General features: G+C 29.1%; 4 protein-coding genes across 11 annotated transcripts; 3 read left to right on the top strand and 1 right to left on the bottom strand.

The window, feature by feature from the left end:
* Positions 1–600: 600 nt before the first annotated feature.
* On the bottom strand, positions 601–97,997 carry LOC142323307 (heterogeneous nuclear ribonucleoprotein Q-like). 8 transcript variants are annotated; one of them, XM_075362790.1, is made up of 14 exons: positions 97,841–97,959; positions 85,519–85,602; positions 76,790–76,948; positions 61,796–62,049; positions 57,576–57,683; positions 55,537–55,713; positions 46,675–46,810; positions 30,443–30,648; positions 27,486–27,635; positions 23,690–23,841; positions 18,907–19,013; positions 16,955–17,109; positions 13,376–13,541; positions 601–2,345 (listed from the first exon to the last, which is right to left on the bottom strand). In XM_075362790.1, the coding sequence occupies exons 3-14, from the start codon at positions 76,944–76,946 to the stop codon at positions 2,161–2,163; spliced, it is 1,953 nt and encodes a 650-aa protein (XP_075218905.1). In that variant the 5' UTR covers positions 76,947–76,948; positions 85,519–85,602; positions 97,841–97,959; the 3' UTR covers positions 601–2,160. The 8 variants fall into 8 exon arrangements, with proteins under 8 accessions (XP_075218905.1, XP_075218912.1, XP_075218897.1 ...); XM_075362797.1 differs by lacking the exon at positions 85,519–85,602 and having other exon boundaries at positions 13,385–13,541; positions 97,841–97,975; XM_075362782.1 differs by lacking the exon at positions 85,519–85,602 and having other exon boundaries at positions 97,841–97,975.
* An 880-nt stretch (positions 97,998–98,877) lies between these two features.
* LOC142323345 (uncharacterized) lies at positions 98,878–181,217 on the top strand. Its single transcript, XM_075362850.1, has 14 exons — positions 98,878–99,484; positions 106,010–106,147; positions 107,975–108,093; positions 112,216–112,360; positions 119,477–119,606; positions 125,809–125,974; positions 128,464–128,644; positions 130,362–130,479; positions 136,520–136,760; positions 137,862–138,018; positions 140,554–140,685; positions 143,173–143,290; positions 147,645–147,799; positions 167,896–181,217. The coding sequence occupies exons 1-14, from the start codon at positions 98,991–98,993 to the stop codon at positions 167,996–167,998; spliced, it is 2,397 nt and encodes a 798-aa protein (XP_075218965.1). The 5' UTR covers positions 98,878–98,990; the 3' UTR covers positions 167,999–181,217.
* Positions 181,218–212,409: 31,192 nt separating this feature from the next.
* LOC142323351 (V-type proton ATPase subunit S1-like) lies at positions 212,410–224,666 on the top strand. The gene is made up of 3 exons (XM_075362862.1): positions 212,410–213,266; positions 217,695–217,964; positions 222,523–224,666. Exons 1-3 carry the CDS (start codon positions 212,460–212,462, stop codon positions 222,736–222,738), a joined length of 1,293 nt encoding a protein of 430 aa, XP_075218977.1. The 5' UTR covers positions 212,410–212,459; the 3' UTR covers positions 222,739–224,666.
* Positions 224,667–234,222: 9,556 nt separating this feature from the next.
* Positions 234,223–256,583, top strand: mRpS28 (mitochondrial ribosomal protein S28). The gene is made up of 3 exons (XM_075362875.1): positions 234,223–234,571; positions 251,475–251,596; positions 256,145–256,583. The coding sequence occupies exons 1-3, from the start codon at positions 234,341–234,343 to the stop codon at positions 256,314–256,316; spliced, it is 525 nt and encodes a 174-aa protein (XP_075218990.1). The 5' UTR covers positions 234,223–234,340; the 3' UTR covers positions 256,317–256,583.
* Positions 256,584–262,039: the final 5,456 nt, after the last annotated feature.

Here is a 262,039-nt window from a genome sequence, read left to right on the forward strand (position 1 = left end):
ATTAAATAGAAACATGCAAGTGGTTTTAAAATATCAAACCATTTGTATTCATAAAGGTGCCAAATTTATCAAAAGTTACCTCTAAATTATCAGAAAATGCTTTTAGAAAAACTTCTAAGAATGCTGCAGTCTTGCAGGAACCACCAGTTTAAATTCACACAACAGACTAAATCTGGCTGAACAGTCATTTATTGTCACATTTAAGACATTTTCATTTACCGAAATGTTATTGTCCCAATAAAATTTCTAGCCCATAAATCATAAACAAATAATGGAAGAATTGTTAGTTTGTCTGTTTGTTTTCAAGTAAACAACAAATGAACATACTGTTGGTTCTTTAGCTTAATTTAAAATCTATAGTATTATCACTAACAAACACACATTGTCTTGTGCATTTGTTTTTGTATCTCAAAAACCTTTTAGGTTATGAAATCAATAATGAAATAATTACATTCTGTTTTTTCACAACCACTGTAACTTTACACTCTTTAAAAAAACTCTTCCAGACTCAAATAGAAATTAACATTTACAAATTGAAGGAAGAAAATACAGGAAACGTGATAGTTAAGAGAAAGAAAGGTAAGATACACACAATGAAACTGAAATGATAAAAATTATTTTATAAAACTTGTTCACATACAACTGTTTTATTGAGACAGACATGTAATGTAGGCTTCATCATACACTTGGCTATATGAGAAATACATTATGGAAATAGAATAAGTCAGTTTAGACTTTTTATTATTAAAAACAAGAATAGTAATTAATAATAATGTTCTGTAAACATTTCAAATTTTATCTGTCACACTTAATCACACTAAATTAATTTATGCTTGTAATAATTTGAAATAAAGCTGATAAAAAAATAAATCAAGCAAAAAAGCGAGTGGTCTACTGTTTAACTAAGTATGACGCAAGACTGAAATTTTAACTATAATAATTAACAACAGAGGAATAATAAAAAAAAAACAAAACAGTAACATGCTTAATACCTTAACACTAACAATAATATAATAGTAATAAAAACAGGTATCAATCAAACCACTAATAAAAACTTAAGTTTTTTTTGATAAAATTACAAATAATCAAAATGGTCACAACAACAATTCAAAGATTAATATTTATTACATAACTTTCAAAAAAATATCCATACAATAATAAAAACTCAATAATATTGTAGAGAAAATAACATCAAACAAATACTTAACTATGATTCAATAATATTAATAAAAAAAAAAAACAAAATTAAAACTAGTAACAATTTTATATAAATAAACTTCTTGCGTCATTTAACTTAAAAAAACAGAACTGAATTTTATCATACCTATAATAAATTATTCTACACTGCAATCTACAATATAAAAGTAAAACAAATTTAATTAAAAAAAAAACTGTAAGGTTTCAAAACCTCTTAGGTGAAATCAAAAATTTAAACAATAATTGTTTAATAACCAATAACAGATTTAACTTCAATCGCGCATCAGCACAATCTTTTAAAAAATAAAACAATGTAGGCAGCTATGCCGTACTGTAGTAATAACACTATTTAAATTTTATCATGCCCCCTATTAATGGTATAATGCCTCCAGAACAAGGGGGTTGAAATAATAGCTTGATGTGGGGGAGGATATTACAATAAGAAAAATAAATGTACCAGATAATCAATATCATATGAATAAAAATATAAGGAATTATTAACAAAGTGTTAACATTTTTTTAACAATAAAGCTTATTACTGCCATCAGTAATAATGTTTTGAGTATAAATCGGCATGCTGCATGGAAAACCAAAAAACAAACGATTCCAAATTATGGGCACAGTTAAAAATTTTTAAACTATAATGAAATGATCAAAAATTATATGAATAATACTCTACATTTTTGTCCACAGTTTTTCATTGTATTTGTTTCTACACAAAGATGTTGAATTCATAATGAGCAACAGACGATCGTTCATGGAATCGTTTCCACACTAAACACACCTATTTCAAATAAGAAGAGGGAACAAGTCAATTGTAGATTGTCAATTTCCCTTATCTTGTTTGAAAAGAACTATCGATAGGCTGACATATTCATCCTAATTATCAACTTGTCCCTGTACACTCTGCGTAGGTAACAACGACGGTGTTAACACGATCACTTAAAAAATGTGGTCGGTCGTTTAGCTCCAGGACTGGTACGTGTCCTGGTACCATTGCTGGTCCCCTCCTGAGTTGTAACCTCCTCCATTGATTCCATATGCATTGCTCAGCGGTTGCTGAGCTAGAGGCTGAGTGCCCCAACTGCTCTGGTACCGTCTTTTCGTCTCCCCCTGATTCTGGTGACCACCATCAAACTTGCGTTTACCTGAAAAAAGCATAAAAATTTGTTACAGATAATAAAAAATGTATCTGAAATATTTACAGAAAGAGAAAAATATCCTCATTACCATAACATTTGTCAGTTTATAGCAAGGAATAAGTCCCACCAGTGTATTCAGTGGTTTTCTTAATAAATTTATCTAATTTGCACATATGATATGTGAATAAATGATGAACCATGGCTTTTTAAACCAGGATTTGATTGGAGAAGATTCTTGTTATCACATTACCACCAATCCAATAAAGCAAATATTGCTAAAATAAAAGACAAAAATATAATTCAGTAGCTTAATAATAAAGCATTCTGGTAAATATTTTTCTGGAAAAAAGCAAATTGGCACTTAGGCCAATTCACTCACAAATACCTAATAAATCTACTATCATAATTCTACCAAAGCGTTTTTATAACCTAATATAAAGATAGGTCCTCTAATTTATTTTGGTACTCATAGGATGATGGGTAAATAATAAGCAGTTTACAGTGTTAATAGATGTTATGTCCAGATCTACCAGTGACTTTCTAGAAGGGAAGCAAAGATAAATTAAATTAAGACTACATCCTTAATTAGGATGAATTATACGGTATATTGAATAAGGTTAATTAAGATTATACAGAGGTCTGTTCAGAAAATAACCAAACTATTTTTTTAATATTAATTTTTACATACAGATTATTAGTCCTTGTCCCCCCTTCAAAGTACTCCCCCTCACCTATTCACTCGTTCATACCAGCAGTGTTTCCACTTCACGAAGCAGTCCTAGATAACTTCATTTGAAATGCCTTTCAGGTCAGTGGCAAATTTGCTTTAATGTCATCAATAATATCAAAATCCCATCCTTTCATCACACATTTTAATTTCAGAAATAAAAAATCACAAGGAGCCAGGTATAGTGAGTAGGAAGACTAGGAGGGCAGTAATCTGATTTTTAGCACAAACTGAAATTGATAAAGCTGAGCATGTGGACCCATTGTCATGGTGAAGGAACTATGAGTTGTCTCACCACAATCCTGGTCTCTTTTTGCAGATTTTTCACATAGCCGTTGTAAAACACCTTGCCAGTATGCTCAATTCACTGTCTCACCTTGAGGCAAGTATTCAAAATGAGCATCACTTTGACATTGAATCGAGACTGACATGCTTTCTTGGGGCGTGGAGATCCTTTGCCAATTCAATGATGATTGAACTTTTGTCTCAATGTCACAGCTATAAATCCAGCTTTCGTTTCCTGTTCTGGTCCTTCACAAAAATGTTTCATTGTGATCGGCTTGTTCAAGAAGTTCTTTCTGCTGTTCGGTCATCAAACAAGAAACCAACTTTGCTGCAACTCTATATGCATGCTCAATTTTTCAGTCAAAATGCCATGGCATGATCCAATCGAGATGAAAGTTCTCTGACAGTCAATTGGCGATTTACACGCACCAGATTGTTGATTTTCTGAATGTGGGTGTCATCACTTGAAGTCGAAGCCCTTCCTGGTCGAGGGTAATCTTCAACTGACTGTTGACCTTATTTAAATCATGAGAATCATTTGTAACATTGCGTATAAGAGCATTATCTGTTTAAGCTTGTTTTAAAGTTTAAATGTTTCTGTGAAAGTATTCCCTAGTTTCATGCAAAATTCCCCAAAACTGAGATATCAACAATCCAAGAACATGTGGTTACAAACAAGGATATGCTGAACACAATGCTGCCATAAAAATATCTACGTTTGTGCGTAATTTAAAAGATTTGGTTATTTTCTGAACAGACCTCGTATGAGGGCTATTCTGAAATTCCAGTCCTTGATATTGCGCTAAGGATTGGAGGAGTAGTAATTCTATCTTTGCAGTTAAACAGCCTGATTCAGTGCGGTTCTAATAGTGATACTGGATATACTACTTGTTTTGTTACTAAAAAAATTCTCATTCAAAATGGTTGCTGTCTTAGAAAATATCACAGTTTGTGGGATTTGCAAATAACTTGTGAGCTACTGAAATTCACTGAGGTTTTGCAGTATATGGAGAATATCATGAGGGACAGTGTGATAAGAGAATGGGCTCGAACAAATATTCTAGTCAATGAATGTAGTTCACCCTCTCAATTGTGACAGATGAACGTGAAGCAGGTGTCAATGTGAAAACTTGAAAATTGTTAATTCACAATAACTGAATCACCCATATCTTTTCCTTGAATGTTGCAAACAACATGCAAGTGGTTTTATGACTATGCTCGTCCATATACTCCAGTACACACTGAACACCAAATCGATAGTTTCAAATGGGAGTTGTTTAACCATCCTCCTTACAGCTGATTTGGCTTCCAGTGATTATCAACTTTTACCAGAAATGAAAAAACTGTTACAAACACAGTTTTGAAAATGACAAGGAATTGAAAAAGGGTGTTTACTACTACCTGGCTAAATTCACAGGCAGTTGTTTTATGATGAGGGTATTCAAAAACTTGTTTATAGATACGATAAGTGAATTAATTTGGACAATATGTAGAAAGTAGCAGCTATACAATGTATATTATTATGAATCTGAAGTTACTTTTCAAGTAACTTCCATTGTCATATTGAGTAAATTTGAAATTTTTCTCAACTTTACGGTGGAAATTTTTTTATCCCCTACTTAATATCGGTGAAATCTACCTTTGCCTTCTGGTGTGCTGAAAGGGTTTTTTTAGTTGGGATCTCATTACTGCACATTTGCTAATCACAGTTATTAATTTTAGTAATAAACAAAAAATAATGTCATGTACAACTGTTCTGAAGGATGAAATTATACTACAGATTTTGCAAATTACAATTTAAATAAATAAGTCAGAAATTTTTCAGGTTCCTTAATATCCAAATCTGGCAAGTATAATTATCCCTTTTGAAGCAAACCTGATTTTCAATCAATTGTGCATGATTTTGAATATCTCTAATTATTTTTCTGATAAAAGTAGCCAGAATTTTCTTACCTGGCTTTTAAATGCGTGAAAAGTCAATGCTAAAAGCATAAAAATTTTTTACATCTAACGTTTCTCTTTAATGAAGAGCTCTCTCGAGTTCAATGTGTTTATTAGCAGCTACAACATTGGTTGGAAATTATAACTGGTTTATATCAATCTAAAGATCCATTACTGAAAAAACTATTATTATCCCAGTCAATACACTAAAACCAATAACAATAATACTAAACCAAAGTAATATATGTCAAGTTGATTATTTAATAATCAACATTAAAACTTATTTAAGTAATTATTTTCTATTCAAATCTTGTGTCTGATAAAAGCCTAATATTATATTCAAAGGTATTTCAGTTTCAACCAATATTTCTGGTTAAGAGGCACAGGTTAGCATAAAGTTATTTGTCTAGAAAAAACTGAGTATATTTCGGATTTCTTTTTTTATCTGGGAATGACATATTAGAAAGTGAAAATATATTGGAATTTTTGGGACAATAATCATTTTTCTTGAAAATTACTTGAATAAAGGACAAGTCTATTTTAGTTAACTGATTCTCAAGTCCAAATCGAATTCAATTTTTTCACAATGGTATTAATGGATGTGTACTGTTAGAAAAATTAAAAAAGGCTGCCTGCTGACGCTCAACTATTAATGGAAAGATAAGAAATCTATACATGTTAGCTATGAAATCTTAACATATCCACCACAGAGTTAATTATAAAACATTCAGTAATTAAAGAGACGAATTGATATAGAAATGAAACAATTTGTAGGAGTTTTGTACTTTCATTACTTTAGGTTGGCATCACTGGGATAAGCTGAGAACTACAAATGGATAAAAATTATTTTGTTTTAATCTCAATATTGCATTTAACTATGGCGTGTACGCTTGAAGTTTCCACATTAGTTGAACAACATTCAGTGATCAGTTTTTTGCTGTCTGAAGCTGAAAAACTGGTTAAAATCTTTTCTCGATTGATTTGACAGTATAGTGAAAGTTGTATGGACTGCAGAAATTTTTATAAGTAGGTAGAACAGTTCAAAAACAGTCTGTCGAACCTCAGCAACTGATGAGCAACATCCTGGCTGGCCAGTTGAGTTGAAATGTCAACTCCTTCACTTGAAACCCGCATTATTCGTGAAGATTGACGTATTACAGTTGAACATATAGCAAAAATAGTTGCAGTAAGTGCTGGCACAGTTCTTCAAAAGCTCTACCAGTTGAAGTCTTCCAGCACTGCTACCAGGGGTGGGAATGACTACGCCAGTGTGTAGCTGCCCAAGGAAACTACTTTGAAGGGGATATTGTTGTTTGAAAAAGATAAAAACTTTGGTAAGTAAAAAGTCATCTCATTACTTTTCTCACACACCTTGTATACATAACACATATAAATTTTATGAAAAAATAATTTCAAAGAAATAAATGTCTCCACTAAAAAAATTTTAAGGATAACTAAAAGTTTAGTAGCAAAATACCACAAAATATTTTTGATTACAATAATAATACTGATAACATAATTTTTGTTTCCTAACATGCAATATATGATTTTAATTTGTTTTTTGAAAAAAAAAACCATTTCTGAAAAATGTTAAATTTTAATTAAAGGACTTTTTCAATTTTTAATGTATAGTTAATATTTTTATTTTTTTTTTCTTCGGTAGTTCATTTTTTATTGTTAACATAATTTGTAAGCTATAAATAAAAATACTAGACAACAAATTAAATCATATCATAATCACATATTTAATACTGAATAGTGAGCCTTCATGGAGAAGATTAATTCACATTTGTGCAGGTCTAAACAAGTAGCTGAAAACACAGCTGTATTATTCATATTAAGCACTGGCTTTAGGAATGCCTCAAAATTGTGTAAATGATGTGGATGCCTTTATAGAAAAAACATCACATCTTTGATTAAAAAAAGCAAATCATTTGTACTTTCGAGTAAAATTGGTGATCAGGATAAGGCGTGGGTTCCTCATATAGTATACAATAATTTTTCTGTATATTTAATAGGATGACTGAAAAGTTCATGGAAGGCTTTGCCCATTTGGTGTACCCTATGGTTTAGCGTGAACCAAAAGATTATGTATTTTTGTTTAACAAGTGTGTCTGGAATTTCCAAAAAAAAAAAAAAAAAATCAAAAAACTGTAAAATATCCTTCATTGCAATCTGCAATGATCAGGTGCATGAATCTGCAATCAGGTGGTTTATCTGAGCCACCTGTGAATGTTTGTTTCAAAAGCAGTGATGAATCAGGCAGTACTAAAGAAAACAACAATGATTTCAATTTTGAATTATATTCCAATAAGCAATATCTTTTATCACAAAGTGAATTAAATGACTTGGTTAGGGATTTAATTTTATCAAAAAAATCAAGCTGAACTGTTAGGATCAAGACTGCAAAGTTGAGTTTACTTCAAAAAAATACAAAAATTTTGGGCTCTCGAAGCCAACAAAAAGAACTTTCTCAGTACTTTATTATGAAAATAAATTTGGTTTATTGCACAAATATTGATGAGCTTATATTGCACTTAGGACAAGTCCACAAACCTGAGGACTGGCGCCTTTTCATAGATTCATCCAAGTATAGTTTAAAAATGGTTATACCACATAACAGTAACAAATATCCTTCGATACTAATCGCTTATGGTATTAATTTGAAAGAGACATATGATGTGATGAAAGACATTCTTGAAAAAATAAATTATAAAAAACATAGCTGGAACACATATGTAGCGATTTGAAAATTATAGCTATTTTGTTAGGCATGCAGTTAGGCTACACTAGTACAAGTTTTCTTTGCGAATGAGACAGCCAAGCTAGGGATAAACATTATGTTACCAAAGAGTGGAAGAAACAAGACAACTTAACTCCAAATGGGAAAACATTATTCATGAGCCCATAGTTAAACCCAAAAAAATATTTTTACCCCCTCTCCATATCAAGCTAGAACTAATGATAAATTTTGTAAAAGCAATGAAGCGGATAGCCCCAGATTTTTATACAGGAAGAAATTTCCAAATTTAAGTGAAGGAAAAATTAAAGAAGGAATATTTGTTGGTCCTCAAATAAGAGTTGGTCAAAGATGATGTATTTAACTCAATATTAAATAATGTAGAATGTGCAGCTTGCGCTTTCATTTAAAGACATTTGCAAAACTTTTCTTGGCAAATAGAAATACGATAATTACCACGATATTGTTAATCAACTTCTTACTTTATAGAGAGCTATGGGATGTAATGTCTTTGAAAATATATTTCCTCCTCACATCTGGATTATTTCCCTGACGTCAGAGACATAAATGACAAACACAACACTGTGAACGTTTCCACCAAGACATTTCGGTGATGGAAAGCCGCTATAAAAGGAAAGTGAATACTAACATGCTAGCTGATTACTGTTGGATGTTAATTCAGGATGTGCCTGAGGCTATTTATAACAGAAAAGCATCAGTGAAACCATTCTAACACAGGTATGGCCATGCAAAATATATTTTACAGATTTTAACTATATTATCCCTTTTTTGAAGCATAATTTATTTAAAACTAAGGGTGACAGAAAAATTGTATTTACAGATCAGTAATGTAGATAAAAAAGCAATTCAAGAAATGGTATCAAACTTGGAGAAACATTAAAAAAATATGTTTTGCCTATCAGTGTAATTTAGCAATTCACTACAAATTATACCGTTTCGAGAACCAAGTGCACCTACATTAACTGGAGTCTCTGAAAATACATAAAACTGGTATATACTTATGCGACCTTTAATTAATTTTACAACCAATCTACCAACCAATCAATAATTTTCTGCTATGTTAAAATAAAACGTTGTAAATCTAATTATTTAAGAATTTTGCAAGCTGGGTGGCATTTTACAACAATAGTGCTTTGTAACATCTTACAAGTTATTGTTATTTACAAGGACAGACAATTTTCTGTTCTCTAAAGTTTTGGCTAGCACATAACATTTATGAACCATTAACTACAATTTATTATTTGGCAATATATAAGACTCGTAATTTTTAAGATAAACAATTTTCTACAATGGACATTTCAATAGCTGAGATTTTGTAAAAATTCATCAGAATTTAGCAGGTTCTAGTCAATTTTAAATCAATAATTATGTTTGATAGTAATTCCAGTTAAAACAATCTATAAAAACATTAATGAAGATAATAATCCCTTTATATTTATTTAAAAGACAACATTTGTGATCAAACCAAAGTGGCCCTTCCCGTGCGAAATTTAAGTGCCACTATTAATAATACAATGCTTTTTTTTAATGGTAAAAGATGTTTTCCTCATTAAATATGAGAATGCATTTTGGAAAATGTCAGTTTTAATGATGCTTAAAAAGAATTAATGAAATGCTTAGAATTAAGTGTGCTTAAAGAAACATCTGGAAAAATACTCAGTGTAAATAATTCAAAGAACTACCACTATACATGACTGTACTAATACTGAACTGTAAAGAGGTTAAATGCAAAATCTCAATTTAAAAAAGGATCCTCGAAAAATGTTCAAGTAAAAAATTATTTAAATCACCAGAATTTAATAATACAAGGTGTCCTTTGTTTATAATATTGCACTAAGAATATTTTGTTTACATATTTTTATATGCTACTCAATAAAATTCTTCTTTGTTAAAATGTTTCACAAGATTATTATCTTATTAAGAATCTTCTTAGATTAAAGATTATTCCCAAACGTAAAGTTCTTAAGATCATTTTCCTCTGTACCACATTAAAAAGTTAAAAGCAATGCAACTTCTTAGAAAGCATCTTCTAGTACCCACAAAAAGCAACTGATATTTTTAACAGCATAGTAGAATTTAATAAAGAATGCTCTTTTTAACAATTCTACCCATCATGGTGGTTTTGAACATTAACTTCATACAACTGGTGACAAATTTTAACTGCTTTCATGTTTCTTACATTTTCAACAGATAAGCTTCCTCACAGTCTTCCTGAAACATCTTAGTGTATTTTATAAGCCAATATAGCTTACTAACCATAAGAAAAGCAAATGAACATGCATGAAATTAGTTTCTTCTGAAATAACTTAATTCATTTAATGAGGAAAATGTGCCCTCTGTCAGAGCCTGTATTTTTAAAATCATTTCAATCACTCAATTAATTCACCAGCAATGTGTGATTAAGTTAACAGTTTTTTAACCATTTCCCATCACAATGATCTGCAGTTGATTAGCGCTCCGCGAAAATATGTTGGTATCTGATTGCCTTCCTTCATAGTCTTATGCTACCCTCTTGTGAAAAAATTTCAAAAAATTACAGTATATTAAAGAGATTTAACAGATTTTTTTATTTTATTTTTTTAGATTAACAATTGGATTTTTTTATGCCTGTAACAACAACAAAATTGAAACAGTACAAAAATTACGATAATTTAATTGCAGATTTTTTTGCGCATTTGTACCACGTTTTTTATTAGCGAATTTTTTTTTTTTTTTTTGCGTTGTGTTTATGAAACGGTTTGCTGATTTTAAAAATAATACTTTCAAGCAAATTGGTTGAAAATTGGGCAAAATATGATGAAAAACCAGTGTCATAAATCACAGATTAGTAACATATGTTAGTATAACTGAACGTAGATTCAGAAAACTACATTTTATAAAAATTCCCACTCAAAAGACTATTCAGATTGACAAAAAACCATTTTTACTGTATACTGTTATTCATTATGAATCATAATGAACACATGTAACATGTGTTACATGTTTACCGATATTATTTGTCAGAAGAGATATTTTTATAGACCTCAAGTAAAAGTATTTATGACCACAAATTCCTTCTTTTTGTTAGTGTGCCGTATATCACAATTTATTATAAGTTTCAATACATCGATATGTTGCTAGTAAGATAAGCTATTTTTGTCAACAATAAATAAATCCGTAACCCTCATAGCAATTATAATATACAAGTCACACACACAAGCACATTTTTGAGAAAAAATGGTCATATTCTTTCTAGTCTAAATAAAACATTTTACATCGTATAAACATCGTTCAAATTGTGTAATAAATCCTTTGTGAATACAAAACAAAATAACAGACTTAGATGCCATATAAAATGATTTTATAACAGCGCTTTAAAACTGACGCCGTACATAGCCAGTTCAATGGCTACATGATCTGAAAAGGTTAAGCATTAAATGTCATTTTAATAAAAAAGGAATAACTAAATATAATTAGAATTAAGTTTCACACAAATACTTGAAACATACATTTACTCAAAGCACTCAATGTCCTCAGTCACGATAAGTAATAAATTCCTTTTATTGAAATTAAAAGTGATGACATTTAACAATTAATTGAAGGTAGAAAACTAGCAAACAAAACCTCTTATTTTTAAGATTTCATACTTGAATCCAGGTCAGACAAATAATTGTCCATATTTACTCCCCCCCCCCCCCAGGGGTTCATACATCAAATTAAAAAAAATCTTCTATGCATTTAGGAAACCTTACATATGAAATCAGATATCACATGTAAAGAAATATTTATCGAAAATATTTTATATTTGTAACTGTTAAAGATTTTATACCATGTGATATTTTTTCTCAAGTAATAACAGTCAGAATATGAAATTAACCAATCATATGCAATGAACAGCTGTTGAGTAAGCTAGGAAAACAGGAATATAAGATTTTTTAAATTATAATAAAACAAAAATTCTAACAAGCACAATTTTAAAAACTTCAAAAATCAAAATATTAATAACACAGATAAAAGCTGTTAATTTTAAAATTTGTAAATATTTTCATTTTGGGTACGTTTGTCTGTCTTAAAAAGTTTCTAATAAGGTCTGGACATGAAGGAAACCAAATTTTGCTTACCCTTCCTATGAGTACCAACTGATTATCCAACATATTACTAAATATAAAAAAATTTCTTAATTTCTAGAATCGACATTAAATTTTCTCTTCAGAGAACAGAATGTGCTGTATTCAATAACAGGTTGTAGGTTAGTAAAATAAAATAAGATTCATATTAAATATTCAAGTATATTTCCTTAAGCCCTTGGGAAATTTTAGTTTCTTAATCTAATTATTAGTAGATAATTATACTAATAAATACTAATCTAAATTATTAGTAGGTAATTGTTTTAAGTAATCTTAAAGATTATAAGAGAAAAATTATATTAGAATCTAGCAACATATTATGTGTCATAAAAGAATGTTTATGTGACTGATATATATGTTGTTAAGGTCATTTTAAACTAAAATCTACATACATTAACAATAAAAATTCATCCTTTAGAATGCAATTGGTCAGGAGCTTTATTTGCTTCCAACACTTGTCAGTTAGCTCCAAATTCTGTGCAGAGATTTTTTAAGTACAATTCAAAAACCATGTCAATTGTTAATGCTGTAACTGCGAGGCATAATCCAGTGATTTTTTTCTAAATGCAAGAAATATTCACTCCGTAGAAATTCATTGAACAGATAACTGAGTAAGTGAATTAGGCAAATGTAGAAATTACAGATCATTCATACTAGAAAGGACAAAGATGGTTTCATGAAATCTGATGCCCAATTTTTTTCAGACAGAAAAATATTCTTTTTATTATCTGCCACTGAACAGAAATTATCAAATACAAAAGGATGATAAGAGGCATTACACAGAAACTAAATATGGTCAGCTCATTAATGGGATATTATTTCCGCTTCACAATAACATTTTTCTTTATATTGCTGACAAGGCAAAGCATTCCAAAAGTTTTAACGGGAGGCATCCTCCAAAAATTCTGCCACTGGCACTAATCTTTTTCTGGAATTAAAACATATTTTAATGTAAACACATGGAGTCTAACATCAAGCAGCTGATCCAAGGAAGAAGCAGCAGAGTTTAAGAAGAGAATGGTCAAGCTTGCCTCGCCTCAAGATACAACCTGGATGTTAATGGTGATTATAAGTTTTAACAGCAATTCTTACTTCAAAAAATAATTATGTAAGTGTGTTTTTAAATTTCTCATTACTTATGATACTTAAAACAATAATGATAATCTAAGGAGTACAGAGTAAGGGGAATAGGATAGGAAAAGGTTTGGATACAGACCATTCTCACCTGGTAAACTTCCCTTGGCGCGGGGTCCCCCACGGGCGGGAACTCGTGCCCCCCCACGGCCCCCGGATGCTGCGGCTCCCCGTCCCCCCCTGGGGCCCCCACGGGCTGGGGGCCCACCGACTCGGCCACGCCCCGGCACCCCACGCCCACGCCCAGCCTAGATAGAATAGAAATGAACAAAAAATTAATAAAACATGTAAATTCTTAAAAAAGATACATACAATTATAACTAATAAACATTTCTTTGTCAAAATAATGATGAAGAATAGAAAAATTTTTGATTGACCAAAACAGCTAACTCATAACGTACACAACACCAGCTGTAAAAAATGTTTGTAAAAAAAACTACAACAAAGAACTAATGTGACAAATTCAACACACTAAAAGTAACAAGAATGATAATATGCAATTATCCTTTATTTTTATAAGGATATAGATCCTTAACCACATTCACAAGTTATTAAATTAATGCTTCTTATGATAAAAAGTCTAAAATATGTTTTAACTGATTAACAATTTACAAAAGATACAGAATTTAATAAAATGAATTCTGAAATGACAACATATCCAGTCATAATTTTATCATTTAAAAAAAAAATTATATACATATGTTTCCTTAACATTTGTATGCAAGTAATGGCACAAAGAAATGACTGATCCACTGAATCAACTAATTGCACTAACGTTTTTAATAGCACAACTTTTTTTTATTCATTATGTTATAACTTAATAAAATATTAAGTTGTATATTTCCTATATTTCTTGGACAATACACTTTTTTATAACTAAATAAACATTTCTATTCTTCATCCACTCAACCATAATACCAAACTAATAATACCAATGGTTTGAATTTCTTATTATATATTATATATATATATATAAATAAAGTTTTTTTAATGATAATATTTATCTATATAATATTAATAGTTAAAATATTTTCTATTAAATTTAATAAAATTTTAAAACCAGCTATAAATTTACCAAACAGGATAAAACTAGAGATTGCTTGAACATAAAAAAATAATCATTACATGACGTGTCTTGCTGCTCACTATCACGTTTTAATTATGAAAAATAATTTTTAGCTCTACCAAGCTATTTCTTTTCAGTTTCATTCATGAATCTATTCTAAACTAATTAGATATTGAATCACATGATTTACAGACAGTTATAAAGGATATGAACAACTTAACTAATAAACCAGCAAAAGTATTTTTTTCTTTATTTACTTCTATATCGCTAAGTTTTTCACAACCTAACTATAAAGTCAGATAATACAAAAATGAACTTCTGTAGTGTTCATAAAAATTAGTTAACATTAAACATTAACATTAAAAATTAAAGTTTTAATTTATTGACACCATTAAATTAAGGGAAATCTGAATTAAATAAAATTCAAACATCCCAGAATTACATGAAATTTTCATATAACAAAAGTAAAAAAAAAACTTATATTAAATTTTAGTAAACTTGGCCTATGTTTATTTATAGAATGGCAAAGCATATTATTAAAATATACTACAAAATCTTAAAAAATGTTATTGGATAATAAAATACACACTTTGAATAAATACCAATGATTTCTTGGACTTATTCTTGCAAATATTTCTTACAAAAATTAGTATAAGAAAAATGTGATCACTAGTGCTATTTAACTAATTATTAAGCAAGATAAAAAATGGTCAAGTACAAGCACTAAACAATATACAACAGTTGAATGTGTAGTTGTAGTAGTAGTAAGCTGCATTCTAAGTAGTTAATTCAATCCATAAAAAGTTGACTAACTGCAAAAAGACATTTGCAAAAAATATTTTTTCTTTCATTAACCAATAGTAAATATCACACATAAATAAGTAGCTAAAAAATTTCAAGATACTAATATTGCTAAGTTGCTCACAATTTAAACATCTCCTAAAATAGTGCCTTTAACCGAGTGGGATAAACTATTTCTATATTGTAACAAAACAATATTTCTCCCACTTGCTTTATTTAACTGGACTGATGCTTCTCCAATTTGTTTCATTCAGAACCAATCCTAGTAATTTGATTCATGTAGGAAAATGTTGAACAACAGCACACTTCCTTTTGTTACAAAGTATTATCAAGCATGGATGTCTTTCATTGCTTAGCAGCTGAATCCTTGTAAAAACATTTATACCATTATAACTACATATTTTAACATTTTGAAAATGCTCTGCAAAACGTCCTGAATTTTTTGCATGGACATTTAATTATTGAAACAAAGTAGGAATTTAAAGGCACACATTTGAGAAATCTTAGCTCAGAACATCATCCACATGAATCACAGTAAATTAGATATAAGTTACTCTGCATTTCAACTGGCTTAAATGATTGAAGCCTATTAAAACATAACATGTGTTGAGCATTATATAATTAATATTTAATAAGACACTGTTTCTTACATAATATAAATCAGAAGTAACATACAAATAAATAATTATCATTAGAACTAACAGCAGATAGCAGGGTTATCCAAAAAAAAAAACAAACAAAAAACAAAAAAATAGCAACTGCAAAATAAGCATGGGAAGGAGTTGTGGGTGAGGATCCCAAAGCATCTACAGATTTGCCAGCAAAAGCACTTAAAAAAGCAAGCTTACTACTAGCGTAATTTAAGCAAAAAGCACAGACTTTAGCCATAAGCGACAGTATTTGGCCATGTCCAATTGTTTATTAGCACAGATTAAATGTTGTTAAATGCAAATCCAAGTCACATCTTGGCAAGAAATAACAATCCAAGCATTTCACACATTACCTAAAAAGTTCATTAGTATATAAATAAAGTAAATTTAATAAAATCTAAGGAAAAAAGAAGAATTTATGTTAAATAGCTGTCAGCCAATAACGCATGATTTTAATACTGTTAGTATGAATTGTAGTTGATGACTTATTTGCCGTTATCCAACTCCCGCTCATGTTTTGAAATATTGGATAACCCTGCAACCAGACAGAGCAGCACATAACAGCATATAGCAGGCATCATATCTGAGCCGAGACAGGCATCACACGAAGCATCAGGCAATACAACAGTGCTTGGTTATTTATAAATAAAAAAATATTAAAAAACAACCCTACAAACATCTTTTTATTTGTCAAGTTTTCCAAAATTTTACAACTTTAATTAATGCCAAATTAGCTTTTCCCGGCTGTGGTGTTCTTAAAAATTAAAAGAAAAAGAAACTATTGCAACTAATAAAAAGCCTGGGTAACAGACTCAGATATGATACGCAGTTTGAAAGTGGCACGGCATTCTGTATTGATAATTAAGATGCAGTTAATGTTTTAAACATGTTACACAGACACAGAACGGGTCATAAATTAGCGAGACAGATTGGTGGATGGCATAAGTAAAAGCAATTAGTCTATACATATTATCTACCAAGTAAATTATTTGTCTAGCATTAAGAAAAGCTTTCAGTTAAATGAATATAATTAGAATACACCTGAGGTTTATAAGATACAAAATTAAAATAACGATAAAATAATTATGAACACTGTGCCACAATCAAACGTGCAAACATTACAAAATAATGGGACACGACCCACCGGCTGAGGTTGCCTGCCTCTTCCTCGGGCAGGAGGTGGAGGAGGAGGAGGCGCGTAATCAAAATAGTAATCCTCGTAACGGTAATAGTCATCATAATATGGGTCACTGTAGCCGCCTCGATAATCCCCATACCCGTAATAGTCGTAATCATAATCTATAAAAACACACAACACATCAAAGCCACCACTATCATTAAAACTTTAAAAATTTTATTTCATTTAAAACAACATTAATATTTAAAATAGAACAAAATAATGACATGCCGGGAAAAGAGTAACTAAATTTAGACCAAAAGAATCTACAAAAATTTTTTAAAAATGCAGATTAAAAATAATCACGGCTATATAATAAAAAAAGGAACAAGAAATAAAAGAAAAAATGAAGAAAACTACCCCACAAGAAATATTTTATACGATCTACTAGTACTACAGTAGTTACAACTCCTTAAAGTATATCTGTACAACCATACAGTTATGCGCACACACACACACACATACATACATAGATATACACACACACATTATCTCATGCTTAACTACTGCACCATAAACACTTACTTACCTTCTCCACTTCTTAGCTGCTTTTTAACTCAAAAATTTACTAACTTTACAAAGAAAGTTACAATTCAAAATAATGTAGAATAGAGCTAACTATAAGAACTAATAATCCCAGATGAAAATATTATTGGTCCAGATTTTTAAATTTACTATACTGTTACAAAAATTATTTACATGCCATGAAGAGTGCCTTTACTGAAGTATTTTTTTAAAAATGTTACTGCTGCTTAAAAGGCAACGTGCACTAAAAATACATCCAACAGCATTTATTATAAACTTTGTATGAAATACAATAACAAATTTCTACATATTACCTACCTATACTTTAATAAACCCCTTCATTCACTATCGAAAAACTGGCACCAACAAACCAACCATTGCTGATTTTAATAAGAAAATTGTATGCTTCACAACCCAAAACAAAATCTTCTGTTAAGAAAAAATGTCAAAACTACTAGTATGATAATACACAAAAATAAACAATGCAATCAGGAAAAAAGCCACTATTCCCGACACCATTCAGGTAATCATCATAAGGAAGAACAATGAACATAAATTTATTTATATATATGTGCATGTATATACACAGATATAAGGATTTGAATACATATATTTAAACTTTCAACTTAATTTTGATGGTTGTTAAATATTTTTGTTCAATAAATATCAACATTTATTGATAATTATGGTAGATTCCTTTTCTTGAAATGCAAATGCTTTCATTCTACAATATCATATTCTGATAAATAATCAATAATTACAGAAAAGACATATGCACAAACATTATCTTGCAGGATGTACACTATCCAGCAGGTATAGATAACCAACCTACCATGCAATAATTTTTTGTTAAAATTTAAAAATGTGAACAGTAATACAAATAGGTGTTGTACTACTGCGCATAAACCTTCTTCCTCACTTTTTCATAGTACTGCATAGTAATTACTTATTACTGGAAAAGATAGAATATTATTACAATTGTCTAATAGTACATATTACACATCTACCAAGAAAAACAGTAATAAATAATCTGGAATAAAACTTTAGTTAATCAAAATAAGATTTTTAACAAGATACACAAAATAGTTTTATTATATTAGTTTTCATTTATATCTCATTGAACAAAAGGTTAATAAAAAAATATAATAAAAATTAGAAACACATTAAAATTATCTGATTCTCAGCAGAAACCACTATTTTTTATTAAACCATTTGCAAAAAAAAACCCAAAACCTTTTAGTTGTCTTTCCAAATGAACTGGTCGACAAAAAAGCTCCAGTTATTCAATCATTTTATTTATGTTTTAATAAAAATGTTAAGTTATTAGACATGTTATTTTTTTTACAGAAAAGCAAAGCTCAAAAATACAAAACCATGCAAAAAATACCACTGACCATAATCTCCACGACCCATAGCTCTCATGGAGTTTCCAGCACCTCTTTGACTGGTTGTGCCACCTCTTGGTGGTCCACCCATCATACTAGGATGTTGAGGTGAAAACCTGCAAATAATTTTTTTCATGTTCTGAATGTATACTTAAAAAAAAAAAAAAAAATCAGCACATAAAATAACTGACGTACAAAAATACAGTATCAATAAAGATAATAAAAAATTTTTTTTTACATTTTTTCATATATCATTAATTAATTATGAATAAAAAATGTATTATTCATGCACGCGCAAGCACACCCACATATTTACGCAAAATATTCTCATTCATTGCTTACTACAGACTTTCCAAAACACACACACCCACTACTTGTTAATAACAAGCCCAAATTGGTTACATAACTTTATAAAATATAATATGTATATATAACTTTTGATGTAAATATAACTTTTTACATCTTTCTTTATAGAAATAATTAATTTGATTTCATATTAACAATACTGTTTTATAAACAGTAACAAGAAATTTACTTCCTCTGTACAAAAATCACAGATACAAAGTTAGTTTAAGTCTTGATTCAATCATTTTTCTTATTCTTAATAATTGTTTGTCACCAGTTTCTGTATAATATTTCTCTTTTAAAATCATTACTCAACACTTACCAGTTTTGTTAAACTGTCTTTTCTATTCTTTAAAAATGAAAAATCTTGTATTTCATGGTTTATTTACAAATTTTCTGACTTTCTTTTTTATTAAGTTTCTTTTGATGTTAACTTTAGTGTATTTAAATGTAATGTTGAATAAAATTTAACGGTTTTTGTGAAGTGACAATATTGTGGTATTATGCTTCCATATCCAGGAACTTTCTTTTTGTTCAAGACAACAGATAAATAAATTAACATAAAATCAAATATCTTCTTTTTTTCCAATTAATAAAATGTTCAATCACATCTAATGTAAGCCCTATTATGTTCAGATATATCATAGAGACCTTCATATCAAAATGTTCATCAAATTCTTACTTCTAAGTCGGAAGGCTACAACAAAATAGAATTTAAATGCTTCACTGATGCCAGACTTTTTCTGCAAAATAAAAAATGCATTTTTACCTTTCTAAATGTGCTCCACATCAAATGTTTTCAAGGCACATTTGTAGTCTCCTGATGTGAGCTTTAACTTCTCCAGAGTTAAGTAAATTGTAGCAGTACTTCATTCATTATATCTTAATATGGTTTGTAAAACCCAAAATTAAGAAACCCTTTACATAATTACACTTTCTGGCAAAATAGTCCAGATTATAGTAATTAAGTTCTCTTTTAAATTCTGTTTTTGTTTGTTTTGTTTATACATTTTTCTAATAATTATTCTATGCAAGATTAATAATGGAATTAAACTCTGAAAAGTCTGTTATAATAGTTGTTGATTTAATCATATTTTCTGGAAGCATTAAAGTATAATATAAATTTACAAATCATATCTTCTGTATCAGGACAACATTGGTGTTTGGATATTCGTCATAGTGAAGACACGTGAAAATATTGTCAACAGTGCTGTTTGCTTAGATGGAATGTTACCAAACTTTCTGTTCAATTTGCTGTAATAATTTCTAATTTTGTAAGCATAATATCTTGTCAATTTTTCTTGCCAGGATAGTCTGAAACTTTTTTTTTGCTGGGCTTTGAAACCCTCAGTTATACAGCCATTCCTTTACTAAATATTTATAACATCTTATCTTATTTATTTCTATACAGAGTCCATTGACAGTGAAATTTCAAATATGATTTTTAACAAATGTTTGTACCAGATTAAGAGTGCCGTTAGCTGTGTCACCTAAAACATACACACACTTCCAGCCTTCTAGCATAATTATAAGAATAACTGTAAATATTTCTTATCACACAAACATGAATAATTTTAAAATGTTCGCTGCTGTTCTGGTCCCTGGTGTTAAGAAAGGTTATTCTATCAAGTGCGATGTTAAAATTGCCTGCCTTGATGGTAATCCATTTTCCATCCCCAGAGAGCAGAACATAGCAGTAGTGCGGCTCAAGTTGAACTTTTCTCCTACGTTTAGTTTACTTATTATTATTTTTTAAATAGTTTTGGAATATTTTCATGTAGTTCAGGTCATCAGCATCTGGAGTAGCACTGCCGATGTATTTGTTTTCCTGAACACTGGAGTCAGGAACCGCACTAATTATGGGCATAATCAGAATCCATTTGTAAATAAATTCACTTATTACTTTTTAATACTTTAATTTTAAAAAACTTTCCTTTACTTTTAATAAATAGTATTAAAATAGTTTAAATGCAAAATAATACTTAACAGTTCAAAGGAAGTAAATAAGATAAAAGTAAAAATATTTCTAGTATATTTAGTTTATAATAAATAATCCTATTGTTTGTTAATTTAATTTTGTTCTATTATTCTTTCAATAATTTATTAATTACATTCTAAAAAATACTGTATTAATAATTCAAGAATTAAAAAACAAATTAAGTACAAAAAGTCATTAAATCAAGTAATATAAGAATTAACGCTAGGCAGTAAAATTCATTAACACTTAATAATATTCTAAAAAAACTTAATTTTTTTTAATTTTACAATTTAAATAGAGATGTGATACAAATTTAAACACTCCAGACATTAACCTGGACTGCCATCATACTCTTGGCAGAAAGATGTCACCTTATGCACTTTTCTGTCTCCTACTTTGCTACTTATTGATTCCACACATTCTGGCAGCAACGGAAGCATGTTTTTCTTTTTTTTCACCCCAAACCTTCAGGTTTTACTAATGTATGATGAAGTTCCTTGCCTACTTATTTTTCTATATCTATTGTTTGTGATTAACTTACCAAAATATTCGCTAACACACTCCTAAATTCTGTCATTTTTTTTTTGTTACTTGTTATTTTATAAGTGATCCAGGCATTAACAACTGCGACTCTCCAAAAATTAATTCAAATGTGACCTTGGGGGTACAATTTTATACTCTTAATGCAAAATGGAATGGTAGGACGATATTTGGTGACTGACTACTCCTGTTTTTTTTTGCTTTGTTGAATAACACAATTTGGTTTCTTCACCGGTTCAGTTTTTTGTTTGTCTTTAATGTGTCAACTAATTTTTTGTCATGGGAATACACTGTGTCAACATCAATACAAGCAGTTTGTCTTGCCATTTTATGACTAGATTTTTTAGTTTCTAAATCAAAGATTTCCCCACATTTTAATTGTCTCATTTCTTTGGGGACCCCTTTTCTATTACTTCGCAAGGTAACACAATAAGCCATTTTCATTTTTAATAATTTCTCTGCCAAAGATATACCAGAGTAAAAATTTTCAGCATACAAGGTTGCTGACCATTAGGCTTAACCAGATACTGATTATCATTCAAAACAAATAATCTTCCTTAAACAACCGAATTGCTTAGCGTTATATAAAACTATAATAGTTATATAAAACTATTATATTTTTTTCTAATTTCAATCTCAAAAGCTATTTTGATCAACTAACAACCACATTTATTCTGTTTTGTTAACACTCATGGTATATAAAAGCTTAAGAAAAATAAAGATGTGAATACAAATATATGAAAATATATGTGAATATAAACATAGTTGTGGGATGACCAACCATATTCTTTTTTTTTTTAAAGCATGTGCAAGTTCTGTCATAAAGTTGACACGATCCTTCAACAATCAACCAATATATATATATATAAAATTAAAAAAAACACGGGGTAGTGATACTAGTAAGATGCAATATACCCACAAAAAAAAATTGCATATATTATTTCTTTCCTTCTGAGAAACCTAACATGAGATTAACAGATAAAAATATGTATGAAAAGAAATTAATCAAAAATGTACATTACAAAACTGTAACTAACAAAACATATCAAATAGCAGAATGGCCAAAAATTGAAATCTCTAAAAATCAGAAAACTGTAAAAAAGAAAATATTGCATGCAAATGTGGATTTTTTTTAATTATCAAAATAATCTAATGTTTCACATTAAACTAATATTGTCACACAACAGTTTTTAAAGTAAGCATTTACATTCTTCTTTTTATTAAAAAAAGTAAATGCTACATTTGGGTTGTTTGGTTCAAAAAGTGTACTCTTAAAAGAAGTTAACTGTGAAACTTTTTCTTTACCAATATTATTTGAATTAGGTTTAATGAATTGTACTATTTATAAAATATTAAATCAAAAACTAGTTTAATTTTAATTACTTAATGTTTATAGATGGCCCAAACTTAAGAATAACAAAAGGCATAAAAAATGTACTTCCCAATGAAATGAACAACATACTATGATGTTCACTACAGTCTGCAGTATAATAAAAGACAATATATGTAATAAATGAAGCCTACAGCGTTTTATAATTAAATGCCAAAAAAATGTTTACATTTACAGAAGAAAAATAAACCAGGAAAAGTTTTTATGCAAGTTTTGTGGATGGAATTTCAACCATTATAAATTTTCACACAATCTGTAAAATATTTCATTGTTTTAAAATAGACTTTTATCCTTAAGTCAAATTTTTATAACAATCGAATTTTTAATTTCATTCAATTCATATATACTTGAAACGGGTGCACATATCTCAATTATATTGAAATAATTTTTGCCAAAAGTAAACTCTTTTAATCTTTTAGAGAACTAAGAGCTATATAAAGGTCAGAGTGAAAATATCATATTCTCAGTATTTTCATAAAAAAAACTACATCAAACTACTTCAACTGATCTACAAAATTAAAAAGTAACTAGATGCATACCCTCCTCCAGCTCTGACTTGCATCATTTGCATCATCCGTCGTTCTCTAGCACGCAATATTTCTTCTTTCTTCTTTTTATCTGAAGGTGGTTTAGCAAGTGAAACTTCTATATTTGAGCCACCCATATCCTTACCATTGAGGGCTTCCATAGCCTAAATTAAAAAAAAAATAAATTTATACTACCCAGCTTCTTAAAAATCACGATAAAAATAATTCCTGTAAAATTTATAATCAGGAGAAAAAGCAAGGTAAAACGCAGAATGACATAATTTATAAGAAAAATGTCAATGTTATCTTATTTTTATGATTGTTAACTTTTTTCTACTCAACAAACTGCAAACAGTGTTAAAATTTAACCATGAAACCACCTATAACTTCACCATTCCAGTTTAGCTTGAATGTGAAAAATAAACTCCAAGCGTACAATAGATGTTAAACAATCTGCTGAGTTGGCATTTTTCAATATCTAACGTTAATATGAAATAATATTAACTATCCACCAAATAATATAAATTGAAAAGAAAAAATTCAGAAAATTAAGATACAATGTCATCTCAATTTTGGATTTTTTAAACTAACTTGTTTACTCTCCTTTTTCATATATTTTCCTTCTTATTTTAAACAATTCATCACTATGGTCAATTCATATATTTTTAATATGCAAGGCATTTTCAGATAAAATTATCTTTTTTCCATTTAATAAATCACACAAAAAAAACACACACCTGTATTGCCTTGTTTAATGTGTTTTTAATAAAACCACATAAAATTTTCATTAAGACTTTACTGTAGTTTTATCCCTAATGAATTTTTTAAAAGGTGTATAAGCTCCACTTTGAGATAATCCATGTCTATAACTCTAAGTGGAGCTTATACACTTGTGTTGCAACAAATTTAATTATGCAACTGACTAAAATTTCTTAAATAAAGATACAGAAGCTAATAGGTACAATGTACAAAGAAAATAAAGTAATAATAAATTACAATTTTATCTTTCTCTTTCAGCAAAATTTGTCTATTTGGATCTCCATTATTATTAAATAAGTAAATTTTATTCCATTTTTATAATTTTTTTTTTAAGCTGTTTAGATATATTTTTGATACATCATACACATGCATATTACTTAAGAGCGTTCACTATTTCTGGGATAATTACTATAATTGCAACACTAAGCCAAGTAAGTGTTAATACTTTAACACGTTCAATACCACGTGGGAACAAATGTAGCCAGAAAGTTCATCTCAACTGACCAGCACTAGTAACTGACTTCACCAGTAGACAAGGCATCATCCATCATTTGCTTGACCATCTCCACATACCACAATTGAAAATAGTTGAAATCGAACCAATTTATCATAAATAATAAGTAAATAATGTCTGAATTGATGACTATTTTTTTTTTTTTTTTTTTTTTTTTTTAGAGAATTTTTTCAAGTGATATATGTGCCACTCAGTATACAGCAATTAACTGGCTCATGCATGTGCCACACATATTGGCTCAGTTGCACTAATTTTGTGGAAATTATAAAATAAGTTTTACTAGAAATTATTTATTATTCATTGTCAGAAATCGTAAACAAATACAAAACTAATTAATAAAAAAAATTACACAACTCAGTATTAGTAAAAATAACCTCTTTCACTTATTGGTGCCATTATCAATTAGGCATACAAGCCTAATTCCTGACACCATGCCAATTAGGCATACAAAAGCCAAAGTGTTTACCCTTTCCATCTTTACAAATATTACAAACATAAAAAGTAGTCTGCCTCTTTCTGTTTGTTGATCGGCAAGCATGGCACCTTAATCTCTTATCCAACTTCTTGGGAAGGTGTTGGTCTGAAGGTTGTTATAGCAGGAGGGGTAGGCAGCAACTGCAGAAAATGTTCTATAAATGCAAAATTTTCTACTTATTTTTATATTTATAAATGTTCTGTATATAATGTTCTATAACTGTAGAAAATGTTCTCTGAATCTCACATGTAATCTTTTCATCTGTCTTTGAACAAATGTTCATACTTCAGCATGAGAAACATCCAATGATGAAAGAGAAACATCCATGAGGTGAAAAAACACCTACAAAAAAATCTTTCACCTAGGTGAAAGATTTCCTAGGCATTGAATAATAAGAAATCATTTATTTGCTCACTCCTGTCAACACCACTCCTGTTCTTATTGTATGCAACCATCATATTAGATAACATTTCCCTTTTTGTTAACCATAACCTGCATTTAGGGCCTGCGGGCTGATGATATAGTTAAAACATTTCTTTTATTTCTTCATTTCAGCATTGTTATGTTTCCTTTTTGTCAACTAATGTACTCACCTTTTTTTATTTTTTTTTGTTTATCTGCGTCGATTGTCAGCCTGGTTTTGTTGCCGTGTTCCACATAAGTGTTTTCTTACTGAACAAGTGTTCAGTAAGATTAACAATACAGTAGAAATTATCTAAATATAATGTATGTCCTTTTGCAATATAGTTCTCCATGAGTTTCATGACTACTTCAAAAGTATGGCATCTTTCTGAATTTATGAGTGCCTTTCCCTATGTAGACTAATATGAAAAGATAAACCCATCCGGAGTACAATATTTGTATAGTTAGATTCCATATCTGTTACTTTTGTTTTTAATGTAATGTCTGAAAGACAGTCTTCCTAGCCAAATTATCATGGCTTCATCAAGCAATAGATTTTTTCAGGGCTAAAAGCCTTTGTAAAGTTCTCCAATAGATGATTCAGAATACTGTCCACTTTGTGCAGTCTATATTAAATCACATCATTATTTGCATAAAAAAAAAAAACAAAGATATTTCAGAATAGTATGAAAACTATTTCTGGGCATTGAAAAAAATATGATCATATAGGGACGACTGAGACCAGTAATGCTGAATGGAAGGAAAATGCAAATTACCCACATGCATACATAAACCTAAAAACTTTTTCATTCAATTCTTCTAAATTAGAAAGATACCATGTTTTCATAATGCCATGTCGTGATACAGGCATTCCTAGAATGACCTCAGCACATTACTTATCCATACAACAATTTTACTCATAAGGTTGTCATCAAATAAATTAGCAAATATTATTTCAACTGGGTTTGTAGATTGAATGTGAATTTTTTCTTGGCCAGTAAAATTATGAATGGAAGGTTATTAGTTGTATTGGTTCATACGTTTTGTCTATTTTGTCCATCTTGATGAATACCTTTGTACAACAAACTGGACATTTGAGATTATTAACAATGGGATCATTTTCTTCACATAAAAAACTCATCATTGGGATCACTTGTCAAAAAGACTATTTGGGTCTAATCCCGTGGCAAAATCTACTCTGTGTTCATGATCCATTATTATTAATGCTTAGGTTCTATAATAAGCATAAATGTAACTCTCTCAGTGTACATGTGCATATTGAATAGTAATAATCAGTACACATTACTGGAATTAAAGCAGAGATTTCATGATGAATAACAGTTTTTACATGAATATATAATATATAAATAAGTATTTAATAGTTCTGAAATTATTTTTTAAATATTTTTATTATACTTAGTGATTTTTTTATTTTATTGAAATTCATTTTGGTAATATAATAATTGGCTTTTTTTTCTTCGGTAAAAAAAAAGAAATCTTTTTCAATAACCAAAACTAACGTTTTATTTTAGTAAAATACTGTTTTTATATTAGTAATAGTTTCTATCCAATCTATTTGAAATCATCCATTACCCTCTTTAGTTAAATAATTATGGAATTACTACGTAAAAAAAAAACCACATATCAGTAATACTTACTGCAACAGCATTATCTCTATCTTCGAAGTGTATAAAAGCATAATCTTTAATTTTTTTCACCCTGTCAACTTTTCCGTAGGCTTCAAAAACATCCTTCAATTTTTCTTCGGTAATTTCATGCGTCAAATTTCTCACATACAACACTTTAACCTAAAAAATAAGAAAAAGAACTATACATTTCTGCTCTTTAAAAATGTTTACCTTTCTCCAAATACAAAACTCTACACTATTTCTCAGTCTGCAACTACACTAAACACAGATTCAGACTGCATTCCTTTAAGTTTCCATCACAATGTACAGGGGGTGTTGTATTACTAAGTTGTCCTGGACTTTCACAAACTGTTCTACTTGTGAAAATAATGGAAAAAGTTCATGTAAACATACATTCTAAAATGCTTTCTTTGTAAGTTACAGTTAGTGAAAAATTTCATTCGGATTTCAGCTACCCCAGTGAAATGAGGTCATACTGAAATTTCTAGGCCATTAGAGATTTCTTATGATTTTTGAGGTCCCAGAACCACTCCGAAGTAGTTAAGAAATCTGAGGTGAAAACCAATAAATGTTAAAAATCCTGTTTATGTTTGACGTTCAATAACTTTGTTAAATGGGTAATAAAAAACATAAAACTTTTAAACAAAACTGGTAGAGAATTTAATACTTGAACAAAATGATGTAAGAAGTTGAATATAACAAAGAAAAACTAGAAAATTTTGAATTTTATTTAGAAATAATGTACTAGTTTAAAATAAATGTTCAAAAATTATCCCACCATTTCTTGGCATGCTACTTTACTGCTTTTGTTGCTCTTTTAACTTGCTAAGCAACGTTCATAATGCACACCATTAATTCCTCACAAGAGATCTATTATTGTTTTGTATACAATATTTTTCATCAATCACCAAAGGCAAAAACCTAAAGGTGTTTAGAACTGGCCACCTTGGTGGCCAGGAACTTCCATGAACGATCTATTTCTCAGGGAAATGATGATTTAAGTGAGTAGAGACAGCACAAGAGAAGTGGAGAAGCACATCGTTGTATTGAAAGTATATTTTGCACCTCGGCGCTAGAGGAACATCTTTGTGCACCTGCAGCAATTCTTCTGAAAGTAGACCTCATTCTTCATTCTCAGTAGATGTCATTCTTCTGACATTCTTCTTGTGCAAGTAGACCTCAGCATATAAGTGGCCAGGTAATATGAAAGGTCTAAACAGCTGATTGTGAAGAAGGTAGCAACAACATTGTTTCATAATTGGTGTCGAAAATTACTCCAAGCATAGTGGACCGTCCCCTGGATGTAGATGTTGAACTGGCCATTTATAATAAAGATAAAACTTGTTTTCTGTAACTGTTCTCCAAACCATTGAATGCAGAACTTCAATCTGCTTACAAAGACATCATATATTCACCTGGACTCCCCTAAACTTATTAATAATTTCATAAGTAACAGTGTCATGTTGTACAGATCATTCATAGCTAGTAGGAATATTAGGTAGTGAACCTGTTTCCCAATGATTGTTTTGGGATCTAATCGTCACTGTTTTGAGATCTAATCGCTAATAATTTTGGGATCTGCAATCCTGCTATTAGGCAAACTTATTTCATATACACATACCCGAAGTGAATATCATATCAGAGGAATGTGTACACCTCTGTTGTACATAAGTATGGCATTACTTCCAATTCCAAACCGATCATGTTCTAACTTCATTAATGACAGCACAGTTCACAGTATCTGATATACTTAATGTACCTTACAGAATGATTTAAATACTAATATACAATATTGCACATTGTTGATCAGCTATTATTTTACTGCCAACTTTGTAATAATTTTTTAAGTAATTCATTGCATTTCTGTCATTAATAAGAAAAAATTGTCAAATATCCATTCTTTAACTTTTTAATAGTAAATCTTACAAATTTTTCACATCATCAAAAAGGTTTTTGTTTACATTATGTACTTTTCTGATAAATGCAGTAATCTACTGTTTCTAAATAAAATTTGAATTTTTCTTGTCTTTCTTTGTTTTATTCAACTTATCTTACCCCATTTTGTTCAGAATTAAATTTTCTAAAAGTTTTATGTTTTTATTACCCATTTAACAAAGTTATTATATGAGTTTTTTAACCACAACTTATTGGTTTTCACTCCAGATTTCCCAAAAACTGCTGTAGTTACTGTACTGGAAACCTATTTTATTTGATTTTTCAGGTCAAAACCCATAAGAAATTACCAATTCTGCCCTTTTATTAAGCTCCTAAAATTTTCTATAAGACTTTACTTCAATGGGGTAACTGAAATCCCAAGCGAAATTTTTCACTAGCTGTAATTCGCAAATGAACCATTTTATAACATGTTTATATGAACTTTTTCCATTATTTTCACAAGCAGAATATGTTATGAAAGTCTTGGGAGAACTTCATGACACATCCTTTATAGTGAAATAATATTTTATCCATAATATGACTATTGCAGAGCCCTCAGGCCAATTAAAATTAAAATAATAACCTAGTAGTTTCTATCTTTATAGCTTTCTTAAAGCATACAAAACAAACTGTAAATTACACCGCAATATCTGCCACAAAAATTACATTCTTGGAGCAGCTGAACTTCTTTATTGCTAAGTAATAAGACAATCCTTGTCTTAACTAAAACTTGGTACAAATGCTTAATAATAAGACAATGAATTTATGTTATAAATAAAATTAAAATTAATGAGATTGAAATTACTATGCCATACTCAAATTATAATTTATGCAAGAACATAAATAAGCATGAAAATCAGTAAGGAAATTAACTTTGGTATTTAAATTTTTTATTAAAGAATAACCAAAAAATTCCCATTTTATCATTTTCTGTAAAACTATCATAAATCATAATCACCAAACAATTTCCACTTACAAATTTTCACTAAACAATAACAAAAAAATTTAGTGACTTATTAAGAAAAACTCACCTTTGACATAGTTTCTGAATCAGGCTCTTCTTGAGGATCAGCCCAATCAACAATAATATCACAGCCCCATACCTTGGTCCGACCCATGCCCAGCCTTCTCTTGGCAAGTGAAGCTGCTTTGTGCGATTCATATTCAAGAAAACAAAAACCCCTATTTTTCTTTTTATCATCTGGAGAACTGTAGATTATAACTTCTGTCAGGCCAGCTACAAGGCAAAGAACAAAATTTATTAAAATTAAATGATAAGATCATGTTTCCCTTAGTATCTATATAACAAATTATATTAATTCTACCACCATAATTAAGAATATATTATATGCAATGCAACCCCCTCTCCACAAACTTTATTCTCCATACTAAATTAACACGTACTCAGCAGTTTTTTTCCTTATAATTGATTATGAAGGCAGTAACTTTTAAAACTTTTAATCTCATGAATGACCAAAATAAAACTACAGTGTAAACTTTTCAATAAAAAAATTTATTTAGCAATTATTATAATTAAAACAAAAATGACCTTGATATGAACCTTAAAATGTTAACATTCTACGTTCCAAAAATTAGTTTTTAACATACCTCTATTAAAAAAGCAACTATAAAATGTTTCTGACAGAATCTTAGGGAAGGGGGATATAGAACTATGATCACTCAAATTACGCAACAGATCATTTCTTTGTTCATAAGAATTCAATTGCCTAATTAAATGCTTTAAGTAATGATGTAAACTAAGAGCCCATTTGAACACCAGCCGTAATGAAGAAATTTTCATTCTGCCTATATGAAATTGAATTTATTTTTGAATAAATATCACACACTAAATTTAGCAAGCATTTTATTCTTATGTTCATTCAATTACTCATTTATGCTTCTAATTTCTGATTAATGCGTTAACTTTTAAAAATTCCGGTTTTAGTTTATTTTTGTTCGAATTAGTTCTCCATTATACTTTTATGTGGTAATTATAAATATTTGTACTTTAAAACATCATAGCTTTGCTTATCCAAGCATCATTAAAAAAAAATCTAATTGCAAAGAGTAAAAGATTAGGAAGAGTAAAAAAGCTTTATAGGGCCTCCTTCAGGTAAGTACAGAATTCTTTGAGAATGTGAACCACTTGTAAAAAATATGATGTTATTTCAAACCAAAATACATGCAATAGGTGTTTATTAAAGTGAATTTTATCAAATTAAATCACCAGTGAATTTATAATTACTATTACTAAAAACACCCAGAAGTGATTTGCTAAAGAAAACGCCCAGACTTAAGAGAAAAAAGAAACGCGTGCGCACTCCCCCCCCACACTCATACATGTACACAAAGAGCATGGGGGAGGGAGAGTTAACAGTATGGAAACCCCTCAACAACTTTAAAACTGTTCCAGACAGAATACTGTAATTTTCAGGATAAATCAGTCAACTACTCTACCTTTTGATGAGAAATAGAATTTCAACTCCTCCTTCCTGTTAAAGGAACCTGTTAGGGACCTCTTAGGGGATGGCTATTTGAGTTACAACCCCCTTATGTTAAACACCATATGTGTGATACATCAGTTTAAAGGTCTTTTAAGACAAGAAAAATGATATTTAAAAAATGTTTGTAAGATGTCTGTATCGGAAATGACAGCAGAATAAAGTTTGGTATAAAGCTTATTTAAAATTCTGTTTGACAGTGTGCCAGATGGTTCAAAATTGATATCTTGGAGGTGGCCCCATAGAAAGTAATCCAATGGTGACAGTCGGATGGTCATGCTGCCCACTTTATTTGATCCCTTTAGCCAATCCATCTTCCAAGAAAAAATTTATTAAATTTCACATATCTGAAGACCAAAATGAGGCGGAGCACCATTTTGAATAAATTTTAATTAAATTAAATTTTTATTTCATTCAGTTTAATTTCTTTTTATTTAATTTTATTATTAGAACTTACTAAAATTAGTAATTTTCAAAATCAAAATGTTATCTTGCTGCCATTTTGGGTACAGATATAGTAACAACCTTTTATTTATAGTTTTTCTTTTCTTGAAGAGACCTTTAAAATAATGTATCACACATATGGTATTACCATTAAAAATGTTCCCTAGTTACAACCCCTTGAGCCATCCCCTAAGAGGGAGCTGAAATTCTATTTTCTGATAATGAGGTAAAGTAGTTGACAGATACCTTATCCTACAAGTTAATTTAAGTATTTTATCGGGAACGGTTTTAAAGTTGAGTAGTTTCCTTACTTTTAACACATACCCACACACGCACGCGCGCGCGCGTGCACGAGGTCTGTAAATAAAGTAATGAGACTAATTTTTTTAGCAGCCAAAGTAGCAACACTATAAATATATGGTTATATGAACAGCTGATTTATATTAGGTATTAATATTTTTAGTCTATTGTTGTCAAACTTTTCGTGAAATGAGTTTTTGTTGCGCAATAAAAAATGAGTGATAGTAATTATGAGCAACGTTGTGTAATTAAGTTTTTACAAGTGGGTTCACCTAGTTGCACTGGCTCACAGACCCTAGCACTGCATCAAGCTCAAATAGTACAACACCACAGTCCAGACTGGTCGAAGAAGGTAGCATGAATGAAGCAGCATGTTTTGAGCTAACTGTGAGAATGCTACTAAAACTTTTTCAAAATTGAAAAGGACATATGGAGATGACACTCTGTCACGAGCTTAAGTTTTTAGGTGGTTTAAAGCATTTCCAGATGACCAGGAATCAGTTGCAAACAATCCACACTCTGGAAGACTGTTAGCATCAAAAAGTGACGACAATGTTGAGCAAATCAGAGACTTGGTACATACCAATCGACAATTAACTGTCAGAATGATTACAGAACAATTGAATTTGAACCATACCACAGTCCATAAATGACAAACGAATTGGACATGAAAAAAGTTTGTGCAAAATTGGTCACAATAAACCCTCACTGTTGAACAGAAAAACAACAGGGTGGTAGTGTGCCGCAGCAATCTTCTAATAAAAATGTTATTACCGGTGACGAATCTTGGATGTTTGAGTACAACTAAGAAAGAAAACGCCAGAGCAAGGAGTGGCACACTTCAAACTCCAAAAAAGCAAAATCAGAAATCAAAACCATGCTATGAGTAATTTGTTTCTTCGATAGTAATGACATTGTTTGTATAATGAGTTTTTGCCTGCAGGACAGACTGTAAATCAATATGGTTACTGAGAAATTCTTGAAGGACTGCAGAAAAGAGTTGCTCACATGACACCAGCCATCAAAGACAACAGGATGCTACATCATGAAAATGCACCTTGTCACACTGCATTCTCAATTAATGAGTTTTTGGCAAAGAAAAACATTCTTCTAGTTCCTCAACCACCTTATTCACTGGACTTGAGTCCCTGCAACTTTTTACTGTTCCCAACTTGCTATGAAGAGTTCCAGCACTGTTATGAAGAGTGGGAAAACAGTTTTTGAAGCATTGCGTGGCAATGCTTCAAACGTGGTAAGAGGTAGAAAGAGTTCATGTAAAATTGGGCTGTAAATAAAGTTTTTCTGAACCAGTTCATTATTTTATTTACAGACTGTGTGGTGTGTGTGTACACGCACACAAAATATAAAGTAATAACAGCCACTGAAAACAATTTCTCAATTCAATCCATTTTTATATCCACCAAAATCAATTAAATCATAAAAAATGTATATATTATCTGCTCTGCAGATGCCAAGAAAACAAAATAAACTAACCCATATTTATAATCCAATTTTTTTTAACAGATTATCTAACAGTTAAAGATTTTCTATACAATGTTAAAACAGGTACAATAAAAAAAAAACTACAGCACATAAGACAAACATTATATTAACTACAAGTAATAACTAACTTATACCTCACAAAAATGTTTAAATTACAAAATAATTTGTACAGAAAGCAGTAGAGTATTATGAACAATATTTTATAAATAAATACGTGCAGCATTAAATTAAATACTCTTTTCATAATCAAACTGAATTGTCATTTATAACTAAATTAAAGGTTAGGAACAATCTACAAAAAATAAATAAAAATAAAAACAACTAGTTTGATAGTCAACACTTCTACATAAAAAATATTTTATTTGTACCTTTTTTATTTGCATAACAGAACAAAGATAATAAAACAGTGCCTTAACCATAACAATTTGTAATATTTTTGTCTACAAAATTTATGAACTTCAAAATGTTCATATTCGCAACACTTACTTACACATAAAAGTTTAAAACACCTAGTTCTACTACACGATGACAAGCTGAGGTCTGTCTACTCCTCTGCAAAATCTCCTTTAGAAATATGAATGAAGTCAATATCATACACATACTTGGAGAAAACATTGTGAAACAGAAAATATTTAAAAGGTAATTATAGATACTGCAATGGTAAATATAATGAATCTGCTTCTCCAACTTCTCCAAAAACAATTCATATGGTGTTGGATGATAGAGTGAAGTAACGTGACATTGCTAGTGCTGTTGGAATCATTACTAAATGTGGAAAATATTGAATTAACAAGAAAAAATATCTGCAAGAAGGATGCTGCAGTTGCTCACAGTTGACAAAAAAAAGAAGAGAATTCCATGAGCAGTTTGCAGCTGTTTCAGCGAGATATTTTAAGCTTAGTTTAATCACTGTAGAAGAAACATGGATATACAATTACATGACCGAGACCAAGGAACAATCCAAATTATGAGTTGCCAGCAGGAGTTCTACACTCCCTGAAAGAAAGGAAAGGCATTCCTTCAAAATATTAATGTGACTGCTGTCTTTTCAGATTCACAAGGAATAATCCTCGACTATTTGGAAAACAATTCAAAAAATACAGTAAATAGTGTACATCATTTACAGAATTTGAAAATCTAGCAGCAAGAAAAATGTCCACAATTGGCCCACAAAAAAGTCGCTTTTCCATCACAATAATGCACTTGCTCATTCCTCAGCAGTTGTGGCTGCAAAATTTAAGTTAGGGTTTAAACTCGTTCCAAAAATGGCTGGCTAACAAGGAGATTCAAATGAGGAGATTGTACAAACAAATGCCTATTTGGTTTAGTTGGAACAATCCTGTTAGTTGGAAGGGATCAACAAACTGAAGGCAATTGAGAAATAGAGAAGGGTTCTCAAAAAATTAAGTAGTTTTTATTTTAACACAGACTTTTCAAACTACCCTTGTAACTATAAATAGCCCTAACAAAAAAAAAACTCAATATTTTGTTTCTCGACCATAATTACAAGAAGAAGAAAAGATTTGAGAAAATTTTAACATAACAGGAATTTTGCAATTAATACTCAATACTCTTTGTACTTGAAGGGTATTTCCTCTAATTTTATACTAACTAATAAGATAAAGTAGGTCATGAATGTTGGATCCATGTGATTAATAAAAACTTTTAGATTTGAACTTACAAATTTCACAGAATACTCAATTTGCTGCTATCAATTTACTGATACTCTACTTCTGCTTTACAATAATATCATTCTGGTATTTTAGCACAACCATGATTGGAAAAAGGACAATTAGTTAAATAATAGACTACTTGCTGACAATTACCATTAATGAGTTTACACTGTAAATCCAATGTTAATGCATTTTGTAATTGCCATTAAAAAAAAATGTGAAAAATAACAGTGAATTTAGCACAGATTCAAAATGAAAATTACAAGTACAATGGAACTTCTTACACAGTCATTTCAAACTGTAAGTAAACACTGAAAAACTTTATCCCAATTCAGGAATATAAAAAATTATATGATGAAAATAATTCAATAATAACAAAAAGTTGATTTAAAGTTCAAATCAATGTCTGCTAGAGATCGACTTTTAAAAAACCATATCAAACATTTTTTTCAGTTTAGAGATTATTAAATTCCATTAAGATGGTGTCTGATTTTGATACTGTCCTAATAACATATCATAAAGACACTCAATAACATGATTACTGCTGCAAATATGGCTGCATAATCATAAATAAATACGAGTAAGACCGAATCAATAATGCATCAAAAACTACTTCTCTTATAATTCATGTAAGAAAAAAAAAGTTTGAGGAAAAGTACACAAACGCTTATACAACTTAAGAAAAACTGGTAACTAGGAATAAAATATTCTTAAACCCTATAGAACCACACTATATTCATACCATGAAAGGCTAGCAAAAACTCGGGTTTTTTCTTGAGAAGGCAAAATTTCAAAACTTGCTCAACTTGAAGAATGAAAATATTTTAACTTCTGAGTGAATAATTGTTTTATCTTTCTATATTCCCATTATCAAATCACACCACTCTCACCATTTTTTGTTAGACAATTTAGTAAGTTAATTTACTTCTATTGAGTAAATTGTAAACTAATATAACAATGTAAATATAAAACTTAAAATACAAAATAATAGCACAATGATAACTCAATTTTCTTGTAGCATAATATATAAACTGCAATAATTGAGAATCTAATTTTGTAAAATCCTATTTAACTAAATATATTGAAAAAAAAAATATATATATATGTATATATTGTAAGGATAAGTCAAAAATTAAAGTGAAATTTAAAAAACTTATTTTTATTTGCACTTCATAAATGAAAAACAAGGCCTCCTAATTATATAACACCTTTTATTAATTTTTCAAATCCTTTCCATAGAAAGTGTTGCGATCTAATCTCTAGCTAATTTTCCACTGCTTGCTTTCTTTTTTCTGATTTTCATAAAAAATAAAAATAAAATTAATCTCTCGCATGTTCACATATTCTTTTGATGGGCCAAGATGAAAATTGCTAGGATCAGGTTAGCACTACAGCTGAGTGGTTCAACAGCTCTAACAGGACTATTTTGTTGAGGTTATATGAGGTCCCAACACAAATTCATACTTTTTGAGAACTTTTGGACTTATTTTTATTTTTACCTTTGAAGGTTCAAATATCTTAACAGTAGTTTTCACTAAGCACAGTTTCATCTTAGGTGTCCAAGTGCAAAAATTCCTTCAAAGCTCGATTCATAGATTATTATCCGCTTCAGAAGTGGTCTCAACCTTCACATTTAAGTCTGTGGGACATTTTTAAAAGTCTGCCAGTTTTTTTCATAAACAAACTTTGATAAACATGCTCTGAACATCAACAAGGTAAATAAATTACTTTTATGACCTAATATAACAAATAACCAATATAACTAACGGTATATTATATATATATATATATACACACACGCAATACAATTTTCACAATAAATTTTATTAACTACAATTTCATAATCAACATTTGTACTCATTTTCAAATCATACTATTTTATTTTCTCTTCAACATCATACTATTTTATTTTCTCTTAACAAATTATTAATTTTCTAACTAAAAAAGTCAAATTAAAAACCAAATTGAAATTCTACAAACTCAATTCCAATACAGATTTCAAAATGAGGGAAGTGTAAAATTAACAATTACACTTTTTAATTATAATTCAATAATAACCTATTCAGTTTTGTGGTCATAGGCAGACAAAACAATCACACAATTTTTATACAAAAACTGCAGTGTGTGCTCTTATTTACAGACCCACTACAACACTCCCATGTATTACATGTTCTGTACTACACACAACACAAAAAAATCAGAAGCAACTTATTACCCACCTGCCAAACCTCACACTTTTTTCCATAATAAAAGGCCACTTTGTTTTTTTTTTTTTTTTTTTGTAAGACTTGTGATTTATAATTTTAATACATCATCCAAAAATGTAAAAAAGAAACGGTTTTGTTTTACTTTAAAAAAAAAAATCATTATTGAAGAAACACCATTTATTTTTGTCTATGAATTTTCATAATAGTAGACAAAGTTGAAACAGCTTATTTTCTGAAAATGCCGTTACCAGGCATAACTGAAATTTACTTTGTTGAATTTTTTTTAAAATAGGAACTGCGGTTTTTGTCAGTACTTTTTAAACTATACACATTTTGGTTAAGTGATGCTACTGGTTTAAAAATGTTAATTCTAGCAGATAACAAATTCATATACAATTATCAATAAACAAATATTTAACATTACCAATAAGCATACTGTAGAACATTATAGTAATGCACAAGTTACATAAACATGCTCTGAACATCAAGGTAAATTATTTTTAATACAACATCTGCAACATAAACTTATAATGACTAACATTTGCTGTTCTATTAAATTAACACTCGCAGAACTAATAAAATAATAGAAATAAACAGTAACTGACGTAATCAGCTTCTTCCACCAAAAACCCATGGATTAATAGCTATTCCACAATTTAAATATTCTCAATTTATGACTGTATTTGCAAGAAAATTCTGATCATTTTCAAGTCTATACTATATGTGCAGACTTTAAATTATGTAACTGATTGTCAGTTTAATTTTTTAGATTAAATATTTTTCTTTTTTCATCCTGTGTTAGCAGTGGTAGACTAACCTAACCTGAGTTGCAGATAAGAAAAACCAGTTCAAACTAAATATATTTTGTTGAAAGGATTATCCACACTGTCGCTTACTGTCATATATCACTAACATGTATTTTTTGCTATTCAGAATTCTATATGTATTGCATATAATGAAGCTACATTTAAGAAAATGAATGTACAAGTAGGCTACACGTTCATACTTTTCTTTATTTATGAGAAAGTTGTTCAACATTCTGAAGGCACACAAGCTGCTGCATTACCTAATATGTTTGGTCCTTTCCAAAATATCATACTATGAACAGACAGCTCTTCCTCTACTGACCCACCCTTTCTTAACTCCTGATCGTTCACAATTAAACATTGCACGCATATATTGTTCATTAATACCTTGACTCTTATATCATGTTAGGCTTTAAATGTAACATGTAATTTACATCTTTATAAAATATGTAATCTTTTGTGTACCCTCAAAATTGTACTCTCTGTATTCTCATAATTATAATAACACTTTTTCAGTACATCAGATTTTGAAGATTTATAATTACAGTTGTTGAGAAAAATGTGTAGTAAATATTAATGATAATGTGGACTTTCATTACCTAATTTAGCAATAACTTTTAAAAAATATACTGTTATTTTTTAAAAAAAATAACAAAATCTATTATTGTCTTAAATTATATTTTTACAGAATTAGAATGTCACATTTTTCTATTGTTCTCAGTTTGTTAAAAACTTACTTATCCTTCTCTAAAAGTTCACTTCTGACAACAAATTTAATATGCTGCAAAAGATAAACCATAAATAGCCCAAAAAAGTTAGTATTATATAAACAAGTGAAAAAAAAGGGATGGACAAATTATATGAGAGGGATGGAAGAGAAAAGTCTTGTGTATGTGCATGTGCACACGCAGATGATGTCCATGTAAAAGTATAGTATTGTATTAAAAGTTCACTACAAGTACTTATTTTTTATATCAAATTGCTACAAAAATTTGGCTAGTGAACTAAATGCAGTTCCTTAATGTAGATTACTAGCCAATATGTCTACATCTTGTTCAAAAAGGTTAATAAAGTTATAAAGCTATTAAATAGTAAGCAGTTGACTTAAAGTTTGTAAATATCAATGTTTTCATTAATTTTACGCTTTCTTAATCATCAACCAATTTTGAAGAATATTATACTTATTAAAACACTATGAAGCCTAAAAAATCATAGACTTATAACGTATTCTTACAGTTCACTTTGGTAGATGGCATTAGAATCCAAAGCTTCAATTTTAAACTAAGTTCTATGCTGAAAAAACTGCCCTTACACAAAACTTTTCCTTTTTTGGCCAAAAAAATATGAAGGACGGGGTGAAGAGGTAAAATTAATGGAAGATGATTCCAGTGAAGTATGTTAATTATGTTTGTGAGGGGTTGTAAATTGATATTTCAAGATTAAATGTAAAGGGGATTTTAAACTGATATTTTGAGATATCTGCAACCTTATCAAAAATTTTACATTAATTTTACAAGTAAGATTTAATTTGCAATGGTAATTTGTATTAATAAGTTGTCTGTAACATCATTCGTCATTGTATGGAATAATCATTTTTGCACATATACTTTTTTAACAAACCTGTTAAAATTGACAGTCAAAAATTTAAACTGAACCTTTCAAACACTAATCGCAACAAAAGCATTCAACTTGCTCCTTACACTGTCGAGATGAAACACTGCAAAAACAAGACTATGAACAACAGACTGTAAGTGTTACAGGCACTGAAGGCAAACATGTTAATACAGTGAGAAATCTGCAACTGAAGGGACTCCATTACAAAATTTTTAATAGCAGATTTCTCCGATATATATATACCTACAAATTAATATTTTTTTCAGAAACTTTGGGTTTTTATGTAATGATAAAATGTAATGTAATCCATTAATTCAAAACATCTCACAGGGAGATACAAATTTTATTTGAGAAACTTCTCAACAGAAGTAAACAACTTCTATTGATTTTTTCAATCAAAAACCACATTGATTTTTTCCTTACTGAAGTTCAACATAAAAAATGAACTTGAATTCAAAGATTCTCCAAAGTACACAGTAAAAGTGAGTTTTCTATAACAGCCATAAACTATTAAAAATATGAAATTTAATGCTTTAAGTTTAAGTACTTCTATTTTTTATCTCCTATTTCTGTCCTTAATAGCATAAATCTATTATACATTGCTCCCACATTTATACAAGATGTGAAACTTTTAAAAACAAGTTTTTACATCTGTTAACTCAGTTAATATTGTTATATTCCCAATAACTGTTTATTCCTATCTCCTACAAAATTCATATAAGGAAAATACCATTTATCAACAAGCATAGAATTTCTAATGTAAAAAGTTAAAAATAAAAGTCTACTTAACATATAATTTTTTTTTTTATATATAGTGCTAGTTTTAGTACTCTTTATACAATAGTCTGTAAAAATTAAGATTCTGGATCAGTAGATTAACTGGCTTTTACAGTTTTTATAAAATTAATTTTCAATGTATAATTATAGATAGTATCAAAACTTTTAACAATCTTATCATACAATATTGTGGTTGACATTCACGTAGAACTGTTAAAAATAATAATTAACCACACAGACATTGAACTTTAACATCCAACACAGTTTTGCATTAAATTTCATGGCACACCAACAGCTGACAAACCCATACATGTTATCATAGTAAGTAACCAAAAAATAATATATAGATTCTTAAGAAAAACAGGTAGTAGTTATAAAACTACATGTAATTTATCACAGGCATTTATATGCACGTGATAAAAAAGTCCCAATTGCTGAGGCAAAACACAAGTAATTTTGACATATTTTCCATTGTCATGATATGTGCTAGCTTATAAATTTACTTTGAAAACAAATTTGGAAGTTTTTAAATTAATATTTTTTTCAAATGTTTTGTTAAAAATTAATTAATACTTTTTTTAAATGTAACAAAGATCTTTTATGCTACCTCAACCAACAGTTTAAAACCAGGCTATAAATTGTAAAACCACTACGGTAAAAAAATCTAAACAATTATTTTGTAAATTTACTTAATGTCTGTTAGATTTTTTTCCCACTGCTAGAGAGAGAAAGTTATATACATTATTTTGCACTGAAAAGAACTTGTTTTGCAATTCATTTAAGTTTATAAATTCTGTTTGAAGAAACAGGTTTGTACACGTTTAAACCTTATTTCCCAAAATTGGGCATTTCCATTTAGTAGGAAAAAATCTATAGGGATTGGCATTTGCCTATTTTTTTCTAATTTTCAACAGTTATTTCATTTCAACCATAGCTATATTAAGTGAGAAATTTAGTAAGATTACTTTAATATTTTAATAGCATTTTATTAAACTGGGGAAACTTATTGTAAGACTAAGCAGAACTACCATCAGATTGCTAGTATTTAACCTTTTGCAAATCTATTGAAACAAAATTATTTTTGTAATATAAATAGTTTATTTTCTTATTGAAACAAAATAAATAAAATAACTTGCATTAAGCAGAATTTTAATAAACCAAAGGTTTTCAATGAATTCATATGTATAGAATTCCCAGACAAATCTAGTACTTCTACCTGTCCTACAAAAATTTGACCTTTTTTTAAAACATAACACCCTTTAAGATCTGCTGAAAAACAGCTGATCCATCAGTTGAGAGTTTACTTTATTCTGGTAACACTCTTCACTCCAGTAATAATTATTTATCATACTTTTACTCAAGTGATCCCAACTTTTATTTTTAATTGAAAACTGTCCCTAAAATATATTTTTTATACATGCTTCACTTTAGTGAGTATATTTTGACTCAACTTTACATCGTCAGCTCTTCGTACATGCACTAATCTATTTCCCTGAACATAAAATTGGGATTCATCAGAAAATAACAAATTCCTCCAGTTTTCCAATCTTTTAAATTTTTTAACAGTTTACAAGCCTTCCAACCCACCTCCAATAATCTTTGACAAAATGTCACGTACTTTGTGATTCTCAAGCTTTTACAATATCTTTTTGAAGATCAAAGCTGTTTTTTTTAAAGATCTATCTCTTTTTCCTATCTATAATGCAACTTCTAGTGAAGTTTTCCTCCCACAATTCTGTTTACATTCTGCGTGAACCAGTTTCAAATTTCAATTTAATGAATCTGTCAACTCTTCTTAGGAGTTGCACCTAATGTGAAAAAAATTCTCTATTCACACATCAAATATACAAAAATACAGAAAAGACTAACAACATGATATAAAGTAACTAGAAAAAAGAACTGAACACTAAACTTAACCCTCAAAAATCTGTAAACATTACGTAGCTATTTGGAGAGAAATTGAAAACTGGTTGACAACCACAAAAATGTACTTATTTCAATTGCACATAACACAGAATATCATATACACAACAAAAAACAAGTAAATGTTTTAATAGACTCACAAACTTTCCGATAATAATTCAGAAATTGTACACCTTTAAAAATAAGCTCATTCTTTAACATGCACATTGCAGTTGCAAAAGAAGGAATAAAGTAATGGCAATCTATAATTTATGTTACTTTAAAAAATTTTATAATAAAACAATGAATCAAAATGATCATCACAACCAAATTTACCAGACAAAACTAAAGATTACAAGAATTATCCAATCACAATTAAAATTAATTTCTTTCATACTATTAAATGTATGAAATCATACTGCATAAAATCAAATTTTATTTGATTTGACATAATATTCTATCAAAAATACCTCAGAAACAATAAATATCACCGTTTCATAAACTAATGGAATGAATACTTTATATTTTGCAAAAAGATTACTTTGTACAATGAAAATTATTAACAATTAAATCAAAGAATTTTTATCATCTATCCAATAAAATTACAAAACCTTCTGAAAATTTACTTCTACTTAAAAAATTTGTAAAATCATTAATGGCTCAACCTTACAGATTAGATGTCCTAACAAGTAGTTTGATGTAATTTTTTTGCCAAATAATTTCAATAAACTTCTTTTCTTATTTGTATTTATTAAGATATTCTACCAAACATTACCCAAGAATTATTCAGTGTATATCAACTTCAGTACATCACATTAATATTCATCTGCATTCATAATCTTACAAAAAATTCTCATGGCATATTAAAGTGATATGACATATTCAATTCATAAAAAAAATATTTTGTTCTAATTAAAAACTAGAATGTAAAAACCTTCAATTCACTAATTTGATATTTAAGCGCACAAGAAAAATATTAGCACAGAGTAACAGATACTCAGGGCCTAAACAACACCATATGCTTAAACATAAAATGCCACATGACTAACTCCAATGGTAGGATTAAGAAAACACAAAATCCAAGTTCCTTACTATACAAATATACAACAGACAATGCAAATGTTCTTACTAATTTGATCACTTAAACCTGTTCTCTTTTTCTAAATTTTTAGATAAACAAATTTAGATTATAATCGTCACTTTAAGCAAATAACCATTTATAAAACACACACAAGAAGTTATTTACTTGCTGGGTGAAGAACAGTCAAGAAGACCACAACACAATTTCATTTACCAAAAATTACAAACTGAGTTAGAAGGAAATAAGAAAATCAGAGTAAAATATTTTCAGAATGTTAATGTTGAAATCAAAGTGATAATCAGAAAACAAAAAATTTCAAACATATATTAAGCAAAGCAAAAAATTCATTTATAACAATTCAGTCAACTAGTCTGACCAGTTGAGAAGAGAGAAACGTTTTAATGAATGAACAACACAAGACCAAAAGGATCAGACACTGATTCTGCAAAATAACAGATCATGCCATTTAAAATATGGAAATTACAAACCAAGAAATAAAGTTAATAAAAAATAATGAATCAATATACAAATAATTTGTGCAACTGTTAAAGGGGGTCATATAGCAGCAGATTTTCTGGAAAACTTCACTAAAATTAAGTGACTGTGCATCTTTGTTTAGTGGACTGTGCAATCAAAAACAAGTGACAAAAATTCAGACAAATAACTATAAAATCATTTAAACCATTAATGACTCACAGTTAAAGTACAGCAGAGGAGTTTCACTATGCTCAATAGACTGTATTTATCTTGGTCTGCTAGAAAGAAATAAGTAAATATCAGAGACTGAATTTTTAAAATATCAGAATAATTATTATCTCCACAAAAAGACAGCAACATATGACTGAAATCAATTTTATCACAGAGAACAATGAACCCCACTTTTATAACAAATACAGTAAATCATAGACAGAATTAATTGTAAAACTTCACAAAATAATATTTATGCACTAATATTTACGATAGATGTTCCTAAAAATAAATAATTTCAGCTCATGTTCATTATAAAAATTTAATTTATTCAATTCAATCCTCGACAATAAAAACAAATGGTTCAACAGCTAAAAATGAAATCATATTAAGCTAATTTTCTTGCTTCTAATTACTAGGTGCAGACGTAATACACAACTATTTACTAAAGTATATCACAAAAAGATTTAACAGAAATATAAATAAACAATTTTTAAAATTATTTCCAGTTAAAAAATAAACACATGTACATGAAATTTTAGAACTGAAATATCAATCTAAAAAAACGAGGAAGTTAAACATTAATATAAATCAACACTAAAAAGGTCTCCTGAGCATAAAGCAAACTTGTTTAAAAATTTATTTAATGGGTTAGGATAATTTTTCTGAGCAAGGACAAAAGGAAGAACTAAATGTTAAATAAAACGTATATTTATATAAGCAAAAAGATTTGCAGTTCAGCAAATTATGAAAAGCATTTAAGATTGAAAAAACAAATATATTTAACTGGAAAACATGCTTAACTTCCCCATCAAACGTGAAGCCAAATATTAACAAAAAATTGTGCGCACGCACGCACGCACACACACATACACACAAAACAAAATTATATTCTAATACTATTTATCTACAATTTAATCCAGGTAAACTGCCTGACAAGTTCATAAAATTGCTTCTATTATCTACTGAGGAGATACTAAAAAGCCATAGAAGAAAGATAAGGAAAGAAATCATGATATGCAGCAAACAGAAAGTACATATTGCGTAAAAAGCATCTTGATAATTTTTTTACTTATTTTATTCTCTCATAATAAAATTTCACAGTAACCCACCATCTATAACATATGCAATGTAAAAATGCTTTCCCGCAATAAACTAAAATACTGACTGATTCAGCCCTAACTTAACAGATTAAATTTATGTCTGTGAACATTTTCAAGCATTAAAATTAAGAACAGATTCATCAATATCTATGGATCTTATAACTTGGTATGAAAGCAGCAAGTACTCAATTTCATAACACTTTTTAAAACTGAAAAAAAAATTTATTCTGGAAAATGCCTAAAATAAGAAATCCATTATAGTTCTCAAGTGAACTCACGAATAATACAGATTACAATACACTACAGATTATGTCCCTTTCCTCAATACATATTCATTCAGCTGAGTCATACCAGCACACAAGAAGGTTCCCAGACAAAAGGGCCTAGGGGGTGGCATTGCCTGATTTCAGTACTATATAAAGATGTAGTAAAAATCAAGTGAAGGGGGTTGTACCATTTATAAAAATAATTACAAAATACATTTAAAAAAATGTTTAAAACCTACCTAAAACCTTTGTAAATAAAAGGCAAACTGTTGAAACTAGTGTAAGTACAACCCACTTCACTATGGCATATTAAATGTACACACTACCATCATAATTACCACCACTTATTATCATCAAAATCATCATCATATTGAATTTATTCTCTTAAATTCACTTTACCTGTTAATTTACCAAACTCGTCCAGAATCTCCTCTTTGCCTTTAGACTTTGGAATGTTGCCCACAAAAAGTCGTAGATTCGGAACACTAATGTTAACTTTCAGAGTCTTGCCAGGTTTGATTTCGTGATTATCGAGCTGTGGAGTTAGAAAAACAGACATGCCAAAATTTTCAACAGACAATATAAAAAAAAAATCATAAATTATCAAATTTAAATTTTGCAATATTGACGGAGAATTTTGATCACTGTATCATAATTTTTGTACAAAAAAAAACAGGCATGCTTTTTTATTTTATTAAAAATTTTGATAACCCAATAAATATTTTTCCTGAAACAAATGTTTTCAATTCATTTTTCATATTAAAAAGCTTAATTATTATAGAGATCTACTAATACTTTGGAAGAAAACTACAACACAGCTTTCTGCAACCAAATAAAAGCAATTTTGAATATTTCATCATACTGACAGCCAAAGTGAGCAACTTGGAAAAATAATTTTTCAAACAAGCACACCATATATTATCCATCACCACTATCCAGTTCCAGGTTTTGCTCAGAGAGCAAAGAGGAGACCTAGAATTAAATCTAAACAAAACTAACATACTATATTATTCTATAAATTAAAAAAAATTACAACTAAAGTAGGCACAGACAAGTAACACCACCAGAAACATGTTTTCATCACACTAAGTATAATGTACACAAAATACTTAGCTTATTTTACTTACCAACTTCTCTAGTAATCACAACTTGCTTTAGATGATTATTATGCTTAGATGAAAATTATTATAAAAATATAAACAGCACTTATTACAACTACACATAGCACAGTATTAGGCTACTGAAGAGAATGCTTAACTTTTTAATGTTTAATATTGGGTTAAGCTCAAATGGAGGTATTAATGAAATGAATTCAAAAGTAAATAAAATCTGCAGATTGGAGAAAATATATATTTCTATGAACGATATAGATTATCTTTGTTTGGCAAGACATGCTTAATAAATGCAACTTATAAAACTAATAGATCAAAAATAAACTCTCCTGCAAAATTTTGATAAATAATGGGATTTCTATTTTATACAAAAGGTGTTTGAAGATTGCGTTTTGGAAATGGCTGCTTAATAACGGCTAGATTACTGATGTTATAAACAAAAACCAAAGGGATTAAATTACAAATTTTATTTTGTAAATTAATTTAAACAGTTAAAATAAAACTAAAGAAAATTACTTATCTTGTAAATAAAACCCTGTATCAATGAATCAATATTAAAATACTTAAAAATTTTCTTTAATATTAAAAAAAAGTAATTAATTTTTATTATTAGTTATAAAGAAAAGTTGTATAAACAGAATTATGAAACGCCCAATTATCATTATGACCACACAAATGTTTAACAAACATTCCTTTACAGTTGCACACAACTGAAGATTTCTTCCCATAATGTTTCTATCAATTTATTCAATACCCACAATCAACTCAAAGCCTACATTTTTCATTTTTATTATCTTCACAATAAACCTGCAACAATTAAAACTATGTTCAGCATATCCTAGGTGTTTGGTCCATCTAATGGGAAAAGAATCTAATATGAAAAAATACATAAAGAAAGATGCATATAGAAAATTAATAATAAAATGGTTGAATAAGAATTAATTTCATTTGTCAATATACAGAATTACAAAAAATTAACAAACTGAAATTCAATATAATAAAATAATTCAACAAAATGGCTGACAACAAATTATCAAAAGTGACTTTAATAATTCTTATTCTGTTCTGTTTTTGTACTTTTAAACTGTGCACATTAGTTGTTTACATTAGTAGTGATTATTTAAGAATTGTTTAGATTTAATTTATTAAGCATTTAGCATTTGGATTTAAGTACTGCTGAAATACAACCTACCACAGAGCTAAAATCTAAGCTAACCTAGAGATCTGGGTTTCACGAATAGTAGTTTAGCCATTTACTGTTTTTACTTACAATACCAAAATAGAAATGGATAGTTACATTGCAGTATAATATTAACATTCATATTAAATTATTCAATTAATGATTTTTTGGGCAAGTTCTGATGTTACCTCAAGCAGTTTATTTTACACACTATTATCTCTTCACAATCAATAAGCAAATGCAGATAATATAATTCACTGATTGAAGACTTTTTCAATAAAAAATATTTTTCAAGAAATATATCTCAATTTAAATATTTAAGTAATTTTAGCCTAATTATAGCTACAATGGTTTAATTTCTCATCCTGCATTTTGGAATAATTTCTAAACAATATGGCATTTTTCACAATTACTTGATACTACAAACACTAATCTGCCTTGCCTTTCTACATGGTTGACAAAATGTTTCTTCCATAAGCTTGTTTTCATTTTAACACTGTTTCTACTAGCTGTGTTAAGACCAGCAGTCCGCCCAAAAATCATAACTTTTAAAGCTTAAATGATCTTGAAGGTAAAAGATTATGCATTCATAATTTGTTTGAATCCTCGTTTTCTATCCTTATTTAGGGAAGTGGTTAACTGGTAAAAAGAACAGTGAAAATGAAAAACAAATCTAGTGCACACATGAATCATAATTTATTTGGTGGTAAGATACACAGTATTTTAAAATGCTGTGTAAATTTTTGGCCCATATAACAATCTTCATTTTACTACATAAAAAGTATTATAAGTTATAAAAATTTGTATTTTTATTAATCCACCACAAATCCTGACTCAGACCAATGATTAAACAGAAAGCAAGACAAGTTTTCCACTTTTAGAGTTAATAATTATGTCCACAATCAATCCAGTAAATAATTAAAACTACCGTAAAATGCGCGTGCGCACACAAAAAAAAAAAATTCTATTTTCTCATGAAACAATAGAAAATAGCTAAATGAAAATCACCAAATAATATTTGGTGATTTTCATTTAGCTTAATAAAACCTGTTTCTCATTTTTAAAAAACCGATATAAAATATAGATTATTTTTTTCCTCTTTTATATCACATATATAACAAACAAGTTTTTTAGATATTAAACATACATAATAATAGGGCAGAAAATTATAATTAAGAGATAAGAAACTAAAGCCTTATTTGTTTAATAATTTAGTGCCAACGCCTAACAGATGTATTAATTTGTTCAGTTACTTTTCATCATTTACATAGTAATTTTAGCTACCTTTTTTCATATCTGAACAATAGAAGATTCTATTTTGAAATACTGGATGATTATTCAAGAAAGTCCACCTTTGTGAAAATTTTGTATGAAATACTAAGACAATATGAAAATAAAATTCATTAAGACATTTTCAGACAACTAATCTTAAATGCAAAATTTATAGTTCTAAAAAAAAAGGTTTCCCGTGTCCCTCAAGAAACTGTGAAATAAATTTCTTATTTACTGATATCTCAACAAACTTAGCATTTCTAAGGTTCATTCACAGGGACCATAAAGCTAACAAAACTAAACTACATCTAGTCAATAACTCAAAATATTACAATACAATGATTGCAAGCTAACAAGTATATTTCTAAATTTCATTTGTGGAAGTCATTAAGCTAACATAACTATATATAGTCAACTCAAAATATTAAAACACAAAATGAATGTGAAATATGACAACACCCTTCAAGGTTTATTGCACTTATGTAATAATGGCCTTATTGTTCTTCAATTAATTTGTACCTACCTTTACCTTAAATCATCAAAATTTAATAAATGGAAGTAAAAGATCTTTTACTTGAACTTTAAGCTAAATTATTTATAATTTTAAGCTACCTATACTGTATTCATACGTTCCATTTGTGTTATAGAGTTCGTCATGATTTTGAGTCACATCCCTTATCAGTACTGATTCACGACACAGCCTCATCTATATACAATCCTGTAATCATTATGTCAACACTATAATGCGTTATGTCTTCTCAGTTCTATTAAAACCCTTGATCTTTATGTATGATCACTCTTTAGTTACGGTGTTCAATTTTTGTGTTCCTGTTATTTACTTAATATTATTTGAAGTTAAATATAATGCAATTTTTTTTAAGTTTATTGCAATGTGAATGTAAAGAATTCCTTGATTTGTCTGTATGACTTGTATTTTGACACCATGTCTGATACTGATTCAGCTGATAATAGTGCACAATTGATATCCTTCTGAGAAACGAATTACAAAGTAATCCAATAACATTGATGATTTCAAATGTTAATTAACTGCTAACATAAGTGGAAGTTGTGCTGCTTGAGTGAACAATGTGATTTGCGAGTTTGAATCTATTACAATTTTCTAAAAAAAACAAAACCCTGCAGATCAACTGAAGCCAAAGTTAACTATTTTGATAAAACACACTTTATAAAAAAGTACACAAATTTTATTTATTGAAAACTTTTAGTACAGATTCCTAAATGGTTGGACCGATACACAATTTTTTTACAATATATAGCAGATGTTGAACTATCAAGTCTGAAGAAAGAATATCCAGATATGTTTAGGATATTTGTTTCATTTGCGGATTCATAATTGCTGAATAGATACTCCACTGTTAAATAAACAGCAAAATAAAATCAATTTACATTTTGAAATTTTAGTATGGGAATTTTTTCATTTTCATTTATTTTACTGTAATTTTAAAAAAAATACAGTTACACAGGAAAGATATTTATCTAGTGCAAACATATTTTTAGCATGTACAATAATAATATGGAATACATGATTTTTTTTAGATGATTATTTTACCTTATAAGCTTGAAGCTTTTACATAGGAATATGAAATAGAAATTTTGTAGCTAATGAAAAATGCTATGTATGACCAGGATTCAAACCACTAGTTAATTTAATATTCTACAAGCTAAAATTTTCAATATTACTAAGAAGAATAAAATCTCACTAATTTTTTAATATTATATCCTGATACAAGTTCAGACAAAAGGTAAATACGTTGTTTTTTTTTAATTGCTTCACAAAATTTAAAATATCCACTTTTTAATAAGATCCACTTTTACAAAATTATATAAATAGATAAATTCTGCTTATAACATTCCTCATCTCTACTCAATGCCATTTCAAAGCAACACAGCTTGAATAACACTAAATACAGTGAATATGGGAGAAACTTTACACCCTGGATAAGCCAAGATCAGAAGGTACTGCTATATTGCTGTAAAACTATCATTCTTAAAGTTAAAAGGAGGAAGACCTTTTAAGAATTATTCATTTCAGCATATTTGTAATTACAATTCACAATTACAACCTCAAGACATGATAGAGCATCTATGGAAATATTTTCTAATTGAATATTTACTGTATGATGAATAATAGTAACTATAACTATATTAGCCAACTATACTATAAATCCACTTGCTTCACATATTCGCCTCTCATAAGTGGAAAATGCAAGGTTATCACAAATAGTTTTTTTTTTTTCATTGTTTTACGTCTTTTGAGCAGTACTGATAATAAGAACTTTTGATGCACTGATATAAGAACACAGCATGGAACTAATCATTTCTGCACACTACAGAATTAGATCTATATAAAAATATTTAATGATTATGAGGGAAATAAGATATTAGGAGAAATGGATGAAATTTTAGAGAACAAAAGACATGACAGAAAGCTACAAAGAATACTAACACTGCTATTAATTTTAATGCAAAAGGAAGTATTGAACTGCAGCAAGCAAGTACAGAAATAAGATTACAAACCTTTCAAACAGAAAAGAATTTAACGTATTGAATAATCAAAGTTTAAAGAAGCATAACAAAGAATGACATTACAATTTAAAGTTAGTCATATATACATATTACACAAAATTAGAGTTATGCGAAAGCAAAGTAAAATACATAAATAAAGATGTGTAGAGATAACAGTATTTGAGAAGGAATAATCCTACGAAAAATATGTAAAGAGAATAGGAAAATTATCTTGTTAAATTTTATGAATTGAAAGAAAAAACTTCATTTATTTCTAGTTCTCCAATTTAACTATTAGTCAGCATCATATGGATAACAACAATAAGTGAATACCCATCAAGATTTCTCAAATGAAAACTATCCAATTTATGCATATTTTAATGTACATTAATTATATTCTTATGTAATGTGTATTATAAAGTAAGGATAATTTAGCATAAAAAAAAAAATACTGTGAAAATCACAACATAATTTCAAACACTGGTAGAAAAATTGTTTAAACTGGAAAAAATTTAACTTTGTAAATGTATGTTTACCAAAATATACTGATTATGTTAATTACCAAATACTAAACAGAAAATATTTAGTTGCAAAATAAATTATTATGGTAAGGAACAACCAGCAAGCACAAAAATTAATAAAATAAGAGTACTGTATAAACTCATTGCTACTCATGCTGAAAACAGCACCAATAAAAGTGTTATGTTAGTGTTGGATTACTACTTCCTTCATATTGTGTTTTTATACTTGCATCATCTTCAGTTCGTTTAGTTATTTAATTTTCAAATAGACATCATTATAAAATACACACACACACACACAGTAAAATTCAGTTCATCCCCTTTCAAATCATATTCCAGGTTTTACAAGTAACATGAAATGTGGAAGTATTCCATGGTAGATGGATAAAAAAATCCTGTTTATCAGTAAATTCAACAAGGATAATTTTTATGCTTTGGTTATTCTAACAAACCTATTTTATACTTTGGAAACCTGGTACACTACTTAGTCATGACTAACTATTTTTTTAATGAAAAATAAAGTTTCACTTGTAAAAAAAGAATGTTACAACAGAATATTTTTCTTTTACTTCTGAGTGAGCATTTCAGTATTAAAACAAAAATTAAATTTCAATTAAAAAACCCTCACAAATTGTTCCCCACTTGAGGGAAAATTATCATGTTATGCAATCATTACTTGCTATGTTACTTCTTATCAAAAAGTTACAATGTTTTTTGTTTGGTTAAGACTAGTAATTTTTTTGTAGACAATATTCTTCTTTTTCTATTACTAATATAAAAAATGCACAGCCGGTATAGTGTTTGTCAGACAAGTATTGTTTTAGTCACCCAGCAGACACTGGGCAGTTATTTGCAGAGATCTTACTACTTTTGATCTAAAAAATCATATCAAATTGTTTGGAAAATAAAAATTTATGTGCACACCTTGTACCCAAAGCCATATGGAAATATTTCTAGGTCTGCTGGAAACTTAATTTTTTAACTTATCCTAGTAACATCTACATTCATACAAATCAGTACAACAGTCAATATAGATTTCTGCCAATCTAGGAAGTAATAGACTATTGAAGAAAATTAGATATCAAAATTAATTGTTTCTAATTTTAATAAAACAAAATTACCTTTACAAAGAGAATTTGTTAATTATAAAAAAATAATAATTCAAGTACATATTTAAAAAAATAAAAAAAATAACATACTCAGGAGGAAGAAACTTACCAAAAGGTAAGATGTTATGGATGAACACACCATGAGGGCTAAAGGAAGATACAATATAAGAAATAGACTAGACTAGAGTATCAAGCAAGTTTCTTGCTTGAATAGAGTGATAGCCCTGTTTATGAACTCTGGGCGAGAAACTTGCATATGATTATAATGAATAAATATTAATATAACAATATATTCCAACAAATATCTACGCTTAATATTACAAAAAACACCACTGGTACCAGAGATACTCCTTTTAGTTGACAATACATTGAAATGTTTAGTGATTTACTAAAACCACCAGGTCCTTAGATTTTTTGTAAAATTTCTATTTTAGTTACAGGATGCACACCGCTTTAAAATGTACTTTTATGTAACTCAAATCACATTATAAACTTAAGAATACATTTATAGGTAAAAATCAAGCACGCACATGTTTGTTTATATATATATATATGTGTGTGCACACATATATATATATATATATGTATATATATATATGTAAGCACATGTGTGTGTGTGTGTGTGTGTGTGTGTGTGTGTGTGTGTGTGTGTGTGTGTGTGTGTGTGTGTGTGTGTGTGTGTGTGTGCTTGCATTGTTGTTAGCAATGACAGAATCATAAGAAACTTTTACTATTAACAACATATAGTAAACAAGGTTTCACAGTAAAATAGACATCAAACTTTCATAAAGATTACACACATGCAACATTGCATGTAACACAACAATAAATCATTTGTTAACACAACTATGATTAAATTAATACAATAAAAGAACTAAGAATGGGAATTTTATAATAGTTGCAAAGAGAAAGCAGCAAAAGAAAACACAATCTTCAAACTATAGTAATTAAATTAATAAAGAAGTAACTATTATTAATAACAGTGATAACAGATAGAATTGCCGCAAATGCTTACAGTGTCAAAAGTAAATACAGAACACTCAGGTTCTACACTAAGCCATGATTACTCGAATCACAGTATCTTAATTCACTGCTAAATAAATATCACCTAATAGCCAGTGCTGAACTAATCAGAAGTCAACCATAAATAAAATTATCAAAAACTGAGAAAATAATTTTAAAAAAAATTTTTTTTTATATATTCAATCACATCATGTACGCATGTCCAGAAAGAAAATAAAAAAAATAATAATACTGTTAGAAATTACTCCATTGAGTAATATAAAATATACAGTACAACCCAAAAAATAAAAACTAACTTTATATAAGCCAAACACCAAATAACTTTATTCTACCAACAGTTTTATTGAACTTTTTTTTAAATGACTGGTCTCTTCCCTTAATAACAAATATTTCTGTTTCCCAATTAATTCCTTAAGATGAATAAAAATAGTACTTCTGCAACTTAAAAAATATTGTAATGACAAGCAAAAAGGAAAACCCGAGTACACAAATTACCATAAATAAATGAATCTACTTACATCTTTAGTGGCCTGCAGTGCTTCTTCTTTTGTAGTATAAGTAATAAAAGCGTAGCCCCTATTTGTTCCTGTCATAGGGTCCATCATTAACCTTAAATCCCAAATTTTGCCGCTTTTTTCAAATAAAACAATGAGTTCATCTTCAAACATATCTTTTGGGATTTTACCACAGAACACCTAAAAATTAAGAAAGCCTTTATAATCAGAACACTTATCAATGAAAACTAACAAAAACTAACGGCATGAAAACTAACTACTAAATAAATTTTGTACTAAACTCAGCAATGTCACATAAAACATTCCATACATTACAAAATCAAAATAAAAGCAGACAATATAGTTACTTTTTTACACTGCTGTCTGAAAAATCTGAATTACTTTATTACTACCACTGAATTCACTTTACATACAATGTCACTTTTTAATTAATTAAAATCACATTACAAACAACAAATTACAATTATAAACTAATGTAAAAAGAGAATCATTTTGAGAAATTTAGATTAGTTTGTACTGTGATAACTATAAATTTGTGAATTACTGATAATACATAAAAAAATATACACAGATAAATAACATGTTTAACTGAGACTTCAAACAATAAAGATATCACAACTAAGCACATAACATGTTCTTTATACATAACTTTTGGTAATAGAAATACTGTAGAATAATCTGTTAATTTTTCAACCTCAATATTTGAACTACCACTTACACAATAGACAAAAGTTGCATGAGTTGCTGCTTCCAGGGTTCAAGAACAGATGCAAACTACTTATTGATGTCATTATACTCCCAATGTGACATCCTGAATCAGATTTCTATCTGCATTTTAGACTATAAAATTCCTCCTAGTGTAGAAACCTTCCCTACAGGAAGACTAGCACTACACATTTAAGACAGGATGCTTCCACATCTTTTGAATCTTAGGGATGACAATGTTCCTTATCAGACTGGAATGACTAATGCTTCCAAACATAGAACTAGACAAACAAGGATAGTTTTTTTAGAGTATATCAAAATCCTTGTTACAACAAACACTTTGGATATTATCTTCATCACCAGGATAAAGCCAAAAATAAAGTAAAATACTACACTGCTTGAAGGCCATAGCATTCCAGCAGAATGATTTTCTATCAACAAAACATGGATGTAATGGATTCACAGAGGGAAATTGTACCAATGTGTATTATTAGTACAATTATCTAATCATAAACTATTTTTTTTCAGAATATAATATATATAATATATACAACTACTAATCACAATTAGCATTAATTTCCATTAAGACAACTATCAATGAAGATGAACAGCATGAAATCAATATACAACACATAAAAACATAAGATTCAATTGTTAGCAGATAGTATTCCTAAATATATAAGGACATATAAAAAAAAGGATATAGGATAAATATATTTAGGATAGTAATCCTAAATATATTCATGACTATTACTACAGTTTGTATTTTTGTTTAAAGAAGTAATAAAAATATCTGGCAATAATTGTATAGCTATTTTAACACAAATTTTAAATTTAAGAGAAATACAAATAATCTGATAATATCAAGTATTACTTTATACGGCTTGATACAAAGACATAAAATATTGATTTTAGACCACTCTTGTAGAGTACACTAAATGTGTTTCTTAAACTAATTCTTTAATACATTCATTAGATTTACATCACAGACTTCTGATGCGGATATTACTAAAAATAACTATGCGCAAGTCATTTTTATAAATTCTTTATTGGCAGCAACAAAACATTAGAGCAATCTGGAACATTAACAACCTGAACAAGGATCAAAGTTTTGTTTCTTGAACTACCTTCTAAACAAACTATTACTAATACACCTTGTAAATATAATTTTATTCGTGAATTTAATTCACTGAATATTACAAACTTAATAAAAATTTAAAAGAGAATTTGTAATAGTTATATCATTATACCAGTTATCTACATAATAGTAATAATAATTACCAGGAACTGTAAAAGTGTGTCATCAGCTTTATTTTCGTTAATAACAAAGAACATACCTCACAACCATTTCCTGGAGCCGGCCTGTCCCATCCTGGAGGTGGTCCTCCATACTTCCTTTGTCCTGTGGTAACATCTAAGGAGTATCCAGTTCTTTCCAAAATTGCCTGGAATAAAAATATAATTCATAACTGTTGAAATTTAACTACTAAATAATAGTTTTAAACCAGGTTCTTTGTCAACAAACATTAACATGAAAACTGTATTTTCAATTTACTTAATATAAATGATTGTAACATATATTTTGATTCAGAAGTGATAATACTTTCTTCACATAAAATAATACAAATAAAATTATGGGAAAACAAGCATTTCCTAGATTAATAAAATCAATTTTCCTCTTCAAGAAAAAGCTAGAGAACATACTAGGTGCTCTTAAAATTAGTAGCAGTACAGTTTCAATTACTAAAGCAAAGTCTGAACTGTGCAGAAAGGTTCATCAAAATTATCAATACTGGGTTTTTTTGATATTTAGAATAAAATACCACTTCAAGAAAACTTTCAGCCCTACAAAATCAAGATAGTAACAAGTTACCAAACAACAGAGTAAACAAAGGTTATCACAAAAATTAGCATACTGTACTGATTGTATCTAAAGTTTGGTTCTGGTCGTTGAAAGTATTGCTTTGCTTGCTGTCTCTCTCAATGAAATGGTGAAAGAGTACTGGCTCTGGTCACACCAACACATGCATACATCATTCTGTTGATGTTAGATAGTTTCCACGCTCTCACTAAACCATAGTTTTAGACTAGCTACTGTGTAGAAAGCGTCTGTTGTATTTAACTCTTTCTGCATTGGTAATGCATTTTTCATCAATAATATAAAAGTGCTTTTAATAACTATTACTGCCAGAAATTACACTAGTCAATACAAACAGAACGCTTCCTGCATAGTATTTTTATATACTGTAAAATTGTTTATTTCAGATTTTTTCCATACAATAACTTCAAAAAGAGGTTGGTCTGTCACTCACCCTGTTTGTGACAGAGCAGGTTTTAATGGGGCATTAACAGTTCATAGCCAAGCACAGGAAATGGTCTGCAGTGTTTTTTGAGAACAAATCAAAAATAATTTTAGGAAAGAATAAACCATTAATTCCTTTTCGAAAAGTTGGATAATGCACTGCTAGTGCTCTTAAAATTAGTACAATATATTAGTTTCCAATATTACTAAAGAGAAGTCTAATTATGCAGAAAGATTTATCCAAATTTTCAACACCAGGCAAACAATAAAGAGATTCTCCAGTAACTAATTTAAATACAGTTGCAGCTGGTGCTATTCACAAATACATTTATCAGTACTACTCAAAGAAAGAATATCACACAACTAGCAATATAGTTTCTCTTCAGGAGGCTGAATTATTTTATAGAAACAATAGTATTTAAAAAGTGTTGCATATCTGCTGAGTACCAAAACATTTAACAGCAGGAATAGTTTACTTACAAGGTGAAATATTGTCACTCACTGTAGTATTTTTCTGAAACAAATGAAGATTGTTAATTTAAATGAAATTGTTGGTTAGATGAAACTTGGGTTAATGCTAACTACTCAAACCCAAAACCATGGACTGGAAACTGCCAATGGGTCGAGGTGGAAGATTAATTGTTTTGTCATGTAGAAATAGTTGACAGGTTTGTGAATGAAGTGCTGATGTTCAACTCAAGGAAAATAAACAGCTACCATGAGGAAATGAATAATAAAACATTCACAAAATGGTTCAAAGAAACACTTTTGAAAAAAAAAAGAGTAGCATCATAGTAATGGATAATGCTTCATATCACTATGCATTTGGTTAAAACCTCAACTAATGCTAACCAGAAACATGAGTTGATTGATTAGCTAGTTTCACATGGGGTCAATGTAGACACATTCAATGACCAAAGGAAAACTTTTGGAAATTATTAAGGGGAAAACCTTCAAGATCTACCTATAAAATAGCAAAAGATGGCAATCAATGATGGTTTTACTTGAGACTGCCTGTAACGCTTAAGTAATAGTTTTGAGCTAAATCTTAATTATAATTACTGAGAAACAATCGTTTAATCTATCTCAAAAAGTAGAGAATTTTTCTCTTATCAATTTTGATTTTAGAGCAATGTTGAGCTTCTCAGAAAATTATAAAAAATTCTGAGTTTTCTGGTTTTGACACCCCTAATTTTCAAACAAATAATAGTAACTAAAAATTGGCCAAATCCAGTTAAGGTAAAAATAATTGCTGTTTCCAACAATTACCTTCATTTTTTTGTGCGAATTTTTAAATTGAGATTAAACACAAGCACCATCTCTTGTGGCAACCACTATTGCTATTTTCTGAAATTTAAATGATATATTGTAGTTATTATAATAGCTACTGCAAATTGTTATGTAAAAATAAAAAATACATTGTCACCTATTGTAAATAATAAGAAATAAACTACATAAAATGACAGCCCTACAATAAAATACCAAAAAAATTCAAAATGATAAATGTATGAAGAGAGAGTTGAGAAGGTAGACAGAGAGCGAGCGGAAAAGGGAGAGAGGTCAGATACATGTGGCAACATTCAACACTTCACTTTCCTTCAGAAAGCTGCATGTGGCTACAGTAAAACATTAACTACCAGAACCAAACTCTCAGTAACATCAGCATAATAAAATGTTTGTCCCTACTACACTACAGAAAATAACTAGTGTTCTGTACCTCACCACAAATACAATATTAACCTCTTTTAATTCAAAAAAGTTATATAGAAAATGTAAATAAAATAACTATTTAGTTAAAAGTAATCTTAGAAACGGAATTTAATTTTTTCCAATAGTTTTTGAACTTCTCCAAATTTTCAGGTATATTAACCCAGGTTTTCAGGTATATCATTCTCCTTATGAGAGCATATACAATCCTTTTAAAAGAAAATGGGCAATTTAATAATTTATGTAAATAGTTACTAATAAGTGAACAATCCCATTTTTTAACAATCTTACCTTTTAGCCATTAATAACATACAGCAGTTGCCATATTATCAAACTGCAGAGAAATCAAAGGTTATTACATTAAATGACTAATTTAAAAATCAAATTTTGTATAACTAATAAAAAAAACGTGTGAACACCACATGACTTCCTTATTTATCACCTACACCTATTAAATTAAATACACTTTTTTTTTTTAATGATAGTACATAAAATTTTATTTCATTAATATCTTCTGATGTTATTTCATTTTTTAATCGTTGTTATTGAATTATTTATTGTTAAAAAATTTTACAATTGGAAGTTAATAATTATTAATAAATCAATATGTTTAAATAAAAAAAAGGGAGATGAAGTCTTGATTCAAACTGATGTGCCTTCCCCTTGTAAGATCCAAATATTTCATTAATTAAAATATTATTCAACTCTGAAACCAATGGAAAAAAAGTACTACTTATGACATATCGTTGAAAAGCTCTCAATGAGGGATTATTACTGCAGTTTAAAAAGTCAAAAATCCAATTTTTTTTATTTTGGGCTTTTGGACATTTTTGGTCCAGTCGACTGCAATCAAAAGGGAACGTGCACAACTAGATGTTACAACAGTCCTAAATACAAAATTTTATCCAACGGCCAGCCAATCTTTTTGAGTTATGTAAATACACATATGTACGTACAGACTGATTCAGGGATGGTCAAAAAATCAATATTTCCGTTGAAATCAGAAAACTAAATTTTTTTACAATCGCAATACTTCCTTTACTTCAAACAAATAAAAATAAAAAAAATCAATAAAAATAAAATAATTTTTCCTGTAATTTTGTTAAAATTGTAATTACAATTAACTAAAACAAATAAATAGACACTGAAGATAAAATCTTTAAGATGTTAGTTGATTTAGCAATGGTACTATGAAGACTTTTTTATAGATAAGACTTAATACAGAAAATAAAGTCTTAGGCAAATAGGAGTATATCTTGAAAGAAAATAAAAACTTGCAGCTTCAAATACAAAATACTCTCAACTGGATATGACTGCTGGACTTCCAGCAGTCATATTTTCATCATATACTACAAGTATATTTATAAAGATTTGTTTTCTATCATGATTTATTTATTATATACCCATTACTTACAGACTATTGCGCAGGTTCATTTTAAATAGTAGTCACCCTCCTAGTTCTCAGCTCTCTTAACCCTACTTAATATAACTCAATATAACTAAGATACTACCTATTTGTTACCAATGGTGTGTAATAATGACAATCACCTTAATTTTTTCTTCATCAGGACCTTTAGGTGTGACTCCAATAACTGATATTCCTGCTCCAGGTCCCCCACCAGCACCACCTCTGCTTTTTTGTCGGTAAGTTTTCATCACACCACAAAGGTACGCTGATTTATTTGAAACGTGTTCTAGATTTGATTCGAGGAACTGTGTCAAAACGTTTAATGCACCGTCAACTGGAAACTCCCTCAAAGCATCAAGAGCTCGTTCGTCCAAATCCGCATGGACCAGTTTACCTAAGAACAAGATTACAACATTTAATAACTACAACACTACTGAACACAGCAAATTCACTTAACTTTCACTAATGTTGATAAAGTAACTCCTTGATTAGTACGGTTAACAAAAACATTTGGAAAATCAATTAGAAACTTAGTTACCACAATTGTACATGGTAGAATTTCACAAATTTTACTCTCTTCAAGGATAAACACAAAACACATGGTAATGTATTTTTTAAATAATTCAGAAAGTTGTTACTATTCTGAATGCCATGCATTAAATTGATTAAAAGGACCCCCTGTACCAGCTATTTCTAGTATATTTCAGAAATTTATTAAATTTTGTTAAATACCGGTAAAGTGAAATAAAGAAATCTTTAGATTTCTAAAGATTTCACTTCAAGAAAGTGTTTTGGAAATCTATGTATAAAAAGATGTAATTTTAAATTTCTTATTTTTTGTTATATATTTTTCAAATACATAAATTATATTTTCATTAGCTTTGTTCACTAAAACTGTCACAAGTATACAATTAAATGTCGTGTTGAATGAAAAAACTTAACTAATGATAAAAGTATGAAACCAGCACACTACTACATTTAAACATAAAAATTATTAGTGAAATGACAACTGAACTACTTCAGAGGTGTAACGTAACAGAATTTATTACCCATCATAAAAAAACCATGTTTCAGGTACTTTCAAGAAATCACTGCCTACGTAATTTAAGATTTGACACACAAGGAGTTAATGCATTCTAATTATTATTCTTTTTTTCTCTCTTGAAATATATTATTTATTTTAAGGATTTAAAACAAATTATTTTCTAAGTGTGACTAGATAAACTTCATTACTATGTGTTAAATAACATACACTTTATTAGAGTAAGCAATCAAACAATCATATTAGGTAGTTTTGCACACACACACACACACCAACTAGCATACACACCTAGCAAAATTGCTACAAACATTATTGCAAAGTGAAATTACAGACACAACATAATTCCATGTGTGACGCTTAAAAGCCTCCTTCACTAAGTCATGAAATGAAACAAGGCCATTTTTCATTTCAGAGCTGCAGACACATTGATAACATTTACAGGTCCCATGATTTGACTAATTACATGAATCATACAAATATGATTAATAAAGCAAAATGCCATACAATGCACACGTCTTGTTCATATGCCTTATTTCAAAGGGTGGCTTATAATTAATAAACTATTACAAAAACCAATCTCTAAATTTACAGCACTGACTTCATCCATTGACAAGTAAACCAACAATTAAGTAAATATATTTTCCTACATATTTATGTAATGTCATCATGGATTTCTTTGAACATCCTACACAATGTACGTAAATAGTACTTTACTGGGAATTTCCTATCATAAATTATTGTAATTTTTTTCAGTGTATGATAAATGCAGGTGCTCACCAAAACTGGTTACCATTTCTTTTTTTTTTTAAAGTTTGAATAACTATTCCATAAAACTAAATTCAAGAGCACCAATGATTTTTGTACTCTTTCACATTAGGGATGACTGGGTAAGCATCATTACTATCAATTAGTAAATATTTACTTCATTAAGGTAACCAATCCAATACACATTCAAAATCTTATTACTTGATATTATCTACCAAAAAATAAAAACTGCATTAACTAACCATTCACTAGTTTATGGTTTGATAATTGGTTTAATATAATAATTGGTATGTGGCCATATATCTATGAACAGGTATCCGTATATCTATGAGCAGGTATTTAACATATAAAATTAACCATACTAAAAACTAAAAGACTTTTTTCAGTTTTTTTACATTTGATAGGAAGGAAGTTTCAAAACCATTAAATTTGAAGTAATGAAGATCAGTAATTTTTGTAGACTTGCGTTATACAATAATTGTGCCAGACCCAAGTTATGACGATTACAGCAGCCTTTGTCCTGAATCATAATTTACTTAATATGCAGATTTTATTTTCATTTGAAATAGTGGGCCACATATATTGTCAGGTTCTCGTTTGCTGCTAAGGTGAAATAATCTTACAAATGTCTGTTTCTACTGGTCTGCAATTAGGTGGCTATATAACTAAGTTTTAAAATGTCACTGCAGGTGTGAGAATTGTAATCATTTCATATTTTATCATATAATGTTTTTCAACTTATTTTTTTATTTCAATAGTTATATTAAAATGCATTTTATTACTGAATATATCTGATAAATTTCTTCCTCTGAATGTTCTTTCATTTCATAGTTATCTTGACTATTTTTAATTTCTCTATCACATGTTAGGTGTTTTGTTAAGAAGTTAGAAACACAAGAAAGGAGATTTCTTTAGAAATTCTCTAAAACATTACTAATGACAATGCTTTAAAAACTGAAATTATGGTATTGAGAATAACTTGATAATATGAAAATAAGTAATGTCCCTAGATCCAGGCTGTATGGACTACACTATAAGGGCTTCTTGCGAGAATTAATTATACAGATTTTCTTCCATTGCAATAGCATATAACCTTCCTTTAGCACCAGATAACCTTTAAACAATTCATTAGAAGTTTGCTGAACAATTCTACGCATCACTATAAACGCAAACATAAAATATAGTTATACTTTGCTAGTTCAGTAATCCATGCAAAAGAAATTGCAAATATGTACAAAATGACTTTAGAAACGGATCAATGACTAATGTGCAATGCCTGATGTAACACAGTGTTTGCTTTTAGAGGCCATAACTATGCAACAGCCTACTGCATCCCACAACAGCAATCAGTTTACTAACTGAACAAAAAAATGGAAACTATCTGAAAAGACCTGTTACACACTCATGTAATACCAGCAATAATTAGTGTCTATTATAACCAAGCCAGCTTTTCTTTTCCTAACATGTTTATACAATTTAGACTACATTTTTTTCCAATCATTCCAATTTTATAGTTTCTTAACTCATTGGCAACCACCTGATAACTTCCAGATGCAGCACTCAATATAACCTTTCTCTGTTCTGAAAACCAAATATTATTTTTTACTGAAACTTAAATTCACAATTTAACATGAGACAACTAGATACAAGTTGAGTGCCTCAGTACAGGCTGGAGTGACATCATGTTGTTGCCAACACTGCAGCGACTGGCCTGCAGGATGCAACTCAGTGGCAGCAGATTGTCAGAGCAATAGAATTTCAGTATTCGACTGATTACAATGTTATTTCTTTCATTAATTTTTTGATTTTTTTTAAATGGGCATTTTTATTCAATACTAAACATACACTACACAATAATAATTAACACACAAAAAAAATAAACATATAATAACAATGAATGGAAAATTCAACTCCCTTGAAAGAAATGGAATATTGTAAATATATTAATTATGGTGTAGTGGCGATAGTGAATGATGCACCATGCGGCTATGATGTCATTCCATCCATAAACAAGGGGCATTCATTCACTCTTCCAAAAAAAAAATGCAGATGCTGTCACATAAAAGCAGAAATATCCCACTTTTTTTCTAACAGAAAAAAAATATATAATACTTTTTCTAAAACAAGCTCAAAGCAACAAATAATCCCTATTCTTCTTAATGTATACGATCCAAGTAGGAACTATTTAACACTTTCAAAAGGTATCGTTATAAATGAAAATAAGGAAATAATTTGCTCAAAAATTTTTTCCTGTTAAATTTCCTTAACATAATTAACAAATAATACAATACCTATTAGTATATGAGTATTTGACATTTTCAATATAATCATAAAAGTTGTCCCCTGTTTTGCCATCAAAACAAACTTTATAAAATAGTAATTGAATTAATTTTCAGTTTCTGTAATCTTTTTTTATAGTTAAAAGTTTGAAAGATTGTTCAGATTTCACATTGTCTGTAAGGCCACTAAACTGCTTAATATTGAAAAGCAACTTCCCTCTATGGTGGTAGTAATTCCTTATTTACCTAATGAAAATTTCCTTATTTCTTCATACCCTTCCATCCTATCCATTTTAATCAACCATTAAAGTATTAAAACGAACAAATCTATGTAACTGAAATAGGTTTTTTATAAAAGTTACTTTACTGATATTAACTAGTTATTATTGTAATTTATAGTAAGTAAAGATAAAACTTAATTTTTTAATGAAGATATTGTTAACTTTTAAGTTGGGAACTTTTTGCATAAATTTCTATAATTCCTACTGGTTTTCTTCAAAATAGATTGCAGGTTATTAAAATTATTTATTAAAAAACAAATTTAGTATGAAACCAAATAAAGATTTTTACTGTCAATCAGTACCATTAACTTTTATTCAAATACATGCTTTCCCTTTGCTGTAATACTTATTACAGTCGTGAAATTTTCATTGGTGAGTTTGAAGATTATTACTCATTTTTTTATGATAAATCAAAAGGGAGAGTAACTCCTTTCCCTCTCCCACTTTTCTGTTTACACAATTTTGATTTATCCTGAATTTTCTTTTTCAATATTCGTTAATAAAAAAACATTAATAATATTTCTCACAATTACAATTAAAACTTTAAAAGATTGAGCTGGAGCCTTAATTCTTCCCCTACAAAGTAGTTGATCTAGAATAAATTAAAGATTATTTTAAACCAGCTCATCTTATTGGTTAAGTGCAAACCTTTAATGGTAATTCTCATTAACTATTTCAACATGTAACTAATTCTCATCAACATTCGACATATGTACTTTCAAGATTTCTAACCTTTTGCTTGCATTACTTTGTTCACCTTAAAACAGTATATCTTTGATTGTAATCTCAGTTTAAAAATTATTAAATTTTTTAAGCCACATTTGAAAATTGAGCAAATGGGCTATACGTTTGTGTAGAAAGCATACTCTCAGTCAATTTCATCTTACTATAATGCAATTATGAATAGATAGTAATGGGAACTGAGCAGTTATGAAATAAGTCATGGGTGCACATGTGAATTAATGGATGGATAATTCCTAAGCCAGGCATTACAGCATTTGAAAAAAGGTTCAGGGGAACCTGTGGAAAGCCTAGATAGAGCAACATAAGTACAATTAATAACAGGAAATGGTAGAGAATTATACCAATCTGTAAAAATAATCTTATGTACTAATTAATGATTCAACTACATGAAGGTAGTAATAAATAATGTCAAAGGTTATAAATAAATAAATGTAGAAAGTATAATTATTATGAGTACATAAATATACAAGTAGGCATACATTAAATGAGAAGAAGGTTTCGTAATTATGATTACAAGAGTTGCTTGCAAAGTTAACTATTCTACTATAAATCATAATCTCAGAGCATTGCTCATTGAAAGTAGTTTCATTATTAGCCATTCATAGTTATGGTTGTTATTTAAGTGAGTGCTCTTCTGCTAGACTCTAAAAAAGATAAATGCAGGCAGTGGTGCATTTCTCAACTCAGGAGTAACAAATTATTCATAGAATGCAGCAGCAACACAGAATTCCTCAATTAGAAAAAAGCTAAAGTGAATGGACTGATCGCTTTAATAAAGTAATAAAAGTTTCTCTCGGTTACAAACAAAAAAAAAATAATTCTAGTCAAAAGAATAATGAACAAAGCAATTAAAAAATGATTCACAATAATCAAACACTAAAACTGATGAAGTTGTGAATTAAATATAATCCTGACTAAGCATTTTTTATCATTTAAAATCCTTTAAACCTTCTAAAAATTTGTTCTCACTGGGTTTTACACCGACAAACAACCACAGGGTAATATGAAATTTTACAGTTTTTATAAATGTTGAAAGGATGAGATACAGGTTTATTATTTTAAACCCGAGTAAGTGATTCTTTATCTCCTATGGCAAAAAATTCAAAACTCAAAGACCTCCACAGAAAAAGTTAATGATGACTAATTCTGGAAGATGTAAGTCCAGTTTTCATTGACTTTAAATCTGAGTGAAATATAATGAATAATGAAAACTTTTAGTCATTTGTTCCAGAAAGAAATTCAAAGCTTCTTAGATCACTAAGCACAATAAAAGCGGATTAAATAAAAAAAAAAACATTTCATTTAAGTTTCTGAATTTTTTTTTTTTTTTAAATTAATTTTACTAATAACTAATCCTCACAGTATTATTTAAAATTCATTAACAGAGTAAAATTAATGTTTGTAAAATAACATTTTTTGATTAAGTATATTTGCTTTAAAATCTTTTGATGACTTATTAAACTTAAAACAATGCAAATACAAATCTTGCTCTTTGATCTAGAAATATTACTGGAATATTAAAATATTGTTATTTTTTTTAAACTTTTTGGTGTCTAAAACAATTTGGTTTACGAGACCATGTATGTATCGTAATGTAATTTAGCAGAAAATACGACCTGCTTATAGAAAGATGCAAAAAGTATTTTATGTAATTTAAATTTTATAAGAAAAACTGCCAAACCAAACTTTATAAATGAAAATAAGAAAAGCTACCACTTTGACAGAAGTCTACCCCCACCATTGTACCTTATGAAATAGCTATATTTCACTACCTTATTGCAGTGAGATAATCTTTTTTTTTACTACAATGTTAATAAAATGTTCTTTTCTTTTGTTAACTTTTGCACATTTATGAATTTGGTTATTGCATATGAAACAATTTATAAATAAACCTTTTGTGCACTGCGGGGAAAATTTTATTAATTGTTATACATGCAGTTCAATTACTGCATCACTTATTGCAATATCACATGAACTTAGATCAAAAGAAGTGGACACTTTTCATCTTCAACAACGTACTGTGTATTAACATTTTCCAATAACAAAAAAACATTACACAGTAGAATAAATACATTCTTGGGAAACTTGGAAAACTCAAAAATTTGATTTTATCACCAGTTAGTTCAATTACATGTTACTTGTTCACATTCAATTACTTTAAATGTCAATATATAACACAAACAAACATATGCAAATAACAATGTTAACAAACAAAATAAGCAATTAAAATCAACAATACTATTTTAATAACAAGCTCCAGAAGCTTATTATGCTATTCCATTTAAGAAAATTTTCCTATTTAATTACTAAAACAATGTAATATTAATTTTTTTTTAATTTCTAATAATTTATTGTAATTTTTTAAAATCTGGTATTAGTAATTAATATAAAGTCAATTATTACACACAAATCAAAATTCATTAGAATTATAAATTTGTTTTAAATATTCTGCTGTGAAATTTTTAACTCTTTTTTTTAATCCACGAGATATTCAGCTACAAAAAGGTTGCCATTAATTTTCAACTAATTTTATTTTCTGAAATTAAAACTAGTGTTGAATACTGTGGTGGTGTATCAGGCTTTTGTACATTGATGGTTGGATCAAATTGTTGTGTGAATCTTTTATCTAGAGCATCTAATCAAAGTTCAACTTTATTACTCAATGTATAAAAATGTTTTTAATTTATGGAGTATTTAATATCTGCTTATCAGGAACAAAAAATTTTTTAAAAAGTGTCACGGAAGTACTTTCAGGTACTAAAATGGAATAGAGACCAAATGTTATGAAATAAAATAAAATTTCATTCCAAATTAAAACAATTATGAAACTTTAAAAAAATATTTGAATTTTATCATAGTCAAAGTGTGTACCTTTTGTTATTAATAAGTATCAGTCACATTTTTTAATTACTTACTTTTTTTCCCAGTATATATTTCATAGTCATGAATCTAAAAATTAAAAAATATAGAATCATATGTTCATAAGCTTTTTCACAACATTTGCTCAATATATTAAACATATTTCTATTTTTTCATTCTAACTTCAATAAAAAAAATTAAGCTGTTCAAATCAAACTGTTAATTTCATAAACTATTTAAGTGTGTCAATTTATTAATTTTTATATTTAAAACCAACAAATGTTTGCAAAAATAGAATATCGTTAATTGTTTTATTTTATTCTATTTTAGCACTGTTTATGTTAAGATAAGTGAAAATTAACATCTTAGTAAACCACATTCCAGTAAGAATGTAATAATGTAGCAAATAGTAAATAAATGTATGCTATATTCCATAAAATTTATTAAAACAAGGTTTTACGATCCTGTCTAGTGCTACAGCTGTAGAAGGGAAAGTGTATTGTAATCTGTCCAATTTGGGCATATGCAGTTTTCACCAGATTTTAGATGTTTTGACACCTAAGGAACCCAAAACGAAAATTTTCCAATGTTCATATGTATTCATGTATGTTTGTGTATTCGGTGTCAGCACTCTAAATCACTTTAATCTCCACAACTACTGAAACAACTTTGACCAGACTTAATTACTTCTATATAAGGGACACTGATGCCATTAAATTTTCAACTAAAAAAGTTCAAGGGGGTGAGGCTGTGAAATAAGGTCACCCTCAGTATCTCGAGATTTCACCTAATTAGTCTTATTTTTCATAGACACTTTTGTTAATCAAAAAATAATATTTGCAAAATCACACCCCCACCTCAAAAAATGCTTTTAATTAGTGGCTAGATAGGTATACTGCATAAATAGTACCCCCCCCCCCCCCGTCACCAATACAAGCACTAGTATAGCACCAACATACTAAATTAAATCGTTTGTGTATGCATGTGTAAGCCGCATGACGGGAAAGACCTACAACTGTCAGTTTTTTTATTTAAAATTTAATTTTAAACTTGTTTGTTGAATTATCTAAGCTTCTAATTAAATAACTTTTAAAGTATGTATGTGTGATATATATATATATATATATGAGTGTGTATGTGTATGTGTGTGTAAAATCTATTTAAATTCATTTTTTGTAGTCCATTTTCCTCTGTATGTAAATTCTAGCTAATTATATAATTATAAACTTATGCAGCCACTCCACAAAATACAGAATTTAAGAACAATCTTACCTTACTTTTTTCTCATTTTTGAAGCGCTTCTAGGCCTAAGCCCATCTTCAGTAATTTACATACTAAATCTTTTACATTTACATACTAAAATACATGATACATTAACGTTTTTTAGAATAAATATTTGTACATAAAAAATTTTTTTCTTAGATTTAAAACTTAAAAAAAATTTTAAATCTTTAACATGTTTTTAATAAGTCAATACAGTACTGCACTGACTATCTGATTAAAAATGTCTTAACAATGTATTACCATCAATATACATTATAGTAGGTACTACATTGATAAGAAATTTTAATAAATCAGATAAAGCAGTACTGTAGACATACTAACAGCATGTTAAAGATTTTAAACAATGTTTAAAATTTAAAAAAGTATCTTTTATTGAACAAATATTTGTTTTAAAAATTTTAACGTATCATGTAATTTAATATGTAAATGTAAAAAAGATTACTAAAGATAGGCTTAGGTTCAAAAGAGCTTTGAAAACAAAAAAAGCTAAAAAACAAAAAAAAAACAAAACAACAAAATGTTCTTTAATTCTGTACTTTGTGGAGTAGTTGAATAAGTTAAAATATATAATTTAAATATAAAAATATTCAAATTTAAAATATATAATGATAGTCTACCAATAAATACACAACACATTACGAAACAGAAATCAAGATATATAGTAACAATCTGAAACAAATTGATCAGTTGGTTAATGTTATTTTTTTATCAGTGTTTAACCTTTTTTTGTTTTATTTTTTAATCTTATATTTTTTAAAACTCAGTTTATACAACAAGTCTATCAAGAACACCACACTCATCAATGACATGTTTTGGAAGTACACCTAACTGAGTTTTTGACCTCACTGTAAAGGATTACACAAATTATGTTCCAATTAAACCCAGTATAAAAACTGGGTTATTAAATTTTCAATTTAAAAAAAAAATTTTAAATAACCTCACAATTATTGTGAATGAAAATGATACACAAAAAAAATAAATTCTATACAGAGATTAAGATGGAATGGCAAGTTATAGATTACTTTTTTACTGTGTATCACTCTACTCTTACCGCAAGTAAATGTTATAGATGCTTTCATTTTTGGGTTGATTATAAAACTACAAAAAGAGCGTCTTGTTAAATGGAATTTTAGTCCAATAAAAAAAGAGATCACAAGAATTAAAAAGTAGGGTTAGCTTAATTGCTATTTCTCTAGTTAAAAAAATCTCTTCAAAAACAAATTTAGAAAAAATTACTGAAAGTGAAACTTGCAATGAAAAAAAAATAACTTTCAGCACAACTTAAATAGGTTCTCCTCATGAGGGGGGGGGGGAGTTAAGGTTAACCTCTTGCCTCAAATATTAATGCATGATTAACAAATATATATCTCCTTAACAAGATCAAAAAAACTCAGCCCAAATAACATTCAAAGGAGGATTTTACAAGTTCTGATGCTACACACTTCCAATATGCAATATACACCAATATGCAATATGCAAAGAGGTTGTTCACAGCTCAAGACAACTTGTTAGCATTAATTTTGTTCTACACCTAAATAATATTACATACAAACAACAGAGATACAAGACATCAATACTTTCAATTAATTACTAAAAGATGAACTTAATGAGCAAACAAAAATTTAATCCATTAACACATTTAGAAAAATGGGTTATTAAAATAAAATTACAAAAACCCTTTCTTATGTTTAATTGAATGCTTGAAAATAAAATAATTCTCTTTATAAAATTTATTTAAGACAATCAACCTCATAATTTACCAGTATATAATTCGGTGAAAACTATCGAAAGAATTTTCTTTTTGACAATCTTTTCTAAAAAAAGACCAAAGAGGTTAGTTAATTTTTATCATCCACAACCATAACTGTTTTTACATAATTTATTAATACTAACTCATTTTTCTGCGATAAAAATTAAACAAAATATTGTCATTATTTTAATTAGTTTGCGAAATATTTCTATTTCCATAAAAATTACACCATGTGTTTTTCTTTCAATTACCAGAAATTAATTTGCATTACTATAAATTAGAATTCTAATTATATAAAATCATTCATGGAAATTTTCTCTCTTTCTATGGTCACAAAAAACTAATTGGAAAAAATAAATATTTGCTTAATTTCACATTTGTCACAAGACAATAATTTTTCTCACAAGTTACAAAAATAAAGAATCAATGGAATACACGTGTTGGTAAATTCATAAATAAATGTGTAAAAAAATTTATCATACAATTTGTATAAAATTAAAATTTTATTAATGTTTCATTAGCATTTATAAAAAAATTTAAAATAATAAAGGAAAAATCAATATTGTATCCAGACAGGGGTAAACAGGATTTCACAGAACAAATTCTTTCAAAGATTTACATTCAACTTATTTTGGGAAGTTTCACTCATATTTTGATCACATTTATAAGAGTATATTTTTTTTACGCTAGATAGCACTTTTTATTCAGTCAGAAACATCATTAAACAATTAAGACATTTTTTTTTTGCAAAAGAGAAATTGCTTTTAGTTTATCAGAATCAGATAACAAAATTTTGAAAATAATATTATAGTTGTTGAAGATGTATTAAGTTATAATGTAAAACAACAAGATTCAACTGGCAAAATCAGATCCTAGTTTAATAACTGAAAAAAAATAATTTAAGGCCAAATTACTTGAGAAGGAATTAAAATGCTCTTTAAAAGAACTAAAAATGATCAGTAATTAAGAATTCAGCTAGCTATCCAAATACATCATACTAATATAGTCTATCAGCTTTATATAAAGATTACTTCAATGATAATACAGATTTCTTAACCCAGTAAGGGCTAAATATTCAATTTATGACAAAGTACCTATCATTTATATATAGCCTTAATGCTTTGTTATTTTGTAATAAAAATCGTAATTCATTTACAAATAGTAAATGACCCAATAAATTCTAAACTAAACATTCATGAAAAACCCAAGGAAAGAAAGTCTTTTTTACTAACATATTGTTATAAATACTACAACTGTTATAAAAAGAAAAATAACACAAAACTGAAAAAGTTTATAATGTAAACCACATACACAATTGCTATGTATTTATAATATAATTATATATATATATTTTTTTTTATGTTATATGTAAATACATAAATATATTTTTAAAATCAATTATTCTTTTATGAACCATAAGATTTATATTTAATAGATCAAACCATGTGCAGAAGAACTGAAATAGGATTACTTACCTTATTTCATTACATAAGCAGAAGCATTTTCACGAACTTAATTTGCATCATCAGCTGCACTAAATATACATATATTTCAAAAAACATCATTAACTCACAATATATATCATAACACTTAATCATTTATATTTTATTAAACATTTTTTTAAAACTAATTACATTTTATTAAAATTTAAATTTACTTTAATCATACTTAAAAACTTACACAAAATTTTAAAAACTTTTATTTAAATTACACATCAAACAAGATGTAAAATATAAAAAAAGTTGTTTAAAAATTAAAAATAAATTAAAATTGATATTAAAATTAATCTAAAATAAGTTAAAAATGTTAATTTTTACACATGTGCACAATGCGATGTCAATATAAACAACAAATTAATTAAAATTAAATTAAAAATTTTTAAATCAAGAACTTAAGTGAAGTAAAATAATGTGCTAGCCATTTCATTGAATTTACTGCAGCCTTTATAATTACATCATCCGAATCTCATATTGTGTGCTTATTTTTAATCAAATTATCTGATACATTCGAAAAACCAAGCTTGCTTTTTTTAACTAGTAAAATGTTGCATGAATCTGGTTTTAAAAGATCTTGTGGTCTTACAAATATAAATATGATCACAATCATTGCATTCAATTATATAATACCACTCAAATTGTACAAATAAGGATTATTATGTTTATTACTTGTTAGGAGTTTTATTACGTGGTTATTCATCTGGTATGCGGGTTTAAACTTTTTATTATCATAAACCTTTGTAATGTGGATGATGATTATTTATCAGTGTATACATATTTTAAATATACATTATAAATATATATTGGTATTAAATTTGTGTTATTTTTAATTTTTACCATTTGTTTATTATAAATATTATCTACCAATCTACTACCATAACCTTTACATATAGCAATGTTTTATATAATTAATTGCTCTATTTACCATATTTTATAAGTACTAATTTTTTGTGACCATGAATGATTTGAAGCTCTTACATATAGTTTACTCAAGCTCTTGATTTTACTTTATTTTAATTTTTAATTCTTTTTTAATTTATTTGTTTATACTGACATCACATTGTGTACGTGTCAAAAAATTATTAATTTTTAACTTAATTTTACTATCAATTTTAATTTCTTTATAATTTTTAAACAATTTTCATATTTTACATCTTTTTTTGATTGATAATGTTTAATAAAAGTTTTTTAAATATTTATAAGCTTTTAAAGTATGATTTAAAGTAAATTTAAACTAAGACTTTAATAAAATTTAATTAGTTTAAAAAAGATGTTAAAACATAAAATATAAGTAATACGATATATATTGCAAGTTTATCATTTTTTTTTTGAAATATAAATATTTAATGCAGCTGATTATTGCGAATTAAGTTCATGAAAGCGCTTCTGCTTATGTAATGAAATAAGATAAGTAATCCTATTTCACTTATTCTGTACTTGGGTTGATCTACTGCATATATATAAACCATGTTTATAGTATAATTTTACAGCTAATATGCAATAACAAAGCTTACCCAAAATAAATCTATAACTTATTTAGTTGGCAATGAAATGTATGGAAATTTATCTCTGCTATCAGTTTAGTTAACAGGCTGTTCAGCTAGGAGGATTTTTATATTTTAGAAATTTTACCTTATGCATGCTCTACACACACGTCAATAAAGATGGAATGGTTGAAGTGAAGTTGAAAAAATGCCAGAATCTTGCCAGGAATCAAACCCAAAGCCACCAGCTGTTCTAAAGTTACTATATATGAATATCTAATTGTTTAATATTTAAAAGCTATTTTTACAATGCTCTTTATTAATAATACTTTTTGTCTTACTATAACTCAATAAAACCTTTTAAAAGCAGGATAAAAACTTGATACCTAATACATCAAAACAATGAATGGATAATTAATATTACACAAAATTGTCAGTTCTAGCAAATTCAATCTTGACTTTTGACATTTTCACTAACAACACTCCAAGAAAAGGACATCTACAAGCACCTATAGTATGGACTTCATGACTTTTTAATTCTCTGACAAATGTAACCAACATATTTATAAACATCTACTTACAGACATTACCCCATCACAGCAAATGAAACTGATAACTGCAATAAGTACGTAACAGATTAAAAATGATAAATTGTGACTGCTACCAGAAGACTCTTTTAGGCGACAAACACTGAAATTCCTAAACTGAAATAATAAAATACAAGTTGAATATTCTAAAGTAATACACTACTTAATGCATGCCTTCTAACAAACACATACTACACCTTTCAGATTTTCTGGCATCCATCGTACAGCCACACGGAACAAATAAATTCACTGCATAGAAAAACAAAACTATTTAACAATAAATATCAATGCTGAAAAAATATCATGCTAACTGCAGGCAAACTTCTTCACTTAATGATGTGATCGCTGATCTCATTATAATGACGAAGGATTTTCCATCTATATTAGCTTTTCCAAAAGGGTAGTTAAGAACTTCAAATTCGAACTGAATTTTTCATCATGTGCAAGAAGGAAGTTTAGTGTCATATTTATACATTTATTTACATTTTTCTGACTGGTAATTAGTCACCCTCCCAACATTACTTTAGGTGTTTTGTTTTTGCTTTTTTTTTGTGAAATCTCACCTGTTTTGTAGATTTCGTCTAATTTTGTAGCTACCCTCTTGTCAAGTCCATATTCTATTAGTTTAGGAAAATCTTCTGTCCGTTCAACATTTGAATCTTGTTCATCTTTGATGTCTGATTTCCCTTCAACTGACACTTCCCCGTTACCATCTGCCATGGCTGCAATACAATTTGAAACATTGTTATAACCATTACTATTATTATGGTCTACCTTTTTAATCTCTCTACCTCTTTATTATTTTAATAATAAAATTAAATATTTTACTTAACTTTTAATACATATCAGAAATGATACTATCAAGGGGAACTGATTAATTTCTTTAATTAAAAATCTTTAGGCCCATAAATGGTAATAGTATTTTATGTTTAATATTAAGCGAAGAAAAAAGATAAGCTTTAAATAATACACCATGGCATAACTTTTATACACACAGTAATGTACATAAATGTATAAATAAAAACAGTCATAACTTCCCAGTAATTCATATTACTGCACACAACTTTCCTAATGTCAAAACCGTACGAGGAATATCAGTTTTCAAACACATGACGCTCACTTAAATTTTATTTCAGATATTTAAGATTAGAAAAACCTATCATAAAATACTAGGCAAAAAATCAATTTCACAGCAATCTTAAATTAATTAAAAAAACCAGTGCAATGATTAAGTCAAAATATAAAAATCCATGTATATATGGTGCTACCAGAACATAGCGAGGTGTTTTTTCTTTTAATTAAATAAATCCATTGTAATTTAAGTGTTTAAAACCATAAATTATTGTAAACAATATAATCCATGTAATACAAATTATATTAAGAGACAATCAACATCAGCTTTTAACATTTTTTTTGAAGCGCTTCACAGTGCAAACTAATTATTTCTGATTTTCATACTATTAAGTAAACAAGTACCCAGGATTTATAACAAGTGTTCTTAAATCAAAATCAATAACCAGGATTATAGATCTAAAAAAGATTAATCAATTGAAAACCCTGTACAAATACCAATTTCTTTAAAAACCTTTTTTAAAAAAACTATATTCCATTAAAATATTACAAAGTACTACTATTAATCCTTCACATATGAATTCTGTCACACATGTAACTAATCTTTGTTTCACTCTTACTTTAAACAATACTATTACTAACTCCTGTAGCATTACTGCAATTACAATAGCATACAAATTAAGCCAAACACAGGGAAATACCCATGCATGACCATACCCATTCTTTAAGTACTTGTTTTTCTGTAATTTAGCAAGTTTTCTTATAGTGTTTTGTGAAAGTTTACTGAAGTTTTTTTAATGAAATCATACTTTCACATTTTTTGTTGTGCATCTTGAATATATAATAATGGATATAAACTCCAGGAAGCGTTGGGAGTTGACAGATAATTGTTTATTTTTCTGAGCATACAAAAGTATGATGAAACTACAAAAAATCTTATGAGTAGAGTTGGACGAGGTTCACTGAATACTATTTTAAAACAATTTAAAAAACTAGTTCCTTTTCACCTCAAAGGAAGGGCAAATGTGGTCTCCTACACAAGAATTAGCAGCCAGTGGAACAGATTTGCACACAGTGGAATGTAAAGACACAGACTTCTTCCGGCTGGGCAGAAAGCTCGTTGACCAGCTAAAATGCACTTTTAAACTAGCAATGTGATTAAAAAAAAAGCTTGTGAACCAAAGCACATCTAACCGGACCAAAGAGAGCTGGAAAAATGTTAATGTTTTCAGACTAGTAACATTTTCATATTCAGGGGCAAAGGGAGCCATACAAAATAAATCATTAGATGAAAATACATCACTGGCTTCATATCTAATTGGTTAAAACAACCCCAGAAAAAATGTTTTGGGGATTGTTTCACATTTGAAGGCCCTTGTTAATTAACTTATATGATTACATATACAATTCTGAAGGAATGGGTTTGCAACAACTTCATAACAAATTCCCACAATGCAACGGAATGTTCCAACAAAATTTGGCACCATGCCATACTGCAAAAAGTTTTCAAAGAACAAAAAGTGTTTCATAGTAATGCAACTTCCAAGACATAAAGCAAATTGAAAATCTTTGGGCAATAATCATAAAAACTCTCAAAAGTGAATCTCATTTAAACAAAAATACAGGTATGGTTTCATGATTATGAAATAAAAAAAATTGTGTAGTACACGTGTTGAATCGGTGCCATATTATGTATATGAAGTGATTAATACTAAATGAGGTCATATATTCATTACTAGTTATTTACAAATTGTACAGGTATGATTTTTTTTCTAAATAGTTACATTTTATTAAATATAGATTAATTTGCAAGTTACTGTACTCTTATTATCCATATTTTTGCAACTAAACCGGCTTCTAAAACAGTGACATTTATCTTCAGAAATAATTAGAGCTTAAAATAACTGAAAAAACGTTTACATAAACACATGTCAGAAAAAACTTTGTTATAGTTATAACTACCAAAAAATTTCACCCAGATTTCAATTTCTGCAGAGAAGTGAGGTCATACTGAAATTTTTAAAGCGTTATATAAGGGGTGAACTTATACAATTTCTTTGTTTATTGACCTAAAAAGTTGAATGAAATAGGTCCCAGAACTGTAACCCCTGCATTAGTCTAATGGTGAATGCATTATTCACGCATTAGTCTAATGGTGAATGCGCTTCCCAAATCAGATGATTTGGAAGTCGAGAGTTCCAGCGTTCAAGTCCTAGTAACGTCAATTATTTTTAAACGGATATGAATACTAGATTGTGGATACCGGTGTTCTATGGTGGTTGGGTTTCAATTAACCACACATCTCAGGAATGGTCAAACTGAGACTGTACAAAACTATACTTAATTTACATTCATACATACGATCCTCATTCATACTCTGGCATTATCTGAACGGTAATTACCAGAGGCTAACAGGAAAAAGAAAATTCTCAGAACTGTATCTCGTGTAGTTTTCATGATATACAATGTAAAATGGAAAAGAGTGACAAAAAATACTTATTTAAATTTTAATACAATAACTATGTTAAACGACAAATCTCATTAGATGATCTAATTCTAAGAAAAATATGTGAAAAACAAAAATAATTTTTATTAAAAACAAGTGAAAACTTAAAATAGAAAATTGTTACTAATTTGTAAAAATTAAAAATTGTTGTTTTCAGTACAATAAATGTGGAACTTTGAAAAATTAGGTTGACTACATAATGCTTTCAAATTAATTTGAATATTGCTAAGTGATAAAATTGTGATTATGTGTTAATAAACATTAGGCAGTTTGTAATTGTTTTTGACATAATTTTCATTGTTTATTTCTGAGAATCAAGTTATGTAATGGATTTGTGTTTGTTGAACTCTAAAACATTTTTCTAATTGAATCTGAACTTAAAGTGAAATTCAGTTTTGAATTTGTTTTGAAAAATTCCGTGTCTCAACAATCATGCAGAATATGCTGCTATGATTTTCGTGTACAGATTTCAATAGAAGTACTCCAATTGCAGTGAAAGAATGTAGGTATTCTGGACAAGTAGTTTCAATCCATTAGTATTTTGTAAAATTTTTAATAATGTTCATGAGAATGGTAACACTTCCCAGCGGTCGTTTCATCTAAGTATCAATCAATACATGGTGAAGAAAGAGAAAACAGCAGCAAATACATTTACAACAAAGACTGTAAACTACATTAAAGAGAAGGGAATATTATAATATTCACAAGAACAGTCTGAAATAGTTCAGTAATGAAGCAGTAAAGGTAATTAAAAGTAACTCTACTAGTGAACCCCCCCCCCAAATTTAAACAAGATAATGTATGACATGTAAATGAGGTGTAGTCTTGTACAAATCAAGCTCACTATTCCTAAGATGTGTGGTTAAATGAACCCCAACCACCATAATACACCAGTATCCACAACTCAGTATTCAAATCCATATAAAAGCAACTAACCTTTACTAGGATCTGAACCTCAGAACCCTTGACTTCAAAAATCAGCATTTAAACAACTGATTTACAACTTAACCATTTAATCCAGCCTAATTTGGTATGTATAGCACTAACATTCATGAAATTTAGTTAACTAATGCTGTATTTCAACAGAGCATGCAGTAACATAATTTGTTTTGTTACTACACAATTTGTAGAAAATACATATACATGCTGCTGCTGTAACATTCTAATTACTACCATAAAACCTTAGATATTTTTTAACCACATCAGAATCTTTCACACACTTTTATATTTTAAAACTGGATAATAGCACATACCCTCCATAATTCTGAATGAACACAACTTTGGCCTCATTTTACCCTTCATACGTGCTCTCGCATGCGCGCATGCACACATACACACACACCTAAGAACATTAAGCAAAAGATGCTAATTCACTAGACTGGCTCTGTAACCATAATTTTTATGTTTAAAATTGTACTGGAATGCTAAACAGAGAAATACTTTTTTTTAATTTAAAAAATACCTCCCACAACTGAATAATTTCTAATTGTTATATTGCCAAAGCAATATCTTGACAATAAACTCATACGTTACAGAAAAAAAAATTGTGACGTGATAATTTTTTCTAACAAACTATATAAAATATGCCTTTCATTACATGGAACATGGGTCAATTATTCACAATCAACTTGCATTAAGATTAAAATTAATCCTCTTTTTTTTTAAGTTAAACCGATTAGAATAGATGAAATTTCAAGATATCAAATTTATTAATACTAAATTAATGCACTATAACTATAAAATCTAGGTCTACAGTAATCTGTATTGTTAAAAATAACTAATTAAAAAGTTTTGCTTCAGATTACAATCTACAAGATTTTCCCCTGAAATAAACAGCACTTATATTTTATTTTTAAATAAGTAAATGATTTTTTTATATATATCAGTAGAATATTTTTAACCACCCTCTTCATAAACCACATGCTGTGAAACTGGGAAAAATTCTTAATTCTGATCCCTTCTCAATGTATAAAGGCTCTTAGGAGAAAACTTTTATAATACAAAAAGAAAAGTTTTTCACAATGCTTTCTTAATGTTTACCTTTTAAATGGAAAAATAAAAATATTGCATCATAGCGGTTTGAGCAATTAAAAATTTGTTTTATGGAAATCCATGGTAGATAATTCTTTTCAACCATCCTGGACACAATTTAATAACAGTAAATTAACTTTCTAGTGCACAAAATTTTTATCATTAAATATAAGCAAGGCTATATTTATGTTCGGCTTGCCTGATACTGCCCTGAACAAAAATATTGTGAAGTTCAAATGAAAATCATATAAAACCATCATAAATTGCATGGCACTTTATATGTAATTTGTTCTTTTGGTGTAATATTTTAGTTTGTGGTCAAATGTACAGTTTTAGGTTGCTTTGATAGAAATAAAATAAATACCACATGTAGCAGCAGTATTAAGTAGTAATTTATCTTCACAACTTATTTATGTATTTTACGTCTCACAACTAGTTGAACATTTTTAAATGCTTACGATGAAAAACATAGACATTGGAACATTTTTTCTACAAATGCTTACGATGAAAAAAATAGAATTAACTGAATACAACTTCTAACTAAAGTTTAATACAAAAAATGGACGCACATGAATAAATAAAATTGCAATAATCAGAATGGTTATATTGGTTAATCAGAATTGTAATCACAATTTCTGATGACTAGTTTTTGGTGGCACTTAGAAGCAGTTAATTAAATGTAATAGCAAAAGCTAATTCCTATTTTTAACACAACTACTACTAAGATTAAGCTTTGCTATTGGCAAGAATACTGGGGAAAAATTTAAAGAAATGAAATTACTCAAAAAAACACTAATACAACATCACATCATTTAAGTAAATTTTTATCGTGCCAGGGATGTTGACATAATGAGAACAGTACAACAATTGAGCATATCACAGTCTTATATCAAAGAAATGATATGGAGGAAATTTACATTTTGATTAGTTATTAAAATTTCTGACTAAACATAGTGTGTTAAGTGTATTGAATAATTTATTACATATGTATTGTACTGGTACAGTATGTTAATTGTACCATTAAGTAAATATTGACTCTACAAAAAAAAATCAAAACTACCAATACCCAGAACAATATGTACGTAGAAACAAACACACAAGTCACCAACGACTGGAAAGGCTAGTAAATATCTCATTTAAAATTCTTGATAGCTTCTAAAATCAAAAAGCTTCTGACTTTTTAACAATAATTTAATATATAATTCAAATACCAAGAAGTTAACTTTTAATATACAAAAACAGAAGTTACACCATTGCCTGAATGCAGGTAATAGAACAGTCAAGTAATATGATTTATTTTATTAAACTGTAAAATCAAAAAAAAAAAACCAAAAAGGACAACTAAAATAGAGATGATGCTTGGAAGTTATTTAATGATTAAAAATAAAACTTGCACAGTTTAAATCACCCAAAATTATAATTTTTTTTAATAAAGGAAACTAGTAAAAATGAAAGCTAATAAATACGAAGACTACCACCAATAAGCCAAAAATCACAACGTAATCACATTTTCATAGAATTTACTTAAAACCCTTTGCTACAAATTCTCATTTAATTTCAAAGTCTCAAAAATCTATTTCTAACATTTAAAATATAGTAACAGTTTGAATTAAAATTTTCCATAATTTAATAAAAATATGTCTTTTTTTATTTGAATTTAATTGACAAAAGAAATAAATGGTGCGCTGCACATGTTTACACTTTAGTATTCTGCAGAGCCGTACATTCAGACAATGAATTATTTTAAGGATCCTGAAAATTTAGTAATTAGACAATATGAAGTAAATTCAAATACAAATATTCTCACGATAGATTTCATAAGAAAGCTACCTATTGCAATGGGTACCATGATTCAACTTCTAGAAAATTTTGACAACTTCACGTTTCACATCTCCCAGACCACAGTCAGCTCAAAAGTTTATATATATATTTCACTCACTTGTAGACACATTAACTGCCATAATTTTGAACCAATCACTTTCAAATTATTCATCAATATACTGATTAAATTACAAATACAGGAACTTTAAGAACACAGGAACTTCTCATTCTAGTGTTAAAACATAAACTAACACAATATATCCTAACACAACAAGGAAACATTTCTGATATTAACTAATCATATTACATAAACCTTCTCCGTATTTCTAATTATACATGGATTGAATGAATAACCCAAATGAATACTGAAAACTTTTATTATACGACAGACTGACCGAATCTGATAAGACAGAGTTTAAAAAAAACAGGAATGACTTGTAAGCAAGCTGATAAAAATTGGCTTAAAATAAGTTGCCAATAATTTTGGCATATTTCATGAAACAGATCAGTTGATAAAAACGTCATAATTACATCTGCAATCATAATGTTTACACATTTTAATGATTTCCACCTTAACTGATATTTGAAATCATAAAAAACAAATGAGGTGTATTATATTCACAATAAAATACTTAATTTGACCAACAAAAAAAAAAATGTTTAAATACTTTAAAAACAGCGAATTCAATAAATTTAAAATTAAAAAAATATAATAAAATATTTTCAGATATGAAATTCTAAGGAAAACACCCCACCACCATAATGACATTTTATAAATTTGTCAAGTTTTTTGTGCATTTTCAAGCACCTTCAAACAGAGGTCTACACACATCCTTAAATTGCTATACAACTACAGACAAATGTAGTATAAAAAAAAACCTATTAGAGTATGTATTAGGTAGATTTCATAAGAACGCTACCAACTGTAAAGGGTACAATGATTCGACTTCTGGAAAATTTTGACATATCTTCAGATTTCACATCCCCCAGATCCTACAACCACTATCAGTTCAAAGGTTTTGTATATATATATAAAATCATACCTCCCTTAAGAGGTAAAGTATCGAATCAGTAAAGTATCGAATCAGTAAAGTGTTCATAGTCCTCTAAACATTACCTAAAACTTTTGTCTGAAACAATTTGATATTTTTTTTCTCTTAGAAATTGTATTGATAAATTATTTTAAATAATTAAAAATTAACAACTCCACACAAAGTCGCTAATTTTTAAATAATGGTAAATCTTTTGATAACTGCTAAAAATAGCTAAATTTTGGACAAAAGAAATTCATAGAAATTGCCTGCTAAGTTGCAAAACTAAATAGAACTATTTTACAGTTCTTTAAACTTTTTTAATAAATTAAAAAAGGATTAATGAATAAAAATTTTTTTATTATGCTCAAAATAAAAAACTCAATTTACACAAACTGATAAAACAATGTTGCTAGCAAATGCTTTAACATTAACAAAAGCACTAACCTAACGGGTGCCAAAAATATGTAGAATGCAAGCAATACACAGCAAACTAAAACAAACCTATTTAAAAAAAAAACCAGTTTCAAAATTTATACAATCGCACAAGAATTGCTTATCAGCCAAAACTACTGTTAACACATTTTATGAATCCCACGCACAACAAATTAATTATATGCATCAGCTTCTGCTAAGCACACTATTCACTTCAAGTGAAAGTATTTCATAAAAACCCATAACCAACCATAAAAATATATATATCAACAGCCCAAAAAATAAAACCAGAACTTCAATACCAGCACAACACAACAAATGAGTAACTACTAACGAACGCAAAATGTTCCAGTAACTGCACGAACTATCAATATAAATATGTATATTTAGGATTCACCAATTTATGCAGGAGCAATATACGTGATCATCCATCATTGCAAATTTCTGACACAGCTCCACTTATCCAATCTTTGGCAACCACCTAAAGAATAATTACATTCAGCATTAGAAAAGAATGAACTCAATTCCAAACAAATTCATTACTTTATCTGAATTTTTCAGATAAACCAGACTTGTAATTACTGAATATAAAAGCTTAGTTTTAACTGTGTTAAAATACATATGTTGCCCACCTAACTTTTTAAAAAATCAATGTATACTGAATGAAAAATAGCCTAAATCGATCAATTTTTTTTTTAATAGCTCAGTTTCCTTTACATTTTTTCTTACACAACTTAATTATATAAATTATTTGCATTAATATTAACATCAAAATCTTACCACCATAAAATAAAAGAAATTCCACTGCTGATAAAAGTTAAATTCTACCGGTCATAGATGACTTTTTAAGTATTATAAATGCTATTTTATTAACAATAAATTGGAATGTACACAGCAGTTAGATAAAGTATTGTTGTAAAATAAAGTACTATATTTTTAAGTAAAAAAAATATTTATAAACAATTTAACTAAAAAATGTATAAACTAATTAAAAGCACCATTAATTTAACAAATAGTTAAGCCATAAAAGATTATTCTGAAAGCTACAGGAAATATATTTTATCAAAAGCAAAGAAAACAAAAGTTACATTAAAATTTATAACTTTTTTTTAAGAAATATAGATTTAAAAAAAGATGAAGGGAGTAGAGAATTCATTATATTATATACAATTTGATAATAGTCATAATTTTAAAATTCATTTACCATTACTGTAATTGTAATTACTAAAATAATTTTACCAGGAAGGGATGCGACTGCATTAAAGATACAATGCACAAATAAAGGCATCAAGAAATTAAGCACATATTAACTGGTAATTATATGTTGAAAAAAATTCAAGATACAAACAGTTAAGATAAATGGAAATTCAAACTAATCTGAAAATACAAGAAAAATATAAGACAAGGCTATTTACAGACAGCATAGGTAATTGTAAAGAGGCAGATTTGAAGCTCCGTAAGTAGTGAAATGTAAATTTACAACAGTGATAATATAAATGATGAGTTAATGATTTATTAAAAGTTCATTTCAAGGTATAGGTATAAGATACATATAATAAATTTAGATCTGTAAAAACTAGCTCTAAAAACAGTTCTCTTTGTAGTCGCTATAAATGCAAATTAAGTAGTTATTTAAACTGATCATAAATTAAAATCACTGGCATTTAACTTTTGTATATTGTATTTAGCACCTTTAAAAATCATATGGTAAGATTCATTACTTTTTAAATATGTTGCATAGATTTTATACATTTATATCTTGAGTTCTAATTTGATCAACTACAGAACAGATGAAAAGAAATCACCTTCATCCAAAAAGGATGTAACATATATTCCCATTTTTATCATACTAATTAGGTTTTAAGTTAAATAATTTAAGTGCTTTATTAGATAATTTAAAAAAATATTAAAACTATTTTTAATATTTTTAACCCACATCCTAGACAGCTGTTGAGTACATTTATTAACTCAAATTAATTTTACAATAAACCTAAAACACACAATACACTAAACTTGAAACATTAATTTTTTCAAATAATATCCTCTGTTGAATAAGTGATATAAATTTAACAACAGAAAGGGATAGTTTTAATTTGTTGTTGTAGCTGTAATCTAATCAAAGGGCCTACAGAAAATTTCTTTCAGAGTGATAATATTTACTGTGCAGTTAACTCCAGTGAAGAGTAGAAGTATTATCATTTGCAGGGTTGAATATAAATTGCATTTCAATGAGCTTGGCATGCTGACCCCAACCACATATTTGGCTCAAAAATGAGGGCAATAGGGAAACCTCTTCATTTTAGAAAATCTTATATCATTTTAAGAGAATATACATCATTTTACAGCTAGTTAAATTTTAAAATAATTAGAAATTCATAGGTACATATTACTATCCCAACATTATTCTTAAGAGTACAAAACGAAATGAATGGGAAAATATCTAAGAATATCTGAAGAATTTATCATCTATACCATGCCTCAATTGTGTCAAGACTATTCCTTAAGTCAGCTGATAATAAACCACTATTAATTTTCTAGAATAAACCCAATTTAAAAACCATCATCAACGAGATTCAATATTTATTCATACTTTATGATCAGGTTTTGTCTTTTCTTATTACACTTTAATATTTTTAATAAGTTCAAAATATGAACTTTGTGAATTTATTTAAAACACTATTATTAGTAATCCCACACAAAACAAACTAAAAATGAAATTATGTAACATTTTACTGTTACATTCAAAGCCAAAAGTTTATAATAAATGTATTCAAACTAATATTTATGAAAGTTAAAATAGTTTTTAATTACATACAATAGCAATTTTTTGGTTTTACTTAGCCGCAATTCACTTAACTGTATGTACACATGAACTTCGTTTTATTTAAAAAGACACCAAACTCCAATCAATGTTTTACATTAAGACAACTCGTCACACTAACAAATGTTCTCTTGATTTTAAACTCCTGTTATTACAACTTTTCCAAAATATCACAGCTGTTTTTAGTTTGAATACAGTTAAATAAATGGCTTTACATATTAAATTTTCCCTACATACCTTATTAATTCCTTACAGAAATCTTTTTAGTAATAAATGGTTTTACATATTTAATTTTCCCTACATACCTTATTAATTCCTTACAGAAATCTTTTTAGTAATAAATGGTTTTACATATTTAATTTTCCCTAAATACTTTTTTAATTCCTTACAGTAATTATTTTGAATAATCTTCTTCAACTTTGGAATATGATATCTAGTGCATTACTTTAATTGTGTATAGTGCAGCATGATTTTTCAGCTAGCTCTACACAAAGTACTAACAATATGCTAAATTTACTTTTCCCTTAAAAACCAAAATTTTCTTTGCACTTGAAACACACATATCTAAAACTGCCATCAGCAGATAAAACAGCATACTATAAGCAGCAACTATTCAACCCAGTAAATAAACCAGCCCTGGACACATCCAAGTGCAGTGATCCAAGAAATACAACTAGTAATCTTTCTATAAATACTGTATTAAATCAATTGCTTCCCAATACACTTCCTTTTTTCTTTCCTGTTTAGCCTCCGGTAATTAAAGTTTTGATAATACTTCAGAGGATGAATGAGGATGATTGTATGGTGTAAATGAAGTGTAGTCTTGTCTTGTACAGTCTCAGTTCGACCATTCCTGAGATGTTTGAATAATTGAAACCCAGCCACCAAAGTAAATCAGTATCCACGATCCATGTAAAAATAACTGACTTTATTAGGACTTAACACTGGAACTCTCGACTTCCAAATCAGTTGATTTGGGAAGATGCGTTAACCACTAGACCAACCCAGTGGGTTTTCCCAAAACACTCATCACAGCACTATCTAGACAACCATCTTAGTTTCACAGTTTGGATAAGGTACCATTGTTCTTCCAGTCTCAAATTTGTCTTTCTTGGCTAAACATTTGTTGTGGAGAATATTGCTGCCAAATGCTCAATTGTTTAACTATCCCAAATGTAATACTTATTTTCTTAAAACATAACATAATTTCATAATCCAGAAAAATCATGTATTAACAAGACTTCAAGTTCATTTTACCATCAGATTAATTTACATAAAAAAACCATGTATATACAGACGTCAACAGCCATCCAGCCTCTTTTTGCCAGAAAAAATTTCACTTTTCTTTTTTCTCAATTTCAACAGTTATTTTCAAATTTTGGTTTTCTTCTCCATCAAATGTTCCCCATAAATAATTTTTTATTAATAATAAATTATTATTTTTTCATAATAAATTTTTCAAGTTTTTTGTGCATTTTCAAGCACCTTCAAACAGAGGTCTACACATCCTTAAATCGCTATACAACTACAGACAAATTTAGTATAAAAAAAACCTATTACAGTATGTATTAGGTAGATTTCATAAGAACGCTACCAACTGTAAAGGGTACAATGATTCGACTTCTGGAAAATTTTGACATATCTTCACATTTCACATCCCTCAGATCCTACAACCACTATCAGTTCAAATGTTTTATATATATATATATAAATCATACCTCCCTTAAGAGGTAAAGTATCGAATCAGTAAAGTGGTCATAGTCCTCTAAACATTACCTAAAACTTTTGTCTGAAACAATTTTTGATATGACCAACCCTTACAGCAAGGATGACCAAAATGTTGTTTGTCATATGCTAACAAGTGAAACTTTTTTTCACATGCAGCCATTGTCATATTGAGTAAATTTGAAGTTTGTTAAAGATGAAAATCTTTTTTATCCCCTCTTAACACTGGTGAAATCTACCTCTGCTTTCCAGCATGCTGAAAGGGATTTTTTTCTCTTAGAAATTGTATTGATAAATTGTATTAAATAATTAAAAATTAACAACTCCACACAAAGTCGATAATTTTTAAATAATGGTAAATCTTTTGATAACTACTAAAAATAGCTAAATTATGGACAAAGGAACTTCATAGAAATTGCCTACTAAGTTGCAAAACTAAATAGAACTATTTTACAGTTTTTTAGACTTTTTTCATAAATTAAAAAAGGATTACTGAAAAATTTTTTTTTATTATCCTCAAAATAAAAAACTCAATTTACACAAACGATAAATAATGTTGCTAGCAACTGCTTTAACATTATCAAAAGCACTAACCTAAACAGGAATGACTTGTAGGCAAACTGATGAAAACTGGCAGTTGGTCAATAAATTTTAGCATATTTTGTGAAATAGACTGGTTGATAAAACAGTCATAATTACTTCTGCAATTTGAATGTTTACACATTTCAATGATTTCCACCTTAACTGATATTTAAAATAATAATGAACAAATGAGGTGTGTTACATTCACAATAAAATGCTCAAGAATTTTACAAAAAAAAACATAATTTTAAAACCAAACAAATTTTTATTACATTTTATTAAAATATTCTCAGATAGAAAATTCTAAAAAGTCACTCCATAGTGACATTTTTTAAAATCAATTTCTCAAGTTTTTTGTGAGCATTTTCAAGCACCTTTAACCAGAGGTCTACACATCCTTATACAGCTGAAGTCAATTTTAGTATAAAAAAAAAACCTGCTACAGTATGTATTGGGTAGACTTCATAAGAAAGCTAACTATTGTAATGGGGTATCATGATTTGACTTTCACATCCCCAGGCCCTAAAACCTAGAATCCCTATAAACCTAAAAAGACAAATACCTCCCCCGTTAATAGGCACAATATCAAATCTGTTTAAAGTGGTCATTAGTCCTCTAAACATTACCTAAAACTTGTCTGAAACAATTTTTGATACAACTAACCCTTACAACAAGGAATGACCAAGATTGAGCTTGTCATATGCTAAACATGTGAAACTTTTTTCATATGCAACCATTGTCGTATTGAGTAAATTTCTTAACTTTACGATGGAAATCCTTTTTATCCCCTACTTAGCATCAGTGAAATCTACCTCTGCCTTCAGACATGCCATTTTATTACTAACTTTGATCATTTTTTTTGATGGATATTAATTTTTTATTTTTATGTAAATGAATATCATAAAATTAAACTCATGTTAATAGTGTTAAGAACACAAATATTTTTTATTAACATAAAGTAGTAATTATTCAATTTCACACAAATATTGTTATATGTTTAAGTCAATTATTTTATTTATAAAGAAAGAGAAAAAATTCCATTTAATTACACTAAGATACAGAGCACGCATGTGCTTCGATATTGATTATGATCTTTTGATAATGAAACTTACCACAGTCATTTATAAGTACATCAAGGGATAAAACATTTGTTTTTTTGCCAAACCAAATTATCTTTGTAAGCGCGCGCACACACACACACCTTACTGTGGGTTTCAATTTTTCTAGCACATCATGACAGTACTCATTGTTAACTGTACATTTTACTTTGAATCACAATAAACTACACCTTTATAAACCAGAACACAATTTCTAGATCACTTTTCAAGCTACTGCATTATTTTGGAATTTTTTCTCCTAGCAAACAAATACCAATATTTCCATTCCATGCTCTGAAATTTGGATTCCAACATAAAATAATTTAGAAGAAATGAAATATCCAGTTTGAATGAAAATACGTTATAAATTCAAATTTCATTAAAATTTATTATGCAATCTAAAAACTATAGTTTCTGCTAAATACCACTGTGTGTCACTAATGTGAATTAGTACAAATTCAGACAACTGATTTTAAGTCATGGAACCCACCTGAAGTTTGGCAGATAATTCAGCTTATGATTGTTAAAAGAATGGATAATCCTAAATACTCTCATCACAAATTTTGAAATACAAATTATAATAATGGAAACCTTTTTCAACAGTTGATATTCTCTATCAGAGGTGCTATCTTGAATGTCAGACCAGTTTCAGTGTTGCCAGTTGTCTCTAATTATGGAACACACTTTGTATGTTGTGCACACGCATAACCAAGGAAGCGAGACCTCACATGCGCACGCACATACACAAAACCAAGCAAGAGACCACACATGCGCACACACATTTTAACTTGTACAGAGTAAATTTTTTTCACAATTCATCCTGAATCAACCTGGTTGAATCACTAACATACAGAAAATCAATCAAATGTTATAAAATTTATTTCCTAAACCTTTTCCAATGTAATCTAGTAATTTTTCAGAATGTTATATATTTTACCAATCTTCTACAAACACTCATTTTCAACCACCAAATAAAAACTCCAAACAACATTGTATAAAAAGTATTATTTTTCTCTGCCACCTCTTTATTTAGATCCAAATTATAACAGGATTATATTTGCAGAGAAAGGAAGATCCCTGTAACTCACCTCCTCCTTACTTGTCACATTTATACTGCTGATTTCTTCTAATTCATATATTCTGTAATTCTGCCACTGCTTTCCGCAATCACCAGCTCTGAGATTGTAAAGGTTATTGTAATTTATGTTCATTTAACCAAACTATTTATCTTTTCGTATGAATCATCTCCAGGAACACAGAATGTATGTAGCATTTTTCATAACAATTACAGTCTTCTAAACTGTAGAATACATTTATATGCAGCTCTAAATATTATTGTTCAACTCAGAATAATCATCTTTGTGCTTCTATTGCAAAGATCATTCTGCATGGTAAAATGAATCCATGCTTGGAGAATCAGCGCATCATAATTACTACATTTTTCAAGAGCTACCTTGAACTGCTTTTGAGATTTTGATTCACCTGAGTTTCCACCAAATAAACCACAAGGTTAATGATATTTTTCTCTTACGAGATGAAATTTTCTTAAAATTGTGCAGCAACATCTCTTTTTTTAAATACAAAACAACCTAAAGACGATATAAGAGATAATATAAAACTAAATGGAGAATTAAATATTTAGATATAACAATTAAAATCTAAATTTTTAACATATAATTTGCAAAAGTAATTAATTAACTTTTTGTTAACATATGTTAAATATTATGAGTAGGATACATTATTTTTTCATGTTTTAAATGTGAACTACAATTATAAATGAATAAAAAATTATTTTTATTGTGACAGAAGTAGCAAGAGAAGAAATTGGTAAATTAGGCAAACCAAGTTAGAGCAACCCACCTATACTTATCATGCTTATTAGGAGGCCATTTTATATGATATATAAGGTTAAATATCAACAACCCTAAATACCAAATATATCACATAACCACATTTTACAGTTGATTAAATATTAATTTACAGATTAAAATATTAAATATTTATATATTCAAATATTACAGTGCACACACACACACAAATCATATCATATTATACAGCAGCACCCATATTACAACTGTACCAAATTCATACACTCGCAAAGAAAATCTTAAACATTCAACTTAGTCATTTACATACATTAAATTTAATTTCAGTAATTTTTTACAACATAAATAGGTTCAAATAAATTAAAACCCAAATTTAAGACAATTCGGTAACTTGGTAGTCACCATTTTAATCAAGTTTTACCATTAGAACACCACTTTACAATTCAGAAGAACAAATCATACTCAATATAAGCATCTTCAAAATAAATAGTTGTGAAGCCAATCTAATGATTACATACATTGCCAAAGTTTATCATTATTACACTTTAAAAAATGTATGATATGAAAGGTCACTATGTAAAAGTCTTAAAAATCTTGGATTAAATTAGATCTAATAAGTAATACCACGATCCATATAAATGAAAAGACAAGAAATGGCACAAGTATAATTTTGAGTCCTGGTAAGGCAATTAACTTCATCTATACGTAAAACCTGATTCTACAAGACGTTTAATATAAGTTGAGGGAGTAAAGCAAGAAATAGTTATGGCCAAAGTCACTTTTAATAAACCAATTTCTATAATACCAAAGTTCGACTTTGGGTGTCGTTTCCCTACATTCTGTCAGAATACTACTGGCTAATGATCATATTAGTAAATGTTTCTTACAATAGATTTGGCAATTTTAGAACTATGAAACAAAAAAGCTTAAGGAGCATAATTTACCTATCCTTCAGGTAGAATTTTGAGATACAGAACCCATGAGAGCTAGTTTCTCCTTGTCTACTTGACCAATATTAAATTGTATTAATGCCACACATAAAGAAATCATTGTGCCATAATACATACTACCTACTTCTAAAATCTCTAAATGCTAAATTTTTTTTATTAGAGAGGTCAAGAAAAAAACTGATACAAAATTTGACCTGATTAGCATAATTTTTTTTTACAATATCAGTGCAACTAAATGGGCAGGAAAGTTTTAAAAATTATGAAAAATTACAAAATGTTATAACTAATTTATTAATCTTTTACAAAAATGCCGTAAATAAGTCAGACTAAAATGATTGAACCAAGACAATGTTAAAATTGTAAATAAAGAGAAGCAGTATTTACTTTTAGTGTATGAATCTCAATAAACTTAAATCTCATCATTTCTTAAGTATCAAAAAGGATAATAGCAAACTGTATAAACTAGATCAGCTTGAGATATTATGATACAAACTTATATACATCAAGTAAAGATATTCCAACTCTGAATTTATCTTGAGAAGACATAGTAAAAATAAGTTAGCAACAAGTCTCTAAATTGAATCAAAGATTTTAATTTCTTTTTAATAGTTTTAAACTGAACATTTAAATTAGAGATACTTTAAACTATACATTACAACTACATTTCCCCGTAAAGGTTTGAGCTGTAATTCTATAAAATGAATGCATCTAATATTATGAACAACATTTCATACTTGCATTTCAAATTTTCTTAATAATATTAGGGAAAAGATTATCATTAAATACACTAGTTAAATAAAAATAATTACATTTGTCAATAATTAAGAACAATAAAAATCCTCAAATTATTTAATTTTGCATAGTAAACAACTACACATTTCATATATATGAAGGAATTATCATTCCAGTTGGCATTGAGTTATACTGTCATGTGTTGTGGTTACTGGGGTTTTTTATGTTGTCTAAATTTTTAGTTTTTATTTATGATTAATTTTAGAATTCTTTACCTACTGATGATACAAGATCCTGTAAGTCGACTTTTGGTATTAATTTTTTAGGTCCTGTTATTGTTTGGTGGTTATTTTGTTATTTTAGGTTATCTGGCACCAGTGGTCAGTAAGCTGATATTTTTATTTTCACAGGGTTTTATTTACATAAATGCTTGGAAAATACAGGTTAATGAATATTTATATAAGGCTGTTTGAGACTTAGGCAGTAATATCATAAGCAACTTACTCATATAAGTTCTGCATTTTTTGTTTAAAGTTATTTTACTTTATAAATATTTTAACAGCTCATTCAACACAAAATTCTCATCGCAATGTACATAAAATGATTTACAACTTCACAGAAAAATTTAAAAAATTTGGAAATTATATTAAAAATACAAAGAAATAACTATTCCCAGAAATAAAAACAGCAATACAATGAATGGTTACTCAAATATGACGGATAATATGAATATTTCAAAAATCTCAGCATACCAGCTCACAGTTTTTAAATATTATGGGGTTACATTGCAATACATTTTATTTCATTTCAAATGCTATTAACTAAATGAGTATTTACATACCTTTTTTACAGTTTAAAACTACTACTCGAATTATTCAATAGATGACAAGAATATGAACATTTCGATGGAGGTTTCATATTAGTTTTTATTTATTGCAATTAGTCATTGACCTATATATTGAAAGATTCTTTTACTATTTGTATAAATCCATTAACCAAAACAGACCTACATTTAATTAAATGTATAGTAACTGAACATCAACCTTAAATATATACAACTAATATAAAAAAAATTACTAAACAGGCTTATCTCTCTTCTATTTATTAGAAATGAAGGTTATCATATATTGTAAAAATTAAATAGAAAGCAAAGATCTTCACAATAACTTTTAATATTATGTATCATGATTTTTTTTTCTCCAGCTAATCTCTTAATAACAAATCCAAAACCAAAAGGCATGGGTAACCTACTTCTTATTATAATTAGTAAAAACTGTACAATTTTTAATGTTTTAACTTGCTGTCAGCTAAGAGATAATTTTATCTATTATAGAAAGAAACAGCAAGCAATGTTTATGTAAAATATAAATATCTAAAATATAAATATATTTATTTCCATGTTAAATTAACAGTTAAAAGAATAAATATTAAAACAAATCAACTATGCTACTAAATACATGGTATTTGCATGCCATACATTATTTACATAATATACATTAATTTATGTTCACTTTTTTATTTTCAAATAGGCTGTTTATTGCCTAAGTAGTTTATTTTCTTAATCTTTTCTCATATCACAGGTTATTACAGATTGTGATATATATGGAAGCTCATCTCCCCTTCATTATTCCATAAATATTATAACCAATAATGGTTAAGCCAATAAATATTAAAACCAGCAAATAGTTACAATCAACCAATATCAATCAAATATTTACACTCAGACTTCCGCATCATCCTATCATACACAGATTGCCTAAAAGACTTAAGCATTAAAGTAAAAATGACATTTTGATTTTATAACTGAAATTGAAATCTCAAATAATGTAAATTAAAAATAGAGTTTTAGAAAGCAGATAACACAAGACAGCACACCCAACTTATAATTTTTAATTTTTTCTAGAAATACTGCTTTCATAATTTAGCAGACACTAAGCAAAGGCGTCGTTTATTTATTTCTATACAATCTAGTAAAAATAAACAGGTCTGCTGTAGAATACCACCAACAATTTCAAGCTTAAAATGTTATAAAATCGTCCACATAAACGCAAATAAAATTGTAATGCCTTAATAATATAAATGTATACAACATTAAGGTCTCTCATCCCCCTTGACACCTACTTTTCAAAGCAATTTTATTACAGCAACTGAAATTCTGTTATACTTTCATAACCTATAACAGACAAACTGAATTGTAACAAACGGCCAACAAAAATAGGCACTTGTATGTAATTTAAAAACAAAAATTCCCCTATTAAAATAAATTTTTAATATTTTACACCTAATTTTTAAAGCAACCTAAAACTTTTAATGCTAACAACTCAAAAAATGTTAAATTACAAAAACTCCTTATAAGCTTATTAGATTCTTGTCGATTAATAAGTTTTTAAAGTTCAGGAAGGAGTTCACTAAACAACAAACACCACAAAACTGCCCCGAAGGAAAATTATAATAACGGCGGGCTCCTCACAAAACGTTTACTACAAGTAACGTACAACACAACTCAATGAAACGAGCATCAATATTTTTTTAACACAGCCCCTACATTAATAATAATAAAAATTAAAAAAATAGGTAAATCATAAATATAAATTATATTTGTAATACATGCTATAACATTATAAACCAACGCCTAAATCCACAATGTGCTCACCATGCGGTAAAGAATGAACTATTCACAACATACTAATAACGAAATCGCAAAATCAATAAAATGATAGTAACAACTACACTGTATGATCGTACGCATAATATAAACAAACTTAAAACAAATAATAATTTACTGCAAAAGTTAATTTCAGATCGCCGCCATTTACGTCCAACCTGAACCGGCCGGCTTACACAGCACACGAATTCCCTCTCAACGAATATCACCCGTAATCCTGTTTAACTACATCAACAGGCTACTACCAAACAACGAATTAAAAACAATTTACAACCAAAAGTTTTATTCATACCACAATATTAAGATAAAATAAAGAATTACCTTAAATTTTAGAACAGTTTCCTCAGAAAAGGGAATGGCGGTGGACAACGTCAACGTGATCGCATATTTTACAGAGGGGTTCACATAGCGACGCGCAAGTGTAGTCTCGAACCCAAATATATGAATGCTGGTGAACTCTGTATGCCATTGGCTATATGCATTCATAGAGAATACGACCTGGCAGGTTTTCTCAAAACTTGTTTGTTTAGAAAAACCAGAACGAATACACACTTGCAATGATAAAACCCCTTTTTTGTGACAGGAAGTGTAAAAAATATTACTTCTTTTAGCAAAATGTTTATTTTGTCACGTCATGCTAAATAGCGACTTATTTCTAAACTGATCTCTTCATTCCCAACACTGCCATTACCGCCAACTAATATTCAAAAATTAATTAATTTTTTATTTAAAATTTTCAATTTGTTGTTTTACCCTAAAATATGTATTAAAGAAAGCTCTGTATAAAGCAAGTTACAAAGACAAGAGGAGAACGAGATTTAACGTCCACAGTCTTCGCGCCCATTATATTGATCAAAATATTGCACTGGTGTAAAATTATTTAAACATTTACTTAAAAAACCTAAAAGAAAAAATGATAGTATAGTTCTGTTACCCCAGCAATAAGTTATTTAACCACAATACTAATTTTTATTTTTGTTAATTTCAAATAGTCATATATGAAGCCGTACAGGGAGGCAAAGAGATCCGTTATTTGTAATAAATCCTACAATAAATTTCCCTGAGTATTTGGCATTTATTTCATACAGGAAAAATGTTCATTATTTGCAATTTTGTATAGATAATTGTGGGTTAAGAGTTCTTCAACCGCAAATTATTTTTTAATCTATCTTATATATATATATATATATATATATATGACAGCGAGATAGAGAGCATTAATAAATATATATCATTGTATTTTTTCTTACATAAAAAAACTGTGAATTTAAAGCTGTATTGATTTACAAAATTTTGTTAAGATTACTCGATTTCAACGGTACAAAATTTACGTAGTTGGTCATTATGAGTAAGTTTAAGATGGGTGTGTTTTGTTTAGGGTGTTGACAAATATAAGGTTACTGTATCAGTTTGATTTCATGAGTCTTGTGTTAGTGTTTTTAATTACCGTTGAAATTCTGAAATATTAGCAATGTTGTGTTTTGCCTTCGTATTAGGATTTTCTTTTTTTGTGGGTATGAACAGTCAGTATGAGTGGCAAATACGAGATGCATTTGATGAAGTGCGGTTGAAAATGGACAGGGTTAATGCTGAAAATTGTCCTATCCAACAATTCGGCGATTTGTTTTTACCTACAGATTCAGTCTCACATCTCCCAGACGTTAAAGATGTTAATATTAATCCCGTTTTTCCCAACCGTACAGCACTTTTACATTTGCACAATTTAGCTTTAAGTAGATCGTTCTTCTTTAGTTATATTTTACAAACTCGATTCATTCGACCAGCAATTAATGACACTTATGATCCCGGAATGATGTATTATTTCCTTTCAACAGTTGCTGATGTTTCCGCCAACCCGTACATAAATGCTAGTGCGATATACTTTGCACCCAATATGTCTTACAGTCCGTCGTACAGAGGGTTTTTCAATAAAACTTTGCCAAAGTTTGCGCCTCGTACATTTCGGTAAGTGATTGCTCATATTAAAAATTAACATATATATATATATGAATTCTTGCTAGATATCACATATTTAGAAATATATTCTGGGAAAGGAATTGAGATGTAAATTAATTATTGTAATTAAAAATTACAATAATACCTACTTTAATGTTATTCTGAATTTTGTTATGATTGCTACAACTAAATTAGCATTCCTAGTATAAGACAGAAGTATGTGAAGATAGTTCTACTTTTTCACTAGTATTACTCATTGAAGTTTATATAGCCGATTTGACACTCATGGTGCTATAGATTGCTTGTGCGGTGATTGGTTCTTACTAGCTACAACATCCTGTCATGGTACCATTATTCCCTTCTGTATTATTAGAAGTGCTTACACTATCACAAATATCCCAGTTGGCTGAACTATTGCTCATTTATGCTTTCTAAACTTTGATGAGTAATGCTAATCTGAAATCCATTGTAATAGGATAACCCTGTGTACGAAGTTATTGAAGAAAATAATCAGCTCCAATGCCAGTAATGTGTTTTTTTTTTTTTTTTTGTAAAAGTTACTCTATTTGATCAAATTTGGTTCTGTTTATCGTGCTGGTTAAATTGCAGTTAAATTTAAGAATAGAAGTAAGAATATTTTCAATATAATGGTTATAAAAGTAAAAAGTAGCTATAGTTGATTTAATAATCACTTGTTTTGTAAGGCAAAAATCTACAGGTTACCCAATAACATTGGATAAGTTAGCTGTAAATCTCAGAGTTTAAATGTAAAATTTGCCACTGAAATTAATTGCATCTTTCAGTGTTTGTATAGGATAAGTTGGAAAATTTTATCAAGTTTGGAGATTTGAGGTGAATAGATTTTATAAAAAAGAGGTGTGTACCACAATTTTATGAAGAATTAAATATAAAATAAGTAGCCTTCTAGTTGTTTAGTTAGATCTAGTAAGTATTGTCACGTAAATAAATAATTAGGAAAAAAGGAATTAAAATGCTAATTGAAATTATAGCAGCAAATGTAGAATATCTTATCACATTTAACATACATAAACAAAATAACCACAGATTAAATTGTACTATCTAGTATAAACTCAAGATAAATTATCTTGACCTTACTATAACAAAAACAGAATTAAAAATATAGGCCTACAGAAAACCATTCATTACAGACATTCCCATTCATAAGTCCTGTTCACCAACAGATTACCAAACACAACTGTCATGTCAAGACCACATAGAAAAAATTATATTGTACCATAACATTTAGTATAAAAATTAAAGGAAAATAAAAATAATAAATGACCCAAAAAAACCACCAACTCAGAAAATGGCTTACAAATTAAAAAAGATTTAGCATTGATTTTTTTCTTTACAATTTTTTTATTTTCTTCAGAACAATAATTAAAAAAAAAACCATGCACGTAACACAGTCATCAAACCATGCCCCTGAAATATATAAATGGAATTGCTCAAATTGCTTAGTGTTCTATATTGACCATAAGGGGATGCAGATTCAAACAAGTACAATGAATGCTTTAAAGTCCTTCACAGTAAATATAAAAACATTTGCCAACCACCTCCTAGATGCAAATTACAGATTCATTATTATACATACACTAGAATAACTGTATATTAACAACTCATACTTGAAATATTACAACAAACTAAATGAATAGGTACAATCCAAATCACACATTCTTAAATACTTTGCCTACATTCTTAACTACTTGTTTCACTAACAAAAAAACATTATAGTATAGGTACAATCCAAATCACACATTCTTAAATACTTTGCCTACATTCTTAACTACTTGTTTCACTAACAAAAAAACAATCGGCTGAGAACAGCGCTCCAGTCACTAAAGACTACTTATTACAGACTAAAAATTCTACACTTAATAAATTTTTACAGTTTTTTAAATAATTTTCATTGCTGATAATTATGTCTTGGGTGAAATTTAATTGATTAAAAACATTTGATGGATTTGGTTGGACTCAATCCAGAATATAAATTTTTTAATGAAAATTAATTTTTATCATGAATAAATATAACATTTATATTTTTGTGTTGAAAATAAGAAATAGTTGTTTTTCTTTATGTTTAAAAAATTAATTTACTAATAATATCAATTATTATAATAAAGCAAAATTATTTTTCATACCTTGTATAGTATTTTGAAATTATTTATATATGGATAGTTTTCAAGAAATTATTTATGTAATAGTTATCAAGAATTACTGACAAACACTATTTACTAAACTTCCTACCATATTTTCTTTTACAAATTTCTACTACTTGTAAAATATGCATTGCAACTTTTAAGAGCACAGATACCTAATAAGTAAAAGCTTTAACAGTGGTAGTTCCACAATCAGATACAATCTTATTTTACTAAATTTTAAGCATAAAATTCTCTTTCAGTAATGTATAATGTATACTAGCAATTATGCTGTTGTATAACAATTGATTTAACGAGATAAATTTCAAAAGAAAAAACAATTTTTTACATAGTAGATATTTTGGCAGTTTCATTTAGAAAATAGATATGTCAGTGAAAAGATTAAACTTGTTTGACATTTAAACATTCTTTGCAGTTGCATCAAATAGTAATGTTAAATTGATTAAAAATTATGTAGCCCAGTTTTGTTGCATTGACATTATAATTAACATTAGCAACCATGTTAGCATTTAAGTAAGAGTATATAATTATGATATTTTAAAAATGTTTTTAGTAGTTTTTTGTTTGGTTTTTGCAGAAACTTTTGACTAGTAATTTATATTTGATTAGTTTGTTAAATGTTTACTAGTTTTGTTTCAGGAAATAAAAAAAAATTTGAGCCGTGAAATATTATTATTGACTAAAATGAAAAGCAATCATTCTCTCTTTTATATTATGAAAATAGATTACAAGTGTTGTGGTTTTACAGTTGTAATATGTATTTCAGGCAATTGAACAGAAAAAAAAATGAAAATTCATTCAGAAAAGCCTTTATGTAATTAATAACACCTTAATGAAGAAAGACAAACTTGACTATGGGGATTTTATTATTTACTTAATTATTTAATGATAAATGCTTTTCTCAAGAATTTTTAAGTTTAGGAAACTGAAACACATGAATATAAACACATTCTGTTCTGGTGTAATGGATAAATTATAACCCATTTTTATCCTTACACTCATATTGAAAATTTGGTGCAGTGATGAATTTTTTGTGTTAACATCAGATGTAGCATTCAGTTAATAGTGTATTTTAATATAATTGGATATTTTTTATAATAATTTAAAAAGTTGTGCCATGTGTTAAAATAGTTTCTGTACTTTGATGTGTGATTAATGCATGCATATACATTTTTATAATTCTGTTAATTATAAAAATTTGCATGTGTTAAAATTAATAAATTTATTTTTTTCTTAAAATATTATCATGTTAATATTATTACTATAGGGAGAAATTCACTTATTTTTCACATTCTTAAAATTCTTGTATTACTTTCCTCAGAAATTTCATATTATTTTGGGCCACTTTATGGTATGTTCAAGCATAGCTTCATTCAAAAATGGACTGGTACTATTTAATCTACCAATGTAGTTGGCCAAAGTTCTTTTGGTCCTTATTCTGATTCTTTTTTTACATTCTTATAAAAAGATACAGTTTGATAGTTGATATCAGATTGAGATAGTGTTTATAATTGAAGTGGATCAAAGTATCTCAGTAACCAAGAAAGATAAATTCAGTTAAACAAATTATAGATGTCTTATACCGAACCAATGCAGTTTTATTATTTTTAAATGTTGGAAATATTTTTTAAATGAAGATTAAAACTGCTCATATTACAGAATTTAGGTACCATACAGCTTTTCCTTCACAATTTGAATGAGTAATAAATATGAAGACCCCTTATGTTAGACCACCCATTGAAATTTTTTTTGAAAAATGTAGAACTTCTGAACAATCATTTGAATATTTTTCCTTTACACCTACCAGCAATATTAATTTTGTAAGAGATTTGAGTGAAAGTAATGCAGTTTCCATTCTGAGGTAATCTTTTACCTGTAGAACCATATGTTACTAATAACACTCTCATTTCATTGAAAAAAACTGTCATAAGTATATTTTATTAAACATAACCTGTGGCAGGCACTTCTAATCTCAAAGTGATAAATGTAGCAATTTTATTATATAATACTATATAATTTTTAATAAATGTGTAATATTAATGTAGAGTAAATTATGGCTGATCTGCGAGACAGTTTTTATAAAATTTAATTATTTTAATATAAGTTTGTATGGTAAGCTCTTATTTTGCTTATGATTGTGGTCAATATTATTAATATATATATATTATTTTAAAGATTCAGTCTATTTTTTACCTCATATTAAATGTATAAAATAACATTTAAACAAATTTATAAAATAACATTTAAACAAATATATAAATTACATAATTGGTATTTATATTATCTGTTTACCTTGTGCAAAGACAGTAGAGAATCACTGGTGGTTTTGATCTTTTACCAGAATTTGTTTTATAATTTTAATAAAATATGAAAATCAGAATATGATAACCATCTTAATATATTTTTCTAATGTTGAAAACATTGATTGAAGCCACAGTAGGAATGGTTTTGATCATTTTGATGCTTTGCTTTATTTTGTTTAGCATTTACCTTGAAAGATTAAGAAAAATTATAATTAAAAATTAATCAAGGTAATGATATTTTCATAATATTTAAAATCATAAGTACAGTTTTCTGAAAAAAAATATTTTTGAAATAGCCTACATTTATTTTGTTCAATATTGTGTTTTATTTTTTTCTTGAAAAAGAATAATAAAACATTTGTTTATTAAATTAATGCCTTCTAAATTAATTTAAATTACTGATTTGATTTTTTTCTCAAGGTATTTTTAAGTAAGAGTTGCTTTTGTGTGTGTTTTTTTTTTTTATTAATCACATTATTGAAAATTTGTTAAACTAGAAAAATTTAATTATACTCAGAAAATATTAGTGAAAGCCTAATAAACGCTTCAGGTACAGATGTAATCTCTGTCGAAATTAGGGGAATGGCTCAGTTTTTATAAATAATATTTTTCACATTTTCTTGCAAGTGAATATGAAAATTTAGTTAAAATTAATTTTTTTCTACACGTACATTTAGTTTTGGACACATGTTACAAAACCTTGCTCAGATTTTTAGCTCTGTTTTTACCCTCTCTCAACTGTTTAATTTGAACAAGCTGTATTTTAAATAAATATGTAGCAACTTAAATTTTTTAGGTTATTCACCTTATAAGTTTTGACAATTGTATGAATTGAATATATAGTTAGGAATGAACATTGAAACTCAAGATTCAAACCCAAAACCTATCAGTTAAAAGGTTCTTTGTTGTTGATAGTCATAGTTAGAATATTGACATATAGTTGGATGAGTCTCACATAATATTCCTAACAAGGTTTTTTGGTATTTCTTAACCTATTATCTCATTTAATTTGTCTGATCTCTTTCCCATTAAAATAAGCGCGATAGTATGTCTATAGAAATAAAATATGTATGTTTATAGAAATAAAATTTTAATAAAATATTTTGTGTTTAATTTTTATTTAAAGTTAAAACGCAGTATGTGCAGTACATCTTAGTTTTTACCGTCCTTGGTTTAATTCATGATGAAGATCATTATTCTCGGTAAATTTAATTTGTCTCTTTATAACTGTTTCATCTATTCACTTTCTAGATGTTAAAATTTAGACGATAGAGATTTTACTTTTCTTTGGTTATTTATTTTTTAATTTTGGTCTGCATTGATAACTTCAGTAGAGTCATTATGTAGATGATCTTCTTACGGTTTTAATTCTAGAAAATTCTAGAAAAAAAGCTGCCTGCATAGTATAAAAATTAAACAAAATTAATTTCACCCTTTCAGCATCAGTCATCTACATTTAAAAATTGTGTCCAGCATACTTAAGTTAGGTTCTATCAATTTAAAAAAAAAACTGTGCCTCTAAAAAATGTGTACACTATAAAGTTTATATATTCAGTATGTTTGACTTGTAATTTTGGTTTCATCATGCTTTCTAAAGCTTGATTGGTTTCAAAGTTTTCTATACTCAGGTTTACTGCTATTCATACTACTTCAAAGTTAAAGAGTTGAAAGTATTGAAGCCGTGAAAGAAACTATAAAATTTTACCTATTGTTGAATTATGTTTCTATTAATAAAAAAAGAAGTTTTTATACAAGTAAGAGGAGTGTACATTTGGAATGTTTTAATTATAAACAGAATCAGAAAACAGATTGATTGAGTATGTTTCAGTTCCCAGTTTATTGAGCAATTTGATATTATTACAATATCAATTGTTTCTGCTGAATTTTTTTTTTTTTTTTTTTTTGGCAAGTATTATCAGTGAAATTATTAAAGTCAAGTAAGATCTAATGCTTTTTGTTTTTAATAAATGATTTCTAAAATTGCATGATTTTATTGTTTTCTTTTCATTGTTATTTTATTATTTCCTGATTGAAGTTTTTTATTTTTTCAGTGCTGATGATTTTAATGATCCTATTCATTTAGAAAAAATAGCAACATTGAACACATTTACTGTTAATGATCTGGGAGCAATTTCTAAAGACACCCAAAGTACAGATTACACTTCTGATTTTTACAGAATTAATGAATGGTAAATATCACATATATATATTTATATCAATTTTTAATAAACACTTTTTTTTAGACTGTTAAGAGTTTTCTTTGATGTAATTAACTGTTTTTCATTCTCTTTAAATGCTATAATATGAAAGATTTTGTATTAGAAAAATCATATTTTAAATTAAACATTTTCTTAAGTCCATTATTACATGTTGCTGAGATTTCATAATTTTAATAATTTTCAGAGGAAAAGATCTTTTATTTTCCAGCAACTGTGAGCTTTAGTCGGTATTATATGTTTCTGATCATTAGATTTACAGTTAAACTGATCAACACATTCAGCCTGTAGGTTTCTCTGCACAAATGTTTTACTCCACAGTTTTCACTACAAAAAATTCTTTTTTAAATTTGTTTATTTTCTTTTTGAATGTTTTATTAGTGTCCAGTTTATAAAAAAGTTAAATAATACTTATTCTATCAAAAGAAAAGAAAAATATTTTGCATCTACTTACTAAATTTTCATAAATTTGGTTATAAGACTTACATATGTTTTAGATTACCTATTTGGACTATGTCTAGAAGGAGTATATTTTTCAGATTAAGATTTAGGTAAACAGTTTCAAATGTTATTGTACTTAACAAAAGTAAAAATAAAAGTACTTAATCTTTATTTAAGTAATTTCATGAAACTCCAAAGAACAGATTTTTCCCCTTGCACGGTATTTCTTTAAATAATTTAGTAAAATTTTATTTAAAATTAGTTTTTAAACTGGCTAGTGGAAGCTGAGAACTTTGATATAGAACACTGTAAAGAGAGTTTGTTTGTACTTAAGTATTATTTTCAAACTCAAAAGTCTACAGTTTGGAACTGATAATTAACTGTTTTGTGCTCCACTCTTTAAAAAGTGATATGACTAATATTTAATGTTAGGCATATTCATCAAGTAAATACCATTAGCAAACATTTCCGCAGCAGCTCTGTAGTCATTATTTTATGTGTATGTGGTGACTTCCCTTTTGTTTTATCAAACTACTGAGGTCATTTCAGGAATGACAAACTGCGTTTACATTATCAAGATTTAAAATATGTGAGAATTTTCAGTCATTGTTTATGTAACCCCCTCCGGGTTGGTTTAGTGGTGAACTCATCATTGTAAATCAGCTGATTTCAAAGTTAAGAGTTGTAAAGTTCAAATCCTAGTATAGTAAAGGTAGTTACTTTTATATGGATTTCAATTTTAGATCATGGATGCCAGTGTTCTTTGGTGGTTGGGTTTCAATTAACCACACACCTCAGGAATGATCAACCTGAGATTGTACAAGACTACACTTCATTTACATTCATACATATTATCCTCATTCATCCTATGAAGTAATACCTTAAGATGGTTCCAGAGGCTAAATAGAAAAAGAGTCACTGTTTACCTGGTAAAATATTGATGCACCCAGTATTGCAGTCACTCATAAATATATTAATACTGTCTTTAATTGTTGATGATTTTGTGTGTGCAATCAACTTAAAATTTGGTGAACAGATATAACTAAATTTCTTCTCATGCCTTATTGCTGAAATTCTCTGTAAAACTGTGTTATTACATTTGAAGTGTTGAAGTTGTGATAATGGTGGATGCCAACAGCGTTTTCTCAGAAGTACAAAATTAACCAACTTGGTATAGACATTTCAGAACAAAAGAATAACTTTTTTGTTTAAATAAATCAGTTTATTTTTGTATCTCTTAATGTTATTTATTTTTTGAGTTCTTATTCCTTTATTTCTTTTTACCTCTTTTATATGAGCTGTTAAATCAGCATATTTTATTTTTGTAATGTTAATTAAAGTTAATGTTTTATGTTTTAGGTATAAATCATGGTTACCAGATAATGTAGTTGGTAGACATGATACAAAGACAACATATCAAGTTGAAATACGTTATGCTAATAACACTAATGAAACTTTCACATTCCATGGACCACCAGGTAAAACATATTTAATTTACTTGATGTGTCAGGATTTTCTTTTTACACATCAATTTATGGTTTATAAAATTATCAGGAAATTTCTGTAGAAGCATAACAAAAAATTTAAATCTAAAACTAGATACATATTTCACTTTTTAAATAATTACTATTAGTACATTTAGGCGAATTAAAAAAAAAAGAAAATGTTTAAACTAAGCTGTAAAAAAGCATAAATAGATAATATTAAAAAATGAAAAATAGAGTATTTCATCGCACGCGCATGTGTGTTATGGAAAATAAATAATAAATGAGAATAACCAAACAGTTTTCCCCTATCACTTTTTACTACCCGATTTGTAAAGTGAAAGGTTAGCTTAAATACAGTCTAATCTTATTCTCCCCACTCTGACTAATTACCATTCTTCACCAGTTACATAGGGAAGAATAAGATAAAATTTTACCTAAGTAAGATAAATATATGAAACTTTTGATCTTGAAATATAATTTATTTTAAAATTTAAACAAAATGATAATATTTAACATTCTATGATAGTAAAATTTTACAAAATATTATTTTAATAAGTTTAAAATTCTAAAATGTTATTAGACATTGGTCTCTCATTGTTAATAAAGTTTCCCAAGTATCTAATTTCTGTTTTTTGTGGATATTTTTAAAACTGGTTTGTATCTTTTTTTGTTTTTTTTTTATAATCAGTTTCCAGCTTATAATGAGCCAGATTATTAAATTCTGCTGTAACATTTGGTTCATTATAAGTACTGAAGACCAAAAAAATTAGCTAAGTTCCAGCATTGTTAAGAACTGATCGTAAAAGAGATTTTTTTTAAGTAAAAGTTAAAAAAATTATAATAAACAGGAATTACAAAGTTTTGAAACTTGCTTTATTAGTAATGATAGGAACAATTCATAGTTGAACAATAAGAACAAAAATTCAGGGACCTATTTCACAAAAGTAATGTAGACTTGTAATTATTAGTTTGTAGTTATTAATTTTCTTATAGACGCTAATATAAAATATAGTGTTTCATAAAACATGTATTTATAACTATTACTCTATACATTACAAGTTACACAACTATAATTAAAAAGTGTTGCACAAAAATATTAGAATTCTACTTGTAATTTCATATACAATTTTTATAAAGTTTGTTAAAAAGTACTATTACTGTTTGGTTTTAAAAGTTTTAATATTCAGCCGAGTGATAATGACAATGAAGAAAATTAAGAATACGCAGTAAAAAAAATTTATAAAAAATACTTAGATTTTAATCTCAATTAACACTTTATATTTAATAAAAGATTTAGGTCAAGTTAAATAGCTGTAGAATTAATCATTCATAAGATTATGTTTTAGCTTCAACATGCAGTATTTGAAACCATGTCCTGGAGTCAAAGCAGCAGGTTTTAATATTATTTCATTGGCTTGAAAATGGAGGCCAGTACTACAGTGTTGATATGCATGGTCTTATATCAGTTTGCTGTACAATTCATGTTGTAGGAATACTCAATGCATTAATATTTCAAAAACATGGCAGTTGTTCAGAGGTTTTATAACATATTGCCATAAATTATTGGCTTCTTGACAGACTGATTAACTTAGATCCCCTCATGACCAAAAGGAACAGGGTGTAAAATCATTCATTAAATTGGATGGTGTGTATGTGTGTGTGGACTGAATCAAAAGTTCTGCTATGCAAGTCCAAATGATTGGGTAATGTTCACAATTCGAGAGTTCTATGAATAGAAATCTGTTTGGGAAAATGGAAGAAAACTGGAGACTAATTTCACAGTCATTAATGCTTGAACGGCTGTGCTTCAAAGGTGGAAAACCAAAATAAATTAAATAACTAAATTATAAAATTATTAACTTTTATAAATAAAAAATAAAAGCAAGCAGTCACACCCCAAAACCCTGAGAGGCAATTTAAATAAATAACCTACCAAATAGCCTACTCTATATTACTACTACTTTTTTCGTGTTTAGCCATAAGGTATTACTTCAGAGGATGAATGAGGATGATATGTTTAAGTGTAAGTGAAGGTAGTCTTATACAGTCTCAGGTCAACCATTTCTGAGATGTGTGGTTAATTAAAATCCAACCACCAAAGAACACTGGTATCCACGTTCTAGTATTCAAATCCTTATAAAAAACCTAGATATCCTAGGCTACCAATGTGTTCAAAAAGACAAAATTAACTATTAAATAAATTAATTCCATAAAATACAATAGAACAAAAAACAGAACTACAAGAATCATATATAACAAAACTAAAACAATAACATCATCAATAACAAAACTAAAAAGCAAATATCAAACTATAGCAACGGCATTATGTTACTAAGAAGTCTGGTGAGTTAACTTCAGAGAAAGTGCAGGAAATTGAACAACATGGCAATGCTTTGTGGCCAGATGGGATGAAACAGAGTGGGCGTTATTTGCATGATCTCTTTCCAGATGTTGGTTTGTAGGGCACCTCTTGGGTATACTGTAACAAGTGTGATGCAATTTCTTTCTGGGCATGGCGCTTTCATGGATAGATTGCTGAGACTCGGCCTGGTGGACTCTGGTATGTGTCCACAATGTGGACAGTTGGGTGATGCCTATCATGTTCTTTACTTATGCCCTACATAAAAGATAATGTCCACGATGATTATTTGCTTACTCAGTATTATCGGGTCAACATTAGATCTCCGTGTAAATTGGAGGGACTGGGCTAAGTGGATAATCATTGAGAATTTCATCATTTACTTGACAAGGGAAAGGATTGCCAAAGGCGTTTAGGATTCCAGTTGGATTTTCATTATCCTACGTTTTGTTGTTTTTCTTCTTTTGACTTTTCTTATGGTTTATGTTATTGTTTCTGGTTTTATGTTTTGTTATTGTTTTTTGTTTTCGTGTTATGTTCTGCACTAACATTGCATGTTGAACTCAACTTTTTTCTATTTCGGGTAGTTAGTTGTAATTTCAGTTCCTTCTAGTTGTCTATTCAGTCTTGTTAAAGACTTGGACTTGTATTTTGTTTTTAAAAAGTTATCTAGTAGGTTGTAGTGTGCACCAATAGGAATGTCACATGTGGCATTCGCATAACTAGCATTCTGACAGGAAAGAACAAGGCTGAGAGATGCCTTTTGCCAAGGTTTTGAAGATGACCTCCAGTAAAGCCCATCATGAACTAGGTATGGAGAGGTGGCATGGTGACTGAAACAGTCACATGGAGGGTGTCTTTCCCTTTGGGGTCAGGATGAACACAAAGTACTGGAATTTTTAAAAGGAAGTTTCTGTGCTTGAATCATTTGCAAGTCCAACTTGGATCTCTAGGAAACGTATATAAATGCTGTGTGACTTTACGCAGATTGGCCTCTCAAAAGAGGAAAATGCTTCTATAAAAGGAAAAGAAAACAAAAATGTGGATTAAGGTGTAATTGTGGATGGGAATAATGAAGTGAATAAGCCTGCTGTTTAATAAGGGAGAAACTTATTAAAAATTTGCAGAAATTTCCATCATTACAGTACTATGTTAACAACCACTTCAAAAAAAAACATAACTGTACTTACAGTTATGTAGTACTTACATATACTTCATTTCTATATCTAACAACAAAGGATACCATTAGTAGTGGTATCCTTATTATTCTTCTGCCAAAACTGATGCATAAAAACTGATCTGTGTGTTATGAACTAAACACCATTATTCTTAAAACAGATCACATAATGAACTGAAAAACTATTAAATACTAATTATATTATAATTTGTTCACCTGATTACTATCAACTTTAAACAAAAAATTTCCATCAGTTGCAAACTGTTAAAAATATATCCAATGGAAACTGACCTATAGCCCATCGTGTTCTGTAGCCTTCATGAAATCTACATATTTAGTGTGGAAATTTTTTTGTTTAGTTAGAAGTTTTTTACCTATCTTGTCAAAATTGTTTACTTTTACTAATTCATTTGTGTTTACCTGTTGTGGTTTTTTAATAATAAAAATGAGTACTATTATTTCTCTGATTGATTCTGACCATTTTTGTTTTCAAAACCAACAAAAATACAATGAGCACAGTTCATATAAAATAATTAAAATATTGTTTTATAATTTTATTTTTATTTTTGTCAAACAGGTGCAGATGAAGTTCCAGGTCCAGTAAAATTTACAAGACCGTACTTTGATTGTGGTCGATCAAATAAGTGGCTTGTGAGTGCTGTTGTGCCAATAGCTGATATTTATCCTAGACATACTCAGTTTAGACACATTGAATATCCAACGTAAGTCTTTACAATATATAAACATTGTATTTTCTGTTTATTTTATTTACACAAGAAATATCATGGTAATTACAGTGTCTACCACCACTTTTCTTTTTTTTAATTTGTAATACTTGGATAAGTAAAATTTTTGAAATTTATCAACAACACTACATTAAATTTAGTCTTTTCCGAATTGTATTAAACATATTTAGAAAGATTGCGTAAATTATGTTTATTATGAAAGAAACTTTATAGTTTTTATGTCAGAAACTTTTATCTAGAAAAGGGTATGAGTATATCACAAAATATTAAATAATAATTTTAAAGCTTGTTTTTTAAATGGCTTATAATCAATGTCTCTTATAAAACATAGATAACAGTTTTGTTAACTTCATCGTGAAAATTCAAAATTTTTAAATTATGTAAAATCAATATAACACATTATTTTTATATCACATGTTTTTCTTGATCTTTTTTCATTGCAAATTTTGAATTATTTTTTTAAAGACTTTCAGTTATTTAAATTGATATTACATATTTATAATTTCATTAAATTATCTTAGATTTTTAAAAATGTTTTCATTCTTAATTTTAAGGAATAACATGCCTTTTTTATAACTATTTTATGCCTAATTAAAGAACTTGATATAAGAAAAATTTATTTGCATTTTATGACTTGAGATATGCTTTTTCAGTTATAAATTTTTAATAAGATGTATAGTCAGTATTTTCGTGATTAAATTTAAGAAGTAATAGTAATTCTTTAAATTATTGTAACTAAATTTTTCTTATAATTACAGAAACCATTGATCTATACTACAATGAAATCTTACTAATATACTTCATTTTATTTTTATTATTATGACCTTGGATATATTTTAATGCAGAATACAAACTGATTGAAATGGTAGGGAGATAAAAAAAGCTAGACAGTTACCTGGAATCAAACCTGAAATTTTTTCATCTAGAAGCTAACATGCTAATCACTATACTGATGTTTAGATAAAGGAAACAAATTTGAATTTACAATTTTAAATAAATATATGTGAATTTTCAGAGTTTCTTTTAACCTTTATTAAACTATTTACCATTTTAGTATAGTAAAGTTTGATAGTATTACCAGCTTTATCAATTTCCTAGTTACAACAAATTTTTCGCTTATCCCACCAATTGTCTATAAAAACTTGTTAACATTTCATATCTAAAATGGTATTATTTATCATGTAATTTCCCTAACAGAAAAAATAATGATACTTTTTTCTTTAGAAAAAAATAAAATAAAATTTAATAAGAAAATAATGACATTCCCACTTGGGTATAAGCCATTTAATGATCAACAATTGACAGCAGTAACTACTAGCATTTAAAGTAAAGGTACGTACTAATATTATACATTAATGGTAATCTTTGGCTGTTAATATTTCAATAATAGTTATTTTCTATGAAAAAGTCAGATTTTTCATTGACAACTTATTTTGTGCACACTTCTTTAAGCTTCCTATATAATTCATTCTATCTTTCCTCAATACTTGTCCAATAATATTTGCTATCTTTTACTTTCCTGTCTATATAGCAGCTACACAGTAAAGTAAAGCTATAGTTATATAGAAGGGAAAGAATAGTGATCAGTCAAACTTGGACATATCTGGTTTTCACAGAATCTTGACAAATTGATCCCTAAAGACCACAGAAAATCGAAAAATGGCATCAAAATTTCTGCAACAAAATGTGCATACATATGTATGTACGTATGTTGGTGTGTAAATCACTTATATCTCCACAACTATTTGACTGATTTTAACCACTTGGCTGTAATATTTCTATAGTAGTGGGCATTGATGCTATTAAATTTTTAATTCAGAAGATCAGGGAGTGGAAGATATAGGGGAAACGAAATCGTCTGTAGATTTTCATAATTAAGGTTATATATATTTTTTTTATAATCTTGTAAATATTAATAAACAACTTTTGTAAAAACAAATTTTTTCTAATTTTCACCCCCACCCCAAAAAATGGTATAATTTTTATGAGTTATAGAACGTACTACAAAGGATGATTTTCATTGCATTTTTTTATATTTTTGTGAAATGTTGAAGAAGGCTATACATTGGATTTTTTCGTTACAGTTTTTTCTATTAGCTAGCATATCGGATCCACAAATTTGTTCACCAACAAAGTGAGATGTTAGCCCAGCCACTCCCCCCTTACACACCCCACCTACCAGCCGGACTACTACTGTAGCCATCTGCTATGTTGTGACATCACAAGTGTGCAGTAGAATTAAGTAAATGAATAGTATTTAAAGTGGTTGCTAGGATCACCACACCTTGTAAATTAGATACGGTATGCGTGTGCACTTCAATTAGAATCATTGAATAAATAAACAAAAAATATTGTATATAAATAAAATGGCAAATATTTTATATTAAGTTGTGTATGTAACCCATGCATCACAAAAAATCCTGTGTGACTGGGAAGTCCTACAACTGTGTTGTCAATTTTTTTTATCCTACACTCCTTTCTTGTATCAGTTTTTACTTATCCTTTTTTCTTGTTCTTTATTTCACAAAGACTATTCATTGGTAAAAATTCCATTATCCTGATTTAAAAACAGAAAGCAATATAAGCAACTTCATTCAAGTTTTTGTGTTTATTTAAATTTGTTGCACTTACAATGTACTGTATCAGAGTGATATATATGGTTAAATGCAGAAGCATCTTGTGCAGAAAATTTATAGCTTAACACCAAACAAATTAATTCTATTTTAACATTAATGACTCCTCCGACACTGCCCCTGCCACTATCTTGTTGTTGGATCCTAATTAACATTGTGGGATAGCAATCCACAGATAAAACAAGCTGCAGCAACATCCATTACATAAACAAGTAATGAAGTTGCTTAAAGGCCCTAAATCAAGAAATCCATCCCAGATATTAGAAGATATCTAGAATATAATACAAATCAATCTTAAAAACCTCTTTCCAGTATCAATATCTTCTTTCTCATCCTATCTTACACAAGTTAGATTTTAAGTAGGTTGTTTCATCTTAACTTCATTCTGTATTTTTAAAGTCATGTGATTGGCATCTAACAAATAACTAAAGATCAACTGTAAAGAATTGTTTATATAAAAATAAAGTATTTTAATTTAAAAAAAAAATATTTTTATTCATAGAAAATTCATTTAACAGTAATGAATTTAAAGAATGATAGGAACGATTCATTTTCAGATAATAAAACTTTCAAATGACATTTCTTAAGGTTAAAAAGACATCACTATGACACTTAATATTCATTATTTTATTTTCCTCTAATCGTCGTACATTCTTTGTCACTTATTCAATTGACACAAATCATTTCACTAATTTTATAAAATTTGATGCTCTTTTTCTGAAGTTTAAAGGATGAAAAAATGAATATTACCCTCCACGTGGAATGGTCCGATAAAAATTGTATTTTCTTTTTGGTAAGCTTTTATATTAACCAATGTGTTCTTTTGTTCTGTATAAATTTATAGAATTACCGTGAGTAAACCTTTTGTGAAATATTGGGTCAAACTTAATTTTATACTAAGATAATATATATATAACTGTTTAGTATATTCATTAGTATGAGTAACCATTTTCATATTCTGTACACATCTCTTATTGCTAAATGTTAAAATTTCACTGAAACATTTTTAAAATTGCTCTTTTGTCTGTCTGTACACCAGCAATTTTAACACAGTAGCTCAACTTCTTATTCTAAAATGTTGCATGCAAATTCAGTTTTTTGCCACATAGATTTGCCAAAAAATATCATTGCAAAATTATCATTTTTTCAAGAAGTGTTAGTGCTGATCTAAGTAGTTTGATATAAGGGAAAGTCAAAAGTAAAATTTTTTCCTAATCACATTCTCTAGAACAGTGATTTTTCTGATATAAATTATAGCCTCATATCAACTGTTGATTGAATGTATTGTTTATTGTTAACTGTTTTATGTGGTGTTTAAAAACCAAATTTAAAGTAAGTGCTCCTTATTCAGTTACATTTAGATCGCATCTACATCTACAGAGATGAAACCAGTGTAGATGATCCTTAGAAGATAGTAGAAATACAGAGAAATTTGTTTGAGGGGAGGTAAGAACTACAATTGGAATCATCACTAATAAGCGTAGGTAGAATTTCTCTTTGTGATTAACATGAGAAAGAATAATGGAAATATCAAAGCAGTTGACAAATGAATCACAATAATTGAAAAATTAAAGTTGATGAAGTTGCAAATGAGCTGAATATGAGCCATAACTCTGCATTTTCAAACATCCATGATTCTTTAAACTTTCAAAAAGTCTCTTCTTCCTGGGTTTCACATCAACTCACAAATATTCACCAAAAGAATTGTTTGAAATTTTTCCACAAACCATTGAAACATGATAATTGAGCTCATTTCTGAAGTGGATAATAATTGAAGAGTACACATCACTTTGAAAACAAGAGTAAGCAATATTTGGGAAACATTCTTCATCTGCTGTAGCAAAAAAATTCAAAACACACATCTGACAGAAAGTTGACAATATCATATTCTGGGATATGGAAGATTTTTCACTTCCCATCTAATGTTGAAAAGGTAAATAGAGAAAACTGCAATTGCTGAAGTTAAAAATCATGTCCAAAGGGGCAGAATAACATTTGATCTCATGTGGCCAACAAAACAATCCTCTTTTGCTTTAAAATCTCAATTTTGAGCAGCTGGAACACCCATTATTCAATGCTGATTAGGATCCAAGCAATTTTCATCATTTTGCCCCGCTCAAAGAAGAATTGCAAGGGAATCATTTAAATTCATATGAAGACGTCATAGAAACAATGCAAATTTGGCGATACACCAGACCAAAAAATTTCCTCTAGGAAAGAATTCAAAAGCTTGTTAAAAAAAAGATTAAGCACATAGAAGTAGGAGGGAATTATGTTTAAAAAATAGACAAAATTTCATTTGTTTGTGCAAATAAAATTAATTTCTCTTTTAAATTCCACTTTTTTTTTAATTACTTGCGTACATTTGATTGAAAACAATTACTGCTCCTGTATATGAGTTTTAAAATGGGCTATTATTTAATAAATAGCCAGTTTTAGTTAATGATTTTTTAGTTTATTTTTTTTATATAACAATTTACTTTTAGTTACTATACAATTCACAGCAAGACAAGCCTCATGGTAAATGCTGTTGTTATGTTTGTGACTTTATTATTAAATAGTCAAGGACATTCTTACCCAGTGAATTAGTACTCTGCCACGTATGTGATTTTCATTATTTAATCACTCAGACACTAGAAGAAGCTCAGTTACGTTATTGCATTTTAGTCAGAATGTATGAATTTTTCTGAAGTGAATTTTTAAAAGTTTACTGTTAATAGTCATCCAGTTATTTTATCATTTTTACAGCTTTTGTACTTATATAAAAGAGTATATACATATTTTTAAGTAATAGATGTTATTTTAAAAAGTGGCAGAAATGTGATTAAAAATGAGTTCTGCTCTTGTAAATAATAATATTAATAAACTTGACCTCAACTCCTGCAACACCAAGAAGTATTAAATAACAAAATAGCAATAATTAAGTTCATAAATGTATTTAAAACCTACATGGATAAATAAACCTAATTGAATGGTGTTTTTTTTTTATAGTTAAAAGAGATTTTAATAAACATCAGGAATTAATAAGTGATACTTGAAGGTTAGAAAAGACAGCTATCCAAAAGCAAAGAAGATTGATAGATTCACTTTGCCATTAAAAAAGGCACCTAAAATAATAAAGTAAAAAATCTTGTTGTGAACAGATAATTTAGAAAACTTACATTCAGAAAAGTGGGTTAGATGAAATAATTGAACAGTTTGTAATAAATTTATCTAAAAAAGGCTGACAACACAGTTGTTTCTGATGCACGGCTTACACACACATACACAAGCAACTTTTTTAAAAATGTTTATCATTTTATTTAAATGTAATATTTCTTTGTTTATTTAATTCAATTATTCTAACTCAAGCACACACACATACCGTATTTAATTTGCGTGGGTGTGGTGGTACTAGCGGCAACAGTCGGCACTAACTAAACTAATGTAATTTCACATCTTACATAGAACAGATTTTGCTTGTATGGTCAGCAACTGGTATAGCCATGAGGCTTTTCGCACCAGGTACCAAGTTAATTTTTTACACTTTAAATTCTATTTATTTAATTCTACTGCTCACTGGTGATGTCACAACATAGCAGAAACTATAACAGCATTTTTTCGAGTGGAGGTGCAACTTTGCTAAAAGTATTTTTTGCAAATATTGTTATTTTTTAATTATTAACAAATGTGCCTAAGAAAAATATGTCCTTAGTTAGGCTAAATCTTGAGATGCTGAGTTGACCTTACTCTACAGCCTCGCTCCCTTGACCTTTTTAGTTGAAAATTTAATTATATCAGTGCCCTGTATATATAAGTTATCTGACCAGTTTGTTCAAAATCAGTCCAGTAGATCTTCTTGAAGTATAAGGTGATTTAAAGCCCAGCACCAAACATACACATACAGGTGTGAATGAACATTAACATTCAAAAAATTTCCATCTGGTTTTTTGGGTTCCTTAGGTGTCAAAATGTCAAGATTTGGTGAAAACTGCTTATGCCCAAATTGGACTGATTACAATACCTACTTTCCCTTCTAGAGCTATAGCACTATCTAGACCGGAAAGTAAAAAGGTAGTGACAAAAAGGACAGATAAATGACTGTAGTGTGCATAAAAAGCAATTTTGTATTTATGATAAAATGTCAAATTTAGCTGTTGGAAAATCAATAATATAAAATACTCTGTTGTCAGAAACTAAAATAATAAATAATATGTAAAGATGCTGTCACTGTTTCTGTTTGACATTCTAATCATTAAGTATTACTCATTTTAGTTTTATATTTTATTATTAAAGAATTAATAAAATAAATGTTAAAGGATTATTTCTCAGATTATAACTCCCTACATGATGCTGATTGTGTTCAAAACTGCTACTATGTAATGTAGCAACATTAGTTAAAATAACCAAGTTCACACTCATATGGTCACAATATTAGATGTTTTACTTTTTTATCGGTTTTACTTATCTTATTTACCAGGTATACAGCAGTAGCCGTTTTGGAAATGGATTTTGATCGAATTGATATTAACCAGTGTCCAGAAAGTCTTGGAAATAGTGGCCCTAACCATTTTGTTAATACTGCTCGTTGCAAAAAGGAAACAACTGAAGTAAGTTTATGTTTTTATTTACTTAATGTATTTTATTTTTTATTCTGATGTATGATGAAATACATACTATTAAGAGTTTATAAATATTCATAAAAAAGGGGAAAACAACAGTTTTTCATCATTGGCATCTGTGGGTAGAAGTTGTAAATCATTAATAAATGTCAAGAGCATATAGTAAAACAGCATCTAGCATTTCATTTCTTAATTTTATTGATCTACTGAACCAGTTCATAAAATGTGATTTTGATTGATGGAATTTTAACAATCCTTAATGAGTTAATAGACTTATGTCATTATTGATAATAAATAAATATTCAAAAAAATTAAATGAAGATATGATTTAATCCTTACTTTTCAAACATCACAACAAAATAATGAATATATATATAAGGATGTGATATTTAAAAGTTACTTGATTATATTGCCTCATATATATGATAAGGAATCAAAGAGCAATTCCCTTGACTGTGAATGTACATAATACTGAAAAAAATTATTTAAAAGTGTGTAATGTACCATATTGTTAGAGATCATTTGGCTAGCTTCATATAAAGTATATCAGAAGTATGAAATTTAAAAAAAGATTATATAAACAATTACAACAAAAAAAATCATAAAAGTAAATAATATAAATCCATTTTTAACCCTACCATAAAATGAGTACAGAATGTAGATGTTGGATTTAAGATGTGTAGGACTATAACTGAAATTCTATATATATAATTTTTTTTGTCTTCAGTCATTTGACTGGTTTGATGCAGCTCTCCAAGTTTCCCTATCTAGTGCTAGTCATTTCATTTCAGTTTATTCCCTACATCCTTCATCCCTAACAGTTTGTTGTACATATTCCAATGTTGCCTGGCTACACAATTTTTCCCATCTACCTGTTCCTCCAATATCAAAGCGATTATTCAAGGATGCCTAAGATGTGGTGTATAAGTCTGTCTCTTCTTTTAGCTATATTTTTCCAAATACTTTTTTCTTCATCAGTTTGTCACATACCACTTTATTTGTCATTTTATCCACCCATCTGATTTTTAACATTCTCTTATAGCACATTTCAAAAGCTTCTTATCTTGTCTTCTCAGGTACTCCAATCGTCAAAGTTTCATTTCCATATAAAGCTACGCTCCAAACATATAAATGTTTTCATGATGTTTAAATTAATTTTTGATGTAAGCAAATTATATTTCTAACTGAAAGCTTGTTTCACCTGTGCTATTTGACATTCTATATTGCTCCTGCTTCATCCATCTTTAATAATTCTACTTCCCAAGTAACAAATTTTTAAGACTTTCATAGTCTTTTCTCATCCTACTTTTATATTCTATGATCCATCTACTTTATTTCTACTACATTTCATACTTTCATTTTGTTCTTGTTTATTTTCATGCAGTAGTTCTTGCGTAGAACGTCATCCATACTATTAATTGTTTCTTCTAAATCTTTTGTGCTCTACCTATATTTACTATTTCATCAGCAAATCGTTGCATTTTTATTTTTTCACGTTGCACTGTTATTCCAGATCTAAACTTTTCTTTAACATTATTGACTGCTAGTTCTATGTAAAGATTAAAAAGTAACGAGGATAGGGAACATCCTTGTCTGATTACATATTTTATTACTGTTTATGCTCTTTGATTATTACTGTTGTAGTTTGTTTGGTTCCTGTAAATGTTAGAAATTGTTCTTCTATCTTTATACTTGAACCCTGAATTTTTTAAATGCTGAACATTTTATTCCAGTGTGTTATCAAATGCCTTTCTATAAATGCCATGTATTGTTGGTTTGTTTTTCTTAATTCTTGCTTCTACTATTAATCTAATGTTAAAATTGCTTCCCTTGTCCCTACTTTTCCCGAAACCAATTTGGTCTTCTCCTGATAATTCTTCCACTCTCCTGTCAATTCATCTATACAAAATTCTAGTTAAAATTTTTTATGCATGTTTAGTTAAGCTAACTGTTCTGTATTATTCACATTTTTCTGCTCCTGCTTTCTTTGGTATCATGTCAATAACACTCTTTTTGAAGTCTGACAGAACTTTCCCTTTTTCATAAATATTACTCACCAGTTTGTATAATTTATCTATCACTTCCTCACCTGCACTGCGCAGTAATTCTGCAGGTATCCCGTCTATCCCAGGAGCCTTTCTCCCATTCAAATCCTTTAATGCTCTATTAAATTCAGATTTTAGTATTGTATCTCTCTTTTCATCCTCTTCAACTTCCTCTTCTTCTTCTATAACACCAGTTTCTAATTCATTTCCTCTGTATAACTCTTCAATATATTCCACCCACCTATCAACCTTTTCTTTCATATTATAAATCGGTATACCATCTTTATTTAACACATTATTTGATTTTAACTTAAGTACCACAAAATTCTCCTTAACTTTCCTGTGTGCCCCATCTGCTTTTCCAATGACCATTCCACTTCTGAACACTTTTCTTTAATCCACTCTTCTTTTGCTATTTTGCAATTCCTGTTTATAGTATTTTGTTAATTGTCAATAGGTCCTTTTTTTTACCTTCTTCATCACTAGCATTCTTATACTTTAAACGCTCATTCATAAACTGCAATATCTGCGATATCCAAGGTTTTCTACAAGTTCTCTTTGTTCCACCTATGTTTGCTTCTGCCAATTACTTTTTGACATTTTCCCATTCTTCTTATATATATTTTCTACCTTATCTTTTTTACTCAGACCTCTTGTGAAGTCCTCCTCAAAAATTTTCTTTACCTCCTCTTCTTCAAGCTTCTATAGATTCCACCAATTTATCTGACACTTTTTCTTCAGGTTTTTAAACCCCATCTGCATTTCATTATCACTAAATTATGGTCGTTATCAATGTCTGCTTCTGGATGTGCTTTGCAGTTGACTAGTTGATTTCTTTGCTTAACCATGATATAATCTGTCTGATACCTTGCAGTATCACCTATGGCTTTTTCCATCTGTATATTCTTCTGTTATGATTTTTAAACTGGGTGTTGGCAATTACTAAATTATACTTTGTGCAAAACTTAAGTCGGTCTCCTCTTTCATTTCTTTTTCCCAGCCCATATTCACCCGCTATATTTCCTTCCTTGCCTTTTCTTTTTTGGATGCTTCCATTCCATCCCCAACTATTATTAAATTTTCATCCCCTTTTATTTGTTTTAATTGCTTTGTCAATTTCTTTGTATACACACTCTACTTCATCATCATCAAGAGCACTAGCAGGAATATAGACGTTAACAATCGTTGTCGGCTTAGGTTTTGATTTTATCCAGATTACAATGATTCTATCACTAAGTTTTTTGAAATATTCTACTCTCTTCCCTATTTTCTTGTTCATTACAAAATCTACTCCTGCCTGCCCTTTATTTGACGCTGAGTTAATTATTCTAAAATCACCTGACCAAAGGTCGTTTTCCTCTTCCCACCGTACCTCGCTAATTCTTACTAGATGTACATTTAACCTTCCCATTTCCCTCTTTTAATTTTCTAACCTACCAACCTTTTTTTAGACTTCCTACATTCCTTGCTCTGACTCATAGAATGTTATTTTTTTTATTTTTGTGACCCCTTCCTTAGCCGTCCCATCAAGGCTGCTCTATATATATATATATATATATATGTGTGTAATTAAAAACTTAATTCTACCATCACCAATTTTCTAAATTTCATGTGTCTTACTTATCTTATCAAAAGCCTGCAGGAAGATTGTTAAAATTTAATGACTGTAACAGTGTCATTTCTCATAACATATTTTTAACCCTCACAGTAAAATGTCATGAGCTGTTATTTTATCTTTCTCTTTTTCAATGATTATATGTATACTAAGTTTTGGCTTCTGGGAAAGAAAACAAAATTATTGAGTAATTACACTTCTGCATTGGGTTAGTGTTTGATAATTAGCAGTATTCATAATGCCTGGGATATATGTGGCTCAATATTTACAGTAAAGATACGTGCTACACACATAATAATAACATATTTGAAGTAAGTGGTTCATATTTATTTCATTTAAAACTTATTTGTATTTAATATGAATTGGGTAGTTGTCAAATAATTGTGTTTTATTATTCAACTAATTTACTTTATTATTCAACCAGTCACTATATTACAACAGTTTCATAAGAAATGGCATTATGTTAATTTAGTGGCAAAATTTATTTATATTTTCAGATTTTTTTTTAATGAAATGAAGTAAATTAAAAAGTCATTTTGATGAATAATGCATTGTTTATTATTTTTTCTGAAGATTTTAATTCCTAAAAATAAAATATTTTGCTATATATTTATATAAATTTTTAGATTTCCAAACAAGCTTGACTTATTGACTTATTTTTGGCATAAATATACATTACTTTTGATGATCTGTTTGTGGCAATGAAAATATAAAAGAAAATATTTTTCTCATAATATTGTTTCATCATTTATAAACCTGTAAACCTAATTTACCATTATAATTAATGTAGATACTTAGCCACAAAACATAAATAAAGTTGAATATCATATAAAGCCTAACGGCCTCCTTAAACTGAAAACATGGTTTTGAATATAATACTAATTTGTCTATTTGTTCATTTAAGTGTATTACAGGTACTTAATCCAAACAAAAAAATTACCCAAACCAGAGGCAACTGTTATGTAGGTTGTTCATCCCCTCTATTCTTTATTCCTTTCTTCATGAACAAGTATCAAGGGAGTTGGGTCACCTCCATTGTTACATCTATAGCAGTTTCTTTCTGGTTTCTGGTAACCAGCAAGACAGCCACTTCTTTATTAAAGGTTTACCAGGGAACAACCATGTACACCTCCAGAACTATTCAAAGTCTGTTTCAGGTAGGAAACAATCCTTAGTTTGTTGGATTGTGTAATCTGAACTAGAAGCTGAAATAATTAATAATTTATCCAGGGTTTCTATTCCAAATCTATTTAAACCTGGCTAGCTATGTTGAAAGATGAATTTTTTTTAACATACAAAAAATCCCAACCCTAATTAGGATTTAAACCCAAAATGTTCTGATAAAGGCAGAAACATTGTCATTGTGCCTTGAAGAAGATTGATAATAATACTGAAAGCATAACATTAAATTTTTCCTGAAATTTATTTAATTTTCTTTATAGATTATATAGAATGCTTCTAAATTGAAACAAATGGGATTCTCTCCAGAAACATAATTTTATGATTGACTAACCTTCAATGCATATCATTTTAAATATAAAATGTAAAGAAAGTTCAAGTAGGGAAAAACACTATGTTTATAGATCAGTTTATACTATACCAAAATGTACAGAATGAACAAATTTGATTTAGTCTGATTGCAATCCATTGGTATTTTTTTAACTGTGTTTGCTTCTCAGTTAAATTTTCTTAACTAGTCAACCAGTCAATATATTATAATATTTTCATAAGAAATTGCATATGCTATAAAATTGTTATAAATTAGCAGTTTTTTTTTTTTTTTAATGAAATCTAAGTTAAATTAGTCATTTCAATGAATAATGTATTATTTACTGTTCTTATTCTTGAGAATTAATTATTCTTGAGATGTTAATTCCTAAAAATAAAGTATTTCACTGTATATATGCATCAATATGTTTTTTCTTAGTATGATATAAAAATCTAGGCTGTAAATCATTTTTTGAAAACAAAATTAAGTCATAATTCTAAAACTCTACAAATAAAGTAAAAAGCCCATATAACTAAGAAGTAGAATAGACATTAATAATAGTTTATAGAAAATTCCTCTACACTACACACAGACTTAAAATAATATTGTGTATTTTCACCTGTAAATAGCATATAATTACCAATTCTGTTGACTTCTTGTATTCATAATGGGTAGTTTATTGTAATGAAATAAATTTCTGGTTTGATTTGTTATTAAAATATAATTTATAGCACAGCAAACAGCATAATAAACACAGTTACAGCAATGCATAATTGGTGCAGTAAATATTTGAATTCACCAAATTATAATCACTTTCCTTTCATCTGATATAAACAAAGAAACAAAACAAAAATGATATTTGTCAAAAACATCATGTAAGTCTTGTTGAAAAATCATAAAATTAAATTCTGAAATCTCTAAAGACACTGTTGGACAGACATCTCTGTTAATATTATTTCATTATTAAGAATTATGTTAATATGACTCAAATAATTAATTATAGTGTATTTTATGTAACTGAAATTATAAATGTACTTCCAGTGTGAGCCAATGCATGGATGGGGTTTTCGTCGAGGAGGTTACCAGTGTAGGTGTAGGCCAGGATTTAGACTTCCTACAGTTGTAAGGCGGCCATATTTGGGTGAAATTCTTGAGAGAGCTACTTCGGAACAGTATTATAATGGATTTGATTGTCTTAAAATTGGATGTGAGTTAATTAAAATATTATCTCTATATTAAAAATGAGCTGTGTTACTATTATTAATATCTTTCTGTATTTTAGTTTAAACAAATTGTTAAAACTTGCTTGTTAGAAGTGGTTTCAATTTGTTGTCAACTAGCTAGTTATAATCTAATCTTCAGGATTAAGGTACCATATCCAGAAATATATTTCTAGTTTTCAACAGACAATTTTTTTTAAATTGGTATGTGTTAAAAAGAAAAAATTGTATTTATGTGAGTCAATATGTTTTCTCTTTAATATGATATGAAATTTTGGGCTGTACATTATTTTTAAAAAAATTAAACATTTAAATATAATTAAAAACCATCAGTAACGTCCAAATCAAGTAAAGAGTCACATAACTAGGAAAAAAGTAAATGTTGATCATACAACATAGAAAATCTCTTCTAAACTCAGCACAGACTTATCCATTATATAATGTATTTTTACCAGTAACTAACCTCTAAACAAAAGCAAATAGTTATTTTAGTAGCATTCTAGTGTCGAAAGTCTGAAACAGTATATATAGAGATACAAGAGAGTCAGTGTGAGAGCTGTGTTCAAACTTTATTTGGAATGTAACTTAATACAACACTAAAATTATAGCTAACAATGTATCCTTAACAGAAAATGTTCTAATACAAGTTATGCTTGCAGCTAATCTAAAAGTGCAATTAATGGTCATTAAATTAAGTAGTTAGATATTTGAAAACCCTGAATTAATTTTTACCTTTTATATAAGAAAATTTATTGACTGTATGTGATTTGTCTCACAAAATGTGACGATCTATCATTAGTATATTACCAATATTAATTCTAATGTTTATTGGGAAAGAACAGTTTGCAGTTTCCTTAGACTTGTTCACTTTGGGAATTCCTTTTGGGTGGTCAGTGTTTTACATAGCTGTCCCTATTTTATATCGTTATGTTCAGTAATTTTTTATATTCTTACTATTACGCATAAATTTTTGCTTCTATATTATATTTAATATTAAATTTAATTACACTAATACAGTTGAGTTTTTGATCATATGATGTGATTTTATTTGGTCATGTTCTTACACATATTATGTTTAGCAACACCTTAACATACTACTCTTTGAGAAACAGTAGTTTACAATGTCATTATAATTATACCTAATTAATTTCTTTTATTTAATTCTTATTGTATGATTATTCCTGTAATTTCAGCCAATTTGCTTTATGTCATTGCTTTTTGTCTCTGAATTCATTTTATTATAATTGTAAGACATTAAATTTTTTAATATAATTCCAGTTTTTTAATTTATTTGAATAGTCAGTCTTTTAGATTTGATATTTTGAAAGTTTTAAACCATTCCTTTTTGTTCTTTGTTTGGTAAGATTGGCCATTTTAGGTGCAAGTACATGTAATTTTAGTTTTTACAAGCATTTGTACCAATTGATGCTACCCTTTTCAATATTAGCTGATTTAAATGACACAAAAACTATTTTTCTCTGTTTGACTGTTGGAATAATTGTATCAGACAGATTTTTAACATTTTCATCCTCACCCCATAATTAAGCTTTTGAATTAAGTAACTGAATTAAAATTAAAATTTTTGTTTACAAAAATTTTCCAGTCTTGTGTTTTTGGAAGGGGTCTGACTGATCACCTAAGTAATCATTATTATTATCACTAATATATTATCATTAAGTAAGGTATTTTACAATAACTATGAAAATAGGTAATTTTAAAAATATTTTTAAAAGCTAATATGATTTTTGTCCCTGTCATTGTTGCCTAATCTTGGAAAACAATGTATTAAAAAATTTCAGAGGGTAATCTGTAAAATAAAAAAACATTTAAGACTGTACATTTGATAAAGATCCTATGATTTCCCATGAACTTCATATAAATCTGTTGTGTTTAAACAACCCTAATTATAATTTGTTATATCTTTCTTGTTTTTTTAAGTTTATTTTTCTATTTAAAATGTAGATAGGTCTATAAAAGACATTGACTATATAAAAAAATACTTAAAAAAAATTCATAGGCAGAAATCTGCATCTTGATAAAAATAATTAGAGGAATATAGAGAACTGTGTAAAAAAACTGATGCTGAACTACATGTGCCAATATATTTTATTTTTGACCTAATGTTTTCCATTTAATTCTCCTTCATTTTCATATGAAGATTCTTTAAAAATCAGAATTGGATCAGGCTATGTATCATTATCGTACATAAAAAAATATTTCAAATATCTGAAATTTTTCATTAAAGAAAATCATCTGTATAAGTTATGTAGAAAAACTTATATCATGATTATTAAAAATCTTCCTTGTAACAAAATAGAAAAAAAATCATCAAAAAATCCATTTTTTGGAATTAGGTTTGAATATAACATTAAAAAAAAAATTATTACAAGTTGAATTGAGAGCTTCTTCTTTTTTTATCACTGTTAAAAATACATGAAAATACAATAGCATTAATTTTTTTTTTTTACTGTTTTAGGGGTACATAAAATGCCTATTAAGTGGAATCCAGCACCACCTTACATAAGAGAAAAATACATGGATAGATACTATGAGTATAGAAATTTTTCTGTTGGTCCAGATTCATTACATACTAGAAAAATGAATATTGATGAAGCATTAAAATTTATACATGGTGTCAATCATAAAACCTGTAACAAGTAAGTTTTTGGCTTAAGTTCTTCACATCTCGATTAATATTAAAAACAGTAAATGGCAACCTAATAAACCATGTTATAGAAGACAAATTTTACCCATCACTGATAAGTTTATAAAAAACTTACAGATACTTTTTATTATTTGTAGTGACCAATATATATATATGTACGATGGAGATTCAGTAATTAAAGAGACAAATTAGTGTAGAAAAAAAACTCTATTTTTTATAAAATGAGACTTTTCTACTTCTCAACATAATCCCTACCAATATTAATATACTTGTCCCAATGATAAACTAGGTTTTTTATACCTGATGCAAAGAAGTCTTTGTCATGTTGTTTGAGCCACTTTCCCACAAATTCTTTGACCTCCTCATTGTTGCTGAACTTTTTTCCATGTAATGCCTCCTTGAGTGGACCAAACAATTGAAAATTCAGGAGAGCCAAATCTGGACTGTAGGAATGATGTGGTAGTATCTCCCAACCCATTTTCCAATGGTTTCTTGAGTCAGCTGGGTGTTGTGAAGGCAAGCATTGTCATGTACCAATATCATACCTTTTCTTTGAGAACTGCGACATTTTTCTCTCGCTGCTGATTTTAATTTTTTCTCAGCATGTCTAATTAGTAGACACTGTTTATTATATGCTGATTTTCCAAATAATCACAAAAGACAACACCTTGGGCATCCCAAAAGACGATCAACTTGACTTTTCCCATTGATGCTTGCATTCTGAATTTCTTTTGGACAGATGAGCTGGTGTGCTTCCATTCCATGCTTTATCTTTTAGACTCTGGTTTAAAATGGTGAACCCAAGTTTCATCACATGTTAAAATCTTGTTTGGGAAGGGTCACCTTCCCTTCCATAGCATTCTTTAAAGTCTGTACAGACTTTGAGTCTTGTTTCCTTGTGTTGTTGCGTTAACTCTTTTGGGACCCACCTTGCACTTGTTTTGCTGTACTTGAGCTTGTTACTGATAACATTATGAACTGTGCCAACACTTACTGCAACTGTTTTTGCTATATGTTCAACTGTAATACGTCTGTCTTCACGAATAATGTTGTCAGTGCGGGTTTCAAGTGAAGGAGTTGACACTTCAACTGGCCGGCCAGGATGTTGTTGTCAGTCACTGAAGTTCGACTGTTTTTGAACTGTTCTACCCACTTATAAAAATTTCTGCAGTTCATACAACTTTCACCATACTGTAAAATCATTCGAGAAAAGATTTTAGCCGGTTTTTCAGAAAGCAAAAAACGGATCACTGAACATTGTTCCAACTAATGTGGAAACTTCAAGCGGACATGCCATCATTAAATGCAATATTTTTATCCGTCAGCTGTTCTTAGCTTATTCTAATGATGCCAACCTAAAGTCATGAAATTACAAAACTCCTCCTACAAACTGTTTCATTTCTACATCAATTTGTCTCTTTAATTATAGAATGTCCCCCGTATATATATTTTTTTCCACACAAAACATTTTTTTATGATTACTAGTTTGAGTGAAAGCTAAATGAAATACAGCTTCATGAGAATCCATTGCATCGGTGTCTGTTTATATACTTGTTGATAATATGAATTGAAGTGAAACTTTAATTGTTCTAACAGTCATATCCAATCCAGAAACTTTTTAAATGATAAAGTGCATTGTGTATGATACATACACATTTGAGCACTTGTGCAACATATAATTATCAATTTTTATTTATTGTTTTACCTAGATATAAACCAGATGATCTTATTCTTCATGGTGATGTTGCATTTGGTGCTGAAGAATTCTTTGCTAATGAAGCTAGGATGGCTGTACGATTAGCTAATTTTATCAGTGCATTCTTGCAGGTATGTTATTGTGATGTGATGATATTACACTAGAAACTAGTTTCATCTTCAAAAGTTCTAAATTCATTTTATTATAATTGTAAGACATTTAAATTTTTTAATATAATTCCAGTTATTTAATTTATTTGAATAGTTAGTCAATTTTACTGATACATTCTCACCTAACTGTTACAAACAGAGCTTATAAGAAATCAGATTGCACAAAATTTCTATTTTTAAAAAAGTTAATTCAATTTTACCTCTCTGAATCTTTTAAAACAATATATTTTAGTTTTTTTTGTTTATCATAACATATTGAGAAAAAGCTGTTATTTTCAGTATAGGAAAAATGTGCAAAATGTTAATACAGAAAAAAATTATCTGTAAAAAAATATCCCAGAGAATTTAACTTGATCATATAGCACAATCTTTAAGAATATATAAAAGTAATATTAAATATAAAAAAATGTAAAAAAAAGTCTAAAGAAACACAAATTTTAATTTTGATCATTATGTTTCCAAGATCAAAAAGAATTTTTTGCAGATGACAAAATACAAAAGTGTAGCATCAAAATCCCAATATACAATACAACAAAAGAAATCCTAAAAAATCAAGAAAAATTTGTGACTATAAAATCTGGAAATTAGTCTGAATTAGAAAAGCAAATAAGAAACACTGTGCAGAAAATTATAGGATTAGGCAAAAGGAAAAACATAGCTGGTGGAATGAAAATTGTGAAGCATTAATTAAAAGATCTGTGAAATTGAACAAAACAAAAAAATCGTCCAAAAAACAAAAGATTTTAAAAATTCAAAAAAAAGATAAGAAACTTCCTAAAATTCAAAAACAAATTTTGAAAAAATCATAGAAAAATTACATGAGAATTTCTCTAAAGATAATTTCAGAGACTTCTACCAAATTTTCAAATCAAGGTTAAAAGAATACCAATTCCTCTAGTCTCTACTTTAGAAAAGAAAATGGAAAGTTAGTATTATTAGATTATTTGTAATTTTAACTGATTATTTTGTAAAAACTTATACTTCTAGAGCACAAAGAACCTAAAGAAAAAATTGGACTTCCAAGTCCAATTTAGCAAATTCAGAATCTCTCATTTAATAAGAAAATCAAAGAAACAATCAAGCAGTCAGTCAAATCAATAAACAATTAACAGTACTGTTAAAATTAGCCAAACCAAATTTTATTGATCTGTATTTTTGACTTGTTAAAAATATGGGAGGAGCCCATATAATAATAGCCCTTATAATAATAGGAGCCCATATAATATGGGAGGAGTCCAATGCTCACAAATTGGAAACTGCCTTAACTCATACCGTACTTAAAAAATATGTTAATAATTAGCATAGAATTTTCCTTTTATCTAAAATTCTCTTTAACAAAGTTAAAAAACTTTAGATGAAGACTTAAGAAAATATTGAGGAAGAAAAAATAGATTCTACACAGAACAAACCTTCAATCTAAAAGTATAATTTGTAATAAAACAACATTGACAAGTGTTTATGTAGTAATCAATAGACAATAAATTGCTATTTATACCGTAGAAGAATTCAGAATCAATCCTAAGAATAGAAGATTACTTCAAGAAATTTTGAGAGATAGCTATTCCAAAATTAAGTTCATGGGGGAAATATCCAAACCATTTCTGATCAAAAACTATCGCATATTCTTTTCAACATGATTTTAAAAAAATTATTTGACTTCGGAACCTGAAGTTAAACATTAAAGACCCATCACTTTAGAAACAAAAATAATTATTTTAAAAAATATATATATAACTGATATCAAAATGCGCTAAAAAGTTAAAAATAATTTCATACAAATAGTTAATTAATTGCTTAGAAACATTTTTTAATCTGTGTTTGCTACTACAAAATTAATTTCTAAATATAATATAAATTTGTTTTATAATATTATATACATACACATCATACCAACACCGATATTACATTAGTGGAATTCATGTTTATGTGCTTTGATTGCTTTTCCATTTGGTACTATTATGTCTGTTTATATATGCCATCTGTTGGTTCATTCAAGTACCACATAAGTATGGTCATGTATTTTGGTGCCAATTCAAAAAAGTGTCTAAGGACTAAAGTATTTGAACAAAATTATTTCTTACTTTTTAGCGCATTTTGATGTCGATTCCTTTTTTTTTTTTTTTTTTAATAAATATTTCATAATTTTCTGTATCTGATTAATAATGACAATTTATCTGGCAGAGTTAATGTGCTTTTTGGTGATATATTGCAGCTGCCTCCAGTCAAAGGCCATTGGTGTTTTATTCAACCTCCTTTGTGTGAAATACAAATAAATTTGTGGCATCAGTTTTTATTTTGAGAGCTAACAATAAACATGAGATAAAGAACTGACATGGAGTTCATCGATTTATTAAATAACTTGCATTTTAGTGAAGTTACAGCTAGGCAGTTAGAAATGTCTTGTGAAAGAAGGTACCTTTAACAGATGAATTTGCAGATGGAAATCCTGTAAAAATATCCCCAATTTAAATTAGTTGATGAATATAATTGTAGTATGACTATTATGTCAAAAACAGATAGAGTTTATATTATTAACGCTATTGATGAATCACGAGAAACTGCAACGTATGGGAAAACTCCCCCACCTGAAATGTTATTCCGGTAGACATCAATAACTGTGGTGACTTGTTGCATAATGTACAATTTGGCAGAAGGTTCAAGAGTTATGTTAAGGCATAATAAATCGATTTCTGGTGGTTTAGTTAACGGCACTATGGTAATTCAAATAGCCTTAAAAAATTCAAATTTAAATAAACCTTATTAAGAAATTCAAATGGCCTACCCTATGAAGGGACCTGAAAATGGATGAGTTTCCAAAAGTTCTGATAATAAAATCCAGTGAAAAAACAATAGGTTGAAAAATGAATGATGAAGGTGGTTGTGTACTTGTTACAGCAGTAAGTACAGTGTTCAAGGTACTAAAGGATATTGAGATGCAGAAAGATGTATGATAACTTTTAATTTTAAGTTGGGTTGTAACAGTGCACAAATTGCAAGGTGCAATAAATACAGTTCATTAAATAGACCTGTAGTAGATTTGGGGAAAAAGTATTTGCAAAAATATAAGTTTTAAATACTTTACACATTTTACATACTTTTTAGTAGTGTTTTTAGATTTTTGTACAACAGTAGTATGTTTTATGCCTTAACATTTTAAAGTTTTTTGTTTTGTCTTTGTTTTTAATATTTCAGTTTGTTTTGATTTTGTTTTTAAATTTCTACTTTAAGTTTTTATTTTGTTTTAATTTTTGTTATTCTATCAGGTTTTGTATTTATATTTCATGTTTTGTTTTCCAAGCATTTTTATTTAATTTTTAATTGTGGATTTTTATAGTTAATTTTTTGAAACATACTTCATGTTCAGGTGATGATAACTCCAAAGCATTTTTCGCCCAGAAAAAGCCAAATAAAAAAAAATAACAAGTTCATGTTGCTCTAAGTCAAGTCAGAAGCTTAGATGGTTTAGCCTAGTTGTTAAACTTTATTGTCCTATTGTCCAACCTTGCAAGAGACCACAAAAACCATGTAATGTGATTCATGTCCATAGAATTATAAGATGTCCGTATTGATGCTGTGTATTATATACATTCTGAAAGGTTTAAGACGAGATATCTCAATTTTTTTTATTATTTTATTAATGGTGCTACATATCTTTGCAGAATTTTTTAAATTACCTGCCGTACAGGAGACCATATAACATCATTTAACATGATGCATATGTATAGAATAGCCCACTCACTGTCCCTTTCTAACCAAGGTGGTGAAAAACTTTTTTTCTCAATTTACAGACATTTTTTGTCCCTAAAAAATGTTTCATCATTTAGTTACCACCATGAAAAGCAACTGCCTCAATTACAGCGAGATTTATAATTAATAGGAAAAAAGTTATGTTCAAATAAACATAAAAAGCTGGATGACAAAAAACGTTTTTGCTTTTGTCAATTTTCATCAGATTTTTTGTGTCCAAAAACTTTATTTCAACATCTTGGCTCAAAAAAGCAGCTGTTTAGATTGCAACCCGATTTATTTCACCCGGATTAATAGGAAAAAAGTTATTCAAAAACAAAAAAAAATGTACAGGTCGAATACATAACCTTCTTTTTTGAAGTCGGTTAATAAAAGAAATCAAAATCTATTTTTCAGCTTTCGTGGATGATATGGCTTTTCTAACCTGCAATATCAGATTGGTAAAAATTCAACTTAATTTTTTAAAGAAATAGCGGGGAAAAATAGATTACAAATCTTAAAGAAATTAAATCTGAATGCAATTCAGACAAATAAAAAAATGCACAAAATGTGTTAAATTTGGAAAATCCTTAGTGCAGAGATAAAAAATGTAAATATTTAGGAGAAAGAGTCCAATAAAATGACTTGGAAAAATTGGTAAGCCATGAAAGAATCTGGAAAGTAGAGAAAGTGTATGGAATAACTACAGGAATCTACATCAGTGAATGGAATTAAACATCAATTTCTCCTAATTTGTAAACTTTCACTTGTGAAAGTTTTTACAAATTAAATCTAAAGAATAAAGAAGAAATATGAAATTTAGAAACAAGAAAAGAGGAATTTAAAAAAAATATTTTATTACTCATAAATGAGATAATCTCCAGAATAAAAAATAATTCTGAAGCATCCAAAAAAATCTAAAAACCTTCCAGTTCAATAATAAAAAAAATAATATTTTATAGGCATCTTTTGAGAATGTTCAGAAATAGATTGACAAAGAAAAAATATTCACCTACTTGAAAAACTGAATTAAATTGGTTCTAGAAGTTAGAAAATATTGGCAATAAAAACAGATCTCTGGAGAGAAAATCCAGAAAAATCTGGATGTCATAACAAAATTTTTCGGGGAAAAAATCCATTCCACTATTCCAGCATGACAGACAATTAATCTTCCACCTTGACCAATAGGCACAAGAATAGTACCATCAAGAGTTTCATCAGTCCATGCTTTTAGGTTTGAATAGTTAACATTAATCCAAGTTTCATCTAAATCAGGTACTGGAAAATCTCTTGGTTATTGTTTGCCTAGTGTTGATAATTTAGATGAACCTTCCTGCACAGTTAAAAAATTCTCTTTAGTAATATTGGAAATTATTGTTACTAATTTTAAGAGCAGCAGCAGTACATTCTCTAACTTTTTGAAAAAGAATTGAAGGTTCATTCTTTTCTAAAATACTTTTTGATTCATTCTCAGAAAATTCTCACACTTTGGATCATTTCCCGTGCTTGGTTGTGAATTGTTACATCCCAAACAAAAAACTGCCCTGTTACAAACAGGGTGAGTGACAGGACACTTTTGAAGTCATTGTACGACAAAAATCACTGAAACCAACAGTTAACTAATGATTCTTGAAATATTTTATGTTCTACAGTATATAAAAATACTAATTAAAAAATGTACAGTTGTTTGTACAAACTAGTGTAATTTCTGCCAGTAATAGTACTTAAAAAGTACTGTTTTATATTATGGATGAAAAATTCTGTACAAATGGAGAAAGAGTTAAATATAACAGATGCTCTCCACAAAGTAGCTAGTCAATAACTATGGTTGCCAAGAGCATGGTAGTTCTATCTGACAACAATGAAATGACATAAGTATGTGTTGCTGTGGCCAGAACCAAACTTCAGATAGCATTAGTATAGTCGTACTGATGACCATCTTATCATGACAGTACAACTCTTGAACCCTTATTTATCATACCATGTAAGAAAAATATATGAACTCGCTTAGTTTTAAATTCCTCTGGAAGCATGTTCAGCATTTTGTGTGCACTTCTGATAGTGAAGAATTGTGACAATTTCATAGTGTAGTTAGTAATTTAGGAAACAATTTTTGAAATTTGTAGAAAAATCAAGAAAATAAAAACTGATTATGGACTTGAAATAATATTTCTTAATGTCAGTGATACATGAAGAAGTTTTTAAGCCACTGGCTCTTGTTCACTTATGTTTGCCTTCATTTTAAAAATTTGATAAAATGCATTTATTATTTCAGGTTTTGGACCCTAAAGAAGTTTATTCTGGTAAACGATTAGCTGATAGACCTCTAACTGAGGATCAAATGATTGCTGAAACTTTAGCACTAGTTATGGGAGATAGCAAGATTTGGTCAGCCGGTACATATTGGGAACGTAATAAATTTACTAATCGTACATTTTTTGCACCATTTGCTTATAAAACACAGTTAAATACAAGAAAGTATAAAGTTGAAGATTTAGCTAGACTAAATTCTACAGGTAATCTTTTTATTTGTTACCTTTTCTTTTTTTTTTAAGTTTTATTTATTTTCATCTTTTTTGAAAAAAATATGAGACTTAATGTGAGAAAATTTGATTTAGTTTTGTATGTAAAAAAAAAAGGAGTGAAACATGAGTTCATAAAGACTTTTTTGACCTCATTCAGTATTTTCTCTTGCAGAAGTTGGTATACCTGTTAGATTCAAGATTGATATGTCTTTATATATTGCTTGCTTTGATATAAAGTTGCTTACCATGCCTTCCTGATCATTCACATAAATGCATGCCATAAATCAAATTCAGGCACTGGTGCAATTTTTAGACTTAGCATAATACTGGATAAAATTCATAGTTAAATGATTTTTGGCTGTGTTTGTTGTTAATGTAATGAGTGAAAGAATTGTTAAAAAAATTTTGTGAAAAGTTTGGAAATAAATAAGCATTCTAAGCATGTAAGAACCTAACAAAGTGACTAAAAATGAATCTGAAAACAACTGATGATGATTATACTCATGAAAATCATATTCATTAATTTAAGCTAAACAGTAGTAATAATTATTTTATGTCTTAATTGTATTAATTATTTTATAATTGTTTTATTTATATCTTTCTAATCAGTACATTTTTATTTATTTTTGTCATTTACTGTTGCTAAAGTACAAAGAGACTTTTTAAAATAAAGCAGCCTGCTGGTGTTTTTTTTTGTTTTTTTAATTATTGACTGCCTTAGGACTTATTTATATTTTAATGGTGAATTATTTTAATTTATATCAATGTAGAAATATTTGTTAGACAATATAATGTTAATTGCTAAATTGCTACACACAGCTGTATCACCATCTGCATTGGTAATGGGTAGTAAAAATGTCTTTATCTTTCTAGCATTAAAAGCACCAATAAATTTAAGATGCCCCTGAATTTTGAAGTAAATATTCATGAATTTCCTTATCTCTGAAATTTAAAGATTATTCTATAAAATTTTTAAATTCAAATGTTTTCAAAAATAAGTACTACTCTTAACCTTAATAATGAAACAATTTTTTTCTATGATATCAAATGAAATATCTTAAGCTTGAACATGGTCTTATTTTATAATTTCAGAGGAAGTTTACACCAACAAACCATATTTTCAATTTCTTAAACAACGATGGGCAGCTAACTTTGATTCATTAGAAAAATACTATATGAAAATAAAAATAAGATTTAATGAGACCGGTTTTCATACTAAAAAGTATGAACACTATCCAGTGCATTACAGGTAACAGTATACCATAATGTTTAATGCTTATTGAATAAAGAAATACTGATTTGAAGTGTATTATTATTAGATTTTGCAGTAATGAGTGAGTAAAAGGTTTAATTTTCTGCTGTATTAAAATTTTTATATTAAACAGAAAAAAGGAAAGAAGTCTGGTGAAGAATTTGGGATCAATTTCTGAATCTTTTAATTAAAATATCGGTTTGAATCAGATTGTGGAATTTTAATAATTTCAGAAGTTGTTTCTTTCAGTGTCTGTGTAAATTTTATTTGTTTAATTTTACTGTTTTAATAATCGTTGAGTGATTAAAAAAAAGATTTTCATAAGCAGGAAATGCCACCAGTAAATATCTTATGCGAGTTATATTTTGGTCATAACTTCAGTGAACACTGAAACTCCTTTTACAAGTTTCTGTAAAACTGGTTCCACTGTTTCATTATATTAAAAAAAATAATCATTGTTTTTTTACATCGTCCCTGAAATCAGAATTTTTTAAAAGAGTTTTGAATGTTGCAGTATTTTAGTTTTTCTTAGCGCTGGAGGGGTAAAGGTACCTGAATTTCTTAGTGATAAACTGTGTTAATTTTTCTACTTTTTCCTGAAGATATACTTAACGTAAATAAAGGTTATTAAAACAAAGTTAGATACAAAGCTGGCTGAGCCAAACATTCTGGTCATTAAAATGTCATGTCTTTTCTCCCTTTTTAATTGGCACCCAACAATATTTTCATAGTCTTTGTTTTTGTTCTTCCACTGTATCAAATTTTTTTCAGTTCATGTTTTAGTCTTGTCAAAGAGGTTGATAAATTGAATAAAATTTATAAGGCCATTAAGATGGAAAACAGAGTAACTGTTGTGATATAAGACTTGCATTCAATCTGTTGAAAAGAAAGCATGCTCCAGACAACAAAAATTTAGCAAACAAATATCAAATGTTGTGTCCTCTTCTTAAAGAACATAAGTAAAGTTAGTCTTAAGTAATAGTTTTATAATTAGTCCTTTAACACTGCAGTACAATTAAACAAAACCTAATATATCATTTCTTTAGTCTACTTAACGAAGGTATCCCTTTACACCTTGTGCCATTATTGTTACGTTTTTTTTTGCCTTGTGGTTAGTAAAAAGGGAAAACTAGAGCTTGAATATTTTTAAAGAATGTTTGAATTTTATAATAAAAACAGTAAATTAAACATTTGTTGAAAGGTATTCTTTTAACTTATTAAATAATACTTTATCTTAGTAATTTCAGTATTTATGGGATACTCTCAGTGTTGGATTTTGATTATGAAAGTAGAAATTGTTTCATTTAAAAATAGTTTTACCAGATATTTGGCTGAAAATGAAGCATCATCCTTAATCAGCTGTTCCATCATGAACCATGCACCACGACCTGATTTCAAATTCAAGCAGTATTATTGTTACTTTTACTTAAGATTTGAAACCTCTAGTTAGTAGGGTATGCTTCAGTAATTATCAGTTAATGCCACTGGTGTGGAGTGAGCTATCTAAGTGGACAAGACCATCTCTCATCTTTTAGTTTAGACTGATACCCGGTTTGCGGCAGTATTATTACAAATTAAAAATATGTAGGACTTCGGTCTCATCTACTTGTACATAAATTGTAGTGGATAGTAAATTAAACTAACAAATTTTACATATCAAGAAAACCATCTAGTGTGCTTTAATTAAAAGAAACTGAAAAAGTTACGTCTATATATATATATATATATAAGATCATTAATGACTGCAAGAAGTAAAGATTTAATGAAATTAAAAAAAAATGATGTTATAGTCATGATTTTACACCACTCATGGAAAGTAGAGGCTGTTACAAATGCCTACTTGTAATTGAATATGCACCATATTAAGATGGGTCCTAACTTGCTTTTCTCTCAAACAGTTGTGTGCTGTCATATGTACAGGAGTTAGTATAAATCTGAAGGCATTATAAAAGCTGCTGCTTAAGCTTTAATCAGCAGAGATGGTTAGAATGGTTTTTTATGACTTTAAAATTCTTCATTTATGTGATAAATTATTTTATTTTTTATTGGCCATTATTGACATTGTTATCTTCTACATGCTTACTCATCCAATATAAATACCACCCTATGCTTTTAACTTCAGTTTTATTAAGTGTGGCTTGGCTGTTTGCATTTTGTCCTTGATTTTACCGATGGCCATTTACCTTTGCATTCCATCAAGTTATATTTTAGTTTAATAATAGTTTTTTCCTGGACTTTTGACATTTTATCCATAAAATGACGATTACATTATGGCATTATTATTATTGTCATTGTCATCATTATCATTAATTATAAAATTATATTTATTCTGTTTTGGACTATGTTAATGTATATGTATATTATTAGTTTTTTTGTTCAATGTACAATAAACAGAGGCTGAAGTAGCTGTTCTGTTGTACAAAAAATAAAAATAAAAATATTATTATTATTATTTATGTGTAATATTTTCAATTATTTTTTAGATTTTTTTTTCATTTTTAAGCTAATGGAAAGTATTTTATGCAATTTCAGGGCAGCTAATTTGGATCATGGGCACTGGACAAATCCTTATTTTGATTGCAATGGAAAAGTTAAAAAATGGGCTATTACTTATGCTGCACCTTTCTTCGGATGGGATAGTATTAGAGTAAAATTAGAATTCAAGTAAGTTCTCTATCACAGTCAGTTACTTTAAATCTCTAAAAAAAAATTTTTATTGAAAATGTTGCTGATTTATTAAATCTTTTATTTTTATATGAAAAAAGTAACATTTAGTTAACATGAAAATGATATAATATTAAGATTTTTAAGTACTGTTGAAATGTTTCATTTACCAAACTATTTTAAGCAATGTGTTTTTGTTATAAAACAAAAAAAAATTGTACCAATAAATCTCAAAGTCCATTATTAGACATTTAAAAAGTATTTAAAGAGATATAGCTGGTTTATAACATATGTTTTTTTAATAATAATGCTGGTCAATTTAATTCGTTCTATCTGCAGAACTGAAGAATCAGCATGGATCTGACTACTAATGATATCTTTTCCCTTTTAACTGCATGTTCCAGTACCTATTATGAAGCTTTTATATATTATTCTTAAAAATCTCTTTTGAATTAGCTTCAAGTTTCTACAAAAATGTTAAATTTTAAATTCAAAGTAATTAATAATATTTTTTTTATCAGTCAGGTTTTCTTTGGTGATTTGTATCTTGGCAGGTTTCACCTGATTGCCAGCAATTTTTTTTTATCCTGAGCATCTTCATTTATTTGTCTTCCCATCTTTGTATTTGCAAGTGTATCATTCCTTCTACCTTTTTCTTCATTACTTTCTACTTTTCCCCTATAATATTTTTCTGAAGATAATTTTTTACACAGGTGTCCTGACCACTCATTTACTTCATCATCTTGTGTGTCTTATTTTGTATCAAGACAACTGAAAAGAATCAACATTTTTGTAGAAAACATACTGCTATTAAATAAATTACAATATATAAAACTGAGTGTAATAACTTGAACACTCTTAAAATTGAATGTAGTAATTCCAATCCCACCGTCATTTTTATCTGTATAAAAACTTGAAAAATTTAAAGCTGCTGAAAATCAAAATCTTTCTAGGCAAAATGAGAAAACTTTTTCCCAAATCATCTGATTAATTAGTTGTCTAATTACTTTCTGTTCTGCAAATGCCTTTTTGTAAAATATTATTTCTGTGGTAACTCATACTCATTGCTACCAATTTACAAGATTCTGTCACAAGTTTCTCTCGTCTCTCAATTTGTCTCAGAACTTCTTTTTGAATCTCATTGACCCACCTTAATTAAAGTTCTTTTATAATACTAAATTGTCTTTTAAAGTTTTAATTCACTGACCCTATAAAAACAACCGATAAGATATATATATCATAAAATTATAAACTTAGAACGCAGAGAATAGTATATCAGTTACAGAAAAACATTTTAAAAGTTTTTTATTAAAAAAGTCAAAACACAGCTCTTTTGCTTTACAGGCTTCATCATAGAACTGAACAAAGAAAGTTATAATTAATTTCATCAACTGCATATAAATTTCTCATTTAGAGATAATGAAAGTTGTTATACTGTATATTTTTTTATTACGTATTTTTTATGAGATGTCTGAATTCTGTAGACTTTACTATAGCACATATGCAAAGCAGTATGATAGGAAGGAAGTGAAAGGAATATGTTGGTTAAAACTTATAATTTTAGTGAAAATACTTACTTTGCTAAAAGTATCCAACATAACAAGTTAACTAAAGTTACTGTCAAATTGCTTGTCATATACATAGCTTATGAAGTATATTTATTTTGTGATAGCTTGGATCCTACCACCCTAGATTTGTTTTGGCTGATAACAAAGGATGTTATAATTAATCAGAATTAGAATATTGTTTTTTTACACAGACCTAGTATATAAAATATATTTTGTATATATATATATAATTACTGTATTGCAGAGATTACCAAAATTTTATACTACAATTCTCTGTTCACAGTCTATATGTTTACATACTGAGCTAAACTGCATTATGAAGTCAGTTAAGATTGAGATTTAATTTTTATTTAATTTAATGCAGTAACTATAAATACGACACATGCCCACATGTCAGTTTTGTTGTGAGTTAATACAATAATAACATTAGTAATGTTACTGTTCATGTATGTATTACAAAGTGATACTCATGAATGGTAATGTTGTTTTGATTGGATGAATATATTATTCTCATTTTCAGAACATACATAATATGATGAAAAGTTCCTGTGCAATTGCCCTGAGCAATTACTACAAACTGTTTACAAAACGGTCACTAACATCATTTTCTTAAAAATAGAAATTAAATATATATGTATGTGTAAAGATTGCTTTTCAAGATTTAAATGTTAGATGTTATAAAACATGTTACTTGTGAAAAAGGCATACATTGGTCAGATTAAAGTGAAGAGCATGTATGTGATGCAGAGTAGGCGTGTACTATGCAATATTTGTAATAATTATCAAGAGTTTCTGTGGATCATTCTCAAAAGAAATATAAATTATTATATTCTGCAAAGTTATAATAATATTATCTATAAATTACAAGCAGTAAATAATTTGAAGTGTTAGGTTTTCTTATTTTGATCTTTATTTTCAGAGGTGTTGTTGCTGTAACAATGGATTTATTGCAGTTGGATATTAATCAGTGTCCTGACAAATACTACCAGCCTAATGCTTTTAAAGATACTCATAAGTGTGATAGAAGAACATCTTATGTAAGTTTAAAAAGTAAACTACTGATTTGTTTCATTAATTCTTCCTAATCTACAAAATATTGAATACCGTGTTCTACATGTATCTGTCTTAAGGCATTTGATTGAATGGCCCGGCAACAATCTTAGGCTGATTTTTTTCTTTTATTCATTAATGATTTGCCAGACACAAGTAGCCCAGGTCGTGTGTGAGACAGCATAAAAAATAATTAGAGATATTCAAATTGTAGATGGTTGCTTTTTCTGCAGGTCATTGTATATAAATTGTATAAATGGTGTGTGTATGTGCATTTACTTGAACATTATTATTAATAATTTTTTTGTCTTGTCATACACTTGATAAACACATCCACTTAATTATAATTACTTAATAAATTATAATTGTTTAAGCTGTTTTGGTAATATAATTGATACAGAAATTATTTTGATGATTGGCTGAGTTTTGGGACGTATTAACAGTGTAATTTATAAAAACTACAGATAAATCAATTTTATTAAAAGGACTTGTAATAAATAGGCTGTTGTATTAATGGTTGTCTGGTAATTAGATTTGTGGATTTTGCATGTAATTAATAATTATTCTATAACTAGGGTTATTTCATGACTCGTATTACAAATTATTTTTTAAATCAATTTTGGTTGGATTAAACACATTCACAATTTTTGTTACTGTGCCATGTTTTTATATAAAATTAAAAATACATAAAAAGAAACTTTTTTATGGACGAGCAATAACGTTAGTGAAGTATAGTAGGGGCATGAAATCTAAAGCTTGTAGTCAAGCAGCTAATGTGCTGTATATCAACAATTCTACAACCATTTTCATATCAGTGTTTACTAAACAGAAAACTAAATCTGTTCCTGATTCAATCTCAGTCTCAGATATTTTACAACTTACATTAAAAGTAAATCTTGTTTAACAAAGAAATCGTTACCCTAAATCTACAAAGTATAATTTATTAATCTTTAGACATATCATGAGGGTGCAAGATTCAAGGCTTCTGAAACCGGTAATACAGTACAATCTCAGCTTAAAAAACACCAAGACAGGATGCAGATGGATCAGAAAAATAGAGAGGATCTGAAGAAAATTGGCTTTACACTAGACGACTCTGTTGATAAGATAAAATTCATCAAGAACAAGAAAAACCAAACAATATGAACATTTTCAACATTAGAAAGAGCACAAAGATTGGAACATACAAAAAGTACTGAAACGTATGAAAAAGACTGCAAGGCCCAAACAGTCCCATCGAAGAAACTTTGATAATGGACTGACAAAAGTGATGCTATGCGGTCATAAAAGATGATGATAATAATATTAATTTATTTTGGGAGGGTTACAGGCATCAACTGCTTTATTCATTAGCCCTTTTCCCAAACTAAAATAATAATAATATTGTTTATTTTTTAATTCTTAAATCATTTACAAAAGAATATTTGATAATTTTTAAAATGTTGATGATTTAAAGCATAATGCCAACATGACAGTCTGATTAGTCCTAAAATTATTTTATATTAAAATAATAATAATAATTGCCATTCAGCAAAAGTTATAAATATATGTTATAGTTTATCCTTTTGGATTTTCCCCCATAATTTGACTGGTTACAGAGTAGAAATGTGATGGTCACAAAGAGAAGCATGAGTGTACTTTACAATCAACACTAGCAAACTCAGAATTTTAAAAAACTGTCTTAATTATAATTATCTATTATTTGCTAAGATGGTAGGAATCTGGCATAAAATTTTTATGATTCTTATATGAAAAATTTGTTGTTATGCAACTTGATTTATTATCTTCATTTTGTTTTATATAGAAATTTTTAACTTTGTAAAATATATAAAAAATTTAATTAAAAAATACGGTGGAATTAAACTAAAAAATTAAAATACATACATGTTGTAAATATATTTACAACATAATTATTATTGCATAAGGATGTTATTTTAAAACAGTAAAATAATTCATTTTTTTAAATTTATACAATCGAAAGTATAACTTAGCATACAACCCCAAAAATAATACCATTAATTACATAACATTTAAAAACAATTGAAATGACATATAAAATTCTGGTACCTGTGAAATGAAATATGATAGTATATACGTAGAAAATAGTAGAAGATATAGTAGATAAAGTAGATATAGTAGATAAAGAAATATTCAACACCTCTGAAAATTTGGTAAAGGAAGACAGATTTTTTTTTACCAAATTATGGGAAACAACATGAAGTAAAAATAACAGTAAAAATGAAAATATTACATGTATAATTAGAGTTAAAATTACAAAATAATGAGTTTACAGCTAGGATACCAGTAAGAAACATACAAATTATTAGGTAACATTTATTATTCAGTATTATGTTGACCATATCTGATGGATGGTCAGTTCAAAGAAATAAATTCACTTGCTGGTTTACCAAATCTGAATAAGAAGTATAGCATAACTTTTGCCAAGTTTATTTGACTTTTTTAAACTGTTATGGTATACATATTTTTTGTTAATGTGTAACCTGGATATTCATCATATGAAATTGAGCAAGGAGATAAGACTTCCAAAAATACATTCTTCATTTATGAAAAAGATCCAAATTGTTTGCACCCATGCATACATATTACATACTGCTGGCCTATCCATCATTTTATAATCAGATTATTATCAATCTGATTATGAAATAATACAATAAAATAGAATTTGTAGATGTACATTATAAAAAATGGCATTCATTTTCATTAAGAGTGTGTGCATTAAAATAAGTACCCTATAACTGTTTTGATGACAAAATGGTTTCGTGGTGTTTTTTAGCCAATCCGTAAGAGACAAGCCAAAATTCTAAAAATATTTCCTCTCTATTATCTTTACATATGCTAATAAAAAAATGTTCAGTGTAGATTTAAACTATATTTTTTTTTTTTGCTAGCTAGTAGATTTGTTTTCCCTTTCACTTCAGTAATAGTAACACTTCATTTACATAGCACTTACTGATTTAAAATTAACTGTCTTAACTGTTTTGTTGTCCTTTACATCGATCATAATTTTAACATATACTAGCATGCAATGTTTCTCCTTTTTTTACTTATAGTTAAAGTAACACTGCTGCATGACCCTTTAAAATGTTTGTTGTTAACATTGAAAGAATTAAAGATTTTTTATATGATTTATGTTTTAGCTCTTGGTAATTTTGGTTCCAGTTTTTAGGTGGGGATTTTAATTAACATACCAAGCTTTTTGAAAGTTATTTAACTTCAGATTATATTTTTGAATGATCAAAATAAGACTACTTCTTGGGGATGTAAATCACATCATTCATTCATTCATTCATTCATAAAAAAACCAAGTGCTTAGGTACAAAAAAATCTACAAATTATGTTATACCAATTTTTAGGTGTTGCTTAAAATGTCTCACCATTACATCACTTAAATGTAATTTGTAGTTCAGATTTAACATGCTTTGATTCCTTTTTTATCATACATGAAATTTACCTCCACATTTTTTCTAAAGTATAAAAATATAATTTTTATTAAATTATAAATAAGCATCCCTAAATATTAAACAAACAAACAATGTTTTAGGAAACATTAAAAATACAGTTTCTTAAAATTAATTCTTCCATGGTGTATTTTATAAAGCTTATCTCATTTGAAATTAAATTTTATTACAATTACTAATATTATTGTGATATTCATAAGAAAGTAAAATTTACATGATAAGTCTCTTAGAGTATTTTTTCTTTTTTAATAATTATAATAAACTAGGCAGGCTGTTTTTTCTTTCTTTTTACATTTATTTTTACAGATTGTTTTTGCAATTCAAATATTTCATTATTATACAAAAGAAATATCTTTTTTCATTAGTTTAATTAATTATATTTGCCAGCTTTTATATTTTGATAAGTAATTTATTGTGGTAAAATAATATCGCATTTATTAAAGAGTAAGAAAAATGCTACATAAAATAGCTCATTTTTAATAAAAATTGTGTTATTACTCATTAATAAATTATCAATGCCTTATATATATATATAAAAGCCAAACAAAATATTAATAAAATGGAAACTACTAAATATGCATTTCATTTGAAATAGAGTTGATTTTTTTTTTCATTTTACATTTTATTGCACATTTTTTGTTTTTATAATCTGTTAAACTATATTATTGTTTCTAATTTTTTTACTCATACATTGAATCTATTAAGAAAAAAATTAATTCAATTTTTTATTGATAAAAACAATGTGGAATTTTTGAAAAGAACAGCTCTGCTTATTAATTTCTTAATGTTAAGTAGAATAAGATAATTTAAAATTTTGACTTACTTGTTTTTGGCTAACCCATGGACCGGTCGTTGTTGACAGTGTGTTCCGATCCTGGGCCGGGGATTTGAAATAGGGGGATATAAATGTGAATGTCTCCAAGGTTATGAATATCCGTTTGAGGACCTCATCACTTACTATGATGGACAACTAGTTGAATCAGAATTCACCAACGTCGTGGCTGAGAAACCCACAAGGTGAGTCCTATGCCACTGCCACTAACTACCCCTTGAACCTCAACGTACAGTTCAGTTCAGATTCTTCCTTCCCTCTTGTTTCCCACCCCTCTTACCCACCACCCTTCCACAACTGACCACCCTGTGGAACCGGTTTTGCATAGAAGCAGTTAAAGAAGGAGTTACTAGCAACACTACTACGCTATAACCTACTTAGCTCATCCTTCTTTACTTCTTCTTCCCACACCACATCCCACTGGTTATTATGATCCAAAACCCGTCTATGCTACTTGCTTACCTGTTTGCTGTTTTAAGAGGGTGGCTTGACCACATGATTTATGTGCAAAGGAAAACCTCCTACAGGAAACAGATTTCTTTTTCTTTCCCATCTTTCTTCCTACCATTATTATCTGTTAATTTACCATATTTTAATGTTTATTACTTTTAGCCGTATTCCTGTTTTTTACCACATTTAGAGTGCTGTTTTACAAAAACTGAATAAATAAAACAATTATTTAATGTAATATTTATTGAAACAAATTCTAATCTATTAATTTTTTGTTATTTTTAATTTTTTCTATATTATAACCTTTCTCATTGTTTGAATCTCGTAATTAAAATAAAAAAATTATATTTATATTTTGGCCATGTCTAATATTGTAAGAGATAGCTTTTTTTTTAATTATAGCTACTATTTTTAGTTTCACCATATTTACTGTATTAATTTATTTATGCATTATACTTCACAACATCCACAAAGCAGAGTTCTTTTTAGGAATTTATGGACTTTCTTGCTTTTGAACATAACATTATTCTGTGAGAAATGCCAAGGGTAAACTTTTTATTAATAAAGCAACATAAAGTAGCTTAACACAAAGATTTTTTTCCTGTCTATGACTAGAAAAGGTTTCACCCTTTATTATTTAAATTAGATAAAAATAAAAAATAATCAGTATTTAATTTGTGTCTTGGTCTTTGATATTGTTGTGCAGTCTAAAGTACACCTTGAAAAACAATTGTCATTTTACACAAATCATGAATATCAAATAATTTATATTGAAATGAGTGCTGTCTAACTATTTACTTGTTTTCTCAGAGTGTTACAATGAAAATAAAACTTTTTCTCAGTTTTGTTATCAAATTTTGTGCATCAACAGTGAATATTTAATAATTTAACAACGTATTGCATATTTTGAAAATGTGTTTATTATAATTAAGAGATAATTTTTCTTAAAACATAAGACTTATTTTTAATGTAAAGTAATTATTAATAATAAATATGAAAAAGTGTGATGAAAAATTATTTTTGTCGTACGCCTCTGCTGTACTCCAATTTATAAGCTTTAATTTTTAATTCAGTACCTATCGATATCATTAAATCATTGTAATAGTACTGCAATGTGTAATTTTTTAACGCTGTATTTTTATACATTAAAAAACTGATTTTATCAGTGCATTTCTTATTATAATGCATATTTCTATAATGGTTTTTATATACAATGAACAATGAGTTTATTTTATTATTTTTATTGTTATTATCACTTTACTATTGCAACCTCAGATATGCTACGTTTGTGCATTTGTTATGTGTCTTCTTATTTTAATGAGAAAAATTAAATGATGAAATTGAAAAACCCAGATCATTATTATTATTATTAAGACCAGGAAATCAGAATGTTTACTATCTAAAAATATAGCACTGATTTTTCAGTTAAAAATAAACATTGGAAAAGACTATAAATGAATTTTTTTTAAATTGTTTTTTCTTAGATGTTCACAACATTTTTGCATTGAAAGTATGTAATAAATGTATAATATTTAACATAACTATTTTATTACTTTTTATTTATTCTACATTATTTTGATACACTTTATTATTCAATGTAATTAAAAATTAAGTAAAAATATTTAACCTTTTAATTAAGCCAAGAAATGTATAATTGCAGCATTAATATAGCAAGTCTACCATAATAATTAATCTATTTTTTAAGTCTTCACAATAACATTTTTGTCAGTTAAACAAAGATTGAGGTAATTGTACTTTTACTACAAAAATCCCCTTAAAGAGTTTGAAATAAAATTATAAATATATAAGTGATGACTTTCATTATTTATAACAGAAATATTTTCACAGAGATATGTGTAACATTTTAACAGATATCTTTGCTGTGTAAATACACAAAGGGATTTCATTTAATTTCATAACATTCACTAATATACAATATGCATTTAGTGTCTGAAGCCTTCCTAGTCAGACTAATTAATTTAAATACATAAAAAGTACACTAAAAGGTAAATAGTAAATAACCTATCGGGTTAGTCTAGATGTAAAATCACAATCATAAATGAGCTATTTAATAGCTAATTTTTAAAGTCAAATGTTTTGGCGTTCAAATCATAGTAAAGTTAGGTTACTTTTATACAGATTTGAATACTAGGCAGCAGATACTGGTGTATTATGAAGATCGGGTTCAATTAATCACATATTTTTCAGGAACAGTCAGCCTGAGTTTATATAAGACCACACTTCATTTACATCTCATACACATCATCAGGCCACTGGGTCCTTATTGTTCATGAGTTGAACAGATTATAGTGATCTCATTAGGAATAGAAAATGAAAAAAATGGTAAATAAGAATAAAAGTTATCACATTCAACAATAGCTTTACTGAATACTAAAGGTAGATCATTGATTCTATCAACAGCTATATTAAATATAGTGTCTTAAATTAATTGTTCAATCTCTTAAATTCTTTCGTGAGAATTGGATCCTGCTCAGTCAAAACCCACTTATATCCCAGATCGCAAATAATGGGGAGGGAAGCTGATGTAACCGAATTACCAGGCATAGCCACATAAGATAAAAATTGATTTTATATTCTTCCCCTAATTTTGCTAAATATAAACTTTTATTTCATTGGAATGCAATTAAATCCGTCCTTAAAAATACAAAATATAAAATAAGACAAAAATTGAAAAATTAGACCCGTCATATAAAATAAACCTTTAAAAACACGCCCGATAGAATCATCCAGCAGCAAGGGACACTGTCCAGGTTCTGCGATCCGTAGGGAGAATCTATAAACTCCCGCCAACTTTGCATTCCATTCCATTCCATTTTATTTCATGTTTTAGTTTTACTTTATAAAATTGTTGATAACCTAATCTTTTTCATATTTAATAGTCAGCTGTGCAGCACTGACTGTTTGAAACTCATAGATATGTGAGTTTTTCCTTTATTTCCACTTAACCTAAATTTACAACACTCAAAACATAGATGATTACTATTTCTGTTTAACTATTTGAATGCTTTCTAAATTTTCTATTTGGATCATGAAAAATCCACTTGTGAACAAGAATTGAACAATTGTTGTACATTTGATAAGAGAAAGTATGTTATATACATTTCTTTAAACATGTGAAAAAGGTTTAAGGGAGTTACAAATTTCAGTGAAATTAGTTAGTAGAACATCATCTACTCACTGTTTAAAATGCTAAAGTCAAGTTTAACTTGATTTAAGATTAATTTATTGCTCTTTTCTTATTAGAAGTCTAATTGATTATTGACTGCGATATAGAGTTATTGAAAAGAAGAGCTAAAGATAATTATGTAGGATTCCTAAATTACTGGTAAATATTATTTACTGAATTGTAGTGAATAAATAAAAGAAGGGCATTATAGCAATAATGAATGTATATGACTAACACATGTATATTCATATACATGAATGTATATAACTGTTTCACAATAGAAAGGGGACTTTTTTTGGATTAATCATTAGATTAAATTTACTCCATAAACACAAAGCTTATATGCAAGATTATGGAATGGAAATCATATAATAAATAAAAGTGCCATTCCTAACCAGGATTTGAACCCGAAATCTTTCAGATGAAAGACCAAGATACTAGTGCTCCACCATGGAGGTCGGCATTAATTTGATACTTTACATCATCTCTCCCAGTTTTTCTTATCGCTGTGTTACATTTAAAGCATCTGGACTACAAGACCAGTCAGGGTTGCTTTCTCTGTGAGTGATGATGTTCACATATGGTAAACCTTGTTGTTAACAGAGTGAAAGTGTCACTTGCATGGCTGAATGTCATCTGTGCATTTGTAATATAGTTGTACTACATTGTCTGCACGTATACTACGTTGTAGTATATTTAGCTCATTGAGAAAGGCTGCTGTAAACTGATTCATTGCTCACTTTTCTTTCATAGGTATAATATAAAATGCCTGAGTTTTTTAGGATGATTTTGCAGTTTTCAGAATGGTTTATAAATGCTGTGAGATCACCCACAACTGTTACAGTTGCTATCATTTCCAAAAAAAATTTCTTACATTTAATTGTTTTTATTGCAATCTTCAAAATATTACTATCATTTTATTTTTTAAGAACTTGCTTGCATTATAAGTTTTTCATTTCATTTTTAAGATTTTGGCAAATTTTATAAAATATTATGAGTACTTTTATTGCTTGCTGTTTTTTGTAGTTTTTTTTTTTCTGTATGCAGAGGTCTTGTAATTTTTGTGTTGTTGTTTTTAGTTTTTGAAACTAGAGTTGAGATTCAGTACTTCAGTTTATCAGTGACTTAGTTGTATCATGTACTAGTTGTAGAGGTAAAGAAATAAATAAAATTAGATAAGTCACAGCAAATAATATATTATGGTATTTGTATGAGGGTGAAGTTATTACTTGCTCAGTTTATGAGAGAGGGATTTGTAGTGGGGGTGGTTGCTTTCAAATGAAGGATAAAGAAATAATAGGAGTAGGGTGCCAACTTGATCCTTTCTCCTTTCTTATATCCTGTTAGGCAGGTTTCCTTTTTGGGTCTCTGGTTAGATGAGGTTTATTTTACTTTAGTACTGTATATAATCCGTAAATAAATATATTACACCTCAAATATTGATTAATTATTATAGTAATTAAGTATAATACTTAATAATATTAATTGTATTTTTTTTATACCTTCAACATATTAATTATTTTCTTTTCTTCCTGAAAATGTTGTGAGTCAGTATGTTGATTATATATGTTCCATGTGTAATATTTATTTATGTCGTTTTTATAATTCTCTTACTTGTTACTGTTAATTATAACACTGGGAATACAAAAAAATACTTTAAATCAACATAAAGCCAAATTACCCTACAGAATTATTTTAACTACAAGATATTTATTTTAAAGATATTATAATTATAAAAATGTTGGTAGACATTTAGTAATCTTCAATTTATGGAGTGTGTGATACGTCACATAAAGACAGCAGAACAAAAAAAAAAAAGTTTAATTCTTTCCCTTTTTTTATTAATTGGCTAAGGTAAATTCTCAAATCATTTGACAGCACCAGAGAATCTTCTTAATTGTGAGTCTGAAAAAAATTTAAGCATATATAATCAAATACTCTACTTAAAGGTTCAGCTACGGTATACAAATGTAAAACATTTTATTTTTTCATTGAACTGCATAATAAAAAGTATAATTGCACTTAGTTTTTTCTTTTGTTTATAAAACATTTTATTTACATGAAAATATGCTTTATCGTTATTGGCCACCTGAAGTGCTGTTCTAGAAAATATGTTCTTTAACCGCATTTCCATGTTTTTTTAAGATTATGTCTTCTTTTTTTATAAATGATAATATAACAGATTTGTTAGCATGAGGATTAATTTAATCGTAGTTAAATTTGATATTAGATCATTAGATTGCTGTATTATGATGTCTTAAATTTCTAAAAATGTTATTTTTACTATATTATTTTTTACAAACCGTTGTCAACAACATGGAATATTTTCATTATAAAATATTTGTGGCCAATTAGGATAAAACCATATGTTATCTTTTTAGCTTATGACTGCCTCAGACCTTTGGCTTTTCACAAATGCATGATATCTTTTTACCTTTTATTATCTTTAACCACCATTTTTTTTTTCCACCGTGTTGTAATATAGACCGTCGTTTAATGTTAATCCGATGTCCATTTGTCAATTGCTTTGATGTTGCCATTATTCTTTCTCATGTTAATCACGAAGAGAAATTCTACCTATGTTTGTTAAAGTGATGATTCCAATTGTAGATCTTACTTCCCCTCAAACAACTTTCTCTGTATTTCTACTATCTTCTAAGCATAATCTACACTAGTTTCATCTCTGTAGATGTAGGTGTGATCTAGATGCAATTGAATAAGGAGCACTCATTTTACGCTGGCTTTTAAACACCACCTCAAATGGTTAACATTGAAACAATACTTTCAATCAACAGCTATAATTTATATCAGAAAAGTCATTGTTGCAGGGCATGTGATTAGGAAAAAACTTTTAGTTTTGGCTTTCCCTTATATAAAACTTACTTAGATCAACACTAACACTTCTTGAAAACATGATAATTTTTCAATGATATTTTTTGGCAAATCTATGTAGCAAAAAACTGAATTCGCATACAACATTTTAGAATAAGAAGTTGAGCTGCTGTGTTAAAATTGCTGATGTACAGACATACAAAAGAGCAATTTTAAAAATGTTTCAGTGAAATTTTAACTTTTAGCAATAAGAGAAATGTACAGAATATGAAAATGGTTACTCATACTAATGAATATACTAAACAGTTAATATATATATATATAATCTTAGTATAAAAGTTTGACCCAATATTTCACAAAAGGTTTACTCACGGTAATTCTATAAATTTATACAGAACAAAAGAACACATTGGTTAATATAAAAGCTTAACAAAAAGAAAATACAATTTTTATCAGACCATTCCATGTGGAGGGTAATACTCATTTTTTTCATCCTTTAAACTTCAGAAAAAGAGCATCAAATTTTATAAAATTAATGACAAATGATTTGTGTCAATTGAATAAGTGACAAAGAATGTGCGAGGTTTAGAGGAAAATAAAATAATGAATATTAAGTGCTGTAGTGAAATCTTTCTTGTTAACCTTAAGAAATGACATTTGAAAGTTTATTATCTGAAAATGAATCGTTCGTGTCATTCTTTTATCGATTACTGTTAAATGAATTTTCTATGAATAGTTTTTTTTTTTTTAATTCAAATACTTTATTTTTATTCAATCAACAATTCCTTAATCCGATATCCACCTTTCATGATAGCTTTTTCCACAAGCAATATAATCTTCATTCTATCATCAAACCAGAATATAGAAATATATTGATATTACCCAGTCACCAACATTTTTCATCTCTGAATAAAAATGAATTTTTGCTTTAGACATTACCTATAAAAAATTGCTTTTTGCTTCCTTGATGTCGGTTGTATTTTTGGAAGTTTTTGAGCAGTAGAACATGACATCTGTTAAAGAAAGATAAATATTGATGAAATTGATCTGTTAATTGTAAATTGATCTTTTACTTAATATAAAACTATCAATATTATGAATGGTGTCTTTTTTTCTTACAGTTTGCCAAAAATATAATCCTGTAATTTATTTTAATCTGACATTAATTCTGCTATAGAACATGCTGGGTTAAAAAATTTTATGTTGACTGTAAGTTAGTATAATAATGATTATATTATTTTTATTAGTGGCAATGTTTTAAAATTATAGTTTGTTAACTGTACTTGGCTGGCTTGTTAATATAATGGTTAGCCAATCTGCGTTCTGGATTCAGTTTCTAGTAAAGTGAATTTTCTATTAGTACGATCTACTCAGTGGAGGAACCAATTATATGCAGGGTCTGTGTAATCCACTCTTACAAACTTACATTACTCTCGCATATTAAATATTTCTGTGAATTAATGTAAAATAAATTTTAAGCTAGAAGAAAAAATTATCTCCCAAGGTGTAGAATCATACAGATTGACTTCACATCAAGCACCACATACTGTGCTGTAATAACACATGCATACTTATATATTTAAATTCTATTAAATAAACCACCTAGTACAGAATATTGAGATAAGACATATCTTAACCATAATTTTTCAATAAGTACTTTTGTGGGATCCCACATCCTCAGTCATAATTGAAATAATTCTATTATTGCATAATATAAATTAAAAGTAAAAATACTAAAATAATGAAAATTGTGTATTAATTTATAAGATCTTCTCCCTCAAACACTGCCTGATGGTTTATCAAATTGAAATTCTGTTTATATTTTTGTAATATATTTAATGTTCTGTCATCTTATTAATTTCTAATGTTTATAAATTTGTACTAATATCAAAAGTATAATATTAGTTGTATTAGATGGTCTGCCATATTAGATAAACCTAATTTATTATTTTTATAATTTCTGTAACATTCAAGAAATCTAGTTTTACAGGATCTATTTGTTTTTCCTATATAAATACCAAAGAAAATTAAATCTAATGATTGTGATGGTTATTAATATTAAGAAATATTACATTTATGAATATAAACAAAAATATAAATTGATGAACCACCAAATTACATTCAAAGATGATTTAATTAAAAACATAATAATATTCAATTTAACAGTTGTCAGTAATGATGACATTAGAACAAAGAAAAATACAATGTTTTAAATATTACATCATTCCAGTACCGGACAGCAGAATATGTATATTCATCCAAATTAATTTCAAAATGTATAAAACAGTAACATTTTTGAAAATTAAAAATTCACAAATCATAAAAACAATTTATTTTAATGTAATTATAGAATTAAATATAAACTGAAGATGTGTAATCCTTTGAAAATCAGTTTTTGGAATTAATATGGTAAGTTTATCTATTTATTATGTTTTGATTGTTTAATTTTCATTATATATATATATATATATATATTTACACACATACAAACATATATATATATATATTGATAATTGCTTTTAAATTAATTTCGTTAAGGGTTGAGGTTAACAACAGGTTGTTGATATCTGCATTGCATATTGTTTGTGTAGTACTTGGCTTCTCAACCCTCTTTTACTCACTTTACCATTTTCACCACCACCACTATTGCCAGGTTGTTCAACTCGGCTCCATTGACCCCTATCCTTACCTGTTTTTTTTATTTAGTAACAAAGACTTTTATTAGTATGTTGTAAAATTATTTTTTAAATAATTCCCAAGATGTTACAAAAATATTGTTTTCATAGTTACTAGGAAAATATATTATTTAATTGATAGGATATTAATGGATTAAGGCTTGCATACAGTGATCTAATTTTTTATGACTATTAATTATTTCAAAGAAGTGCTAGCTGATCTGTTCTTAGTGATATTATTCTCATATTCATAGGACTAAGCATTCATAAAATTTTTGTGTATTCATTGGTAATGATCAGCAGTTATTTACAATTACACTTTTATTATTATTATTATTATTCAGTCTTCAACTAAAAGTAGTAATTTGTTTCATAATTTACAAAAATTAATTTCCCAACAAGACTCAGATATGAATCACAGATTTCAGAAGCAGCTATTTGTAAAGCTGATTCCAGGTATTTATTTATTACAAATTACACATTGTACCTATTATTACTAATCCTTCAAAAGCAATGTCAGTTAAACATCATTTACCAACATTTGACTACCGTATGAAGTTTAATCAGTGTTTGAAACATTTGAAACACCTAGTAAAATCAGCTGTCATCAACAAAAAGATCTTGACTATTTTTGAAAACTTGTCATTAAGATTACTGAAATTAAATATTTAATTTTAAAAATTAAATGTAAAAGTAATATGTTGCAACAAAATAGATTTGATTCAAAGCAATTTTTAGGAATTTTTTATATCCTTTTTTTTCTATTATATTTTTTACTATGTTAATATATTTATAGATAAGCATTGAATGGTATTTCATTACTTGACAATTCTCTATCACAACTCTTGGGTACACTAAATTTTGGTAATTCTAAATAATTTTTAGGCATATTTGGTTACATCAAAAGATAATTATAAAACGTACGCCCACTATTCCCTTTCTTGCAATGAATTCCAAATACTACAAAACAGACCTTTAAGATCAAGCAGTAATTAAAAACTTAGATATAAGAAAGTCTTATAGAAATTTGATAGTTTTGTCTTTATGGAAAGATAAACGTATCTGGACATCATTATAAAAGTAAAAGAAATTTATCCTATTATGAGGCATCAAATAAAAAATATCACCCTTTACAACGTAATTAAAAAAATTATTTGGTATATTATTAGTTTTTACAGCTGCAAAGTGATTCATTTTACTGCTGAAACTGTCTTAAGTTCTTGTTGAGACAACGATTACGAAAATTAATGACATATTTTTAAAAAAACATTTTTTATTTTAGCCTGACTTACATTTTTGTAGAGCATATTTTTTTTCAAATTGCTCACTATAATTTTGTAATAAATAAGAATTTTAAGTTAAACAAAAAATAATTTAAAAGTAAATTTAATGTAATACTTTTCTTGGTTAAATCCCTTCCATGATTTTTCTGGTACTAGGTCAAAACTTCACATAATTTTTCCAAAAATGTTACACAGAAAATTTTAAACTCTAAAATTAGGACTGCAAGTTATTTTTTATAAACATTACTAAAACGTCTAGTATTGTCTTAGCACATTTTTCAGTGTAATCCAATGATTTAGTTACTTTTTAATTTGATTTAAACTCAAAATAATTATTAATTGAACCTTAGTAAACCCTTTTTTTCTCTAAATGAATAAAGTGGAAATCTAATCACAATTTCTCCAGTTTGTTTTGTACAAATTCTATCCCGGGCTTAACTTATTCTGTAGAAGGTAAATTATGTTATGGACAATTAATATTTCAATTATACCTTAACAGAATTCTTAAAAACTCCTACATATTTCAATATTGAGAAAACTACTAACATTATTAATTGCTATTTTTATTTTACAATGGTTAGGATGTACATCCTGACCTCCATAGGGGAAGTCACCCACCTCTAACAATCCCAGTCGTCACACTACCCCCTTATATATATATAATATATTCCTAACCCTGAAGGGCTTTACTAGAGGTCATCTTTAAGACCCTCTAAACTTGATAACAGAATACAGTCATCAGCCTCTTTTAGGATGCAGTTGTTGCAAATGTGTCAGCAGACATTTACTTCAGTGTATTTACACAACCTGCTATCGCCTTCATATGGCCTCTTCCAACCGCAACCACCTACCATAACGACAACCCTCAACTATCAATTTAACTGATTCGCAGAAGTTCAATTTTTACATTTCAATGGTTTCACTCAAAAACTCTTCCTATATCTAACTTCAATTAGACTATACACTCTGTTCATTACTTTATTGAGTCTTGAAACACCAAATATACTATCCTCATACCAACAAAACAAGTGTTGATCGCAACGATAATTTTTATCCTACAATTCAATTTACTCAAGTACTCTTGATTTACTTAAAAATCAAGAAACAGATTTAATAAGCCTGTAATGAAAATATATTCTATTTCTCTGCTGTGATCCGAGCATTGAGCTAGGTCAGTGTCTACACATTCCCACATCACAGCTCTATCTCTGAGTTCTCTACATATCCATTCTCATCCTAACAGCAAATTTGTCAGCCAACCATAGCTTGATACCAAAATACCTATCTTGGCGAAGTAAGCAGCGAGGTAAGCCCCTATCCACCTGGGTTGCTATTCTATCTGTATATCTATAACAGCATCAGATCCCCCTCAGCCATTCTCTGCAGGGCTAAGAATCTTAAGGAAGCCAGCAACTATGATCCATTCCCTTTTGATTTTCCAATTAACTTGCAGATCAGAACCAGAACTGATCCGTGCAAGCTCTCTAGCTACTTTAATATGTTCAGCTTCGTACCTAGGACAGACATATAAGACACATCATCAATGGTTCTATACTCTAGACCAAGTCTGAATTAATCAAACCAAATCTGGCCAACCTATCTCGAAAAGCATCATGTTCAGAAGGAATCTGTGTAATATGCTGGTTGGGGGAAATCCACCTAACTACCTGCATACTTCTCACACCAGGAAAAATACTATATATATGTAACAGCTGTCAGACATTTCAGTCTACCTTACCTTCTATAAATGGAAACCTTGGTGATCTATTTCCTATATGCACCGAGAGATAAGTTGATCTACGTTTTTAGCATCATAACGTAATTGGCGCTCAGTCACAGGAATATCAATGGGCTTAATACCAGTAATAACATAGACCACCTCCAGTCCTATAGGCACCAATCACATAACAGTAGGAGGTGCTGGGCTCTGAACAAAATATTCCTATAACATTTATACCTCATTCAGTGAGCTCAGAAAGGTGTAGCAATACAGTATTATAGCTTCTCATACACCCTTCTGTATGTTGGTTGGTTGGTTTGCTTGGCATTTCTCCCGCCACAACCCCATTTGGTTGCCCTAAAACATAAGACCAAATGTCTGTGCCATAAACGACTACCGAGCCACAAAACAGTTTAGCGACCAGTCTCCTAACTAGCTCCTAGAGCTAACCTAAAAACATGAGCAGAATAAGCGTGGTACCATACACCACTCGCTTGCATGTCCCACCGCGCACTTGTCATATATCACTAAAATGAGTAGGCGCACCCCGTCAACTACTAAAACATATATGACGATCAATAATTAATTTATCATATCAAACACAGCAATTCGCTGCCACGCCTAGGCCACTGAATGCCAGCAAGTACCTGTCCACCATTAAACCGCTTGGAGCCTTAATCTGGCTGGTAGCCAGCCATATCTCCCGGTTAGCTTCCTACAGAAGCACGGTAGGAATCTTTTCCCTTAGGTAAACTACTGATGTCCGTTGAACAAAGCAACTGCATCAAAGAACTCCCACACGGTCCGACAATACGGCTCTCATCACTTGTGAGTGGCCAATTTTCCCCTTGACCTCTAAGTTCCATGGTGGCCTGAATTCTGCCCCCTCCCCCCCCCCCCCAAGAGCTGAGCAAATGAACATCATGTGTTCATTCGACTGGACCTCTCCAGACACACAGCTCATCAGCTGCCAGATGGAACTGAAACAAATATTGGTTTAAATTTACATGATTGGAGAGCATTCGGGCTCCCGTTGCCATTAAAAATGAAAGAGAGGCATACCATTCCCCCAGATCCTGTATAAATCTATACAAGGGCCTTCCCTTGATCATGGCGTGCCATGCTTCCATCGTGAGGCTGTAAAGCCTCCTCTGCCAGCAAGAGATGGGCAACTGTTTAAAATTTAGAACCGGTGCATTGAGATCACTGTTCCACTCCACTACTGGCCCAACTCAAAACCGCCTCCCAAATACCTCAGCCTCACTGCCTCTTCGCAATTTCCACATGGCCGCTCAAACTTTCACCACTAAATCGATTGGAAAAGCCTTTCCCAATACAATGGTAGCCTCGTAGGAGGTTGTTTTAAAAATACCAGTGCATACAATTATGGCTGCGCTGGGCTCTCCTTAAATTTTGAATAAGTGCTCAATTTCTTTCCAACCTATGTGCCCAAACAGACGCCACATAAGAATTCATACAAAGACACCTTGGTACACCATGTACAAATGATGGCCTGACAAATGATGTAATCCTTTCAAACAATCCTCTAAGCTTGTGCATCGCAGAGACGGCATCCACTGCTACTTGCCTAATGTGGTTGCAAAACAGCAACTTCTCATTGAACAAAACACCTAGATACTTACGAACTCGAACTTGGCTGATTACACAGCCTTTATAGTTAGTACAAGTGTTACAACTGTATGATAATTTGTCTGCACCCTTGAGAAGCATAAACTTCTTGGGCACAGAAATCCTTAGATTTTGAATGTCAATCCAGCCCTCTGCAGTTGACAAAGCCACCTGCGCTTGGTCTGATAGCTGCGGTCGTGAATTACTGCGAACTAAGAGGAGACAGTCATTGGCGAAAGCCTGGGCGTGTGAAGTTGATCCCTTCCAGGAATGTCAGTCCCAAAAATTTGTTGAATACCAGGTTTGTTGAAAAAGCAGCAACTTCCTCTTGGACTCACAGATTATACAACATTTCATTAGTCACAATATCACCCTGCAGGGTTGAGAGAGCTGACTAAAGAATATTTGTCTTACGCTTATGCCCTAGGATTATACACAGCACTCCAAAGAGCCTTATCTCCTTGCTTTCTATCAAATGAATGCCAAGAATCACTTTTTGATGTATTGACCAAATGAAAATATTCAGACCTTTGCCTTTGATTATCATCTACCAAAACCATTCAGGATCACTCTCCTGCTGAGCAGCTGTCCAGAGATGGTTTACAGACTGTTTTAACAAAAACAACTGTCTAGACCACCAAGGAGCAATTCTTTTTGATCCGAACTGCAGATAATTGAATTCTCAGTAGTATCAATGAAAGCCAGAGAAAATCTTTCTGCCAGGTCTTCCAAACTGAATATCACAAAGACTTCGGTCCAAGACATGGAATCTAGCAGAGAGAATATTAACAAATTTAAGCCAGTCTGCCTTCCTGTGCAGGAAACACCCCTGATGAACAGAGACATTGCATTTGTAAGCGTCTTGCAACTCCTTAACCAACTCAAAGATAATTAATTGATGATCTCTAGAACAATCATCAACAACAGACCAAGCATCAACCGTACCAGGAATATTCCTACTAATAGGCATATCTATATTTGTTCGACAAACAATCTCCTTCCATCTACCATTCCAGCATATGTTGGTAACTCACTTTAAAGGCCTTTAAACCATACTCAACAAAGCATTCAACTAATTCACCACTGTCATCTGTGACTCCACTGTACCAAAGAAGCAACTTAGCATTTATATCAGTACCTAGCTCTGTAGGACAGTTACCAACAAGAGCAAGAATTCTATCCCATTTTCTAAATTTTCCTCAGTGTAATCTCTATATTAAAATACAAACTAACACAGAAATCAAGATCATCAATAACAAGTTTAATAGTGACATGATTAGTATCAGAAACTTGCCTCAAAAAGACACAATCCAATGTCCTCCTGCATAGAACTGCGAACATACTGATACTTACAGTATAAAATTTTTTCCAACCAATAAAACTTGGCAGATTGCCCTGTACCACATATGGATGTTGCAAAAGAATTATGTCAAGGGACTCATTTAGCAATTTCACCTAACTCGATCTGAGCAATGTTAGAACTTTGAGAATTTATCTGTTCAAACTTAACCATGCAGTAAATTAAAATATATCTCAACAGCTCTCAAATAACAATCAAAGTCCTTACTATCAACTGAGTGCTTACAATCCTTGCACAACCTTCTGCAAATTACTCAAGAGTGAAGCATATTGGCAGAATTTTGCCCTATACGAAATCTACAACACATAAAACATCTGTGAATATCAATGTATTCCTTTTCTCTACAAGAAGAGAAATCCATAAATAACCTGCCCTCAGCAAGCTAGTTGAAAGCAAACAGAGTAAACCAAACTTCAAATATACCATGCATCACTTCTAATAATTTGAACAAAAACCTGCACTCAGACTTTAATGTCTCCTCATCCAGGTCAGTGTTTTGTGCCTGTATGAGAGAAACAACTTCCTCCTTGGACAGGCAAGGATCTATATCATAGCAATGACTTGAGGCCCGTTTTTATATTTCTGATCCACCTTGACCTCCAACTTTTTACTAATGACAGATTCTGAAATGACTAACTATCTCTTTGTCAACCACTACAACAACTAGACTTTTCCTAGTATCCTTAATGTTACTAATTTTCAAATTTGACCTCTTGCCCTGAAGGATAATCTGAAATTCTTCTTTAATTGTTTTTGTGAAGCCCTCCTTCCAGTTTAGAAAGATGACTTCTGGCTGCTTGCAGGCTTAATAGGCATACCTATTAGGGTTGTACCAGGACGTAACTGCCTCTTAGGCAAAAAGTCCAGTTTTTCCTGGCAGACACTTCAACCATTATGCTTTTTATATATTCACCAGTCAGGAAACAGAATATATGGGTTAGTCCACAGGGGGAAAGTTTTCATCAACCATATTGATGCATATACGAATGAGTCTTGATATCTTAAGCATGTATCAGAATCTTACCTACACCCGCAGAACCAATAATGAGAGGATAAATAAAAGGGATGAATGGTAAAAAATTATGATTACGGGAAATACAAATTGAAATAGTAATTCCAACCTAGAGGATATTTTAAGGTCCTCCAAACCACTTCCCATCCATAAGCTTCTGGGAAATGTGGGCATATTTAATCAAAATGGGAGTATTATTTTGGGATTTTTTTAAATAATTGATCTTAGATTTGATTTTCACAGAGCATCACATTTTTAATCGATACAACATTTATTATCAAGTTTTTCAGTTGTTAAGTATATAGCCTGTTGTGAAGTAGTACAAACTGAAAAAAAACTTAAATATTTTGTATGCCACGGATCATAAAAACTAAAAAGAAAATTAATGAGAAAAACCCAAGTGTTAATGTTTTTAATTGGTGATGGGAGATGTTATACAAGTCAGTAAATTATTCAATAAATCAAAATGTAAATGCTGCAGTGATAGTATTTAATATCATGAGTCAGTAGATTTGTTTAAAGAAAGCATAAGCAAATTGAATACAATTGTATCAAAATCAAATTGAGTGTATTTTTATGAAAATACCACTGAAAGATGCATTTCTTATGGTACAGTTTTCTTTATACCATATGATAAAAACTTTCTTTTATATATTTAAACACATTTCCACCGAGACTAAAATAAATACTAATGTTATTTTATAACATTAGTCTGTTTTCAGTGTTCTGTTTGATTAGTTTACAAAATTTTGGTATTAGCATTTTAGAAATCATTGTTTTAGGTTGTTAGAAATAATTAAGCTGTAAATTTAATTAATGTTTTCTTTTTTTTTTACAATTCGTAAAGTATGTTCTTCATACACATTTTTTGTTCCCTTTTTAATGGGAACATAAAAAATATATGTGTTAATAATTTAGTCATAACTATTATTAATTCCTTAAATTTATAATAACTCTATTGAACGTATCATCTAATTATTTTAAAACAAAAATAAAATGTTATTTAGCATTAATGTTACTATTTTATAATAGATCTTTAGGGTAGAGTGTTAGGTGTACAATAGACAGATAGTGGAATAGATGAGGTACATTGGTGTGGGGCGGGACATAGAACCTTCGCTACTATTGTAATGAAACTGGTTGTGTTAAGAGTCCCCTTCTTTTCCATTCAAACAGTTTACCCCTTTTTCTTATGTATCTCACCCTCACTAGTTCCTGGCTCATTTAGAAAAATGCACTCAACCTTATGTTATGTTGTGTTCTGTTATATGTAAGTTCTCTGCCCATCCCATCAACTCCAAGATCCATCCATCTATCCATCCTCATCCTGTGTTGCCTGTCCATCATTCAAATGTAATCCCACCCTATTCTTTGTTCGTGATATTCAATCAAAACTGTCATGCATACATCAAAGACTCTCTTCTTGTTCTTTTTCATTGCTGCTACAGTGGAAGCCTTAGTGACAATGTTTTCTCATCACCTCCCACAATGAGCTATCCCACCACCCACCCACTCCTCTTCTAGCCCCCACCCCTCACTTGAACATTCACACTAATACCACCATCACCACCACTTTGTCACCTTGTTCACTATAATCATAATCATTGTCACCCTAATCTCCAACATTGTCATTTGCCCTTATTGTGTTGGTTAGTTATTATCAGCAGAAAAATGTAGCACAATTTAAAAAAAAAAAAACAAAAAAACATTCTATTAAATCATAAAATAGTATGGCTAAATGTTTTCTGTGTAAAGCATTTTTATGATATTTGAAGATCTGGAACGCTCTTTATATTTTGCTAGGAGATGCTGAATTTTATTATCATTTTTATGCAACAGTTTTCAATAACTGGATATGTTCACTTAATGTTCAGAAAAGTATAAGAAATACAATCTTCTCAAAGTTTTATTTTATTATGTTTTTAATTAAAAATAACTTAAACAATAATCTGCAAACTATACAGCCATTTTGATTGTTAAATGTTCATCAGTAGGTTTGTGGAATTAATAAAAATAAAACCACTTAATTAAATAAAATAAAGATGGGAATGGTAAATTAATTATTAAATAATTCTTATTAAATATTAAAAACAGACTATTTACATTCACATTTATGAATTAAAAATTACTGTTATCTAAAAATTATGCAATATTATTTCAGTCAATTCCAGTCAAAAGCAGAAACTAAAAAAACATTTAACTCAAAAAACTTTTCTAAACTCTTCACAAAAATCTATGAATTCTATGTAAAGTATTTTATAATATAAATTATTTGACATTATGTAAACAGTTGTTCTATACTAGGAAAAGTGGACCTATGGTCCCACTTGAAAATGTTACATGGTTTGAATGTTACATGATTCTGTTAAATGTTTTTGCCAATTGTAACTAAATAATGTTCATGAATTTCGCGTACTAATAACATAAAGCTTCAAAATTCTAAACATTTTAAGCTCTTTCTTGAGTTGTGTTTTTTAACAAAGCTCTAATCCCAATGTTTTCTTTTTATATTCCCAAAACATAAATATAATTTTAAATAAATCATTTCTGCACTGCACGCAGCCACCCAACACCAATAGTAGCAAAAATAAAACCATTTGACGTTTATGATTTATGTCTCTATTTTTTGTAACAAACAAACCCATGCACCATCCTTCTTTTTGGGAAAGAATAATAACATATTTGTTTAACTTGCTTTAATTTTTTCCCCTACAGTTATCGTTGTATCAGAATTGTTTTACCACATTTTTTGTGATTATAATTTTTTTTGTAGAGTTGTTTCAGCAAAACACATTTTTTTGTGTGTATGTGTGTCAAAATAGTAAATAAATTATATTTCTATTATGAAAGAAGAGAAGACGTATGTTTTCCTGACTATAAGATTACGTTAACCTGGAAATAAAGAGTTTTTCATGAATTTTTATTTTTTAAACGCTGTAAAATTATTACCTAAACCATATTTACAACTTCAGTGCTGTATTTTACGTTTCTATAATACATATTTGAAATGACAGATACTGCCTGCTAATTTTATTTACCTACACACAGGTAGTACTGCCCAATTACATAAACATTGTTTGTTTATTTGTGTGTTTTTGCTATTTTATGTTCTCTTTATACTATTAATTACATTTGTAAAACGTTTTATTACATTGACAATGTTGTTTAAAATAATCATGTAGATTACTGAATTATTCTCTCTGCCTTTATGTAACATGTTCTCTGAGATTCCCATGTTGATTTCCCAGCAGTTTGCTTTATTTTAATTACATTATTAAGATTGTATGGTTTAATGAACATCAGTTTTCTAAAAAATGTAAGTATGGAATTTTCCATCTAAACAATGGTATCTAAAAACAGTATTTATTTTCGTTTTTAATTACTAATTTTATATAAATAAATCACAATTCTTTGTATCAGCACAGGTTTATAAAAGAACTTTATTTTAATTTTTTTAACTTAAAAAAAAAAAAATAAGTTTCAGTTCAAAAAGAAGAATACATAGCATTTTTCATACTCTAAAAAAATGTCCATTCTAATATTCCACACATAAGCTACGAGCTTAATCATAAAAAATAAACGTATTTTTACAAGAGATGAATTTTTTAATGTGAAGAATGCTGATCTTGACCAAGATACGAACCCTTAACTTTCACATGAAAAGTTGATGCTACCTGCCATTCTACTGCAAATAGAATAACGGATGTAAAAAAAAAATCGGTTTAATTGCTTTCAGTTTTATTTAATTTTAGATTGTTATTAAAAATGAATCTAAACTTATTTCTTCAATCTACAAATTATTATTTCTTGTTTACATGAGAAGGCAGATGACTAATCGACTAAAAAAGCAGATTAGAAACAGCGTGACATGATACTGTTGCACATACATTCAGCCGAATAAGTAAATAAATTAAAAGTAGACTGTTGGATATTTGTTTTACATTTTTTGTCTGTCAATTTTAATAGTTACATATACTTGTTATTACCACATCTACTCTTCAACTTCATTCTTTATTACATTTTGAGGATATGCTTCTCTTTTTAGTATCGTTTTATTTTTAGTGTTATTATTATTTTTTAAAACTTATGTAGATGATCTGTAAATTTTTAATCTAATATGTTTCTGGTTACAGGTATGATATGTTTAAATGTCGCTTAGCAGCTGCATCAACTGTTGAATCAAACTTTGTCATATTCTGCTGTATGGTAATTATTTTGTGGATATTACAAAGGTAAATCATAGTAGTGAATACGGTTATTAAATTATGAAATTTAAATGTAGAGTATATTTAATGATTTTTTTTTATCCTGCTTTGTATTGAATCAGTTAATTAATTGAATTTTTGTCAATTAGGTAAATTCCTAAAACAAAAGATCATAGATCACATTTCTTCTATTTTATAAATGAGGCAGTTAATGAAGATTGTCAGTTAATAATAAAATTAATATTGTATGTAAATAATACTGCTTTTGGAGGATATAAACTTGAGTTGTAGTTGTAAATATTCAATTTTAAGAATATTTAACAGTTTGCTCAAATATTTTTTATACTAGTTCACATGAAGACAAAAATTAATCAAACTGTTGGAGTAACATTTTGTACAAGATTTAAACTTTTTAGGTTTTATTATATTACATTCCTGTTTAAAAATGTACAGATTATTAGCGATCATAATACCAAATAAATTATATTACATTGTAAATAGCTCTTGATAAGTATATTTTTTGTGCATTAATGAAGTGATGTTTGGTGGTAAGAGTACAAGTATATACTCTCTTTTTTATATGTAAACAAAACAAAGATAATTCTATTAACTATGTACTCCTTGAATCATTTATGGGGTGGTAAAGTTCATTTAAATTAAATTATTTTACTCACCCTGATAATTTTTTTAATTTGTTTAAATATGTTAAGTTTTTATTGCTGTTAAACCATATATATTATGTTCTGTTTATGTTTTCATTGTTTATTTTTTTTTTAGAAGGCAGAAATAGGCCTTATGTTTGTATTATTTTCATCTGGATTGTATGTAATATGATCTGTAGAAGAGTCTAAATGTAACATGATTCTATTTTTCAAAATCATGAATTAACTGCACAATATCTTAATGATATCTTGTATCAGTTTTAACACATTAGTAGTTTATTGGTAAAATCGTTAAATAGTGATAAAAGAGAAGTGGAATAGTGTATCCCCCCCCCCCATTCTGAGTCTAACACTGATAAAACTTACGTATCATTCAAATATAATCTGAAATTTGTTTAGATAGCTTTATTGATGTAAGATAGAATTACAAATAAATACTTTATTTTTCTGCATTGCTTCCTTAAAAAAAAAAAAAAAAAAAAAAAACAGGATGGCTGCCCCAACAAGCAATTGCGCAAATAATGCTTGACTGTGGCATTGTCTTCAAATCTTTACCCTTCTAAAGCTTCTTTTAGTAAACATGTGGAAATTACAATGACAACTCTGGACTGTTGTGGGTGTCCAATGAATTTTTTACAACCTTATCGCGAGTCTGAACTATTGTATGCAACTATGCATTGTCATGGAGAAGAAGGATGTTGCTAATCGATTATTACTTGCATCATTTGTTGCAATAACCAGCCTTGATGTAATCTAGGTACTGGCAAGTAGTATTCACTTCATTTGTACAAGAAATTGATCAGCAGCACATAATCATAACTATTTCTTGGCCTTGATCGGTGGCGGTGCCCCTTACCCACTTTTCCACTATTCCATACTTGTTCTTTTGCTTTCTGGGGTGTAGTGGTGGATCCATATTTTATTGTAGGTCACAATACGGCCCAAAAATGTCTCTCCTTCTTCCTCAGAGTTATTCAGAAGCCACTGACAGATGTCTTTCCAGACATTTTTCTGTGCCTATACACACTCCCAACACTTATGCCCACCTCTGTTGCAATAGTTAAGTGACGCCCACTTTCACAATGTCATGAACTGTCTGAAAGTTATCATCGACGCTGATCCGCAGAATAAGTTTGTGACTTTCATTCTCCACTGCATCACGGCCACTTTGAAATTTTTTCACCCAAACATTTCAGTTTTTGACAGGTTAGTATCTCCAAACTGTGCCTGAATTAGAGTGAAAATTTCAGAGGATTTGACACCTTCATTGGCAAAAAATCAGATTATAATCCGTTGCGCAATGGACGATTGTACTTCCTGCTCAAGACATTTTGCTACAGATGTGGAAAGGTGACCTATGGGCACGGCTGGCCGGTTGCTTCCCTCCACACATATCCAACTACCCACAGCGTCTCACTACATTCACTGCTGTTCCTCAGTTTACACAGCAAAATTCCAATCTATATTTGAATGACCTTCGTAAAATAGATACATATTTCACATACAATGGTGAACAAATTAATCCGAACACAGTATTTTTAACAGAAAATCTTATTTTTAAAAGAAGAAATGTTTAATAGTCAAACTTACTCAATCGTTTATATGTACTCTTTTGTTTTTGATTTATCTCATTAATCCTCTTTGGCATTGATTCCACTAAGGTAGAACAATGATTTTTGATTTCTTCATCTTGGAGTCCAAACTTGTATCACTGAACTAATAAGATCAGTTTTTGTGCTACAATTCATTTTTCCAAGTCTTCTTTCATAAATTTTCAATGGGATTCAGGTTGGGGGAGTTCCCTGGCCACGAGAGCACTCAAACTGTTCTTCTTTTGGTTTTAGAAGAACTCTTTTGCTTTCATTGGCGTGTGACATGGTGCAAGATCCTGTCAGAAAATTAGTTCCGGGTTCTTCTGTATAAGTGTGACTATTTTTCTTTGGTATATGTTAATGTATTGGTATGATTTCATCATCCCATCAACAGGCATAAGTCCTCTTGGCCCTTCATGTGTAAAACATCTTTTTGGATGGGTATTTGGGAGCTTGTTGCAGTTGTACTGGCGTAGTAGTTTTCTCATCTGCTGACTTACGAATGTAGGCTATACTACATTCGTAGTGATGATGATGATAAGAAATTAGTCAGAAATTAGATAAGAAATTAGTGAAGATGATAAAGAAATCAGTCTCGTCTGAAAAAAATAACTTTTTTCCACATCTCAATAGTCCATTCTTTTTGTTCCTTTGCCCATTGAAATCTTTTTGTCTTTATAATCTGTGTTGGTAACTGCTTCTTTTTAGGTTTCTGAGCAATCCTTCCCACTGCCAGCAATCTTCTACAAACTGTCATCAGAAACATTAGTCCCACTGGCTCTCAAGTCCCTATTAAAGTCAACAGCTGACAATCGTGGATTAATTTTGCTTTTTCTTATTGGTAATCGATCCTGTGTAGGCATGGTTTTCTTTTTCCATCCACATTTTCCTTTTCTCTTTGGATAGGCAGAACCTGATTCCCTAAACCTTTTCACAATTTCATTTACAGTGCCTAACCCCAAACTACACTCACTGTCAATTTATCTTTGAGTCATTTGTGTGTGTTGGAACAGAGCATCAATTTTTGACCGCTTTTGTGGGGTTATATCCATATTATTAACTAGAAACAAATAACAAACTTATAACAGAAACTCACAAGGTCACCAAAACTAATTGACAGTGAATTATAAAAGCACAAAAACCACTAATTTTGTTTATATATGAACTAACAACAAAACCTGGAAACAGCAAGCAGTCTTCCACAGAATGAAAATTCCCTGTATTTGGACTAATTTTTTCGCTACTGTAGGATAGAAAATGTGTGACATAAAATAAATTACTTGATTCTTTCATGATGTGATCGATACATTCATGCCATATGTCGTGTTATTCAAATTTGCCTGTTTAGTTTCAGTGCCTTGCAATTCTTTTATCCTCATATTTTTTTTAAAGTTTCTGTACCCAAACCTTGCTTACCAGTAACAAAACTATTGTTTTGTTTGTTTGTTCTTTGCACTTTATTTCATACATAAACCTTGATCAATAAATTATACCATGTAATTTAATATTACAATATTTGTTTGTAGTATATTTATAATTATAAATTGTAAAAGTCAAAATATTTTATTTAGTATTTATAAGCTAACTGATACAGCATTAATTTTTACTACTGTATAATTGTACTTCAAACTTTTCTTTTTTTAGTGCAGATTGATCATGTTTCATGTTTTATCTGTTTCATGTTTTATTTTTCTGCTTTATCTGTGGTGATGGTTTTATCACATATTTTTATAACTAACAGTTACTTTTCAAAAATTGCATTTTTAAGTGCATTATTAATCTTTCTATTAGCATTTTAAGCTGAAAGTTTTAGATTTTTTATAATCTGTTTGGTTTGACAATTTTTGCAAATTCTTATTTTTATCTAAACATTAAGTGACCATGTGCACAACTAATATATAATGTGAGACCAACATTTTCTTTAACGTTACTGGCTAAAAGTAAAAAAATAAAACTTGTATGCAATAGTTACATAACAGTTTTTTCAATTGTATTGTGATAGTGTATGAATTTATATCCTAAGTAATTATTTTTATTATTTTGTAATCATTGTTTATAATAGAATTTTATATGATGAAAAAAGTTGAATTGCATTGTTTTTTTCTATAGTTTACAATTGTAAAAGTTACCTGACAATTTCCAGAAGCCCTGTACAGAGTAAAAAACTATTTTTGATAAATATGGCTGCTAGCCATATTTATTTATTTGTAATTTCAAGCATTATTTAGTTTTATATGATTATTAGTTTTAACTTTGAATAATTAAGGGGAGTCGGTTGTCCTATACTTATAATGTTAACTAAGGTACATTTTTCTCAGAGACTACTTCAGTCAGATTCATAACTCTTTTTTTTACTGTATAGTTTGTGACTTTTGGTACAGTTTGATGAAAAGACCTTGTATAAACAACAATTTTTTAATGTTTTACAAACTTTTCTTTTACAGATGGAAAATTTTACACATAAATTGAAATATTTTAAAAAGTGTTTGCGACTTTTAGGAAATCAATCCATAGATTGTGCATCTGAATGAGATGAAAAAATCAAAAAAAAATCATGAAGATATCTTGAACGGTTCTTGAGAAAGATGTACCTTTGTGTAGAAAAAATTAATTTTTGAAAACTCAATAAAGATGAAAGAAAGAGAAAATAAAATAAATTTTCAAAAATACTTTCAATCAATACGGTAGTCCAGCTTCATAAGAAGGGTTTTCTGGGTCATCCTATTCGTTATACTAGTCCTTCTCTGAGCTAATCTTTTTTTCTGCCAGCACCGTTTTTTATTTCATCTGTAGCTTTTTTTGCTTTCCTGATTCGAAATCCATCAAGATTCTTCATTGTTACAAAACAGTTACTGCCTAGAGTAATACCTAACTTGCTCAGAATCAAGCAAATTGTAATGATTCCTTTATTGAAACAGGATATAGTTTTATGTACTCCCAATTCAAGTGTAGTAACCGTTACAACGGTTTTTTTTTGTATCTGTGACCATATAATATTGTTGACTGACACACTTATATTTTGAGAACCAGCATTTATACATTTTCTGAGCAAAACTGAGTCGGCTAAATCCTTGAAAACTGGTTCTATGGCTGTCATTACAGCACTAGGAAGATGTAGATGTTGGTCATAGTTGTATTTTTGTTTAGCTGCTGTAGCTTTCTGGTATTTACACCATGAATCATTCCCTTTTGGGTATAAAGCAGGAGCTGGTTTAGAACTTCCAAGGTGGAAATACATAGCCCACACTGCTTGCTTCATATATTGTAGGCTTAACGTATTTCTTCAGATAGCAAGGCAGTATTATGTTTTTATCTGATATATAGATTGTTTTTGAAAGACGACCACATCCTCTAATATGTTTACCATCAGTAAGTTTTATCCCTTTCATTTAAATTTTTTCCTTCTAAGCCTTATTCCCATTCGTTTGTGTGTATGGCTCACACATTCTAGCTTTTCAGTAAGAAAATTTGGACCATAACAACTGAATTCATAAATTGTGGGAAATGACTTGGAGTCCTCCATCACCAAGATAATGCTTACACCAAATACGATAAAGGTTTTGTGATCTTTGAAAAATGTTGACTACTCGATTTACTTCCATGAAGCCACTTGAACCAGAGTAATTTGCTGAACATATATTATCATGAACTCCTTTCAATTTTTTTTTATATCAACAATATTTAGATAATATTCCTACGTCCATGAATTTCCCAGTTGTGATACTAGTAGCTGTAGCCACACCATTGTTTGACGACCAGCCACACTTTTTCCGTGTACCATCAAATGCACAGGCAATATCTCTGTTTCCATTATTTTCTGTCTGTAACTCCTTCACTGCTTCCCTCATTGAATTCGAATAAACTTCTTTTGCTGTTTAGTAAGAGTTTTATTATTGTATCCAAAAGCAGCACGCTTTTTACCAATGCAACCTTTTCTATTACTATTAATAAATCACTATTAATATTATATTGAGGTTCATATTATATTGATCATATGATGTTGTGTTATTATAATCATGATTGTAAATTTCTTACTGCACTAAAAGTAATACAAACAAAATAATAAATAAATTGCAGTAGTATTCAATACAGTCTACAAGTTAAACCCACATACATCACACACACAGGTTAACATATTCACACAAAATATTCTACTCATCAGAGTTATATAAAACTGGTATCAAATTATAAAGCTAAAATAACAAGGAAAAATATTTTATAATAAAAAACAAATCCGAAAAAAATTTTTTTTAACTCAACTGACTCCCCTTATATCTCTTAACAGTAATTTAAAAATATTGAATGAATTATCCTTACTTAAAATTTTGGGTTATGAAAAACTTTTTGTACATTATTTTTTTAATTATAAAAAAATCTATCTAACAACTTTTAATGGTACAGATTATCAAAATGTAATTTTGTTACGTTAATAGAGCTTGGATGAGAGAATTTTACTTTTTAAATATGATATCGATTAATTTTTGATTGTATATAAGAGACTATTTTATTGCTCTAGGATAAATTATAAAATTATTTTTAGTTTTTTATGTCAAAACACTGTTGTCCCTAATTGGATTTAATAATACCAAATTTGGTTAATATCATACTGTTAGCTGTAAATTATTAGTTGAAGTTTAAGTTTTGTTTATATGTGAATATTCTCCTCAAAGTTTAAATAATGTAATGAATTTGTTCTTCTGAAATATAATTTTTATAAAAATGGATTAGTAGCACAAATAAAAATGTTTATGTATTTTTATAATAAATTTTTATACTCATTTTTTTTCAGTGCCTTAAGTGACTAAATAGTATAGTAGTTGGATTTTAAGTACTGTAGATTTTTATACATTATCTAATTTTAGGATTGATAGTTTATTGCAATAGACTATTTTAATGAGAATTTTATTATTCATAGTACAATTTTTGTGTAAATTTAGTTTTATATCAAACCCATGCAATGAGTCTTGAAAAAGAATTTGCACAACCACTGTAAGATTTGTATTATAATAAATTGTATGACAATATAATTAGGTAGATTATGCTGCACTTTTTATGTCTCATGAATTTTGTACATAATTATTTATGTATGCATTGCTAATTCGTTGAAGGTAAGTTTTGTCTAACAAGTAGAAGCAATGTTAAGGTTCTATTTCAGTATAAAAAAGGATGTATTAACTATCGAGCGTACCTTCCTATCTCAATTTTTTATGGCTGTGTTATATATAAAGCACTAGAAAAAAATTTTAATCGCAATTGCTTTTTCTTAGAGCAATGATGTTCAGCATAAATTAATAACTGTGGCAAACAAACTGAAGGTGTCATGTTTATAGCTGAATTATGAATTTCAGTGAATTTGGCATGTGTGATTGAATATTGGCCTTAATGAAGAGGCAGTAGAACACCATATCACTCACTTCTTTGTCATTACACCTTTATATCAATATGAATGCCTGATAGGCATGCATATTGATGTTTTTGAACATGGGTAAGCCGTTTGTAGATGTAATTAGTTCCATGTCAGGTAGTCTAAAATTATTGTGATTATAGCACTAGGCATTTTTTATTACTCCTTAAAATTAATGTACTCATGTGTAATTTTATATTAAAGTAATTGTATTATGTAAATGTATTGTCATGCCTGTAATTACATATAGAAATTAACTTTTTTACTGATTTATTTTCTGTAATGGTTTGTAACTAAATATGTCTCTGTATTATCAGTCTATAGCACTTAATAGTATTATTTATTCAGTTTGAATTATAAATTTTATTAAAAGTAAATCTGTTTTGTTTATTCTACTAATTCAGTAACTTATTAATTTTTTTCATAACTTTTTGTAAATTTCAGAAAGCATTATTTATAAAACTGTGATTATGTTTTAATATTTATTATGCAGATATATTAACCAGTATCTGTGAGCATATTTTGTCAGCGCATACTTCTATTATCTTATAAAAGCTGTTAATCTTAAAAAGTTTAAAAATGTGCATTTCATTTAGTATCATTCTGCGAAATAAGTATATTGAACTCAAAATTAATTGTAAATTTCAATGAAAAGATCTTCTGTTTTTAATTGTAATTATTTTCTGTAAAAAAAATTATGTTTATGTCAAATAATCCTAGTAACTTATCTGGTTTAACATTTAAACTGTTTCTTTTGTTTGTTTCAAAACTGTTTAGTTTCTGCATTGACAGCATGTTAAATTTTCTTTAAGCTTTCCAGCTTATGTTTATGTGGTATTAAAATAGTAATTAGTGGTATTGATTTGCATTTCTTAAATGAAATTTAATGCATGGAAGTGACACAGACCAGACAAATCATTTCAATCTTTTTTTTTGTTTTGATTTTTTTTATAATTTGGGCCCAGGATCACAAATGTTCTATTTGTAAGATAAATTAGTTTTGGACATTTTAAAAGTTGGGTTGTGTTACTTTTATTAAATTATTTTATATAATAAAATAATACTTGATACAATATACATGAGGAACATATTTTCAAAAGTTTTTTGTCACATAGATCTGATTTTTAGTAAAATGAGAAAAGTTGTTTTTTCTTAAACTACTCTAGCGATGGATTAAAACATTTTTCTCTAATCATTAGACACACTCTTTGATGTTTTTCAATAGTAATAGTAGTTATTATCAGTCATTTTGTTCATAAAGTTTAAAATATAAATTTGGTTAAGTCAGTCTGGACAAAACATTTTTGAAAGAGCAGTGTGTAGACAAAACTTCTTTTGAAATAAAACAATGGTTCTTTTGAATCAATGTTAGTGTAACTTTTTTTTTGAGTATGCAGAAGGTATTTAATTGTTGATTATTAAAAAAAAAAAAATAGAAAAATACAATAGAAAGCTCAGAATTCAATTTGAGTAGTTCTTATAGTGTTTTATTATCTTCATTCCTTTTTTCTCACCAAGTTTTTCCAGTTTCTAAGTGATAGCATATTGTAAAATATTAACTACAAAATATAAAATAGATTACAAAAACTATTTTAACAGTATTTTACAAAAAAATAGAAAAATACAAATACAAAAATCTAAAAAAATTTAAAGTAAACTCTAATAATCTGGTCCATTTTTTTAATTTTTCGAACTCTTTTCAGCCCTTTAAGCAGTCAAAATGTTTCTTCATCATTGTTATACTGTGTTATCTTCATTAAGAAAAAATGTTTTGTACCACTCACAATCACTTATATTTTTCCAATTCTCCCCAAACATAAGACTTGATAGTTTTTAACATCTGAATTCTTCTTGCTTGAAACTACTCAAACAGTTGGTATTATTAGTACATCCCAACCCCGTAGAGGAAGACACCTGCCTAGTGACGTTCCGCACCCCTCCCCATTCCTAGCTCTGATGAGCTTTAATGGAAGGTATTGTTGGTACAGTAAAATTTGTTCAATACTCACAGTATAGTCTTTACATAATACGGTCTTATAGCTTTCAATATTATCTTCAAACTTGTAGTTAACCATTGTTTTCGCTAAAACAAATATTTTGTTTGTAATCTTATCTTTTACATAAAAACACTCCTATTATTTTACTTATTACTTTACAATTCTTATATACCATACTCAGATATTTAGTATTATAGAGAAACCAATCTTTCCCAAGTTCTTTTACATTCTCAACTTACTTTTACAGCTGCACATACTGATCCTTTGATAGAATTGTTGGATGTTTTTGAAAAATCTTTTCCATTCTGTCAAAAATTTGATCACTCAGCAAGAAACTATGGCCCCTGACAGGAAAAACCATTTGAAAAACTGAAGTGTCAGTATTGTTCAAGCACTTCATAATTGAATACATGGCTATATTACTTGGTTTTACACTGCATCCATTGCTGAAGCGTTGTTATAACCTGAAAATCTATTGATTGTGAATAGGAAATCAACGCTGAGGATATGTCAGTGCTGCCCTTTCCTTCTTTATCATCAGTTAACAATGCACAGATATAAAAATTCATCTGTAAGCTTCTTGAATCTGGATCTTCGGCAAAGGCTGTATTTGCTGAAGATTGAAGCACAAGCTAAGCTATTTATTTCATATTTTTTTAAATATTCATAAAGTACATTTGTCATTAGAGTATGTGTGAACTTTTAAATCATTTTTAATAGAAGAACCTTTCATTTTTAATGTTTTGTTTCAATAACAAGCAATAAGTGCAAATATCTGTTGCAAGGTGATTTGAAGCCACTATTGAAATGGTTTACAAAAACATTTCAAAACTTAGCAAAATGAACTTTAAACACGTCACTTTGAATTTCATTATACACATTAAGAAGCTACCATGTGGATAACTGGCAGTTCAAATACACATGTTTAGATTTATTTCTGTTGTAATGGCTTTCATCACTTTCAGGTTACCACTAAATTCTTTTACCTTTTTTTTTATGTACATTTTTCTGACTTTCAGTCACTGTCTCAATTCTCTTCAATAGGCACTACCACTATGTACCTTACTGACAATATTAGCTAACCAAACTCGTCCTATTTTATAATAACAAAATTTCTTACAATCTGTGGTATCATTCCTTCTGCTTTTTACACTGGGAATAAAATACTGAACAGAAAGCAGGTGAAGACCGGAACCTGGTGATGTTTCTTACTTTCAGTTTTATGAGAACATCAAATTTTAAATGGAACTGTTTGAACCAGTGTTGCATTTCGTCTTGTCAGACTTTACAAGGAGCCATAAAAATTTTATTCCAAATATGTTTAATATCTACTGGTATTATTTCATTACAAGAAAGATGATTAGAAGATTGCTTACAAGAAAAATAACAAACATTATAATATTACAAATATTACAACCTGTTGCAGCAGAATACTTTTTACCATCATTTCTCCTTACTTGTAGTCTTAATTCCTTTTTTGAGATCCACTATTGATAGTAGAAACATGAATACCTTCCTAATCATTCATCTTTCTACAAACCAAAATAAAAAGTCACAACTTTACCATTAACAAACCTTTATTCAAGCAATCCACTTTGTAGGTTATGAAAAAATTAGCTGTGTTACAAAAAAGTGTAGAAATAATATTTTATTAGTTGATATCATTGATATTGGACATACCACTGAATTATTCCTAAGGATAGAAAAACATTTTTGAACAAAACTACTTTTCTTAATTTATTTAACATGGATAAATCATGATTTGAATGTAACCAGAACTTTATAATATGTAGCTTAGTATAACAGTACACTATATATATAAAACTCAAAAATTTTAATTTGTAGATAAATCAGGTTTTGAGAGTTTGTTCCTTATATATATATATATGTTTTCTGCAGTATAACAGTGGTGTTAATAAAATTTAATATTATATGAAATAAACCATCAAAACATAGCAATTAGATAAGTTATACATACTATATTAATTTCAATAATCTATTTTTGGAGGATCCCACATCTTCAGTTGTTATTGAATTCTATAATTACATTAAAATATATTCATAATTTGTCAATTTGCTGAAATTGTTTTCTTTTAAAAATTTTGAAAATTGGACAGCAGAATTTTCATATATATTCATAATAATTTTCAAAATTTTTAAAAGAAAACAATTTTAACAATTATAAATACATTTTAAATATGATTATATAATTCAATATCCACTGGAAATGCAGGATCCCATGAAAATTGATTATAATTTGGTAAGTTAAACTATTTATATTTATTTCTTTTTTTTGTCATTTATATTATGCTACTTGTATTATTATGATGTAACAAGAAAATATAATTTTCTATAAAAAATAAAATTTTAATTTTAATAAAGTAAACTTGACATTTTAAAATATGGAATTCTTATTACATAGTACTTTGTAAAATGTTAAACATTCTAGGACTTTAATGTTAAGCATTCCATGAAAAACTTAAAATATATTTTTTTATTGTTATACAGTTTTGAATTTCACTTTTTATTCTTTATATGTATATTGTTTTATTGTTCTCTTTTGTGTTACTTTTTTTTAATTATGCATTATAATATTGTTATATTTCTATATTTTCTGTGAATGTTATAATTTATTTAATGTTAACTCTTGTTGAGTTGTTATACTTACTCTTAGAATTAAACTTTTTTTTATTTGATTTTTATACTATTTTTTATGAATAGCATTTTTATTCAGAACATATTACCACCTTTTTTTGTGTGTTATTCATTCCGTCCATATGTTTCTTATATATTTCTAAGTTTCTTATATTTTGTACTATTTTTTATTATATATTGAAAATAAATTTATATCTAGAAAATTTGTTGTTATTGTTATTCTTTCATCATATTGTTTAAGCATATCATAAATAAGTTTAATACAATGCTATGGATATTTGTACAGTCTCAAACAGCAAATTTCTGATAATTATATATTGCTCAGTTATAAACTTCTAATACCTGGATTAATGTTATAAGTTTACATTAAGCATTTGTGCAAGTATGTATATATTTTTTATCTCTAAATCACCACTTTTCAAGTGCAGTTTATACAGACACTTTAATCAAACTTATGTGTTCTTAACTTATTTTATAGCTTAGCTTATTTTATAGTTACAGTTTAAAATTAAATGCATTTTTCATATTTTTAAATAATAGAATATATAGTTAAACAGGGAATTTTCTAAATTTTTTTAAACTATAACTGTGTGTATATCTTGCTCATGCCTCGGGGCATGTCACAAGTGTGATTGTGCTGTCCATGATTGTTATTCATATTTAGCAAGTAATATTTTCTTACTAAATTTTATTCTGTTTTTGTAAAGTATAGCTCAAAATTATCTTCTTCTTTTATACATTATGACTGCTATTAACACATTACAAACAGCTCTCATAGATTTGTATAACAGATATTTTTCATTTGAATGGTGGAGTTAACATGTTGAATTTCTGTTTTTTCTGTAGTGTTTTTATACTTTTTTTATTTATAAAATTTGATTGTTTTTCAATTTACTGTTCTAATTTCTTTTGAAACATATTAAAACTACTTTCATATGTATTATCTCTTTTAACAAAGACCTCTCCCCCCTCTCCTTCTCTGTCTTTACATTCAAGTATTTTATCTTGATTTTTGTAATCATTTATTGATTGACTATTATTACATACTTTACTCGATTTGATCATTAATTGTGAATAAATATTTTCAAGCTTAGATTATTTCAAGAATCTGTTATCACTTATTAAAAACCTGTAAAGTGTTTTTGTTTTCATTGCTGAAAATGTATCCAAAGATAGAGGAATATCTCTATCACTTAGATCCATGTGATCTTTTTATTGGGGGAATCTGATCAATATAAATAGCTATTTTTAACTTTTTTCAACATATTTCAACCCCGATTATTTAGCTTGGGTTAAATAATGGAAAAATTGCCATACAATTATTTGATTTTGGTTGTTTAAAGGTTTTTTTAAGAATTCAGCCAATGTCCTATTTATCTTTTTTTTTTGGTTGTGAACCACTGCACCTCTGAATAAAATCTTGTACAAGAATCTTTTTCTTTCTTAGTTAAAAGTTTTTACAATAAAAATTTCATACCTCTTCAAAAATACCCAGATAGGTTTTTTAGAATAATATCAGTTGTCTGTAGATTAATTAATTGAAGCAGTAAGCAGAAATCATTAGAAAACAGAATCAGTGGTTTATGGAAGAAGGTTTCAGTCTAAAGAGGTGTGTAGTAATAAGTTTGAATAATATAGTAAATAAATAAGTAAAGTATAAAACTGTTATAAAATTTATTTAATGATTATTACAATGACGTTATGCATATATTTTATTTGTAGTAAAAAAAGAGTGAGAAACTATAAGAAAAAATAATTTAAAAGATTCATTTGTGATATCTACTAATAAAATGTTAAAATATCTCTTCGAATAAAGCTCAGTGGGAATTGTTACTGAAAACTATAATTGAGAATAGATTGCAATTTATGTAAAATATTGGGAAGGAAAGTATTACCTTGAAATGAAATACTTTTAGGTTTGCTTTATTTCTACAAATATAATTTTAAATTTGAATCCCTTTACAATGTAAGTAAAAATTGTGTGATGTTTGCCCGAAAAGCCAACTAACTTAACAGGAGATGTTAAAACTGCATACATCTGCTGCTTTATGGCCTTTTGGACGTGTAAAAAACTGATTTATGCTGTTTAATAATTGCATCTACACTCTTCAATTTCAGTGATATATTTTTAGTTTCACAATTAATTTCAAAAACTGACATTAACTATTGCTCAAGGAGCCGTAGCCTCAAAACTTGGTTTCTAAAAAACACCCTATGTGAAAGAGGCTAACCTGTCGTTAGATCTACAGTACTTTGTTGAAATGCATTCATGTAGGACTGAGAGTGATTTATGATCATGCTTACATGCATCTTAGTAATATCACAAATAATATGTAAGTCTGTAATAGGCAAATAATGATGGCTTTAATCTGAAGTAAGAGTTCTGTTTATACATTTTTTTTTTTTTAAATATAATATAGTAACCTATAGAAAGTAATTCATTAAAACTTTAAAACAGGTCATAGATTCAGCTTAATATTATGCATCCCTACAGTTTACCTGTTTTTGAAGCCATTTTGCTCTCTTCCTTAAATGCACTGATAAGGATTTTTTTTATCATGTGCTTTCTCCTCCTAAAGAAGTAGTCTCAAGAAACATATTGATATTAAACACATGTGAACAAATAAATACTCCAAATTCAGTAAAAAAATATAATTTAATAAATAAATTTATATTAATTTTTTTTTTATGCCTTTGAGCTGCAAATATGCAACCTTTCAGCGTTGTTGCATATTTGCTGTGCATATACTGTTATTAAACAAATAATTTTTAATTTTGTGGATCCAAATGTAGTCGATGAGTATGTTCAGATGTTTATCAATTTTTATGACTTATTAACATTTATGTCATTAGAAAAATATTTAGCTTTTATTTGGTCTGCTATTTTAAGATAAATTTCCTTATCTGAATCTTAATTTTAGTCTTGCTAATAAAAGAAGACAGCCTTGTTTGGGGTGATAAATAATATATATATATGTCATGTATTGATGTTTGTAAAAATCATATCATTTACCAAATTAAAACATCTGTTTTACCCTTTCTTTATTAAAATTTTGTATGAAACAAAATAAACATGTTATTATTTTCAAAAGAACTCAGAATAGTTTTTTTGCATGAAAACACTGTAATTTTGATAAAACAATTCTATAAAACATATTCTTACCATTTGTTAAAAGAATTTTTACACCAGTTTAAAAAGTTGGCCTTTAAAAAAAATTATATCCTCATTTAATTTTTTTTTTTTAACAGTAAACAAACTTATTACAGAAATTAAAAAATAGTGGTCATTTGTAAGTTGAACATCATATTATTCTTCCTCAAAAGTTGGTTTAGTATTTTAAAATGTTTTATAGAGAAGAATCTGAGCATTAATCATATGAGGGAGAGAGCCAAGTAAACTATGTGAGGTAGTAAACCAAGTAAACCAAGTAAACTATATAAACTGCTTACTACCACTATAAATACAACAGTACAGAACCATTATATATCATTTTTTTTTAAATTTTTAGAAAGTAATTATTTAATAATTAGGCTTATTTAATTATTTACTTTCTGTAATAAAAAGTCACGCAATTTTTTTAAGACAGTCTCAAGACTTAAAAACCAATAATAGGAATGAAAATTATTATAATTGTTATCTACAGCACATTTATATTAAACAGTCATAAACTTTCTTTCTTTTTCTGTTTAGCCTCTGGAACCACCCTTAGGTATTACTTCAATGTGTGAGTGTAAATGAAGAGTAGTCTTGTACAATCTCAGGTTGGCCATTCCTGAGAAGTGTCATTGATTGAAACCCAACTACCAAAGAACACTGATATCCATGATCTAGTATTTAAATTCATATAAAAGCAACTGCCTTTACTAAGATTTGAACCTTAGAACTCTGACTTCAAAATCAGCTGATTTGCGATGACAAGTTAACCACTAGACCAGCCCGGTTGGCAAACATTCATGAACTAATAGTAAAATTCTTAATCTTCATCTTTATTTTTAATAAGACAAGACATGTTTAAATCATATGAGGTGTTTCTTCTTCATAAATGAAAGTTAATCCTAAGATTAAGTAATTAATCAACAATGATATTAAGTTACTTTAATGTACATAAAACTTGATAAATATGTAAGGTTTACTGGTTAATTTATAAACTTAATTTTTAACAGCATTTAATGTTTAATTTGTAAGATAAATATTTGTTTATAATTTGCTTTTAAAGATTATATTTTACATCATATTTTATCATTCATTCTTTTTTTTTAATTTGTTAAAACTATACCATACTTGTCTACTAAATAAATTCATAACTTTTTAATGTTTTTAAACTTTTAACTTTTGAATGTTTTGTCATTTTATTGTTGGTATTTAAATGATTTATCATACCAAATGATATGTAATTTGTTGTATTTGGTAGTTTTTTAAACAGGTAGTTCCATAATGAAAGGGCTTAAAATAGTTCATTTAAAATTTGTGATAATTTTTGGTAATTTAGGGAGCTAAGGGTTTCATACCTGTAAGTTTCTTAACTCAAAATTCAGGCTATTTATATTTTCTCAGAAAATATTAATAAAATTATTCACATTTAAGTAGATTCTCAATATATTATTGTTTTTAAAACTTTAACAGAGCAAATTTTTAAACCCTTAGTTAAGAATTTTTCCTTGTAGACAGTTTTATTGGACAAACAACACCTACTTATATTTCCACCTGATGCCCATGTGTTTTCATTTGTCACCAGCTGCTATAGAAAGCTCTTAGTAGGATATACTTTCATATATTTTATTACAAACCACATCGATATGGTGAAGCCATCTTATAGTACTGTCGATTTGAATACTAAGAAAAAAGAGCTTCCATATAAATAAAGATTAGTACTATACTGCTATTTTTTATCTTGAATTTAATAGTGTTCAAATTCACCCTAGTTTGACAGATATTTTTTTAAAAATTCTTAAATCATAGAGATTTTTGCATCTGTTCTTCCAATTTAAAATGAAAGAACAGATGCAAAAAGCTGATAAGCTTTCCTTCAAAGCTTATCAGTTTTAGTTTATGAAGAAACAACCTTTTCAAATGTTTTAAACAAGTCTAGAAAAACAACTAACTTAAAAAATATTTAAATAAATAGTAAAGATTATATATTACAATACTGAATGAATACATTCAGTATTCATTCAAAAGAAATCGAACGGATTTCACACCATTATTTAACACCTACAATGTGCAGTAAGATTATGATGGTTTTATCCATTTTCAAACCATTTATTTTCCTATTAGGTCAGCATTTCAGTACCAAATTAAAGACTGAAAAAGGCATATTTTATTTTGAGATATGATCAATTTTACAATTCTGTATTATTAGAAAAAACTGTAAACCGTAATGCAGACAATTAATTATTCACAAGAATGTATTTTTGTTTTGTAAACAATATTTTTTTCCATCCCCAGAAACAAAAATCCAAAGGTATTAGGTGGACCTCCACGATCGATACGTTTCTCATGGAAGTTATGATTTAAGCGAGTAGAAACTGTACGAGAAAGTGGGGAGACGTGTCATCGTGGTGGAAGTATACTTTCGTCAGAGCGCCAGAGGAACATCTTCAAGCAGCTGCGGCAGTTCTTAGTGCTAGTAGACCTCAGCATTTAAGCTGTCAGGTAATTTGAACGGTCTAAGCAGCTGAGTGTGAAGAAGGCCGCACCATGCATTAACGCTAAATCAGTATTGAAGATTGTCTTGTACCGCTTCGTGAGGATTTACTTCATGTATGCTCATTCGCGTAGGTTGACTCACTCTCGAGTGAAATTTACCTCGTCGGTAAACAAAACATATAAAAAATCGAGTTACAATAATCGTCAATGACACAATCATCAATAATTACAGTAATCACCAATGAGCTATCCAATAATCATCAGTGAGCAATCAATAATTTTTATTATTTTGCATTAATAACAATATATTTTTTTATTTGTATTCCACCAGTTGCAGAACTTCAAGCGAAGCGAACCGTCTCTTGGGTGTAGATGTTGAAATGTCTGTTTATGACAAGGATAAACTTGTTTTGTTTAAGTGTCCTCCAAACCATTGAATGCGAAACTCCGATCCTCTTAGAAAGATGTATACTGACGCTTGGACTACGCTGAACTACATCGATAATAATTTCATCGATAACAGTGTCGTATAGGACAGATCGTTCTTAGCTGATAGGAATATTAGGTAGCGAACCTGTTTCCCGAAGATTGCGAAAAATCGCGCTAATCGTTTTAGGATCTGGAACCCTGCTATTTGGAAAACCTATTTTATATTGTACTGTAGCATTGCTATTACACACACCCAAAATGAATAGCATATCAGCGTAATCCTCTGTGTAAATAAGTACGGCATTACTTCAGTGGCAAACCGATCACGTTCAAACTAAAATTTAAAAAAACCTTCGCTAACGACACCATAGTTCACAGTACCCGATATACTTAATCTACCTTACAGAATGATTTAAACACTAAGTATTGCTCATTGTTGATTAGCCGTTGTTATTTTATTGTCAACTTTGAAATAATAACTTTTCCAATAATTTATTGTATTTCTATCATTAATAAAAAGAGTATTATCTAAGTTATTATTATTTTATGATTGTATAATCTTCAGTTTTTTTTTAATTTTTAACGGGAATTTTTAACAGTAAATTCTGTTTTTACAAATTTTTCGCTTCACCAAAAAGAATTTGGTTTTTGTTCACATTAAATAAGTACGTTTCAGATAAACGTAATAATTCACTGTTTCGAAATAAAATTAAAATTTTCCTAAGTTTTCTTTGTTGTATTCAACTTATCTTGCACCATTCTCTTCAGAATTAAATTTTCTACAAGTTTTGTTTAAAGGTTTTACGTATTTATTATCCGTTTTTCAAAAATATTGTACGTCAAACATAAAAAACCGGGGTTTTTACCACAGTTTGTTGGTTTTCACCCCAGATTCTCATAATCTACTGCAGATACGGTTCTGGGACCTATTTTATTCGATTTTTCAGGTCAAAAAGCATAAACAGATCAGTAATTTTACCCTTTAATTAAGGTCCTAAAATTTTCAATACGACCTGATTTCATCGGGCTAGTGGAAACCCGGCCGTAACTCGCAAACAAAGCATTTTAGGACATACTTTTATATGAGCTTTTTTCATTATTTTCACGAGTAAAATAGGTTAAAAAAAAGTCCCGGAAGAACTTTGCGATACAGCGTAGATCCAATTATTTCTCTTATACTAATAATAGTAAGGATTATATTACATTCTATTAGACTAAAAAATGTATTCTTACACATACAGTAATAAACAGGTCAACTTAATATTTATTTTGCTTTTACTTCAATTTTGCATCAAGTTATCAGCGATGCAAAACATTACATGTTTATTGATAAGATACAACAGCACGCTCACATTATTAAAAGTAATACATTCAATGTAAATAAGAATCTGCAGTATTTGGTAAAATACGGTTCACGACACATATATTGGTGACGAACCGTCTCTGAAAGATGATTTATAAGGTCTCGTAGTATGCTTCAATCCCTGCCAAATAATATATGCATACAAAGTAATAACTTTTTTTATATGTGTGTAAAGGGGGATGTAATATTTTTACAGGAATTATTATCGCCTAACATTATATTTTTTTAAGTATATCTGAGAAAGGTAACGTTTATTACACTTGCTGATCCCATATTCCAAAATTGTATCTTAAAAAAGGTGCCACAAAATACATACTAATTTTAAAAATTCGTTGACGGAAAAAAAATATTATATTACAGCAAGTTATTATTGTTTTATGGAGATACATGCTTTCATCTCGGTTTTAATTGTTTCATGGTTGCATCTTAACAAAATTTAATTCAGAAATATTAAAAAATTATCTCTTTCTAATGTTAAAATAATAATATATATTTTTATCCCGATAATTAGGCTTTCTGGTGGTAAAGTAGAATAATTGTGTGTGATGACTGACCTCAGTTGCGTATTTACGAAGGAGGAGAAAGTCAAGAAAAAGAAAACCCGTAACCTAATGATATAAACGATACTGTTTATGCCAGAAAGGTTGAAATCGTACTGAACATTAAAATAATAAAATTTGTAAAATGTTAGAATTTTCTTTCTTTTGGAGATTTTTGTTTTTTCCAAAAGTGCGATACATTTTTTCAGATCATCCGACATCGAAAATCCGTTCTACATTGTTTAGAATGGATTTTGTTCTACTATTTTTTTTGGTGTTTACCTACACGTTTTACCTACAATGCTATGTTATTTTTATCCTACGGATGCGTGTACTTAATTGTGTATGGTATATCGGGACCGGTGTGCTACCATATAAATTTTTCGTGTTTAGGCATACTTTGCGACTCGGTTTAATGACAGTTACTAAAATTTAGCAAAAATCTCTCTAAATTTATTGTAATAATTGTATGATTAAATATTTATTGAAATAATTAAATAATGCGCAAAGTTCATTCTGTTTTTATTTCATAAAGAAAATTTTGTTTCGTAAGAAACACAAGCCATGTTTTCCTTTTTAAATTGAGGTGAGGTGTTTTGTACGTTAACCTATCCGTTCTCATGCTAATTGGAATAAGCTAGTTTACATACGCGTAGATTGTTGTGTACGATATCTTGATAAATGTGTGGTACTATAGCTTTTTTTTCACATAAGTTAACGAAGAAAATAAAGGAGGGATATACCCATTTTTTATTACTATTTCCCGCCTTGCACTCGGTTGCATTACATCGCATTACTTACATTACACTGCCTACCCTGATCGATTTTTCTTGGTCAAGGGCAAAAGAGGGTGAATGCAATTCAGCTTCGTTTGATGTAAGTGCACGTGCATTCCTATGCACGAGGGTGGCAAGCCGTACGGTGGTATGAGGGCAGGTGTTGAAAGGGGATTTCAATAATGATGCAATCGAGTTAAGATTAAGCTGACCATACGACTATAGTAGAACGCTAACGTTCCTACACGGTATACAAAGAAATGTTCAAATTATGACCGGCTGTATTTTTATATTAAACAATATATACGATACACTACTATAACGTTAGCATTATGTTTGTTAGACGAATAATTTAGTGTTAACACAGGGAAAGTAATTTTGATTCCATATGTTACCTAAATACCTTTTTTTTCCTGTTTAGGCTCCGGTAATTACCGTTCAGATAATACTTCAGAGGATGAATAAGGATGATGATATGTATAAGTGTAAATGAACTGCGTCTTGAGTGGTCGAACTGAGTCTTGTACAGTCTCAGTTCGACCGTTTCTGAGATGTGTGGTTAATTGAAACCCAACTACCAAAGAACACCGGTATCCACGATCTAGTATTCAAATCCGTATAAAAATAACTGGCTTTACTAGGATTTGAACGCTGGAACTCTCGACTTTCAAATCAGCTGATTTGGGAAGACGCGTTCACCACTAGACAACCCGGTGGGTTGTTACCTAAATACCTAACGTTCTAAAGTTTAACGACTACTCCGCACCGGAGTTAGTAATGAAATCGAGGAGCGAAACGTTTTCCGTTACCTTTTTTTAACAAGCCGAATGTATGACACATAAGCGATACCAAATCAAGTAACAGGTAACAAATTCGTTCTTTGCAGACCGGCCAACCGTCATAGCACTAAGAAAGGTGGGAGAAATCGTACTAAACCAAAATATTAATGCTACGCATTCGATTGTAATGTAATGAAATGCCCTGCCTCTTTTCATTACAAAAATTTAAGCAGATTATTTAAACAGTGTATGTAAAACATTCCCGTGTTTTTCAACGTCTTACGAAGTTATTGTTAAGCAGCAAACAGCACCCCCATGTTCTTAAATCAACCAAAAAATATGTATTAGATTTATTTAAGTAATCTAACTGTATTTAGATTTGTATCGATATGATTTTATTTCAGTTTGTTCGTTGAATTTTAATTAATAGAACCGGTTGAAAGCTTCAAGTCTTATTTATTAAGTTAACATTATTTTTTAATTAGTCTATGTGTACAGGAAAGAAATTCGGAACGTACTGCACCATTTTAGAATTAAAACCGACCACTTTTGTCAGTTTTGTTTTGAACAGCTAAGTATAACAAAACAATTAATTAATCGTCCTGATTCGAACTAGAAATACCTTTTTTAATGTTCAAGAGTTTCCTAATTGCTTGTTTGTATGATCGCGTATTATATTTCACGAGCTTAAAGCTTTTAAAATCAAAACTACCTAAAATCTAGTATATGCTCATTTCTCGAGAAATTGTTATACGTGCAAGAACTTCAGTTGTCAAAGATCACTGTTCAAAAGATATAAATTATAAATCATAATCGTGCGTTACGACCAAAATATTTCAATAACTCGACGAGATTTGGTACAAAAATTGTACCGAAGATTATTCCTTTACCTCACAAAATGATTATTTCTTTAAACAATCAAATTTTCTAATTAGATTACAGTGTATCACAAAGAGGGTTTTTTATTTGGTTTCTTAAAAATCTACTCTGAGCAAGGAAATTCTACATCTAAACGATAAGAAAATTTTGAAAAAGCAATTCATAAAATATCGATTAAAGCACGCTTCTAGTACGGTAGATATGGAAATTCAGACGGTGGAAAATGAAAGTAAGCAAAGTCAGTATTTTCGATGTTATCTTTATTATTGACTCAACGTCGGTACCACCCGTAGGGATATCGTCTATTTATGAATAAACAATTTTTTTTACTCTATTTTACAACTTAGGATGAAACCTATGCTGTAAATTTTAATTTGTTTTAAACGAAAGCTGTTGTAAATCTCATGCGTTTTAAGTTCATTTCCTTGACGGTTTTGTTAATCTTTTTATGCTGTTTTGCTGTTTCGAGTAAAAACCATTTTTTTAAACTCAAAATTATGCTGAACAGAGTGCTCACGATATATAAAAAACAAAAGTCTTAAAAATCTGTTAAAATCAATTCAGTTACTTTGTAATCGATCCAGCAAATTCAGAAAAATTCTAAAAAATATTAAAATCTCCATCTATCTAAAGAACTAAAAATATAATCAATTAAATATTTTAATAAGTGGGATGATCACTAAATTTATATTATGTATTACATAGAAGCGGTTATTTAAAAAATCACATCTATTTTACAGCTCGTTACAAAATAAATAAGAAAAATAAAAATTAGATTTATTCCTAAAAGCTATTTTTTATTTGTCTGCTCAAAAAAAAAAAAAAAAATTCTTAAATGAAAAATTATTTTCTAATAATCGAAATTTTAAATCATTCTAAAAACAGAATATAATAAAAGACAGATGGCTATAATACTTAAAGAAATATTTTAGCTACAAGGAAAAAAAAACTTTTCGTAAAACAATTTTAAGCAGAATAAGAGAATTATCGCATATCTTTTTAATTTACTTCCCCTACTGTTTCAGTTAGAATATACCAAAACGATTTTTAAAAACATCGCCACTACTTATTTATTGCCTTACAAAATCTTTTTTTTCTTTATCGTTTGAATAATTTCTCTCCTCCCGAAATATGAATTATACGTAACTCATTAGAATAGAAAATACCGCGAAAATTCTTTCAGATGATCCATAGTTTGTGTGTCGAAGCCGATCTCCAAGAACTGTTGTACGTAAACTTGTTTATTCAATAAAAGTTATGATTAATTTTTAAGAGAAAAAGATCCGTTTGATTTATTCATACTGAGAACCGAAGAGAAGGGAGAGAATTAAACTAGTATCCTTTTTTTACTTTGCGAAGAAAAATGACTTTTGCTATATTCCCGCCGAGACATAAACGAACTTTGCGAATCAAAAAACAGGTTCCAGTTAGAAACGAGTGGTGTGGGTAAAGCCTGAAGGGGGATTCGTACATGTATAGTGGAACAGAAAACTGTTCCGTGTACCGCGGGCTCCCCTCTCGTTTAGGAGCCGCCCCTATTTCCGGTGACGCGACTTGCAACTGCAGAAAAATGTATAAAGTGCATCCAGTCCCCTTTTGAATATATCTAGACTACCCCTTCTTCCCCTGCTGTTTTTGTCTGTACGAACATCTAACCGTCCGATCCTTTCAATTTTACACTGAGATTTTAATTTCTAATCCGGTTTAATGATCGATTAATTTTGTATTCACTTAATTCATAGTTAGCGATGATTCCTGTTTGTATAAATGATTACAATTTCAGGGATGATTTTTAACAGAAGGATTCACGTAGTTGATTTACTCATAAATAAACGAAATAAAGATTGTGTTACTGTAAAAATCCCAACACACACACACACACACATATATTTATATATATATATGTATATATAACTTTTTTTTCTAAACAAGAAAATTCGTCAAGTATAATTTTTTCACACACTGTTTTTCCTAATGCATCAATTTCTATTGTTCTTTTTTTTTTTGTTGAAGAAGTTCTTGTTGATCGCTTTTAGAGTTTCTAACAGACTACATTAATAGAAAATTTTTAAATTAAAGGTTACGTAGTCTACACATGCAAATTAAAGGTATTTTTAATTGATGCATTATTGCTTACAACGGTGTTGTTAAAATCTAATTATACTTTATGTAGATAGCTGATGCTATTTTGATTCCAAGTATTTTCGTGTGAAAATTTAAGCAAATCGACTGGAAAAAATAAAAGTTGAGAGTAAACTGTTGAAATAAGTAAAAGAAATATACACACACACACTCGCGCGCACGCACGAGTATTTCCGTGTTCCAGAGAGACTTGCCTCACGCCGATGGTATTCTCTTTACTTTTTCCTTGCATCCCTTTTTTTTTATCAAGATCCATACCCTCGTCTTTGTAGTTCTTGTTACTTTTTTACGGGCATTTTTTTTTTTGTGGATTCTTTATGAATGTACTGAGAAGTTTGTAGGAGTGGTTTTCAGAGGTATTATTACTTATTTTCCTTTCTTCATTAAAATCCTTTTTCATATCTTTCGCACGGGTTCAGTAGCCAGTTGCCAATACGCTTGTGTGTTACTGCGCTTCAGAAAGAATCTTTTCTTCCTGATTCAAACGACCGGGGAATGTTAAAACACGTTTATGTAAAGGTAAATGCAGCAAACCGTTCGATTATATTACAATTTATGTTAAGAAATGAAACCTCTGCATCGAATACGCCACTGATTACCCCTTCGGAAAGTACGAGATACAAGTATGTTTTATCTTGTACAACATATTTCTGGGCGTTATATAAAATCATATCGTAGGCTTTATGATTTTGCTTTCGATATTCGTTAACTCTGGTTAAAGTTCGTTCATGTATAAATAGTTAAACAGTTTTTCAAAAGTAAAGGTCTTCAGTGATGAGGTCTGTCTGCAAGTCTAAAGCTTCCGAATCCGGCATTCCAGACTTCATACAAAATTTTCTTCATAATTTTTCATATAATTTAGAAATCTCTGTACGAATTGCAAAACAAAAAATTTCAGATTCGACGCATAAAACTTACTAACAGCGTAGTATACTACCATGTTTCCTTCAGCCGTTTGACGAAGAGGAATTCTAATAGATCCCAAGATAGATATATTGTATCAGTAACCGGTATGAAGTTTTGCCGTTATTGATGTAAATATGTTTTTTTAATATAAGTAAAACGTTTGATGTGATGTAGGTATTAGATGTTTAATTTATTTCTTGTTTTTGTATTAGTTAGATCATTTATTTTTAATTTTAACTTTCTTCAACGAATTTGTGTTTGTATATTACGAAAACTTAGTAGGCTCGACCTTAGCTAAAAGGCAAAGTAATGTTAGTCTTGTTATATAGCCACCAGACAGGAAGCATTCCAGGCCGGATGAAAAGGGTGCATGATAAAAAAAATAATCGAAACGTTCTAAAACTTAAAAACAAATGAAATTTAATTTACATTTCGGGATTGTAGATTTCTCACAGGTGCAGCTTGCACAAAATTTTATGAGGTTAACTGATAATGCGAGAGAGAAATGCGTTGAAGTTGAAGAGTTTTCAGAATGGTATTTCGATTTAGTTAAAAATCTGGTCGTAGGAATTCTAGATTTTAAGAAATCGCTTTTCCTAAAAGTTATTCATAAAAACAATATGTAGTCTTCTTAAATTAAAAAATAAGTTACAGGATTTCAGGATACAAGAATTTTATATAATTAAGTAAAATTGGAATTGAAGACACTCGAACACGATACTGTGAATTCGGCTGCTCTAAATAGCAAGAACGAACGTAATGAGCAAATAAATCATTCCAACTTTTAGCTTAATTATTTTTCTATATAAAAAAAAAACCAGTAAGTTATGTTTTTGCTAAAAGTTATGTTAATGGAATTAATATTTGAGCCTGCAGTCACGCCAGTTATACTGATCTGCATTATGAACACAAGATCCTGCTGTTCAGAACAGAACTTGTTATTTGGTCTATCCAGGCATACCGTTAAAATTCATCTTAAACGATACAGAAAGTGTAATGGAATTCCGTGTAATAAAAACAAGTGGTTATGGGTGACGAAAAAGATATTAAATTAAAACTTTAGTTAAAGTATTTTAAATGTTAACTTTAAAACTCTTATTTTATTTTATCAGTATTCGATAAGTTTTGTATACAAATGCAGAAGGATATCAGGTATCTTCCTTCATATCTTACTGTGTAAGATTCCTTACCGGTTATAATTCAACTGAAAATAAATTAATTAAAAGTGTAACGATGCTATAAGAGTTTTATACAAAGAATAAAATGTCACCGCAATTGGCCCTCGGATGTTCGCATGACGTTTATGAACTGATCACGTTCCATTCCTATTCTTAGGAATATATCAGAGAAATTAATTAAGAAAATAAACTACGGCCAGGGACGGAAGATAAATAACATCTTTGTCAGTTTTGCGAGGTAGAGAATGAATCGGTCGGCGGTGTAATTTCTCAACGCTGCAAAATAGTTTCAATAAATAATGCGGATGCTAGAATCGAGCCAGATGTTTCATAAAGGAACTCGTAAAACATCACTACATGAACACGGGTACTCATTGCAGAGGAGCATCGGTTAGTAACTTTGAAACCGTTATGTAAAAAAGGACTTTATTAAAGAGTATTCAATAATTTGTAATAGAGTGGACACGTTATCAGAAAATATTGTAATACTACCACAGTTGAAATTTTTCGTGCGTTAAAAAATTTCAGAACAACGATTAAGTATTAGCAGTATACGGCATTTTAATAAAATTCCAGATATTCGAATTTATTTATGGTTGTAACATTTTCAGAGTGTGATATTCTTCAATGTGTGGAATAAAATTCAAAATAAAATCTTAATCTTCCCTTCGGGATCTGTTTACTTGATGATTTCAGTTTTAACGCTTGATAGTAAAATAAATAAATTTTGAATAAATCCTAGAAATCCCATTTCAATCAAATATGTGTCGATGCTTATTACTAAAACCTCTGCCTCTATCATTGAAAACCCTTAGATAAACTTTTCACTATCTTGTCGCAACGCTCGAGAAACCGGTTTTTACGATCGTACGGTCTATGTTGGTCTCAAAAATCTCGGAAATCGTCGGAAAGGTTTTTAAACGCGTTCGTTAAATCGGTGAAAAAAGTATAATGCTTTTCAAAAACGCCCTGACAATGCTGCAGCGGCCCGAATTTACTCCGGTTGTAATATCAATCATAAACGGATGAAGTTTTACGATTATTTTAATTAACGTTTTGAAAAATACTGTTCTTTTAAAAATATTACGGTTAACAAGATCAAGCGTATGCATGCATGGTTTACACAAGAATTAAAAACTTAATATCAGATATATTAATTGTTTGCATAGGAATTAACACCTTTTTCATACAGCGCAGTCCAGTACCTTCAAAATAACAAACTTACTAGAAAGTCGGTTATAGTCCAGTGATAGAGATAGAAACTGTCCCTTCGGTGAAACTTTAATTTTTCTTTTCAGACAGAAACTCGTCACTTACGGGAGGTGTGAATTCGTTAGACGTGAGCCCAAAAGTAAACTCATTTTGGGAAAAGAGAAGTTTTTGTCTAACCGATTGGCTTTTCCATTTTCTCGGGAAAACGTAAACTTTTCATGTGATAACCTCGGTTGCCGGCCTCCGTGGCACGAATGGTAGCGTCTTGGCCTTTAATCTGGAGGTCCCGGGTTCGAATCCCGGTCAGGCATGGCATTTTCACACGCTACCATCTCATCCTCTGAAGCAATACCTAACGGTGGTCCCGGAGATTAAAAAAAAAACTCGGTTCCGGAAAATACGTCATGAAAAAATAAGGGCATATTTCATCACAAAAGTGACAATTTTTTATACAACTGCACACTTAAAATTCACGCAAATACTAATTCCCGCTTCTTTTATCGACCGCTACTTCTGCTACTTTCCTGCACGGTTTCCTTCGTACATCTGTTCTATGTAGCTGTTGAGTTGGATTCCTCGATCGGGTATTAACCTGTTAATTATATTTATAATTGTATAACATATTCTTTATTAGACTTCGATCATTAATACCCTATATATCTGCTATATAGTGTGTACATTTTAACTCGTTTTTATACACTTTTTCTCTGGTTGAAAACCGCAATAATGTCTGGTACAAATCGTTTTCTAGAAATTTTCAGTAATAGAATTATCTAGAAGTTAATTTATTTCGCAATTTCTTTTCAAGTTATCAGAAAGGTCTCAACGGTTTTCTGCTTGTAGTATGTTCAAGAAGAGGCGTATCCTGCAATTCACTAGGGGGTTGTAAGTAAATTTATAAATTCTACGCTACGCCATTCAACGTGCACTCTCGAGTGCAATAGTGGACTCTAAGTGCACTATTGCACTTTTTTCTACGTTGGGGGTCTTTATGGTTTAATTATTTGCAGTCCTCCTCTTAAAAATTAATGAAATTATTTATCGATTATTATAGCCAACATGTCATGGTTCAAGAATTATCATTTTAGGAGCGATTAAAAAGTAAACTCAAAATATTTTTGAAACATTAACGGAATTAATTGCAGGTCAAACTTCCAGCATTTATCACAGCTGTATGCTATCGAAAATATACAGCAACTGTAAAATCTACCTCTAAACTGTTGTATTATCGTGTTTGCGATGTGGTGTCGGAAGTGTAAGCATTATACCCTGCGTATATTTAAGTGAGTTTTCATCGCTGAAAATTAATATTTAGTTAATTCGGTCGCTTCCGGATGACGTACCTCTTTTGATTCTACTTGAACATTACACACAATACTCGCTGGAAGATTTACTTTTACATAATATTTAGATAAGTGACTGCTTTTAATATTAAGATAAGCGATATTGTTGTAACTATCTTTGGTTTTGTAAGATTTAGACGAAAAAATTTCTTGTCTAATAGACAAGAAAGTAACAGTTTGACACGTAACAATGATCATTCAGCTTTATCCTTCTAACGGTGTTTTAGCGGAAAAACAAAAATGGGCTTCATGGAAGTAACAGCTATTATACTTATTCAATTTCAGTTTCCACCAAAACAGTACAGAAAACATATGGAGGTAAGGAAATACAACTTTAATTCTGTTTAAACAGGTCAGAGATAGTTTTAAGGGGAATTCCTTAATTTATAATAAATATTATTCCGATAATTGTTTAAGTAAATAATTGTTATTAATTTCAGTGTTTTATCTCGATCGTGGAAGATACGCTGGTTTTGGAAAATCGGTTTGCATCCCTTTTTATCTCCTTAGAAGTGAAAAAAAGGTTTTTTGTTCGCTTATCATCTAAAGGATACATAACCGATAGGTTTCAAGCTTCTAACCTTTCGGTATCCGAATTCCGTTTTTAAATCCTAATTAATTTTAATCCTTTAGGAATCTTAATCGAAATAATGTTTTCTTATTTTTCCAGAAGATTCCCTTTGGAAAAACTATCTCGAATTACAGCTTTCAGTTTATCTGGGAAATGGAATAATCAGTGAAGAATGTGTAAAAGATAAGAGTAAATATGCTTTTGCTGTGTTCATTCTTTCTCTTGTTCACCCCTTTGTAAATGAATAAAGAAACCCCTTCGTACAGTAGCTTATTACGTAAGGGGATCAAACCGAGGAGAGCAAACTTGCACCCAGCATATTTCAAGTTTCTAGCTCTTCCTGTCTCGCACCCCTTCTCAAATTATATTTATTTTGATGTCTTATGGATAGTCGATAAAATCAAATCTAACCTGCGTTTCTTAAAGATCCGTTTGGGAATAATTACACAAAATTTTAACATTCTAGCCGTTTGATGTAATGAGAGAAGCAACGATGAGTGAATCTCTGAAACATCACCGTTTATACAGTCTGTATTAGACAGTCTATATAGGTCACAACTGTTTACTTGCGCTGTGGTTCAAACGATACTAATATTAAAAAGTAATTCTATAAAAATGTAAAGTTTTAGTTTTGAAAAACCAAAAAAATCAAGTAAGAGTAAACCAGAAACAATTTTCTGATAAAACTTAATATTAAAAAAACAATTATTTAATAAAAAAATCTGATGTGGACACCACATGACTTCCTTTTACGCCTATTAAATTACATATACATATTTTTAAAAGTACATAAAATTTTATTTCACTAATAACTGCTGATTTTTTTTTATTGTTACTGAATTATTATTTATTGTAAATTTTTTTACAATCGGAGGTTAATAATTATTATTAATAAATCAATATATTTAAATTAAAAAAAGAAAAAGTTAAAAAAAGGGAGACGAAGTCTGATTCGAACCGATGTGCCTTTTCCTTATAAGATCCAATTATTTCATTAATTAAAATTTTATTTGGCTATACTCTGGAACCAGTGAAAATAAATATAAATAAATACCACTTATATCGTTGAAAAAATCTCAATGAGTGCTTACTGTAGTTAACAAAAGTTCAAAATCCAATTTTTTTGGATTTTGGGCTTTTTTGGACATTTTTGGTACAGTAGACTGCAATCAAAAGGGAAGATGCACAACTAGATGTTACAACAGTCCTAAATCCAAAATTTCAACATTCTACGGTTAATCGTTTTTGAGTTATGCGAGGTACATACGTACGTACAGACTTCACCTTGAAACTAGTGAAAATGGATTCAGGGATGGTCAAAATGGATATTTCCGTTGAAATCTGAAAACCGAAATTTTTCTCGATTACAATACTTCCTTGTACGGAGTACACGGAAATAAAAATGTTGGCAAAAATAGCTTTAAACGTAACATTGATCTTGCTACAAGATAACAATAACATCTTGCTACAAGATTTAGCCATCTAGTTAAAAAAAATCTGTTACAAGTTGGCGCCACGTCCAATTAAATTCTATATACGAGATTACACCTAAACTTAAATGTTAATTTAGTTGCGCATATGTAAAAGAATTCTACTTTTTTTTTTCTTTCTTTTTTTATATGTACATAAACTTATATTAAAAAACTATTAAATCCGAATATTTATCTAATAAAAAATAGAAGTAAAAAAAAAAACTGTAACAGATGGAAACCAAAAAGTTCTCAACCTAGAGCATTTTTTGTATTATAACCGTTGTTGAAGAACCTTACAAACCGTTATAAAAACTTACATTTATTCAGCTTACTCGGCAGTGCTTGTACACAAAGATCAAAGCTACAAACCAGAGCTGCTATGAAAAAACTGAAAAGGTGTAAAATAAAAAGCCTTAGTTTTAAAGTAGTATAAAATATATCTGTGTAATATTATAATTACATGCAAGATAAACAGGCTTACCATATTTTTTGGGTCCAACCCAGGACATATTTTTGAAATTACTTAAGAGTCTTAACAGTTTACTAAAACATTAAACTATTTACTCAGTTGTATTTTTCAGAAATGGTTTGTATGTGTTAATTACATCATAAAATTCACAACAAGAAAGTTCTGAATTAATTTTAACATTTAGCAGATCTTTAACAGTAGATACTAAAAAAGTCTACCCCTTTCTACAGACCAAATGTTCCCCGTAATTGAAAAAACTCTAAACTGGATGTCCCAGGCAAAGTCATTGCAAACTTAACCATTTTAGAAATATTGCAACATGAAATATCAATCTTTTGAAACACGTTAAAAGTTGCTTTCCACTTCTCTTCAATATTATCTAGTACTTTTTCAGAACTTGAACCATAACCTACCCTTTTGTTTTCAATTACCTGGTTCAACAATGTACATTCATCAAATGGGTTAGTAATAATATTATGGAATCTTTTATAATTTCATCAACAAATTGTGCACTCTCTTCTAAATCAGACCAGTTAATTTCAGTTCATAAATTTATCCACTGAAAATTACTAACTTTATCAAAACTGGTTCTCCATAACGCTAAATATTGGTTACTAAAGTTATAAAAATTGTCTATGCTTGAAAATAATTTTTGTTCCTGAACATCATTATTTTCTTTTAGAGTGCATAGCAATTCTTTGGCAGAAGATGGTGTAAATTTGTGGGTTTTTCTTTCCTGAAGTTGACAAATTAATTCAGAATATGTCTGAAATGCTTTCGTTGCTGTGATAGAATTAGTTTCCAATTTCAGAACTACATTATTAAATAACTATAGAGCACCATATAAAAATTTCAAAAACAGTTCACTTTCTAGATTTTCAAAAATCAAATAACAATTTTGGGCATTTGTCACAAAGATAAGAAGTATGATTTTAGGCCATCAAAAATGAAAAGAATTCTTTCTGTTGTATGTAACAAACTAAGGAACCTTGCGCTGCTATGAGATAATACGTTTTTGTAATCTGTTTCCACAAATTCACAGAACTCTTTAGGTTTCGTTACTCTTACTGTATATATGTGAAAATATTTATAAATTGTTAACAATAACTTCTAAGTCCAGAGGTAGAGAATCACATGATATTTGTATTGAACTGTGTACAATGTGGGCTGAACAACCAATTCCTAAAATAGGTCTATTTAAATCACTTTGAACTTTTCTAAACACATTTTCATTCCCCTTTTTCTCTTCACACCACCAAAATTATTGTTAGTGTTGATCAGCAATATAACAAACCAACTTCTCTTCAAGTTTGTATTTTTTCACACACTGCAAAAGATACTGAGTTAAAATTTGAGCAGTTTCACCTGACACTTCATCAAAATTTAAAAGTTTAACCTGAATTCCCTCCTCCAGAGTGAAACATCTTATAACAATCGTAACAAGTTTTACTTCACTTCTGTTTGAGCTATCCATCATTATTGTTACATAATTAATGTTTTCCAAAGAACGCAACACATTATCATATATAAATGGCGAAATAACGTTAATAATAATTTCCTCGGTCTTGGTTCTAGCAGATGAAAATTTTGGGTCATATAACTTTTTAACCTTTTTAACATCTAACCATTAGATATGCAGTTTGATGTTTTGAAACTGAGTTCGTATCTGGCACTGTGGTATGAAAATGTAGCTTCTTTAGCAGCACTCTCCAGATCACTGTTACTGTTATTACCATCATTGGCTTTAAAAAAATCTCTTATGTTTCCTGAATCAGTAGCATTAATAGTCCTACTAATACTACTATGTTCAGCTGTTTTCACGTGGTCTTCAATATCACTCTTTCCTTTAAGTGCAACAGAAAATTCTGCAGTACATAGTGTGCAATAAACACGTTCATTGCTACCGTCATTACACAATTTCAAAAATTTGTAATCCTGTTGCAGGTTAACATTAAACACACATTTTTATTGCTAAACGATGAGACAAAAAACGAATAGAGATAATATGATCAAAAACGTATAGACGAATTACTTCACATATGAAAACAACACAAACACACTGCCCTTGCTGTGTTGCCAAATAACTAAGTAAAAAGATCTGGCGAGACCGGTAGCCACGCCTGCGTCAAAACTGACATCATGCTTGCTCCAAGGTCGGCTGATAGATGTACGGCCGTAATAGAATGTTTAAAAAACGTATTGTCGAACATGTAGGTGTAAAACTTAAAAAAATCCTCGCCAGTCAAATTCTAGATATTTATGCAACCCCGGACAAAATTATAACCAGGACTGTCCGGGCTAATCCCGGACGTATGATAAGCCTAAAAATAAATAACTGTAAAATACGAAAAAAAAAACAAGTAGACTGAAAACGTAAAGTTTTTCAGCATATGCAAAATATACTGCATCGTAATAAATAACATACAATTGATTCATTACCTCTTTGAAAAAAGAATTAAAAAATAAAATGACGAGTATTATCTTCTCTTTATTATCGGGTTAGTAATAAATTTTTTTTTTATTCGCCTGTCATGTTGGCGTGAATTTGGCCTCTGTGATTTTAAACAATCTATTTTATAATAATATTTATTTTGTTTTAAAGAAAACAAAATTCGCGAAAGTGAATTCATCGCATCAAAAACGGAAAACCAGGATAATCTATAAAAAACAAATTATTTAAAATATATAATTTTTCTTTTAACAATTAAACATAAAAAAATTCTGACGTTCAAATCCTTGTAAAAGTTAATTTCTTTTATAGAAATTTGAATATTAGACAGTGGTAAACCGGTATACTTCGCTGGTTGGGGTTCAATCAACCACACGTCTCAGGAATGGTTGGCCTGAGTCTGTTCTAGAATACTCTCATTTACATTTCATACATATCATCCTCATCTCATTGGGTCGTGAGGATTTGCTTACTGTTCACTTATTGAATAGAATGCAATGTACACATTAGGAAAGGAAAAAAATTAAACAGAATCTGTTCCCTTGGAACAATGAAAGGATAGTTGAATGTCTATAATTAACTTAAAGGAGAGAAAGCCTAACAGCAATTAACTCCTCTGTATTCCGTCTGGCACCCTGGAACAGCTACAATGCATGTTAATACAATTAATGTTTTATTAGCATGTGAAAAAATATCATACCTGACCCATGACTTGAATCCAGAATTTCCAGATGAAAATAAATAAAACTGTTTTGTGGTCCTAACAGCAACACAGATGATCTTAGAATAAAATACAATATTTAGACATAGATCCAAAAATAATTTTAATTGGATTAAAAATGTAGTGATTTGTGATTTTGTGTAGTGATTGTACAGACAGCACAGGGTGCTGCTGTTTAAACCATTAAGTGGAGTGATCTACAGAAAATAGATAACTAGCAAGACCAAAACATAAACTTAATATTAATCTTAAATAATAATTATTAGCAAAAAATAAATACATTTATAATCTATTAACATAAATCTTTTACAGAAAATTTAAAAACGATACACAATTCTTTTAAGAAATAAAGTATAAAGTGAAACTCCAAAAAATTAAATAAAATGACAATATTAGAATAGAGATTCAACAAAAGAGGAATTATAGTTAGAATGAAAGCAGCTTTGAGATGCTTGAATAACCAGGACAGTATTTGATCATTTCACTTTACTATTTAGATTATTGTAATGGTTTGCTGTAAAATGTGCATTTATGTTTCTGCTCAGTAATCACTATCTTTTTTCTTTAACCTCATCTAATTAATATATGTGCATTCAGACAATCCACAGACAATCCTAAATAACATTGTCAGTCGCTAAAATAGTCATTAACAAAGAATCATACCTGTAAATCATCTATAAATGTTTGCTACTCTCCTTTTAGTCGCCTCATGTAACAGATAGTTGAAACTTAGGGATAGTGTTCGACCACTCGCTCACCTCTGAGAAATTATTATTAAGAGATGAAGATAAAAATGAATATATTGTGTAATACACAAGAGTTTCATCTTGAATTTTTAACTGTTTCCCTCAAAAATATCCAAAATCCTGGGGTTATTTTGAAAGGATTTATTTCAATTATAAATAATGTGTTATAGATCATTTTGTGTTATTTAAGGCTCAGAATACAATTTCACAATCATTTCTTAAATTTAAACCATCATAATGAGTGAGTTTTTTTTTCAGTTATTCCTCTTTGCAATAGCTTGTCTTGCATAATTTCATTCTCTGATTTGCATGTATAATTGATTCTTTCCATTAATTTTTAATTTTACCTTTAAAATTGGTTCCAAGGGTGCTTCTGAAAATGTATATTGGAAGCACTGTGGAGGATCTTCCACAATGACTAGAGTAACAAGTTATGAGTCACACTTTCTGGCTAGATTAGTATTTTTGTCAAAGTAGAAGGACATTGCAATTCATCAGAACAGTAACCTTACAAGTGGGCTGTTTAGATACCCACACAATATCTAAATAAGCCAAAATAAAGTACTTGCAAAGCACACATAAACCTATTATACCAATAAGATATGCCATTAATGGATTTAATTTTGTTATAACTAAATAAAATAAAATTTCTGATCTCCATGGCAGAGATTGGCAAAAAGCATCTCACCTTTTCATCTGGGGGCCCTGGGTTTGAATCCCTGACAGGCATTTTCATATACTACAAAATATGCCACAAAATTCCATTTCCATATTCCCACATACAAGCTTCTCTGTAAGCTTCTGTGGTGAATTAATTCATCAAAAAAAAAGAAAGTAAATATAATTACAAAAAAAAAAAATCGCTTTCTGATACATGGAATTGTGCTTTTGCAGAATTTCTTTAAGTCCGTGTGGTCTAGTTCCTTCAGCAGTGTGATACAGTTGGAACTCTTCTTGTGACAACAATTTTGAAGTAGTCAGAAGAATTTCTGTATGTGGTCAAGAAGTGTAATATTTTCGATTGTATTTTATTGTAAAATATTACACTACCACCACCATATTGATAATCTGATACTTTTCTACAAATACTTCATAATAGTCATATATTTCTCACATTCATTAACAAATATCTTTACAACTTACAGCTGACTATAAAATATAACACTGTGTTTTAGCCCTCATCATAATCCAATCACAGCACATACACACACACACACACACACACACACACATATATATATATATATACACAGTTCAAGACGTGTTTAAAAAATTTTAGATGACACATTTAACCACAAAACCCCTAATCATCCCCAAACAAAAAAAAAAAATTTGTTGTATCACCTGATATTGATTTTCTTATCAGTTGACAATTACAATGAACCCAATTTACCATGGTTTATTATGGATGGACCATGATTGGTCTATCCACCATGCTTATACACAATATATAGGTTATTAAACTGAGAAAAAACTCTAGTGACAAAAAAAACACCCTCATATATATCATATTTTATGTTAATTCATTACCTTTTGAGTATTCATCTGAATTCAGAGTTAAAAATGACAACATTTTAATGTTTTGTAGGTCAATGTTTAATGTTTAGAACCATAAAAAAAATTATAAAAATCTGGACCAATGTTACCCAGATGTGGGGTACTCCAAAATCCCAGGGTGGGAACTACACTTAAAAAGCCCAGTATATTACAGTATTTCTGAAGTTGGGCTTATTTTAATTTTGTACACAACATTTAGTGTTGCACACAACATAATAGCCAACTTAGAGAAATTAACTATCTTGTGGGTATGCATATTGTTGCACATAAGTCTTTTCAAAGCCATATTTTAATCACAATTTTTGAAACAGTTTTTTCCGATCTTCCTTGCACATCTTAAGCAAATGGCTGCTCCACATTGCTGACAAGGATATCTGGTCCTTTTTTAACTCTGGAGGACAAAATGAACGTGTTTTTCGACTTTCAAAGAATTCTGGTAAAATGACTGAGTGATCTTCAATCTTTAGTATCCTCTTGATTGAAAATACCAGTTCAAAGGGTAAATTCCTTGTAGTTTCCATTCTCCATGTCATGTATGGATAAATCAAGCTGTTTGCCAATGTCTTCATATACTCAAATTGAGTCAATTTTTCAATATCCCTGTAGCTCTGGTGAAGAATATAACTCTTTACACCTAAACCAACTTTAATAATTGTAAAAAATATCACCATAGGCCAACACTGGGTTCTTTGGCTCGCTATGTAGTTAGCACATTTTTGGTCGACTCCATCACCACCTCCCTTTGTTAGGTTAAAGCAATGATTTCAGGCTTCCCTGAGGAAACTTCATCAGCAGGGACATGATGCATAGAAGAAATGAAAATAACTATTTTTGCCTTTTTAGGTACAAATGAAATTAGGGTGAGATCTTCCGTGAAGCCATACATAGACGATTCTTCTTTACGTGATTTGTTTGACTGGAACTCAGGTGGAATTTCTGTTATATTTTTTTTAAGGGTACCAACATACATAAGATCTCTCTTTAATAGCTCGCTAGTAAGCTCGATTGAGCTAAACCAACTGTCAGCTGTAATATTAAAGATGTGAACCTTCATTGGTTTTGCTAGCTGAATGAATGCTTGGGTAGGGATTAACAGTTTTTTTTCCTCCTGAGATTAGAATCTTCCATCACTTCGTTTCCCACTGTATATGTACCAATTATATACATAGTGGGTTCTTGCATCCATCAAGCATAAGATTCTGAGTTCGTATTTAGCTGGTTTCTTAGGCATGAACATTTTGAAACTGCAGTGTCCACGAAATGCAGCCAGCATTTCATCTACACACATTAATGGCCCTAGAGAATAAAGAAGCTGGGCATTTTAATAAACTTGTTGAATATTGCCAACATTACTGCTGTAGGATCATCTCTTTTTCTTTCATTACATTCATCAGGATTGTCGAACTGCAATGCTACTAATAGAAATAAAAATTTATTCCTGGAGATAGTATAGTGAAATATGTTACGTCCTGTGTCATCAGTTGCCAAAAAAACTGTCAGCTGATTTACTGCTTGACTTAAATGTTGCAGAATAAATTAAAAGCCCAATAAAGGTTTTTAGTTTGACAATGTCCAAATCAGATAAATAAGATTGAGGTTTTGAATAGTTTGCTCTGAGCAAAGAAATTTTCTTGTTTGACCACTTTAATATCTCTTCCAATATATCATTAATAAATAAAAGACCCCATCCTTCATCAACAGATGTATTAGGCCCCAATTCCTTTGCTTTTGGTTTTAGTCTAGTTAGTTGAACTACTATATTATGCCTTCTTGTTCTAATATTAGCTAGAGGATTTTCTTTTCCCCATTTAAATTGCTCATTTTTCCCTGTCTTTTTTCATAAAAATATATTGGATCTTGATGTTTTGGCTGAGCAAGGGGCTCATCCACATTCTGTTTGATAATATCTCCTGCATCAACAGATTCTTGACCAATACTTGCATTTTCATCTGCCCCTGCTCCGAGTCAGAGCCATGGTCACTATCAATTTAACAGTCCGGATCCTTATCGCTACCATAAGCATCAAATTCTGAACCAGGTCCTTCTAATACATCACACACCAAATTTTGAAAATCACTTTCAAAATTCTGAGCACTTGCACAGATTTTATTGGCAACTAGTTTCCCATATGAAGAGCCAGGAATATCAGAATCGTTAACTACATGTTTTATTTTAAAATATGTTTAAAACAGTATTTACACAATTAATGTCAATATAAGTTCAATAAAAGTCATAGTATAAAAGTTACAAAATAAAGTCACTCAAGGAACACAGTATGTCTCCAAGATGGAAGTAGAGCCACTCAGCTAACACAATACATCTCCTAGATGGCACGGAGATAACAAATATACCTGGAAAGGGCAATGACCATCAGAAACACAAACTGCTTGCACTGGGCAAAGGTTGCCATCCGACTGAGAGGTGGAAGAGAGGGTGGTGCATAATTCCAGAGTGAACGTAAACTATACAGGTTTTTAATTTTGCATCCATCTCCCAGACATATCATGTCTGTTAAGGGATATATATATACAGATTCATCTGAGGTGGCTCATTACTAAAAAAAAATCCCATTTCACATTGCACATAATTACTCTACATAGAGTACAAATATGTATTGTAACAAATAATTTAATCATTATATATAGTCAAAAAGTGATAAGAACACTTAAATAAATTTAGAACTTTCAAGAAATATTCCCACCCTCACCATAAATTTCTCTCTCTCTCTCTCTCTCTCTCTCTCTCTCTGTGTGTGTGTGTGTGTTTCAAAACTGCTCAGCAATACTTCAGGAGCTGATTTTGGAGATTAATATAGGAAAAAAATTATATAAACAGGTTTAGAAATGCGTTCTTTTCAATATATGGCTAGTGAGATATTCCTCTCTGATTTCTGCTTCAAGGATTAAATGAAGGCATACTGGAATTCGTGGAACCCAAATTAAGGCAATAAGTTGTTATTATTATAACAACTTAAAAAGGTGAGTTTTAGATTTGCTGTAAATTAACTGTTAAATTGCCAGTAAACAAATAAAAATTTTTAACAAAATTTATTTAGAATTTAATCCTGAGAAAAGTAATATAAATATAGTCTATGGAAAACAAATACACATTTCAGAAATTTGGCTTTAATTCAAAATAAAACAAATCAAACTGTGGTAAATAACCATTGCAATTTCAAACAGATGATACAGATGAAGCTGGTATCAGCTAATATTATTTCTTTCATTTTGCCAGATATATTAGAAACTGGTCAAAAGCATGTAGATTCAATTGTGAATATTCACTTAATACATCAGTTTGTGTATTTCTGAATGTTTTTTATTATCTACAAAGCTCAAATATTTTAAAAAGTGATAATTTTTTTATTTGTATGTAGAACAACAATGTTTTATCAATGTTGGATTTGTGTATATGAGATGGTTTGCAAGTGTTGTTTCTATGTTGCTGTAAAACAGGGATTCAAACCTTTTTAGCTCTATGACCCCCAAAATAATCATATTTATAATATAATATATTATAATATAATAATAATATATAATGAATATTTCACAACCCCCAACCCCAACCCAATGAAAGCTAGTTAAAACTATTTAGCTGTGTTGACAGCAACGGGTATGAACATACATTGATGAAGTGTACAACATGAGTAATTTACAGGTTTCAACTTGTGTACATGCTCCTTGTATACAAGTTGTTTGCTTGCATAATATTCGCTGTGAGACCATCATTTTCAAACATGCATATGATACTTTTGAGCTTGTCGTGCTCTCAGCAGTATAAAAGAGGTGTAAGGGATTGCAGAACGTCAGTTCAGTTTCAGATGCGAAGCATGTGTCTGATACCTTTATTTAAAAGCATGGTTTCATTGAAAATAATAATAATTGAGGTTTTGATATTTAGTGTGCGGTCAAACAGTGTAACTTTTTTTTTCAATTAGATTATTATGCAAAATGGATAAATTTGTAAAAAAAACCGAGTGAGTCATTTACATCCAGTTAATTGATTGGTAAAAAGACAAAATTATATAATAACAGTTATTCAAATTACGGTTTTACCTCATTGGATGGAAAGCCACAGTGCATTGTTTACTTTTAAGTCCTCTCCGATGAAAGTATGAGGCCATCAAAATTAATTTGACACTTGGAAACTAAACATCCAGATCATAAAAGCAAACCCTTGGAATTTAAAAAAAAAAATTACATACTTTGAGAAATCAACAAGCTTCTATTTGTAAATCAAGCCATACTGATAAAAGTACATTTGAAGCATCTTATCTTGCAGTATTAAGAGTAGTTAAGATATCCAAATCCCACACAATCGCAGAAAATCTCATATTGCCTGCTGCAATTGATATGGTCAGTGTTTTGTTTAATCAATAACATGGCTGCCAATATTCGCAATCAGATAATTAAGCAAGTGAGTTTAAGTGAATTTTTTAGTATTCAATTTGGAAAATCAACAGATGTGGCAAACATTTCTCAGTTCTTATGTTTTATGAGATATGTATGCGATAGGGACAGATCAATCAAAGAAAATATGTTGTTTAGCTGTAGCAAATTTGTAAAGGTGTAAAAATGGTTAATTTTATTAAAAGTCAACCATTACAGAATAGGCTGTTTGGTAAACTATGCAATGAAATGGGAAAAAAGAAAAATCTTTTCTTTTCCATACAGAAGTCAGATGATTATCACAGGTGAAAGTGTTAACCTGGTTATTGGAATTGCAAAGTGAGTTAATTTTTGTCCAGGATAAACAAATCATTCTCAATGTTTTTACAGAATAATGAGTATATGTTGCTGTTGACTTACTTAGCTGATGTATTTTCAATTTAAACAACTTGAATGTGAATTTAAGAGAATGTAATAAAAACATTTTATTAATGACAACAAAGTTCATACTTTCATTAAGAAGCTTAGTATCTAGATTACTCACCTTCAAAGCAAAATTTTTTATGTTTCCATTCACTTCCAATTATAATGAGAAAGATTTTTAAGAAGACACTATTATTCACTACAGTTTGGATAGTGTGAAGATGCATTTGCATAAGCTAAAAATTCAGTTGGTGCAGTATTTCCTGGAAGATAAAAATGATTCCTTGAAGAGATGGGTACTGAATCCATTTAGTGAAAACACTATTAAAGCTGCCTAAGTTAACAACTGAGATTCACAACCAGTTATTGAAATGTCTGCCGATAAAATGTTACAACTACAATTCACATCTGAAGATTTAGATATGTTTTGGCTTGCTAATCGAAGTGAGTGTGGAAATTTAGTCACAGAAGCATTGAAAATATTAATCACTTTCACCACGTCTTACCTCTGTGAAAAAGGTTTTTCATCTATTCTTGCACTAAAAACTAAATAAAGGAATCATCTTTTATCACTTGAAAACTATTTGCTTTTGTACATTTCTAACATAGGATCCACATTTGAAGAAACTTTTAAATGAAAAACAAATACAATCATCTCATTAATTTATTTTCTTTACATGTGTAATTATAAATGTAAATAAAATGTTTAAAAAAATGATTTTTTCTCATAAAAAGATTTCATTATTATTTATGTGTAAAATTGTATGCTAACTTGGCAACCCTCTTTGACATCACACAACCCACAGGTTGAGAAATTCTGCTATAGAGATATTTTAAGTTTTCATTTTATCTTTGTATGAAAGTGTATCCTACTTGACTAATGTAGAACATGGTGCAGACACCATAAAAAAGTTTAGTATATATACTGCAGGGGATTTTTTCTTGTGTTCATGTGTAATGATTTGTTTTAATTAGTATGATATTAGTGCCAGAACTAGCAACACTTGACTCCAGAGTTGAAACAATACCATCCCTCACTTTGATGGTCACAGGTGACCAAAAATGTTTTACAGTAATTTTTGAAAAATGTTTATAATAAAAATTTACTTGGTTTATCACTTCAACAGTTTATATATTAGGTTAATAACATTGTTGACCATTATGGACAGAAACATAGAAATTATTGTACTGTGTTATGTAAAAAAAAATCTGATTTTGTAGATGGGCAATTTCTTTTTAAAGAAAACGAACATTTTTCATTCACCAAATGTTGGTTTACAGATTTATATTTATAGACACTAACAATGATTTGCTTGTGCCTAACTAAATTTAAATATTTAGTTGTCATTTTTTTTAAGGAAATACAAGAAGTAATTTATTGTTTCTCAGATGGTAATGCACTTGGGCAAAACAAATATTTAATAATGATGACGTTTAAGCGTTTAATTAAGTTACGTCAAAGCGGTGTGGTCCGATTTTGTTGCAGTTGAAATCATATTTGTTGAAAGGGGTATTAAATTGGAATACCAATTAATAATGTAAATTAAAAACGAACAAGTAAAACAATTTATCTCTGCGTATAACCTTACTTATAAATAGACACATGTTTTGCGTATAAAAGTAGTTTATAGCCTTATTTATATTAATCAACCAAGTAATCATTGCAGCCAAGATGATAATAATAATCTATTTTACATAAACCATTATATATTTTTTTTACTTTAGATTACAACCTCGGAAATTCTACTTTTGTATTTTAACGAGCATGTGACAGATGACAGGTAAAAGAATGTCAGTTTCTGTGATAGTGTAACACCAGCTGATCCAGAATACAGTATTCTACAGCAATTCTCCATCAGCAGTTAATGCATTGTTAAGTAAAAGAAGCAGTTTAAGTTTTTTGTTTATTTAGGTTTAGCTACACAAATAAATTTTACAAGCAGCTCTGTGTGCCAATTATATTGACAGAAACATTTATTTCAAAGTCATTAGAAATGTTACAAAAAGAATTTTTATTTCAATTTTTTAGTTACTGTCTTTAAATTAAATGAAAATTTGCTAGTCAAAATTTTATGCTTATACAAAATTTTTATATCACTGCCTGTAAAATAACGAGTAACAAGTAACGATTTATTCACATGGGTGTAACCTCCTTCCTGACAGTGATCATATGATTGAGCCGTTCGATCTAAGATGGTTGCGTTTAGATTTCTGGGTATCATTTTAGTTACTAATATTTTATCGTACTTTTTTGTTAGTGCTTCAAAGTACCATGTGCCTGTTATTATATGGGGATCTGGTTTGACAGATTCTAAAGATGATGCTTTTTCCAGCTTAGCTAGAGTTTCTACTGATGATTTCTTCAGTCACTTCTTGAAGAAAATTCATAAGTTAAGTGAAAAACCAACTGTTGTGTTATTTATTGAAGAAACTTTTAGTCTTGAAGATTTCAGTTTGCAGAATGGGCAAGATAGCTCTTTTCCTTTATTAAAACGTATTGTTGGAGAAAGCAATTTGGAATTTCTGCCATCAGTTGAAAATCCTGTATCTGCATTTAGTGGTTCAGAGTTAAAATCATATGGATTTAATATAGCAGAAATTACTGGAGATGAAATAAAATCTAATAGTGGTCAGAATATAATATATTTAGTTAATTTAGAGGATGCAGACTCAAAGGAAGATCGCCCTCATATGCTTAATAGACACGACCAAAGAATTGCAAATTTATACGATGCACTCAAAAAATATAAGAACGTAATTTATATTCTGACCGGTCGTTTTGCGTCTTGGACAGGATCAGAAGAAATCTTACGTGTTAGACGTCAAGCTAATGACTCTTCACCTAATGCAAATACATCTGCACCAACCACCAAACCTGCTCTTGCCAGAGCTTCTTCTGGAATAGTACTTGAGGCAGAAAACTCTATGATCTACTCAAAAAAGCCCCCAATTTTAAAAATTGGTGGTGTACAAACACCACTGACTAGTCCAACTGATGTGGTGAGTACTTTGATTCATTATTTTATTATGTTGGGACATTTAAATAAGTAATAATATTTATTAAACAAAAAATTATACCCCAGTAAACCACAGAAATTATATATTATAAATAATTTTAGTTTTTCATTTGTTTACCACAATCATTCATACACTTGAGAAGAATTGATCCACAGTAAGAAATACATTGCAGAAATCATTCAGCCATTTTTTATTATCCTCCAGTATGAAAATCTTAATATCAAATAGCATAATAATAATTTTATTAACAATGCAGTTAGATTTAGCAGCTTGATAAAAACATTTTCTGTAAATGACTTCTAAATAAAGGCTTAGTCCTAGTAATGTCACTCTTGTATAGTATTAATGTGTCATTTAAACTTTCAGTATGAAATTAGTATGCTAATTTAATTTTTATGTACAACACATGTTTTTTTACACACAAATTATGTTTTTACTTAACAATAGTTAAGTAAAAACATAATTTCTGCAATTCTCATGTAAACAATATCTGTGTATGACTGTCCATCCTCTAAATGGACTTCATATTACAGATTGATTCCTGTTTATATGATTTTTAAATATTTTTTAGTGATTCTTTAACTTTATGGAATATAATTTTTAATCCAAACTAAATTGTCAAATCCTTTACACACAGATTACTTTGTTAAATATAATGATTAATTTCAATCATTAGAGAATTTTTAATAAAAAGTCACATGAGAAGCTGCACTTATTCACTTGAAAAGGTGTACTACACTTAAAGTCACATGAGAAGGTACACTTATGATCGTTGAGACCTGGTACATAGTGAATTATTTTTCATGAATTAAAAAAAATTCTATTTTAATACTCTTGAAGAAAATAGCTAATAAGCTGTTAAACTATAAAGCTGTTAATTAGCTGCATAGTTTTTCATTAAAATACGTAATTTTTTTTTAAGTCTTATGCTCCTTTAAAAATGGATTTATATTAAGTGTTTACATGGCTGTAGATAAATGGGATTTGAATCAAATAGTCCTCTGTTAACATTTTGTAAAAGTTATAATTCATTGAATTCTCTGTTTCTAATGAGGATGTTCTTGATGAAAAACTTTCTGAGAAAAATTGCAAAATAGTGATTCTGCTCTGAAATATTTACCAGGCTTTCAAAAATTTGTTCAAGAAAATCTACATTTATTTCAATGATGCAGAATTGATCCCAAGACACCAGGTCCTGATTGAAAAGATTGTAGATCAAATATTACTTCATTGCTTCAAAATCAGTTGACAACACTGATAAAGAATAGGAAACTGTGTTTTTGATGAAAGTTTGAAACAAGAGACCATGCACCGAGGCAGCATTTCACTCCATGGATATATCAATGAATTGTTTAAAGTAACAGGAAGCGTGCACAGTCCAGCTTCTCATGTTAAAATGACTGTACTCTCCGGCCACAAGAAAATGGAAAACATATATCCCAGATTTGTACAAAGAAATATTGATGATTCATTCATAATTTTATAAATGATATCTCTGCCTTTGGTTACTAATGAATTATAATAATTGATAACTGATTTAGGTATCCTTTGATAAGTTCTGCAAATTCTACTTATGGATATCCATACCCCTAGTTCGTGCTTGACACTCTACTGCAGCTTCTTTTATGAAGCCTAGCTTTAAGAAAAGAAATTCTGTTTTTGTTATCTAAGTGTAAAAAATGGTAATTGTTTAGTTGAGGTGCCACACTCCGAAATCACAAAAAAACATAAAATTCATTCAAAATTAATATTTATTCATTTAGTGATGTATTTTGGGTGTCGGAAAATAGAAAATTAGTAAAAGTTTACATAGCGATACAAAAATACACAAACACAAATTACATAGTGATATGAAAAAAATACTTTTATCATAGTGAAACATTATATTTAGAGATATAAACAATTAATTAAATTGTTTATATTAATATTACACACCATATTATGGAGAAATGTAAAATAACGGGTAATTCTAACCTAGTGGTAGCTAACCATGTATCGACATATTGTGAAATAGCTACATTACACTGTTTACTTTCATATTTCTTAGCTTGTTAAATACATGAAGGCATTTTCTACAACGGAAAATGTGTCTAACTACATTCAACTTCATTTCGTTGTTACATAATGGAAATTGTCTGTGTTTCGGCAAAATGCCATGATTGTAAAAAATTGTCACATTATCAACTGATGGAGAGAATTCAATAAGTGTAATAAATGTAAATTCACAATTTTTACACGTACATTTCAGGTCCAGCAGATTTTTTTTTTCATCTGTTGTAGTTCACTGTAAATTCTATAAAAAAAAACTTAGATGTCGTGTTAGAATAGCAGATAACAATGTAATGTAATGAATAAGTTATAAATAATAAAAGTAGTGTATGAATAACAAAGAATTCTACAATATCCAGAGGTGAGAATCTGCATTATCGAGTGTATCAATATTCAAATATTTACTTTTCTGATACTTCATTTGCATCATAAAATACATTTCAAAAGATTTTACAACGATTTGATATGTTTTTTTGTGATTTCGGAATGAGGCACCTCAACTAAATAATTACCTAAAAAATATCTAATTAGTCAGAATTATAGAAATCTGTACAGAGCTTATTTTTTTTTTTTACTTAGGGTTTTAAGGTATAAGGTTTCTGTTTTGGTATTATAAACTATGTTACACTTCTAAGTAGAAAACAAAATTACTGAGTAAACTTTTAGTTTAAACTAAATATAATAATTCTTGAGAGCTCGTAAAGTACTTATAGTATAAAAGAATTTTTACTTAATTGTCAAAAACAACAGTTAAAATTAAATTAGGCATTAGACTATATTGTTGGAAGAAAAATTTCAAACTAAAAATGAGTAATTCTTTAACAAAGTGCAATAATTCTTTAAAGAATAACAAGAAAAGATTATCAGTTGCATTTGATAGGGTGGGACAGATGAGTATGAAGCAGTTTTTAGAGTTTTTTGACATTGTAATAATTTTCATGGATCTCATGGGTTATACAACCACCATTATAAATATCCAATAAATATCTGTTCATGTTCAGTTATGAGATAATAAAGTAAATAAATATATATAAAACCTACACTTGCTAGTCAAGATTAGCAAGCGTAGGCTAAGTTTTGAGGGTCTTATGATAAATATATATGTATATTTATTTGGTTATCTCATAACCGAACATGGACAGATATTTATAGTAGTGGTTGTATGATCCATGAGACTTATTTTCAGTACTAGTATAGGGCTTGGGAATTGTAGGAAGGTAGATTATCTTCTCTATTTTCTTTCCCTCTTCACTCATGTTATTTCTTTGTTAGATTTCTACTTTAACTATAATGGAATTAAAAGTAATTTAAGATCATGAAGTAAATTAGTTAAGGTGGAAATCAATAAATAACCTTCTCTTTATAATATGCAAACGACCTTTTTGTCATAACTCAGTAATACTAACGTATCATAGTTTAACATCATCTCTGTACCTGAAATGAATGTGTCTTTGTCTTGACTCTGTTTATTTTAATTGAAATATTACATTTGTTCAGTGGTGGAAATAAACTTTTATTGCCTGCCAAATAAATAACTCTACAATCACAATGTGAAAACACCTCCAAACCCATTCTTATTTGTTTTAAAAAAAATAATGCCCTATGCTAGTATTAGAATGATTATTAATTTTTTCTAACTGAGTTATTGTTACCTTTATAGAATATTGAAAAATCTTATTATTTATTTTTCATATAGATGTTGGTCAAAATCTGTTATATGCCCATAATGTTAAGGTTAAGATTAGTTAGTTAATTCTTAAGTGGCACCACTGAAATGCGATATTGAAATAAGAAAATAAATAAATAAAATTATAAATATAATCCAAACAAACTTAACCTATGCTCATTTTGCTCACTACCCTTAACTAGTGAGCGTAGATTAAGTTTGGTTAGATTATATTTATAATTTTATTTATTTTCATATTTCACTATAGCATTACAGTGGTGCCATCCAAGAACTAATTAACTACAATTTCAAACCGGTCAAAATCCATTGTGGGCATATAACAGATTTTGACATAGATGTTTTACAGTTCTCATAGATTAATGAATGTCAGTATGGTAGACAAATTTTTATCATATTGTTTTCTGTTGTTTATAAGTAGAGAATATTTAAAGTTTGATGTTCTCATGTATAGGCACAACTTCTTTTTAACTTCTCCTTTCTATGATAGTAGTCTTAAATTTGCCCATTTTAAATTACTGTACACTAATGCCTTTTGTTTGAATGTTGTTGAATTAGTATTGAAAAATAATTTTAATTTAAACTAGTATTGTTAAAAATAATTTTTTAGTACTGCATTGTAACATTTATTTGGTTTTATTGCTTATTTAGTAATGTCATATGTACCTTGTATTTAGTTTGCAGATACTAGAGAAAAGTTGCAGAAAGCTATTTTTACATTTAATGTAGCTGAGTTAGGAAAAGTGAATTTGAGATTTCAATTTGAAAACATTTCAAATTACTATTGGGGCTTATCAGTTATTGTATTAGAACTGCAGAATTCTCATGAGATTAAATTATTAACTACAAAACAACACATTAGTGCACAATATGATTATTCATTCCATACATCAACACCTGTTGTTTTTAGTAATGGTTCAACCTCTCTTACATTTTCTGACTTGCAGGTAATGTTTGCTTTTTATTAACTTATTTAGTTATAATGAATTAACTTTATTATTTGCTGTTGTTAAATTATAACAAACCACAAATGTTCTACTGTCAAGTGTTATCACAAGTACAGCTTAACAACAGGTTGTTTGTTATATCAACAACTCTACTCTATATTATCAATTAATGTTTTAAGTAGAAATGCTTTTTACAAGATTATAATGAGATTAGGTAATTATTTATTGTTCATCATCATAAGGTATTTGCCCATTGGCTGGTCCTTGACACCTCCAGTTCTTTTTGTTTCAGGCCAGCTCTTTAGTATCTTTATAACTTTCATTCATCACTTTCACTTTTCATGTCATCTATCATCTTCGGTTTTCTCCTTTCCCCATTAGCAGCACCTTTAATCACAATTTATTGATTTGCCACTTCCTCTTAATATATGACCAATCCAGATTGCCTTCCTCCTTTTAATTATTTCCAACGGTGTTCTTTCTTCCTTTACCCTTTTTAATACTGTCCTCATTAGTCTCTTTCTACCAGCTTAATCTTCTCCATTCTCCTTCACACTCATGTTTCCATAGTTTGGATTTATCCTTCTCTCTCTTACCCAAAGTCCATGCTTTGCACCCATATAAAAGCACACTCCATATGTAACACTTAACCAGCCTTTTCTTTAGATCCAAATCTATTTTGCAACAAAGCAGTTTCTTCGTATTAAAGACCTCATTTGTCACGGCTATTTTTGACTTTGTGTGTGTCACTCCTCCAGTTACAATTTAATATGCTTCTCAAATATCAGTATTTCTCAACTTGTTCTACTTTCCCCACCTGTGCTCTTTAAAAGAGCACAATCTATGCTTTTATGAAAGGTTTGTCAACTGGGGTGAAAACCCCGGCTGGAAAATGTAAACTATTAATAGTAATGCATGTAGGAGGTGAAAATGGGTTTTTGAACAGTGTTTTATGGATATTTGAATCTAGATCTTCCCAAGAGTATCACAATGAAATGAATGGTGGTGACAATTTTATGCAGCAGTTTAAAAAGTTTTCGAAATTGTTGCTGAAGGATCTGTCATACAGATACACTGTTGTACCATTGCCTGAAAACTGAAAAAATTCCTAATGCTTCGAACTAAAAATCGGAAATTGCCAAATGGTTAAAAATTGAAGAAAATTGTGTACACTGAAGGCATGTTAAAAGTAGAACTTAAAAGATTAGTAAAATCAGTAAAACAAAAATACATTTACTATAAAGTAGATGAAATTTAAAAATTTCATTTCATTTTATTTAGCAGAATTTAGAAATTGTGTTTGTTCTGTCTTCCTCCACACCATTGCAATTTTAACCCAGTAGAATTGATATGGGCACTAGTCAAAGGCTACATTAATAACACAATATTTACATATATATAAAGACTACATTGGGAGTAATAACACAACATTTAAGTTAGTGATGTAAAAAATTTGTTGATAGAAGTTGTTAAGAGTAGATGCAAATGCTTGGAAAAGTTGTATTTAACACGTAATCAAAGAAGAAAAAAGGCATGGGAAGCAGTTAGTTTGTGTGAAAATATTGTGATAAATTTGGGTTACGACAACAGACAGCAGCTTATCTGATATTGAGGTAACAAATTTTTTTTTTCGGTTTTACTCAATGAAATTTTAATACACGGTAATGTACTTCTTAAAATTTGTATTTTTAAAGTAAATATATTTTTTATCACAGTTTTCTAATTTTTTTGTTTTGTCTTCGATGGATTCCACTAATAAATTGAATTAGAATTATCATGTTACGTGTTGATCCACAGTTCCTTGAGACAAGGTTTGTCTAGATCCACACTTGTTTCTACTACCTAGTATCCCTCAGTTTTGAAATATGAAGCTGTTTCCAGACTCTAATATCAACCTATAAGTATGTGTGTGTATGTACACACACATTCATAACTTCATGCACAGTTGTCTTGGGAGGTATTGGCCAAACTTAAAGGACTGATTTAGTACATCAAAATAAACAAAAAGGTTAATGTAGATAGGGTGCCCTATCCTGCTTAATTTTTTCAATGCCTATTTTGTATTTTATCAAAGTAAATTGATAGAGATATGTTAATGAAATTTAGTGTCCGTGTACCCATAAACTTCTACAAACTAAATAAGATTGAAAATTCCAAAATGGCAGCTGATCATCATTAATTATTAGTTTTATCAAATAATATTTAGTTTGATAAAATATTAAGGCTTTACTTTGAACAAAATGACAAGTTTGTTGACTGAAATTTTTACTAGTGGATGGCAAAGATTGTGTGTGAAAACATGCACAAAATAGTCAGATCACATAATTTTAGCCATATCTCAGCTTTTTATAGGGACTTTAAATTTATTACAGCAGTAATACTATGAGCTGAGCTATTTACAGTACTGAAATTTTAAGTTGATTGGATTTAGGAATGAGGATGTAATAATTGTTTTAGAGTTTTTGTTATTTCAAAAAGTAACTAAAAACTAATGAAACTGGAATAAATATTTTTCTCCATAAGTTGTAAATTTTGGTCTCAATCCAACAAGGTGATACGACCTTGTATCACCTTGTAGGATTGAGACAAACATCATGAATGCCAGAATACTGTTTAACTTCAATGATATTTCTTGTATTGAATGTGCAAATGCTTCTAAAATTTTATCAGTTTTGTATGTAAGCATTTTTAATTTTGTTTTTTTTTAATTAGGTCATACAACTCGAATTAGAATTTAGGGAGGGGTTTTCTACTCGATTGTGATAAGGGGCATTGTCAAAAACTACTGAATTATCTGGTAGGTTTGCAATGAAATTTTCTTCGATCCATCTTGTGAAATTAGAGAAATTCATATCATCATGGTAATCTCTGGATTTATGGCCCGTTACAAAAATAAGTAAAAGAGTTGGAAACAAATTCAACTTACCACCAGCATTAAAAGTGATTAGTCGGTTCCCTTTCGTAATTGGTACATGATATCATCCCTCATTATTCCCATCTAACCAGCCTTTACTTGTAGTACAGTAGTATGCACATAAGTTTTATAAAAATATATTTCGACCATCATATTGGTACTGCATTATACGTCATAAATAATTAATTCTATTAATTTGAATATCATGTCTTTCAATCAAATAACGTCTGTTATTTGTAATGTTCCTCCATTTGAAGCAAAAGTTCTCTACAAGGGTGTGAAAAGATTTTACGACTTGCTTCTTTTGAAATTTATGTCTAAACTACCTTTCTATAAACATTTGATAGAGTTGATCTTAACTTTTCTGTAATATGCATCTCATTTATTGTTTGTCAAATTTATTTACCATTGATTTAATTTTTTTTCTATTCACGTTTGGGGTTTAGAATTTTGAATTGCCAGTTGCATTGCCTGGGATTTATTTAGAATCCTCCAAACAGAGGGAGGGGTTCACTAATACCAGTTGCAGATGTGGTTTTTTTTTTTTTTAATAGTAACTGATACTATCACCTCTTCATTTCACTTAAAGAAATTGTAAACATATTTACTACCTCTCTTGTTTGTCCATAAATTCTTTTTGCCTGCCTACTGGTTTCAAACAGACATTTTTATATTAAATCACATGAATTAAGCTTACAGATTACAAAACACCAAGTTATGAGACTGTTAAATCAAAAGTGATTACAGCTGTTATAAAGAAATGAATAAGAAAAATAAAATGGATTTACATATAAAAATACATTTTTAATATGTAAATTTTCCTGCATTGAAAGAGTTAACTATTTTGTACTTACTGTAAATAAATTGATCAAAAATTGATTCCCTGGGTCATTTTCTGTTTATATTTCATAATTTTTTTATCAGTTCTATGTAAAAATAATAGTCATTGATATTTAAAAACCCAATAGCATATTTGAAATAAGAATCTATCAAGGATGAAATAGGAAGATATTGTGTCTTTTGGTGGTTTTCTTAAATAGTTGTTTTGAAAATTAAACAAGTATGGTTGTTTTGAGCTTCCTGTTATTTACATTGACTTTACTTGTTACTAAAAGCCACTGGACATATACAAGCTAGTCTAATCTATAATTTTATCATCTATGAAATTTCAGTTGAGTATCTTCAACCATTTTTGAATTGTATTAAATTTGTAAAATTGTACTATCTGAAAATATATATAACAACACGCAAATATGAGACAAGATTTATAACTGCATTGTTACTTTAAATTGACAAATTACTATATTTGATTAAAAATATTGCTGAATAAAAATACTCTTCCGATTAGTCGATGTCATTTTCATAGATTATAGAATTTCCATACTGTTTTCCTTACAAAAACTTATCTACAAAATACGTTTTGAATCGGTCTTACATCTGCATTTGCAATATGATAAATTTGTTGGCATGGCACCATTGCATGGTTAGTAATAACAAATGTAAAATTTGGATCATTACTGAATTATAAAGTGATTAATATTTATAATTTTTTATAAATATCGTTGGATCAAACTGTTCATATATTTTTATTGAAGCCATCAAATTATGGTCATATGTAATAAATTCAGTATCAAATGTTAACAGGTCCAACCGTGGAAGATGTCTGAATTTAATAAGAGGTTTGGCGAAGCTGAAGATGACACAGTTTTTTTCACTCCACCAATATGGACTGGTCTTATTGTTTCTGGTTTAATTTCTGTTATTTTGTTGTGGGCTTTGGGAATGATTATGGACATTCATACCATGGACCAGTTTGATGATCCTAAAGGAAAAACTATTACAGTTAATGTTACCGATTAAAATGTACATAATTTATTTAAAATAGAGCAGTTAATAAAGTATTGTTGATATAGTTTTACAATTGTTTGTGATTTATATGAAGTTATTTTCATTTTTTCGTCTTCAAGTTGACACCCTTCAGATGCCTTCAAATTCTGTTGTGCATTGTTTATAAATTACTTGTATAATTTTTAGAGAAATTCTATTTTTTTATCATTAACAAATGTAAATAAGATCACTGAATATTCATTTCATTATAGTAATTTTCTTTGCCTTTTTAGATATACTTTCCTTTATTTTATTTTTAAATTATCTTAATGGTCCATGTGTAAAATATTTTCATATAGCACATTAGCTAGTTCTGCTAAAGGTTTTTTGTTATGATTAGTATATAAATTTACATTAAAAATTCCTTCAGAAGTTCACCAGACTTGTATAAATATATAAATGCATTGTAAATTTATTTTCTAAATATTAAATTAGAAATTTCAGTGTTTTTGTTAATGTTCAAGAGGAAATTTGATTTAATTTAAAACATGTTTTATTTTTGTTATGAATTTTAAAAGATAGCTTGTATTTATCTTTGTTTTTTTATGATTGTAAAATTTTAAAAATTAATTTTTAGCTTAGTTAATTATTAGTTACTGGATTCTATTATATTAAAATAAATTCAAAATTCTTAAGGTTTATGTCTTGTTTATTAAAATACTTTTTTGTATTGATGTGTTATTGACATTCATTAGATTTAAATGTAAATAAATGATTTCTATGTATAATAAGTTTGTGCAACAGGATTTATTTAAAGTATTGTGTATTCATTCTAATAATTTGTTTAAAAGTAGCTGTTAAGTTTGTTTTTATATATATTCAATACATTCAATTTTTACTTTTTGAAAGTCACAAAGTCATGATTTCAATGGAGTAAACAGTTTTAGTTCTGAATTGTCTTTAGTCAGCCCCTAATTGAACATTAGTGTTAGATTAGTTTGATACTATACTGTTTTGTCAGTTACAATTATGTAATACAATGGAAGTGCTTACTTTGTGGTTTACTAATGCTGTTGCATTATTTCTTACGAAAGAAAACTAATAACATTTAAAATCTCATTTTCACGAGTATTTACAATCCAGACAAATATTTTAAAGTTATTGAAAAGTTATTAAAAGGACATGTGTTCTGTCCCAATCATTTTTGTACTTTTTTTTTTTCAAGGAGTTTGTTAAGTTCATGTCACCATTGCCAAGTTGTGACAAAAACAACCTCTATCCAGAATTGATACCATGAAACAATTTATATAATAGGAATTACTGTAATTTAGTGCAAAAGTATATATGTATATGAACTTGAAAGTTGTTAGGTTTATTTAAGTCTATTGTGTATTATTTTATATTTTAATGAGTTTCTTAACTTGATTCAGTGTACTTATGAGCTATTGATTTAGAAAGTTTCTGGTTGAGGAATATACAATATTTATTTTATGGTGATTCAACATTTAATTGAAATTTACTTAAAATGATCACTTAATCAACTAAATACATTCAAATATTATAGTCATTTTTTCTATATATATATATATTATGTTGACAATAACAAGTTTCTTTCTGGCTGAAGGTAGTTCTTGAAATGGTGTTCCTGTTCATGTTGTTGAAATGGTCTGTATGCAATGATGGTAGGTGGTCAACTGTACTGAATACTATGAGGGCTCTCGTGAAATGTGAAAATTCTTTCTTTTTTTTCATTTAATTATATTACGTGATTTGTATAAATTTGATGTATTGTTTTGTATATATATTTATGTATAAATTAATTTTTAATGTATAGAAAATAAACTTTTTAGTAGAAAAGTATTCTTATGATTAGTTATATTAATAATGGTAGAGGTTAAATTAAGATGGTTATTATCACCTAAACTTTTGTGAGATATGCTAATAAACAGGGATTAAAAATATGACTTTTTTTTAAACTTGTGTGATGAAACTACTTGGCTATAGGATTACTAAAGAAAGAAAAAGCTTGTCTTTAAATTTATACCCTATAAACCATGAATACTCTACATTGCCTACTCTTCTACATTCAGGAATTTTTCTGGCGGGTTGGCTCATCTATAATTAGCAATAAGCTAATTTGTGACCTAGCATTTAAGAGTGTTTTTTGTCCTTTTCAAGGTATTAATAGCAGGGTTCCTCCTTTAAATCCAGATTGTCAGCTTTCAACTCAGCCCCATTTCTGAGTAAACTCCAATTAAAGATTTTCAAGCAGGTATAGCTTGTATACCTGCAGCTACGTCAGCAGCAGCTAGTGTTCCAGTCTCATAATGGCTCAAGACTTAATTTTTTTTCTTACATATTCATTAATATGGATTGATTATCTTTTTTTTTATAATTTAGTATATATAAAAATAAATATTTAGAAAAACTATATGATTTCTTGTTTGCATATTATTTGAATATTACATAAAGTAGTACATGATGTATCATTCACAAAATGTGGAAGACTTCAGAAAATGTGTACAAAGTTTATTAAAAATACATACAAATCAGTTTTTATTAACATAATCTTATAATATTAAATAAAATAAAAATTGAAAGGTACACCATGAATGACAATATTCATTAACCACCAAACAAGTAGACCAATGGATATCTTTGATTTCTCATAACTTCTTTAATTTATGAGGAAGTTGCTTTGCAATAGCATGCAATTTTTTTAAGTCTGTGCTGGGATACAGGCAATAGTTGAACTTTTAAAAATTGTGGTTTATTTCCTTTGTCAATTTTAAGTCTAGGTTGGATGAACAGGGACCCTGCAGACATGATTCTGAGATAAAATATAATTAATTACCTTGAAAAATGACAGACAGATTATTTCTTTTTATATATCATAGCAAATCTGAGAATTATATAAAATTAATAGTTGGAATTACATTTATTAAGTTATTTCTTTTCGTTAATAATAGTGGATCTGGTAGTGCTTCACTATTGCTAAATTTAAGTGCATGAATTAAATCATAAAAAAAACTTATAGATAGCAATCTAAAACCTCTTTTACTAAATTTAGTGTCATTGTATATATCAAGAGATATTGTCTGTGTCAATATAGACTTCTTTAGATGTTTATTATGTGATTTAAATTATAAAGTGATTATTATGTGATTCCAAATTATGGAACTAATACATGTAAACACTATCTGGACAAAATAATAAAATTGTGAAATCTTCAGCAAAATTGGTTGAGTAGTTTTATTTATGAAGATTTTAATATATTCGTTTTAGGTCCTTCATCAATAAATTTAATATTTTTTATGGAAGGTTTATTAAAATTTTGTTGCAAATATTCTCTGCAGTAATACTATATAAGTTGTGGACAATACTAAAATAAAGGATTTAATTCAAATATATCCAAAAAGATTGTTTATTAGAATACAAGACCAATATATATGATTTTTAAATATTTATTAATATTAAAAACTATTGTTTGCTGCTTCCTTTATCAAATATGCCTTAAATGTTGCAATATTTCACATGAAAAGGATATTCAAATGAAAATTTCTTCTTGTATTGTTTATTGCAAAATCTGAACTTATCCAATGAATAATCATTGAAAGTTATGTAAACTTTATTTGAACTTAAGAGAGACTTTGTGGGAAGTTCAGAATATATGTCAAGTTCAAAGAAGATTTTACCAGAACTGAAGTAATATCTTGACCTTGTTTTTATAGATATGCGATCCATATTTTAAAACAAAAGAAGGATTTTCCCCATACAACAACAATATATCAAAATATTTTTTGTAGTTTAAATATATTCTTTAAACAATTTATCACCTTCCTGCCACAATTTCACAAATGTACTGTGTAATTCAACAAAAATTTTAAAAATATTAAATAATTAAAAAATGTCTACCATTATCATTAATTTTTTTGTCAGTCGTATAACTTAAAATAATTTTATATGATGTTAAAGAATTAAATGCTTTGCAAGACTCATCACATTAGCATGATAATATTATAGCATTGATTCAGGAATAAAGGGAAATAATTTGGGAATTATAGGAGTTGAAATAAGAAAAAATCTCTACAAACACGCCCAGATTTTATTTTCCCCGGTGAAATGAGGTATACTGAAATTTTTAAGGGTTATGTTAGGGGTAAATTTATTGGTTTCTTATATTTACTGACCTGAAATATCGAATTTAATAGGTCCCAGATCTGTATCCAGTTCTTTTCATGATAACCCACAGGGTTGGTCAAGTAGTGAACGCATCTTCACAAATCAGCTGTTTGTTGCTTAACAATAACTTCGTAAGACGTTGAAAAACACGGGAATGTTTTACATACACAGTTTAAATAATAGCTTAAATTTTTGTAATGAGAAGAGGTAGAGCATTTCATTACATTACAAGCGAATGCGTAGCATTAATATTTTGGTTTAATACGATTTCTCCCACCTTTCTTAGTGATATGACGGTTTGCCGGCCTGCAAAGAACAGATAAAATTTGTTACCTGTTACTTGATTTGGTATCGCATACGTGTCGTACATTCAGCGTGTTAAAAAAAGGTAACGGAAAAGTTTCGCTCTTCGATTTCATTACTAACTCCAGTGCGGAGTAGTAGTTAAACTTTAGAACGTTAGGTATTTAGGTAACGACCCACCGGGTTGTCTAGTGGTGAATGCGTCTTTCCAAATCAGCTGATTTGGAAGCCGAGAGCTACAGCGTTCAAGTCCTAGTAAAGCCAGATATTTTTACACGGATTTGAATACTAGATCATGGATACCGGTGTGCTTTGGTGGTTGGGTTTCAATTAACCACACATCTCAGGAATAGTCGAACTGAGAATGTACAAGACTACACTTCATTTACACTCATACATATCATCCTCATTCATCCTCTGAAGTATTATCTAAACGGTAGTTACCGGAGGCTAAACAGGGAAAAGAGAGGTATTTAGGTAACAACCCACCGGGTTGTCTAGTGGTGAACGCGTATTCCCAAGTCAGTTGATTTTCGAAGTCGAGAGTTCTAACGTTCAAATCCTAGTAAAGGCAGCTTCTTTTATACGGATTTGAATACTAGATAGTGGATACCGGTGTTCTTTGGTGGTTGGGTTTCATTTAACCACACATCTCAGAAATGGTCGACCTGAGACTGTACAAGTTTATACTCATTCAAGTCACGCTCTTAAGTAATCCTGACAAAGGCTGAACAGAAACCAAATTTCTGTTTATGATAGCCAACGTAACACAGAAAAATACATTTTTTTAGGTTTGAAGTAAAATAACTAATAAATGGATAAATTATGTTATCTAAACTTGAATAGAATTTAATACTGAGAAAATTAATGTTACATTAAAACTAAACAGAAACTTAGGTTTTATTATCAAAAATAAAACGTGACAGAAAATTATGAAATTAAAAACAGCAGTTTTTAGGACAATAAATTTAGACCTTTAAAAAATTAAAATACTTCAGATTTACTTTTAAAAATCTTACTGTGGTTTATGTTGTATTAATTTACAATGAATGTTCGAAAATTTCACCATTTTCATCGATGAACTTTTCAACTCTTCCTTACATTTTCTGTGCCAGCCTAATCATATTTTCGCGTTCCTTGTAGTGGTGGGATAAACGATTCTTTTTCAGGAATCGATTCTTGGAATGGATTTGTAAAAAATTCAATGATTATTTTCCTTCCCGCCACTATCAGAGCTGTACACTCTTTTCACCCACCGGGTTGGTCTAGTGGTGAATGCGTCTGCCCAAATCAGTTGATTTGGAAGTCAAGAGTTCCAGCGTTCAAGTGTCCTAGTAAAACCAATTATTTTTACACAGATTTGAATACTAGATCGTGGATACCGGTGTTCTTTGGTGGTTGGGTTTCAATTAACCACACATCTCAGGAATGGTCGAACTGAGAATGTACAAGACTACACTCATACATATCATCCTCTGAAGTATTATCTGAACGGTAGTTACCGGAGGCTAAACAGGAAAAAGAGAGCTGTAAACAATAATGCGCATGCTCTCTTTCTATTCTTCAGCCAAGTTAGCGGTCTTCATACTGCTGTTCGACTCAGTTGATGTATACCTACTTAATGTCTTCGATTCTTCTCTTTTCAACTTTATTCGACTCTTAAGAACATCTGATTCTTTTTCGGTTGAATACGATATTTAGTAGCCTATCACTTCCAATACGCATGCTCTATTCCCTTCACCTACCCAACGATTCTCCTTATTTCATCTCTTACTCGATTCCTTTACGAAATCAAGCTTACATCAACAAACGTCATCGCTAAACACAGAAGGGAAATTTTAAACTTACGCATACATTCTATATGACATCATTATTCTTTTTCCTTTTAATTTCATTCGGGCGGGAAGCTATGTTGCACAATGTTAATTACTGTCGTTCTTTTGCGCATACTGTCATGCTCAAGATATATTTTACAATTATTCTTAGTAGGCCTGATTATGTTTCAAAAAGGCATTATAATTTAAATCCTACTACGTCTATTGCAACTGAACCAAATGAATCGTAGCAATTAGCCCTTAAATTAGCAAACCTTGTTGAATCGCCTAATCCTCCTTCTGTGCATCCAATAACATCTTTGTTCTAAAAAAAAAAACAAACGTTTTTCCCTTACTTACTTTGTTACAAAACCTGTCCCTCAAAGTAAAAGCCGAGCGATAGATATTCAATTAATTAGGTTAATAACTAAAGAATATCAACCTATTTCACTCGTTGAGGTGAAGAATTCAAGAAGTTTGTTCACATGTTACACCCCTGGGTATTCGCTTCCTTGTCGGAAAACAATTACAACTAGTTTAATTCCACAATTATATGATAGAATTTCTTGTGAGGTTCGTAAGTCATATAATTAATATAGAAGCATGCGCAATAACTACTGACAGTTGGACATAAGTTTCAAATAATAATTATATGGCCATAACTATCCATTTCATTGACCATGATTGCAATTTAAAAACCCAGTTACTTGTATGGAAATCTGTTGTCAACATACCGCTGAAAACATTGCCATTGAATTACAAGGTAAATTCAATGAATGGGCTATTATTGAAAAAATAGGAGCAGTTACTGACAATGCAGCAAATTTAAAAGCTGCTATTCGCAATTATCAGCTACGCCATATTCCTTGCTTAGCGCATACAATTAATTTAATTGTCCAAACAGCAGTGTCTGAAGTAAAACAATTGTGGTAAAATCGAAGGCAATTGTCGAATTTTTTAAACAAAGTTCCATGCTGCCTTCAAACTGCAAAACATGCAGCGACAAATGAATTAAAAAAAATTAAAACAGGAAGTGCCTACCCGATAGAACTCACTCCTGCACATGTTTAATAGGTTATTAGAAACAAAACACCCACTAATTTCGATTATCGCTTTGGTGAATCCTACTCTTAATAATGTTACATTTGATGAGTGGACAATTATAGCTGAAATGTGCAAATTATTGTAAATGTTTGAAGAGATAATTATTGAAATAAGTTCTCAAAAATCTGTCACTATTTCAAAAATCTGTTTATTGGCGTGAACAATGACAAGACATGTACTTAAGATTAAATCTTCTACTCAAAATTCTGAAATCGTTAAAGTAAGTATGTAACAAGATGGTAGACCAACAGCAACATAGATATTAGGATGTTGAAAATAATAATATTTTGCTTAAAAGCATGCTATTAGATCCACGGTTTAAAGAACAAGACTTTAAAGATGAGGCATCTTACCAAAATACTTACACAACATTTTCACAGAAAGTTCGAAGTACTTAGATCGAACAAGGCGATAGGTTTGAAACCGAACAAGAAATTATTGAACCCTCCATTTCAACCACACGGGAAGATTTTGATAAAAAAGTAACGCCAATTTTAACTAATTCAAACCAAACAGTAGCAGGAATTTTAGAGCTAGATAAATATATAAATGAACCGCTCATCTCAAGAACACAAAATCCTCTCTCTTGATGGAAAGAAAGGTTAATTTATCCAAGATTATTCAAAATAATGCAAACTAGACTTTGCATTCCTGCAACCTCTGTTCCCTGTGAACGAATTTTTTCAAAAGCGGGATAGTTAATACAGAAAGGCGAAATAGACTTGCATCAAAGAATTTCGAAAAAATTATATTTTTACATGTAAATATATAAAATATTATAAGGTTTATTTGAAAGGTATCAACTAATTATTTATTTTTATTATTTTTTTGTCATAATAGAACCAACAATTTTTAAAAAACAAAATGTTTGTGTAAGTAACTGTGCGCATATTAGTAAAAACATCAAAGTAAATATAAAATCGTAACATCGATGTGATAAAAAAAAACAACAAAGACGGAATCAGTGACTCGCTCAAAAATAAGGTACGGTACAAGCTATATTATTTTAAATTATCCACTTGTCATTTATAGCTTTAGAGAGATAAATTTTCTAGTTATAAATACTTTTACCCACCGGGTTGGTCTAGTGGTGAACGCGTTTAAGCAAATCAGCGGATTTCGAAGTCGAGAGTTCTAAGGTTCAAGTCCTAGTAAAGGCAGAAACTTTTATACGGATTTGAACACTAAATCGTGGATACCGGTGAAATTTGGTGGTTGGGTTTACAATTAACCACACATTTCAGAACTGGTCGACCTGAGACTGTACATGGCTACACTTCATTTACACTCATACATATCACCCTTATTCACCTTCTGAAGTAATTCCTGACGGTGCTTCGGAAGGTTAACAAGAAAAAAGTTATAAATACTTTAATGAGTTCAAAAAATATATATTTGTCTCTCATTTCGCTGTAGTTGATGATAAACAAAAAATGTTTTATGGGGCTTACGGATAAAATTTAATAGTTTAAGATTAACTCAGTTAAATAGCACAGTTAATGAAAATATTTTATAATCAGAAGTAATAAATTTGCCGAATGTCAATAAACATTAGTGATGGTGATGTAATAAATTATGCGTCACTTGTGGCTATAAGAAAACAAACGCAAGCTAGAATTTGGTGTGGTAGGAGGATCCCCCACAACAAGCTTTCTTTATCCTGTTTAGCCTCCGGTAACTACCGTTCTGATAATTCTTCAGAGGATGATATGTATGAGTGTAAATGAAGTGTAGTCTTGTACATTCTCGGTTTGACCATTCCTGAGATGTGTGGTTAATTGAAACCCAACCACCAAAGAACACTAGCATCCAGATCTAAAATTGAAATCCATATAAAAGTAACTACCTTTACTATACTAGGATTTGAACTTTACAACTCTTAACTTTGAAATCAGCTGATTTGGGAAGACGCGTTCACTACTAGACCAACCCGGTGGGTCCCCTACTACAAGCTATGCACAAGAAAGATTACTATGAATCGAATAGTAATTGAGAAAGATTTGGTTTCCTGTCGCTTATCCAATTCATTATTAAGAATCGTAAAAAGAATCGGTTTCTCCTGCAAACCGATTCTTGATTCTTTCGTTCCGTATAAAGAATCAAATAGATGGAACGACTCATTCACGATTCTTCCCATTACTAGTTCCTTGATGAGGACAGTAATGATGGTCAGCGACACTTCATCAGATGTTCTTTCTGTTTCTGTTTAGCCTGAACTGTCTACCACTTAAGGTATTATTTAACAGGATGGATATAAACGAAGTGTAGTCTTGTACAGTTTTAGTTCGACCATTCTTGTGATTAATTGAAACCCAACCACTAAAGAACACCGGTATCCACGATCTTGTATTCAAATGCGTATAAAAGTACCTGCATTTACTATGATTTGAACCTTAGAACTCTCGACTTCGAAATTAGTTGAGTTCCGATGGCGAGTTTACTACAAGACCAACCCGGTGGGTTAAATAATCAGGTGTGTCCACATTTTGCTTGTATACCTCACATTTCATCCATCCCCATAAATAGTAATGTAAGGGAATAATGTCCGATGATGTAGGAGGCGAATTTACCGGCTCTACATCTAATCCATTTACCAGTGAGTTTTTCTTCTAAGAATTGTATTACTTTATTCGAGAAATGGGTTGGTGCTTTATCAACTTAATAGTATATGTAATTCGTTTCGCCAGTGAGAAATTTTCAAGCATTGTTTAAACATTTCAAATAATTTCTCTCCGTGACATGTTGTTATAGTAGAGGACCTGTAAACTGGTTGTCGATCATGCCACACCAAACGTTCACCGAAAATCGTTGCTGGAAATTGATTCAACTACGGTATTGTACGGCTTTCTTCAGACCACGACGTGAATTGCATGTGTTGTTTATGCCATTACGGGTAAAAGTAGCTTCGTCCGAAAACAATGTGAACGGAATTAAGTGGTAGTTATTGTTAACCCGTTAACAAAATTGCAGTCGTCTGACATGATCACCAAGCTGGAGGTGTTGAACTTTCTGAACATTATAAGTACGCAGTTCGTGAGCGTGGAATGTTGAGTAGTGTAAAAATTCTTCTCGTCCTCATTGTAGGGCTAAACCACCTGAAGAATGTTTTCCCTTTCATTATTATGTACCGGTTAACCATTCAGATGGAAATAAATTAAGATAAAATAAAATCGAGGTTCTCCTGTAATTAATTTTCTCCTTTCCAGCCTACTCTAACTTTTTAATATTTCCATTAGTTTTCTCATTTGACAAGCTTGAATGCTTTTTCATATTTTTAAAACACACACTTGCTTCTTTATCTTTCACCATTATCTCTTATCAATAATTACAGCCCACTCGCATTCCTTGTGCCAAATACCTTATAAATTTATGTATTTATTCTGTAAAGATTGATCCATTTTCTGTTCAGTACTTGGAAAAGAATATTTCCTGAATGCAGAATTGAATTCATTATCTGTGATAATTGTATTTCTTGAGACTTCCCTTAATTGTATCTCTAGACCATCCCTTTTTGGTATTGAATCGTAAGTTTAAGAAAACGTTTTGACCGTTTCCTGATATTGTGTCATTTTATATCACATTAAATAGTTTCATTTACCGTAATTCTTCATTAAGACACTTCCAAATGTCTATTTATTCCGTCAGATTTTTACATTCCTCACATATTAAACAAATATCACAAAATCTATTATTTGGTTTCATAATTAAAGGTTACTTAATTTTTTTTTTAATATTGGTGAATTTTGTATTTATAAAACCTAATTTTTGAAGAAAATAAAATAACGTGTAAGAAAAGATTTTATTAAAAAAAAGTGAAAGATTTACTGAAGATAAAAAAATTCGACCCCGGTCAATTTTTATCTTAAAGAAGAAAAACCAAAGAAACTTTTTAATTTTAACGATAGTAATTTTTTCCTAAATTTTTTAAAAACTCTTTATTTTAACCCTATTATTTTTATTTTCAAGAAGGTGGAATTGGAACAGGATCCTTAAAATGGATTCTGAAAAAAAACTTAGACAAAAATTTTGGTACTTTAATTATGAAAATTGTAATAATCATTAGTATTGGACGTGCAGTTCTTAGTGCTACCATGATCTTATACAGATCGGTTGTGTTCCTAACTAGTGTGATCGTATTGGCAGTACATACTTATCAGATGTTTATCGTGTTGCATCGCTAACAAATTGGTCCTTAAGGTTATCTAACTTGACTCAGTTTTGGTGGTAGATCGATGGCGTTGAACAAAAGAGTTTGTTACATAGTGAAGAATTTCTCACGTGTTGGTTGTCAGTATTTATTCAAATCCCATTATACTACCGGTGAAACTGAGTCTGATATTAAAAAAAAGCGTACGAGTGGATTTGCCCAAGCGTTTGAAAAGTATACGAAAGCATTAGATGAGAAAGAAAATACGAAAGATGAGCCATTTGCTACTCTTTTTAAAAAGTCGAAATTTATAGATGTAAGTTTATTTTAAAATTCGTATTATAATTATCAGTCTTCCTAGTTGGAGGTTTTTTCGTTTATTTGTAAATTACTTAAATTTTCTATAAATAATAAACAGAGTTCCTTGCAGTATAAAAGTTTACAGTTTCTATCCTGCCGAATTTTTCCACTTTAACTCAGGGTAATGTTTATGCATGGTGTGCCTTTGAAGTCATGATGCTATTTTAATTACTGTGACTAAACAAAAGTGATAGGCAAAAGATGAGCTCCAAACTTAAAGAGAAGACCTGATTTCGCTTTTTATTCCGTGAATTTAAGTGTCAGCTTTATGAGTTTTTGTACACATTAATTTGGTAATCCAGTTTCTATCATACTCTACTTAGAACAGCAGGTATAACATTATAAATGATAATAGTTGCCATTGATTTAGTTTTAGGTTGTGCATTATCATTTTGCTTCACATAACCCCAATAGTCCAGTGAAATAAAAACAGGAGATTGCAGAGAATGTTTATTTCATTATTAGGAAAATGTTGGTAATTCTGAGTAATTAATTGATTACCTTCAATTTTGTTCATGATTTAATATACCATAGATGTGCCTAGGTTCAGGAAAACACAAAATCTAAATGTCAGAAAGCAGGTTAGAACAGCAGATGACCAGAGCAAGGTCAAAGTCTGCCACATTATTAGTACTTTAGTCAATTAGCTATCACTTCATTTTGTTGACAGGGAGTTAGTGTAAAGGTTAGACTTTTGTTGAGAGAGATTAGGGATAAATTAACAAGATGTGGGAATATGTAACAGCATTTCTTAGGACAATTGGCTGGATTTATGTTTCTGTAGTGAGAGACTGCACCACATGCCCTGGGATGTCATGTGTGTGATAATAATCACCTTACAAAGAACACTGTCAGTCATCTATGGCTGACTCCAAGTCTGACTCTGATGACTATTAAGGTTAATTTATAGTTTATTTCTTTCTCACAAGCTTTATCCTTAACCTAACTTTAAATCTAACTGTAATTATAGCTCTAACTTTAACTTCAACTCTAACCTTAATCCTAACCTCTTCACAGATCAGATTCATCTGAACAGGTCATCATAACTCACAAAACTGATTGCTAATTGACTACATACTGATTACATGGCATGAACTTTGACCTTGTGGGTCATTACTGTCCAAACCTGCTTTCGGATACTTAGATCCAACGCATAGTTTTCTTTATCCTAAGCATACTATGGTATATTAAAGTATGAAAAAATTGAAGGTGATTAAGTAATTGCTCAGAATTACTGAAATGCCTTATTTAGGAAATCATGAACAGTTTGTTTTATTTGGATGAGCTACATCCTGTTGAAACAAGACAGTTTATCTACTGTTTGGAGAAGTACAAACATTTCAACAATGATCAAGGAATTATATATATATATATATAAGCTGTCAGAATAGATTAAAAAAGAAATTGTTAATTACTCATACTTAGTCTTGCATAGAAACATAACATAAAATCTACTTTTGAGGAGTGTTCAATGAACTCATGTGGATTTCTATTACTCAAATCCTGAAATTGTCTAAAACTGTGCACAGAAATATGAAAATGGCTTTGTCATTAAAAATCACCATCAAAAAATTTTGCCATTCTCATTGAGAATATTGGTAATAAATTCATATTTCTTAAGGTTATTTTTGTAGTTACTATAGTTCATATCCCTGGAGATGAAACCTTTTTAACACCTTATATACAGATGATTTATAAGTGAGTTCACAAAACTGTCTACACACAGATTTTCTGGTACTGCAAAGATAACTTACAATGTGTCCCATATTTTCATCACCAAAAGACATCCTATTTGAACATTTCCTACTTATGAATAAAAGATTTTCTATCCCAACCTAATGTTATTTCAACGAAATGCTTTTTACTCTTTGCATCTTTTATCGATTTCAATCTTCAACAATTCTGTTCTTAGTGTTATGTGCATGATCTTTCATCAGACACTATGAATCTTAAAATGACTCTTTAATTTAATTTTTGTTTCATAAAAAAAAAATCATTTTTCCTTACAAAGTGACCGTACAGTCATTTTATATTTAGGTCAGTTTACTGGCTTGACATAAAAAGTTTTGTTTTGCTCTCAGAAATGTTAAATATACTTTTTAATATCTAAAATAATATTGTTTTAGTATTTTAATGATATAAATATATAGGTATTGAGTCTGGTAACAAATGTTTTTTTTTTGTCTTCAGTCATTTGACTGATTTGATGCAGCTCTCCAAGATTCTCTAGCTAGTGCCAGTTGTTTCATGTCAGTACACTCCATACATTCTACATCCCTGACAATTTGTATTAAATATTTCAAATGTTTCCTGCCTGCACAAATGTTTCCCTTCTATCTGCCCCTCCAATATCAAAGCGACTATTCCAGGATGTCTAAAGTTGTGACCAATAAATCTGTCTCTTCTTTTAACCATATTTTTCCAATGCTTCTTTTTTCATCAATTTGCTGCACACTTCCTCATTTGTCGCTTTATCCACCCATCTGATTTTTAACATTCTCCTATGGCACCACATTGCAAAGGTTCTTTCCTTCTCAGGTACTCAATCGTCCAAGTTTCACTTCCATATAAAGCCATGCTGGAAACATACTTTCAAAAATGTTTTCCTGACATTTAAATTAATTTTTGATGTAAGCATAATATATTTCTGATTGAAAGCTCGTTTTGGCTGTGCTATTCATCATTTTATATCGCTCCTGCTTCGTCCATCTTTAGTAATTCTTCCCAAATAACAAAATTCTTTTACTTTCATAATCTTTTCTCTTCCTATTTTTATATTCAGTGGTCCATCTACATTATTTCTACTACATTTCATTACTTTTGTATTGTATTTGTTTATATTCATGCGATAGTTCTTGCGTAGGACCTCATCTATGCCATTCATTGTTTCTTCTAAATCCTTTTTACTCTCGGCTAGAATTACTATATCATCAGCAAATCGTAGGATCTTTTTCTTTTCACCTTGTAGTGTTAATCGGAATCTAAATTGTTCTTTAACATCATTAACTGCAGGTTCTATGTAAAGATTAAAAAGTAACAGGGGACAGGGAGCATCATTGTCGGACTCCCTTTTTTATTACTGCTTCTTTCTTATGCTGTTTGATTATTACTGTTGCAGTTTGGTTCCTCCAAATGTTAGCAATTGTTCTTTTATTTCTATACTTGAACCTTACATTTTTTTAAATGGTGAACATTTTATTCCAGTCTACATTATCAAATTGCTTTTCTAAGTCTGTAAATGGCTATGTTTGTTGGTTTGCTTTTCTTCAATCTTCCTTCTACTATTAATCTGAGCGCTAAAATTGCTTGCCTTGTCCCTATACTTTTCCTGAAAACAAATTGGTCTTCTCCTAACACTTCTTTCACTCTCCTCCTAATTCTTTTGTATAGAATTGTAGTTGAAGATCTGTGATGCGTGAATAGTTAAGTTAATTGTCCTGTATTCTTCACTTTTATGTGTTCCTGCTTTCTTTGGTATCATGGCAATAACAGTCATTTTGAAGGCTGTAAGTGAATTGTAGTCTTCTACAGTCTCAGGTCGACCATTTCTGAGATGTGTGGTTAACCCAACCACCAAAGAACATTGGTAACCATGATCTAGTATTCAAATCCGTGTAAATGTAACAGATCACCAAGCTTTTTCACTAAGCTTCTCCTTGTCTTTTCTGATGCTTACATTCCAATCTCCAGGTATTTTAAATTTTCATCCCCTTTTATGTCTTAAATTGCTTTGTCAATTTCTTTGTATACACGCTACCTCATCATCATCATAATCATCATCATTATGGGCACTTGTAGGAATATAGACGTTAACAATCGCTAAGCTTATTGAGATATTCTACTCTCTTCCCTATCTTCTAGTTCATTACAAAACCTACTCGTGTGTGTCCTTTGTTTGACGTTGAGTTAATTATTCTAAAATCACCTTACCAAAAGTCGTTTTCCTCTTCCCACCGAACCTTCCTAATTCCTACTATGTTTACATTTAACATATCCATTTCCCTCTTTAAATTTTTTTAACCTACTAACCTTTTTTTTAGACTTCTAACTTCCCATGCTCCAACTCGTACAATGTTATTTTTTAATTTTCTGGTGATCCCTTCCTTAATAGTCCTTACTTGGAGATCTGAACAGGGAGCTAGTTTACGTCTGGAATATTTTACCAAGGAAGGTGCCTCAGTCTTTGTTACATGAAAATGCAGAGAGTTACATTTTCTTGAAAAAAAAAAAGAGCTGTAGTTGTCCATTGATTTCAGCTGTGCAATACTCAGAAGATTGAGTGATGTTGATATGGCTAAGTCCTACTCACTTATGCCCTTAACAACTACTGAAATAGTTGCTGCCCTCTTTCAGGAATCATTCTTTAGTCTGGCCCTCAACAGATACCTGCACGATATGGTTGCACCTTCGGTCCACCTATTCTGATCACTCAAGCCCCCTCACCATCAGCAAGGTCTTGTGATTCATATAGGGAGTTTTTTTTTGTTTTTGTCTTCAGTCATTTGACTGGTTTGATGCAGCTCTCCAAGATTCCCTATCTAGTGCTAGTCATTTCATTTCAGTATACCTTCTACATCCTACATCCCTAACAATTTGTTTTACATATTCCAAACGTGGCCTGCCTACACAATTTTTTCCTTCTACCTGTCCTTCCAATGTTAAAGCGACTATTCCAGGATGCCTTAGTATGTGGCTTATAAGCTTGTCTCTTCTTTTAACTATATTTTTCAAATGCTTCTTTCTTCATCTATTTGCCGCAATACCTCTTCATTTTCCACTTTATCCACCCATCTGATTTTTAACATTCTCCTATAGCACCACATTTCAAAAACTTCTAATCTTTTCTTCTCAGATACTCCAATTGTCCAAGTATCACTTCCATATAAAGCGACACTCCAAACATATACTTTCAAAAATCTTTTCCTGACATTTAAATTAATTTTTGATGTAAACAAATTATATTTCTTACTGAAGGCTCGTTTCGCTTGTGCTATTCAGTATTTTATATCGCTCCTGCTTCGTCCATCTTTAGTAATTCTACTTCCCAAATAACAAAATTCTTCTACCTCCATAATCTTTTCTCCTCCTATTTTCACATTCAGTGGTCCATCTTTGTCATTTCTACTACATTTCATTACTTTTGTTTTGTTCTTGTTTATTTTCATGCGATAGTTCTTGCATAGGACTTCATCTATGCCGTTCATTGTTTCTTCTAAATCCTTTTTACTCTCAGCTAGAATTACTATATCATCAGCAAATCATAGCATCTTTATCTTTTCATCTTGTACTGTTACTCCGAATCTAAATTGTTCTTTAACATCATTAACTGCTAGTTCCATGTAAAGATTAAAAAGTAACGGAGATAGGGAACATCCTTGTCGGACTCCCTTTCTTATTACGGCTTCTTTCTTATGTTCTTCAATTATTACTGTTGCTGTTTGGTTCCTGTACATGTTAGCAATTGTTCTTCTATCTCTGTATTTGAACCCTAATTTTTTTAAAATGCTGATCATTTTATTCCAGTCTACATTATCTAATGCCTTTTCTAGGTCTATAAACGCCAAGTATGTTGGCGTTTATAGAGGGAGTAACAAATGGAATGTTAACAAACTGCAAGATAACTATTAACTGTAATATGATACGACTATTTGTAGTGTGATGTTATCAAAAGTTTAATTCTCCTACTTGGAAGTAGTGTGAGTTTTTAAAACATCCTCAAAATTGCTGCTGTTTTTCTTTTTCCAATTAATTATTTTTACATTACATTTTTTTGAAACTTTTTTCATGTAATTCATTTCTGCATTGTACAACTCATGTATTTCTTTTATTACTTGGAGGTAACTGTACTTTGTTTTGTTCACATTTTGTGTAGTCTGTATGTCCACATATTGTATCTTATTTTCTCACTTTTTAAAGTTATTGTCAATCTTATAATTAGAGTTATTCATTATTATTATAAGATTTGTATTTAATTAAAATTTAAAAGTATTGAAATTGCTTTCAAAAATTCTCTAGTGTCAGTATTGCTTTATCAGATTGTGTTTCTAACTATCCCCCACATCCAGTTTGGCCACTCTTCCAGGTTAATCTATTCATATTACATTTTGATTTGATATTGCTGCTTCCAGCTTATAATCAGTGATCACCTAGATTAATGATTTGTTAAAGGTGTTTGCAAGTTGTTCATTTACTTGTTTGCAGCTTGTATTGAACATTTACTTGGACATACGTGATGTGATACTTTCATGAGATTTCTTGAAACTTTACTACATTCTTTTTCTTTATGAGGTTTGTTCAGAAAATAACTGAACTTTTTTTTTTAATCTTTATAATTAGTTTTACAGGTTATTGGTCCTCGTCCCCTTCAAAGTACTCCCCTCCCCTTTTCACACACTCTTCCCAGCAGTGTTTCTACTTCACAAATATAAATTAAAAATATAAATTTAATTTTAATTTTGACTACGTAGTGATCTGAGCCTGTGTCTATTCCTCAGAGGACGTTTACGTTGTAGATCTCCTTATGGTGGTCGAATCATGGTACCTATTACTAATAGGTAGCTTACTTATGAAATCTACCTAATACAGATTTAAAGATAAATTAATTTACTCACATCTGCTCTCTACATAGAAACCTTCTCCAGTTATACTCTCGTTGTAGCACCGGTAGAGTCCGTCAAACGCTCTGGAGAAATCACTTTGCGGGATCGCCTTCAACTGCTCGGTGCACGCCCTTTAGATGGCCGGAAATTTGTCGAAAAAGCGGTCTTTCATTTTCAACTTGAACAGAAAATAATCTGCTGGAGCCAAGTCGGGTGAATAGGGCGAGTGGTATATGACGGAGGTTTGATTTGCGGCTTAATAACGTATTAAAACTTTACATGTGTGCCGGGGCATTATGCAAGAGAGTCCAACTGCTTGGATCCCGGTACTCGGGCTGGATTCGATGAATGCGACGCATCATTCATTACTTCAAATAGAATTTAGAATTCACGGTTTGGCCAGTTCAGCAAATTCATGATGAATTAGGCCCTTTTTTGTCGAAGAATGCAATAAACATCGTTTTCAGTCTTGATTTTTGCTGCCTGACTTTCGCCGGTCTTATGCTTCAGGACTAAACCAACCAGCGGATTGACGCTTCGTTTGCGGATCATATATGAAGCACCAGCTTTCATCACCAGTTACAATTGTTTGCAAAAAATTCGGGTCGCTATCGGCAGTTTTAGAAGTCTTGAGCGCACGAAAGACAGACGCACCTGGTTTTGTTCTTCGGTCAAGAAGTGTGGAACGAAACGAGAGCACACCTTTCGGCCGTTCATTTTTTTCTGTAAGAGTTGTACATACCGCGTCTTTACCGATGTTTAGCTCTTCTTCTATGGCCCGCAGGGTAAGATGAGGTTGTTCGAGCAGGAGCGCGTGCACTTTCGCAACATTTTCGTTGTGAACAGCTGTTGACCGCCTCCCGCTTCGTTCGTCATCCAACAACTGTCTACCGACTTTAAACTGCTTCCACCACGTGTATATTGTAGTACGAGATGCGGCTTCATCACCGAACACTTGCTATATCATAGAATAAGTTTCAACGAAATATTTTGAAGTCAACACAAAATTTTATCGCACTTCTCTGTTCCATGTCGCGAGTTCGCACAAGGTCATATGAACACAACATACTTGGTTGAATATAACTTGAGTGACGAAACGTGATGAAATTTTGCACACACTCATCAGACGTCGTATTACGTAGTTCCTTGGGTGTCCGAGAGATGGTGCTAATTGTATCGACTACAGAAATTTAGTTCGGGAACTTTTCAGACCTACTTTGTATAGCTTTGTAGATCCTATATCCTTGAGATTCCATGGGATCCTGATTGTGTTTCTTATTTCCTGCAGACCTATGATGAAAATTTTGTGTTGATCCATTAGGCCAGTTATTATTTTTAGTTTACCAGTTTCCACTCCGTAGTGAAGGGCGTGAATCTTGAAGCTTAGCACTATGTCAACTGAACCTGCTCCAGCCGACATTCTTTTATCCACCTAGCTTAACATTCGGTTCGCTACGGAACCATCTTTATATTTATACACTATGAAAAATTAGCACTACTAATATTTATTATAATTATTATTTCATTCATGTTAATATTGATTATGGCAAGAATTAATAGATTAATATTAAATAATATAATAAATTCATTTTTAGTTGATAATGTACAATTTTATACCTTATGAAAAAATCTTCTTGTTTTTCAGTTGATATTGTGCTGATCCAGTAAACTTAAAAATTTTTTGTTTTTCTTTGTTCCTTTTAGTTATTTCATATAGTTGAAATTTCTGCATAGTAGATGAGAATGGAATGCAATAATTACCTAACTATTCCTGCATTTCTTGTTTTCTTGTATTGGATATGGGTAAATTTTCTTGCAGTGACCTGTGATAAGGTATATTGCCTAAAATTATGGAATTTTCTGAAAAACTTTTCATCAGCCCATTTTAAGTAATTATTTGCATTCATGTGATAGTCACCATTGTTGAACTTGCTTTCCAGGTTAATAATGTGTTTGGAATAAATCCCATTTCACCCCCAGCATATATAATAATCAATCTGCTATGTTGCCTATGCTTTATTATTTATTTTCTTATTAATAATTATTTTATTTTATTTTTTAAATTAAGTTTCCATTGTTTGGCTTTCATTTATGATTGCCCAAGGCTCAGTTATACATATGAACTTGGAATGTCAAAAATATTCAGAGTGAACTGAAGAGTGAAGTTATCACTCTTCTATTATGGAAGAAAGGTAAAAACCGTGCAGCAATAATTATGAGAAACTAAGTAGGAAAACAGGTGCAGAAATAATATTATATAAAATAGAATGTTATATAAAATAATGTTAAATGATAGATTAATATCAATAAGGACTGGAATGACTAAAAGATTTAGTTATAGTACAAGTATAAATGCCAACATCAAATTATGAAGAAGAGAATATTGAAGAGATGTATGAGGGTATTGAAGACGTAATAGAATTGGAAAAGGACTGTTGTAAGGTACTGGTGCTGATGGGAGACTGGAATGCTGTGGTCAGAAGTGAAGAGGGAAGTGTGATATGAAAATCCGGCTTAGGGGTAAGGAATGGAAGTGGGAACAGATTAGTAGAATGCTTGCCCATGACCAAATAATAGTAGATATATACTTTACTGTAACAGAATTGTCTTATCACAGTTTTGTGATTAACCAAACATTAAAGGTAACAACAAAAAAAAAGAGTTTAGTTATTCTGTTATATTCATACTGTTATGTAATTAAGTTGACGTCTGCTGTATTTAATTCTTGAGAAAGTTTTGAAATGATTCTTCATTATGTGAATTACTTATGTTATTATGCATTTCATGTTTTGCTGGACTGTCTTGTTTGAATTTGAATTATTTGGTGGCATTATTAATAATAAAGTTTACTAGTCAACATCACCAATAGCTCATACCCAGTAATGAAACTTTTTTTCAAGGTTAGACATGCTGGGGATGCAATGAAGATTCAAATATATAGAAAAAAGAAGTGATTTCTTAGTGAATCAAAATTTTATGTTACTGTTGAGTTCAGCTAGAAAATGATCAGAGTTAAATGATTCTCTTGTTTATAATGAATAAGAAATATGCTTTTTCAAAAAGATGTTGCTTTAAAATTTTTTAAACTTAAAATGTGAAAGATTAAAATTAAAAATGTTACTTGTATCCTATTAGAATGATTAAAACAAGGAAAAATTTTCAAAACAATGTTTTTAAATTGAAAAAAGGATCATGCATTTAATTTAATTTACTTAAACTATATGTGGATTGTAAATATTGTTATGACACAGATATGGTAAATGTACAAAATATATTCCAAAAAAGATCAGACTTGTGAAATAAAAATTTCATTGATCTTTTAACAATTTTTTAAATAGACTTCACCCCTGAAGTAGTCCCCATTGCTGGAACTATGACCATACCAATGTTTTTTTCATTTTTTTATGTATCACTTTTATGGGGATGATTTGGAGCTGTTATATCGTATATTCCTCAGTCTTTTATAATTTGAAAACTATGTCCTTTCAAGGTTACCTTCAATTTGTAGTACAAGAAAACATCACCTGGGGTCAAGCTGGACAGTAGGGTAAGTTAGGCATAATTTTTCTCTTGTGATTTAGCAAATAATGGTGGTTAAGAAGTGGCACATGAGGTGATGCGTTGTTATGATGCCACATCTAACTCTAGGTTTTCAAACACCTCTTTTTGTATACAGCATTCCTCATAACTTCCATGTAGCACTCCTTATTTACTTCTGATCATGTGGAATGAACTCATAATGGACCAAGCCTTTCCAGTCAAAAAAAAATACCACCAAGAGAGTGTCCAATGTAATCTTCATGTATGACTGATTCAGTCAGGCTTTTTTTTAGTCAGAATGATCCTTTCCTCACCCACTGGGATTAATTTGTATTGGTTTCCTCCGTTGTAACCATAAATTCATCTTCTGTTATAATATTTTTCTAAAAAGTTTCATAGGCGCTGCACGATGAAGATCTATCGTGCAGTGCCTTAAAATATTTATGAGCTGTTGTTAACATGATACTCTTTTTGATCATTGATGAGCAAACAAGATATGAATTTTGCAATGGTATGATGCTTGTTAAGTTTTCATTTTAAAATTGTGTGGCATGATCCGATGCTGTGCCCTCTTCTTCAGCAATATCTTGGACAGCTAAATGGCAATCTTCGCAAACTGCATCAATTTATTGTTTGTTAATATGGAAGGTCATCTGGGTCTGGAAACTTCGTCAGTGTGTGTTTTTTGCCCTGTTTAATACTATTGAACCATTCATAGTGGTGCAGTCTTTCTCAAATGCTTGTTGAACCATTTACATATTCTTCTGTTAGAAGAAAAATTTTACTCTACCACGTTGTTCTTCAAGATCTTTTATTTTCACTTTTAAATTTCTAAATTGCCAAATGGTGCTGCATTTGTAGAGGTTGCCGCTTGTTGGAACACGCTTGGAGCATTGGTTGGCATGCTGTTACAAAAATTAGGTCATTTTTTGAACATACACATAAAAAAAAGAATAGTTTTACTGTTACTGGAGTAATCTGGTCAGATAATTATATTTTTCTTTGTTCACACAAAATCAGAATTTTAATTTAAATGTATCTGCAACTTTGTGTAAAATGGAAAGTTAATATTTAGTTCGACAAACTTAGGTTGATATGATTTGTGGATAATGTCTTTTGTTAATTTGTATTAACATAAATTGTGTTATCTTTTATATATTATTAAATTGTTAGTTAGGAATGGAAAAAATGTTTTCATTCCAGTAGAATATTTCATTTTTTTATTAATTTAAAAAAAAATAATCAACTTAAAACATTCTAAAAATTCAAATGATTTTTATCTATGTGTACTGTAAATGTACGTACAAATCTGTTACTGTTTGCTGTTGGAGTGACTGCAGTCAAGTTGTGATTTCAAACCCCCAATCTGAACTAAAATATAGGCTACAAGAATAATGATTTTGTATGGTTTCTCACATTTAATTTGTTAAAAGTTTTTTAACAAATATCTTTCTACTGTGGTACTGCTTTTGTGGATATTTACTCCTTTTTTTTTTGTTGATATATTTATTCCTTTAATAAATAAAGGTTTTCAATCTTAAATTTACCTTTTTTATAGATTGGGAAAAATTTATGTTGATCTGTAATTCAAATTTTGAAATTCTTGGAAATCACATTTGTAAAATCTTATATTATTATTTAAATAGACAAAATAAAATCTCAATTTAAATTGATTTTATGGCCTTAAATATTCGATATCCTACTCATTTATGTGTACCCTCACACGCTAACTCTCTCATCCCTAACTGTAATGTCAAAATAATTTTAAATAAAATAGACTTAGGTTATGAACATATTAAACATAAGTACAAAAATAATGGAAGGACCAACTTAAAAAAATAATTTTAGAATATAATTGTAATAATTATTTTAAAGTAATACATTTTTTTATTACATAGTAATTATTTATACTAGTCATATTATATCTATACTGATTAGCCTGCAGCTTAGTAACTTACTATGTAATAACCAAAAGATCTTATTTTAGTTCCCAGTTTCTTTTCTCATAAACTTGCAATATTTTTATTTTATTTTAATTATTTTTTGTTAAATAATTATTGCTCATTATCCTTGTCCAATTTTGGACCAATGGTTTTGCAGTTGTTGACTTATCAAAGTAATAGTTATTTCAGACAGGAATGGTTTACCCACCGGGTTGGTCTAGTGGTTAACGCGTCTTCCCAAATCAGCTGATTTGGAAGTCGACAGTTACAGCGTTCAAGTCCTAGTAAAGCCAGTTATTTTTACATGGATTTGAATACTAGATCGTAGATACCGGTGTTCTTTGGTGGTTGGGTTTCAATTAACCACACATCTCAGGAATGGTCGAACCGAGAATGTACAAGACTACACTTCATCTACACTCATACATATCCTCATTCATCCTCTGAAGAATTATCTAAACGTAGTTACCGGAGGCTAAACAGGAAAAAGAAAGAAAAAGAAGACAGGAATGGTTATTTTAAAAACATAAAAAATCAGTTAATGTATGTGTGTTTATTTTGATCAAGGATATACGTAGAGTTTAATATTTCTGCATCCTGAATTACACTGTAGTCAACTTTTCATGTCAGCGACATCATATTGTGACCATCAACGACAGTCATTCATCTGGAGCAAGAATTTATTTAATATATATATATATATATATATATATATATATATATATATATATATGTATGTATATGTATATGTATATGTATACCAATAGCACTGTTCTACTGATATTTCCACTGAATTTGTTTATATAAAGTGTATGTATTGGTATTTATAAACATTTGTGTGTGATTATTTTATTTTGATAACTGTTAAATAATTTTTAGTTCAACAAATTAATAATCTGCACTCAAGCAACATCTTTTATGTAGCATTATGTACTATTGTATTACTTTTGTAAAGGTGATAGCATTATGTAATATTGTATTACATTTGTAAAGGTGATTAATTTAATCACCTTAAACTTAATCATTACTTAAACTAGATTAATTTATCTTTAATGAATGGAATCTGATACTTTGATTTTTATGGTTAAGCATTTATTTATGTTTCTGAATATCAGTATTTTCTAAAGTCTTAATATCTGAAAAAATTAACATGTTTAATACTAGTGGTAGCAGTCTTAGTAAAACAAGAAACTGAAATTGATTTAATACTCTTTTCCTAAGGTCAATACTCACCTAATAAGAGCATTTTTTTTATTGATATCTAAACAGGACTCTTAATTTATGTTGTTTTTCAAACCTGTTACGAATGCAAACTAAAACTTGATTCTCTGAATTGCTTCCAATGAAACACTAAATCTGATGTCAAAAATTGCCCAATATGTTACCAAAAAATTCAAATAAGGATTCTCAATGTAATAACAATTTTTTTTTAATACTTGCACAATATTTCAGATTAGAAAATGATGCAATTTTGATTTGTTGGGTGTTATGGAAGTCTCTGGATATCTTAGCCAGCCCGTTGAGTCGAAGGCTGTAAACAGCTATGTACTTTGTTCTTCTAATGAGCATGCCTGTATTATTACATTCTAGATTACTAGGCAAGGATTTGTCGTTAATTAGAGCCGACATCAAAAGTGTCCAGGAAACAGTATTGAGATTAATTAGCATTAATATGTAACTTTTTTGATGTGAGCTCAAATCAGTGGCTTCCCACAGGGGAAGACAATCACTAACCTGTGTCACACCTGCACACAAACTAACAATAGATTACTTGCTCACAACAAAAATTATGAGAGGTTATCTCTAAAGTAAAGACGATTGCATTGTAAAAAAAATTATTCTGAAAACTCTATAAAACCTTTTTTATTTCTCGTAAACTACATACCTTATACTATTTCTCTATATAATCGTCAATTAAGACTATAATTAAGATATTTATCTTAGCATTACACCAGCTTCAATATACCCTCGTCGTATTTTTCTGCCTCCAGTCCATTTAGCCACTGATTAACAGCATTTTTAAGTTCATTGTCAGCTGCGAATTACTTATCACTCAAAAATTCCTTCAATTTCCCAAACAAATGGTAATCAGAAGCTAAGTCCGGACTGTATGATGGGTGATCATACAGTCCTGTAAATTTCCCATCCAATTGTTCTCAGTAAATCACGTGTCGGACCTGCATTATCGTGCAGCAGGACGACGACGTCGGTCAGCCGCCCACGTCGCCGATTTTGAATGGCGCGCCGTAACTTGCGTAGAGTTTCGCAGTAGGCTCCTGTATTTATAGTCGTTCCACTATAATGAATGATTTTATTAAATCATGAAATCAGTCAGCAGTATGCCAAACCGATCCTAAAAGACTGTGTGACTGTGATCAGTTTGCGTCCAAATGGATGTGGCTTGACCATTGTTAGTCTGGTTGGTGATTGAGGATGAAGCCATTAACTTTACTGCCGTTTTTTCTGTGCTGTGTAATATGAAATCCATGTTTCATCGCCGGTAACAATCGAATTAAGGAACTCATCACCTTTTTCTGTGTAGCGCATGAAAAATCCCGAAGCAGATATATTCGGATTTTTTGTGACTTTCCGTTAAGACGTGCGGCACCCAACGTGCACAAACCTTTATGAACCCTAAATGGTCATGAACGATGAGACCGATAACAGCTCTTGAAATTACAGGAAAAAGAATGGCCAGGACGGAATTCGTTGAACGACGATCTTTTCTGATTTCATCATCGACGCGTTTCAAGAAGTCCTCTGTGATTATCGAGGGCCTCCCCGAACGTTCTTCATCGTCTACATTAATTCTGTTATTTCTAAACCTTTCACACCATTTTCAGACGTTTCTTTCATTCACTACATTATTACCGTACACAGCAGCCAACTGCCTATGAATTTCAGCCGACTTAACGTTTTGATGGTTTAAAAAACGTATGACCACGTATTCCACAGTCGACGGCAACATCAATTTTCCTGTTCATTTTATAACGTAACAACTCACACATAATCAAAGATACTACAACGTGACAACTTATAGACAACAATGCGGTGTGTACATTACTGGCGTGACCATGAACAACACAGATTCGCCGACCTTAAGGAGAGAGATTTATTTCCCAGGGGTCTTTATTTTAGAGATATCCCTCGTATATAACTAACACATAGCAAATTAGGCGTATTAATTATTTAATAAGAATAATTAACATTACTATAACATTATTTACCAACAAAATTTTAATTCCAAAATATGAACTGATAAAATAAATATCTAAATTTATTAAATTATCTTGTAATAATTATATTCATTTTAATGAATTCATTCATAACATAATTGCACTCGTATATTGTAAATAATAAAATAGATTAATCATATGGTATTACGTCAAAATGTCATAGTCAGGATTGGAAACTGAAATTTAGGATTTTCAAGTGATGGTGCTACCAGCTATTAATTATAATCAGTTAGTAAATTAAAATTAATTATTATATTATAAAAAATGTACGTGTAATTTACTTTTTATGAATAAATTATTACCCAAGTACTATCTCTCATTTGCAGTATAGACTGCTGCTAAAGCTTGGCTATATTTTTCAACCATTGTCAAAACTGAATTGGCTTTGCTACAACGAATCTGAAGAAATATGATGAGCAGAACAAATGCACTTTTAAGTACACTTTTCTGAGGATTGAAAAATTGGTACATGAATTAAGTACTAGAGTTATATAAAAGCTTTTATTACCATCAGATGCTTTGGAATGAAACATATATATATATATATATATATATATATATATATATATATATATATAAAAAGCTAAATTTATATATATATAAAAACTAAAAGTAAAACTCAGCAATCCACCACAATACAGAATCTAATAATATTTCTTATTACTTCTTCATTTGTAGAAGTATTCTTCTTCCGTATTATTACTTCTTCATTTGTAAATCAAAAGTGCTTTTGAGGATTTTTCCTTATTTTCAGTTGGTAAAAAAATGAAAAACTTTAAAATTATACATTAATAAATAAAATTATTACATACATAGTGTAAAATATTTAATTAAAGATTAAAATTAAATATTAAAAATTCTTAATAACAAACATTTTTTTAAAATTTCCTATACATGTTTATGGCTAGCTGCTACATACAGTACTGTCCTGTTAATGTTAAAATTACAGGATAGACAGCAATAAAGGAAGAATTGATTTTACTAAATTAATATATACATAGATTTATATAAATTGGGAAGTTTATATTAATCATTAATTTAATATGGTGCAGGTGGTTTTTATTAATTTGATATTATTTTTTTTAATTTTATCATGAATAACACTAGTTTTCATTTAATAATATTCAGATCTAAGAATCCAGTTTGGAAGAGTGAAATACTATGAACATATTCTTACCTAATTGATTAATTCTTTATTTTTCAATTGAGGTACCTAAAAATCAGTTCTTTTAAAAATAACACTGCATTTTTAAAAATTATGTATTATGAAATTAATTGTTTGACTTATAAAGCTGCATTACTTTATTAGTCGAATTTGAAAAAATCTTTTAAATTTACATGCTTCTTTTACTAAAAAATTCATGTTATTTATAAAAGAATTGATGACGGCAGTACCTCTGCAAAGTCATTGAAAAAGGTGAAGCAGATACCTTACTTGTACATTACTGCTTAGTTTGATTCATCAAATTAAATGTTATCTGGTGCGTTTAGATGTTAATATCAGTTGTTAATCTAGTACTGAAAAAGATATTATTTTACAGTTGGGTGATCCTGAAGGTAAAGTAGTATCTGGAATTATATTTCATGTGGTTGATGATGACTTGTATATTGATTTTGGATGGAAATTCTACTGTGTTTGTCCTCGTCCTCAAAAGAATGGAAGGTATTTTGTTACATATAGTTTCCTTTGCTTTAAGTATAAAACAATTTTAACTGACTTATGTTGTCGTTAGTATTATTGATTTTGTTTGATTTACTATAATTATTTATTACTGTTTACACTAGTTGCTAAAATAAAAAAAAATTATACTATTTTGAGTTGAGGAAAAGAGATGAAAATGACTTTTTTGTCTTTGGAAATGTGTTTTAAGTACTTTTATAAATTTTATTTACCTCCCTATTTGATGTTAGTTTATTGTAATAATAATCCAAACTCCCAAAACAATAAAATTGTTGAGGTTTCGGCAAGAGTTTGCTGTCAGTTGAAAACATCAAAAATAAAAAATAAAAATTCAACTATTTATTTATTTATAGTTCTTCAAAAAGACATTGTCTGAATCAAAAGTACAGATGTGTATGAAAGGATAATGAATATTGTAACTACATTAATAATATTAATGTAACTAATATTGTAACTAAATACAATACTAATATTGTAACTAAATGATAGAACTTTTTTAATACAAAACAAATATGAAATCATAGAGAAACAATTGGAGGTAAACAATTTTCTTTATACACTTGTATATATACTTAATAACACAAATCATATAATAAAAAATTCATCAAATTTTCTCAAATATGTTAATTGAAAATGCAGAAGCTCTTGCTGGCTCGATTTCATACTTCAAACTTCATTCCCAATGCAAATCATATGGGTAATCATTCTCTAGTTCTAAATCCTAATTAGTCATTTATAAGAATTTTAGTGGTATAAAATAATTTGATGCAATTTGGGGGAGTATCATGCAAAATAATGTACATCTTAATTTCTACAATTATTTTTTAATTTTTCTTAAAAATATACTTAAAAAAATGGCTTGATCTATTATTTTCAATTGATGACATCAAATGATTCAATGACTGAAAATAATTAATTAATTAGCTGAAAAAATATTAACGGTTCGTAATTTCTTTGTTTCAAAAATTAATTTATTCTAGAAAAAATGTTGCATAATTTAAAAATAGCAAAACAAAACGTAAATTTTGTTCACAAAATTGAAATATGTTTAATAATTTTTTTTATTCACAAAATTAATTTTTTTCAAGGTAATTAATGCACAATTAGAGGCAGTATGATACTAGAGTAGTATGATAATTACTGGTAGTATGATACTAGAGTGTGGGATTAGAAATGATTTTGTCACTTTGAATTATCAAAATATCAAGGAAATATTTTATTAAAGTTAAAGTTACATATGATTAATATTTTGTGACTTTTTAACCATTGGGAACCACTTGATCTGTTCATCAAGTGATATTTTTATTGAAATCAGAAATTGATTTAGATTTTATAGAATTTTTTCAACATAACTGACAAAGTTGAACTTGTTTTTGAGATTTTAATGCATTTGTGTAGAACAATAAATAATAATGTTAAGTGTAAAATATTGAAGTTTCGTTCAAATTCATTCTTAAAAGTATGAAATTGGGCCAGCAAGGGTTTTTGCATTTTCAATCAATATATTTGAGAAAATTGACATTTTTTATTATTTGATTTATTTAGTAGTTGTATAAGTATATAAAAAAATTATTTATCCAATTATTTCTCGATGATTTTGTATGTGGTTTGTATTAAAAACGTTCTGTCATATAGTTACAATATTAGAAGAAGAATAAAATATTTAATATTTATGAATATGTAATATTCATATATGGGAATAAAATATTTAATGGTGTATGTTGTATTTGAGAAAATGAAGAAGGAAAAATATATAACAATAGCCTTTCACAATAGCTTTTCACAAAATATATTACAACAGCCTTTCCTACATATCTGTACTTTATTGATTCGGACAAAGTCTTTTTGAAGAACTATAAATAAATAAATAGTTGAATTTTTATTTTCGATTTTTTATGTTTTCAATTGACAGCAAACTCTTGCCGAAACCTTAACAATTTTTTTGTTTGGAAGTTTGGATATCATATGTTTTTTGTTTTCTGGTCAATCTTTAAATTGAAAGTGTTTTTATTTTTATATTTATAAAAATTCTGTTATCTCTCGTGTGTTTGCTAATAACTTTTCGTCGATTGTATTCACGTATCTAATAAAAAATAAAATTTGTTCTAAAACTAAAACAAACGTTTTTGGAATTTCGTGGCCAACTTTTTTTTGCAATTAATAAATCATTAGCTTCAGTCCAATTTTTCCCAATTTTGATCATGCTACTATAATGTCCTTTTATTGACTGCCCATGATGAAGTATTGCACTTATAACTTTATATTTTTCTGGAATAGTGTGCATGCGTCATTTTTTATTAATCTTATTTGAATGATAACAGTTTTCCTAAAGAATTCTATGTATGAAATCTGTGTTTCCATATTCAGCACATATGAATTAAATCTTGGATACTTAAACTGTTATTTTTCTTTGAACTATCCGTTTTGATATCTATGTGTAAAACTAAATTATTTTGTTTGTGCTCTGAAACATATTTACATTTATCATTTTTCACAAATAATCGTGTATTGGATAATGTAGTGTGTTCTATAATTTTCTTGAAAGGTTCAACTTTGTCAATTAAATATGTGAAAAATTCAACAGAATCTTGTTGTCGTTGAATAATGAAATTCTCATGTACAGATTTTCTTATTTCTATTATGTCTACGTTTGCTCTGTTTGTATAATTTTTAGGTGACGTATGTAATATATGATTTTTCAGTAATTTCAGGATCTCATTCTTCAATAATGCACAATTAAACAAACATTGAATAACTGAATTAGCGTAACACGAAACTGAATCACCATTAGATCATCTGTGCAATTCTCTATCTTTTGCATGGTTTATATCACTTGCATCATTCGATTCTTGGCACTCATTGATATGTTTAGGCATAACTCAAATATCATCCTTGACTTTTTTAAATTCATTTTTCCCTCTTCAAGAACTAGAACATCAGTGAACTAGAAGAAAAAGCGACGTATGCTTGACCAACTGTAAAAATATTATTACCAGCATCTACAAAGGCATTTTTTATTCATTCCTTGTGATTTATATACAGTAATATTATAGCTTAAATATATAGGAAATTGTTTCCGCATGATGAAACTGTCTATAAATTCAAATTTAACACTTATTCTTTCAACTGTACGTTCTTCCTCAGAAAATAAAGTCATCATTACTTGTTGAACATTTTATCATCAAAGTTTTTTCTTATATTTTTTGCAATGCCTATGGTACCATTAACAAATCCTTGAGATGCATCGATATTTCTAGTCAACATGACTTTAGCAAAAATTTTTATAATGACCTTAGGTCATTAAATTTTTAATGACCTTAAGAAGACCTCCAGTCATAGAACAATTTTCATCATCTGATTTTAAAGTTTTATGATTTTTTTCCTCAAATAAGTTGCACAATCTTAACGAATCATCACCTAATTCAATTTCTTCAGAAGAGATGCGTCTTAACATTTCAGATTTAATGTTTCACACATGTAATGGGTTTCTAGAAGACATAACTGTGGTAGTTTATTGATGTAATTGCACAATTCGAGCAAATTGTTATAGTAGTTAGTATTTGTAAAAACAAATTTTCTAGAATTAAGTTGTTTTAGATTGTCATTGTTCAAGTATCCGCCAATTCTAATTTGAGATAGCAATTTTGAATATTCTAAATTGTTTTTTTATTGCACATCGATAATCAAGTCATTGTAATGGAAAGAATCTTCCATAAATCAAAGGAACTCCTAAATATTAGTTAGTTTCATCAAGTAATTTGGATTGTCACACACTGGTTGAAATTACAACAAATCTCCAAATAATAAAATGTGTCATTTTCCAAACCAGTCATCTTGTTCATCAGAAGTGTAGAATATTTCACATAATCTAAGATTTGTATATATGATTTGTATTATGTTAGATATCATCAAAATTTCATCAGTAATGATTAAAGGTGTTTTTCAAGTTTTATTTTATTGATTTCAATGCCATGTCTGACAACGATCTATATTTTGGACTAGCATCATGTTCTACAGGCAGTTGAAAAAGTCTTTAGGTTGTTAGTCCTTTGATGTTATGCACAGCGATACCAGTTACAGAAACACTGTTATTCAATTGTTGTTTAACCCAACACCTTATTGCATGGATAAGAAAACTTTTACTGGTCCCTCCTTCACCAGTAACTGGTTAATAATAAATAAATAATTTTATGTTTATATTGTTTTTGCTAGTGAATTGAATATTTTGGAGGGCTTTTATGGGAAGAAAATAAAAGTTCAAATTGTGTCATTGTTAAGTGACCATGCATTAAACATATATATATATATATATATATATATATATATATATATATATTTTTTTTTTTTTTTTTTTCTTATTGTATGCAATATATAGTACATGCTATTCAACATTATTCACTCCACATGGAATGAAAGTCATTGGTTTTTTTTTGTTTTCTTTTGACTTTGTTTCTTATTATTTGATGTTATTGTGAACAATTAGTTTTATAACAATATAATGATTATGTTTTATACTATTTTATATTTCAGTGACTATGTTAGAGGCTCTAAGGTACGTCTTTCAATAAAAGATTTAGAATTATCTACCAAATTTCTTGGTTCTGACAAAGATTTAACGTTACTTGAAGCAGATGCTATTATTATAGGTCTCATATCTTCACCAGCAAGATCAGCGGCACTGCAGCCATCATCCTTGACTTAATCTATTAATAAGTTTCGTTTGTTGGGCAGAAATTTTGTGAAAATTTTAATTTATTTATGTGTTAGTAATCAATTTTTGTTTTGTAAAATTTAAATAAGATTTTTTATTAAAAATTAATTTAAATAAGATATTCTTGGCAGAGATTAATTATCCATTACCCTTTATAAATCTAGACTCGTGGAGTCATAACCATGAAACAAAAAATATTTGTTAATACAAAGATGTTATTTGTGTAATAGTAATAAACAGTTATTTTTAGGTGTTTAATTTTTAATTATTGATTGGTTAACCTAATTGCTTTAGCCCATCACATGTTCTAAAGCATTACTACTTGGCTGATTACTCATATACATCTCATACTTGTTCAACACTACTTTTCAAGATACAGTTATGAATAATAAACCTTGTAAAAAAAGAGTTTCATTTCTATAAATGAGCTCAAATAACTATGTAGCAGAGAAAAAAAAATTGAACACTTAAATCACAGAGAAATAGAAGGATCAATTCAATCAATGCAGTTACTTTTAATGGTTGCAGTGTAAGAGAGTACTACACTTCATTTACATTCTTACATATCATCATCAGAAGTAATACCTTACGGCGATTCCGGAGGCTAAGTAGAAAAAAGAGAGTTGATCTCATCAGCCATACTTCTTGTCAAGTCATACTTGTTTATGGGTGAATGAAAAGTTACACAAGCCTGAATTCAGAATTGGGAAATTTGCTTTTAGGCTGGTGATAATGGGTGGGTTGGTAATGCTTGACCTTGTAGCAATAATGTAACACCAATCGAGTAATCTCTTCCTATTTTGTCTGTTGGTGGCAAGTGTGCTATAAAAAGACCCCTTTCAAATGTTTTATACAATAAAAAATAATGTGCATTTATTCTTGAGAGTTATATTTAAATCGTAATCATTTTTAAAATGCCAGGAACTTTTGCTGCAAATTTTCCTCTATCAGACATATACAATAATTTTATGAACAGTTGCTCAGTTTAGAGAAACCGATAGTGTAGTTGTATGAAAACAGTACAGCTGGCCAAGAATTTAATAAATTTTTACATGTTCATCTTAAAAATCAATAAGAAGGTTATCTCAGTAAAATGTCAGTGGATCGTTGTATGGAAGTGTCCGCACAGCTAGTTCTAAAGAAATTAAAATTATGTCCTTACCGTATTCATATTACGAATTACGAGAATGTGGTCATAGAAAAAGACTGTTATTGAAAATAATTTGATTTTGTTTGTGACAGTATTTGGATCTTGGATAATACTTTCTTTAGTGACAAGGAATGGTTTCATCTAAATGGATATATAAACATCAGAACAATCAATATTGGAGTGCAGAGGACCCTTACATTTTCCCTGAGTATATTACATTCAGAAAAGGTTGGAGTTTGATGCTCACTTTCTAAGAAGAGAGAATGGGTTCAATATTTCATCAAACTACAGAAATAGTACCTACCATCTGAATGCTACTAGCAGAATATAACTGACTTAATAACATTGCTAAAAGAAGATGAACACAGTTGTTAGCAGTAGAAAAATGGTGCAGCAGACTATCCACACAGCAAATAACACAGTATTGCTGCTTATGTTAATTCTTTGGGGAGAAAGTCATTTCCTATGATCTATGGCAACCTACGTCACCAGATTTATATCCCGTCGATTTTTTCTTTGGGTTATTTAAAAGAAAATGAGTTCATAAATAATCCTTACACAATTGATCAACTCAAACAAAATGTTAAAATTAAAGTACCCCATATCAGAGCTGCAACCATTAAAAGAGTGGTTGCTAACAGGAAGAAAGATGGATGTCTTTGTAGCTGTAAATGGAGGAAATTTTGAACATTTATTGTAACAAAATTACTGTTAAGGTATGAATCTAATTTTTTATCTTAAAATTTAATAGAGATTTCTTTCACACATTGGTTCCCACATATGTTTTTCCTGTAAAGGTTGTGCAATTTTTCAAATTGCCGTGTACTTTCCATCTTAAAATTATGAATAATATATTTTTTCTTACCTAAAAGTATACAAACCTCAAGTATATACGATATAAAACTGTTTTTTTAACAAGATAATGGGAGGAAGAATTAATAAATTTTATTAAAAGAAAATAAAAGTTTAGCATAAATTATGTTAAGAACTTCACATATGCTCTACTGAATGACTCATTTAGTTTGATAATAAAAACTTTCTTGGAATTTTTGTCAAAATTGAAACAGTGTATCAAGCAAGTATTTCATTGACTTAGCACAGCAAACAATTTCATTACTTTTCCAGAATAATTAGTACACAATTCACTGTGTTATCTGCATAGTATGAAAACTAGAGAAGGCTATTTATTCAAACCATCTTTTGTTATACCCTTTTATTTAACTTGCTTGTGCACTGTGTTGTGTGGCAGGATGGTCAGAATTTTGTCAGCAATATTTTATCTACTTCCAGATGAGATAGAAGGCTAAAATTTTGCATACATGGTTGTCAATGACAATGCATTTTGATAACAAATAATTCCATAAAAAAATCTATTTTCATAGAAAATTTGTTTGCAAATAATGGAAATTCAAGTAACTGCGTATCCATATGAAAGACTAATACACAGTGCCAGTCAGCAGTGCTTTCTGCTGCACAAGAAAATGAATAGCTTATAATGTGAAGATTGGTTATATTATATTATATACTGAGTTATATAATTAAGGAGTGAAATTAATTTTATAATAATTTAATCTATTTTTTACCATTAATTTTGTGAAATTGTGTACAACTTAATATTTTTTATAATTTTAAAATTTCAACTTTTAACTTTAAAATGATTTATAAGTACACATGTTTTTTACAATTCTGGATAAGTGGTACATTAACCATTGTACTCATATATTCTTGAACATTCAGAACTGTATTAAACAAATGTAATTTATTATTTATTAATTGACTGTTTACAAGTTAAAAAGTTATACATTAGAGTATCATAGGAAAAATTTAAATCATATTATTAAGTTTAGAATCGATTAAAAAATTTTCTAAAATAAGTTGTAATATATGTAGCATTTTAATTGGATAAAAATATGAAAGTCAGAGAAAATTTTCCTTGTATTATTGAACCCTATTGATATGGATAAGGATTACAAAACTATGAATTTTAAAATAATTTTTGAATGGGTGATGGTCAAACGCAGATAGTGATAAATGATTGTAAGGAACAAGCTTGGGAAAATGATTGTGGGTGGTGGTAATACAATGTTTAGAATGCATCTACAGGATTAAGCTGGCCAAAGTAGCATATGTGTTCTAGGGAATAAATTTGAAGTACCAGTACATGGAAAATTAAGAAATTCTCTGTAGGTATTTTTGTAAATATGCTTACAAAAAATAGAAAGATTATAAAATTTCATTATTGGTAGCACAAGCTGGGCTTTGAAAAGACTCATCCAGTATTATTTAGGTTATAAACAACTGCAGGGATGAAAGTAATCTCAGATTTTACAAAGTTTGTATTTGTACAAAAAGGGATTTTTTTGTGATGCCTTAACATTTGTGTTTTTAAAATTTTCTTATCAAAAAGCATATTAAATAAAATTGCTTTCATATATTTTATGGAAATAGAGTGCACGCTTATGTTGTAGGATGGATCAAGAATGTATGTCGAAAAATTTACCTTTATGTAAATCTATTGTATTAATAAATGTAATATCATATAATGTGACTTGTAATAGACTCATAGAAGACTGAAATAAGACTATGAGGACTGTCTAAAAGAAGTGAGGAGCTTGGTTATGTACTGTGTACAGATCTGCTGAATTGTCAGGAGCCAAGTGTATCTGTACGGAGCTGCTGAATCGTTAGGAGCCAAGTATGAATTCGATTGAAGCCGAAAATCTTTAAATTTTAAAATTCCTAATTTAAATGAAAATTAATGTTTCTCATTAATAGTGAATTTTAAATAATATGAATGAAACCTAGGTCTATACAAAGGTAACCCCCTTCTTTACTAGTACTAGAAAGTACCACATTTAATATAATCTTGCATTGTCACAGTTTTATGTAATAATAATTAGCAGCACTTGAATTCTGATCAATTCTCTACCTTTGAACAACATGATTCCAATTTTATCACAACAGTAATTTGATTAGACGTAATGATTTTGTTCATAAATTAAATTTTTAATGTATCCAAGAATATTATTCTACTAGAATATCTTTACACCATATTGAAATAAAGCAATTCATATGGAATTAATAAGCAGAGTATTAACTACCAAAACATTCATGACTGTGTTTCTCAGTGTAGAGAATGTAAAGGGTTCTGGCAAAAAATGCCAGAACCTATTTTTACGATGATGCATTAAATTCTATTGGTGAACTTTAATTTCTAAATAATCAAGATCTATTGCTAATAGTGACACATTATACCTCACAATTGCCAGATTTTGGTGAGATATAGCTGCTAAGTAGATATAATCTCCACTGAGTTATGAAAATGCCTTTCTCTGACGTGAGTCTTACTAGCAGTCTCCATCCTGACCTGAGAGTTCAAGGGTTGAATTCTTGGCAGCATATTAATAGATAATTCAACATACATTTTATAAATTGTCAGTATATCAAAAGTTCTAAGCAGCAAAAGACAGAACTTTTGAAATGAACAAGCATATTTTTTTTTAGATAAACAAAACTGTTTTATATATCTGAGTATCACTGATTAATTTTCTTTTGTTTAGTTTTAAATGTGTTCATTCATTTACAACAAACTTTCAGATAATGAATGAATTAAATTTTTAATAAAATACATTCATCTGTATTTGAGTCTTACTATTTGTTAAATTCTGTTAATATACTTTATTTAAAAAATGTATAAATATTAGGGTGAGTGAATAATTATCTGGAATGCAGTTAAACTGTAGTCTTTATTTCAATTGAAATGAAGAACATATATTTTTCAACATAGCCCCCTTGATTTTCAACGCACTTCTTTCACTACTGCCAAACTTCTATATACTCTCAGAAGAATTTCTAGTTTCACAACCATAAATGTATTGCTTTCTTTGGCCTGTTAATGTCTGAGTGGACCAGAATAAGTGTAAATAGGTATTTGCAAAAGAATAACATCGTTCAATAGTTTTCCTCAACATTTTCTAAATTGGAGGCTTCAGGTTCTCAATAAGAATTAGTTATTGTTGAACTTCTTTCCTATTAATGTACCAGTACTAAGGCCTGTGAATCCCAAAAATCTTTTGGGTGTTTGGGACAAAAGATAGTTGACTTTTTCTTGAAAATTATGGATATTCTATTATATACTCTGCTCGAAATGGTAGATTGATACAAGGAAAGCATCATCATCCTTATCATAACAGGCCAAAATTTGATGAAAGATGTCCAGGTTCATTTATTTATGCAACATGAGTTTTTTTTTAATTTACTTAGCACAAAAAATTTATGAATTTCAGCTATAATGAATGATTTCATAGGCAGAACCAAGACTAGTAGACCATTTCCCACTTCATCCATATTCCACTCTGTCTTTCAGAACCAAGACATGTTCACACTGAATAATTTTATCAGTTATAACTGATAACATTTCTCTTTGTGTGAAACAGTAGTGTGATCATTTTAAAACTTTTCTATCCACTTATAGGCATTCCAGTTTGCCAACACTGTTCCTGTATTGTGCTAAAAGTCAATAAATTTCAGTCACTGATACACTTTCAGATCACAAAAAACAGAT

This window comes from Lycorma delicatula, chromosome 1 (assembly GCF_047948215.1).
Source record: "Lycorma delicatula isolate Av1 chromosome 1, ASM4794821v1, whole genome shotgun sequence".
Classification (NCBI taxonomy): domain Eukaryota; kingdom Metazoa; phylum Arthropoda; class Insecta; order Hemiptera; family Fulgoridae; genus Lycorma; species Lycorma delicatula.

Bases quoted from the DNA above. Each gene is read 5' to 3' on its own strand.
- LOC142323351 (XM_075362862.1), top strand. From the start codon at position 212,460: ATGGTTGCGTTTAGATTTCTGGGTATCATTTTAGTTACTAATATTTTA. The intron at 213,267-217,694 runs GTGAGTACTTTG...CCTTGTATTTAG, and splicing joins TGACTAGTCCAACTGATGTG to TTTGCAGATACTAGAGAAAA. The intron at 217,965-222,522 runs GTAATGTTTGCT...AAATGTTAACAG, and splicing joins TTACATTTTCTGACTTGCAG to GTCCAACCGTGGAAGATGTC.
- mRpS28 (XM_075362875.1), top strand. From the start codon at position 234,341: ATGGCGTTGAACAAAAGAGTTTGTTACATAGTGAAGAATTTCTCACGT. The intron at 234,572-251,474 runs GTAAGTTTATTT...ATTATTTTACAG, and splicing joins AAAAGTCGAAATTTATAGAT to TTGGGTGATCCTGAAGGTAA. The intron at 251,597-256,144 runs GTATTTTGTTAC...TTTATATTTCAG, and splicing joins CGTCCTCAAAAGAATGGAAG to TGACTATGTTAGAGGCTCTA.
- LOC142323307 (XM_075362782.1), bottom strand. From the start codon at position 76,946: ATGGCAGATGGTAACGGGGAAGTGTCAGTTGAAGGGAAATCAGACATC. The intron at 46,811-55,536 runs GTAAGTAGATTC...CTAACTCCACAG, and splicing joins CACTGCAGGCCACTAAAGAT to CTCGATAATCACGAAATCAA. The intron at 23,842-27,485 runs GTAAGTATTACT...TTTTTAATTTAG, and splicing joins ATAGAGATAATGCTGTTGCA to GCTATGGAAGCCCTCAATGG.
- LOC142323345 (XM_075362850.1), top strand. From the start codon at position 98,991: ATGTTGTGTTTTGCCTTCGTATTAGGATTTTCTTTTTTTGTGGGTATG. The intron at 136,761-137,861 runs GTAATCTTTTTA...TTATAATTTCAG, and splicing joins AGCTAGACTAAATTCTACAG to AGGAAGTTTACACCAACAAA. The intron at 140,686-143,172 runs GTAAGTTCTCTA...CTTTATTTTCAG, and splicing joins AGAGTAAAATTAGAATTCAA to AGGTGTTGTTGCTGTAACAA.